The sequence below is a fragment of the Panthera tigris genome, chromosome X (assembly GCF_018350195.1).
Source record: "Panthera tigris isolate Pti1 chromosome X, P.tigris_Pti1_mat1.1, whole genome shotgun sequence".
Lineage (NCBI taxonomy): Eukaryota > Metazoa > Chordata > Mammalia > Carnivora > Felidae > Panthera > Panthera tigris.
In genome coordinates, this window is record NC_056677.1 from 42,789,097 (window position 1) to 43,077,454 (window position 288,358).

Here is a 288,358-nt window from a genome sequence, read left to right on the forward strand (position 1 = left end):
TCCCTTTCTCTCTGACCCTCCCCTGCTCACATTCTGTCTCTGTCTCTCTCTGAAAAGTAATTAAAACTTAAAAAAAATTTTTTTTTAAATATAAAATCACCAGAGTAACAAAAAGAAAAATTAAAGCCAGGTGAGTAATTGTAAATGGACACTATAATAGCCCATTATGGTGCTGGTCCCAGGTATCAGACACTAGTGGCTAGGGGCTTAGACCTGGTAATATCATGCCCATGCAGGAACTCACAACACAGCCTCAAGTCCACAAGAGGCAGAGAAGCTGTGACTGAAACCTCTGGATAAAGCCTCTAGTAGCTTCTCTGTTAAAACTGGTTTGGAAAGTGAGTAGTGAAAAGTCTTATGCTCTCTCTGGAGCTACCATAAGAAATGAACACCCCAGGCTTATGTTATATATGGAGGTGGGGTCAAAATTTACCCTCTTGTGTGCTATGGAAACCACATGCGGAAAAATTAAAGTGAAAATGGGAGCAGAACCATTCAAATCTCTAGAACCCCAGAGAGAGCAAATGTACATTTTTATAATCCAGGGCACATGGAACCTCACAGAAAAAGACAATATCTGCTGAATATGGGTTCAGAAACGAACAATAGAAATATACTTGCAGAAGAAATGATACACCATGAAGGAGAGTCACCAGGTGGCACAAGGAATAGAATTAGTATCCCCAAGAAACACTGATGAGAACTACTAGTCTTTTCTTGACAGTGAAATAAGGACATTTTCAGAAAAAACAAACCTAATAAAGTGTAGCAATAATAGACTGTCACTAGAATAACTATTGAAAGATATACTTCAGGAAGAAGGTAATTGAAATCAGGAAGAAGGGGTGAACAGGAGGCAAGGAAGAGTGGACAAAAACTGACAAATGTCGGGAAATCGAAGTAGGTGTTAAGTATATAAAACAATAACATGGAGGTATAAAAACAAGCTGGCACCAAACAATGGAGCACAAAAACATCTAAGACAGTGGGAGACTATTAATATTTAAAGCATTCTGAAGCTCTTGTGTTGTTTGGAAGAAGGGTAGGGATATTTGAACCTGAATTTGGACCTTGTTAAGTCAAGTATAAATGTTTAAACATTTAAGAATATGGGCTTCTAGTTTCTGGCAATGGCAGGCTTGGTTATTTGATTCAACTTCTCTATTGAAGTAATGAAGTATGCTGGATAAAATCCTTCAAAACCACTTTTTTTTTAAAAAATATTTACTTTTGAGAGAGAGAGTGCACGTGAGTTGGGAAAAGGGGCAGAGAGAGAGAGGGACAGAGAGAACCCCAAGCTCCACTAACAGCACAGAGCCTGACTCTTGGGGCTCGATCTCACCAACCCTGAGATCATGACCTGAGCTGAAATCAAGAGTCAGACGCTTAATTGACTGAGCCACCCAGGCGCCCTGTAAACTTTTTTAAATAATTTTTTTCAATGTTTATTTTCGAGAAAGAGAGAGAGAGAGAGAGAGAGAGAGAGAGTACATGTGTGCACACACAAGTAGGGGAGGGGCAGAGAGAGAGGGGACAAAGGATCTGAAGCAGGCTCTGGGCTGACAGCCCAGAGCTGGATGCGGGACTCGAACTCATGAACTGTGAGATCATGACCTCAGCCAAAGTCAGACGCATAACTGACTGAGCCACCCAGGTGCCCCTCAAAACCACTTTAAAAGGACTAAAGAGCCAAGAGGACAGAGGAAAATGTCCAGGCCAAATTTGGATGAAAGCTTGTAACCAGACAGGTAAGCAGAATATTGGTGCACCAAAGCAATTTGCTCTGAGCATATTTGCCTACATTGCCCACCTGAGCATTGATTCAATGGCCACATAGGGCTAGAGAGAGAGAAGTTAAGGCTTAGGGGCAGCCCAAGGTAGGAGTTTAATAAAAGAACCTCTCCACATTGAGCTGAGACCCCAATGGGCTACATCCACTGCATAAGGGCCAACCAGAATGAACATGCCTATTCCCAGCAATCCCAGAGATTGCAAACCCCTCCAGTAACCCTCTGTTTGTTCTCCATATTTAAGAGTCTCTTATGTTTTGTCCCCCTCCCTGTTTTTATATTAGTTTTGCTTCCCTTCCTTTGTGTTCATCTGTTCCAGGTCTTAAAGTCCTCATATGAGTGAAGTCATATGATATTTGTCTTTCTCTGACTAATTTTGCTTAGTGTAATACTTTCCTGTTCCATCCACGTAGCTGTAAATGACAAGATTTCATTCTTTTTGATTGCTGAGTAATATTCCATTGTATATATATATACCATATCTTCTTTATCCATTCATCCGTCAATAGACATTTGGACTCTTTCCATACTTTGGCTATTGTTGATAGTGCTGCTATAAACATTGGGGTGCATGTGTCCCTTTGAAACAGCACACCTGTATCCCTTGGATAAATGCCTAATAGTGCCATTGCTGGGTCTAGGGTAGTTCTATTTTTAGTTTTTTGAGGAACCTCCATACTGTTTTCCAAAGTGGCTGCACCAGCTTGCATTGCTACCAACAATGCAAAAGAGATCCTCTTTCTCCACATCCTCGCCAACATCTGTTGTTGCCTGAGTTAATGTTAGCCATTCTGACAGGTGTAAGATGGTATCTCATTGTGGTTTTGATTTGTATTTTCCTGATGATGAGTGATGTTGAGCATCTTTTCATGTGTCTGTTGGCCATCTGTATGTCTTCTTTGGAAAAAGGTTTATTCATGTCCTCTGCCCATTTTTAATTTTTAATTTATTTTTTATGTTTATTTTTTTAAAAAGATTCTCCAGTAATTTTATTTTGCAAACATTGTGTATTTTATGTTTTATTGGCTTACACTGTTTTAAGGAGAAAAGTGTATACAACTTTGAACACTGAACTACTTATCATTTTAATATGAATTCAGATATACTTTATGTTTATTTCTAGTTGACCTTCAAGTTGCAGCAGCTCATGAGTTTAGCATAAGTATTCTTTATTTTGTATTTTTTATTCTTTTATTTTTTAATTTTAATTTTATTTTTATTATTTTTAAAGATAATTTATTGTCAAGGTAGCTAACATACAGTGTATACAGTGTGCTCTTGGTTTCAGGGGTAGATTCCCGTGAAGTATAAGTATTCTTGCCATCCCATCCCACTTAGTCAAAGAGTTCAAGATACATATACAAAACACACATGTAAACAGACAAAAGCCTTTGCAAAGTAAACAAATCTTTTATAATGTAAATAACTGTTCCTTTTTGGAACTTTCTACATGCAGTTCATGTCTTTTCTGAAACTGAGGTAGTCACACTTATTAGACACAATCTTTATAAAGCAAAGTGTTTATCACTATGCAAACTCAAGTAATTCTTGAGAGCAACATCTTTTTTATTGATCTAAAAAGAATGGAGTGTGGAAGGCCAAAGAGGAAAAATCACTTCAAATGATCAAAACAGAAGAGGACTGAAAATAATATACCTAATCGTGTACGGAGTAAAATTTTAGGTATAGATTCTATTGAAAATATTGATATTCAAAGGAATAGCTTTGGACCCATTGCCAACACTTAGATTTTTTTCAGTTAATTAAAACCAAGCATGTTGTTTTTATTTAGGAAGATACATTAAGTCTTTTTTAAAAATATATATATATTTTTATTTTTGAGAGAGACAGAGAGTGTGAGCAGGGGAGGGGCAGAGAGAGAGAGAGAGGGAGACAGAGTATCCAATTGGCTGGGTCTCCACACTGACAGCAGTGAACCTGATGCAGGAATTGCAAGATCACTACCTGAGCCAAAGTCAGTCACTCAAAGGACTTAGCCACCCAGGTACCCCAGGAAGATACATTAAGTCTTTGAAGTAAGAATGAAAGGGTTGTACAATTTAATTTCTACATAAACGATTGTTTGAATATAGAAAGTATCAAATATAAACAGTAGTGTAGCAAGAAAATAAATTGGCAGAAATAATTACTCAGCCAGTAGCAATAATTAAGACCACCATTTGAAAGATCTTCTATATACAAAGAATGAAGGAATATTGTTATAAGATTTTACAGCACACAACTGAATTCAATCTTAATTCATTCCTATTATGCTTCTTTCTTCTTCAGTATTAGTGGACACCCACATTACCTCCTGTCAATACATTGTGTTTATTATGTGAACTATCACAGGCAGGTAATGTCTTAGAATGCAAACACCTACAATAAGCTGCTTTAGTGAGACCCAAATCTTCAATGTTTATTTCATTCACCACTTTGAGATTTTCCTTTTGTATTTTAAGATTAATCAAGCTGTCCTGTTGTTTTTCCTTCTGGAGAAATGGGCGAATTGCAAGGTAGCCAAGTAGTACAAGTATACCAAGGAAAGGCAATAACCAAAGCCATTCTGAAACTGGGAGCTGAGTGAACCCGGTAATGCTCTCGGGGACAGGGCCGCTCTAGATACACGGAGAGCTGCACCTTCCTGATGTGGGCCACACTCTCCAGTGCTATCCTTGCCAGCAGCGTCCACTCCTTCCAGAGGCGCCCCCCCCCCCCCCAGTTGAGTTGCTGCATCTGCTGCCCAAGAGCAGAAGTGGTGGGCGGGATGCATCGTAGCCTAGGTCCCACCACTGGGCAGGCCTCTGCCCATTTTTAAATCAGATTATATGTTTTTTTTTTAATGTTTATTTATTTTGAGAAAGAGAGAGAGGGCAGGAGGAGGGGCAGAGAGAGGAAGAGGAGAGAGACAATCTCAAGCAGGCTCCAAGCTTTCAGTGTGGAGCCCCACACGGGCCTTGATTCCACATATTGTGAGATCATGACCTGAGTTGAAATGAAGAGTCAGACACTTAACCAACTGAGCCACCCAGGCGCCCCAGATTATTTGTTTATTTTGGTGTTGAGTTGTATAAGTTCTTTATATATTTTAGGTATTAACCCCTTATCAGATCTATGATTTGCAAACATCTTTTCCCATTCAGTAGGTTGCTTCTATGTTTTGTTGATAGTTTCTTTATCTGTGCAGAAGCTTTTTACTATATGCATTGCAGCGCTATTTATAAGAGCCAAGATATGGAAGCAGTCCAAGACCATTGATAGATTAATGAAAAAAGAAGATGAGGTATATATGTATGTACATATATGATGGAATATTACACAGCCATAAAAAAGGATGAGGTCTTGCTATTTGCAACAACATGGATGGACCTAGAGGGTATTATGCCAAGTGAAGTAAGTCAGAGAAAGACAAATACCGTATGATTTCACTTATATGTGGAATCTAAAAAACACAACAAATGAATAAACAACAGAAGCAGACATATAAACCCAGAGAACTAACTGATGTTTGCCAGAGAGGAGTGTGGGGGATGGGCAAAAAGGGTGACAGGGAGAGGGACATACAGGCTTCCAGTTGTGGGATGAATAATTCATGGAATAAAAGGTACAGCATAGGGAATATAGTCAATGGTATTGTACACAGACACACATATATATTTCCTTCACCTAAGTATTAATACACTTTTTTTATAGCATAGTTAGAAATAATGACCACAGTCTATAAAACAAGTCTCAATAAATACCACAGCATTAGTTTCATTCAGACTACCTTCCCTGATTATGATTAAGTTCTAAATAAAAAACAATAACCACAAAAATGTTAAAAGAGGTTTTTTTTGGAATGTTTGAAAAACACTTTTATATAACTCATGGATTAAAGGTAAATCATAATGTGAATTAAAAAGTATTTAGAACTGAATGATCATATAGATATCAAAACTTGTGGGATATAGTTGAAGCAGAACTTAAAGGGAACCGTATAGCCTTGAAATCTTTTTATTAGAACAGAAGTCTAAAATGTAACAAATTTAAGCTTCTGATTCAAGAAGTTAGAAAAGTGGCAACAAATTAAACCTAATGAAAGCAAAAGAAAACACATAATCTAATAAGACCATGAAGTGATGAAATAGAAAACAAGGATGCAAAGGAGAAGATCAATAAAATCACAACTTTGTCCTTTGGAAAGAGAAACTTCTGGCAAGATTGAACAAGAAAACAAAAGAGAAGGCATAAGTGAATAATATTGAGAATGAATAGAGGGACAAAACTCCAGGCACTACAGAGATTTTTTAAAATTAAATTAAATTAAATTAAATTTAGGGGTGCCTGGGTAGCTCAGTCAGTTAAGAGTTGGACTCCTGATTTCGGATCAAGTCATGATCTCATGGTTCATGAGTTCAAGCCCATATCAGGCTCTGTGCTGACAGTTTGGGGTCTGCCTGGGATTCTCTCTCACCCTGTCTCTCTGCCCATCCCCTGCTCTCGCTCTCTCTCTCAAAGAAATAATAAACTAATAAAAAATTTAAAATTATATTTAATTTAATTTTTAAGTAGGCTTCACACCTAATGCACAGCCTAATGCAGGGCTTGAACTCACAAACTGTGAGCTCAAGACTTGGGCTGAGATCAAGAGTCAGACATTTAACTTACTGAACCATCCAAGAGCCCCCTGACAGAAATTTTTATTTTTATTTTATTTTATTATTTATTTTAAATGTTTTATTTTTGAGAGAGAGAGAGCAAGTGGGGGAGGTGCAGAGAGAAGGGGACAGAGGATCTGAAGCCAGCCCCATAGTGACAGCAGAGAGCCTGATGCAGAGCTTGAACTCACCAACCATGAGATCACAACCAAAGTCAAAGTCGGAGGCCCACCTGACCAAGTCACCCAGGCATTCCTATTTTGTTTTTAAAGTTTGTTTGTTAAGTTTATTTTTTTGAGAGGGAGAGCACGCATGCACGAGCAGGGGAGGGGCGGAGAGAGAGGGAGAGAGAGAGAATCCCAAGCAGGCTCTGCACTGTCGGTGCAGAGCCTGATGTGGCGCTCAAATTCACGAATGTGAGATCATGACCCAATCTGAAATTAAGAGTCAGACACCTAACTGAGCCACCCAGACAGCCCCAACAGAGATTTTTAAATAATTTTAAAATACTACAGATTTTTAAATAATTTTAAAATACTATAAACAACTTTCTACCAAATACATATAATATTATGGATGGGATGAACAATTTTCTAGAAAAACATAACTTTGCAAAACTTATTTAAGAAGAAATAGCCTAAAAATATATACACATTTTAAAAAATTGAATCAAAAAAGTTTTCTTTTTTTTTTTAAAGTGTATTTATTTTGAGAGAGAGAGAGAGAAAACAAGCAGGGGAGGGGCAGAGGGAGAAGGAGAGAGAGAATCCCAAGCAGGTTCCTGCACTGTCAGTGTAGAGCCTGATGTGGGGCTCGATTTCACGAACCCACGAGATCATGACCTGAGCAGAAATAAAGAGTTGGTCGCTTAACTGACTGAGCCACCCAGGCGCCCCTAAAAATAGTTTTCTAAGGTAAGATCTACCTACTTAGAAACCTACTTAATGCAAACTGTTTCAGGAAATGTAAAAAGAGGAAACACTCCCATATCATTGTATGCAATTGATATATAGTCTTTATGGAGAATAACCAATCTCACTTACAAACTTAGATACAAAAATCCTTAAAATGCTAGCAAACCAAAGTAGCAATGCATATGAAAAAGATATATCATGACCAAATTTAATTTTTCTCAAGAAAGCAAGTATGGCTTAATATTAGAAAATTGATTGAGACTTCTGGTCAAAGATGGAGGGTTGAATCTCACATTAGTTTTTCCTCCCTCCTGAGACATTACTAAATGGATAGCAAAGGGATTTTAGAAAGCAAAAAATCCACAAAGACAAGGAGAGAGTATGCAAGAGCAATAAAATTGGGGGACCTAGAAAGCTCAGTTTTCAACTCCAACATGTAAAAAATTTAGAAGTTATTGCTCCCATGCTTACAATAAGAATGCTGGGCAGACTGAAAATAGATGATTTTCTTAGACCCATTGGAGAACTGAAGTCACAGGGCAACCTGCCACCTTGAAATCTGGAGACACAGGCAGATACAAAGAAATTCGGTACCTGAGTTGTGCTTATCTGGAATGGAAGCCAGTATAAGCAATAGAGTTAAGACCACGTATTTTGTAATTACGGAGTAATTTGGACATATTGCTGGAAACTGTGGGCTGGTGCACACACACACACACACACACACACAGGGAACATATCATTATATCTCTATATATCTATCATTATGTCTATATATATAGAGAGAGATAGCCTGTTGACCCTGATTCTTTGAATAACCCTACTAATACAAAAACAGAAGAAATAGTTGAAGTTATTTGAAGCAGTAATGGCAAAAATGGTCCCAAGTTAATGACTGACACAAAACCACAAATCTGGAAAGCTCAGAGAACACCAAGGAAGATAAACACCAAACAAAACAAAATAAAACACAAAAAGCCCACACCTAACTTCAGAAAACTAAAGACAGAGAAAATCTTAAAGGAATACAGAGAAATCAGATAACTTAGTAGTCCCAAGAAAGCTGAATCCTAAAATGGTAGTGGACCAAGTAGAGAGGCAGTCCCATTTTACACAATGAGATTCTCAAAAACTTTTAGGAATTGATGGCATCAATAACTTCTGAAGGTAGGGGTGATGGTGAGACTAAAAATAGTAGGCTTGGTTAAAAAATTATTTAAGAAGCAGTTAGTGCACAAAGAAAAGCCGGGAAGCCAATGATTTCACTGGCAAATTCTACCAGATGTTCAAAAGAGAATTAGGAACAATCTTTTACAAGTCTCCCACAAAGTACAAGAGGACGGAACACTTCCCAGCTGATTATATGAAGCTTATATTACCTTCATACCAATGCCAGACAAAAACATTATAACAAAACTATAGACCAATATATTCTATGAAAATAGATGTGAAACTCCTCAACGAAATGCTAATAAACTGAGTACAGCAGCATATTAAAAGGATTATAAACCATGACAAAGTCGGATTCGTCCCATGGTGCAAGATTGAGTCAACGTATGAAAATCAAACAATGAAGGCACCTGGGTGGCTCAGTCGGTTAAGTGTCCAACTTTGGCACACGTCATGGTCTCAGAGTTTGTGAGTTCGAGCCCCGCATAGGGCTCTATGCTGACAGCTCAGAGCCTGGAGCCTGCCTCAGATCTGTGTCTCCCTCTCTCTCTGCCCCTTCCCCACTTGCTGTCTCTCCCTCTCAAAAAATGAATAAACATTAAAAATTGAAAAAAAAAATCAATGTAATACACCCTATTGATAGAATGAAGTGAAAAAACTCCATGATAATTTCAGCAGATTTGATAAAAAACAGACAATATCAAGAGTTGGCAAAGATATGGAGAAATTGGAATTCTTGAACATTGCTGGCTGGAATATAAAATGATGCAGCTGCTTTGGAAAACAGTTTGGCAGTTCCTCAAAAAGTTGAAGACAGAGTTATCATATGACCCAGCAATTCCACTCCTAGGAATATACCCAAGAAATATGAAAACATGCACACACAAAAACTCATATATATACGTTTATGGCAGAATTATTCATAATAGCCCAAATCCAGAAATAACCCAAATGACCCTAAACTGGTGAATGGAAAACAAAATCTGGCATATCTATACAATGGAATATTCAGCTACAAGAGGAATGAAGTATGTGCTACAACACATGTGCTACAACGTAGGTGAATCTTGAAAACATTACGAAGTGAAAGAAGCCAGACACAAAGTACCATGCATTGTATGATTCCATGTATAGGAGATGCTCATGATAGGCAAATCCATAGAGCCAGAAATTAGATTAGTGGTCACTTGGGGCTGAGGGGAAGGGGGAATGTCAGTGACTGCTAAGGGACAGGGTTTCCTTTTGGGTTGATAAAAATGTTCTGGAATTAGAAAATGGTGATTATTGCATAATCCTGTGAATATACTAAAATCCACCAAATTGTACACTTTAAAAGTGTGAGTTTTAGCTTCTGCACAGCAAAGGAAACAATCAACAAAACTAAAAGGCAACCAATGGAATGGGAAAAGATATTTGCAAATGACATATCGGACAAAGGGCTAGTATCCAAAATCTATAAAGAGCTCACCAAACTCCACACCCGAAAAACAAATAATCCAGTGAAGAAATGGGCAGAAAACATGAATAGACACTTCTCTAAAGAAGACATCCAGATGGCCAACAGGCACATGAAAAGATGCTCAACGTCGCTCCTCATCAGGGAAATACAAATCAAAACCACACTCAGATATCACCTCACACCAGTCAGAGTGGCCAAAATGAACAAATGAGGAGACTATAGATGCTGGAGAGGATGTGGAGAAACGGGAACCTTCTTGCACTGTTGGTGGGAATGCAAACTGGTGTAGCCACTCTGGAAAACAGTGTGGAGGTTCCTCAAAAAATTAAAAATAGATCTACCCTATGACCCAGCAGTAGTACTGCTAGGAATTTACCCAAGGGATACAGGAGTACTGATGCATAGGGGCACTTGTACCCCAATGTTTATAGCAACACTCTCAACAATAGTCAAGTTGTGGAAAGAGCCAAATTGTGGAAATGTCCATCAACTGATGAATGGATAAGGAAATTGTGGTTTATATACACAATGGAGTACTACATGGCAATGAGAAAGAATGAAATATTGCCCTTTGTAGCCATGTGGATAGAACTGGAGAGTGTGATGCTAAGTGAAATAAGCCATACAGAGAAAGACAGATACCATATGGTTTCACTCTTATGTGGATCCTGAGAAACTTAAGAGAAACCCATGGGGGAGGGGAAGGAAAAAAAAAAGAGGTTAGAGTGGGAGAGAGCCAAAGCATAGGAGACTGTTAAAAACTGAGAAGAAACTGAGGGTTGATGGGGGGTGGGAGGGAGGGGAAGGTAGGTGATGGGTATTGAAGAGGGCATCTTTTGGGATGAGCACTGGGTGTTGTATGGAAACCAATTTGACAATAAATTTCATATATTAAAAAATAAATAAAAGTGTGAGTTTTATAGTATGTGAATTTTATCTCAATTTAAAAATGTAGATTATAATAATAGAATCTTTCTCAAATTGTTGTTGTGAGGAGTCAAAGAGATGATGCATGCATATATAGTCTTTAGTACAATTCTTGACATTGTCATAAGTGCTCAATAAAGTGTTAGTTATTTCCAAAAAAAGAAGCAGAAGCAGTTAGACTCAGAACCTCCCTTGTCTCCCCATCTTCAGCCATACAACTTCCTCTCTCCCACCTCAGCAGAAGACTTGAAGATTTACTCTTTGGAAAGGATTGAAAAATGGTCTCTAAACGAGGAGTCAAAACAGAGTTGAGGGTGGGGCGGATATTCTGAAAGCAGAGGGTTAAGTGAAATTTGACAAAACAAATGACCCCCTTAATTGCAAGGGAAGCTGCAAAAATGCTGTGTGCCCACTTATATTTGGATGAACCAAACAGCCTCTGCCACAAGGTCAAAACTCACAAAGACCTCTCCTTGACTAAACTGTAGTCAGCCTTTTCTGAGACCTCTTTCTGACTAGGCCTCATCCTTGGGCCCTGTCTTTGGCCTGTCTAGTCCACTTTTAGAAAGAATCCCACTAAGTCAGTTCAGAGAGAATCCCTCACCCTGCATATCTGATCACTTTGGCTTACCTTCAGCAAGAATCCTGTTATGTCAGTTTAGCAAGAATCCCCCTATGCTTGGTCTCCTTTTAGTAATTTTCCATCTACTGTTCCCTCATTCTCTCCTTGCCTATAAGTCCCCCTTTTCCTTGCTGTATTCAGAGTTAGGCCCAATCTCTCTTCCATATTGCAGTATTCTTGACACTATCACAATAGCCCTGAATAGCCTTCATTACCATATAGCAAATGTCAGAATAATTTTGCTTTAACAATATCAAAACAAAATAACATGAGTTGAAAGTGGTTACTTCTGGGGAGTGGGAAGTGGGTGAAATCTAGAGAGGAATGTAATTTTTCATAAGAAGTCTTATAGACTTAATTAAATGCCTGTATAATTTTGATGAGACACAAAGATAAATTTAAAAATTATTTAAAAGAAGGGGCTCCTGGGTGGCTTAGTTGGTTAAGTGACCAACTCTTGGTTTCAGCTCAGGTCATGCATGATCTCATGGTTTTGTGAGTTTGAGCCCTGAGTTTGGGATTCCCTCTCTCTCTCCCTCTCTGCCCCTCCCACACTTGCACTGTTTCTGTCTGTCTCAAAATAAATAAACTTAAAGAATTATTTAAAAGAAATCTGTAACAATTCATCACGTTAACAAATGAAAGAAAAATAAATGAATAATTACATTAAAATATTTAATAAAATGATACCATGAATGATACCATTCATGGTTTTTTAAAAATTTCAAAGAGTAGAGGAATTTTCCTTAACCTGATAGAGTACCCAAAATTTACAGCAGAAATTGTACTTGGAAATAAAATGTCAATAGCATTTTCTTTAACGTCAGAAGTGAGAGTACGATGCTTTTATCACTCTATTTTATATTTACATTGCACTGGAGGGTTCTAACCAGTGTAATAAGACCAGGAGAAAAAGATGTAAGGGTTGGAAAAGAGGAAACAAAACTCTCATTATTTAAAGATTAACTAGATTAACCACTAGTCTTAGTGTTCCCCTAAAAGCAGACTCTACAGGATTTAAAAGCAGGTAGTGTATTTGAGAGCTAATCCAAAGAAGCACAAGTGAGGGAGTGAGGCTGTTATATAAGAATGAGAGAAAAGCCAGTGTAAGATGTATTAATGAGCTGGTTAACACTGTGCATATCTGGGGATCAGGTTCACCAGGACCCTCTGAGAAACCATGTGGCACATGTGTCAGACCATCCTGCTGAAGGACAGGGAGACTAGAGCATTTCTCTACTGTCTCCTCCTACTCATTGGTTCAATCTTAACACCCCCGCCTCCAGGGAGAAGTGTTATCCCCTCTACAACCTTTCCAGTGGTGCCTCCAAGATCTTGTATTGCTGGAAAAAGCTGCCAAGCAGAGACGCAGAGAGGCTCATACCCTTCAGGTGGGAAGCAGTCATCCTGACAAAAACTTTCTACCACAGTTGTAGATGAACTCAGAGATGGGCCAAGTGGTATGGGACAGGCATTAACATTACCCCATTCAAGAGAGTTTACACCAGACTATTAGAACTAATGAAAGAGAGTTCAACAGTGTGGCTGGAGATAAGATCAGTGTACAAAAATTAAGCATGCCTACATACCAACAACCTATTAGAAAATTTTTTTTTAATTTTCACAATAGCAACAAAATATATAAGGTTCCTAGGAATATCTAACCAAAGATGCAAAACGTATATGGAAGACGGTAATATTTTCACTGTAACACAAATTACCTAAAAAAATGGAGAAATAGAGCATGTTCATGGATTTTTAAAAAAATCTCACTAATGTAAAATTCAAAGCAAATTAATAAAAATTCCCAAAGGTTTTTTCATGTAACTAGAAAAACAAATTTTTGGATTTATATGGAAAAATAAAAAACCAAGGATAGCCAAAATAATTTTGAAGGAGAAGAAGGTATAGAACATAGACACAGATCAATGGAGCAGAATAAATAATCCAGAAAAAAAAATCCACATATATATGGAAACTTGGGTATTCAACAGGGGTAGCATTACAAATTAGTGGGTAAAGATAGATCATTTAATAAATCAGATGGGGCAATTGGCTACCTACATGGAAAATTTTAATTCAGCCAGTACTCAACGTCATAACACTCCAAAAGACTTTCAGATAAAGACCTATCTGTGAAAAACAGAACTTTAAAACTTTCAAAAGGAAATATAGGAGAATATTGTAACCTCAGGACCTCCTAAACAGAACATAACTAGCAAAAAACACAAAGAAAAATATTTTAGATATAACTTGAAGCCAACAAAATCTTATTTTATATATGAATTCTACATACATTTTCTCTATACATTTATATATAAATTCTATCAGTTCCTTGAAGAATAAAGTTTTATTATTGCAAGAGCAAATTCTGTTAATTTCATGTAAAGTGTGAATTTTATGTCAAAAACCAATTAAGAAATTTCAAATAGTTAAGTGGGACATAGGTTGGCCTTTAATGTCAATATTAAGAGAACATATTAGCTAGACAATTTTAGGAAAGGCATTATATGCTTTTTGAACAGATGTATATGTTATTTTACATAATAATCCAAGGTACAATAACAGATAATTGATTATATAATAATTTTATTATACAAAGATAAGAGGTGTTTACTTATAGAGCATTCATGTTAAACAAAATAATTTTAAGTTATATTTAATATTAAGTTGCCGAATTCCATTTAGACTATAAATCTTTTAAGAAAAAGCCTTGAGAATTCCTCATATCTTGTGAAGTTTCCATCTTTTTATGCCATAAAAGCAAAATGTTAAAATTTCATGTGATGGAAAAATTCCAAAATCTTGTACAACTTTCATGATAAATCTTTAGTTCAGACTTAATAAAGATTATAAAGAGTTCAAAGAAAGGGAAAAGGTTTAGAGAAAAATGAGAAACCCCTGCCCCAAATATCTCATTCTTTCATTGAACTCAATTGAAAGTGAGTAGGGGCTCCTGGGTGGCTCAGTCGGTTGAACATCCTGCTTCAGCTCGGGTCATGGTCTCGCCGTTTGTGAATTTGAGCTCTGTGTCGGGTTCTGTGCTGACAGCTCAGAGCCTGGAGCCTGCTTTGGATTCTGTGTCTCCCTCTCTCTCTCTGCCCCTCCCCTGCCCATAGTCTGTCTGTCTCTCTCTCAAAAATAAATAAACTTAAAATTTAAAAAAAGAAAGTATTTAGTACTGAACATATGCACTCTAGCGAGCATAGGAGTCCAGCTGCTGACGGTGCTGAGAAATTCATATTCTTGCATAATGTCAAATTGTTAAAGTCCCATAATAAAATTGATTGTAAAAATGCTTACTGATAAAATTTCAGAATTATTCTCGCATTCCAGGAGTCTATTCTATAATAATTATATTCAGCTTTGGCCTTGACTTTGACTGAATGTCATTCATATGTGCTCTGTGTACCACTATTGTCCAGAATATAAAAATCTCACTCCCTTTTAAAAAATGTTTATTGAGAGAGAGAGAGAGAGAATATGTGCTAGCAAGGATAGAAGCAGAGAGACAGAGAGAGAATCCCAAACAGGCTCCTCGTTGTCAGTGCAGAACCTGACTCAAGGCTCGAGCACACGAACCGGGATGACCTGAGCTGAAACCAAGAGTTGGTCGCTTAACTGACTGAGCCATCCAGGCACCCCTTAAAATCTCTTTTATAAAACAATAAGGATGCACAAGCCAATGGAAAAAATGAGCAACAGATGAATAGGTAATTTGCATAAGAGGAAACCCAGATGGATGATATTCAATTTTACTAGCAGTTAGGAAATGTACATTAAACAATATTGATTTACCATTCTCATACTCATCAGATCGGAAAATCTTAAAAGTCTGAAAATACCAACTTGGCGCTGGCAAGGATGTTAGAGTAACTAGGATTTTCATATACTGCTGGTTGTATATATTGGTACCACTTTACAGAACAGTTTGGAGGTTTTTTATTTTTTTCTCTCTCACAGGTTGTGAAAGGGATGTGGTACCATCCAGCTACTGCGCTTCTAGGCATAAACCCCAGAGAACTCTTGCACAGACAGTATTGCTTTTTACAGTAAAATTTCCACCAGTGAGGGAAGGGATGAACAAATGTTGATATGTTAACACAATGGAATGCTTTATAGAAATGAAAATCAATTAACTTGATCTATATGTACCACCTGTATAAGCCCTACAAACATAATATTGAGTAACAAAAAACAAGTTTGGAGGTGATACATGGAGTTTGATGTCATTTATGTAGATTTAATTTTTTAATGTTTATTTCTTTTTGAAAGAGAGAGACAGACAGACAGAGCGCAAGCAGGGGAGGGGCAGAGAGAGAGGGGGACAAGAATCTGAGGCAGGCTCCAGGCTGTCAGCACAGAGCCCGAAGCAGGGCTCGAATTCACGAACCGCGAGATCATGACCTGAACCAAAGTCGGGTGTTAAACTGACTGGGCCACCCAGGCACCCCTGTAGATTTTAAAAATATACCAAACAGTACAGTTTTTATAGACACATCCATATAGTAGAAGTATAGAAACATTAATAGGAAGAATACAAATTAATTTCAGAATAATTGTTACCTTGGGGGAGGGACAGAGGGGAAGGGATCTGAAAGGAGTACAGTACAGAGGGGACTTCATCTGTATCTGGAAATTTTATGTCTTTAAAAAAATTTTTTTGATGTTTATTTTTGAGAGACAGAGAGACAGAGTATGAGCTGGGGAGGGGCAGAGAGAGAGGGAGACACAGAATCTGAAGCAGGCTCCAGGCTCTGAGCTGTCATCACAGAGCCAGACATGGGGCTTGAACCCACGAACTGTGAGATCATGACCTGAACCAAAGTCGGACGCTCAACTGACTGAGCCACCCAGGTGCCCATGGCACATTTTATTTAAAAAAAATTTTTATGCAAACATGCCCCAAATAACAAAATTTAGGGTATATAGGTATTTGTTCTAGCATTCTGTGCACTTTCTATGTGTTTGAAATATTTAGTAATAAAAGCATGATTTATTGCTCTAATCCACCATAAGCAATGCCAAAAGACTGATAACAAACTGAAAAATAGTTACAACTCATATCACACCGGGTTTCTTTTTCTAAAATACAAAGAACTCCTACGAATCTATATGAAAAAGGCCACAATAAATATGTGGGCAAAGAATATTGACAGTTCACAGAGAGAAAAATTTGCTCTTACACATCAATGATTCTCAACCTCAATCATAATAACAGAAATGCAAATTAAGACTAAGTTGAAATGCCATATTATATATATCAGATTAACAAAGATGAAAATAAAAAAGTCTGCTAACTCACCAAATTGGTGAGGATGTGAAGAGACAAGACAGAGAGATGTTGGTAGCTATTAAACTGGTGCAGCTTCTGTGTACAGCAACTAGTCACTTCCATTTGTAGGAATTTATCCTACATATACGCTTGCACACATGCAAAATGATGTATAAAGTTATTTACTGAACCATTGGAGACAACCTAAATGTCTATCAACAGAGATCTGGTTAAATAATTTATGGCACCTCTATACAATAGTCTAAAATGCAGCTATTAAAAAACAAATAAACTCTTGATGTGTTCACGTGGAATAATTGGCAATACACAGTAAGTGAAAAAAAGCAAAGTACAGAATAATAAGCATGAAATGCCACCATCACATGTGAATGTATTATCTATCCCAGAGATATGGTTTCAATTATGTAAGCCATGTATGTTTACCTTGTATTAATCTCTGTCCACAAACACATGCGAAATAAATATAACCATATATATGTTTATAATATATGAAATTTATTGTCAAATTGGTTTCCATACAACACGCAGTGCTCATCCCAAAAGATGCCCTCTTCAATACACATCACCTACCCTCCCCTCCCTCCCACCCCCCATCAACCCTCAGTTTCTTCTCAGTTTTTAAGAGTCTCCTATGCTTTGGCTCTCTCCCACTCTAACCTCTTTTTTTTTCCTTCCCCTCCCCCATGGGTTTCTGTTAAGTTTCTCAGGATCCACATAAGAGTGAACACATATGGTATCTGTCTTTCTCTGTAGGGCTTATTTCACTTAGCATCACACTCTCCAGTTCCATCCATGTGGCTACAAAGGGCCATATTTCATTCTTTCTCATTGCCACGTAGTACTCCATTGTGTATATAAACCACAATTTCTTTATCCTTTCATCAGTTGATGGACATTTAGGCTCTTTCCACAATTTGGCTATTGTTGAGAGTGTTGCTATAAACATTGGGGTACAAGTGCCCCTATGCATCAGTACTCCTGTATCCCTTGGGTAAATTCCTAGCAGTGCTATTGCTGGGTCATAGGGTAGGTCTATTTTTAATTTTTTGAGGAACCTCCACACTGTTTTCCAGAGTGGCTACACCAGTTTGCATTCCCACCAACAGTGCAAGAGGGTTCCCGTTTCTCCACATCCTCTCCAGCATCTATAGTCTCCTCATTTGTTCATTTTGGCCACTCTGACTGGCGTGAGGTGATATCTGAGTGTGGTTTTGATTTGTATTTCCCTGATGAGGAGCGACGTTGAGCATCTTTTCATGTGCCTGTTGGCCATCTGGATGTCTTCTTTAGAGAAGTGTCTATTCATGTTTTCTGCCCATTTCTTCACTGGATTATTTGTTTTTCGGGTGTGGAGTTTGGTGAGCTCTTTATAGATTTTGGATACTAGCCCTTTGTCTGATATGTCATTTGCAAATATCTTTTCCCATTCCGTTGGAATATAACCATATTTTCAATAATTCAATCTAATTTGTGTCTCTGAGCCTTCATTTCACCAGTAATACTATTTCAGACCTATCCCCATCTACCACCGAAATCCAGATATTTTAGATAGTGCCAGGATATTGGAGATTGGCGGTTGGTCCTCAATCATCTGTCTACATAGTTTGCCACTAAGTAAATCTTGGGCCTCACAGTCCCATGAAGTCTGGTGGCTATCTGATGAATCTATGCCATGTTGGGAACATGTAATTTTCATAATGCTGCCTATGGCGCCATCTGTTGAGTTGTGCCACATAGCAATACAGAAAAATGTATGATCATGGCTGATTAGATAGATAAATAGATAGACGCATGGTACATAGATAACTCCTATGTGCCAGACACTGTAATGAATGCTGGGTATATAGCAGTGAACAAAACATGTGAAAATCCCTGATTTAAAGAGTCTATATTCTAGAGGAAAAGGAGAAGCCTAACTCTGTAGTAGTTTTATGAGGAGGCTGGAATGGAGGTTGAAGCCTATCTTGCCAGTGGAGTCCCAGACAGGATTTGGGGGTTGGTAGGAATGAGAAAGGAGATGGAAAATAGAGGAATGAATGATAGATCTTTGTACAGAACAGCTTAGTCTGTTGTCCTCCCCCACGCTACCACAAATACACATAAGCAACCAAGCAAAAACCTCTTTTATAAAGATGTTGTATCATAAAGGGCTTGAATCACATGAATCTGATGAATCAGTGGCAGGGGCAGGGAAGAGGTTGGGCGGGGGGGGAGAGCAATGGGAGCATTCCCTGGAGGGAGCAGTATTTTATCACTGATATTATTTAGAATTGCTCATACTTGGTGATAAAAAGCAGACTGACTTTTAGTTGATTATTATTATTTTATTTACTTCTTAATGTTTATTTATTTATTTTGAGAAACAGAGAGCGAGCAGGGGAAGGGCAGAGAGAGAGGGAGAAAGAAAATCCCAAGCAGGTTGTGCTCAGTGCAGAGTCTGACTTGGGGCTTGATCTCAACGAACTGTGAGATCATGACCTGAGCTGAAATCAAGAGTCAAGACGCTTAACCAACTGAGCCACCCAGGCACTCCTATTATTATTTTAAAATTATCTAAAGGTAATATACCCATTTAATGTCCTGCCACCTGGTGCGGAAAGCTATTCCCACCACGTTTGCCCTTGGTAAGGAATGACAAAGATAGAGGAGAGATGTTCTCCTAGAACAAATAAGCTGACATGATTTGAGATAGAGTATTTGATTCAATATACCTTTGTCAAGGATGTGGGCTGCTTTATAGTGTCTTCAACAGGTAGCCAGCCCATCAAAATATGAATGGTAATCAAAAAGGAACCAGTTTAAGACCTATGCGTAGAAACCAGCAGGGGAAATGAGGAAGAGAAAGGAACATAAGGAAAAGGCAAAAAACAAACAAACAAAACCCACAAACAAACAAAAAACAAAAAAAGGAAAAAGGCAAATGAAGAGCATACACAATTAGAAGGTTGACCAAGGAGGGGATCCTGGGTGGTTCAGTTGGTTGTGTCCAACTTTGGCTCAGGTCATGATATCACAGCTCGTTAGTTAGAGCTCCACGTCAGGCTCTGTACTGACAGCTCAGAGCCTGGAGCCTGCTTCAGATTCTGTGTCTCCCTCTCTTTCTGCCCCTCCCCTGCTCACTCTTTGTCTCTCAAAAAAATAAAAAAAAAACTTAAAGAAAAGAAAGAAGGTTGACCAAGGAAACACTGGAAGTATTACAGATATCATGATCGTGTATAGATATTATAAATATCATGATGGTATGTGGTTATTATAGGTATCACGACGGCTCTTTAAAAGGGAAGCAGAAATAAGGAAAAAACAGAGAGGGAGACAAACCATAAGACTTAAATACAAAGAACAAACGGAGGGTTGCTGGAGGGGCGTTGGATGGGGGGACCGGCTAAATGCGCGATGGGCATTAAGGAGGACACTTGCTGGGATGAGCACTAGGCGCTATATGTAAGTGATGAATCACTAAATTCTACTCCTGAAATCATTATTACACTATATGTTAACTAACTGGGATTTAAATTAAAAAAAATAACAAATTAAAAAAATAAAACAATAAAAAGAGCACAGTTAAGAAATAACAGAGTTCAAAGAAGATATGTAAGACAGTAGGAGATTAAGAAAACACGTTATACAGCTCAAAACAAAATAGAAAAGAAAAATAAATTACAAAGCCACATTAGAAGCAAGCAAGTAAGCAAACTCCACAACTGAAAATTTAGAAACATTGTGGAAAGGCTCAAGGAAATCACATGGAACAAAATAGAAAATATCAATAACATCATGATGATAGAACGTCTTCATTCAACTTCAGATACATAAGTGCTGGATAAATGGAAATAAAATGGATATACCCAAGTTTAGAATTAAGAAGCAGAAATCCCCAAGTACCAGAGACAAAAAGGGAAGGCAAAGTTAGATCAGTGACCCTGAGCTGAAGAGGAAAATTAGTTAAGAGGGTATCAGATTTTGGCATACACTAGCAGCAATAATGGAAGGGGGGTCTGGTGACCTCTGTGGATCTCCATGATCTTTTCCAGGGTCCACAAAGTCAAAACTATTTTCACAATAATATGGAGATTTTATTTGAACTGATCACTCTCTCTGTCAAGTAAAACTAGAGTTTTCCTGAAGCTACTTGACCTATGATATTATAACAGATTGAATGGAAATAGACTCCAGCTGTCTTCTATTAAGCCAGACTCTAAAGAGATTTGCAAAAATGTAAAACAATGAGATTATATGTTTTGCACATTTTGAAATATATGGTTACTTTTTATTATAAGTAGGTTATTTATGTAACATGTTTTCAGTATTGTTTTTAAATGAACTAACAAATTAATATTTTTTTAATCACTTTTAACTTCCATTATGGCAAAACTGATAGATATAACCCATATAAACTGATACTATTTGGATTTTTAATAATTTTTTTATTTTTATTTTAAAATTAACATATAGTAAATGTACTTTGTTGGCATACAGTTCGGTGAATTTTAACACTTGTGTAGGTTCATGTAAACATCACCACAACCAGAATAAAAAACAATTCTATTACTCAGAAAACTCCCTTGTGCTAAAAAAAGACTCTTTTTAAAAAGATTTTACTTTTACGTAATCTCTATACCCAATGTTGGGCTCAAACTTACATCCCTGAGATCAAGAGTTACATGCTCCATCGACTGGGCCAGCCAGGTTCCCCCAAAACAGACTCTTAACTATAGAGAACAAACTGATGGTTACCGGAGGGGTGGTGGGTGGGGGGATGGGTGAAATGTGAGATGCGGATTAAGGAGGGCACTTGTGATGATGAGTGATGTATGGAAGTGTTGAATCACTATACCTTACACCTGAAACTAATATAACAGTGTATGTTAAGTATACTGAAATTAAAAAACGAGTGATGTATGGAAGTGTTGAATCACTATACTGTACACCTGAAACTAATATAACACTGTATGTTAAGTATACTGAAATTAAAAAACCCTCCCGTGTGCTATCCCTTTGTAATACTCCCTGCCCCCAAATCTGAAGCCCTGATAACTACTGATCTATTCTCTGTCACTATTGTTACATCTTTTTGAGAATGGAACCATATAATATATAACCTCTGAGGCTTAATTCTTTCAGCACAATGCCTTTGAGATCCATTCAGGTTGAGATCCTTCAATAATAGTTCATTCTTTTTTATTGCCGAGTAGTACCAAAGTTTGTTTACCCATTCACCCGCTGAAGAACATTTGGGCTGTTTCCACCTTGGGGCTATTACAAATCAAGCTACTATGAACATTTGTGTACATGTTTCTTGTGAATATTTCACTAAGGTAAATATCCAGGAATGAGACTGTAGGATCATATGGTGAGTATATGTTTAACTTTATTTAAAAAAAAAACAAACCTTCAAACTGTTTTCCAAAGTGTCTAGAACATTTTGCAGTCTGAAAAACAATGTAAAAGAGCACCAGTTGCTCTACATTATTTGTTTAAAAGTTTATTTATTTATTTTGAGAGAGAGAGAGGAGAGTGTGCACAGAGTGGGAGAAGGGCAGAGATAGAATCCCAAGCAGGCCCCATGCTGTCAGTGCAGAGCCCACCAAAAGGGGCTCATGAACCGTGAGGTCACGACCTGAGCTAAAATGAAGAGTTGGACACTCAGCCACCTGAGCAGTTGGTTTTGCCCATACTTTTTATTTTAGCCATTCTAGTAAATATGTAGTTGTAGCTCATCATGGTTTTAATACATATTTTCCTAATGGCTAATGGTGTTGAACATCTTTTTATGTGCTTATTTTCATCCACATATCATCTTTGTTGGTGTAATCGTTTAAGTCTTTTGGCCATTTTTTAAAATGGAGTTTTAATTCTCTCACTGAGTTATCAGCATTCTTTATACATGCTGGATACAAGTCTTTTGTCAGATGTGAGAATTGCAAATATTTCTGCTCTGGAGCTCCTCTAGCCATTCTTTTAATAGTGTCTTTTACAGAACAAAACACTGATTTTGATGAGGTTCAACCTATCATCTTTTTTTTTCTTTTATGGGTCCCACTATAGTGTCATGTGAAAAAAGCTTTACCTAACCCCAGGTGCTGAAGCTATTTCTCCTACGCTTTCTGTTAGAAGTTTCATAGTTTTATGTTTGCATTTACATCTATTTATGATTTTTAGTTACTTTTTGTATAAAGTGTGAGGTTCAGGTTGAGGTCATTTTTTTAGTACATGGAAATCTAGTTTTTGCAATGTCCTTTGTTGAAAATCTATTCTTTCTCAGGGCACTTGTTGTGATGAGCAACCGGGTATTGTATGGAAGTGGTGAATCACTAAATTCTATACCTGAAAATAATATTACACTGTATGTTAACTGGAATTTAAAGAAAAACTTGGAAGGAATGAAAAGACTATCTTTTCTCATTCGACTTGCTTAACACCTTTGTCAACAATTGCTCTTATTGGTATGGTTCTATTTCTGGACTCTCTATTCTGCATTGATCTATGTGTGTGTCCGTACACCAATACCACACTGTCTTGATTTCTCTAACTTCATAGTAAGTCTTAAAATCAAGCAGTATGAGGGGTGTCTGGCTGACTCCGTTGGTGGAGCATGCAACTCTTGATCTCGGGGTCATGAGTTTGAGCCCCATGGTAGGTGTAGAGATTACTTAAAAAAATACTTTAAAAAATCAGCATGATTACCTTGAGTTTTTCTCTTTTCAAAATTGTTTTAGCTATCCCATTCCTTTGTCTTTTCTTATAACTGTTGGTATCAGCTTGTCAATATTAAAAAAAATATATATTGCTTGGAGTTTGATTGTGTTGTGTTGTGTTGCATTGAATGTATGAATTAATTTGGGGAAAACTGATATCTTTACTATGCTGAGACTTCCAGTCTGTGAACATATGTTCCTCCATTATTTAAGCCTTCACTGGTTTGTTCCACCAGCATTTTATAAACACTCTTGGTTTTAGACTTCCATGGGTCCATGCCAGGTTATACCAGAAGAAAGAAAGTGGTAAACTTACTCAAAATTTAGTGATACTACAAGATCTGGTCTTCTTCCCCAATACACTCTCTATTGTTTACTTTCTGAGTCCTAAAATAGCTGTTCCATACATTCTGTCCAAGTTTTACAGTTGTATTTGATGGGAGAGACAGTTTGGAGTTTGGAGTGCTTCTTACCAGAATGAAACCATAATTTTTAAGAGTATATGGGGTCCTGAGATGAAAGTTTGAGACCTGTGGCATTTTAGGGACTGGAATTTTAATATTTTCACAGAGATTGAAGATGAGGCCATGAAGCAGGAACTTATTTCCATCCATTAAGTCATGAGCCCCCTTTCACACAAAGGGAACTAGTAAAATTTCACCTACAGGACCAGAAATATGGCAAGGAAGCTCACCATTTGTTCAGGAAGATAGGTGGAAAATAGTCAACTCTAAAATAAAAGGCTATATAATGAACAACTTCGAAATCTTTAGAAAATAAAGATTTTTTAAAAAAGTGATTAATCCAAGGGAGGCAGGAATAGAGGGGGTGGGAAGAGGAAATATGGTTCAAAGAAAACACAGGGGCTTGTTTTTTTCTGATCATGATGAAGTAAAAGGGACAGGGTTTACCTTTTTGCCTTAAACAACTAAAAAGAATGGATAAACTATGTGAAACAATGGTTTTCGGACACTGGACACCAGGCAGCAAAGGACACTGGTCCTTGACAGAAAGGAAACAACCAAAGTGAACCCTATGATTACCTCAGCTTACTGCTTAGAGACTTTTCAGATCAGAGCACAGGCAGGGAGAATCTAAAGACAGTCTGGCAGTCTCTCTGAGTCAAGAACAGAGTTGAAAATTCAAGGAGCACAAGGCGATTAGATTCACAGCACAGAGTTGCATGTGTGTGTGTGTGTGTGTGTGTGAGAGAGAGAGAGAGAGAGAGAGAGAGAGAAGAAGAAGAAGAAGAAGAAGAAGAAGAAGAAGAAGGAGAAGGAGAAGAAGAAGAAGAAGAGAGGGGCGGGGGAGAGAGAGAGTGGGGGAGAGAGAGAGGGCCACAGGCTCAAGCTCTCTGGAAGTATGCAGAGGGTTCTCCTAGAGTCTCCAGATAGTACTGATCAGCACATGTATATGAGGAAACTACCCAAGGCCAGATAATGAATCACAAGAAATGAATATGGAGAACAAATGCTGGAGCTGAAACAGGGCTGGGAAGAGTTCATACCCCCAATATCTAGAGTGGAGAAATCTTGTAATACACAGGGCTTTGGGTAGAGTGCTGAGAAGAATAGTGCCTCGGTAGAGAACAATATTCACCATAAATTGCTGCTATGATCTATCGAGAGAAAATTAGAAATAAAATTTCCTGCCAATCCAGGAAATCCTCTCGTTGAATACAGAAAAGATAGAAAGCAGTTTTATTATTGAATATGCATTAAACCAGACTGTGATGCATTACAGACAATCTGCTAACGAGACTGCAAAGACAGAAATAAATCCCATTCTTATGGATGTAATTTATCCATTACATACATGTTCTTAAAGCACTGTTCTTGAAAGCACTGTTTGCTATACACTCTTTCATAGTTCATCCTAAGTTCACCTGGTAATTGGAATGGCCATCTGTGCTGGTTAATTGCCTTTATCCAAAGGGAAAACAAAACTTCTCATATCTCTACAACAAGCAGGTGGTTACAGCTTAGAGCAAGGTGCTTAGGCTAAAATCCCAGGATGATAGAGATATATAGGGGCACTATCCTCCTTGATGTTAACATTTCAAAGTGATGGCTCCCAGTCCCTTAACAAAAGCATTTTGGGTTACAAGGCTGGCAAGAGGCTTATTTAGTTCTCAAAAAGATTTATGTATATATCAGAGGGACAGAGGAAGGGTTCACAAATACTAGATTTCTTAGGAAATACTCTAAGAAAGAGGAGAGAGAAAAGTGCTCTTTCCTTTTTGGCAAGTTCTAAAGGGGAAGAGCAATTTTATTTTGATTGACCCTTCCAGATTTTACCTTACAAATGTTAGAAGCAAGCCTCAAAAGGATCAAACTTTTGCCAAGTAACTTAACTTCCTCCCCCAAAAAAGCTAAAAATTATGAAAAGAAATACAGAAAATTTAGTACCAAACAACATAAAACTCACAATTTTGGCACCCAATAAAAAGTTACCAGGTATAAAAAGAAGCAGGTATAAGAAGAAAAAGATAATCAATAGTAATAGACCCCAAAATGGCACAGATGATAAAGTTAGCGGAAAAAGCCATTAAAACAACTGTTAAAACATATTTTAGGGGCCTTTGGGGTGGCTCAGTCAGTTGAGCATTCCACTTCAGCTCAGGTCATGATCTCGCGGTTCATGAGTTCGAGCCCCACCTCAGGCCTGTGCTGACAACTTGGAGCCTGGAACCTGCTTTGGATTCTGTGTCTTCCTCTTTCTCTTCCCCTCCGCAGATCTCTCTCTCTCAAAAATAAATAAACATTGAAAAAAATAAAAATAATAAAAACATATTTCATATATTGAAAGCATATAGGAAAGCATGAATGCATTAAGGCGATAAACAGAAAATATAAATAAAAATCCACATGATTTTGTAGAGATGAAAATATATGTCTATAATATAAAATACATTGGATGAGATCAAGAGCAGATTAGATACTCCAATAGAAAAGATTATTGAACTTGAGTATACAGCAATAAATATGATTCAAACAGAAACACACAGAAGAAAAGTCTGAATGGGTCACCTGGCTGGCTGAGTTAGTAGAGCCTGCAACTCTTGATCTTGAGGTTGTGAGTTGAAGCCCCACGTTGGGTGTAGAGATTACTTAAAAAATAAAACTTTAAAATCTCACAGTTCACGAGTTCGAGCCCCAAGTCAGGCTCTGTGCTGACAGCTCAGAGCCTGAAGCCTGCTTCGGATTCTGTGTCTCCCTCTCTCTCTGCACCTCCCCCACTTGCTATCTGTGTCTCTCTCAAAAATAAATAAACATTAACAAAACAAAATAAAATCTTAAAAAAGAAGAAATGTCTGAGAATAAATGAACACAACATTAGTGAGCTGTGCGACAACTACAGGCAACCTAATACATGTATGATTCCCAGGAATGGAGAGACAGAAGGGCAAAGAAAAATTATTAGGAGAAATAATGGCTGAAATTACACCAAATATGATAAATCCATAAACTCACAAATCTAAGAAATAAGAAACTCCAGGTGCAAGAAACATAAAGAAAACTACATTAAGGCACACTAAAATCAAATTGCTCAAAAAAATTAGTGGTAAAGAAAAAAAGAATCCTAAAATGGACCAGAAAAAAGACATATTATACACAGAGGAACAAAAATAAAAATGATTCATATTTTTCAGCAGAAACCATGTAAGGCAGAAAATGGTGATGTAACATCTTTAAAGAACTGAAAGAAATTCTATTGTCACCCTAGAATTGTATGCCTACCCGGCAATAATATTTCAAAAAGAAGGAAAAATAAAGACCTGTGCAGACACACAGAAGCTGAAATAATTCATCACCAGCAGCAGCAGTACTACAAAAAATGCTAAAGGAAGTCTTTCAGGCAGAAAGACAATACCAGGTGGAAACTACGTGGGTAAATACAGTTTCTTTTCTTTATTTTTAAAATCTCTTGAATAGATGATTGCCAGCTTAAAGCAAAACAAAGAAGCAATGTATTATGGGGTTGATAACATAGGTAGAAACAAAACATATGAAAACAATGGCACAAAAGGCAAGGAGAAGGAACATGGAAGAATACTGCTGTAAGTTTCTTCTGCTACATGTGAACTGTTACAATTGATTGTGATTGGTGAAAGATCTATACTGTGTACATATACCATATAAATTAAAGATATATACTGTAAATCCTAAAACAATCACTAAAGTAATACAGCAGAAAGTTATTAAAAAGGAGATAACGTGTAATCCAAAAAAATACCCATTAATCCGAAAAGAAGACAATAAAAGAGAAAAATGGGAATAAAGAACAGATGAAATTAAGAGAAAATAAATAGCAAGATGGCAGATTTAAATGCAACCATATCAACAATCACATTAAAGTCCAGGCAGAGACTGTCAGATTGGATGAAAAGGCATGACCCAACTATATGCTACCTATAAGATATCCACTTTAAAATTTTTTAAAAATATTTATTTATTTTTGAGAGAGACAGAGCATAAGTGGGGGAGGGCAGAGATAGAGGAAGACACAGAATTGGAAGCAGGCTCCAAGCTCTGAGCTATCAGCACAGAGCTTGATGTGGGGCTCAAACTCATGGGCTGTGAGATCATGACCTGAGCCGAAGTTGGATGCCCAACTGACTGAGCCACCCAGGTGCCCCTAAGATATCCACTTAGATATAAAACCACAAATAGACTAAAAACAAAAGGATAGATATTCCATGTTTATCATAAGGAAGCTGGAGCGGCTATATTAACAAAGGACAAAATAGATTTCAGGGCAAAGAATATTACCAGAGATAGGTGCTGTTTCATAATAATAAAGTAGTCAATTCATCAGATAACTGAACTTTAAAATGCATGAAGTAAAAACTGACAGATCTTCAGGGAGAAATAGACAAATTCATAAGTATGACATTTTTAACACCCTCTTCTCAATAATCAATAGAATAAGTCGAAAATCAGTAAGGATACAGAACACTTAAACAAAACTATCAACTAATATGTCCTAATTCACATTTATAGAACACTTCCCCCATATCAACAGAATATGCATTATTTTCAAGGGTCACACAGAATATTTACCAAGACCCCAAATTTTGAGCCAGAAAACAAGTCTCAGTCCATTTAAATGGATTCAAGTAAGACAAAGTATGTTCTCTGGTCCCAAAAGAATTAAATTGCAAATCAACAACAAGAAACCTGTCTGGATAATCTCAAATTATTTGGAAAGTAACGCATTCATAAATAGAGAAGAGAAATCACAGGGGGTGCTAGAAAGTATTTTAAGCTTAATGAAAATGAAAATATGACGTATCAGATTAGGAGGGTGACAACTAGGGCAGCACTTTGCGGGGATCTTATAGCACTAAACACATTAGAAAAGAAGAAAGGTCTCAAATAAATAACCCAAGCTTCCATCTTAGGAAACTAGAAGAAGAGAAGCAAATCAAACACGCTAAACAGAATAATAGAAATAATAAATATTAGAGAAGAAATCACTTAATATAAAATAAAAAATTAGGAAAAATATCAGTGAAACCAAAAGCAGTCTTTTTAAAAAAATCAATATAATTAATAAGGTTCTATTCATACTGACTAGAAAAAAAGAGAAGATACAATTTACTGGTATCAGGAATGAAACAAGCAAACACTACAGATTCTAAACGTATTACAGGGATAATGAAGGAATATTATGAACAATTTAATGCCAATAAATCCAGCAACATAGATAAAATGGGAAAATAATATGAAAGATACAAACCACCAAAGTCCATGCTAGATGAAATAGATCATCAAAACTGACCCATAACTAATAAAGAAATTGAATTTTTGTTTACAAACTTCTCTACAAAGTAAACTCCTGGCACAGATGGCTTCAAGGATGAATTCTACCAAACATTTCTGGGAAAAATAATAAAAATTCTATATAAACTCTTCCAGAATATAGAAAAGGAATACTCTCTCTCTAATAGTATGTATGTGGCCAGCATTACTCTAATACCCAAACAAGACAAAACAAAAACAAAAGCTTTTGAAAACAGGCTACAGACCAATACCTCTTCTGAACATAGATGCAAAAATTTTTAGCAGAATTTTTGCCAATAATCAAATATATCAGGGGCGCCTGGGTGGTGCAGTCGGTTAAGCGTCCGACTTCAGCCAGGTCACGATCTCGCGGTCCGTGAGTTCGAGCCCCGCATCAGGCTCTGGGCTGATGGCTCGGAGCCTGGAGCCTGTTTCCGATTCTTTGTCTCCCTCTCTCTCTGCCCCTCCCCCGTTCATGCTCTGTCTCTCTCTGTCCCAAAAATAAATAAAAAACGTTGAAAAAAAAATAAAAAAAAATATATCATGAATAAGTCATTCATTTCAAGAATACAAGGAGAGTTTAATTTTTGAAAACCAACTGATGTAATTCACAATATTAAATGATGAAAAATAACAAACCATGTGATCACAGTAGATTCAGAAAAAAGTATTTTACTTTCTCTGTATGACTTACTTCACTAGCATAACACTCTCTAGATACCATATGTTTTCACTCCTATGTGGATCCTGGGAAAATTAACAGAAGACCATGGGGGAGGGGAAGGAAAAAAAAAAGGTTAGAGAGGAAGGGAGCCAAAACATAAGAGACTCTTAAAAACTGAGAACAAACTGAGGGTTGATGGGGGGTGGGTGAGGGGTATTGAGGAGGGCACCTGTTGGGATGAGCATTAGGTGTTGTATGGAAACCAATTTGACAATAAATTTCATATTAAAAAAATAAAAATAAAAATAAGAAAAAAGTATTTTACAAAATCCAACATCCCTTCCTGATAAAAAAAAGTCTCAGCAAATTAGGAAAAGAAGGGAACCTCCCCAATCTTTTAAGGAATGCCCACAAAAAACCTACATGTAACATCATACTTGTGATGAAAAACGTAATGCTTTGACCTGAAGATTGGGAAGAAGAGAAGAATATCTGCTCTCCACATATATTCATTATTCTATTGGGGGTCTTTGCTGATACAAGAAGAAACAAAGGGTATACAGAGTAGAAAGAAAGAGGCAAAACTCTCTTTTTATTCAGATGACATGATATAGTCTATGTAGAGAATGCAAAGGAATTCACAAAAGAGGCTATTAGGACTAATAAAGGAGTTTAGCTATGTTGCAGGCTACAAGATCAATATACAAAAATCACTTGCATTTCTAAATATTAGCTGTAATATCAATATCAATCAGGAACTAAATTTAAAAATATATACCATTAACTATGGCACAAAACACTTAGTGATACAAATCTAACAAAATATGTGCCAGTTCTGTGCATTGAAAATGGGAAAACATAAGTGACAGAAATTACAAAATACTTAAATAGAGAAGTATATTATGATTGTAGATATGAAGACTCAATATTGTTAGGATGTCAGTTGTCCCCAAATTGATCTAAATATTCAGTGTAATTTCAACCAAAATCCTACTGGAATTTTTTAGAAACTGAAAAGCTGATTCTAAACTTCACATTAATTCCCAGAACTCTGAATAGTCAAATATGTTTTTGGTTTTGTTTTGTTTTGTTTTTAGGGAAAATGCAATTGATAGATTGCAGGGTCAGATCCTGTCTTTATTTAAAATTTTATATTTTGTTCAATATGGATTTTTAGCATTAATTTTGATTTAAAAATACTGCATTAATCTATTATTTTATTACTGAGGTTTTGGTTCCTGATGAAATCTTTTTCCAGCTTTGAGATGTAATTGATATATAACATGGTGTACGTTTAAGGTGAACAATGTAATGACTTGATACACACAATTTTGGAAGAGGAGAATACAGTAGGAATAATTGCAACAACTGACTTCAGGACTTATTATAAAAGTACAGTAATCAAGACAGTGTGGTATTGGCATGAATATAGGTAAATAGATCAATGGAAAAGAACACAGAGTCCAAAACTAGGCCCACAGAAATGACTTTTGACAAAGATGGAAAGGCATTTCATTACAGAAAGGACAGCATTTTCAATCAATGGTGTTCAAATTGTTAGATTGCCACATGCAAAAAATAAACTTTGATGTGTGCCTCTTTCCATTTATAAAAATGAACTCAAAATCTCCAAATGGTCATAAACCTAAATGAAAAACCTAAAGCTTTAGCAAAACCTAAAAAAAAAAAAAAACCCCAGAAGTTATAAAACTTCAGGAAGAAAACATAGTAGAAAAAATATTTTTACCTTGAGTCAGGCACATATTTCTCATATATAACATTGAAAGTAAATTGGACTCCATTAAATTTAAAGCTGTGCTTAGATAAATGCTGTCAGGAAAATGGAAAGACAAACCTCAGACTGGAATAAAATATTTGCAAATCTATATTTAACAAAAGACTTGTATCTAAAATACATAACTTTCAAAAGCTGAATAGACCAGTAACCATTAAATAAGTCAAACTGGTAGTAAAAGAAAAAAAAAAAAAGAAACTCCTCTTACAGAAAGGCACCAGATCAAAATGACTTTACCATAGTTTTTTGGGGGGCGGGGTAGAGGGAGAGATTGAATCTTAAGCAGGCTCCATACCCAGCATGGAGCCCTATGCAGGGCTCAATCTCACAATCATGAGATAGTGACCTGAGCTGAAATCAAGAGTTGGGCACTTAACTGACTGAGCCACCCAGATGCCCCATAGTTTTGTTTTGTTTTTTTAAACTAACCTTCAAAATTATAACTTCAACTTTACTGGTGAATAAGAAAACCTAATCTATTAAAATTTTTTAAAATGTTTATTTATTTTTGAAAGATAGAGAGAGAGACAGAGCACGAGTGGGGGAAGGGCAGAGAGAGGGGGAGACACAGAAATCAAAGCAGGCTCCAGGCTCTGAGCTGTCAGCACAAGCCCAACACAGGGCTTGAACCCACATACCATGAGATCATGGCCTGAGCTGAAGTCTGGCACTCAACCAACTGAGCCACCCAGGTGCCCCAACCATTTTTTAGCCTAGAATAATCTTGAAGCACAAGCCTGAACAAGACAGTGCATAAAAGTTTTTTAATATATTTTTTGCATATATATATATGTATATATATACATATGTATGTGTATATATATATATACATATATGCAAGTAGGGTTTGTCCCATTATTTCAAAAGTAGCTTAATTGAAGAGTCTGTTACTGTAATTCACCACATTAACAGATAAAAAGGAGAAAAACCATGTGACCATCTTCATTGTAGAAAAAGCAAATGATAAAACTAAACACCCATTCATAGTTTAAAAACAACAAAATACAACAGATACAGAGGTGGACAAGGGTATCTACCCAAAACTTACATCAAACCTAGTGCCATTGTTATCCAACATTATACTGGAGGTTTTAACAAATGCACTGAAATAATAAAAAGAAAGAAAACAGAAAGAAAGATTGGAAAAGAAGATAAAAATATAATTCACATGATATGGCTGTCTATGTAAAAAATCTGAGATACTCTTGTATCTAGCAACCTTGTTGAATTCTTTTTTAAATTTTTTAAACATGTATTTATTTTTGAGAAACAGAGTGCAAGTGGGGGAGGGGCAGAGAGAGAGGGAGACACAGAATCCGAAGCAGGCTCCAGGCTCTGAGCTGTCAGCACAGAACCCGACTTGAGGCTCGAACTCACGAGATCATGACCTGAGCTGAAGTCGGACTGAGTCACCCAGGCACCCCAAGATAAGTGTGTTCTTAATAGGCTTCACCTATTTTATCCATTCCCCTCACCCACCTCCCCTCTGGCAACACCAGTTTGTTGTCTACAGTTAAGAGTCTGGTTGTTTTTTTTTTTTTTTTACTCTTTTTTTTCTTTGTTCATTTGTTTTGCTTCTTAACTTATACATATGAGTGAAATCGTATGGTATTTGTCTTTCCATAGAGCCTTTCTTGTAAGCCATGATAAGGGGTATAGATTTTCGTTTGAGTGAGATGGGGAAGCCATTTAAAGGGTTTTGAACACAGGAGGAGGATAATTTGGTTTGTGTTATAAAAGGATCATTTTGACTTCTGTGTTGTGAATAGAATATAAGGTGGCAAGGGTAGAATCAGGGAGACTAGTTAGGAGGATATTACAGTAATCTGAGTGGGAGATCATGGTGTTTAGGAATAGTGAGGTAGTGGTGGAGAAGGTGAGAAGTAGTACAATTCTTGGTATATTTTGGAAAGAAAGCCAAAAGGATTTGCTAGTAGATGGGATGTGGGGTGTGAGAAAAACACACATACCAAAGAGAATCAGGGATAGAATTAGGGTTAAGGTTATGGCCAAAGTATTTTTACTTGAGTAACTGGAAGGATAGTTTTCCATCAGCTGAGATGGGGCATGCTGGGGGTAGTACAACTTTTTTTTAAAGATTTTATTTATCTATTTTTAAAGTTTATTTATTTTTAAACAATGTTTCTTTTTTTAATATTTATTTATTTTTGAGAGAGAGAAAGAGCGCAAGCAGGGGATGGGCAGAGAGAGAGGGGGAGACACAGAATCTGAAACAGGCTCCAGGCTCTGACCTGTCAGCACAGAGCCCGATGCGGGGCTTGAACTCACCAATGGTGAGATCATGACCTGAGCCGAAGTCGGCTGCTTAATGGACTGAGCCACCCAGGCACCCTGGGGGTAAGAACAAATTTTTAAGAAAAAATCAGGGGCTGAGGGTTGAACGTACTAAGTTTGAAACATCTGTTAAACGTTTGAGTTCAGATGTCGAGAAGGCAGTTGGATTGTGATCTGGAATTTAGGTGAGACATGAGATTTAGAGTGATAAGTTTGGAAGTCATCAGCATATTGATGGTGAATAATGCCATGAGATTGGATGAACCCACCTGGGGAATGAACACAGACAGAATAGAGGAATAAGAGCCTTTGAGTAGTTAAGCACCACCTTAACCATTTTGTTCTAGCACAGTTAGGTTTGGGGATCTAAATGGTCATGGACTCTATATATTTTTTCCCCCTTCACCTTGGTATCTTCTACATTTATCAGTGTCAATGTGTTTCCCTATGGTTTCTGTTGGCAACACCACTGAGCCCCTTGTGTCTGCCATCCGTAGCTTCTCACAGCTGGGTCAGTTAATTTCCCTACCTGCAATCAGTCCAGTTCCAGCTCCTGAAATATTTTTTACTGGATGCATGAAGAGTTTCGGAAATATCAGGATCTTCCTCGGTGGGGCTTAGGATTGAGGTGCTTCCCTGTTGGTTAGGAATAAAATGTCCTTCTCTGGGACTCTGCATCTCCATGAGCAGGAGTGAAGGAGATCGCCTAAACACTCACCCATTTCTCCCTCTCAACACTCACAGACTTGCCACCACTAGGTGCCTCAATAGTACCAGAACCAAGCTCTTTATGCCCTTCAACTTTTTGTCAGTCATCACAAGAACCCTGGGACCCCTTGGTCACTACCTGCACATCTCATGTTATAATCCCATACAATTTTGTGTATTTACTTAACTTATCCCCACTTCTTAGCCCCATCCAGATCCTGAAATCCTCCTACTGTGCGCTCTAGAATCATAATCCTGGTTTGCCCAGGACAATTTCGGTTTGCGCATGTTGTGCCACTGTCCTTCCCAGTTTTAATATTTGTCATTCTCAAGTGTCCTGGATCAGATAGGAAATTATATAGTCACCTTATCTTGAACCCAAAATCTTAAAAAATTTTAACTTTATTTATTTGAGAGAGAGAGAGAGAGAGAGAGAGAGAGAGAGCAGGGGAAGAGAGAGAGAGAGGGAGAGAGAATCTCAAGCAGGCTCCGGGCTGTCAGTGCAGAGCCCAATGCAGGGCTGGAACTCATGAACTGTGAGATCATGACCTGAGCTGAAATCAAGAGTCTGACGCTTAACTGACCAAGTCACCCAGGTGCCCCTGAACTCAAAATCTTTAGCAAAGTTCCCTATATTCTTTCCCTGTTTGCTGAATGTTTCCCTCACCTTCTTGATCTGACTGAAATCTGGATCTACCCAAGGACTTTACAGCCCTCACCCGCAGCTTGAGGTCCCTCATGGCCACTTCAAAATCATTCTCCCTTTACTCTCATTAAAAATTCCCATCTATAGGAGCACCTGGGTGGCTTAGTTGGTTAAGCATCTCACTCTTGATTTCAGCTCAGGTCAAGATCTCACAGTTGTGAGATTGAGCCCTGAGCTGGGTGTGGACCCTGCTTGGGAATCTCTCTCTCCCCTCCCACCTCTCTCTGCACCCCTCCCACACTTGCACACATACTCTCTCTCTTTCAAAATAAAAAAAATTCCCATCTTTGAATTCTCTGTCACAGAATATATTATATATTATTTGATATATCTGTATTTTTGTATAGACATATAACTATATTTTTGTATCCTACCTATGGTAGATACCTATAGACCCTCAGGTTCCCCTCCAGTTTCTCAAAGATTTTAATTTCTGTCTCACTGTCACTCTCTCCAATTAATCCTGTCTTAATTCTTTGTGATTTCAATATCTCAATAGCTGATCCTTCCAACACCCTAGCCTCCAGTTTTTTGAAATCCTCTCTTCCAGTTTTGTCTTACACCTAATCATGGTCATTTGCCTCCATCATGTCATTACCAATAATTCCTACTCCTCTCCTGTATCCCCAGAGCTGAACATTGCTGGAGAAAAACACAAAATGACACTTTCACTTTAAATTGAAGACCACGAACCTGAAGTGGGCACTTAATGTTGCCAGGAAATCACATAATATTATCCTGGTCCATTTGCTCTCCCGGTTTCCTAGACAACTATTTCATATCTTCTCGTCTCCCTTCAAACCTCTACCACCTCCACACCCATCCTCGCTCTCAGCTCATGACCTTGCTTCTGATCTCACTGAAAAAACAGAGACAATTAGAAAACAAAGCCCACTACTCGTTGTGATGAACACTGGGTGTTATATGTAAGTGATGAATCACCAAATTCTACTCCTGAAACCAATTTTACCTTATATGTTAGCTAACTAGAATTTAAATAAATACTTGAAATTAAAACAAAAGAAAGAAAACAAAGCTCACAAATTTCAACCACTGCATCTACCCAGCTACCTAAATCTATGTGTATATCCTACCCTTCCTCCTGTGACTACGGATAAACTGTCCTGCTCCCAGCTCAGCCAACCCCTCCACCTTTTTGCTAGACCCCATCCTCTCTGGCAATTCTCTCCTCTGTTGCCCCCTTTTCTCCTCTACAGGTTCTTTCCCATCAGCTTCACCATGGTATTATTGCTCCCACTAAAAAACGTAAGGGGTGCCTGGGTGGTTCAGTGGTTAGTTAAGCATCTGACTCTTGATTTCAGTTCAGCTCATGATCTCACAGTTCGTGCGTTTGAGTCCCACATCAGGCTCTGTGCTGACAGTGTGGAGCCTGCTTGGGATTCCCTCCCTCCCCCTCTGACTCTCCCCCACCCTTCCTCTCAAAAAACAAATAAACATCTAAAAAAATTAAAACATCTTCTTTTGAGCCACTTTTACTTGCTTACAATCAACCCCATTTCTCTGTTCCTCTTTACTAGAATTGTCTATACTTGACGTCTACAATTCTTCTTTTCCAGTTCTTTTAAAACAGTTTTATTATTTTGAAATAATTACAGATTTACAGGAAGTTATAAAAATACTACAGAGAGGTCCTTTGTAAATGTTTATTTATTTTTGAGAGAGAAAGAGAGGGGTGGAGGGGCAGAGAGAGGGGGAGAGAGGATCTGAAGTGGGGTCTGTGCTAATACCAGTGAGCCAGATGTGGGGATTGAACTCACCAACCAAGAGATCATGACCTGAGGCAAAGTCCGATGCTCAGCCGAGTGAGCCGCCAGGCATCCCAAGAGGTCTTTTGTAAACTTCATCCAGATTCTCCCGAGTTATATCTTACAAACTATAGTATAATATATAATCCAGGAAACCGACATTGGGATAAAGTATGTGAATAATTCTATGTCATCTTATCACAAGTGTAGATTCGTGTATCCACCACTGCAATCAGGATACAGAACTGTTCCATCATCATGAAGATCTCTCTCCGGCTTCTCCTTTACAGTCACACCCATTCCCTTCTCTCCACCATCCCTAAGTCCTGGAAATCACTAATCTGTTCTCCATCTCTATATTAATTAAGTAAATAAATAAATAAATTAAGTAAACAGAATCCTATAAGACCCCTTGAGATTGCATTTTTATGCTCACCATAATGTCCTTGAGATCCATTTAAGTTATTACATGCATCAATCTTTTTTTCCTCCCCTCTTGTTTCCATGTGTGTTACATAAAAAGGAGGTGGGAGGTAGTGCACCAGGGCAGTGGTGACAGCATTCATAGGTGCTGGATTAAATGGGTGGTGCCGTTGTGGGTCTCCATCAGGTGGTCCAGGATTAAGTCGGGCTTGGTGCTGATCTTTCTGTCCAGCTTGCAGTGCTCCACAGGGGAGAAGTGAAGACTGAAGTTTGGGCGAGGTTAGTCTACACGGAGTTCTGTGGGACATCACAGTCCACATGCCACATCTGTCCAGCAAGGGGGTTTGGGCCAGCAGCACTGTGGCTTGCGCATTCTGCAGTATCAGGAGTCACCAGTAGGTCTTGTCCTGCATGGGCAGTGAGGGCCCAATGCTGCTTTCCAGTGTGATGAACCATGAGATGTGCTTCTCCCACACCACTGACTTTTTGCTGGGCCCCTCAGTGCCCACTCTCCCTCCCTGCAAAGATCCTCTAGAACATGTTCATGTGGGTGCCCACGTGGAATTCTGCCCAGCATGGCAGGCACATGCCCCTAAACTTCCTAAGCTCCCAACAGGTACATGTGGACCATGAAGTTACTGTTTCAAGCAGACACCTTGAAGCCCAGATGGGCTTTGTCCACCAGGAAGTCCACGCTGAACACCGCAAGGGGCTTGGGGTCCCAGGACTGGAGGTTCAGCATCTTGCTGTCTTCTTGGTAGCATAGCAAGGAGATGCTCTTCATGACAGCCTTGGCCTGGATGGAGTGCTTCATGCTGATCAGCTGGTGGATGTATAGCTAGTTTTCAATGAAGCCCAAGTCCCTCAGCTCACTGGCCTGCAAGCTCCATGGGAAGCTCTTCTGGCTGATGGCCATCAGGTGTCAGTTGATACAGAGTAATTACGGCCCCTTCTCTTACTTCTCGTACAGGACCTTGAACTTCTTCTAGGTCATATGGTATGTGTATATTTAGTTTATTAAGACACTGCTATTTTCCACAGTGGCTGGACCATTTTACATTCCAACAGAAATATATGAAACATTGTTTCTACATATCCTTGCCAGCATTTAGTATTTTCACTGTATTTTACTTAGTTTAGCAGTCCTAGTAGGTATGTAGAGATAGCTCATCATAGTCTTAATTTGCATTTCCCTAAAGGCTAGTACTATTGAGCATCTTTTTGTATGTTTGTATACCCTCGGTATATCCTCTTCAGTGAAATGCTTCTTGGTGTCTTTTGCTCATTTTCGAATTGGATTTTTTGTTTTCTTTTAATGTCCAACTTTGAGTGTTCTTTGTATATTCCATTCTTTTAGGCCTTGGAAAATGCTGTGCCACTTCCTTCTGGCCTCCATGGTTTCTGATGGGAAACAATGGCTTCATTCAAATAATTTTGTCTCCCTGAGTAAGGTGTCATTTATCACTTGATTCAAGATTTTTACTCTCTCTTCACTTTTGAAAAGTTTGATTACAGTGTGTCTTGGCATGGATTTATTTGGGTTTATTTCGTTTGTGGTTTGCTCAGCCATTGAGTCTGTAGGTTGATGTCTATTTATTTATTTGAGACAGAGATAAAGAGAGAGAGAGACAGAGAGAGACAGAGAGAGATTGAGAGAGAGCAGGGGAGAGGGGCAGAGGGAGAGAGAGAGAATCTTAAGTAGGCTCTTTGTTCAGCATGGAGCTCAATGCAGGGCTCAATCCCACAACCCTGGGATCATGACCTGAGTTGAAATCAAGAGTCAGATGTTCAACCGACTGAGTCACCTAGGCACCCCTGTAGGTTGATATCTTTTCCCAAATTTTGGAAATTTTTAGTTATTGTAGCTTTTGGTCCCCAAATTTCCATTTGGTTCTCCTTTATGTCATCTATTTCTTTGTTGAGACTTTATACTTTTTCATTTATTTCAAACCTGTTCTGAACTACTCTTTGAAGCATTTTTATGTTGAATGTTTAAAATCCTTGTAATGTCATTCCAACATCTGTGTTGGATAGGTCTTGGTGTCTGTTGAGTGATTTTTATTAGTAAGATTTTCCTGTTTCTTGTTATGAGAAGTGATTTTCATTTGTGACCTGGACATTTTAGATGTTATGTGATGAATCTTTGGATCTTATTTAAGTCTTTTGCTTAGCTGATCTTTTCTGATACCATGTGAAGAAGGGGGTGCCACATTGTTACTGCCAGTTGGAAGTGAAGACCATGTTTCCTACCTTGTTTTCCCTATGGTGCAGGAAAGGCACGTGCATACAATTGGGAAGAAGTGAAAATTCAAGTTCCACACTAGGCCTCCAATGACACCACTCAAGCACTGTGTCATTCCTCAGGCTCCAAGGTCCTTAGCTGGTTTTATTTCTCTTTTTCTTTCAAAATCTTAGATTTATTTTATATCTAATGTCCAGGATTTTTGCTTAGTGAGAGGAGTAGGGATAAGTGTGTTTGCTTCATCATATCAACTGGAAGTTCCTCCTTTTCCATTTTTCTCTTAAACCCATTTGTACCAAGCTTCCATCTTCCATGGCTCTACCAAAACTGGCCTTGTCAAGGTCACCAGCAATTTTAACATTGCCAAATCCAATGTTGTCCTCATTTTACTTGACCCATCAGTTACCTTCTTCGATCCTTCTTCTTAAAACTTTCTTCACTTGTTTCCAGGACACCATACCACTCTGGATTTTCTTCTATGATGTGGCTTCTCTTTCTTAGTTTTCTTTTCAGTTCTTTCTTGGCTTCCTGATTTTTTTCATGTAGCAGTACTCCAGGGTTCAGTCTTATCCTATTCTCTCCTATATCTCTGCTTTCTCTCTTGGTCATCTTACCTGATTTCATGGCTTTAAACGCCATCTACTGTCAGCCTTTAAATTTGTATCTTTGGTCCAAACCTCTGCCCTAAGCTACATAGTAGTATATCCAGCTGCCTATTTAATATTTCCACTTGGATATATAATATGTATTTCAAAATGTAAAATATAAAAAACTAAATTTCTGATTTCCACCCTCCCCAAACCAGCTTGTAGTTCATTATTCCCAATGGCTCAGGCCACAAACTTTGGGATCATTCTTGACTTCCCTCTTTCTCTAACACCTCACATCCAATCCATTACCAAATCCTGATGGTGCTACCTTGAAAATAAATGCACAATCTGACCAATTCTGATCATCCCCACTGCTATCACTTTGGTCCAAGCTACCATTATCTCTTGTCTGGATTGTTGAAAGAGCCTCCTAACTTGTGCTTCTCCCTCCCACATAACACAGTAACCAGAGCGATCTTTTTAAGAGAGCAGTCAATCAAATCACCCCTCTTCTGAAACCCTCCCATAATTCCCAAGCCATGGCTCAAGCAAGAGCAAAATCAAAGTCCTCATGCTAGCCTACATAATCTGGCCCACGGTGAGTTCTCTGACCTCATCACCAACTAGTGTCTCTCTTCCACCACACTAGCCTCCTCACTGTCCCCAGTCACATCAGGTATGCTCCCATCTAAGAGCCTCACACTTGCTTTCCCTCTGCCGGAAAAACTCCTTCTTTATGTTCCAGCATGAGCTATTCTCTCACTTACTTCAAGTTCTTCTCAAGTGTCACCTCTTCTCAAAATCTTCTCTGACAACTCTATTTTAAATTGTAACCCACCCTCCAGATCTCTGCATACCCTTTTGCAGATTCTTTTTTTAATGTTTATTTATTTATTTTGAGAGAGAGAGAGAGAGAAAGAGGGGGAAAGGTGGCGGGGGGAGAGAGAATCCCAAACAGGCTCTGCATTGTCAACACAGCCCGATGTAGGTCTCGATTCCACGACCATGGGATCATGACCTAAGCTGAAATCAAGAGTTGGACACTTAACCAACTGAGCCACCCAGGTGCCCTGAAGATTCTTTTTCACCTTACCTCCTACATATACCACATAGTATTCTTATTTATCTTGTTCACCATGTGTCTTCACCTCCTTCCAAAAAGTATAAGCTCACTGAGGGTATGGACTTTTGTTTTTCTGTTCAGTGCTGTACTTTCTGTACCTGGAACAGTATGGCACATGGTAAGTACTCAGTTTATAAACAAATGAATATATCACCGAACTTTGGCTGTAGCATCCCAGTTCTAATGGGTAATGGCCATTTCATGTTTTGCAGGCTTAGAGTCTTAAAGTTTTGTTTTAAATTTGAATTATTAGGGGCACTTGGGTGGCTCAGTCGGTTGAGCGTCCGACTTCAGCTCAGGTCATGATCTCATGGCTCGTGGGTTCGAGCCCTGCATCGGGTTCTGTGCTGACCGCTCAGAGCCTGGAGCCTGTTTCAGATTCTTCGTTTCCCTCTCTATCTGCCCCTCCCTTGCTTGTGCTGTCTCTCTCTGTCTGAAAAATAAACATTAAAAATAAATAAATTCAAATTATTAGTATTATTTGTTTTTACCTCCATTACATCTTAGAGTCAACTTATCTATTTTTGTAACTATTGTTAGATTCTGGAGGTTGCCAGGATAATGGACCAATAGTAACGAAAAATAGAATGTATTTTTGTCATATTTTTTTATTTTTATCTACATTAATAAATCACCATTCTGCATATTCTTTTTTAATGTTTATTTATTTTTAATGTTTATTTATTATTGAGAGAGAGAGAGCGAGCGCAAGTGGGGGAGGGGCATTGAGAGGGGGAGACAGAATCTGAAGCAGGCTTCAGGCTCTGAGCTGTCAGCACAGAGGCCGACATGGGGCTTGGACCCATGAATTGCAAGATCATGACCTGAACAGAAGTCAGACATTTAATCAACTGAGCCACCCAGGCATCCCAATGTTTATTTATTTTTTTGAGAGAGAGAGTGGGGGGGGGGCAGAGAGAGAGAGGGAGACAGAGGATCCCAAGCAGGTTCCGTGCTGATAACAGAGACCTTGACTCAGGATTTGAACTCACAACCATAGGATCAGGATCATAGCCGAAGTCAGACACTTAAACGACTGAGCCACCCAAGTCCCCCAATAAATCACCATTCTGCATATTCTAAAGTGAAGTAAGTCAGAGAAAGACAAATAGTACATAATTTCACTCATATGTGGAAGTTAAGAAACAAAACAAATGAGCAAAGCGAAGTAAAGAGACAAAGCAAAAACAGACTCTTAACTATAGAGAACAAACAGGTGGACAGGTGGTTGGGGGGGGGAGGGTCAGTGAAACAGGTGATGAGGATTAAGGAATGCACTTATCTTGATGAGCACTGAGTAATAGATGGAACTGTTGAATCACTATGTTGTACACTAAAAACTAATATAACACCGTATGTTAACTATACTGGAATTACATAAAAAATAAAATGGCCTACAAAAAAATATAAAAAATGAGATAATGAAGGGAACATACAGACAGGAAAAATAGAACATAGCTCAAGGTGAGGTTAACACAAAATACAATCTATAAAGTTCTGTTCACTTACTAGGGTGGGCCAAACATTTGGCTCCGGGCTATCTAGTAGCCAAGGCAAAAAGAGAAAGACAAAAACGGCACCATTCACACTGGTCCCATTCCTGAGAGCAATGTTGCCTAGTCCACCAGTAGATGGCGTACACTTCACGTGATTAGATTACAGAGCAAGCCCTTTAATAGGGGCCTTCTAAACTCAGCCTGATATAGATAACAACAACCATTCTTTCTGAATTACATGCCTGGCTATTTACATACACCATTTACTTCTTAGTGCGGTTTTGGGGAGAAGCTGTTATTATCCCCGCTTTAGAGATACGGAGACAGTCTCAGAAGTAAAATCTCTTGCTCAGGCCTGGATTCCAAACTAGCTCTTATTCCAGAGTCTCTCTGCTTTTTCTATCATGCCACCCTGTCAACCTGCTGTCATTTGAAGAGCCTAAGGCAGATTTTCTTTTTTCTAATGGGTGGAGCTCTTGGGAAACTGTCTTTGACTGGAGGGCTTTCTTGTTTTAATTTTTAAATATTTATTTTTGAGAGAGAGACAGAGTGCAAGTGGGGAAGGGACAGAGAGAGAGAGGGAGACACAGAATCCGAAGCAGACTCCAGGCTCTGAGCTCTCAGCGCAGAGCCCAACGTGGGGCTCGAACTCACGAACCGTGAGATCATGACCCGAGATGAAGTTGGACACTCAACCGAGTGAGCCACCTAGGCGCCCCTAGGCTCATTTGTAATTGCCCTGTGTATGGACAGCTAGGTATCAAAATTAACAAATGGCGTCTATGCCAATAATGGTAACTAACCTCATGACTGGAGAAACACTAATGAATATTACAGTGGGATACCATTGGTCAAGTATAAAAACATTGATAATACACTGTGTTGATAAAGCCAGGATGAGGGAGAGCCCTCTCATAAATTGCTGGTGGGAGTGTAACTAACCAATCGAGGGCAATTTTGCAATAACTATAAAAAGTACACATACATGAGACTTTCATACCAAGATTCCATTTCTAGGAATTTCTTCTCCAGTTATGTTTGCATAGGTATAAACTGTTGTGTGTACAAGGTTATTCACTGTAGCATTGTGTGTAATAACAAAAAATGAGAAATAACCAGATGTCCATCAATGGAGGACTGACCAAATAAATACTGGTACATCCATCCAATGAGAAAACTCTTTATGTACTTATATGTAAAAGTCTATGAAAAAGCAAGATGTGGGAGCTGTGTACTTTCTCAATTTTATGCCATGGAAGTGTTTTAACTATTCAATGACATATCTGAAAGGTAATGTAGAAAAACAATGTGGATAGCCTGTCAACAAACAGTTTTTAGATTGAAAAGCCAGTTAGTCAGCGTACTGCCTTAGTATCAGCTAAAGAAAGATCCCATTAGCCTGTGATCATATACTGGAAAGTCTATGATATGCAAAAACCCAGTTTTTACTGTTCTCTAATTGGTTCCAGCATAATTTTTCACAGATGGTTTCCCTGAGAAATTTTACTTTTACTTTTTAATTTTTTTTAATGTTTATTTTTGAGAGAGAGAGAGAGAGAGAGAGAGAGAGAGAGAGAGAGGCAGAGTGCAAACGGGGGAGGGGCAGATAGAGAGGGAGACACGGAATCCACATGGAATCTGTCAGCACAGAGCCCAAAGTGGGCCTCGAACCCGTTAGTCGTGAGATCATGACCTGATCTGAAGTCGGATGCTCAACCGACTGAGCCACCCAGGCGCCCCAAGAAATTTTACTTTTAGAAAATCACATGTCAAATTGCCCTCAATCGGAGAGAAGTCCAATTCTATGTAGATTAGAGATGCTAGTATTCTGAGGGGGGGGCAAATATGAAAGTTTGTTTCCTTTGAGGATTTGCAGGTCTCTAATCTGTAAATTCATCCAGTTCTGTGTAGCCCACTGTTCCGTGAGGGAGTTGGAGCACATGAAATAGTAGCAGTGATTTCTCAGAACCACTGTGATACCTGTTCACCCACTAGCATGAGAGCTCCCTGAGGGCATGGCCCGTGTCCCATATATCCTTTATATTCATCACAGCTGTGCTTTTCAAACCATTTGTGACAGGAAGGACCATTTTCCCCCAAATCCATCGTGTACTAACACTTTTATAAAATACAATACAAATGAATTACTAGAAAACTCAAATCAAAACAAACACAGACAAAATATAAGCTCAATGTTTTGATTATTATATCCAACAGACATAGAATTACTCTGTCAAATTGTTAAGGTTTTGAAACATTTACTCTCAATTTCTTGTCGTGAACCAGTAATAAACAGTTTGTGAACTGGCACTGAGCCATGGACCACACTTTTAAGTAGTATTGCCTTACAGCACTACCACGGCGCTCAGCTCATAGTAGGCATTCGATAAATGCCAGGTTCCATACATCATTCTTATGGTGTTTCCTATTTTGCAGAGTGTTTTCACATCCCTTTCCCCCTTCTATCCTCATACCACCTTCAGGATTCAGTGGAACAGATATTATCACTTCCATTTGGCAGAAGAGGAAGTTGAGGCATGCAGATTAAGTGATTTGCCTGGTGTGAAACAGCTTCTTAGTGTCAGAGCCCAAATTTGGTCTGTGACTCCTACCACATTTTGGGGCAACAGCACTAAGAAAGCCCTCTGGTCAGGGCCGGGGTGGCTCAGTCGGTTTAAGGCTCTGACTTGGGCTCGGGTCACGATCTCACGGTTTGTGGGTTTGGGCCCTGCGTCGGGTTCTGTGCTGACAGCTCGGAGCCTGGAGCCTGCTTCAGATTCTGTATCTCCCTCTCTCTCCGCCCCTCCCCTGCTCGCGCTCTGTCTCTCAAAAATGAATAAATGTTAAAAAAATTAAAAACAAAAACAAATGATCCTAGATCACTCTCTTTTCAGAGTTTCCTAACCTGTTTTGGTAGGGCCCCTAAATTAGAGAATTTTGTTCATTTCCTTTGATTCTGCCCCCATTTTTCTAGAATGATCCTACATATTTCTTGGGCACCCCAGATATTTTATTTTAAAACCAGTATCCCTATGGGCTAACACAGTGCCTGGCACAATAGGAAGGGTTCAAACAAAATGTGGAACAAATACATAAGAACAATACCATAATCATCCACTCGCTACTTCAAATGGCTATGTACTCATGTAATTATTTGTCTACATTTGCAATGACAATTTCAAAATTAAAGATAAAGCTGCTTTAGACATTCTAGGTGCCACAGTGAGCTATTGCTCTGGGGCCTTTGCTTTTGCGAAATTCACATTCAAGTGCTACCTTCTATTATATAGAGAAGTTTACAGTTTTATTCTTTTGTTATAGTTAACTTTTAAGAGCACATTGTGTTTACTCTTTGCTTTATAAGACCTGAAATGGCTTTTGATCAAAAGTCTGTTGACCGTTGTGGGAGGTAGGGTGGGAACATTTTTTTTCAATTTCTTCCACGCAAGGGGGGGGAAGCAGAGGACGTATTTATGTTGATTTATCTACACTCTTTTGGCCAGATTCGCTTGTGACCATGTACACACACTTGTAGGACGCCTGGCTAAGGATAAGGGTAAGAGAACACAGAGTTAACAGAATCTATAACTTTTTTTAAAAAAGGTGTTTAGCTATTTACTTTGAGAGTGGGGGGAAGAGGAGCAGAGAGAGAGGGATAGAGAGAATCCCAAGCAGGGCACTGGCAGTGCAGAGCCTGACGCAGGGCTTGATTGCACAACTGTGAAATCATGACCTGAGCCGAAATCAAGAGTCGGATGCTTAACTGACTGAGCCACCTAGGTGCCCCAGAATCTATAACTCTTGACTAAATTATTAACTTTGCTTCATGAGCACCACATTCTAACCACTTCACTCGGCAAGGTACTGTATAGGCATTTATTACTCACCATGTGAATAGCTCCTGCAAAACTCGGGGATCCAAAGGCTGAAAGAGAATTCATCATTATCATCATCAATAGTAATACTAGCTGACATTTACTGAGTGTTAATCTTCTCTATTTTGCATCTTTGAGTACATTTTACCTTATTATCCCATTTTACAAGTAAGAAACCCACAGCAGAGTGAAATTAGGTAATTTGAACGAGATGACACAGCTATTAAGTGTCTGAGTCTGGTTAGTTCTGAGCTCAGGAAGTCTGGGTCCAGGGCCCACTGCTATTACTATTTTGTTTTGCATTTCACAAAAGGTGAAATATTCTTTTTTTGAAATGTGCTCCTAAAGTCCCCAATGGGAGCCCTCCAACCTGTCCGCGGCCAGTGGCGACACCAAGTGGTAATATGCATGTACTGCAGCCTTCTCCAACTCCAACGTAATTATCACTCCTGCTCAAGCTCTCCCAAATAAATTTATGTTCTAAGGTAGCTTCATGACAAGTCTGCTTCCAACCAGATTGCTATCCCTCAACCTCTCTTTTTATGGTCTCAGAGGAAAATACATCTTTTCCAAGGTTAGCTTCTCTTTTTCATTTCATTTCTATATCCCATGTATTTTACTCCATTATCTATCTATCCCCTCCTTTTCTAGTCTCTTCAATTTCTGTTTCACCAGGGGCTCTTCCTGCTAAACCTGCAAATAAACTCTGGTTTCTTCTATCCTGCAATGACAAAAACAATAATGAACATTTCTCTGAATAATCACCCCATTACAATATTTTAATGTTTATTTATTTTTGAGGGAGAGCGAGAGTGCAAGTGGGAGCGGGGGAGGGGCAGAGAGAGAGGGAGACAGAATTCGAAGCAGGCTCCAGGCTCTGAGTTGTCAGCACAGAGCCCGATGTGGGGCTTGGACCCACAAACAGTGAGATCATGACCTGAGCCAAAGTCGGATGCTTAATGGACTGAGCCACCCAGGAACCCCACCCCAGGTTCACCCTTTTAAAGAGGAGTTCCAATAACGGGATTCCCTTGCTCAAAAACCTTAATACTTTTTCAATCACTTTCTGAATGAAGGACAAATCTCAGTATGACATTCAGGATCTTCTAAAATTCGGCGTGAATTTCTGGTTGTATCCCCCATACACTTCCCTACCGTAAGCTTCAATCACACAGGAGTACTCACACAAGTCCTCATAGGTGATTTCCTTTGCACAAGGTATTATTTCCACTTGGATTTACCTTTATCAGAGGAGTCCGCATAACTTTCCCTGGATTTTTTCTAGTTAACTTGTGGCTGTCTCCCACCCTCCCACCCATTACACTATGAGTGCCTGAAGGCAAGGAGGGACTAAATGTTACCAGATAAAGTAAAAATAAGCTTGGACTGAGAAAGCAAAAATCTGGCCATTCATCAGGCTGGAGTATCAGACACAGATAACGCCAGCTGCAAATATAACAGGGAACAGTATTTCTCTCAAAGACATGCTGCAGCTATAAAATGATAACAACTCCCTTTGAGTGACCACCACTTTTCTTTATTCCCTGAGAAACTTTGTTCTCTACAAACATAGACTATCAGAGACTTTGCTGCTTGAAATCATGCCAGTGAGAATAAAACATCCTGCATTTGTGTGGAGGACATAAGGTTCTTGGAAACAAAGAAGCAGCCTGGAATTCCTATCCAGGTGCAGAACTTCGGATAAGGGCTATCTGGACACGACATTCCACCATCTATTTTTTACTTTGGGTTCCCAAGGAAACCAGTGTCTGGGTTCATTTCACAGCCCAGACTCGATGTTATTGACCCTTCACACAGTGCTGCTTTGAGCTTACGGAAAACAGTCCTTCATTAAAATTTATTTAAACTCCACCCTTCCCTCAAATTCTGTAATGATTGTTTTTTTTTTGTTTTTTTGTTTTTTTTTTTTTTTTTGTTAGATGTCCCATGGTTTCTCTTGTGCATGGTCTTCTTCATTGCAATGGTCAAAAAGCCTGACTTTTAGATTGCCTGGATTGACTATATGGATTCTGGTCTCAGTTCTGCTGATAACTAATTAGGATCATCTTAAATAAGTCAATGCACTCCATTGGCCTATTTCCTCTTCTATAAAATGAGGGGCCGTTTCTTCCAATTCTACGGTAAGCACTTTGGCGTCAGGAAGTTCTATTTTGGACTCTCAGTTCTACCACTTACTAAAACCTATGATTTTTGCTTTTCCGAGCCTCTGTTTAGTAATTATTAAAATGGTGAGATAATACTGGGGCGCCTGGGCGGCTCAGTTGGTTAAGTGTGGGACTCTTGATTTAGGCTCAGTTCATGATGTCACAGTTTGATATCCAAAGCCTTGCGTTGGCCACAGGGAGCCTGCTTTGGATTCTCCCCCTCCCTCCTTCTCTCTCTCTCTCTCTGCCCCTACCCTGCTCACGCGCTCTCTTTCTCACAATAAATAAACTTTAAAAAATGGTGATAATGGGGAAAACTGCTATGTAGATTATCCAGTGCTGCAAAAGAAATAAACTTAAAAAAAATGGTGATCTTAGGGAAAACTGCCGTGCAGATTACCCAGTGCTGCAACGAGGCTCAAGTAGACTGTTATAAGCATCACTATATTTGATCACTATTCCTACTCCTGTTATGTGAGCTCAGAGAAGTTACCTAATCTGTCTGTGCGTCTGTTTTCTCATGAATTAAAGCGTAGAATGATAGTACGTACCCCAGTGCGATTACTGTGGGCACTAAATGAGATGAAAGTGAGTTAAGGGCTTAGCACAGTGCCTGGCACGTAATTAGAGGCTCAAAATATGTCAGCTAATGTAATTAGTATTAGATTACTACTAGCTATTCTGTCGGCCAGAAGCTCCGCATAAACAGTTTCATTCTAAGGACAAAACCCCAAAGAATCGTACTCCAGGTTATTAACAGTGAAGCATAATGGGAGCATTTCTTTTTCAAAAGCAATCGGCACGCCCAACACGGGGTTAGGGCCCGCCCAGTCCTCATTAAATATGGCAGCGAGCAGGGCCGACTTACTGCGGTTGCGCACGCAGAAACTCCTCCTACGTCGCTTTCTCCGCCCGGCCTCCTTCCCACCTCGCCTCACCCCCGCCCCGCCAGGGCCGAGGTGCCGGGAGAAGGCCGGGTAGGGCGCGCAAGCGCAGACTTTGGCTGTGTTTGGCCGATACTTGTGAGGCGCCTGTCACATGAGCCGCGCGCCCGCTCCGCTCCCCCTCCTCCCGTCTGGGCTGTGAATGAAGCTCTGCCGGCTACGTGGGGCGCTAGCTCGGCTTGGTGTACTGGACGCCAGAGCCGACTGAGCGCTCGGCCCGCCGGCGGCCGAGACGGGCTCCGCCGCCCCTGACCTCGGCGACAGGTAAAGACAGATGGGCTGTCGCTTCCCCAACAGGTCCATGGCGGGCCTCTGGCCCCCGGCCCACCCGCGGAGCACCCCCTGGGCGCAGCGACACAGGGGAAGCGCTCCCCCGATGGCTCGGTCCCCCGGAGAGGGGGGTTCCCCTTGCCCGGACGCCGCCGCCTGGCACTCGGAGGAGTTAGACCGGCTAGTTCCAGCCAGTGCAGGGCGGCATCTTCCCGGGAGCCCTGCCCTATTCTCTGAGCCAGGGTCCTTGTGCTGTCCCAGCGAAGTTTTCTCGCGGAGCGGCGCCAAGCCCGTCCCGCTTTTGAATGGGGGGGAGGTGGGGGGAGGCTGGCTGCAGGCGTCCCCTTTCCAGGACTGGGGCAGAGTGGTTTTGGCTGGTGAAGCTCTTTCGAGGCCCCGCTGTTCTTCCTCCCGCTCTGGACTCGCAGGTTGGTGTGGGTCTTAGCGAAGTGGACTGCAGACTCTCAGAAAAGTCGTTGTGGCAAGTTTTCCTTTTTCCCACTTAGCGCGGGTGGCTGGTTCTCTCCAGACATTCCAGGCTTGCGCTTGAGCGCCTTCACCCTGAAGGGGAAAGCTTTACCTTCACATTGATGCACGTTTACGTTTCTTAACATTTCAGAGCAAATCAGTTTCCTGGAGTGCTAAGCGAAATTGTTCGTGTGCCCGTGTGATAACGTCAGTGTAAGCTACCCCGAGTAAGTGAGGGAAATCCTGAAGTGTGGAGCATAAAAAGCCAGTAAGAATCTGCTTTACATAAACTTCATACATTTATTAGCAACTACCCGGGTTTGACTTCAGAGATGTTAAATTTCTCCTGGTCCCACGAGGCGCGGACCACTACTTAACGCGAAATAAGAGAGAGAGAGAGAGAGAGAGAGAGAAAGAAAGAAAGAAAGAAAGAAAGAAAGAAAGAAAGAAAGAAAGAAGAAAGAAAGAAAGAAAGAAAGAAAGAAAGAAAGAAAGAAAGAAAGAAAGAAAGAAAGAAAGAAAGAAAGAAAGAAAGAAAGAAAGAAAAAGAAAAGAGCAAACCAAAACAAACTGTCCGGGGTTCTAGACAAGTCATCAGAGCGCTTTTTCCTGGTGAATTCATCCTTGGACTTGGGACTTCCTAAGTTTTCTTGGACTTTCGCAAACCTTTGCTTATCCAAAGCATTGGTTCCCCCCCTCTATTGGTGCTGTTGGGGCTAGTGTCCACATTTACGCTCTTTTCCTTAAACAAAAGTCATCAAGGAAGACCCAAATGATGACTCTCAAGTTCGTATTAGTCTTCACGCATGCATTAGAGCTTTCATTTCGCAGGTGGAGGTGCTGCTTGTGTAAAAGCTATGGAAATAGCAACCTACTTTCATGTTGACCAAGTCAAAAACTTGAGGTCTTTTGCTTAGAAAAAGCTGATGACTTGGGTGCTAAATAAGGAAGACCAATTTATTAAGAACTGGTTTAAATGGGCAGCACAGCGTTTAATATATTAAGCCCCTTAATCAAACGAAGTAGTCAGACATTATGTTTTTGTCCCTCTGATTCCTAGCTCCTTTCATATCCTTGCAAATAGTATTGTCCTAAGACCGAATTTGACTTTTTAAGTTTAGGAATTAGCTGAATTAATTGGTAGTACTTAAATTAGTATTTTATTTTTATTTTTTTTCTTTTCTTCTTCTTACCCCTGATTATAAAAGCAATATGTGCTTCTTTTAGGACATTGGCAAAGTGTGGGGAAGTATAGTGAAGCAGAGAGAAAGAACCATGACCCAAAGGGCATTGCTCTTAACTTTTTATTATGCTTGCTTGCTTCTCCGTTCCTATACAGGATCTATTTTAAAACTTTAAATATTACAAAAGTTGTTCTCCTTTCTACTAAGTTTTAAATGGCAAGTTGGGTGCTGGGGCGGGTGGTAGGAGAGGGCAATAGATATTATGCTGTTCTTCATTCCCCAAACTGTGGAATGTGAATATAGGGAAGACATTTAATGGTTATCTCATCCAACCACGCATCCTTTGAGATTCTGAAACCCATTTACTGAAGATCCAGTGATTCACGCAGAGTTGGACAGCACTCAGTGGCAATAGTAACTGACTCTGGATCTTACCATTCTATCTTTCTAAAGCAGTACTTTGCTGGGAAAACCTCGGCACTACCCATGTCTGCATGTCTTTGAAGGAGAGGTTCAAAGAGGGACAGGAGGTAATTCTTAAAGATTTGAATTTTTTTTTCATTTAGATATTCATTTTGCTATTCACATTTTCAGGTTGAGGGCTTGAACTTCTTGCAGAAAACAAGGCCACACAGCGGCTGGTCTGTCTACATCCCATTCAAGCCTTCTTATAAAACTGGAGGGCTTTGGGAAACCAAGTGTGTGACCCCAGCGTGGGAGAAGAAAAGCTGAAGATGGCCATGTGGCAGGGTAAGAAATCAGAACTTATTTCTCTAACTGGTTTTTCCTCCATCCCAACCCAACCCCCCAAGCTGGTGGCAGGCAGCCAACCGGCCCTTTCTTTAACCCTTTGTCTCCACAAAGACAAAAGTATATTAATTTAAAAGAAGATCAGGTGAACATAAGGGAAGCAAAACAAAAATAATATAAAAACGGAGGAGCACAAAACAGAAGAGACTCATAAATATGGAGAACAAACTGAGGGTTGCTGGAGGGGTTGTGGGAGGGCGGATGGGCTAAATGGGTAAGGGGCATTAAGGAATGATCTCCTGAAATCACTGTTTCACTATATGCTAACTAATTTGGATGTAAACTTTAAAAAATAAAAAATAAAATTAAAAAGAAGTTGCTGCTACCTAGAAGTTTCACCTATTTTAAAGCAGGGGTGGAGAGGTAGGGGGACGGTGGTAGCAAGAAAATGTAATGCCAGAAGCCTTTTGAAAGAACTCCCTTCTTTCGAACATGTGCTTGTAGGGGTTATGTGTGAGGAAACAGGATTTTTTTTTCATATTTGTGTTTTTTATTTGTTTCTTGCAAATTCCTTATCATAAGGTTCTCAATGGTGGGGGAGACAGATGTCAGCACCTCCCTGGCTTCCTCTTCCCCGTAAAGACTTTAAAGCATATTTAATGTTATAGTGTTTATATTTGGTGATGGAAGGAAATGCCCGTTTTAATAGTATGAACTACCCAAGAGCAAAACTCAACGGTGGTGTCTTACCTGATGGATTTACATCTCTTGTGAACCTAGGAATTCCTACCACCTGCAAAGTTATTTTTTATTTTTGGTGGGGTTCAGGGTCGTGTCCTTGGGGGAGTATCAGAATTTCTGGGGCTGTGTGGGGATTTTTATGTTTTTCAAAAAGGAGTGTGGGTTTAAGAAATGATAGACAAACACTACCCAGACTGGTCTGTGACCCAGAAAAGGTTAAGAACCACTTGGAGTCGAATGCAAGAAGTTATATAGATATAGGTATTCATCAGGTAGGTTTGTTGGTTGCTAATGTATCTGTTAAAACTTTCTCCTGTTGGTTATGGCTTCAAATACGAAGGCACACAAATGCAACATGTATTTTTGATGTATGAGGATTGTTACTTTGAAGATGTTTGTTGAAATGGGAATTGGCTTGTATCACTCGCTTTGGACGTTTATCAGGAGCAGTTTGGAAATTCTTGTTTAAATCGCGAGGTATTCTTTCATTCAACAAACATAATACAGAGGTGAATAAGACACAGAGCCCTAGAGGGTTCCTTCTCTTATGGGAAAGGCAGACATATAGACAAATGATTGTGTTAGGTTAAATTAAGTGTTAGAATAGGGAGAGGTGCAAAATGTGATGGAAGCCCAGAGAAAGGCATGATGAATTCTGAGTTTTGAGCTGGTCTAAAAAAAAAATGAGTGGGAGTTTGCCAGATGGGCGAATGAGAGAATTGCATTCTGGGCAGACAGAGAAGCACTGTTTGGGAACTTCCAAGTTGCTCCGTTTGCCTCGTGTGAGATGTGTGGGCCACGACCTCGGATGAAGCTGGGAAGGTAGTTGGAGGCCAGATAATAAAGGACCTTGTATGTTCTAGGAAGGATTTTACACTTTATCCGGGAGACAAAGATTCTAAACAGGGAAGTAACATAATCAGATTTTGTTTCAGAAAAATTACTTTGGCCGCAGTGTTGAGGTGGAGTTGGAGCTGGAGAGAAAGAAAGCCAAGAGCTGGTTGGGAGCTGGTTGGGAGGTTTCTGGTAGAGCACTTGAGGGAAGGAGTTGGGAGTCTGAGCAGAAGCGGGGGCAGCAAGGATAGAGAGCACAGGGTGAATTCTACAAATGTTCTGTGACCAGATGTGGGGGGAACAGGGCCCGGGTTGACACCCAGTTTGGGTGCTTGCGGCGGGTGGTGCCAGTCCCCGAGATTGGGGACCTAGCCTCGGGAAGATGTGAGAAGAGCATATGGGGATGGATGGTGGGGAGTTAGTGTACTGACTTTGGTTTGGCTTCTTTTGCTTGAGACACCTATGGGCTGTTAGGTTCATGATTAAAAGGTGGTGCTGGAAGTTTGTGAAGGTGGGGATCTAAAGTTTTGTTCCTAATGATGCATAAAGAGCTTGTGTTTTTTCTCTTTAGTGGAAACACCATTAGTAGTTAATGATTTATTTATTTTCTAATAAAAACGTTCTAGTGAATACCAATTCTTAATAAAATGTCATAGTTTCTTCTTTTTTAAAGTTTATTTATTTTGAGAGAGAATGATAGAGTGAGAATGTGTGAGCCAGGAGGGGCAGAGAGAGAGGGAGAGAGAGAGCCCCAAGCAGGTTCTGTGCTCTCAGCAAATGGAGCTTGATGTAGGGCTCAATCACATGTACTGTGAGATCATAACTGGGACCAAATCAAGAGTCAGACACTTAACGGACTGAGCCACCTAGGTATCCCTGTCAAATATATTTTTTGCCCCTGTCGTATTTTCTTAATCATATATTTTGTTCTCTCAGGCCCTAAAATCGGATCTGCTTAAAATGACATTGGAGTAAAACCAAATTTTCTTAGCATTAGTGAATAGGGGAGTATTCCATATAAGTAATTGCAACTTATTTTTTTTTATGTGCAACATCTAAAGTGACAAGCAATAGTGACAATGATAGTTTGGCTGGCACTATGGTAGAATAGTTAAAAATACAGATTTGGGTTCAACTCTGATGGGTCCATCACTTGGTAGCTGTGAGACCTGGGGCAAGTCCCTTACCCTCTCTGTGTCTCAGTTTCCTCCTCTGTAAAATGAGGATAATAATAGAACTCACCTTAAAGGGTCATTTTGAAGATTAATATATACAAAGCACTTAGGACATAGTACGTGCCATGTAAATGTGTGCCTTTATTATTAGTAAGACATTTAGAATATTGCCCAGCATATAATACATGCTCATTAAAATTTATCAGTAGCTGCTGTTGTTACTACTGTTACTACTGCTACTACTTATACAACCACCATTATTGTTGTCACTATTACTTTGCTATATCCTGGGGTGACCCTGGGACCCTGTTCTGTTGAGGGAATTTCAGGTTGTCCTTGGAAGCCCTACCCTGTGGTAGTCTGTTTGAGTCTTTAGGTAGAGGCTTAGATCTGAAGAGATCCTTAGAAAACATCTAGCCCAACCCCTAGAAGTGAAGTGACATGCCCATGCTCAAACAGGTTGATGCTGGTGACAGGACTAAAACCCAGGTGTCCTGGTTCCCTATTCCAGTTTTTCCGTGGGCTCGGAGGAGGGAATGGGTGGGTCTATCCTCAGCTCAAGGAAGCTTGGAGTCAGTTTCTGGAGGTAGTTAAGGAACTCTAAGAGCTAGAAGAAGCCAATCCTCCTTAGTCTCTTGGGTCAGTGGTATCTAGTTCCTCCACAGAGAGTTTTATCAGAACTCCCATACCCCTCAAACATGGCCAACATTATTATTTTGACTTCATTTGATGAAGCCCTGTAACATATTTCCTGGCCGCTTTAAACATAGCCTCCTGGGCATAATTTAGTATTTTTGATAACTCAGGGTCATCATTAATACCATCAGATTTATTGATCTAATTGTCAAGAAGTTATTGACAAGAGAACTAGTCAGTTTGGGGTTAGATGAGGTTGGACACATATTGTCAGGTATTATTTATTCAATTATCATTAAAAATTTTTTAATGTTTATTTTTGAGCGAGAGAGAGAGCAAGTGAGCATGAGCAGGGGAGGAACAGAGAGAAAGGGAGACAGAACCCGAAGCAGGTTCCAGGCTCTGAGCTGTCAGCACAGAGCCCAATGTGGGGCTGGAACCCAAGAACCATAAGATTATGACCTGAGCCAAAGTCGGATGCTTAACTGACTGAGCCACCCAGGCGCTCCCCAATTATCATTTATTAGGTACCAGTTTTGCACCAGGCACAGTGTTGAGCCCTAGAGGTGCAATGGTTAGTAAAAATAGGTATGGTCTCTACTCTCATGGAGCTTGCCAACTAGGATAAAGGTAGCATTTCAAATTCATAAAATCATTTATTTAACAAATGTGCTGAAGTAATTTGGAAAAAAATGACACCAATATAAATTTAGAAGATTAAACTACTGTTTCTTAATAAAGGAGAGGGTGCATCAGAGTTGTCCAGGGTGCTTTAAAAACTATTCCTACTCAGGTCTCAGACTCCCCAAATTGGAATTCAGTCTTAGGACCTGCACATTAAAAAAAAACCCAAAAAACAAAAAAACAAAACTCTGTAAGCAGTTCTGATGTGTAATCCTTTTTGGATTACATGTACACTGCTACATTAAAGAATGAAAACTTTGAAAAAGAGAGATGATAGGAGAGTATATAGTGTTGGGGTAGGGAAGGTATTTGTATGCATAATATCAAAGGTAAAGTAATAAATAAAATATTAATATAATCAACTATATGCAAATTTAAAATCCTGCAAAACCCGTGAAGTTAATGACAAAACTGGAAGCAGTTGCAACAAGACTCATTATTCAGAGCAATAAGAAAAATACAAGTATCTGACTAGAAAAATGTGCCAAGGTTGGGAGTAGGAAAATACGTAAAAGAAGAAATCTAAATGGCCAATAAATGTGAAAAAATGTTCTATCTCAGTGGTAGTCAAAGAAAGGAGATTTAAGATGGCATACCATTTTCTCCAATATAATTTACAAAGATTAAAAAGGAATCACAGGGGCGCCTGGGTGGCTTAGTTGGTTAAGCCTCCAACTTCAGCTTAGGTCATGATCTCATGGTTCATGGGTTTGAGTCCCGCGTCAGGCTCTGTGCTGATAGCTGGAGCCTGGAGCCTGCTTCAGATTCTTTGTCTCCCTTTTCTGTCCCTCCCCTGCTCATGCTCTGTCTCTCTCTCTCTCAAAAATAAACATTAAAAGAAATATAAATAAATAAATAAATAAATAAATAAATAAATAAATAAAAGGAATGACAAAACTCAGTGTTGGTAAGGACATGAGGAAGCAGGCATTCTCTTGCACTTCTGGTGGGAATGTCCGTTTGGCATTATCAAAAGCTTTAAAAAACACGTTTACCTTTTGACCCAGCATTGTTTTTTTTGAATTTATCCCAAGGAAGTAATTAAGGACGTACACAAAAGTGTGTCAATAAGGGTATTCATGGCAGCATTTTCTATAGTGGGAAAAATTGGTAACACTTGCATTCTGATGTAGTAATACAGTGGAATAGTATATCACTCCTACAAATGATTATAAATGTATCATTCCTATAAATGTATAATCATTCCTAAAAATGATTAGTGCCGAGTTCTACATAGAAATAGGTTCAGGGGTGCCTGGGTGGCTCAGTTTGTTAAGCGTCTGACTTCAGCTCGGGTTATAATCTTGTAGTCTGTGAATTTGAAGCTCGCATCAGGCTCTGTGCTAACAGCTCAGAGCCTGGAGCCTGCTTCCGATTCTGTGTGTGTGTGTCTCTCTTTCTGCCCCTCCTGTGCTCACACTCTGTCTCTCAAAAATGTATAAATGTTAAAAAAAATAATAGGTTCATAATATGATGTTATATGAATGGTGGGCAGGGGGAATCATATCCCAGATTATCGGTAGTTAAAAGCCTGGGATCTGGGGATGAAAGGTACATTGTAGGGAATATAGTCAATGGTATCGTAATAGCATTGCATGGTGACAGATGGTAACTACACTTATGTTGAGCACAGCATAATGTATAGAATTGTGGAATCACTGTAATGTACACCTGAAACTAATGTAACATTTTGTGTCAGCTATACTCAAATAGGAAGAAAAGTCTGGGAGGGGCCCTTGGGTGGCTCATTTGGTTAAGTGTCCGACTTTTGGTTTCGGCTCAGGTCATGATCTCCTAACAGTTACAGTGGGAAGCCTGCTTAGGATTTCTCTCTTCCTCTCTCTCTGCCCCTCCCCTGCTTAAGCTCTGACTCTCTCAAAAAATAAAGAAACATAAAAAAGTTAAAAAAGAAAAGAAAAAAGTCTGGGCTCTGGGCTTAGGGTTAGATCGAAATCCTAGCCTTATCAGCTGGGTAATGTTGGGAAGTTATTACCTGAGTGTTCCTCAGCTTCCATGTTAGTAAGAGAGGGATAAAATAGCAACAAACCTAATAGTTCCCAACACCCAGTAGGGTCACCTGGGGATCTCTTAAACCCTCCCAAGGCCAGGCCTCACCCAGTCGATTAGAATCCTCAGTCCTTAGGGATTGGATGCAGCCCTCAGGGTTTTTGAAGCTCCCTGGGTGACTTCGGTGTGTAGACAAGTTTGGGAACCATTGAGCTAACATATAAGCTGGTTATAAATATGAGAAAATCACAGTGGCTGGCATGTGGTAAGTAGTCAATACGTGGTAACTATTATTAGTAACTGTTATTTTTTTTTACTTGTATCTTCCAATTTCTCTGTAAATAACATGGATTCCTCACTAATTTTTGAAAAGTGTAACTTCTGAAGGAAATATCCAATATATGTGCATAGCTTTTATATGCTATTGTGTTTATAATAGTGAAAAACTGAAGACACAGTTTCTATAGTAGGGGAATGTAAGTAAATTATGGAAGGTCCATATAGTAAAATATGGGGCCATTAAATATGAAGACCAATGCTGAGGAAAATCATTATGATACAGTGGGAGAGTATATGGGATGATGCCATTTCCATCTTTGTAATTTAAGTGTGCAATTCTTTGTGTCTCTGTGTTTACATGTTACATATATACCTGTGGATGTGATGATAAATATGGAATGGAAGGAAAGGAACCAAAGTTGTTTTTGAGAGAGAGAGAGAGAGAGAGAGAGAGAATATATGAATGGGGGAGGGGCAGAGAAAGAGGGAAACACAGAATCCGAAGCAGGCTCCAGGCTCCAGGTTTTGAGCTGTCAGCACAGAGCCTGACTTAGGGGTCAAACTCAGGAACCATGAGGTCATGACCTGAGTCAGACGCTTAACTGATTGAGCCACACAGGTGCCCCTGGAAAGGAACCAAAGTTGTTAAAGTGGCTATCTCCAGACAGTAGGATGCTTTTCTGTTTTTTCCCCTTTTCATTCTTTTATTTTCCAAATTTTATACGATGAATATGTATTACTTTTGTAATAAAAATGAGTTATTTGAAAATGAGATACACAATGATAGTGCCACCAACAAGGAGTGAATTGTGTGGGCTTCTGGACAACTGCTTCAGTCACTTTGTACCCCTTGCCCCTCCTCCACATTAAAAAAAAAAAAGAAACCAAGACCCCAAGGGTTTGGTCAGAGCAGTTTTTCTTTTCTCTTTCTTTCTTTCTTTCTTTCTTTCTTTCTTTCTTTCTTTTTTTTTTTTTTTTTTTGCTATTAATACTTCCTCAAGTCCTCTTGTAATTTTTGGCCATCTCTCCTATTGACTCCAGAAACTCTTTTGGGAGTGAGAGTGGGGACAGGCAGAGAGATTATGCAAAAATTGGGAAATTACACTTACTCTCATGTGGAGGTTACATAATGAGGTGAGGTGGCAAAAATGCCAGGATAAGCATGAAAATAAGACAGGAAAACTGTAATAAAACTTAGTTGCAACGAGAAACTCAGATTTAAAGGAAGTACATTTCAACCTTACAGATTTTTTTTTCTTAGCACATCACAGTGTATCTGTAAACACTCTGGTGATTTAGCTAACACATTGGGGCCAGGGGAGCATCACAAAACAGTTAGTGAGTTGGAGACAGAGTTTCGGTGTGAAATCTGGATAGCTGTGTGGCTTGATAGTTGGACCACCATCATCTAGGAAGAGCCATCTGCTCCTGCCTGTTGACCAAAACGTTAGTATCTGCACGGCTCTTAAACAAAAATCATGTTGTTAGAGCAGGAGTAAGGAAGCAGAGCACCCACCCTCCCCTTTTTTTTCTTTATCTGGCATAGTGTCTCAACTATGGTAGGTACAAGAAAATAATTCTTCATCTCTTTTCACTATTGCCTCTACAACTCCTCAGTGGGGCAGAAGAGGTGGGGATGAATAGGAGGTAAACAAACATGATCTTTGAGAAGATTTCTGTTTCTCTAAGAGCCAGCCATTCCTTCTCAAGCATACAGTTGTGGAAGGAGCATGGACCGTGGAATCTGATACACCTGAATCTGAACCTGGCCCTGCCAGGTGGTGGCCAAAGTACCTAAACTCTGAAAGCCTCAATTGTCTCATCAGGGGTCAAGTGCGGTCTCTGGAGACAGACTCCCTGGGTTTGTGTATTCGCTGTCACTGCTACCTGTAGGCAAGTTATTTTATATACTGTGCCTCACTCTCTTCATCGGCAAAATGGGTTAATAATAATTGTACCTACTCATGGGATTATTGGGAAGATGAAATGAGTTAATACATATATAGCCTTTGAACACTGCCTGGCACAGGTTAAGCACTCACAAATGTTGACCTTTGCTATTAAAATATGCAAAAGTATATGACAATACTTGCCTCACATGATTGTAGATGAGAATGAGAATCACCAAAATGTTCACCTGTTGTAGCTGTTCTGACTGTATTATAATCGCAGCAGAAAAAAAAATCGATATATTCTTAAAGGGATTTAAAAAAAGTTTTTTTTAAGTTTATTTATTTTGAGACAGAGACAGTGAGCAGGGGAATGGTAGAGAGAAGGAGAGAGAGAATCCCAAGCAGACTCTCCACTATCAGTACAGAGCCCGATGCAGGGCTCGAACTCACAAACCGTGAGATCATGACCTGAGCTGAAACCAACAGTCGGACGCTTAACTGACAGCGCTACTCAGGCACCCCTTAAAGGGATGTTTTTAAACAGGAAAGGATCTTTCAAGGTGATCCATTTCAAACATTTCATCTTACAAAGGAGGAAACTGAGGCCCAGGGAAACTGTGAGTATCACAGCTGTCATATGGTGCCTTGAGCCAGGACGATGCCCCAGGCTACTGATAATCAGTGCTGCCTAGTGTGCTCTCTCTGCCAGTCTGTCTGCCTCTTTAGCCCTACTGCAGTTATACTGCCTCCCCTAGGCTTGGCTGTTTTATAATTTTCTGCTAAACGTTAGTCTTTCCCTACTATGCATTATTGCTACTTTGAAAAGTTTAGGGTTTTTTTCCTCCCAAAGAATTGTTTTTTCACTGAGGCTTCCAAGGTGTTTTTTTTTTTTTCCTGTCACTCTGTTGGCATTTTTGAAATAAACTATAGGTTATGTTTTAACCAGAATTATGATTCAAAGCTTCCTGTTTCATGTAATGCTGTTCTGTGTGTGGCAGGATGGGAGGGGGGACTAGAAAGTTTCACTATGGGTGGCAGCAAATGCCAGATTCTTCTTATTTTTCCTACTTTCTGTTATAGACCTGTGGCCCAACCAGAGAAGCTGTTGAGGAGTTAATAGGATGAGGTAACTCCCTTAAGTAATGGCTTATTTTGATGCTTTTCAACCCGATACCATTCAGGCATTAGGTAGCATTTTCTTATATGTATTTAGGATTTCTGCCCTGACTACTTCCATGAAGAGCAACCCAGAAATTGCAACATAGAGCAGTTAGAAATAAATTCAGGAAAGGGACTATCTGGTGGAAATGAAGTAGGTATTACCAAGCATGTGAGATACTCAGGACACTGAATCTTTTTCTTTCCTTCTTCTGCACCTCCCTACAAAAAGATAAGCACACTAAATTCCATTATTATTATTATTATTATTATTATTGTTATTTGTTTTAGGTTTTTATTTTAATCCTAGTTAGTTAACATACAGTGTTATATTAGTTTTAGGTGTACAATATAGTGATTTGACAGTTCCATACATTAAATTACATTATTGACATCTTCTGGTCAAAAAAGGTGTTCAGATGTAGAGAGCTCTCCTGGCCCTGTGTGTGCTGAGTCTTCTGGTCCTCACACCACCCTCCACTGCCCTGGTCTGGCCTGCGGCCACCTACAGCTCAACACTGAATATTCTCAGGTTGAAGTCATGGTTTTTCCTATATAGCTTAAGAGTGGTAAGAAGCAGGTGGGCAGAGGAATCACTGCCATCCGAATTTTCAATTTTCTGCCAAGGCCTTCTTTTCCTTGGGTTCTGTACCCTGGTAATAAATAATAATAATAGAGCCTCATTCTCTCCATTGAATGACTGTGCACCATCCACCCAGATATCAAAGCCAAAAGTCTAAGATGCACTGCACAGCCCTTGCCCTTCTCTGCTTGCAGTCCCCTCCTGATGGCCTAGATCGTATTCCTAGCAAATGTCTACTTTCCGCCATCAGCTAAGGGTCCTCTATTCTCTGTAGTCTTTCCTGAAACCTTGCCCATCCTCTGGTAAAATTAGCCTTTCCCTTCTTTGCGTGTTTCCCCACTCTCTCGTATACGTCTTGAGGGCATTGGCTGTATTTGTTCAGTACGTTTGTTTTCATGTCTGCTGTGTGCCAGGCACTGCATTGGGTAGGTGCTGGGGTTAGAGCAGTGAACACAAAAGCCATGATTCTTGCCCTCCTAAGCCTTGCAGTCATGTGGGGAAGCTGGTATTCAAACATATGCACAAACATTTCAGTATGAAGTATTATGATATGAAGTAAAGTTCTAAAAAAAAGAATAAGTGAGACAATTTATTGGGAGAAGGGGTCTGGAATGAAGTGACAAGTTCAGTAGAGGCCAAAAGATGGATAGGAGCTATCTAGGTGAAGAGCTGGTGGAAGGGCATACCAGGCAGAGGAAATGAAGTGGAAATCCCTGAGGTGGCAAGAACCTGGATTCTTCCCCAGTGTGGTGGTCCATTGTGGCTGGACAATCGTGAATGAGATATACAGGGGATTGGGATGAACTGGAAGGGTGGGCAAGGCTCTGGTAACACAGGGTTTATAGGCCGTGTTACTCAGTATCCTAAGTGCAGTGTTAGGGCTTCAGGGATAGATTGCATGGGGCAGGGCAACAGTGAATGAGGGGAGGGCCTCATTCATCTTTGCATCCCAGCTACCTGACAGAGAGTACGCAGAACATACTACGTGCTCATGGAATCTTTGTTTAATGAGTAATAATTGCCTTGCCTTCCTACCAGGATTGTCATGAAGATTAAATGGGGTAAAATATGCTAAGGTGCTTTGCAACATACACAATGTTAAACAAGTGTTATTCTAGATGTGGTCCACTAGATTCTGTGCAGTGATGCTTGCAGATGTTCACTATCATTGGAAAAAACCTGATTCTCTGTTAAAGTAGCAAAATCTTTCAATCAGATCATCCCATACCATGAATATGCTGATATACTGAGGTGTACATATTCAAAGTGTGCCTGCATTGCCAGTGACTTTAATTATGGGTGAGTGAAAACCACCTTATGTGACACCATTATATGTTAGAGATAAATTACCAGGAGCAGTGTATGTTTCTCTTCTGTGCTAAAATTCACTCAGTAAATCTCCGAACCTAAGGAATGCATTATTTAGGAGCTGGATTAATTCTGTGGAATGGCACCCTCTGAATTTGCATTTGGACAAGGGCAAGGTTAATCACAGCAAGGTGAGGCTGCCACCAACTGTGACATTTGGCTTTCCAGAGTATGTTAAAATAAAAAATGTAACAAAATCATTAGGGCTTTGCTATTTTTGTGTTAAAATATCTAGTTCCTTATTTGAGCTACAGAAACTTCAGATGAGGTGATTGGTTTAAAAGCCCCCTTCTGACTTTGGCTCAGGTCATGATCTCATGGTTCATGGGTTTGAGCCCTGCGTCAGGCTCTGTGCTGACAGCTCAGAGCCTGGAGCTTGCTTCGGATTGTGTGTCTCCCTCTCTCTCTCTGCCCCTCCCCTGCTCATGCTCTGTCTCTCAAAAATAAATAAGCATTAAAAAAAATTTTTTTAAAGCCCCTTTCTGTGCAGAGTCAGAGGAAGTATTAGAGCCCACTTGGAGGGCAGTTTGGAAGTTCTTATGAAAATGTAAGATGTGTATACCTTTTGTCTCAGTGAATCTAGTCTAAGAAGGAAGTGCACAAAAGTCACTTTTTACGAGGATGTTAGTCATTTCATTGTTGCTCCATTTTCACTACTGACAGTCTTGACGTCCGTCATGAGAGGCTGGTTATATTAATAATGGTGTATGTATGCACCCAATGGAATGCTGTGCATTTTATGAAAAAGAATGAGGTAGATCTATAGATAATGATAGGGAGTGGTGTCCAAGATACATTTTAAATGGAAAAAAAAGGTACAGAATGGTATTGTATGATCCCATCCGTACAACTGAAAGAAGGGGGGAGGTAAAGGGTAGATGGATATGAGTTTGTATATACACATGCATAGACATTTTCTGGAATGATAGATGAGAAACAGCAGTTGTTACCTTAGAGTTTAGGGGTTGGCAGGGGTAGGGGTTTTCATTTTCACCCGATACCTTTCTATATTGCTTGACTTGTTTACAACAAGCTATAATGCCTTTAGGTAATAAAATTTGAATAAAACCTGTACCTCACTTGATTCTTTTCTTGATGCTATTCTAAGAAATAAAAGGTATAATAATGGCTGAGGTGAGAGGTCAGGTCTGAAGTATAGGAGGCAGAGTCTGGGAAAATCAAGGGCCTCTGAAAGCTTCCAGGGAATCATCATGGCCAGGGGGCTTAGGGGGGCTGTGGTTTTGTTAAAGCTTAATGCTAAGGGGTGCCTGGGTCACTCAGTAGGTTAAGCAACTGACTTCAGCTCAGGTCATGATCTTACAGTTCATGAGTTCGAGCCCCACATGGGCTTGGTGCTGTCAGCGCAGAGCCCGCATCAGATCCTCTGTTTCCCCTCTCTCTCTGCCCCTCCCCTGCTCGCTTGCTTGCCCTCTCAAAAATAAATAAACATTAAAAAAAAGCTTAATGCTAAGAAAGTAAGTGAGAAAATTAGGTGAAAAAACTCATGATTTTATTCATTTTTTTCCTTTGTTCTTTTTTTTGATGAAGCAATTTTAATTGTGTCATTAGTTTTGATATGTAGTAGGTATTTTAATACCTAAGTTGCAGAGTAATTGTATTCTAGGCCACAATTAAGCAGTTAAGTGTCTTCATGTCTGGATAAATAGTTGTTGTTCTTGTCCAACTTGTTTAAATATTGTATAAGGGAATGCTGGGCTACAGTTCCTTGAGCTTTTTGCTCAAGGTCCTGACAAGGAATACAGATATAGTCTTATGTTTGAAATGAAGAAGATATAGGTTGCCTTCCATTTACATAAGAAAGTCTTGATTAAACCCTCAAATGCTTTAAGCTCATTTTAGCTCACTCCCCCCACCAAAAAGACCACTTTTGCCTGTGATATGAGAAGTAAAAGGAATGTTCAAATGAATGTCCTCTGGATTTGCTATAGTGAAAAACTCTTTTACTCAGCTGTGTGTGTAGAGACCAGAGTCCCTAGCCTCTCAACTGGCCCTGGTTTGCTAATATTTGGAATTGTGGCCAGTGGATTAAGAAGCAAGGTAAGTTTTACTCTTGGATGTATAACTGTACACATACGATGTATAATTGGGCAGGTGGCAGAGACTGGAATGATGGGAACAACTGTGAGAAAGGAGAAAGGCTCAGTAATTTCAGGTTGTAGATTGGCGTAGAAAAAGGGACTCAAAGAGTTTAATTTTTGCGATATTTCCTGCTTGTGGAAACATAGAGCCCGAGGTGCTGCCTAGAGTGTGGTTTGAGGTTGAACCTGAACCTGGACCTGGAAGTTATGCTTAGAGAAGCAGACAGGAAGATTTGCTGATGATCAGAGAAGCTGTTAGAAATGGCCCTAGCTTGGAGTTGGCATAAATGAGGGAGGAACTGGGAGAAGAAACCAGATATTCTAGAAAGAGAAGACCCTGAGCCGAGAGTGGGCTGGACTTGGTATCTGCTGAAAGCCTGTGCTTGGCTGCCCTGTGTAGAAAGCAGAGGCTTAAATAAACAGTTGATGGGTGAGTGAAATGCAATTTGGTGGCCAAAATTCTGGATTATTTCTAAGTTTAAGTCATTTAGTATCTTATGTGTAGACGACACTATTAGGTGTCACATGTTCAACTAAGAGGAAAGAGAAGCAGACACTGTCTTCCCCACAGCTAATCTCTGAGGCAGTTAAAGCATGTGTACCAATTACCACGACCCAAGCTAGTGTTAGATATACATTATAAGAGAGGTTTAGAATACCACAGAAGTCAGACAAAGGTGAGGAGGGAGCATCTGAGGTAGACCGTGTAGTATGAGATATGTTCTTCTATAACTGTTGATGTTAGAGATATGATTTCAGGCAGCAAAGTATAAGGGGCATTTGAGGGAATGGGAAAAAAAGATCATGCCAGGCCTGTTATATGCATCATGTCATTAAATCCTTCTAACAACCCTTTATTGACTGAATTATTTATTGTCATAACTAGGGCACTTCTCAGAGTGAAGTCATATGCTAATCAGATGGGGTAGGCATAGACAGTGGCTGAACCAGATAGACCAGGACATATGAGGCAGTTGATATTATCCTCATTTAACAAATGAGAAAAAGGATGTTCCAAGTCACATAGGTAAGAAGTGATAGAGCCAGGACTTGAATCTAACTGTGGCCCCCAAACTAAGAGATTCGTACTTCTATGAGCATGGGGGCAGTTGAAGGGCTTGGAGCAGGGAATGCCATGGTTGGAACTATGTAAGACAGATGAGAGGGACATACTGGAGACTGGAAACCGGGAGGTTAGTTAGGACATTGCTGAAAGAGATGCAGGTAGAACTTCACGAGGGTCTGGATGTCAGATGTTGACCTTGGGGGTTTAAAGGAAGGGATAAATGGGAGATACACCACAAAGAAAGAAGTGACAAACCTTGACTACTGCTCTGCTTTGGAGGGAGAAGAGTAAAAGATGACTCAGGATTTTAAACTCTTTTAGTGAAAACATCATGTAGCCAAAAGCAGCCATCATAACCTAGAAAGGTTATGTGAGTTTTCATTAGCCTTCCAGACTTCAGAGAAAATCTGCTTTGGGGTGCCTGGGTGGCTCAGTTGGTTAAGCGTCTGACTTTGGTGCAGGTCATGATCTTACGGTTCGTGAGTTCAAGCCCTGGTCCAGCTCTGTGCTGACAGCTCAGAGGCTGGAGCCTGCTTTGGATTCTGTGTGTCTCTCTGTCTCTGCTCCTCCCCTGCTTGTGTGTGTGCTTTCTCTCTTTGTCAGACAAAATTAAAAAAAAGAAAACCTGTTTCTGAGTACAATTGACTTACTGACTTATAGTCATGAACAAATTATTTGATCTTTGTTTGCCCACATGTACTTATTTGTAAAATGTAATGTCATTTGTCACTAAAAAGCCTCCAAAATAGCAGAGCTGGAATTTTTTTTTTACCTCCACATTTTCGAAATTTCAACGCTTGTGCTCAGTAATGTGAAATTGAATCCCAGTGTTGAGTACACTCAGTTTTATATTATATTGGCAACACAATAATGATAATATTGGTAAATGATGTGTTGTCTTCTGCTTCTGTTAACACCTTTAATTGCCAGATGAATTCTAATGCCCACTCTATAACATCTTTTCTATAGTTGTCTTAAACTGCTTTTTAAATTATTATGATTTAACTTTTTAATGTTTATCTTAGCTCCCCAGACACCATAAAAAATACTCAAGGGACAGGAACATATACATCCCTCTGTTCTTCCTAATGCCTTGGAGGCATGCAGGAAATATTTATTAATTTGATTTGACCAGTTCATATGGCACAATAAGACCGTTTTACTTTTGTACATTATACTTTGTTCATATGGTCTCAAATAGCATTGGGTTTTTGGTAACTACATCTTACTATAAGCTCATAATGAGCCCAAAGCCTACTTCATTCTCCAAGTATGTGTGTGCATGCACGCACGCGCATGCGCTTGTGTGTGTCTGTCTGTCTGTCATCGTCTTCTCCTTCTTGTTAAAACTTTTCTGTCTTGGCTTTTACTCTTTTTGAACATTAACATAGTTAATTTATATTTCTTTTTCCTCTTGTTAGGTTTAGCATTATCATATTTACTTCATAAATATTTTGATCTAAGTAACAAAATATTGCTTGGTCTATTAGTTTTCTATTGCTGCATAATAAATGACCACAACTGTAGTGGCTGAAAACAATACTACCCACTTACTGTCTCACAGTTTCCATGGCTTATGAGTCTGTTGTGGCTTATCTGGATCCTTTGCTCAGTCTCTCAGGCTGCTGTCAAGATGTTGGCTGAGACCACAATCTCATCTGAGGCTTGCGTCTCTTTCCAAGTTTATGTAGCTCTTGGGCAGAATTTAGTTCTTTGTGGTTGGAGGTTTGGGGCCCTCAGCTCCTAGAGGCCACCTGCCACATGGTCCTCTTCAGAGGTACTTCACAGCAGCTTGCTTTCAGGCAAACAAGGGATAAAGTCTGTGTCATGCTAGCAAGAAGGAATCCCCTATACAGTAGTGCCCCCTTAACCGTGGTTTCAGTTTTCCCAGATCAACTTGGTTTGGAAGCAGATGCCTTCTTTCTGACATATTGTCAAAATTCATTCACATCACTTCATCTCCTCATGTAGGCATTTTATCATTTCCCATCATTACAAGAAGAAAAGGGTGAGTACAGTACAATATTTTGAGAGAGAGAGAGACCACATTCCCATAAATTTTATTGTATATTGTTTTAATTGTTGTCTTTTATTGTTGTTGTTGTTAATCTTTTGTGGTGCCTATTTATACATTAAACTTTATCATAGGTTTGTATGTGTAGGAAAAAACATAGTATATATAGGGTTTGGTGCTATCCACGATTTCAGGCATCCACTGGGGGTCTTGAAACATATCCCCCATAGATAAGGGAGAGGGAACTACTGTATGTATGTACACAGTATGTATGTACACACACACACACACACACACACACACACACACACACACCCTAATCATGGGAGTGACCTCTCATTACCTTAGCTGTATTCTGTTGGCTAGAAGCTAGTTACAGGTCCCTCCCACACTCAAGGCAAAGGGATTATATAAGGACATGAACACAAGGAGGTAGGCATTATTCAGGATTACCTATAGGTGTCTGGTACACTTGGCATAGAACTAAATGAGGCTAATTGAAGACTTAGCAGCTTACCATTCATTAATGGACACTTACCAGGTAAGGCTGTTCTAGCAGCTGTGACTCTACCTTTACTGTCATCCGACAAATGCTTTTTTTTCATCTTGCTTACAAAGATGTAATGAGAGATGATGTTTAATAATATGCCTAAAATCATCATGCGAGGCCTTTTACTGAGACAGAGAGCACTGGAGCAGGAGTAGAATTGTGGACAGGGGGATTTCAGCGTGGATGGCTATAGATATTCAAGTAGAGATTCATCTCCTGTGGGCCTGTGGCTTAGGAGAGGGTTTGGGCTTAAATAGAGATTTGGGAATCTTTCATGTATAGATGGTAAATGGAGCCTAGGGTATGTGTATAGTGTGAGAGGGGAAAGGTGCCAAGAGTGGAGTTCTGGCGAAATCCAGGTACTCTGAGTGACTCCCCTAACCTTGTTATCTAACAACCCAAATGGAAAAGGAAACACATTATCCAGCTTCAGAGGGAAAGTTGTATTATTTTTGTTTGCTTCTGTCTTCATTCTCCTCTCTTCCTGTCTATTCCAGGTACTCCTTATCCAATTACCCTCCTTTTCTTCTGGTATCTTTTCTTCCTTTCCACTGGATCCATTTGCTAGCCTGTCCATAAACATGTTGTGAACTTCTTTGCTGTGCCCTCTAGCTACCAATACCCATCTAGCTAGCCACTTAACCTTTCTGGACCTCAGTTCTCTCAAAGATTGAGGGACATAATGGAGGGAGAAGGTTATGATTTTTAAGTAGCCTCTTTCAGATCTGAATTCTGCACTGCCATGTTCTTGGTCTCCCCTTTTCCCTTTTTGGTTCTGCTGACAGTTGAGTTCCTTTTTGAAACTTCCCTCCCTTGGCCACAGAGTTGTTGTACTCTTCTAGTTCTCTTTCTGCCTGCCTCTCCTGCTACTTCTTTGCTTTTGCTTTCTTCTGCCTAATTACGTCCATATTTGGGAGTGTCAAGTTCTTCACCTTTTCTCTTTATACTCTCTCCCTCTGTGATTTCGTCTTCCCTCCTCACTTCAGCTTTTTTGGTTTTTAATTACAGAAGTAATACATGATCACATGTTTATCTTAAGAAGCTAAAATATAAATATCTTGAGTAAAAAGTGAAAGTGTCCCTTCAGCCTCCTCCTCAGAGGGAACCACCATTATCATGTTGGTGTCCTTTCTTCTAGGGGTTGAGTCCCAGACCCGTAGCTTGAGCTCTATAGTTTTTTCGTCTGTAGCTGCAATCAAGATACCCTTACTCAAATGCTTCACTCTCAGCACGTCAAATTAGTTAGCCGAATGACTTTGGGCATGTGGTTGATGTGATTCTTTCTGTGGTTGTTTCTATTCTGGGGTTCTTTGCGTGTCTAACACGTATTTCTTTTGTGTCCCTGTAGCATTAAAAAGTAGATATTCCCTATATGTTTGTATGATCCTGTTATTTTATGGCTGATAAGTTCTCAATTTGCTTATATGTACAGGCCCCAGAAAGTAGAACAACTCTGTCAAAACTTTAGATGAAAAGGTAGTTGAATGGGCATGAGGCCCAGTCATTGGGAACCAGATTGTGATCAGTAAATTAAAGCCAGGGTGCTACCGTTAAAGAAATAAATCATGGGCTCTAAAACTTAAATATCTTAGTCTAAAATAGTAGCTACCAGCATCACTATTTGTGTAGAAACATTATTTTGACTCTGAAAAAGGTATATGGATAACCTCTGTAGTGTAATAGGTCATTTTACAAAATTATTTTCCACTATATGTTCATTAAATGCAAATTAATGGGAAAGGTTATCCCTTTTGAGAATCCAGATTGCCAGTGGAAGTTGATTACTCCATATTGTATTAATGAAGCTGTGTCACAAATAATGATACACTGAAAATTGCAGGTCTCTGTATAATCTTAATTCCAGAGGAATTCAGGGTAGGCATGGTAGAGGATCCATGGTAGTGGTTCTCACCTGGGAGCAGTTTTGCTCCTCTGAGGACATTTGGCAATGTCTGGAGGCATTTATGGTTGTCACATAACCATATCTAACTTCTATCTGGTGGGTAGAAGTTAGGGAAGCTGCTGAATATCCTATAATGCTCAGGCCAGTCCCCCACAACAAAGAGTTACCTGACCCAAGATGGCAGCAGTGCTGAAATTGAGAAACCCTACTTCAGGGAATTTGGGGTTAGGGGGAGATCCATGGAGGTGGTCGTTGATGCCCCTTTGTGTTTATGCTGATGTCCTATAGTTCTTAACCTTGGAGGATATGACGTTTGTTTGGATTTCAGTGATAGCAACATCAATATCAGATAGATGAATGCTACTTACTTTTCTAGGTATTCTAATTATTTGGTTATTAATGGAAATTATCCCCAAACTTTGTCAATACTCTTTTTTTTTCAAGAGAAATTTCTCTTTAAGAGAGATAAACAAGAATGCTAAGATCTGATACAATTTTATCTTGAGATATTGCTCTGGTGTATTGCATTTTAACTCTTAGTCCTGAATATTGCAGGTGATCTTAAACTGAGATATAGTTCAGGAGTTTAAGTGGGTTGCCCAAGGCCGTGTACTGATTTAATCATAGAACCTGGTCTAGAAATCAGATAACTTAATTTCTAGGCCATTGTTCCTTCACTTCTGCCATTGCTTCTGTATTGCTGCTTCCCTGCTTTAAGTCTCCTGAAGAGCAGAATCAAGTATGTCAAAGATTGGATGGTCTTAGGTGCAGGCCATTTTGCAGATGTATACAAAAATATTCAACCTTACCAGTCATCTAAAACAACAACAGCAGCAACACAAAAATTACCCAAAATAATGCAAAGTGAAACTTTAAGGACCTATACTTTTTTACTTATCAGAGTGGATGCAGTATTACAGCAAATGGGGGACAGAGCTTAAAGGAAGTGGTAGGGTGAAAGGGTGCTAGTTTAACACAGCTGTATGGCATTTCTCTAAGCTACCATTTTGAAGAATGTTGCCTTTTGGGCTGGCTCCCAAACTGCATTTGGCTAGCACTTTGGAATTTTAAATGGGTAAAAAAAATATGATTTTCTGTTGCTCCCAGCTGTCCTGCATGGTTTAATAGACAACTGTTCGAAAGAGAATAGAGGCAGCATTGATTTGCTTTATGAACTTGGGATATATGCTTTCTTCTTCATGTGCTCAGTTACTTCATATAGTAAATTGAGGATGATAATGATGAAGGTAGTTAATATTTATTGAGCCCTTACAATTTGCCAGGTACTGTTCTGAAGCCCTTGTATGCATATTATATTATTAAAATTCAATACAGCTCTATAAGGTAAATGCTGTTATTCACATTTTTAAATGGAGGAAACTGAGGCAAGGAGACAATAAGTAACTAGCTTTTATAAGCTAATAAATAGTGCCTGGCATGAATTGAGATATGCTGTTAATGGAAAATACACACCAGATGTCAAAGAATTAATATGGTAAGAATATAAAGTATTTTAATAATTTTTAAAATATTGATTACATGTTGAAGTGGTAATATTTTGCATATATTGGGTTAAATGAAATTTACTATTCAAGTTCATTTCACCCTATTTCTTTTTACTTTTCTTAATGTGTCTTCCAGGGAATTTAAAGTTACATATGTGGCTAGAGGTTTTATATTTCTTTTAGATGACACTTATCTAGAGCGTTTTATCAAGCTAGCTCCTGCAGATGGGTGATCTCCATCCTATCATCATGTACATGAGGCTAAAAGCTGAGGAAGGCTTAAAAATGTTAAAGATATTAGGCTATAGTTTGCTGCTGTAGTCAGTAAGGCTTTAAGGTGGACATTAGGTCCATTCTCTAATACTTTCATTATTAAGGGATGGGGAGGGAGGATGCTTTTAAACTTATGTGAGTTCTAAAGTTTTAGTCTTGTACACATCTACTGAATAACTGTGTAAGATACTCGATAATGTGGCTCAGATAAAAAGCAGTGACTTGGACTTTGCCATCACGGAGCTTATAATCCAGTAAAAGTACATGTACACACACGACTCTACGTTAAATCAGATGTAATGAGTGGTAGAAACAAAGCGCTTAGAATCTTAAGTGAACAAGAGGTCATTTGCAGCTGTGGTGAGGAGGAGGGAAGGCTTGGGAAGGAGGTGACATTTGAGCTGGTTGGAGAAAGATGGATAGGATTTTAATAGAGGTCCCCTCTGTATTCAAAGGAACATGCAGAAAAATAGGTGACAGGTCATTGAGCTGGCATGGTTTCCTGCTTGCCAAAGGGAAGCTCTGTATGGTACAAGATGGAGAAAGGTCTGATACATTGAAATGAGGATTTTTAATGGCCCGTTTATGTTGTTATGTCTCATTCAGCAGACCCCTTTCTTGCATACACCTATGAGCTTCCAGTCGTGAAACAGACTACTTATCTAAGTCTTTTTGATTTCTGATCTCCTGGATCAGCTAGGCAGCAAGTGTTGCTTAAGCACATAGCTTGTGTCTATGAATATATTTTTAGGTATGTATGGATAGATAGGCAGGCAGAGAAGTTGTTTTTAAACTATGGTTACAGTGGGCCAACCTTGAAATTTAGACTTAACGTGAATTTATTCTTATAAGTTGTTGTCTAATGTCTCAAGCAAATAACGGTAGCATGGAGAGGAGTAAGTATAGGGGCAGGAAGAGGCCAGAAATGTTACCCTGACAGAAGATTCTCCACTTTGAAATGGAAGATGTGGAAAAAAATACCCTCCTCATTGTTCACCAATACGACTGTGTTCAATTCTGTCCTTTCCTTCCAGCTACCAATTGTTCATCAGGTTGTTTGGTTAGTTTTGTATGGAAGTCACTTGGCATTAAAAGACTTTGGAATATTACTTTTAAAATAAAATATAGCCGTAAGTATGGGGACTCTCTATACTTGCAGGGCCTTTGTCTTCTAGGTGGATTTTTGTTTGTTTTATGCTAATAGGGTTTTTCTCCATTAATGTAGAAGATGCTTCAGTGACTCCATCCTGCTTCGTGGAGAATATCATACAGTTCATTGACTTTTCCTTTCATAGAATCCTAAAATGTTAAAGCTACAAAGGGATACTTGTGTAGGACGTTAGTAACTAAGTCCCTAGAAATGATAATCCATCTCTTCTCTTTAAAAAAATTAGTATGTTCTTACTATAACCAGAAAGAAGTGGGGCCAGGGGAGGCCTGCATTTATATTCTTGTCTCTGGCTTTGCAAATGTCAGGAATGGACCTGTTTCTCACAGTAATATTTATTATTTTAATTACATTTAAATCTTGACTCAATCTGGCATTTCTTTGGGATGAGATATGAGGTCAAAAACTAACTTTTCCCCGCAAATGTCGCCCCTCTTGTTTTATAAATGGGGAAACTGAGCCTTCAGTTGCAATTTATCCAGAGTCACTGGGCTGGCTAGTGGCAGAGCTGTTCATGACTGACAGACTAGTGCTCATTCTTTTGAGGCAGGTGGATTTGGGCTTGACTTTGGGGTTTGGTACTAACTGGCCTTTCACACGGTATATGAAACAGGTCTCTGATAATTAGATAATTATCTAATTGTGCCCATGCATACTCACTGTTTCACCCAGCTGGCTGCATTTTCTTGATTCTGCCCCTGTGGTCAGTTCAGACTTCATCCTTCTACTGCCGGCTGGCTGCTGTCCATGTTTATAAAGCAGTCAAAACCCAATAGCCCTTCATTGGAACCTCTGCTCCTTAAACTCTAGCTAGAACTCAGTGGATGGGAGTGCAAATTATCTGTAGAAACCCAACAAAGCACTTTTACAAGACCAGTGCTCTAATCCCTGAACAATAGAGGCTTCTCTTCAGAGCACTTTTATTTTACGGAATTGGCGTGTTTGTTTTGAGACTTCTGACAAGCTGTTCAGACAGTTCCCCACCACCCCTCCCCACACCACCCACCCAACTCCCTTGAGGTGCCATAAGCATGGCCATTGGTAAAAGTCTGAGAAAATTTGGCTGCTTCCGAATACAGGCTGTTTATTGTGATGATCTCAGTTTATTTTCCTCTGTCTTAATTTCTCAGAAATTTATCTAGATTTGACTCAATATTTTATCTTCTGTCTGTAATTTTAACTATGTACCACATACTTCAAAGACAGTTCAAGTTAGCAACTATTAAACTGACTTTCAACATGTCAGGGTTCTTTCTTTTTTTAATCTTTAATGAAGGAAAACCCTACTCTATTTCCCCAGAGGTAGAAATATCAATTTATGTGTTTCGAGCAGAGAAAACTTGTTAATTAAAACTGTCACTTACAAAGTGTAGTGAGCTTTGTGATTTTAACGTATGTTGTGTCAGCTGATGGGGGCAGGGGTTGGAATAGGAAAAGTTCACAGATACTTTTGTGATTCAATTATGATGACACTAATCTTCTGTTGGATTTTCAAAGCGCAGATTCTGGTAAAGCCAAACCTGATCCAAATGTGTAGAGAATTGCACTGCTATCTGCGAGGTCTGTCTTAGTTCTTTGGGCATTAATGCTGTTGCTTTCACTCTCAAACAGCCTACTTTAGGACCTTTCAGCTAGTATTCTCTGTTGTTTGTTTGTTTGTTTGTTCATTCCACTTTGTCTTATTTGGTTTCAGTTTAGGGGCCAGGTAGACAGAACAGATGATATCTAGCTCATTTAGTACCTATTCACAATGCATTATGCTTTTTTCCCCCTTACTCATAAATCTAGGATAAAACTAAAATTGTAGAAATGTGAAAATACTCTACAAGAAAGCAAAAGAGAGAAAAGTTATAGTGGAATAACATAAAGAGCCATAACAAGATGGAAAAATATTATGTGTAAGAAAGGTTTTTGACAGCAGTGTCCCTTACCTTCCTAGTAAACTGTAGGTTTTTAAAAATGTTTCCTCTTGTTTTTCTTTTTGTTTTTGGGCTAGAGCCATACCACTTCCAGAAGGGCATCACTTTGTGTTTCCAGGCCAAACTAGCCCATCAGCCAAGATTCCTAGAATCCTATTATCTTACATTTGGTCTAGTCCAGGCTGTGACTCAGGCTAGCAGTCTGCTCACCCTGCTTTGGCCTTACCGGGTAATCATTCTAGTTAGTTCACAAGTAGTGGTTCCAGAGTGGGGATGCCTGAATTTGAATTCTAGCTCTGACACTTGACTAGCTGTGGTTATAGCCTTGGGCAGGTTATTTAACCCCTCTGTGCATTAGTGTTCTCATCTGCAAAATGGGGATAATGGTACACACATCACAGGATTGTTTTGAAGACTAAGTCAGATAATAAATGTGTAGTACTCATTATGTCTAGTAGCACATTCTTGTTGCTGTTACTATTATCGATATTCTACTGACACGAAGATTGGAATGTTTGAAAGTCCTTTATTTTGAGCCGAAATCTCTTTTCAATCTCTAACCATTGTGCTGCACAGAAAAAAATCGAACCCTTCCCTGAATTGCCAGCTTTCATTTATGCGGACAGGTAAGGAGATGAGTGTGAAAGCACACTGTAAATTGTGAAGTGCCATACTACCTACAGTGGAGCTTTTAGTACTATTCGATCATGTTCTACATTGTAATTATTATCTAACCTCTCCCTTCCACCTACCACATCTCATCTTTTTCAGATGTTCCTTCTAGTGTTCTAGTGTTCCTTCTAGTGTTCTTCATATAATAAGATTTCTAGATTATCATCTTAGTTGCCTTACTTGGGATAGCTTCTATTTATTCTTGTCTCCTTTAAATTTTTTAATGTTTATTTTTTCAGAGAGAGAGACAGAGTACAAGTGGTAGAGGGGCAGAGAGAGAGGGAGATACAGAATCCGAAGCAGGCTCCAGGCCCTGAGCTGTCAGCACAGAGCCTGACGCAGGGCTTGAACCCATGAACTGTGAGATCATGACCTCATGAAGTTGGACACTTAACTGACTGAGCCACCCAGGAGCCCCTATTCATGTCTCCTTTAAAATAAGGCCTCTAGTACTTGACTTGGTCCTAGATATGCAGTGAGAATAGTGCAGAACATAGTGATAACATATTTATCTCCTCCATCCCTTAAAAATCTATACTTTGTAAGGGTGCCTGGGTGGCTCATTCAGTTAAGTGTCTGACTTTTGATTTCTGCTCAGGTCATGATCTCACAATTTGTGAGATTGAGCCCAGCATTGGGGTCTGTGCTCTCATTGTGGAGCCTGCTTGGGATTCTCTCTCTCTGTCCCTCCCCTGCTCTCTCTCTGTCTCTCTCAAAATAAATAAATAAACATTTAAAAAAAATCTATACTTTGTTAATGAAATGGAATATTGTGTCAGTTTGAGGGAATATGATCATTCTTCTGGCTCGAGCCTTTTCAGATGAAGTCCCATTAAACCTGTCGAATATTTTATTTTATTTTTTAAACCTGTTGAATATTTTAAAAACATAATTCACATATTTTTTTTCATCAGATAATTTTTTCAGCCATCTCTGTGCCAGGTACTGTACTGTGTGCTGGGGAATGCAATGGTGGGTTCTACCTTTGTCTCTGTTATATTTCAGCTCCTAGTCTAGCCTGTTGATATCTTTGGACTTAAGCTCTATTTGAAAACAGATTAACTGTGTCTCTGTGTTTTCTGTCATTCATAAATTTGGTGAACATGCTTTATCTGTCTTCTGTAATGTGTTGGGTTAAAAATGGCATGTCCGTTGTACCAAGTACAGAGCCCTGAGGTAAGCAGCTAGATCTCCTTTTGTGAAGTTGGCATTGATCTGTTAGTGTCCTTTAAAATGTTTTTTTTTATTTTGAAATAATTATAGATTCAGAGGATGTTGCAAAGAAATGTATGGAGAAGTGCCTTGCACCCTTCCTTCAGCTTCTCCCAATGTTAACATGTTACACAAGTATAGTGCAACATCAAAACCAAGAAATTGACATTGGTACAATCCATAGAGCTTAATTGGGATTGTGTGTAAGTGTGTGTGTGCATGTATGTGTGTGTGTGTAGCTCTATGCAGTTTTATCACATACATGAATTTGTGTAACCACCACCATAACAAGATACTTAATTCTACCATCACTACAAGGCTCCCTTGTTCTATCCCTTTATAGCCACATCCCTTTTCCCCACCATGCCTACTCCCTGGCAACTGTTCTCCATCTCTATAATTATGTTATTTCACAAATGTCACATCCATGGAATCATGCAGTATATATCCTTTTGAGATGGGCTTTTGTCAGTGTAATTTTTTGAGGTTCATCCAAGTTTGTTCCTTTTTATTGCTGAGTAGCATTCTATTAGCATTCTTTCTGAGTAATGTTATTCAGTCAATCATAAATCAAACTACCTGTATAACAGTGCAGGACACATCTCACTGAGTTTCACATGCATGTATTCTATGGGGAGAAATGACTTCAGTGACTTACTGAAACTCAAAATACTTAGTTAGGGGCACTACCTCAATCTTCCAGTCTGGCTACCTGATCTTTGCTCATAACCATCAGTTTAATACTCCACCACAGACTGTGTTTTCCATCAAGATCAGCAGTCTTCGATTTCTGAGCTGTTTTAGAAATATCTGGCTTTAGTCTACGGCCATACCACCCTGAACGTGCCTGATCTCATCTGATCTTGGAAGCTAAGCAGGGTCCAGCCTGGTTAGTACTTGGATGGGAGAAATATATGACTTTAAAATTTAAATATCTGACTTTGGCCATTGTCAAACTACAGTCTTCCTTCAGTTTTGTAGTGGGCCAGGATTTTTCAGAGGTTACCGGCAATGGTTTCTCGATCAGGAATGTTGGTTATGTCAGTACCACGGGCCATCCTCGATATGGGCCCATGGACCCAAATTCATTTTCAGCTGTTTGCTGTTCTCCATATCTCAGCATCTGTTGGGCTATGGTGAACTATTATCCATGTTTGTGCTACCACCATTTCCAGTTTGAAAATTATTCTTATCATTTAAGATGGAATAGAAGTAGGAACCGAGTCATCTCACTGGTATTCTTCTGTGCTCACTTGCTGTCTCTGTCATCCATTCACCAAGATCTTCTACTTAGGGTCAATGATCTTACCTTGAAAAATCCAAGTTTGCTATAGCTACATTAGTTCCTATAGCCTGCCAGCCTATTTCCTGCATAGCTCCATTGTGTTCTTTAGTCGTTTCTCTTTTTTTTTCCCCTTTAAGATCATGGAGAATTGGTGATATTATGAAATCCCCCCCCCACCCGTGCCCCCACAAATCTTTTATTAAAATTTTTTTTGATGTTTTATTTATTTTTGAGAGAGAGACACACAGAGACACACAGAGAGACGGACAGAGCATGAGCGGGGGAGGGGCAGAGAGAGAGAGGGAGACACAGAATCCGAAGCAGGCTTCAGGCTCTGAGCTGTCAGCACAGAGCCTGATGTGGGGCTTAAACTCGTTTACCGTAAGATCCTGACCCGAGCTGAAGTTGGAAGCTTAACTGACTGAGCCACCCAGGCGCCCCACAAATCTTTTATTCTTAAACAGTAGCCCACTTAAGAGCCACTGTGGTCCCTTGTAGAAATTTTCACTCCCAGTATCTGGGGAGTATCTTTGTACCTATCATTTTTTTTTGTCCTTGGTCATTACTGCATGGTAATTAAGATGACATGGCCATATTTCCTAAAGTTTTTTTCACTTCTACTTTTACCAATCAGTTCTTTTTTTCTTGGTCAAACTTATACAGAGTTGTAGTTCCCCTTGCTGCTTCCTTGGTATCCTAAAGAGTGAAATGTCCCTTTATAAGTTCAGCACAGCCCTATCCCTTTCATAGGCACATTGTCTCTTGGCTGGCACTCCCTTCTAAAATCTCCTGCGTTCCCCAGAACTCCTGTTCTTTGGTCATTCTTTGGTCAAGAAATGTATCTTTATTCTCAACCATTTTTCTGGATCTCCTTGTCTTGATGGCACTATTTTCTTCACTGCCTTCCCTCTTAAACGGAAGCTACTCATTCTCTCATAATTTCTCAATCTCAAAGCTGGTTTCCAGTGCCAAGATGTTGTTCAACAACTTTCCTTTTTCCTTATTCTTTAATATGAGTGACATCAGGTATTAAATTGACTCTCCTCATTGGCATAGACCAATCTTTGGGTTACTTGCTCCCATTCTTAGATGCCTTTGGCACCTAGCTTAGGTGCCATAGTCTATGCTATGCAGACTCCTGGCGTCATCTTAGATCATGCCAGTGGCCACATGGATGCATTCTCAAATGCTCCAGCATAACACCTTGACCTCCAATAATATGACCTTCATTTTCGATCTGCTTCAGCAATTTCCTTATATGGCCACACTTTGGGCCTTGTCACCAATTGGAACTGTTCTACTTTTGATATTTCAAACTCTAAAATTTAGCTTTTCAACTAAAACCTCTAGCCCTCCACATTCCTATTCCCTTGCTCTCACAGAAATTCTTTGACTTCATTGACCCTTCTAGTCCCTTCTCTTTTCTTGCCTGATTTTCAGTCCTCTCTTGCCTCTAAGGTCTTCTCCACTCAATCAACCATTTCCCATCCACATTCAACTCTGTCAGCCATTTGATATTAATTTCCACTAGTATCCTCAATTCCCTTATGTCCCTCTTGTTTCCCTGCACCTGCCCTGCCAATCCCCAAAGCTAGATGGACTTTAGCATCTGTTTTCTTCTTCCCCGTTCCCAGGCTGCTGAACACTACTCAGGAAAATTGCCTCACCATGCTGATTATATCCATGACCAAACTGTGATTTCTGACCACAGCTGGATCCTCAACGGCTGCTTACTAATCCTTTTTTACACATTCCTTGTTGGTTCCTTTTCCAGTTTCCCACAGCATCTGTTCCATTTTCTTACTCTGTCCTTTTGGTGCCCCAGTTTAGCCCTCCCTATCCCCAACTCCCCTGAGCAGATAATCTAGTTACATACTTCCTTGAAAAGATAGAACCCATTGGTTACAAACTCTTTCCCTCGAGAAAATATTTATTTCCATGGCTACTTTTATCTTCATTCTTTTTGTATCGTCTTTTCCAAGGCTAACCTGTCTTTTTGCCTGTCTCCCTGTGCCCCCTTACAGGTATTCTTTTCCATTAATATCTCCTTTCCCTCTCTTTTATCTTTAGTATTTTTTCACAAAGAGCTCTTTTTCTTCTGTCTATAGACATCCAAGAATCCCCCTTCCACCTACTTCTCAAGCATCTTCTTTTAATTCTACCATCCCCATAGACTGATGGGATATCTTTTTCCTTCATTTTATCAGAAAATTTCTTGAAAGAGCCATCTATACTTCTTCATCTTTCTGTCTTCAACTCATAAAATCTGGCTTGTGCACCCTTCCCTCTACTAAAGACTGACCTTTCACAGGTCAGCAGTGACTTCAGAATTCAGATTGAGTGGATTAGATGTCAGAAGAAGGGTAAGGGACAGAGGAGGGAAGAGGTGTGTGTGCGTGTGTGTGTGTGTGTGTGTGTGTGTGTGTGTGTGTGTGTGTGTAAGTACATATACACTGATTTGCTCATGCCTGTTTAGAGGGGAAAGGAAGTATGAAGGGGAGGGGTAGAATTCAATACTGTACCTTTCTTCTGTTCCTGGGAAGTTCATAGCATGATGTAATAACATCCCTTCTTTCTTTATGCTTTTTTTCTCAACCAACTGCTATTTGCCATGTTTTATCCATCTAATTTGTTGAACTCCATAAGAAAGTACCATCATTTTATTGCAAGTAGTGATGATGATGGTGATGATGATGATGAATGATAGTGTCCACCTTTTGGGTGCTCACTGAGTACTGCACACTGTGATAGATATTTAAATGCATTGTAAGCTTTAATCTTCATAATACCTAGCGAATTACCTATTCTAATACCCATTTTATGGATGGGCCAGTGAAAGGTCAGAAAGAATAAGTATCTTAACCAAGATCACATGACAAGTAAGAGGCAGCACAGGCAGTTCAGCCCTGGTCAGCCTGGCTTCAAATTTCTCTTTTACTATACTCTACTGCCTTCTATGATCTAGTGCCAGATGCTGTCTCACTAGCTCTTGATTATGATAACTGTGAAGTCATATTTGCTTTCTGGTGTTTCAAATACCCAGTGACTATTACCACCAACTCAGTTAAATCTGTCTGTGGGCTTCTTCAACCCTAGGCACGATTTCTAGCTCTTTTGTCCAGTTATCTCCTGAAGAATAGTAGGTATTTCTTCCAGTGTGGTTTTTCTTTCTATGTCACATTTTTTGTTAGTATTTTTACCCTTCCCTTAGCATTTTACTTTGAGTCCATATTCATCATGTTAATGAATCTCTAGAAAAATCATTTCTTCCTGGTCTATGTGAAATTCCCTCTCTCCCTTGCCAGAAGTCCATCATTCTGAGATCCTAAGTAATTATCCGGAAAACCACATCCTATTCTTTGACATAATCTAAGTAGCAAGATACCCATTTCCCATATCTTCCCTTCTAGTCAAAAGTTATGGCCTTTAACAGGAGGAAGGGGTGAAAAGCTTCCACACACCCTTAAAGTGTTCAGTTTTCTACCCCAGCTTTCAAAGTCCATAGATACAGTCTAGGTTCTTCTTGCTTGTATAATTTGTTCCCAGATCTAAACATTTGAAGGACTAAAAGTAAACTGGAAGGTGGGTAGCATCCATGTCCATCTCATTGAAAGAGTCAAAAATGTCCAGGATGGGAGAATCAGCTGAGGTGGGGGGGAAGAAGCCCTGATGTCACTTGGGCTGAGGACATACACAGATAAAGACAACTGCAAACTTAACAGTAAACACTGTTTCTCCCAAAGTCATGCAACAGCTGTAAAAAGCTACAAAGACACTGTTTCACTGAATACTGTTTTCTTGATGATGCACCAGACATGCTGTGCTGTATCCCTCTGTTACTGGAGATTCCTAATTTCTGAGCTGCCTTTACCTCAGAACAGCACCTAGTCAATCCCTAGTTTATCCCAGCTTCTAATCTTGTCTCATAAATAATAACCAATCCAGAACTGACCCCCATTTTCCTTATGTATTCCTCAGAATCATTCAGTAGGAACCCAAAAGATGCTTCCTTCCTCCATATTGGTTCCCTCCTCTCGTGGTTCTTCTGGACTCCCCTCCCTTATGATGAGTAAATAAATGTGACTCTTTCAGACTATAGATTTGTCCTTGGTGGTCTCTGACATTAAGCTTTAAATGTCACTCTCACCTTGAGAGGGCTTCCCCAAAATGAAAATTTGGCCTACTTAAATTAAGTTCAAGCCTAGCCCACTTCCAGATTTCTTGCTTTGAGAATGAAGGCCCCCTTCCTGGCTCAGTCTAGGTAAGGTGCTGGTATCAGATTGATATGATGCCATAGCATGAGCTAAAAACCCAGTAATAGAACAATATTGGGGGCTTGACATGCCAAGGTCAGTACTAAACATGGTGGTAAAAAGGATTCAGACATAATGAGCAGCCAGACAGTGAATCCAGAAGGAGGTGAGCAGTGAAAGAAGTGAGGGACATTCATTGGTTTAAAAAATATTTTAAGCAAGTGTTTGAGTTGAAGGACAAGAGCAAGCTATTCTGGGTAGAGCAGACTGACTTGTGTAAAAGGGTGGAAGGCAGAATGAATGAGTCATGTTGGAACAATAGCCCTTCTCTTGAAACTGGAGAAGCAAGGAATGAGAAAGCTTGCATTTGTTGATCTTTCTTCTTGGTGAAGTATATGGTTTGAGGACTGGGGAAAGGCTGGTTAGGGTTTAAGAAGGTACAGCTGATGGCCATCATAGTAAGATAAATCTAGTCTAGAAAGGAGGAGGAATGGAAATGTCTAGCAGTACCCAGGACAGAGTGGTAACCACTTGGCTGCTTCTTTTGAAGGCACTTGTTACCTGTAGGGAAGGTGCTTTCAACTTCTTACCTGGACCACTCAGAGCAAGGAGCTATTACTTCCTGCTTGATTCTGGTCTTACATTAAGAAAAAGTGAAGACAGTGTCCCTCCTTAGAAGGGATCTCAGGACAAATATTGCAAATCAGGTCAGTACTGCCCTCAAAAGAGAGATGACAGGTGAGTTCTGTCCTAGTTACCCTGAAGACCTGTGCTGTTTCCCAGTGAGGCTATTTAGGAGAGAGTCCACATTCTTCCTGTTTGTGGACCATTAAATCTTGTCTTTTTTTCTGATTATCACCAACAAGTGCTAAGCAATGCCTGCATTGCGTCATCATTTTGGCTGAAACCAAAGCCTTAATTCTGATGCTTCTGTAGTAAACTACCACCTTTCTTATCTTGCGCAACTTCATTGAGGTTGGTTAACTGCTTAGGCGGTAACTCTTCCTCTTCTGAGTCTTTTTTTTTAAATGTTTATTTATTTTTGGGAGAGAGTGCAAATGGGAGAGGGGCAGAGAGAGGGACAGAAGATCTGAAGCGGGCTCTGTGCTGTCAGCAGTGAGCCTGATGCTGGGCCTGAACTCATGAGCTGTGAGATCATGACCTGAGCCAAAGTTGGATGCTCAACTGACTGAGCCACCCAGGCGCCCTCCTGAGTCTTTTATTCCCTATTTGGATGTGATGCATGTTGCATTTTTAACTCTGACTTTAAAAATAACGTTAAGTATGGCAAATTTGGTTTGGAAGAATATTTGTTCAGCAACCATTTGTTGAGCACAACTATGTGCCAGAAAATGTCAAATGATGTTTTGAATAATTGAGTCACTTTGTTCAAATCAAAATGGTGAACTACTTACCAGATATGTTCTTTAGAAAGAGCTGTCAAAGGAGTAGTTGAGAGATTACACCTTGAAAAGAAAAACCTCATTAATTCCATCCAATTGTTAAGTAAAATCAGTGTATTTTAGTGAAAGGTGTAGCTTGAGATAGACTTTCAAGTTATAGCTTTAATGAACAAGTAGCAACTTAGTACCAGGCTCTGTTCTAAGCACCTTACAAATATTAACTCATTAATCCTCATGATAGCCCTATGAGGTGGATACTGTTTTCACGCCCATAAAATAGATGAAGAAAGTGAGTCACATAGAGGTTGAGTACCTTGCCCAAAGTTAACAAGGCTATTAAGTCGTGATGTTGGGATTTGAATATGGGCAGTGTGTTTCCTTAGTTTGTGCTACCTGTACTGAGCGGCAGATTGGTTCTTTTTGAGGGATCTGTAAGGTCAATTTGCCCAAGTGGATATATATGTGTGTGTGTGTGTGTGTGTGTGTGTGTGTGTGTGTATGTATATATGTATGTATGTATATATATATATATATATATATATAATTTATTTATATATAAATATAATTTATTTTTTTTGTTTTTTTCTTTTTTTAAATTTTGCAATTGATGTTCTTATCAAACTCCTTTATCCCTGTATAAAGATTTATCTACCCAACTGTAATTCAGCTTATGACAAATTCTGAATTAATGGTATTTATTCTTTTAGTTTTGTTATTTTTTGCTAGGTTTTCCAGTACTCATTCTGTGCCAGACAGTTATCTCCAGGTCTCATCGTTTCAGTTTCATGAGCACACGTTTCCATTGCTCCCTCAACAGCAGATTCCTCCAGACCCCATGTGGGATGATTTTATCTTGCCTCAGTCTATTGGTGACCGAGTCTCCAAAGTTGAGGGAAAAACCTTTCTTGAAGTATATCACTCTGCACTTTGCACAGTGACCAAAAATTGTGTCACATACAATAAAATATATGTGCTCTCAGGGCACTGAGCAGAGGGATTGAAATAAATCAGTCAGCAGTCACATGTTCCTCCTTCCACTTGGAAGGTGAATGCTTGTAATCCTATGTCTCCTCAGTTTAAAACCAGGAGCACCAAAGTAATAAAGGGGCTGAAGGACCTGCTTGGTCTTGGTCTAATGATTTGTGGGATTGTTTGGCCTTGAGAACATGTGATTTTTATGTGTTTTTTTTTATCAGCTTTATTGAGACATGGTGACATAAAGTAACCTGCACATATTTAAAATGTACAATGTGATAAATTTTGTGATAAGTTCTGAAACATGCATACATCTGTGAAACCATCACCATAATCAAGATAATGAAGGTATCCATTACCTCCAGAAGTTTCTTCCCAGTCTTCATTCCTCCCTTCTGGCATTCTCAGCCAGCCCCCAAGCCAATCTGCTTTCTATCACGATGTGATAGAAATGGTAATTTGCATTTCTCAGAGTTTTATGTAAATGGAATCACACAGTATGCAGTCTCTATTGTTTGGCTCCTTTTATTCAGCATATTTAATTTTTTGAGATTCATCCATGTATGTATCAGTTCACTGGTTTTTATTGTTCTGTAGTGTGGACATTCCACAATTTGTTTATCTGTTCCCCTGTTGATGGACATTGGAGTTGTTTTTGGGTTTTAGCTACTGTGAATAATGCTACTGTGAACACTGGTGAGCAGATCTTTCTGTGGACATACACTTGTATTTCTCTTGGGTAAATAGCTAAGATTGGAATGACTACATCATACAATATGTGTATATTTAACGTTTTAAGAAACTGCCAACACATTACCCAAAGTGGTTGCTGATGGGAATGTAAAATGTAGAGTCAGTGAGTTTCAGTTGCTCCATATCCATGCCAATACTCAATGCAGCCAGTATATTTAATTTTAGCCATTCTAGTTATGTGTGTAGTGAGTGGTATCTCACTGTGGCTTTAGTTTGTTTTCTTACTTTTAACTTGTATCCTATCTTAAGTGTTGTTTTTTAATGGACAGCATACAGTTCTTGCTTTTTAAAACCAGTCTTTTTAAAACCATATTTCTGTCTTTATTTGGTTTGTTTAGACTATTTATGTTTTAAATAGAATTCTTTATGTAACTCACCTAGTTATACAATTTAATGGCTTTTATTATGTTCAGGGTTGTGCAGCTACCCCCATAATCTTATTTTCGAATGTTTTCATCACCCTGAAAGAAGCCCTGTATCCATTAGCAGTCAGTCTCACTCCACTTTCCTCCATGCCAGCCCTAAGCCAGCCCTAATCTACTTTCTGTCCCTGTATATTTGCCTATTCCAGGAATTTCCTTTAAGTAGATACCTATAATATGTGGTCTTTTGTGACTGGCTTCTTTCACTTAGCATAATGTTTTCAAGGTTCCTCCATGTTGTAGCATATAACAGTACTTCATTCATTTTTTGGCTGAGAAGTAATTCCATTGTGTAGATATGCCACATTTTGTCCATCAGTCGATGGGCTCTGGAGTGGTTTCTATGTTTTGGCTATCATGAATAATGCCATTATGAACATTCACATGTAAGTTTTTGGGTGGCTATGTGTTTTCATTTCTCTTGGTTATATACTTAGGAATGGAATTACTGGGTCATATGGTAACTCTCTGTTTACTATTTTGTGAAATTTCCAAAAAGTTTTTTTTTCCCCCTAAAGCAGCTGCATCGTTTTACATTTCCAGCAGCAATGCATGAGGGTTCCAATTTTAACACATCCTTGCCAGCACTTGTTAGTGTCTGTCATGGGATGTCCTTCTCATTTATTTACGTCTTGTTTAATTTCTTTTAAAAAGGTTTTGGAGTTTTCAGAGTACAGATTTTATACTTCTTTTATTAAATTTATTCCCAAGTATTTTATTATATTTTGAAGGTATTATAAATGTAATTTAGAAAATTTTTTATTAAAAAAATTTTAAATGTTTATTTCTGAGAGAGAGAGAGAGAGAGAGAGAGAGATAGATAGATGGCAGAGAGAGAGGGAGACACAGAATCTGAAGCAGGCTCCAGGCTCTGAGCTGTCAGCACAGAGCACGATGCGGGGCTCAAACCTATGGACCGTGAAATCATGACCTGTGCCAAAGTCAGATGCTTAACTGACTGAGCCACCCAGGCACCCCATAAATGTAATTTTTATCTTAATTTCACTTCAGATTATTCATTGCTAGTGTGTGAAAATGCTCTTGATTTTAGCATGTTGGCCTTGTATTCTGCAGCCTTGCTGAAGTCACTTATTCTAATAACGTTTTAGTGAATTCCTTAGGATTTTCTGTATACATGATCATGTCCCTTGTATTTACAGATAGTTTTACTTCTTATTTTTCAGTCTGGATACTGTTTATTTATTTTTCCAGCCTAATTGCCCTGGCTAGAACTTCTAGTAACAGTACTGAATAGAAGTAGTAAGACTGTATATCTTGCCTTTTTCCTGATTTTAGGGGAAGCATTCAGTCTTTCACCATTAATTATGATGTTAGCTCTGGTTTTTTTGTAGTTGGTCTTTAATCATGTTGAGGAAGTTCTCTTCCATCCTGAGTTTATTGATTGTTTTATCATAAAAGACCCTGAGTAGCAAAAGCAATCTTGAAAAACAAAAGTAAGGCTGGAGGCATCACAGTTCTGGACTTCAAGTTATATTACGAAGTTGTAATAATCAGAACAGTATGGTACTGGCACAAAAATAGACACAGAGATCAATAAGACAGAATAGAAATCCTGGAGTGAACCACAACTGTTTGATTAATTAATATTCAGCAAAGCAGGTTAAGCTCAGTCGGTTAAGAGTCCAGGTTTAGCTCAGGTCATGATCTCATGGTTTGTGAGTTTGAGCTCCGTGTCAGGCTCTGTGCTGTTGCTCAAAGCCTGGAGCCTGCTTCAGATTCTATGTCTCCCTCTCCTCTCTCTCTGCCCCTCCCCTGCGTGCTCTCTCTCTCTCTCATAAATAAACAAACATTAAAAAAATAACAAAAAAAAAGAATATCCAATGGAGAAAACACAGTCTTTTCAACAAATGGTGTTGGGAAAACTGACAACAACATGCAAAAGAACGAAACTGGACTACTTTATTACACCATACATAAAAACAAATTCAAAATAGATTAAAGACCTAAATGTGAGACCTGAAACCATAAAAATCCTAGAAAACAGCACAGGCAGTAAACTCTTTGACATCTGCTGTAGCAACTTCTTTCTAGATATGTCTCACAAGGCAAGGGAAACAAAAGCAAAAATAAACTATTGCAATTACATCAAAACAAAGATCTTTTGCACAGCCAAGGAAATAATCAACACACCTAAAAGGCAACCTACTGAGTGCGAAAAGATATTTTTAAATGAAATATCTGATAAAGGGTTAGCATCCAAAATATATAAAGAACTTATAAAACTCAAAACCCAAATAACAAATAACCTGATTAAAAAATGGGCAGAAGACATGAATAGACATTTCTCCAGAGAAGACATCCAGATCGTCAGCAGACACAGTGAAAAGATGCTCATCATCACTGATTATCAGGAAAATACAAATTAAAGCTATAATGTGAGGTCACCCACACCTCTCAGAATGGCTAAAATAAACACAAGAAGTGATAGGTGTTGGCAAGGATGTGGAGGAAAACGGACCCACACTGTTGGTGGGAATGAAATCTGAAGCAGCCACTGTGGAAAACAGTTGAAGATTCCTCAAAAAACTAAAAAAAGAAATACCATATGATCTAGTAATTCCAGTACTGGGTGTTTACCCAAAGAAAATGAAAATATTAATTAAAAAAGGTATGTGCACTCCTATGTTTATAGCAGCATTATTTACAATGGCCAAAATTTGGAAGCAACCCAACTATCCATCAATAGATGAATGGATAAAGAAAATGTGGCGTATATATACAAGGGAATATTACTCAGCCATAAAAAAGAATGAAACCTTGCCATTTTCAATGACATAGATGGACCTGGAGAGTGTTAAGTGGATTAGTCAGAGAAACACAAATACCATATGATTTCACTCATATGGAATTTAAGAAACAAAACAAATGAGCAAAGTGTGGAAGGGAGAGAGAGAGGCAAACCAAGAAACAAACTCTTAGCCATAGAGAACAAAGTGCTGGTTACCAGAGGGGAGGTGGAGGGGGGTGGTGGGTGATATAAGTGATGGGGATTAAGGAGTGCACTTGTTGTGATGGGCACTGGGTGTTGTATGGAAATGTTGAACCACTGTATTGTACACCTGAAACTAATATAACACTATTTTTTAACTGGAATTAAAATAAAAGCTTTAAAAAAAGAGAAAATCGTGTGTCAGCCTCTGCCCTAGGAATGAGCTGGGGTGAGGGTGATCCAGGCCTAGTGTTCTTGGCGTGCTGCACCTGGAGTAGAGTTTCTGCCGTACAAGTGGGAGGTGGGTAAGGGAAGGGAGATTTGGTCTTTTTGGCTGCGCCTGATTGGAATAAAACTTCTTCAGTGCCAGTGGGGGTGATGAGAAACAGCAGTTATCTGCTGCTCCTGGGGTGAAACGGTAGCCCCAGACTGGGAGTGGTGAGGGGAAGGAGCCCCCCACCCCCCCATCTTCTTGGCTACCCAGGGTAGAGCCTCTATAACACAGAGCTTGGGGAAGGGTGGTAAGGAAGCAAGTACTAGCTCAAATGCATCTACTCTCACTGTTCTTGCTGAGATTTAATACATTTTCTTCAATGTACGCTTCTCCATTTGCTGCATGCTCTTAGGACAATTCCGGAGACTTTAAATGATTGCTTTTAAAAATAATTTTTACCAGTTAAGTTGTTGCTTTGCTGGGGAGAAAGCTCCTTACTCTGACATTCTGTAGGTCTCAATGATTACAACTTCTAGTTAAAAAGTTATATGGAAATAATTTCAAAGTTACAAAAAATTTGCAAAAAAAAAAAATAGTACAAAGGACACCCTTATACCCTTTACCCAGATTCACTTATCGTTAACATTTTACTCCATTTGCATATTATTCCATTTGCATGCTCTTGTGTGCATATGCATATGTGTGCATATTTTCTGAGCCACTTGAGGGTAAAACACATACATCATGGCCATTTACCCTAACTGAGTGTGCATGTTTTAGGAATAAGATACTCTTACATAATCCTAGGATAGTTACCAATTTCACTAAACTTAATATTGATTCTTTAACCTACCATAGGAATTCTAATCTTCTATTTTTATCTCATGCTTTCTGCCTCTGGTTTTGTATGTGTTTTATATTGTAGATAATATTAATACAGCAGCACATACATGGGAGTCCATACTTGAATGTTTTCCTACTGCTAGGCCTGTACAATAAAAGGATTTGTGGAGCAACTAATCCAGAGTTTGACAAAGTGCTTTTATCATATTTGTTGGCTCAGCTGATTCTACTACCACGTGTGACATAAGCAAGATATATTTCCCTACCCATATCAAACATGAAGAAACACTGAGGAATTCACTAAAGATCTAAAGCTTTGCAAGTGTTAGACCTGGGCCTCAACATCAAGATTTCTGACCCCAGAGTCCATACTCTTTCCACACCAAATGACATTGCTGAATAAACTCTTAGCATCTACATGTGACTTTTCTGCTTAAGAATTCTAAAGCAATTTAAGGTCATATGACTCTAAAACCTGTGCCAGATGCTTCCAGCATATAAAGACATTGTGGCTTAGTGAGGTTAAGTGACTGTCATTCCCTACTCACCTCCCACCCTAAGCAAAGTAGGGAAAAGGAAATCTTACTGCCGTATCCCTTCCTCCTCTCAAAATGACCCCCAGATAGCCTCAGAAATGTTTGACTTGATTGCATAGCAACAACGTTTATATGGCACTTTACTGACTAGAAAGCATTTTAATACATTCTTTCATTTTAGGGCCAGGATAACCCTGTGAAAGCAGAACCCCAGGGTGATGTGTGTGTACCTTCAAGTCTGAGCAGTGCTTCCTCTGGGGCACTGGCCCTTTGCCTCTACTCAACCCTGGCTCTCATTGTCCCCTCACCAAATTATCTGGCCACGCCCATGAATTCTTGTCACAGCCAGTGCCAGAGAGTCCTTTGAAGCCAGACAATTTCTCTTTAGTCGAAGGTGGCAGTCTTTAGAGTGGGATATAGGAGATAATCTACTAGGATGTGGGAAGGAAATAATTAGAATCTTTTTTTTTTTTTGCCATTTCCTCTAGCTGTTCTTTCATTCTCTGTATCTTCTTTCTTTTTCTTTTTTCTTTCTTTCTCTTTCTTTCCTTTTTTAAAAATTTTTAATGTTTATTTATTGTTGAGAGAGAGAGCACGAGCAGGGTAGGGGCAGAGAGAGAGAGGGAGACACAGAATCTGAAGCAGGCTCCAGGCTCTGAGCTGTCAGCATAGAGCCTGATGTGGGGTTTGAACTCAGTCAGATCATGACCTGAGCCAAAGTCGGACGCCTAACTGACTGAGCCACCCATGCGCCCCTCTTCTTTATTTATTTAAAGTTTATTTGCTTATTCTGAGACAGAGAGAGTGCACAGGAGGGGCAGAGAGAGGGGGAGAGAGAGAGAATCCCAAGCAGGCTGTGGGGCTCGAACCCACAAATGGTGAAATCATGACCTGAGCCAAAACCAAGAGTCGGATGCTTAACTGACTGAGCCACCCAGGTGCCCCTCTCTGTATCTTCTTTTTTAACAGCTTTATTAAAATATAAATCACATTCTGTCAACCCCCCTATTTAAAGTATATGATTCAGTGGTTTTAAGTATATCCACACTGATTGCAAAACATTTGTGTCCTATCAAAAAGAAACCCCATGCTCTTTAGCTGTCACTCACTGCTCATTCTCCCCAGCCCCCCTAGCCCCAGGCAACCCCTAATGTGCTTTCCATCTCTATAGATTTGCCCAGTCTAGACCTCTTTTATAGATGGAACCACACAATATGTGATCTTTCGTATCTCGTTTCTTTTGTTCAGCATACTATTTTCAAGGTTCATCCATGTCATAGTATATAACAGAACCTCACTCATTTCTGTTGCCCAACAATATTCCATTGTGTGACCATACCACGTTTCATTTACCCAGTCACCAGTTGATGGACATTAGGGTTGTTTCTACTCTTTTTGCTATTATGAATAATGGTGCTATGAACACTTGTGCACAAGTGTTTTGGTGGACATATGTTTTCATTTCTCTTGGAGATTACTGTGTTCCTTGGTTAGCATAAATGTTGTTTTCAACTCTGAGAGAAAAAAAGGGAAAAGAGAATGTGGCTCTTGGCAGGTTGGCAGGGAATAAAAGTTTTATGTGTTTTTTTGGCTTTCCATGTTATCCTTCTCACTCAGCCCTATTGTGTTGACCTTGCTGTTTAGCTCTTTACCCGTCTTCCTGCCTACATCTTACTCCTGTCAAGGATGCTGGGAGGTGAAAGGAAACATTTATGTAGTAATGTTGAAGTACCAAGTACTTCACATTTAACTTTATAACAACCCCTTATGAGGTCATTGCTGTTGAACCCATTTAAAGATGAGGAAACTAAGGCTCTGAGACTGTGTGATGTGTTCAAAATCACCCAACAGTTAAGAGGCAGAAGTGAAATGTGCTCACCTCTACTTGATTCTGAAGCCCTTGCTCTTCCCATATACTCTGTCCCAGATGAGGTATTTATTGAGGTTCAGAGGACAGTGCCTGTCACTGGAAACACCAAGGTGGATGTAGGGAGTGAGAAAAAAAAGGGAAGAGGATGCCAAGATTTTGATGAGACTACATAAGTGGGGTATGTGAGAGGTGGAGGGGATGGTAGGTAGATAAAAAGTACAAGCCGCGGGGAGGGGGGCACCTGGGTGGCTCAGTCAGTTGAGCGTCTGACAGCGCAGAGCCTTCTTTGGATTCCCTCTCTCTCTGCCCCTCCCTCGCTTGTGTGTGTCTTCTCTCTCTCTCTCTCTCTCTCTCTCTCTCTCTCTCTCTCTCAGAAATGAACATTAAAAAACCCCCACAAAATTAGAAGCTGGTTTGGGGAAGGAAGATGTTGGTGAGTGCTCAGTTTGAGACGTGTGGAATTTGAGAGCATCATTCATTCAGCAGATGCTTCAGTGGCTTGTCTGTGCCAGGTGCGTTGCAGGACACTGGAGAGACACTGAAGAGTCACACAGCCATGGTTCCTGCCGTAATGGAGCTTGTGGGCCTAGTAGGGCAGACAGACAAAAACCATAATAATCAAGTGTAATGGGTATCGCCATAGAAGAGAGGAGAAGGATTTAATTGAGGCCTCTGCAGAAAGTGATTCTATAAGGCTCTGAGATGAGAAGAATTTCAAAATGGCTATAGCCTAAGACATAAATTGGGGAACGACATGGAATTACCGGAGATTCACAGGAGATAAAAAGTTTTAGTCGACATTCATAGGAAAGTTGAGAGTTGATAATGTCGTTTCCCTCCACTTTCCTCCTTCCTACCTGGTGAGTTCTCTTTTGCTATCCCTTTGTCTAGGCAGCTCCTGCCCATCTTTATCATCATCTTTCAGAAAAGCCGTGATCCCCTGTTCCATGTCACCACAGTTTCCTGGGCCTACTTATCAATCACACTGTCTCTTCTATTAATTGCAAACACCCTAAGAGGATGTGTTCATTAGCCTGAGTAGCCCCTCAGTGCCTGACACATAGTAGGATGTATGTGTGGATGGATTAAACAGAAAGGACCACATCTTGAGAAAGATCTGTATCTTGTACAAATAGGAGGAGGCTTTATCACATCACAGAAAAGGAGCTTGGTTGCCAGTGTTTCGGTTGTGACAATTGGCTGCGGGTGGTGTGGTTACAGGCATGTGGTAGGGGCCAAGGGTGCTGCTAAACATCCGACGGTACACAAGACAGCCCCCAACAACAAAGAGTCAGTAGTGTGGAGGTTGAGAAACCCTGGTCTAATCTAAATCTAGTTTTGTACTGTTTTACCTAGAAAAGTGATCTCAAAGTGTGGACTCCAGGTAGTTGTGGCATCACCTGGGAACTCTTAGAAAGGCAAATTCTAGGGTCCCACCCCAAAGCCACTGAAGGAGAAACTCTGGGGTTGAGACCCAGCTCTGTTTGAATAAGCCCTCCAGGGGATTCTGATGCAGGCTGAAATTGGAGAAGCACTCCTAAAGTCCAAAACCTGGTTGGTAACAGAGCCAGCATCAGAACCTCCAGAGAAGCCAGAGTAGGAGTGGCCAAGGAGTAATGTTAGAACAGTCCCCAGGAAGTGAAGATTTCCAGAGTGAAGTGGTCACTGCTATTAAATATCCCTGAAGAGTTGATAAATATGAGAACTGGCAAAGGGAGGCAAGGCTGCTGCTCAGAGTTAAGACTCCTGAAATGGAGGGAGGTGAGGATAATGTCGTTAAGTGGTAGCCTGGAGTTGGAGGGGTGGGGACCTGAAAGCTTTTAGTTTGCAGTCATCTTTGCAAAATGACAGCTTTTTGAAATTTATATTTCAGGTTAGGCTTGTGGGAATAACTTGGCAGGTACTCTCATCCCTCTTAACACAGCGGCTCTTATTCTTTGTGTGATTTCTTTCAGGCTTTGTCTATGTATGTAACTATTTTTACAGTGGAGCATTCTGCTCTCACAATAAATAAAAAGGCGTTTTCAAAGGTTATGCCAGAGCAATAGGCAGTGTTTTGCTATGGCAGCAAAGGTAAACTTGATCTCATTGTCAGTTTGTTCGGCTTGGGGGCAGGGTGGTTTGGCAGAATTTGATGTTCTAGGAAAAGCCAGCCTGGTGCACTGAGGCTAATTTTGGTGATCTGGGAAGAAAACAACAGAAAACCCAATTTCACGACAGAAATTTTTCTTAAGCCTCATTAAGGAAGCTGAGAATATAGATAGGTAACTGGGAGAAAGGTCTCCCTTAGGACACTAGCTCACATGATAAATAGCAGGTACACAGAGTGCTATTTCAGAGCCATCCTGTGGATTTTCTACATTTTATTTGGATTGATAGTTGGATTGACTAGTTTTTTCAAGAAGCTTTTTCTTGAGTGGAGGTAGAGGAGAAAAGGATTTTACATCCTTATCTATTTTGGGGGAAGGAGAGTTAGAACAGGTGCTGGGGTTAGAGATTTGTTTCCCTAACAAATTGAGTACCTTAGGGAAATCCTCCCTAACGTTGGATATAATTTTTGTTTTAAAAAGCAGTTATTTTGCCTAGAGGATTTTCCCCCTTCGTTTAAAAAAAAAAGACTTAATGATTATATGTGTGTCAGGCACAGGGCAATGAATCTTTGAGTACACTTTACAAGTCAGATAAATTAATGGAGGTATCCTTAGTTTATAGATGAGGAAACTGAAGTTCAAAGAAGTGAAATGAGTGGTCAGAGTCAGACAACAAATAAGTGTCAGAGTTAGAATTCTAAATCCTAGTATGTTTTTCTCCAAGTGTACTGTAATTTCCACAGTAATAGTTGCCCTAGCGATCAGTTTCTTAGAGGTACCTGAGATGCTTTCATAGCTCTCCTTTATTAGACTAAAATCAGTACCCAAGGTTGTATATCAGGACCATGGGGAAGGGGGAGACTTTTTAAAAATATGTGTCTAGACTGGCCCCAGAGAGGATCTACTGAAGGGAGACTAAAAAAAAAAAAAAAAAAAAAAAAAAAAAAAAAAAAAAAAAAGAGAGAGAGAGAGAGAGAAAGAAAGAAAGAAAGAGAGAGAGAGAGAAAGAGAAAGAGAAACCAGAAGAAGAACCACCTCCCCCAAATTTCCTCCTAGTGCCTTTTCTTTTCCAGAAGGCAGGCCGTACAAAGGCTGATTTTAGAGTGTGGAGCAGGTGGTGGGCAGGGCTGGGCCAGCCAGCAGCAAGCCGATTCAGCTGTAATGGTGACAGCTGCTCCTCTCCAGTTGCCCATAACTAGCTGATCTCAATCACCTGGAAGAGGGACAGGGCGCTGTGGCCATGGGAAACTGGTGTCAAGCTTCTGGGGCTCATATTTTATCTCTGTTGTAGACCAATGGTGAGAACTTGGGTAAGCTGATCCCTTAAATTCCCCAGGAGACACAGTAAAGTAGTGGTTAAGTGTAGAAACTTTGAGATCTGAGGAAGTGGGTTTAAGTTCCAGCTCCGCTACTTGTACTAACTGTACACCCAGGCTTAACTTCATGGGCATGTATGTGACCTGTGCAGTCCTTCAGAGCCAGGCAGTTGAAAGGGCCTTGCACTTGGTTTAATTCTCTGTTGCTGTGTTGAAATTCTTAATTTTTGGACAAGGGACCCTACATTTGCATTTTGCACTGGGCCCCGCAAATTGTGCAGCTTGCCCCATGTTACTTTTGGGAAATTACTGAACTGTTCTGAGTTAGTTTCCCCAACTGTTAAATGGAGATTGTACTGAGGTTTATGCAGAAGACACATGTGAAGCATTTACTTGTAGGTGTAGAGTATGTGACTGGTTGATGTTAGCCATCCTTAATGAGGCAATGGGCCTCAGTTTCTTCATCTGTAAAATGAAAGTGCCAGATTAGAGTACGTCTTCAATTTCCTTTACAATATATAGTATACCTATAACATTCCCAGTAAGAAAGCACTTCGAAAAACATAGTGGCTGCTATTTAAATGTAAGGGTTCTTTTCCTTTCTTTATGGTCCAGATTAAAAAAAAAAAAAGCACATTCACATTCATTTTCTCTGCTTATAGCCTCTACCTGCCAGTCTTGAAATCTCCTTTGAAAATTCTTACATAATGACTTTAACTCCTATTTAATATATTTTAAATCTGCCTTGTCAGTGATAAGATGAATATGGTCTGAAGATCTAATGTATAACATGGTGACTGTAGTTTATAACACCATATTATATAATTGAAATTTGGTGAGAGTGTAGAACCTAAATATTCTCACTAAAAAAGAAAGATAAATATGTGAGATGATGGATGTATTAATGAACTACATGGGCAGAATCCTTTCACGATGTATTCTTAAATCACCACAATGTACACCTTAAAGATCTTGCAACATGGGGTACCTGGGTGGCTCAGTTGGTTAAGCATCCGAATCTTGGTTTTGGCTCAGGTCATGATCTCACAGTTCGTGCGTTTGAGCCCCGAGTCGGGCTCTGTGCTGACACTGTGGAGCCTGGTTGGGATTTTCTCTCTCTCCTTCTCTCTCTGCCCTCCCTTGCTTGTTCTCTCTCTCTCTCTCTCTCTCTCTCTCTCTCTCTCAAAATAAACTTAAAACATTTTAAAGATCTTACAACCATTATTTGTCAGTTATACCTCAATAAAACTGAAAAAAATAAAGAATGTGTCCTTTATTTAGTGAGTAAAATATGTGAAGTAGGGAGGTTTGAACTGTAGACTCCCAAAAAGGTAGACATTTTTTTCAACAAATGTGTGAGATAAAGGTAGGAGCAAGGTGTCTGTGGAAACATGGTGGGTGGGGATGAGGAGGAGGTCCTGGAGGGTACAGCAAGATTAAAGGAGTGTTTGTGGTTCTGTTTTAAATGGGAGAGTTGGACCACATGCATCACTGGACATAAAGGGTGTCCCATGGAGACATTTGAAGCACAGGCCCCACAAAGGCAAGGAAGATCATTGCTGAAATGCAAGTTAAAGGGCCAATTTTGGAGAAGATGGGGGGTACTTCATTCTCTGAAATGAGCAAAAATAGGTTGAAGATAGTATGAATTTTTTCTCCTTATATACTGAAATACCTTAAAAGAAAAGAGGGCTTTATCTTTCCCACAGAGTACCAACTATTTATACAACCGTGTCATCTTTTTGTGTCCTTGTCATTTTTACCAAAAGACACATTTGTGTTCTATCTTTTTTTTATTCAAGTATTTGTCTCTTCTAACACTCCCCCACCATGGGCCAAACACTTTTGGTGACTAGATTTTAGTCCTTCACTAATGTACCAGAGTTTATTTAGCCATTGACCAATTTTTCAAACATTTGGGAAGCAGATGGTTTATTTGAGAGAATGAACTTAAACACGATTTTCACACATTGCTTATTTCTGTGTGCCACAGGGTAGTTCTGAAGCTTTTTTACCTGCCTTGAGTTATTTCTGTTCATTCTTCAGAATCAACAAAATATAATTCACTTTTAGCTTATCTACTTGCTTGGCGGTATCTTCATACACTTAAAAAATTCTCTCTATTATTAGGCAAACCTTTAGGTGATTTTAAAATTTTAGCCTCTCTACTTGCTTTACCTCTTCAGCTGTGCTTTTCCTACCTTTTTTTGGTCCTATAATTCTTATTCTTTTATATCGAAACAATGCTTTTATAAATACTAATTAGTCACCTTAAAGGTTTAGTACTGCCTTAATGTATGTGGGATTAAAGATATAAACATTCTTGTGATCACTGGGATACTGAATTAATTATATGCCTGTATGTGTCTCTCTTAGTTTTATATTACAGAATTAAAATAACATTTTTATTGCTATAATTCATATATAGCATTGTGTAAGTTTAAGGTGTACAACTTGTTGCTTTGATAATTTATTATATATTGCAATATGATTACCATCTTAGTGTTAGCCAGCACTTCTATCATAAAATAACATTTAAAATCTAATGCCACCTTTAGAATAACCAACAATAAATTCAGCCCATCCTTCAACTCTGTTAAAAGCTTTGTTTTAATATGATCTAGGATTTAGTGAAAAAAAAAAATAAAGTCCAAAATGCTTTTTTAAAGTACATTTTAAATGGTATAAAATCACCAGAAAGTGTCCAAAAATTATTTATCAATATATAAGCTTGTGATTGGAATTATTTATCACCAAATTTCTAAAAGCATTTTCACTTAATGGCAGAGAGATATAATGGAGAACAATTTAGGAAAGGTTGCCAAACAAATAAAGGACAAAAAATAAACCTGAAATTAAAAAAATATGAAAGAAACTGAAATGCTCTAAACATGCGCTAAAAGTCACAGAACTGTAGTGGTACACGGAAATGGCCAGTATATAAAATGCCAATGACTGAAAATGTGGATTTTTCTCTTATTTGTTGCTTTGACTTGATCACCTGGAGCCGACAGAGTACTGTATCCTTAAAGACTGGTATCGTTTGCTAGGAGAATAAACTGTGAATGTAGTATTGAGTTTTATTATGAAGTTAATTGGTAGGCAGTGCTTTAATTGCTGATGAAGCTGAACATTTTTCAGTGTTCCTTTCTTGTTGGCATAAGATTTTTATACCTTTTGACCACTTACCTGGAGGAAAGTAGTATTAACTATCAGGTTATATCAGATTTTAATGATTCTCTGTCTTCTTTTTCCACCAGAATTGTATCTGCTTTTAAATCTACATTGTTTTCCTTTTGAACTTTGTAATTTTTAATGTACAAAAAGCTATGTTTTTATTTAGTGATATTTATCACCCATGGGTGATCATTTTTTTTGCTTTGGTAGTAATAAAATTCTCTCACACATTGAATGTAAAAGTATAAATGTACCATTCCATTTTCTTATAGTTTTTCATAATTAAAAAAGAAGCTTGAATCTTTGACTCATCTGGAATGAACTTTAATCATTTCCACAAAAGCATCTATTAAAAGTTCCTTTTCCAAATGATCCATCATTTCTCACACTATAATCCAAAGACACCGTGTGAATTCTTTTCTGCTATCCATTTGCTCACATGGTTGAAGTTGCTTGAATCCTATTCTAATTTCTGATTTCAAAGCTAACTCATGTCTCTGTGAGCCTTATACACGTTTCTCTACTTTTTAATCTGGAGATTCAAACTTTATACTACACCCTAACCAGAAAAGAATGATAAACCAAAAACTACATCTTGAAATTGGATTGAAGGCCACCATGAGCATTTTATTTTGTTTTTCCATGCCTCAGCCACAGGGTCTCAGTCTTGGAAGGTTTTTATTTTATTTATTTATTTGTTTTTTAAATGAAGTTTTCAAGTGCACACAAAAGTCAAGTCTTTCAAGATTCGGGGTTTATCTTTTTTTTAATATTTATTTTTGAGAGAGAGAGAGAGAGCAAGCAGGGGAGGGCAGAGAGAGGGGGAGACAGAATCTGAAGTAGGATCCAGGCTCTGAGCTGTCAGCACAGAGCCTAACATAGGACTCGAAATCATGGATTGTGAAATCATGACCTGAGCCAAAGTCAGATGCTCAACTGACAGAGCTACCCAGGCACCCACCCCACTTTTTTTTCAGAGTTTAAATCTAAATATTACTAAATTAATTCCTTTCTATTACTAGCAGCCAGAGAGAAGTAGCTGTTGAACTTTTGAGAGACTAGCAAAAGCACAGAGAGAAGAATGTATTTGGACTACAGTTAATTGTGTTAAAGCTAAATGTGAAGCTGAAACGAACATCATAAACCCTCTCAAGATTAAATTCACCAAACTCTCTGTGGTGTCATTAAGGAAATTAGCTGAAGTCCTTGGGTCCAATGCTCTTCGCCTCTCAGTCTGAAGGCTTTGTGATGCTCCTATTCTAACTGGAGCTGGTGGGCCAAGCATGTGAGGGATTCGGGGAGAATTATCCTGACTGTAGTGGCAGTTCCTCTTCCCTTTGACTGCCATTGTCACCCATGCTCATTTCTTTCTCTCTTTTGGTTCTCCTGATTTTGAGCTGTTTTTCTTTCAGAGTGGCAACAGAGACAAAACATTGTTTTTAAGGCAGGCAACATTTAGGAACAAAGTAAGTTGGAAGTTTAAAGAATAAACGTAAAAATCCCTTTAAATGTTTTCAAGGGCCACAGATAGCCTAAATGTATAGGCTATCTGCCCCTGTTTGGAAACTTTTAATGTCTACTTACAAGATTTCTTTTTATATTCTAACAAATAGCATCGTATTAAACAGGATGGTGGGGCTTTTTTTCCTACCAGGGGCCACTGACCCACTGAAAGAATTCAATTAAGGCTCATAAGTTAAAAAAAAAAAGAAAGCAACTTTTGTTTTTCTTTTATTTTTTTATAATTTTAATGTTGATTTCATTTTATTTTTTTTAATATATGAAATTTATTGTCAAATTGGTTTCCATACAACACCCAGTGCTCATCCCAAAAGATGCCTTCTTCAATGCCCATCACCTACCCTACACTCCCTCCCACCCCCCATCAACCCTCAGTTTGTTCTCAGTTTTTAAGAGTCTCCTATGCTTTGGCTCTCTCCCACTCTAACCTCTTTTTTTTTTTTTTTCCTTCCACTCCCCCATGGGTTTCTGTTACGTTTCTCAGGATCCACATAAGAGTGAAACCATATGGTATCTGTCTTTCTCTGTATGGCTTATTTCACTTAGCATCACACTCTCCAGTTCCATCCACGTGGCTACAAAGGGCCATATTTCATTCTTTCTCATTGCCACGTAGTACTCCATTGTGTATATAAACCACAATTTCTTTATCCATTCATCAGTTGATGGACATTTAGGCTTTTTCCACAATTTGGCTATTGTTGAGAGTGCTGCTATAAATATTGGGGTACAAGTGCCCCTATGCATGAGTACTCCTGCATCCATTGGGTAAATTCCTAGCAGTGCTACTGCTGGGTCATAGAGTAGGTCTATTTTTAATATTTTGAGGAACCTCCACACTGTTTTCCAGAGCAACTTTTAAAAAGTAATGTAACATGTTCCATTCATCTGGTTTTAAAATGAGGAAAAGAAGCATAAATTCCCCTACTTAGTAAGTACAGCAAGTAATTTACAAGAAGTAATTGCTTTTTATGTTATGGGCAGTTAAAAGAGAAACAGAGGAGAGGGAAAATAGTGTACGCTGAGTTACCTATACATAAAGCCTGGTCCCCTCTAAAAAATACAGGATGCAGATAGATAATGGCAAACTTCACTACTGAAAGTGTTGTGGAAGTTTCACTGCAAGTTTGTGTGCATACGTGGAAAACAATTATACAGATTTAAAACACCCAACTGTTTATATTACACTTTGTTTCTTTATTTTTGAGTTTGTTTATTTTTGAGAGAGACAGCACAAGTGGTCAGTGGGGGGAGGGGGCAGAGAGAGGGAGACACAGAATCTGAGGCAGGCTCTAGGCTCTGAGCTCTGAGCTCTGAGCTGTCAGTACAGAGCCCAACATGGGGCTTGAACCCACGGACTGCGAGATCATGACCTGAGCTGAAGTCAGACGCTTAACCGACTGAGCCACACAGGCACCCCTTATTTATTTACTTTTTTTACAAATTTTTCTCTCTCTCCTTTGTTTCTGTTTGCATATTAGAAAATCCTTTCACATTGCTTTTATCATTGGTTCTGCAGTTGTCAAGTTTTCATGTTGAGATTCGTTTTCAGCTGACATTTTTTTATATTCATTTTCATGTTTCAGGTAGCATGATACAAACACTTATTTTAATGGCTCTGTTTTTAATTTATTTTTATTTACTTATTTTCAAGTGGGTTTCATGCCCAATGCAGAGCCCAGTGCAGGGCTTGAACTCATGGCCCTGAGATCAATACCTGAGCTGAGATCAAGACTTGGATGCTTAACTGAACCACCCAGGTGCCTTTTATTTTATTTTTTTATTTATTTATTTTTTGAAAGTCTGGATCTTTTTTTTTTTTTTCAATATATGAAGTTTATTGTCAAATTGGTTTCCATACAACACCCAGTGCTCATCCCAAAAGGTGCCCTCCTCAATACCCATCAGCCACCCTCCCCTCCCTCCCACCCCCCATCAACCCTCAGTTTGTTCTCAGTTTTTAAGAGTCTCTTATGCTTTGGCTCTCTCCCACTCTAACCTCTTTTTTTTTTTTTCTTCCCCTCCCCCACAGGTTTCTGTTAAGTTTCTCAGGATCCACATAAGAGTGAAACCATATAGTATCTGTCTTTCTCTGTATGGCTTATTTCACTTAGCATCACACTCTCCAGTTCCATCCACGTTGCTACAAAATTCCAGATTTCATTCTTTCTCATTGCCACATAGTATTCCATTGTGTATATAAACCACAATTTCTTTATCCATTCATCAGTTGATGGACATTTAGGCTCTTTCCATAATTTGGCTATTGTTGAGAGTGCTGCTATAAATATTGGGGTACAAGTGCCGCTATGCATCAGTACTCCTGTATCCCTTGGGTAAATTCCTAGCAGTGCTACTGCTGGGTCATAGGGTAGGTCTATTTTTAATTTTTTGAGGAACCTCCACACTGTTTTCCAGAGTGGCTGCACCAATTTGCATTCCCACCAACAGTGGAAGAGGGTTCCCGTTCCTCCACATCCTCTCCAGCATCTATAGTCTCCTGATTTGTTCATTTTGGCCACTCTGACTGGCGTGAGGTGATATCTGAGTGTGGTTTTCATTTGTATTTCCCTGACGGGAGCAATGTTGAGCTTCTTTTCATGTGCCTGTTGGCCATCTGGATGTCTTCTTTAGAGAAGTGTCTATTCATGGTTTCTGCCCATTTCTTCACTGGGTTATTTGTTTTTTGGGTGTGGAGTTTGGTGAGTTCTTTATAGATTTTGGATACTAGCCCTTTGTCCGATATGTCATTTGCAAATATCTTTTCCCATTCCGTTGGTTGCCTTTTAGTTTTGTTGGTTATTTCCTTTGCTGTGCAGAAGCTTTTTATCTTCATAAGGTCCCAGTAATTCATTTTTGCTTTTAATTCCCTTGCCTTTGGGAATGTGTCAAGTAAGAGATTGCTATGGCTGAGGTCAGAGAGGTCTTTTCCTGCTTTCTCCTCTAGGGTTTTGATGGTTTCCTGTCTCACATTCAGGTCCTTTATCCATTTTGAGTTTATTTTTGTGAATGGTGTGAGAAAGTGGTCTAGTTTCAACCTTCTGCATGTTGCTGTCCAGTTCTCCCAGCACCATTTGTTAAAGAGACTGTCTTTTTTCCATTGGATGTTCTTTCCTGCTTTGTCAAAGATTAGTTGGCCATACGTTTGTGGGTCTAGTTCTGGGGTTTCTATTCTATTCCATTGGTCTATGTGTCTGTTTTTATGCCAATACCATGCTGTCTTGATGATGACAGCTTTGTAGTAGAGGCTAAAGTCTGGGATTCTGATGCCTCCTGCTTTGGTCTTCTTCTTCAAAATTACTTTGGCTATTCGGGGCCTTTTGTGGTTACATATGAATTTTAGGATTGCTTGTTCTAGTTTCGAGAAGAATGCTGGTGCAATTTTGATTGGGATTGCATTGAATATGTAGATAGCTTTGGGTAGTATTGACATTTTGACAATATTTATTCTTCCAATCCATGAGCAGGGAATGTCTTTCCATTTCTTTAAATCTTCTTCAATTACCTTCATAAGCTTTCTATAGTTTTCAGCATACAGATCTTTTACATCTTTGGTTAGATTTGTTCCTAGGTATTTTATGCTTCTTGGTGCAATTGTGAATGGGATCAGTTTCTTTATTTGTCTTTCTGTTGCTTCATTGTTAGTGTATAAAAATGCAACTGATCTCTGTACATTGATTTTGTATCCTGCAACTTTGCTGAATTCATGTATCAGTTCTAGCAGACTTTTGGTGGAGTCTATCGGATTTTCCATGTATAATATCATGTCATCTGCAAAAAGCGAAAGCTTGACTTCATCTTTGCCAATTTTGATGCCTTTGATTTCCTTTTGTTGTCTGATTGCTGAAGCTAGAACTTCCAGCACTATGTTAAACAACAGCGGTGAGAGTGGGCATCCCTGTCGTGTTCCTGATCTCAGGGAAAAAGCTCTCAGTTTTTCCCCGTTGAGGATGATGTTAGCTGTGGGCTTTTCATAAATGGCTTTTATGATCTTTAAGTATGGTCCTTCTATCCCAACTTTCTCAAGGGTTTTTATTAAGAAAGGGTGCTGGATTTTGTCAAAGGCCTTTTCTGCATCGATTGACAGGATCATATGGTTCTTCTCTTTTTTTTTGTTAATGTGATGTATCACGTTGATTGATTTGCGAATGTTGAACCAGCCCTGCATCCCAGGAATGAATCCCACTTGATCATGGTGAATAATTCTTTTTATATGCTGTTGAATTCGATTTGCTAGTATCTTATTGAGAATTTTTGCATCCATATTCATCAGGGATATTGGCCTGTAGTTCTCTTTTTTTACTGGGTCTCTGTCTGGTTTAGGAATCAAAGTAATACTGGCTTCCTAGAATGAGTCTGGAAGTTTTCCTTCCCTTTCTATTTCTTGGAATAGCTTGAGAAGGATAGGTATTATCTCTGCTTTAAACGTCTGGTAGAACTCCCCTGGGAAGCCATCTGGTCCTGGACTCTTATTTGTTGGGAGATTTTTGATAACTGATTCAGTTTCTTCACTGGTTGTGGGTCTGTTCAAGCTTTCTATTTCCTCTTGATTGAGTTTTGGAAGCGTGTGGGTGTTTAGGAATTTGTCCATTTCTTCCAGGTTGTCCAGTCTGTTGGCATATAATTTTTCATAGTATTCCCTGATAATTATTTGTATCTCTGAGGGATTGGTTGTAATAATTCCATTTTCATTCATGATTTTATCTATTTGGGTCATCTCCCTTTTCTTTTTGAGAAGCCTGGCTAGAGGTTTGTCAATTTTGTTCATTTTTTCAAAAAACCAACTCTTGGTTTCGTTGATCTGCTCTACAGTTTTTTTAGATTCTATATTGTTTATTTCTGCTCTGATCTTTATTATTTCTCTTCTTCTGCTGGATTTAGGCTGTCTTTGCTGTTCTGCTTCTGTTTCCTTTAGGTGTGCTGTTAGATTTTGTATTTGGGATTGTTCTTGTTTCTTGAGATAGGCCTGGATTGCGATGTATTTTCCTCTCAGGACTGCCTTCGCTGCATCTCAAAGCGTTTGGATTGTTGTATTTTCATTTTAGTTTGTTTCCATATATTTTTTAATTTCTTCTCTAATTGCCTGGTTGACCCATTCATTCTTTAGTAGGGTGGTCTTTAACCTCCATGCTTTTGGAGGTTTTCCAGACTTTTTCCTGTGGTTGGTTTCAAGCTTCATAGCCTTGTGGTCTGAAAGTATGCATGGTACAATTTCAATTATTGTATACTTATGAAGGGCTGTTTTGTGACCCAGTATGTGATCTATCTTGGAGAATGTTCCAATGGCACTCGAGAAGAAAGTATATTCTGTTTCTTTGGGATGCAGAGTTCTAAATATATCTGTCAAGTCCATCTGATCCAATGTATCATTCAGGGCCCTTGTTTCTTTATTGACCTTGTGTCTACATGATCTATCCATTTCTCTAAGTGGAGTGTTAAAGTCCCCTGCAATGACCACATTCTTATCAATAAGGTTGCTTATGTTTGTGAGTAATTGTTTTATATATTTGGGGGCTCTCGTATTCAGCGCATAGACATTTATAATTGTTAGCTCTTCCTGATGGAGAGACCCTGTGATTATTATATAATGCCCTTCTTCATCTCTTGTTACAGCCTTTAATTGAAAGTCTAGTTTGTCTGATAGAAGTATGGCTACTCCAGCTTTCTTTTGACTTCCAGTGGCGTGATAAATAGTTCTCCATCCCTTCACTCTCAATCTGAAGGTGTCCTCGGGTCTAAAATGAGTCTCTTGTAGACAGCAAATAGATGGGTCTTGTTTTTTTTTTTTATCCATTCTGATATCCTATGTCTTTTGCTTGGCACATTTAGTCCATTTACATTCAGTGTTCTTATAGAAAGATACGGGTTTAGAGTCATTGTGATGTCTGTATGTTTTATGCTTGTAGCGATGTCTCTGGTACTTTGTCTCACAGGATCCCCCTTAGGATCTCTTGTAGGGCTGGTTTAGTGGTGCCAAATTCCTTCAGTTTTTGTTTGTTTGGGAAGACCTTTATCTCTCCTTCTATTCTAAATGACAGATTTGCTGGATAAAGGATTCTTGGCTGCATATTTTTTCTGTTCATCACATTGAAGATCTCCTGTCATTCCCTTCTGGCCTGCCAAGTTTTAGTAGAGAGATTGGTCATGAGTCTTATAGGTCTCCCTTTATATGTTAGAGCACGTTTATCCCTAGCTTCTTTCAGAATTTTCTCTTTATCCTTGTATTTTGCCAGTTTCACTATGCTATGTCATGCAGAAGATCGATTCAAGTTACGTCTGGAGGGAGTTCTCTGTGCCTCTTGGATTTCAATGCCTTTTTCCTTCCCCAGATCTGGGAAGTTCTCAGCTATTATTTCTTCAAGTACACCTTCAGCACCTTTCCCTCTCTCTTCCTCCTCTGGAATACCAATTATGCGTAGATTATTTCTCTTTAGTGCATCACTTAGTTCTCTAATTTTCTCCTCATACTCCTGGATTTTTTTATCTCTCTTTTTCTCAGCTTCTTCTTTTTCCATAATTTTATCTTCTAGTTCACCTATTCTCTCCTCTGCCTCTTCAATCCTAGCTGTCTAGCATCTCCATTTTATTTTGCAGCTCAATAGCATTTTTCAGCTCCTCCTGGCTGTTCCTTAGTCCCTTGATCTCTGTAGCAAGAGATTCTCTGCTCTCCTTTATACTGTTTTCAAGCCCAGCGTTTAATTTTATGACTATTATTCTAAATTCACTTTCTGTTATGTTGTTTAAATCGTTTTTTATCAGTTTGTTAGCTGTTGTTATTTCCTGGACGTTTGTTTGAGGGGAATTCTTCCGTTTGGTCATTTGGGATAGTCCCTGGAGTGGTGTGGAACTGCAGGGCACTTCCCCTGTGCTGTCTTGAGTAACGTTCGTTGGTGGGTGGGGCTGCAGTCAGACCTGATGTCTGCCCCCAGCCCACTGTTGGGGCCACAGTCAGACTGGTTTGTGCCTTCTCTTCCCCTCTCCTAGGGGCAGGATTCACTCTGGGGTGTCATGGCCCGTTTGGGCTACTTGCACGCTGCCAGGCTTGTGGTGCTGGGGATCTGGTGTATTAGCTGGTGTGGATTGGCAAGGTGCGGGGGGGGGGGGTAGTGGGGTGCAGGCTCAGCTCACTTTTCCTTCAGAGATCCACTTCGGGAGGGGCCCTGCGGCACCAGGAGGGAGTCAGACCCGTCAGAGGGATGGATCTGCAGAAGCACAGTTGGGTGTTTGTGCGGTGCAAGCAAGTTCCCTGGCAGGAACTGGTTCCCTTTGGGATTTTGGCTGGGGCATGGGCGAGGGAGATGGCGCTGGCGAGCGCCTTTGTTCCCCGCCAAGCTGAGCTCTGTCCTCCGCGGCTCAACAACTCTCCCTCCCATTGTCCTCCAACCTTCCCGTTCTCTGAGCAGAGCTGTTAGCTTATAACCTTCCAGATGTTAAGTCCTGCTTGCTGTCAGAATACACTCCGTCCGGCCCCTCTGCTTTTGGGAGCCAGACTCGGGGGCTCTGCTTGGCCGGCGGGCCGCCCCTCCACCCCGGCTCCCTCCCGCCAGTCCGTGTAGTGCGCAGCGCCTCACCGCCCTTCCTACCCTTTTTCATGGGCCTCTCATCTGCGCTTGGCTCCGGAGACTCAGTTCTGCTAGTCTTCTGGCGGTTTTCTGGGTTAGTTAGGCAGGTGTAGGTGGAATCTAAGCGATCAGCAGGATGTGGTGAGCCCAGCGTCCTCCTATGCCACCATCTTCCCCAGGTCTCCCTACCTACTTTTAAAGACAGAAATAAGTCTTGAATTTTCAGATTTTTTAAAACCATTATTTATCTACTTTATTTTTATTACTTCTTTCATGAATCATTGGTCTTGTTGAAAATCAGCCTTTAGGGGCACCTGGGTGGCTCATTTGGTTGAGCATTGGACTCTGGATTTTAGCTCTGGTCATGATCTCGCGGTTTGTGGGTTCAAGCCCCACATCTAGCTCTGCACTGTCAGTGCAGAGCCTGCTTGGGATTCTCTTTCTCCCCCTATCTCTGCCCCTCCCCTTCTCTCTCTCTCTCTCTCTCTCTCTCTCTCTTTCTGTCAAAATGCATAAATAAACTTTATTTTATTTTATTATTTTCAATATAATTTATTGTCAAATTGGTTTCCATACAATACCCAGTGCTCATCCTGACAAGTGCCCTCCTCAATGCCCATCACCCACTTTCAGGAGTGCTGATGCACAGGGGCACATGTACTCCAATGTTTATAGCAGCACTTTCAACAATAGCCAAATTATGGAAAGAGCCTAAATGTCTATCAATTGATGAATGGATAAAGAAGATGTGGTTTATATATACATTGGAATACTGCTTGGCAATGAGAAAGAATGAAATCTGGCCATTTGTAGCAATGTGGATGGAATCGGAGCAATATTATGCTAAGTGAATAAATAAACTTTAAAATCAGCCTTTACACCAAGCTCCCTAGACAGTGCCATATTATTTAAAAAAATAATAAAAATTAGCCTTGCAGCCTCAGGCTAAAACCTGACAGAACATGAAGAACAATTCTTTTAAAGTGGTTTGTTAAAATTTTATTTCAAATTTTGCATCTAAGTTCACAAATAAGACCTATCTGTAATTTTCCTTTTGAGATTTTAGCCTTAAGTCTGGTGTAATAACCAAGCTGACATTCACCTCATGAAAATGAATTTGATAGAACACTTTTAGGGACCATTTCTGTGATAGGATTATCATTCATTTAGTATTTATTTCTTTAGTTTTTTTTATTTTATGAAAAAAATTTAATGTTTATATGTAAGAGAGAGAAAGAAAGAGTACGAGAAGGGGAGGAGCAGAGAGAGAGGGAGACACAGAATCTGAAGCAGGCTCCAGACTCTGAGCTGTCAGCACAGAGCCTGATGCGGGGCTCGAACTCACGAGCTTTGAGATCATGACCTGAGGTGAAGTCAGACACTTAACCGATTGAGCCACTCAGCACCCCTTCCTTTAATATTTAAACATAAGTGAGATTTTTGTTTCTGTTGAAGTTTGTTGATAATATTGTTTATTTCTTTTTTAAAGTTTATTGAGAGAGAGAAAGTGTTCTCACATGCGCACGTGCAGGGCTGGGGGTGGGGGGAGGGGGGGAGGAGAGAATCCCAAGCAGGCTCCGTGCTGTCAGTGCAGAGCCTGACATGGGTCTTGATATCACAGACTGAGATTATAACCCAAGCGGAAATCAAGAGTTGAACACTTAACCATCTGAGCCACCCAGGTGCCCCAATATTGCTTATTTCTTTGGTCTGTTTAGATTCTCTAATTCAATTTACGTATGTAAGCTTTTTTTCCCCAAGAGGTTATTCCTTTCATTCTTTAAAAAGCATATTTGCATGTGGAACTCCCTAACAATTTAAGTAGTTTTGCATTAACTATATATCTTTAAAGTTAATAATTTGTGTGCTTTTCTCTTTTTGTTTAATTGTACTAGTAGTTCATTAGTTTTTTTAAAACTGCTCTTAAGAGAGGCATATAGAATTATGAATATATCTTGATTCACTGTTTATATTTTAAATAGTCCCTATTTTGATTCCGTTGTCATTTAAAAAAGATATATTTTTACAGTTTCCATGTGGCTTGGGTATGTTCTTGTATTCCATTTCTTATCTTGCTGTCTTGTGCTGTGTAAAAGTCCTATAGTATTATACTTACTGAGAATGTAGTGAGTATATGATAAATTATTGTGAAAAAATGTTTTCCCAAAATTCTTCACTAGAATATTATGATTAACCTGGTGATTATATCATAGTGTGGTTGTTTTATTTAGATATACTGAATTCTTTCATTGTTGTTTTGTTGGTAATTTGATTCTTTACATTCAAATGATAGAATATTCTTCAGGTAGGATTGTGTTTGTCGTATTAAATTTATCAGTTTTTTGTTTTGTAAAAAATCATTAGATTTTTCTTTTATTGAGTAAATATTTAAGAAATCATTATCCGGTGCTTTTGTTTATTATTTTATAATTCTGTGGGGGGATTTAAAATTTGCTTTTTTTCAGATTCTGTGACTAATGTCTTGACTCTTTAAAAAATATTTTTTTTAGATTTATTTATTTTTGATAGAGACAGAGCACAAGTGGGGGAGGGGCAGAGAGAGAAGGAGACACAGAATCCCAAGCAGGTTCCAGGTTCCCAGCTGTCAGCACAGAGCCTGACGCGGGGCTCGAACTCACAAACTGCGAGATCATGACCTGAACTGAAGTAGGACGCTTAATAACTGAGCCACCCAGCACCCCATGTCTTGCCTCTTAATTTGTATTAGCAAATATGAAAAGAGTAGCCATTTTTAACATATATTTTTATCACCAATTAGGGTCAGATTTTGTTTAATTCAATCTATAATTATTTGTATTATATTTATTACATAAAATTTAGCATTATAAATATCCAATTTCACTTAACAGTGGACTGTTTTTTCGTTTTAAATTCATACTCTTGTAGATTTGAGAGATGGTTCAAAATGATGTGAAAGGATGGCCTTAATTCCTTAACTTACGTTATTTTCTTATTGCTATGTCCGGTAATTGTTTTATTTCTAATAATCTAATGGTTATTTGCCATAGAACTGTTGTCTTATGTACTTGTTAGAACATCCATCTTATTCTGCTTTTCTTATGCCATCTTAATTGCTGCTATTTTCATTTTGTCATTGTGACTTTGCTTATTTACTTTTAGTATTGCAAACGTTTTAATTGAACCTGGTTTGCTTTTTTTTTAAATCTTTTTTAAAAGTTTATTTATTTATTCTGAGAGAGAGAGAGAGAGAGAGAGAGAGAGAAAGAGAGAGAGAGGGGCAGAGAGGTAGAGAGGTAGAGAGGCAGAGAAGCAGAGTGGCAGAGAAAGAATCCCAAGCAGGCTCTGCACTGCCAGTGCAGAGCCTGGCGCAGGGCTCGAACTCGTGAACCATTAAGATCATGACCTGAGCCAAAATCAAGAGACAGATACTTAACTGACTAAGCCACGCAGGCACCCTGGGCCTGGTTTGCTTTTTAAAAAGTCATAATAAGTGAGTCCTAACTTGATTATTTTTTAAATTACTAATACTTGTTATTCTTTGAGATTAAAAAAAGTTGATGTGTTTAATTTTTTTTTGTATTTTATTTTTATTATTTATTTATTTATTTATTTTAATATATGAAATTCATTGTCAAATTGGTTTCCATACAACACCAGTGCTCATCCCAAAAGGTGCCCTCCTCAATACCCATCACCCACCCTCCCCTCCCTCCCACCCCCCATCAACCCTCAGTTTGTTCTCAGTTTTTAAGAGTCTCTTATGCTTTGGCTCTCTCCCACTCTAACCTCTTTTTTTTTTTTTTTCCTTCCACTCCCCCATGGGTTTCTGTTACGTTTCTCAGGATCCACATAAGAGTGAAACCATATGGTATCTGTCTTTCTCTGTATGGCTTATTTCACTTAGCATCACACTCTCCAGTTCCATCCACGTGGCTACAAAGGGCCATATTTCATTCTTTCTCATTGCCACGTAGTACTCCATTGTGTATATAAACCACAATTTCTTTATCCATTCATCAGTTGATGGACATTTAGGCTTTTTCCACAATTTGGCTATTGTTGAGAGTGCTGCTATAAACATTGGGGTACAAGTGCCCCTATGCATGAATACTCCTGTATCCGTTGGGTAAATTCCTAGCATTGCTACTGCTGGGTCATAGGGTAGGTCTATTTTTAATATTTTGAGGAACCTCCACACTGTTTTCCAGAGTGGCTGTTGATGTGTTTAATTTCAAAGAAGCTGTTGTGTTGTGATATGTCTGGCCAGCTTCACCAAGTCATTTTTTTCTTTTATTGACAATTAACATTATGTTTTAAAAACACCTACATGGATGGGGCGCCTGGGTGGCTCAGTCAGTTAAGTGTCTGACTTCGGCTGGGGTCATGATCTCGCGGTTCGTAGGTTTGAGCCCCACATCAGGCTCTGTGCTGACAGCATGGAACCTGGAGCCTGGAGCTTGCTTGTGATTCTGTGTCTCGCTCTCTCTCTGCCCTTACCCCACTCATGGTCTGTCTGTCTGTCTCTCTTAAAAATAAATAAACGTTAAAAAAATTTAAAAACAGCTACATGGAATTTCTTTTCTAGGATATGAAAATAAATTGCTTTTCCCTTAGTCAAACGTATATAAGGATTTGTTTGTTCAAAAAATCCGTTCGGTGTTTTAATCTTTATGTTTGAAGATATTTAGCTCATTCTTATGTGGTAAAACTTTAGGGATGATTAAGAGTTTCCCTTTGCATATGTAGTGTCATTTTTCATCCTTTCTTATTCTTAATTTAGAAAAGAGCAGTCAGTTATTGAAGAAAACACAGTGTTTAGAAATTGACTTTTGTGCCTCCACTAGGAGATCTAATAAACTGTGCAAACATTTAGCAAAATACAAAAGTTTTTTCCTAAAAGCAAAGTGACTGTATGGTCTTCCAGCTTGATTTTTCCATAACCTAACATTTAAAAAATAAAATCATATCAAATTATCTATATCTATATATTTATAAGCCTTAAAAATATATCCTCAGTTAAGTCTATATATGAATGGACGGTTTGTGGCTAACTTTATATCCCACCTACTTTTCTTCTGCCACCAAGTCTAATGTTTTGGAAAATGCTGTCCCCCACAGTCAGGAATAGAAACAAAAAATATGGAGAGTACAGCTGGGAAAGTAAATATACTTTAAAAGTGTGAAATTAATTCTAATGTTTAATATAAATAACTTTATAAATATCACCTTTTATTTTTTAAAAGCCTTTTATCATTATTATTATTTTTTAACGTTTATATATTTTGAAGGAGAGAGAGCATGTGCGTGGTGGGGGGCAGAGAGAGAGGGAGAGAGAATCCCAAGTAGGCTCCACGCTGTCAGTGCAGAGCCCAGTGTGGGGCTTGATCCCAGGAACTGAGAGATCTGACCTGAGCTGAAATCAGGGGTCATACACTTAACTGACTGAGCTACCGAGGCACCCCAGTATCTGCTCTTTTAAAATAAAATGATCTCTGCTATTCTTTCCACCTCATTCAAATGCATCTGAAACATTTCATTTTTGGTTAGCATAATAGAAACTTAAGAAAGATACAGTAATAGTAACATTATATATTTTCTCCAAAAAATTTACATGAATACTTTTTTTTCCTTTTAATGACCTACTTCCTTTAGTTTTTATTTTAAATACTGTGCATAGGCAAAGCAGTACTTCCTATGTAAAACATAGTGTTTGCTGTGAGGTTCATAAACATTCTCAGAGAGGCAAAAAGGTTTTCTGTGCATTTCCAAAATTATAAGGTAAGTAAAAAGTTTAGTGAATTTGTTTACTGCAGGACTTCTCAGAGTTTTTAATATGTTTGTATGTTTCCCAGACTTTTTGTTGACCATAGGACAATCATACTTTTTTTTTCTTTTGAGGAATACAGTAACATCTCCTAGAACCAAGTGGTCCATAATTCACAGTTTACAAAATGACAGTCTAGGGAGTATACACTTACATTCATTCAGAAGAGGCTGTTGTACATGATAATTTTCAGAAATGGAAGGTTATATAATAAGGAAAAATGCAAGGCACATTCAGGAACAGTTAATTCAGGCATAGTATAGGCCAGAAGCTTTAGTGGTGACAAGAGAATCAGCTTATATTGCCAACACATTTTTTTTTGAAATGACATAGTCTCACCCCACCCTAGGTCCACCATTTATTGGAGTTTCTTGAAGTGTGACCTCTTAAGACACTGTAGCCCCATAGCCCTTCCTTAGCTTCTTAATCTGTTCTAGGTTGTTGGTTGTCTGCTGTACCCTTAGGTGCTTTCTTATTTTCCATAGTCCCTGGGGTAAACAATGCATTTCTTATACAAGATAGATGGTGTCTTATCTGGTAAAGCTTTTTCCCCAGCCAGATTCTGGGAGCAATTTGTCTGTATATCCTTTTGGAAAATTACTAACAGTAATACACTTAGATAAAAGCAGTCTACTAAATACTGCTTATTAAATCATAAGAATCAACCCCTTACAGGTACAAGTTTGGCAAGGGGGAAAAATCACTACTTTTCATATAAGATGCCCTTGGAAGTACTTATGTACCATAAACCAAATGTTAACAGACTTGTGATGTTTAAAAAAAATATTTTTAAATGTTTTATTTATTTTTGAGAAGCGGGGCAGGGGGGGGGGCTAGAGAATTCCAAGCAGGCTCCGTGCTGACAGGAAGGAGCCCAATATGGGGCTCGAACTCAGGAACTGTGAGATCATGACCTGAGCTGAAGTCGGGTGCGTAACTGACTGAGCCACCCAGGCACTCCCAGACTAGTGTGTTTTAATTGTAAACTTTATATGTGGGTATTTTCAAGGCACAATAAAACATTCTTCCTGAAAGTTCTCAAGCAGAGGTCATCTTAATTAGATTCTGTTAAATCTCAGGTACCATTCTGTTGCCTATGCCTGTAAGAAGGAGTCCCAGGGAAGCATTGCTATTTAAACCTTTACAGAAAGGCTCCTCCCCTACAGTGTCCTCTACAGATAGCCATTAAAAAAAATTTTTAAGCTATTTTAGTTTTTGAGAGACAGAGACAGAGAGTGAGCATGAGAGGGGCAGAGAGAGAGGAAGACACAGAATCCAAAGCAGGCTCCAGACTCTGAGCTGTCAGCACAGAGCCCAATGCAGGGCTCAAACCCATGAACGTGAGATCATGACCTGAGCTGAAGTTGGACGCTGAACAGACTGAGCCACCCAGGTGCCCCTACAGGTGGCCATTTTAACATATATGAATTCCAGTGCAGTGGAATCTCAGGGTGGAAACCATGTGGGTTAGTTTATAGATGATACAGATTTGATGAGGTACAGATCTGTAGTCTCAGTTTTTGAAGTGCTACTTTTCTAGCCCTTTCTTGTGTCCCATGATTATACCCCTTGCCCCACCCAGCCTCCCCAGAAAAACCTCTCCATCCTCCAAGTAATTCCGTGTTTTGAGGTTCCCCACATTCCTTACTAGCCTGTGTTTACTTGTCATCCTTGGTCGAGGCTTAGCTTTTCCACTTAGAAAAGTGAGGTCTCTCTGTGTTCAGCTTACAGCTAGAAACTTTGGAGACATGTTTCTCCTTTCTTACCCCCAGATGGCCAATGTCTCTAAATTTTGCCTCTTGTGGCACCTGGGTGGCTCAGTCGGTTAGGCGTCCGACTTCGGCTCACGTCATGACCTAACAGTTTGTGGGTTCAAGCCCCACGTTGGGCTCTGCTGACAGCTCAGAGCCTGGAGCCTGCTTCCGATTCTGTGTCTCCCTCTCTCTCTGCCCCTCCCCTGCTCACGCTCTGTCTCTCTCTCTCTCAAAAATAAGCATTAAATAAATAAATAAATAGATAAATAGATAAATAAATAAATAAAATTTGCCTCTTGTTCTACAGCGCTACTATCCATCCCTCTGGGCTAGGGGCAGGGAGTCAAAGTCAGCATCCTCACCAGATTACTGCATTAAGTCTAATCCCTGGGTTTCTCCAAGAGATTGATCTCAAACCCAGCCAACTGCTGCCAGACCCTGCCTCACAAAATAACTTCTTTTTTCATGTCACTTCCTTATTTGTGAACCTATGAAGACTTTCTAATGCTTAATGTCTCCAGTAGAAATTCCTCCAGGCCCTTGGTATCATATCATGCCTCCTCCAGCTTTCCTCCCCACCCCAGCCATGTGAGTCAGATATATCTTCACTCTTCTCCATCAGTGCTTCTCAAAGGATCTGTGCTGAGAGACCCGCTCTCTGTTATTTTTATAACTTCTCACCCATCAATTCAACGGATTGATACTATAATACAATAAAAATCATTAGTAGAATGAAATTATAAAGACATCTAAAATGTAAGCTTCATGTTTATTATTAGATTCACAAAACATAATTACTATGTCAAATTGCAATAAAAGTCTCTAGATACTTATTAATTTCTGGCCTGGTCTTGGTGAACACTGGTAATAAAAAGTTGGGGGCTGGCACTAGGCCAGGAATTACACTTTGAGTAGCACTGTACCTGCCCCAGCTTGCAATACCCTTTGCTACCCTATCTCTTTGATCAGTCTTACCTGCCCTTGCTAGAAGGCCCAGACTGTGTGCCCCTTCCCACTCCCATCCCTGCAGCTGTACTAAATCTATACTGAATATACCCCTTCCTTCAATCACCTACAGTTAATACTGCACTGCTTAGCACCTGATAGCACATCACATTTTATTTTTCTGTAATTGTTGCATCTCTGTTAGTACCTTCCACCTCCTGCGTTCCCGAGTAACTCGAGGTCCCAAAGACATAAAGTGTGTCTTCCAAAAAAAATGTTGGATCCTGGCACCTAGCCATGTAAGTCTCTTGATACATATTCGTTACATGAATAAATGAATCTTCTTCTATCCAAATAAAAGTAACATTTTTCTCCTCCCCAAATGGATTTTCCATAATACGTAGCAGGCACTTAATTATATATTTAAAAAGTATGTTAAATTGACCATAGTTTGGGCACATACAGAGTACTCACTTTCCTTTTCCCTGTTGTGTAATCTTTTAGCTACTGTATAGGGTTATACCTGTGGCAACAGGTTTTGGTTGGGTGTCCTGTTTCTCATAGGTATTTTCTGCTGATTCAGATTGGTTATTCTTGGCCCAGATTTTATGATCCCGTGGCATGTCACACGTTAGGAATGTTTTGAAACTTCAAAAATGGATTCCTGTTGACCCAATTTCTTTCTTTCTTTCTTTCTTTCTTTCTTTCTTTCTTTCTTTCTTTCTTTCTTTCTTTCTTTCTTTCTTTCTTTTCCTTCCTTCCTTCCTTCCTTCCTTTTTTATTTATTTTTTTCAATATATGAAGTTTATTGTCAAATTGGTTTCCATACAACACCCAGTGCTCATCCCAAAAGGTGCCCTCCTCAGTACCCATCACCCACCCTCCCCTCCCTCCCACCCCTCATCAACCCTCAGTTCTCAGTTTTTTTTTTTTAACTTTTTTTTAACGTTTATTTATTTTTGAGACAGGGAAAGACAGAGCATGAACGGGGAGGGGCAGAGAGAGAGGGAGACACAGAATCTGAAACAGGCTCCAGGCTCTGAGTTGTCAGCACAGAGCCTGACGCGGGGCTCGAACTCACAGACTGCGAGATCATGACCTGAGCCGAAGTCGGCCGCTTAACCGACTGAGCCACCCAGGCGCCCCAGTTCTCAGCTTTTAAGAGTCTCTTATGCTTTGGCTCTCTTCCACTCTAACCTCTTTTTTTTTCCTTCCCCTCCCCCATGGGTTTCTGTTAAGTTTCTCAGGATCCACATAAGAGTGAACACATATGGTATCTGTCTTTCTCTGTATGGCTTATTTCACTTAGCATCACACTCTCAGTTCCATTCACGTGGCTACAAAGGGCCATATTTCATTCTTTCTCATTGCCACGTAGTACTCCATTGTGTATATAAACCACAATTTCTTTATCCATTCATCAGTTGATGGACATTTAGGCTCTTTCCATAATTTGGCTATTGTTGAGAGTGCTGCTATAAACATTGGGGTACAAGTGCCCCTATGCACTTGCTCCTGTATCCCTTGGGTAAATTCCTAGCAGTGCTATTGCTGTTGTTGACCCAATTTCTATTAATTTCTGTTATGCATACATACACCATGCAATGCTTTTTCTCTTTAGGGGTTAGAGTAAACTCTGAACTGGGAGAGTATTACAGTTGTCCCAAATTTGGAAATGGCTGAATCAGCATGTCAGGTTAAGCAGCCCAGTCTGCATACCCCTTAATCAATGGATAATTTCTCCCCTAGGCATTTAGGTGCAATGTGGGTTCTTATTGCCCATGCGCCAGTAGTCCTCAAGTAGTCAGTTTATTCCAAAAGCCAGAATGCTATATGCTGTTCAAGCATTTCTGCAGCAGTGTGTAATGATGCCACTAGTTTAGCCAAAGGGTGCCGGGAAGTTGTTAAACGTTTCTATTAAGATATAACCCATGGACAAAATAGCGTGCAAATCCAAAGTTACAGCTCAGTGGTTTATCACCAGGTGAACACACTCATGTAACAGAGTGTGTTGAGGATTTGACTGGGAACTGTCTTTCTTTCACAGACCCGGTGATGGTTTCTTGAATGTACGGCATTAGCAGAGTATATGTTATGAAGCATAAACTGTAAATCCTGTGCAAAGGTACAGCTCAGTTGAGTGAATTAAGCCTTTGACTGTGTCTCATTGTCCTGAGAGCATTGATGCCATCTGTCTGGCAGCACAAATTCTGACAACTGCTCCACTCTATAAGGTCTTTCAGTTCATTTTAGTCAAAAAGCATTCCAGGTGTTTCAAATTATATTTAGTTGTGGTTAGTGGCAAATTTAGGAGCTGGCTGGCTACATCTTCTTGACTTGTGCCATAGAATCTGCAAAAGGGTCTTGGGGTTGGTGTCTTCCACCTCTATTTCTCTTCCTCCTCCTCCTTTTTCTTTTTCTTTTTCTTTTTCTTTTTCTTTTCTCTTTTTTTTTTTTTTTTTTTTTTGCCTTCGGATTTCAGCTTGGAAAAATTACCAGAAAGGTTTCCATATCCCCATTTTTCCACTATTACTACTTTCTTTGGGCTTTCAGAGTTTGAAAATTCTGACATACTATTTTATGCATCTTACCGTAGGATTAGACACAAACCTCATAAAGTACCTGTGCTCAAAAACCTGCCTGTTTTCTTCCTTAACATCCTCTGTGGTTTGTAGGGTAGGCCTTTTAATCAGTACCCATATTAAAATACCCAGTGACTATCCAGGCACATCACTGGAGGAATCTCGAAGTCCTCTCTTTAGGAATAAAAAAGGAACAAAGAGAAGAAATACTGTGGTTTGTGTCAAGGAGAAAAATGGCCACACTGCTAAAAAAGTCTTTTGCAACAGAACTAGCACTTTGCTAGGACAATATGCTGAGTGTTCTGTACGTTGTTTTCTTCATTTTTTTTCCTAGCAATAATTTCTTAACTCAATGATATATTAGCCTTGTGGCAAGCTAGCAACTTTTTAAGATTGTTTTTAATGCAAGTCATTTGCTTTCCCTTATGATGAATTCAGGGATGTATTAAAATTATAAAGGTTTGCGTGTATGTGGAGCTATAATTTTTCCTTGGTTTATAATGTAGTTAATTAAGTTCTGCTGGCCCATAAAAACCTAGCTGTTACAGTTACTCTTAGGCAGAGCACAATAGGGTACGTGACTTGGTGTGCTGTTGTTTCCTTGAACTAACTGGGAAGGCCTTGTTACTTGGTGGCTGGTGGGCAATGGGAGAATCAGGACAATAGCTTAAACAGACTTAAGAGTGCAGCAAGACAAGCTAAGAAGTGTGAACCTCCCTTCAACTTCTGGCATCAGAGAAAGATATGCTGGGCCTCTGTGGATTTCGGTCTCATTCTTCCCTGGCTTGAGCCCGAGATTCTAGGCAGTTAAGATTTCCTCCCCACACCCACCTTCTCCACCACCCAGGTCAGCCCCAGAGCAGCATTTCCCCAGAGACCCAAAGAGGAAGGATTTCCGGTTATCCTTACTTTTTAATTTAAGGGCTTTGTTTAACCTGAATGCTATGGGGGGAGGGGGCAGTTTTTCAGTTTAAGGGAAGTATCTAGCTGGATTTTGTGGTCCTATGTTCCTAAAGTTCTCAAATTGCAGAGCTTTTAGTATCATATACTGTGTGTTTTTCATGTGTTAAATTACAAAAGGGGAGAGAAGAGTAGGGAGGGGAACCAGAGTGTCCTCTTATGTGCTCTTCTAAATTCAATATGCGATCACTGAGAAGAGAAATAAGGGCAGAGGTTTTCAAATTAAATAACTAGTTTGAACCCTAATCATTGTATAATCAAAAATCATTTCTTGAACACCTGTTATGCATCTAGCACCATGGATGAGGATACCAGAGAAAAATGTCCAAAACCCATCTATTCTCATGCTTATTACTCAAGAAACAACAAGGGGTGTGGAGAATGAGAATATACTCAAGAAGCGAGGAGCATTGCCCAATGGGAGTTTAGGAAAGCAGAGTATCATGAAAGAAGTGAAATACGAGCTGGGCCTTTAAAGACAGTCAACATTTGGGGTGCCCTGCTGGCTCATTCGGTAGACCATTACAACATTTGATCTCCGGGTTGTGAGTTCAAGCCCCACTTAGGGTGTAGAGATTACTTTTAACAAATCTTAAAGACAGTCAACATTTGGTCAACATTTGGCCATGTGGAAAGGGAGGGTGACAATCCAGTCTGGCCCAGGAACACAAGTCTGATTGGGGGCAGTGGGGGGCTGACCAGAGGGAAATTGGCTTGACTGGGCAAGAGGACTATAGAGAGTCTGGGAAGCAGGGTGGAGGAGTGTGAGATTGAGTGTAGCCAATAGGAGGGACCAGTCTTGGGGAGGAATAACAGATAACAAAAGGTGTAAAACCATCTGGACCAGACTCCAAAGGGAAAGGGGGGGGGATAGAAAGTAAGGGAAAAAATATGATATGTTGCAAACCAGAAAGTTTGGACTTGGTAACAAATCAAATGCAGGGATTACAGTAGGAGGGAGCAAAAGGTAATTAACATTTTAAACTCAAAATAGCAATAGTGATTGCAAGCAGTTTGGGGAGAAGAAAATCTGCTATGCAGAAAGGTAATGGGGTGAAGATGTATCTTCTACTCCATATATCTTGTCTCTTGGACCTAAATTCAGATCAAGCTTATTGATAAGCTTACAATGTAGAATTAGAGTGAGATGTAGGTGGTATTTGTCTTGCTAGCAGTCACCACACCTTGGGTGGGTGGTTAGGCAGAACAGTGACTGAAGGATGGAGTGTGTGCCCTAAAACGCGACACACCCTGAAATCTCCTTGAATTAGTAAATCGTTTTATCCATATCTTCTTGCACAATAACGGCGTAGGGGAAGTGATTTGAATAGCTGCTGATAACACAGTTTTGGGCCCTGGAAATGGCAATACTTCAAACAGAATGGGAGCAGCTGTACTTAGCCTAGAAGCAAACAGATTTATTTCACAGATAGTTATGGAGCGGCTACCCTGTATCTGAGGCCTCCAAATGATGTCAAAGCCCGTCTCTTCCCTTTGGGAGAGATAAGACACAATGCAAATAACTTGAATGCAGGGCAGGATGTGTGTGTTAAGTGCTATGTGAGCCACTCAGAGAGACATTCTTAGAGGGGGTCCTTGGAGGAAATGTAGAGTGCAAAGGCTTGACAGCTCTTAAGAAAAGCGTAAATAAAGAGATAATGAATCTATTCATTCTGCCAGTTCTCCAAGTTGTAAGACGTAATAAGTTTATGTACCAGATGAATGGTGTGACTGTGTCTATTTTTAGAGGGGACTTGAGTTCATGAGTAAAGTCCTTCCAAGTTGTCGTTTTTTGTTTAAATTTTACTTGAGCAATGAAATAAAATCCACTCAACTGCCAGCTTTATCATATGCTGTATCTTGGCTTTTGAGCTACAGGGGTTGGGAAATGAAGGAAAAATGGGTGTTTCACATTGGGAACACCAGCACAGAATAGGTAGATTGCTCAGAATTAAGAGTAACAAAAGTATATTCAATGCGTTGTTATCTGTGCAGTGAAACAGCATTCCATTTCCATTTCAGTGAAGGATACTAAGACCCAAAATACCTAACTCTTAGCCCAAAGGCATTATTGTCTGGGCGTTAATGCTGGAATCCTTGGCATTCTGATGTAATCATGCCCCTGCTTAATCAGCCAAGTTATGTAGGTTGTTTAAAGTGTCCTTCATGCTCCTCTCCTTTCTGTTGGCTCAGCCAGCACCCTCATTCAAGCCTTGCTCCGAACACTGTCACAAGATTCATCTTCATAAAACACCTCATAGCATGAGTTACCAATTCCTGCTCTTGAAATCCACCAAATCCCTCTTTACCACCCCATCACTTCCTTTCTACTCTCCCATCTACTCAGCCTTGTCCTGGCCCTCCTGAACTATCTCTCATGTATCAGCTGCGAGGATTGAGCTTTAGATTGATCTCATGGCAATCCAGATTTCCATTTGCTGCTAGACTAAACTTCCCGAAGAAGCGTTTTGTTCTCCAACTTCACCAACTTTGGTAACTGCCCATTGCCTGGAGCTGTGTTTTGTGGGCAGGCCAGTCATTTGTCCTCATGACCTTCATGTCCATGTGGACCTGCTCTCTTCTTTTAAATAGGCTAATGTAAACAATTAAATATCTATTTTCATCTTATCCCAAGCAATAAACTCCATACCAAAGTGAATTGGGGGTTAGTTTTAGTTTAGTCCTCTTCACACTCAAGTAGACACATTGGGGGAGATGTCAGTGAGCCACCTAAACATTCCCTCTCCGGAGTGGTTGCTCACCACATGGAAGTCCAACTCATTGCTATTCTTGCACCATTTTAAGGACCACAGGATGGCATTGACCTTATTCACCCTCATCTTTCTGGCAGAACTCTCCATTCCAGCCATACTGGTTTATTAGTGACTTCTTAGGTAGCACCTTTAGGTCTTCTCCTCCCCTGTCTTCTGGAATACCCTCCTCCACCACCTCTTCTCTTGACCTGTTGACCTCTTTCCCATCCTCTTTGTTCATTCTCTGCTGTAACCTGTTTGGGTCTGCAGCAGTGTCTCTCCTTTCTAAGTTCCTGCATTTTCATCTATTGCCCTGTGTCACTGATTCAGCTTTTCATTTTATCTGGCTTAAATCCATCTGCATGGCATCCCCAGTCTCAGAGTGAGATGGACCTCAGAGAATGTTGCATGGGACTCTTACTTGGTGCAGACACTTCAGGCTCCCTGAGAACAGCAGTCACATTATCCATATTAAGCCCCAAATATATGTCTCCTTTTTAGAGTTTCTTCATTCCGGGTGCCATTAAAGTTACCATTATCTTGTGATTTTTCAGGAGCTCATTATCTAGCTTATCCTGCTTATCACCAGCGTTTCCACCAGAAGTATCAAAGCCACAAGTTTATTATCTCACCTCCCATGTGTTGTGTCCCTGTTGTACAGTCTGTATCTTCACACCTTACCTCAGTACCTCCTCACTCACCTCCTCAATACATACGTACAGATGTCTTGGGCTTCAGTCCATTTTGCCACCTTCTCCTTTACTTCAGAATTGTAATAATGAACATTTTTATGGGAGATTCCACCTCTGTGCCTGTCTCCTTAGTTCTTATTCTCTCTCTCTCTCTCTCCCTCTCATCCCCTCTCTTCACCCCTACCCTGTCTCCCTTACCCCCAGGTTGCTGAGCACAGAGTAAAGTCTGGGACTAAGTACCCTTTAGTAGCTCCTTCCTGGCCCTGACAGGGAGAAAGTGAGCAGTTGGGGTCACCCTTCTTACTCTCTTACCACCCTCTCTGTTCCTGCCAGCGTGTGGGTGCCTACCTATACCTGCGTAGAGCAGATTGCCATGTGAACCTTCTCACAAGCAGCTGCGTGAAAAAGGTGCAGATAAACAAGCCTTCTCTCCTTAGACCTACAAGCACACCCACTTCCTGACCTGCTTGCCACTTCACAGGCCTCATATGTGTCAGAGTGTGAATTTTCTCAGCTTCCCCTCCCACATTGAAGGTTTGCAGGTAAATGAGCCTTTCTGTGACTTCTCTCTCTCTCTCTCTCTCTCTCTCTCTCTCTCTCTCTCTCTCTCTCTTTCATGAACAGAGTGCCAGAGAGAAGAACCTTCTCACCCCATCACCCTTTCATATGGAGGCGAGTTCCAAATCCTGTTCCCACTTGTAGAGTTTGCAGGAGAGTGAGCCTGCCCCCAGCAGGCAGGATGGAGATTTCTTAATGCCTTTCTTGTAGGCATGATGAATAGAAATGAGCTTTATTACAGTGACACCCACCCCACCCCAATATACACACATAGGTGATGCATGCAGGAGTGTAAGAGAAGGCGCCTTCTTATTACCCTTGGCATTCTCATACCTGTGTCTGCACGTTCTCTGTGAAGAGCAGAAGACTCTTGACCTGTTTGGTCTCACAAGGCTCACATATTGGGGTGTGAGCTGTCTCAGGTTCCCTCCCCCACACAAGCTTTACCTGCGTGCAGTCTTTCTGAGCTGTGCCCTGTCCCTTAAACCTAGCATGCCTTCTCAGTTCCCTTCCTACAAGCATGCTTTGTAGGACAGCAGGCTTTCAAAAAGTTGGCTCTGACTCACAGGTACATGATTGAAAAATTTTTTTAATGTTTATTGATTTTTGAGAGAGAGATAGAGTGTTAGCAGGGGAGGGGCAGAGGGAGAGGGAGACACAGAATCTGAAGCAGGTTCCAGGCTCTGAGCTGTCATCACAGAGCCCAATGTGGGGCTTGAACCCACAAACTGTGAGATCATGACCTGAGTCGAAGTCAGGCATTCAACTGACTGAGCCACACAGGCACCGCTCACAGGTACATATTTATTCAGATTTGTACACAAACGTGTACACACATACAGTGAGGGAGAAGAACCCTTCTGAATGTTAGTGTTTGCCTTGTATGGTGGGGTGTGTGGAGGAATAAAAAACATCTGTTTCTCTTAACTTAGGGCAAAAAAATAGGATCAGAAACTGGAGTTTATCCTTCAAGGCTGGCAGGCAACTTCTAAGCTATAATTTGTTGGCCAAACAAGATCGAAGTCTAAAGAAAAAGTGTCAGGTGAATACACATTTGGCTCTTTGTGGTATAATTAGTGTTGTCAAGCCAACTGACATCTAAGGAAAAGAATACGAGAATTATCCTACGGTTAATAAGTTTGCTTGCTTAGTCTGTACATTAAAAGCCCTTTGTCTTTTAGTTTCAAAAGCTTTGGAACATTGTTCAAATGATGATTATTTACGTCCTAAAAATAGTTGAATATTTATGATGTTTTAACATTGTTATAGGATTCATCAGTAAGCATTCCTAGACCTGCCCCATTTCTGCCTCTGTTTCTTACTTCCCCCCAAAAGCCCCCCACTGTCTATGCAAGAGTGTAAGCCTCTTAAACTGTCCCATCTTTTCCACCTTGAGCATGCAGGATTATGAGCTTGTTTTCTTTTAACAGGTTTCCCCAAACACACACACTCACTGGAGAGTGAGCCTGCTGATGGGTTCTCTCTCTTATGCGTCCTGTCTTTTGGAGTGTGTGTTCTCCCATGCTCCCTCCCACTTGCCTCTCTTACCTTACACACCTCTTTCACATGCACACACATGTGGTATGCTTGTAAGAGAGACACCTGAGTTCTCCCATTTCATCTGACATTGCATGACTATGACCTTCTAGTGCTGCCTTCCTCCCACGCCCATGCATGGCTTAAACTGAAGTAAAATTAACCTTGTTATTACGACCTCCCAGAGCACATACACTGATTGTGTCAGTCTGGTCTTTACTCCTTTCTTTATGTACATCCATATATACATTTATGTCAGGAGCTTGAGCCTTCTTATGATAGATTCTTGATCTTTCTCTCTGTCATCTTCCCTCTCCCGTACATGTACCCAGGATATGCCAGAGAATGAGTTCTTCTCACCTTTGGTTCTCATACACGCATGGGTATGCACTGCTTGGTGTTTGGTGCCTGGGTCTGCTGTCTCAGCAGGCAGATTGCCTGTGGTAGAATCCTGGTGTGATCCCTTACCAGCTCTGTGATCCTAGCAAGCGACTTTTCCTCTTTGTGTCTCAGTTTCCCCAATGTATATAATTTAAAAATTAAATTAAAAAATTAAAAAGCACTGCCTCCTTCTTTGGCCCAAAAAGTTCCTCCAGATTCTGCCCATTTCTCTGTTCTGCTTTACAGTTTATGCTTCTTCCATTCTCTCTTGAACACCCTCCAGTTAAGGCTTTAATCTTCACCACACCACTAAAATTGCCCTTGTCAAGATCCCCGATGCTCTTCACATGACCCAGTTCATTGGGCAATTTCATCATCTTACTTGATAGATTCACACACAGTTGCTCTTTCCCTGTGCCTTGAGACTCTTCATGGTTTCCAGGACTCCACACTCTTGGTTGTCCTCTTACCTCACCAGCCTCTCTCTCTCAGCCTCTTTTGATGGCTTCTCCTCTTCCTGAATTCTAAACAGAGAGATTTAGGGCTTAGTCTGTGGACGACTTCTTTCTACTTCTCACTTGTCCTTAGCAGTCCTCATTTTGTCCTATGGCTCTAAACACCATCCTATGTGGATGACCTTCAAATTTACATTTCCAGATTGGACCTCTCTCCAGAATTCCAGATGCATGCATCCAAGTGCATTCTCGACATCTGCCGTTGGATTGTCTACTAAGCACCTCAAACTTTAACACAAACAAAACTGAAGTCCTGATCTTCCTGTCCCCTCCCTCCAAAAGGCTTCCTCCTCCCTCAGTGTTTTCTCAGTAAATGACCCCCCCCCTCCAAAAAAAAATTGCTTAGGGCAAAGATGCATAGGATTTTAATACACTGGTCTTTGGATTCATCCTTGACACTTACTTTTTTTTTCCTCCACATTCCAAATCTACCCATTGTCAAATCTTGTTGGCTCTCCTTTCAAAATATATACCTCATCTGACTGCATTTCATACAGCCTCTTGTCACCTCCTCCATTACTTCCACCCTAATCCAAGTCTTCTCTGTGCTGACAGGTGAGTGAGTCTTCCACTCCCACTTCTCTCTCTCTCTCTCTCTCTCTCTGACTCTCTTTCCTCTTGCTGTTCCCCTTTCCTACACTCTGCTTTCCTTTAAGTCCTCCCCCATATGCAGCTTGAGCAAAACTCCTCCCCCACATGCAGCTTGAGGCTTATTGCAGTCCCTCCCCTACCTCCCAGCCACTATTTCACATATGTATAGGGACGCATGTGTTCCGGACAGTGAGCCACCATACTGCCCCAGGCCCTGGCCTTGCTTGTCCACCTGCCCACCTGTGGCTTACTCCACATTCTTTCTGCATCTTGCTTGGGGCCTGTGTGTGTGTGCACATGTGCGTGCACACACACGGAGACAGGAGAGTGAATACCTGCTACTGTTCTCCCATCTTTTGCCAGGCAGAAGGTGTGCTTTCTGACATCACTGCCAATGTGCAGGAGAGGGAGCCTCGGCTCATCTAGCTCTCATGCCCTTTCTCACACACAGGTGAAGAAGGTTTTTCTTCTGTTCTCTTTTTTATATCCTTCGCTTGCAGAAAGCTACACTTTTTGAATCTCCTTCCTATGATTGGGCATGAAAGTGAACCTTCCTAGCAAGTATATCACCTTGTTTCTCCCTCTGACACTCGGAATGGGGCCCTCTCACATGCTTGCATGGTGTACACTCGTGTGCTCATACTCTCTCTCCCTCTTGTATGCATATGATGGTCAGGAGATTGAGCCTTCCTTGTTGTATCTTCTTTCTAGAAACACTAGTACATAAGATTCTGAGCTTTCTTACCATGTGTTTCTATGCATAGTCCAGTGTGGTGTCATCTGTCAAATAGGGATAGTGATGATTGTCTTGTAGATATATTACGGGGATTTAATGAGTTAGCACATGAAAAGCACTTAGGACAGGGCCTTGTAAATAATAAACACCTTAATGGTGTTTGGAATAAAAACAAAAAAGAAAGAAGGAAAATGGGAAAAAATAGGTAGTAGTGAACATTCTTGAAGGTACATCTGTGAATGTATACACAGACATACCTTCTCATTATAGCACATCTGGGGCACAGTCCCATACTACCTGTCCAAGTGGGACACATGCACCCACTCGCATGTACACTGTACAGGAGAGTGGATCTCCTGACTTGCTTTCTCTCTTACATGCCTTGAGTGTAGGACCGTTGACATCTTAATTACCCTCCCACACCCAAGGCTTGCAGGAGGGCAAGCCACCTCCTTCCTGTCCAGTGCACAGGCATGAGCATGAACACATACACACAGAAGGCAATTGAGGTCTCGATGGAGCCCCTCCCTCGTAAGCCCCGTATATGGGATATATACCATTGCCACCAAATCCCCCTCTAGATGACTGTCGCACTCCATGTGTGCCCCTCCTGCCTTACCCACCAGTGCTCTGCCCTTGGCTTCCTTACCGCCCCTAGGCAGCCCTCAGGCTGATGCACCTTGGTTTCTAGAGCATACCCACACATTGTGCCAAGAGAGTGAGCCTTTCCTTGCTCCCTCTCTCACATCCCTTGCATGGTGGAGGGTGAGCTTTCTGAAAACCCCTCCCACATGCAGGGTTTGCAGGATGGTGAGCCTCCACTTTCCTTGCTCTCTTGTGCCTGTGTGCATACACATACACACACCTTCACAAAAAAGTAGATACACATAGATGATGGGAAGGAACACAGGCCTCTGCCTTGTGTTCTTTCTCCCATCTCAGTCATGGATAGATTTTCAGGAGGTCTATGAGCATCTACTATGTGATGGGCACTCTCCTGTGCACCAGGGGTACATCAGTGATCAAAAGACAAGAATCCTTGCCCCAGTTAGGGGATACAGGTAGTGAATACAGGGAGTAAATAAAATACCATAGTATGTCAATTGGTGATCAGTACTCTGGAGAATCATAAAGCAGGAAAGGAGATAAGGAATGGGTAGGGGCAGTGGCAGTGGAGACCATGGTAAAGAAGTTTCAGGATCAAGGAACACAACAAAGAGGCCATTGTGGCAGGAGCCAAGAGTTGTGAAGTAGTAAATGATTGAAGAGACAGAAAGCTGATGATTAGTATGTATTCCCCAAAGTTGAGAACTTTCATTAAAAAAATCATAACCATAATACCATTATCACACTTAATAATTAACAGTAATGAATATAATCAAATATCCATTGTTCAAATTTCTAATTGTCTCAAAGTATCATAAATTAGGATCCAAATCAGGTCCATACATTGCATTTAGTTGATAGGTATCTGAGTCTTTTAATTATAACTTCCCTCCTTATCTGTATTTTTTTTCCTGCTTGTAATTTATTTGGTGGAAGAAAGTAGGCCATCTGTCTTGCAGTTTTCCCACAGGCTGGATTGTTCTGATTGCATCCCTGTGGTGTAGTTTACATGTTCCTTTTCCTTGTTTGTATTTCCTGTAAGCTGATAGTCGTATCTAGAAGCCTGATTGGATTTAGGCTTAATTTTGAGGATGGGGTCAGAAGTACTTCCATCATGAGGCACATAATGACTTGTTGTCTCTCTTTCTGGGATGTTAGTTCCTAGAGCCATTATTTTATTAGGTTTGCCAAATGATGATATTCTAATTCCATTATTCTCCATTTATTAGCTAGGATGCTTCTATAAAGAAAAACTTCCCCTCGCCTACTGTTTGATTACCCAATGGTACAGGTCTTTTTTAAGGAAGGGCAAGATCAATGCTTGGTTCTTTCTGTCAGCACTCAAAATAATGAGTTGGCTTGCTAGTGTGCTCCAAAGAGGATTTAAAAAAACATTATTGTGATAAGTTCATGGATTTAAATACATTTGATCTTTTAACCTGTTGCACTTCTTATCCTCAGTGAAGCTCAAATGTCCCATCTTTAGCCAGGGGTAGCATCTTCAAATTGGCTCCTGAGTTCCTTGACATGGCCCCAGTAGCTGTTTAATAGCTTCTCTGTCTTCTGGGTTGAAAAAAATGTTCCAGGCTCATCTCAAACATCTCTTTCCCCAGACTTGGAATCTGCCGTGTCTTCAATAAGCTTTGGTTCCTTTCATTGGATGTGGTATTTAGAGACTACATTCTGGGCACTAAGTGTGCTCATTGCCTTTGGATTGGTCATTGTTTTCAGGCTTTTTCAACGATCATAAAATAAAATAGTTTTATGTTTGGTGCTTTATCTTGTGTCCAGATAGAATATATGAATTCATTCTTTTAAAAAAAATTTTTTTAATGTTTATTTATTTTTGAGACAGAGAGAGACAGAGCATGAGGGGAGTGGGGGTCAGAGAGAGGGAGACACAGAATCCGAAGCAGGCCCCAGGCTCTGAGCTGTCAACAGAGAGTCCGACGCGGGACCCGAACTCACTGACTGTGAGATCATGACCTGAGCCGAAATGGGACGCCCAACCGACTGAGCCACCCAGGCGCCCCTATATGAATTCATTCTTACACTTCCAATTAAAAATCAATATTCCAGGGGTTGTACTTGCTTCCTTTCAAAAGTATTACTCTAACTGTTGTGTTGCAAATAGACTATAAGAGAGAGCAAGTGAAGAAACATGGAGACCAGTTAGGAGGCCACTGAAATAATTCAGGTGAAAAATTGATGGAGACATGGTGGTTGTGTGGAAGTATGAGGGTGATTAAAACTGGTTAGATATGGATATATTTTTAACTGTTTATTTATTTTGAGAGAGAGAGTGTGTGCAAAAGTGGGGAAAGGGCAGAAGGAGAGAGGGAGACACAGAATCTAAAGCAGACTCCAGGCTCTGAGCTGTCAGCACATAGCCCAACGCCAGGGCTCAAACCCAGGAACCTTGAGATCATAACCTGAGCTGAAGTCAGATGCTGAACTGACTGAGCCACCCAGGCGTCCCAGATATAGATATATTTTAAAGTTAGAGCCAATGGAATTTACTGATATATTGGATGTGAGATAAGAGAGAAAGAAGAGTCAAAGATTGAACCTTCTCCTTCCTCTTTTTCATGTATGAGTTGGGCACTTGAACTGACACTGGGTGTGTGGGTGCCTGAGCCTTCTACCCTATTCCCTCTTTCTAATGTTAGTACTCAGATGCAGGTGCTGTCCCAGTGCAGTGCACTTGGCAAGGATTCCCAGAGGGTGAGAAGTTCAGATTTTTCAGAGATCTTCTTGAATGTCTCTTGGATTTGGGAATTCAGTAGTGGGCAAAACATTAGGGGCCCTGGACTTACTGCCTCATGAGCTTGTGCCTGAGAATAAAATTCCTCACTACCATTAAGCCTGCCTTCCTGTGTTTAAGGGGCTAGGAAAAGTGAGCTTTTTCTGTTGTTCCTACCACGCCACCCCTGAGAGCCCCCTCATTTGCTCCTTGTCTCTAATCCTTCATGCCTATACCTGGTTATTAGTGCTCTTTACGTGCAATTCACCTGGGCAAGGTTTCAGAGCAGGCTGAGCCTTATCTGCTGATGTACCTATACATGACCTCCTGCTGTTATTTATTTACTTATGATTTTGTGACAGTCTGCTGTTTGTAGGGATCCAGCAGTAAACAGGACAGTCATAGTCCCCTGGGTACACTGGCTAGTGGGCACATATAGGAAGATGCACCACATTTGTACCCACTGTGCAAGTGTGCACATGTGCCGAGGATGGTGGCGAATGAGTTTACACTTTAGTCCCCACTTGCTGAGCACCGTGTCCCCATCCCCAGGACAGATAGGGATATCTCGGGGTGTGGAACTGTCTGCATAGAGTCCCAGAGGTGAGCAAGGATACAGCCTTTCTGCCCTGACCCTGCACTGTTGAGCTGTCTCAGTTTTCTTCCCTGAATGGGGAAGTTGCTGAATGATGGTGCACTTGCTTATTAGTGCTTTTTCATGCATTCACAGATACAGATACCTGGATGTACATATATGCACAAGCCAGCTAGCCAAGAGGATGAGCAGGCATCAGAGGCCCACACTTAGCTAAGTGCACAACATACATAGGCAGTTGAGTGTTCAGAGATGGGAGACCCCAGAGCTTTTTGATTTCATACTCACAGGGGCAAATACCCTCATTTTCACTCATTCATTTGTAATTTCTTCTCTATTTCTCTCTTTTTCATACACACACACTCACTCACTCACTCACTCAAGGAATTCACTTTCTGGGGGGGTCCCTGGCTGACTCATTTGGTAGAGCACATAACTCTGAATCTCAGGATCGTGAGTTCAAGCCCCACATTGGGCATGGAGCCTACATTAAAAAAAAAAAAAAAAAAAAGAGGGTCACCTGGGTGGCTCAGTCTGTTAAGCACCCAACTTTGTCTCAGGTCATGATCTCTCACTTTGTGAGCTCAAGCCCCACGTGGGGCTTGCTGCTGACAGTGTAGAGCCTCCTTGGCATTCTCTCTCTCCCTCTTTCTCTCTGCCCTTACCCCCGCTTGTGCACATGCACATGCGTGCTTGCTTGCTCTTTCTCTCTCCCCAAAATTAAAAAAAAAAAAAGAACAAAACAAAACAGAAAAAAAAGAATTCACTTTCTGAGTCATTCTCCTCTCTCTGAGTACTTTCTAATACATGCATGCATGTGAAACATTCAGGAGAGTGATCCATCTTACATATTTCTTCCCTGGGGGAGAGTGGGGTTTCTCAAACTCCCTCCATCATGTGGGGTTTGCAGGAGGGCAAGCCTCAGCTTACCTCACTCTCTTGAATGGGCTGCATGTGCTCACTTCCCCCACCCACACAGAACTATATATACACAAATGCATGCCCAGTGTGAAGGCACAGCCCTCTGACTCTCTTGCAGTTGAGATTGTTCTTGCAGTTAAACTCTTACCTGTTGAACAATGAGCTCTCCAGATGCCATTCTCATGGTGGATTTGCAGGAACGTCCACCTTGTTGCAGTGGTTTCTCCCTGCTCTAGCGTTCTCTCTCTCTCTCTCTCTCTCTCTCTCTCTCTCTCTCTCACACACACACACACACACACACACACACACTGTAGAGGAGAGGGAAACTTCTAATGTTTTCTTTCATATTGTTTATATGTGAAGGAGTGTAACCTTTTTGATAAGCAAGATTGAAAGATAGACTCATCAATTCATGCACACACAAGGAGTTCAAGAGAATGAATCTATTCATTCTCCCCATGCAGGTGCTTGGTCTGATACACATTCAGACCTCTTTCCTCTCACATGTCCCTTGCATACAGGAGTGTGACCACTGTCCTTAAAATGCACCCTCATTCAAATCCATACACCCCTCTAAATGGAGGGTAAGAAGTATAAACAATAATAGCTGTGTGCCATCAGTTGTGCTCCACTTCACCTTGATTTGTCATCTTGTTTCATTTTCCTGTCACTATGAAGAGGTAACTTATATATTACCAAACTCTCTGTGTGGTTCTTTTTTTAAATGTTGTTTATTTTTGAGAAAGAGAATAAGAAAGAGAGAGCGGGAGAGGGACAGGGGGGACGGGACAGAGAATCCTAAGCAGGCTTTGTGCTGTCAGCAGCGAGCCCCACGCGGGGCTTGAGCTCACAAACTGTGAGATCATGACCAGAGCCAAATTTGGATGCTTAACTGACTGAGCCACCCAGGTGCTTCTCTCCATGTGATTTTGATGGAGGTTGAAGTTTAAGAACAACAGCACTTAACTGTGAAGGATATGAGGGATCATGAGCTTGGTGGTGGCTCATAGTCATTCTCTTTTTCCTCTTGCTCACATTCCCCTCTCCTTTGTCTCTTTGTCCATGTGAGTTTATACCTTTTTGTCATTGTTTTTGTTGTTATGTGAGGGAACCAACAAAAACAAAATGAATGGGTGTTCAACCAGACACCTTTAACGTGAAGTTCAGGAACCTTCTCTGTACTTCTGCATCATCACAAGTAAGTATCTTCTGTGAAGAAGAGTGAGGTCTCTTGTTAAACCCCTGTAGGGCCTTCTGGTCTGGCCCCCCCTCTCTAATCCTTGCTACCTGGGTGAGAGTGCTTTCTGGATGCAATGCACCTGGGCAAGGATTCTGAGAGGGAGAGCTTCATCTTCATTTCAGACAGAGTATTTTTCTAGCCTCCTTCCATTCCACAGGTGTTTATGATCACCTCTTCTAAACATGATGGCAAGTCAGGCAGCAAGCACGCATGAGCACACAAGGTACATCTGGTTCCTGTCCCTGTATTGCTTACTGTCAAGGGAGAAGAATAGAATTCCTTATCAGTCATTACACCTACTTGCCCTGAGAGTGGGAGGGCCACTGAGTAGACTTCTCATTGGCATTGTCACCCACCAATACACACACACACACACACACACACACACACACACACACATGCAAAAGCCTGAGTCTTCTCTGATCTCACACAGAACAATTCAGGAGAGAATAGTCCTTTTACATGAGATTAAGACTCTCCCATCATAGGTTCACATACACGCGCTTGCACGCGTGCACACACACACACACACACACACACACACACACACATGCAAAGGGCAGGTGCCTGAGCCTTCTTATCTGCTCCCCCTCTCAAATCCTTGGAACCTAGGTGTGAGTGCTGTTTCCATGCAACACACCTATTCAAGGATTCAAAGAGGCTGAGCCTTGTCTGCATGTAGAAGGACCGAACACCTGTATATCACCTCTTCCACTTTCTTTCAAATATTTGAGTTTGCTTTGAGGTGCGGACCCTGCACTGGGTGTTAGAGATACAATGGTGAATAAGATAGATGAGGTCCCTGGCCTGGAGCCCTCATTCCTGGGCTCTCCAGAGGACACCCGTGGGAGAATGGGCATCATTCCCTGTGGACAGACTTACGCTTATGTTAGGGCATGAACTTTCTTTTTATTTTGGCTTACTGTGTATCAGATACTGTAATGGGGAAACATACATTGGGTGATAAGACTCACACAACCAGGTGTTGCCCTCAATGAGCTTATAGTTTACTAGAGGAATGGAAGGGAAGAAATATCCCCTTACTATACCATCCTCCAATGTGTTCATGCACATGAGTGCCCATATACACAGGTTGTCCCAGTCTTGTTAAACCCCAACCAGACAGCCAACACATGCAGACTCTCACGTGTGATCTGAAAAATGTGCTGCTCACAGTGCATGTTCAGAGGCTCAGAGAGAATGGCTGTGTGACTTTGTGCATGGGGATGAATACATACGCACACCCTGGAGGTGCATCAGTCTTATTAAATGCACATAGTGATGCTTTGTGGGAATGGGACCCTGAGAGTTAAGTATGTACATATGCACACACATAAGGTGCAGGTGCCCAAGCTCTTTGCTCCGTCTTTGTCATCATTTGTCCCTGGGTGAGAGTGCTTTCTAAATGCAATGCACCAGGGTAGGGGTTCTGGAGGGCAAGTGTCCTCTGCATGGAGAAGGACAGAGGATCTGTACATTACCTCTCAGCTGCTTGCTGCATGTCAACCTGCCATCTATCCCTCATTCATTCTTTCCTTACACGAATAATATTTATTAGGCACTGTGCTGGGCATTGGACATGGAAGAGTGGACAAGACAGACTTGGCCCCTGCCCTCCTGGATATCATAGTCCAGGGAGGAGAATGGACTTTGTCATTATCCACAACCCCTGCATGTGCTGGGAGTAAGTGTGTCACATAGGGGACTTCTTATCTGCCACCCCCCCCCCACAACTTATAAACACATGTGACTGATATATGTAGGAGAAGCTCTTTACTTTAGTTCAATCCTACATCAATGCACTGGGCAAGAACGGTAAGCCTTCTCATTAAACACACACATACAAGGCATGCAGGTGCTGGAATCTTCTGGTCTGGCTCTCCCTCTCTAATCCTTGCTACCTGGGTGAGAGTGCTTTCTGAATGCAGTGCACCTGGGCAAGGATTCCGAGAGGGAGAGCTTCATCTTCGCATAGGACAGAGCACCTCTGCATCCTCCCTCCTCTCCTTTCTGCAACTACCTATTGAGTACCTCCTCTATTTCACGTGTTGTGCTGAGAACACAAGATAATGAGCCATGGCTGGTCTCTCCCTGCAAGTTGGAGAATGGACTCATTCTCATTTGTTATGCCTGCATTTCCTGGAGGTGGGTGGGCTGCATGCTGGGACTTGAAATGCCCTGCTCTGGTCTCACAGATGTGTGTGTAGGAGAACCTTCTAAATCTCAGTACAATCCCACATAAATGCACAGTGTTCAGGGGAAGGGCCTGACTGAGTACACACACACACATACACACACATGTATCACCAGTGGGCCCTGACCAGGTGCTTCACTCTCCTTCAGTTGGTCTAGCTGCCAGTGCTATCTTGGATCACTGTCCTTGTTCGAGGACTCCAGGGGAATGAGCCTTGTCTACATTTAGAAGGACACAGCTCTTGTGCAGCAACTGTCTCTTCTCCTTTCCCTTCCTTCCACAGATAGCTGAGTGTCTCCTAGATGTCAGGTACATATGTCAGTCACAGAGGATGAAGCTGGGATCAAAACGGACAAGGCTGCCTACGCTGACATTCTGGTAGGGGACTGATAAACCCACTATGACTCATAGATGCTATGGACTAATAGGCCACTGTTCAGAAGAATGAAGTAGGTCTACGTGTTGCTTGCTATCCAATGTGCAAACATGAGCATGTACAGGTTATGCCAGAGTGAGATTTCTCACCACCCCACTTCCCAGACACACTCAGTGATGTGGACCTGCCTGCAGACTCCCACTTGCAGAGAGGGCAGGAGAGCGAGCATGCTGTACTGCCCCACTCCCATGTCAGCATGCAGACCAGTGTGCTTTCCTAACCCTCCCTTCCCTAAGGACTCAATGAGGGAGTCCTTTACTGCTGTTCTCTTCATGCTGCCGTGCACAGAGATCTTTTCTTTACCTTTCTGTATACTCCCATGTGAACACACTATATGCAGAAAAGAGAGCCTTCCCCATAAACACACACACACACACACACACACACACACACACACACACACACTCAGGTATAGAAACATAGAGGGTGTGTCCCCTGCCCACAGAACTGCACCCACAAGACACTGAGCATCATTAGCAGCAGCCTCTCACCTGTGTCCCATGTGCAGGGCAGTGAGCTTTCTACATGCTCCTTCAACAGCCAGAGCTTGAATGAAAGTAGCCCTTAATGCTTACCTCACATGTGCACGTATGGGAAAAGCATGCCCCTTTGTACAGTCATAGGCAGTCACCCGTGAGCACAAGAGTGATGTTTCTTGCACACACATACACGGTCCAAAGATGCCTGAGCCTTCCATTCAGGTTCCCCTCTCTCATTCTTGGTGCTTGGGTACAAATGGAGTCCCAGTCCATTGCCCTTGTACAAAAATCCAGAAGGGATCTCATCCACATTTAAAAGTAGAGAGTTTTACATCACCCCTCTCATTCTTCAATTTCTTTAATATCTATTTAGAATAGTGGTTCTCAAAGTGTGCCCACTGGGCCAGCAGCATCAAGTATCACCTTGGAACCTGTGGGAAGTGCAAATTCTCAGACCCCACTCCTGACCTAGTAAAATTTTGAACCACAGAAGTCTGTATTCTAACAAGCCTTCCCACTGATTCTGATGTTTCCTCAAGTTTGAGAATCACTGGTTTAGTGTAAGTGCCGGGGACACAGTGATAGGCAAGTCAGGTGAGAGCTCAGCCTGCAAAGGACTTAGCCAGTAGTGGGTGGGAGGGAACGAGCTTCCCCATTTTTCATGCACATTCTCAGGGCTGTGTCCCTGCAAGCTGTGGCAGGGAGTACATCTGCTCATGACTATCCCTACCTCCTCCAAAACCACACACTTGGCCAGCATAGCAAGCTAAGTGAACTTACAGCCAAGATTGTATTAGGGGAGAGCTTTATCATTACTTTTCAGGGCATGAACTTAACACCATAGGTACACACAGACACACATGTGCGCTCATGGGGTGCAGAAGAAGGTACTGCTCCTTCTCCTATACCCATTGCATATCGGAGTTGTTAATTCTCAAAGCACCTCCTGTGTGCATGGATTACAGGAGGATGTGCCGTGTCATCATGAACCTTCTGCCAAGCAATTCAGTCAACACATATCTACTGATCACATTTTATGTGCCATGCATTATGCTGGAAGTGTCCTGCTGAATACAAGACAACTTCTCTCTTTATAGAACTTCCTGTCTAGTGGACGTGTGTAGCAAATGAACTTCCCCAGGCCTAGAAAGCAGGAATGCAGGGTGTGCCAGGAATAGAGCCTTTTCATTCTGCATGTATCCATGTTCATCCTGTGCACATGTGCAGATATGTACATATATAGAGACACATTTCTGCCCCAAATCAAAAGGCAAGAGATAGACTTCATTTTTCATTATGTTTGAAGAAGTGATAACTTCCTTATTACATACACACTTGAATGCATCTATGTTGTGCAGGTGTCTGGACTGTGGCTTTTGGCTGCCCCCCTTCCCCTGTCTTTGCGACCTAGGCACGAGTGCTGGCTTATCAGTGCAGGGGAATTGTGCAAGGATAATAGATTGTGAGCTTGGTCTATGTGTAGGACAGAGCCTGTACAACACTTCCTTTCCTGTGCTTGTTCATTCAGTTATTTGTACGTGCATTTCTTTGCCCATCATTTCACAAGGGTACTGAGTTCCTGCTGTTTGGGGGATGTCATGGTAAACTAACTGGTCAGGGACACCAGCCTTACAGTCTGGCAGGTTCGTGGAGAGTCAACTTCCTCCTAAAAGTGCCTGTGGATACTTGGGCTCAGGGTGCAGGAATCGGGCTTCTCCTTATTCTCTCACAGAGATGTGCACTTGGTATGCACATCCTGAGCCTTCTTCTCAGTCCCCCCTTTCATATCCTTGTGAACTAGATGTGAGGACTATCCTGGTGCAGTACACCTACTCCAGGACTCTGAGAGGAGCCTTTTTCTGCACATAGGATGACAAAGCACCTGTGAATCACCCCTCTCTCCTTCCTTTCTTCTTCTCCCTTCCACAAGTATTTATTGAGCAAATGTGCTAAATTGTGCTGGGCAATGGTAGTACACAGGATGGTCTTGGCCCTTGTCTCAAAGAATACGTGTGGACTTCCATGTCACTGAATATCCCTGCCTGTGCTGAGTTTGGGTGGGCCACAGAAGGGAGCCTCTTCTTAATGCCCCCTCCAAGTGTACACAAACCTTGAGACTTCTTCCTGCTCTCATGTGGACCTATGTAACAGAAAATCTTCTCCACCTTGAGCACTGCAGGTGCTTCAGCCTTCTGCCCTGCCCCCCCTCTCTAATCCTTGCTATCTGGGTGCTAGTGCTATCTCAATGCAATGCACCTAGGCAAGGATTCAGAGAGGGTGGGCTCAACTGCACCAAGAAGGACAGACTATACATCTTCCTCCCTCTCCTCCCCTCCCCTTCCATTCCCTCTTCTTCCCTCCCTCCTTTTCTTCTTCTTCTTTCCTTCCTCCCCTACTTTCCTCCTCTCCTCCCTCCTTCTTTCTCTCTCCCCTCCCTTTCTTCCCTCTCCTGTCCTTCCTTCCTTCCTTCCTTCCTTCCTTCCTTCCTTCCTTCCTTCCTTCCTTCCTTCCCTCCTTCCCAGTGAGTTTTTCAGTAACTGGTGGGTGTTGGGGAAGCACAGAAAAACAGAATAGTTAGGGATTTGGGGCTCTCTGTCTGGTGGGCTTGTCTGTGTTCTAAAAGAAATGTCTTTATCAAATAATGTCAGTGTGCTCAGGTGCCCAGAGTACTGGATAGTGAGCTTTCTCTTTTTTCCTCTGCTATCCTCCACATGTAGGGTGCTGGGCTGGGACCAGAGCTTTCCCATCTGCTCCTTCCCTCACTTCCTTTCAACCTGGATGTGAGTGCTATCTCAAGTATGGCCTCTAGTCAGGGCTTCAAATAGAGGGAGCCTTGCCTACATATGGCAGGACTGAGTGCTAGTATGTCCCCCTACTTGCCTTCCTGAAAATGTATGGAGTTTCTGGAGTGTGTCAGGCACTGTATTGAGTGTTAAGAATACAATAATGAGCAAGACAGGCATAATCAGTGGCTGTGCCCTCTGGTGACACCTTTAGGAGATGAAACTTCATCCAGATCCATGGTGCAGATGGGCACAAATGTTGGGGATACTAAAGAGTAAGTCTTGCCATCCCCTCCCAACTACTGAGGGTACCCTCACGCCATACCCTCTGAGGATAGGGAGATGTGCCCATTGGTGGAGAAGCATCACACCTACATGATGTGTAGGAGTCTGAGCTCATAAACTGTCCCTTAGCTCCCAGGAACTGCAAGAAGAATTGTGAGCTTCCTTAAGATGCCCACCATAGACTCTTCTTGAATTGGAGAGGGGGTGAAGAGCAGGGGGCCCTTCTTATTGCTGATCTTGTATGCACATCATGCTTTATGGAAATGATAATAGCCTATATCTTTATATTACCTTACTATCTGCCTATTTCCACCCCCTCTTTCTCCCTCCCTCCCTCCCTGTCTGTCTCTCCTGTCCTTAGTACCTTGTCGTAAGTGCTTGCTGTACAGTGCTCTGGTACAAGGACTCTAAGAAGGTGAGATTCATCTGGTATGGACAGGTGCACAGTGCCCTTAGATTGCTCTTCTCTCCCATTCATTCATTTACTTCTTTGATAAATATTTATTGAGTGATCTCTGGGTGTTGGGGATTTAGTGGCCTGGATGTGCTTATTACCTGTTATGCACACCTATGGTGTGTCAGGTTGGGCCTTGTCATTGTAGACAGACATACGTATGCATACACACACATCCAGTACTGGAGCATTCTGGTTGCATGCGTGCTCTCTGTCTTTCACATTCATTGCACATAGGTGCCATGCTTTCTAAATCCATCACCTATATGCCTGTATCTTAAAAAAAACATGCATCATGATCATATAGGAGGACTGTTGACCTTTACATCACTTCCCTCAGATTTGGTTATTCTCTCAGCACTTATTTAGGGAGCATTTACCACATGCCAGCCACTATGCTGCTTGCTAGAGATACTGCAGTGAACACCCAATAAACAGCATTGGGTGTTTGGCCTTGTGGGCACGTATAGGGGTTTCTTAGAAACTCTTAATATGTTTTCTGTTCACTTTTAAACTTCATTTTTGTGTGTAAAAAGAGAGGTAGAAGGAAGCAGAAGGGTATTGTCCCAGAGTTCAAAGTTGTGTATCAGCAGCACATTTTGTCTCCTGGAAATGAGGGGACAATCCAGTGAGTTAAGAGATCTAGGATAAATCTCTAAGAGAAAAGGTGGGGAGGGGTGGCAGAGTTTGGATTTAGCCTAGCATTTTTAGCCTGTCCCTACTGTGGCTTTAGCATTATTCTCCAGTACTTACTCTTTCCTTCAGCTAGGCTGATCTGTTTATTCCTACCTTTCTCAATGCCTTTGCCCATTGCCCATTACAGATATATGATTTTCAGGTCAGCATAGCAATACAGAATTACAAAAGGTGAAAGAGAGAGACAGACACTACATTTCAGTCTTCTTTCTCAACTTCCTAAATAGGTGGGACTTAAAAATTCTGACTCTTGAGGGGCTCCTGGGTGGCTCAGTTGGTTAAGCATCCAACTTTGGCTCAGGTCGTGATCTCGTGGTTCATGGGTTTGGGCCCCACGTCGGGCTCTGTGTTGACAGCTAGCTCAGAGCCTGGAGCCTGTCTTTAGATTCTGCGTCTCCCTCTCTCTGTCTGTCCCACCCGTGCTTGCTCTCTCTCTTTCTCTCTCTCTCTCTCTCTCTCTCTCTCACATGCGCGCGCTCTCTCGCTCTTTCACTCTCTAGCTCTCTCAAAAATAAATAAAAAACATAAAAAAAATTTAAAAAATTCTGACTCTTGGTTCTTCTCTTCCAACTTCTCCCAATATATTCTGCAGAAAAGACTCAGACTATGTAGTATGTACCCCTTAACTTCTCTATACCCTAAAATCCCTTTATGTTTACTGCTCAGCTTTGCTCTTATTTTCCTTAGACTTTATCTCTCTCTTTAAAACTTAAAAAAATCGAGTATAATTAACATGGTGTTATGTTAGTTTCAAGTGCACAATATAATGATTCAACAATTCTATACATTTGTATTTCTCTTGATGTACAGGGCCAGCAGAATCAGCATTCCCTGGCACCTGGTTAGAAATGCAAATTGTGAGCCCCACCTCAGACCTAGGAAATCAGAAAGTTGGAGAGTAGGCAGAGGTCTGAGTTTTAACAAGCCCTGGTGCAGGGGTTCTGATGCATGTTGAACATTGAGAACCACTGGTTTGAATAATGAGATTTCTGCATTCCACAGGATGATTTTTAGAGTCAGAATTTCCTATGTGTAAATTTCCCTTTTACTTTCCTTTGATTTTTTTTAACTTAAAAGACCTTTTTTTAATGTTTTTAAAGTTTATTTATTTTGAGAGAGAGAGAGAGCATGAGCAGGGGAGGGGCAGAGAAAGAGACAGAGAGAGAAAGAGAATCCTAAGTAGGCTTGGCACTGACAGTGTGGGGCTCGAACTCACAAACTGCAAGATCATGACCTGAGCCAAAAACAAGAGTTGGACACCCAACTGACTAAGTCACCCAGGTGCCCCAAGATATTCAACACTTTATGAGATAGGCTTTGTGTTAGATGATTTTGCCCAAGTGTAGACTAATGTAAGTGTTCTGAGCACATTTAAAGTGGGCTTAGGCTAAGCTGTGATGGTGGGTAGTTTAGGTGTATTAAATGCATTTTCAACTTAGGATATTTTCAACTTATGATGGGTTTATGTGACAAAACCTTATCATAAGTCAAGGAAGATCTGTTTTTCAATAAATCTGACTGTGCTGGTCCTTATTATTTATTCTTCTTTTATTCTAGTGTTTTTATTTTTTATTTATTTATTTTTTATTTTTTTTCAATATATGAAATTTATTGTCAAATTGGTTTCCATACAACACCCAGTGTTCATCCCAAAAGGTGCCCTCCTCAATACCCATCACCCACCCTCCCCTCCCTCCCACCCCCCATCAACCCTCAGTTTGTTCTCAGTTTTTAACAGTCTCTTATGCTTTGGCTCTCTCCCACTCTAACCTCTTTTTTTTTCCTTCCCCTCCCCCATGGGTTTCTGTTAAGTTTCTCAGGATCCACATAAGAGTGAACACATATAGTATCTGTCTTTCTCTGTATGGCTTATTTCACTTAGCATCACACTCTCCAGTTCCATCCACGTTGCTACGAAAGGCCATATTTCATTCTTTCTCATTGCCACATAGTATTCCATTGTGTATATAAACCACAATTTGTTTATCCATTCATCAGTTGATGGACATTTAGGCTCTTTCCATAATTTGGCTATTGTTGAGAGTGCTGCTATAAACATTGGGGTACAAGTGCCCCTATGCATGAGTACTCCTGTATCCGTTGGGTAAATTCCTAGCAGTGCTACTGCTGTGTCATAGGGTAGGTCTATTTTTAATTTTCTGAGGAACCTACACACTGTTTTCCAGAGTGGCTGCACCAATTTGCATTCCCACCAACAGTGCAAGAGGGTTCCCGTTTCTCCACATCCCCTCCAGCATCTATAGTCTCCTCATTTGTTCATTTTGGCCACTCTGACTGGCATGAGGTGATATCTGAGTGTGGTTTTGATTTGTATTTCCCTGATAAGGAGCGACGTTGAACATCTTTTCATGTGCCTGTTGGCCATCCAGATGTCTTCTTTAGAGAAGTGTCTATTCATGTTTTCTGCCCATTTCTTCACTGGGTTCTTTGTTTTTCGGGTGTGGAGTTTGGTGAGCTCTTTATAGATTTTGGATACTAGCCCTTTGTCCGATATGTCATTTGCAAATATCTTTTCCCATTCCGTTGGTTGCCTTTTAGTTTTGTTGGTTGTTTCCTTTGCTGTGCAGAAGCTTTTTATCTTCATAAGGTCCCAGTAATTCATTTTTGCTTTTAATTCCCTTGCCTTTGGGGATGTGTCGAGTAAGAGATTGCTACGGCTGAGGTCAGAGAGGTCTTTTCCTGCTTTCTCCTCTAGGGTTTTGATGGTTTCCTGTCTCACATTCAGGTCCTTTATCCATTTTGAGATTATTTTTGTGAATGGTGTGAGAAAGTGGTCTAGTTTCAACCTTCTGCATGTTGCTGTCCAGTTCTCCCAGCACCATTTGTTAAAGGGACTGTCTTTTTTCCATTGGATATTTTTTCCTGCTTTGTCACAGATTAGTTGGCCATACGTTTGTGGGTCCAGTTCTGGGGTTTCTATTCTATTCCATTGGTCTATGTGTCTGTTTTTGTGCCAATACCATGCTGTCTTGAGGATTCCAGCTTTGTAGTAGAGGCTAAAGTCTGGGATTGTGATGCCTCCTGCTTTGGTCTTCTTCTTCAAAATCACTTTGGCTATTCGGGGCCTTTTGTGGTTCCATATGAATTTTAGGATTGCTTGTTCTAGTTTCGAGAAGAATGCTGGTGCAATTTTGATTGGGATTGCATTGAATGTGTAGATAGCTTTGGGCAGTATTGACATTTTGACAATATTTATTCTTCCAATCCATGAGCAGGGAATAAAGACCTTTTTTTTAAAGCAGTTTTAGGTTTACAGAAAAATTGAGCAGAAAGCACAGAGAGTTATCATATATTTTCCCACCTCAGTTTCCGCTATTAACATCTTGCAGTTAGTGGAATGCACTTTTACATTTAGACCAATATTGATACTTTATTATTAACTAAAGTCCATAGTTTATATTAGGGTTTCCTATTTGTGTTTCACATTCTATGGGTTTGGACAAATATATACTAATGTATATCTACCATTATAGTATCATACAGAGTAGTTTCACCATCCTAAAATTCTCTGTGCTCTGCCTATGCAGCCCTCCCTCCCATAACCCCTGGTAACCACTGATCTTTTTACTATCTCCATAGTTTTGCCTTTTCCAGAATTTCATATAGTTGGAATTATGCAGTATGTAGCCTTTTTAGAATGACTTCTTTTAGTTCAGTTCAGACTCTTCCATATCTTTTCGGGCTTGATAGCTCATTTATTTTTATCATTGAGTAACATCCCATTTCTGGATGTACTGCAGTTTGTCTATCCACTCACCTACTGAAGGGCATCTTGGTTTCTTCTAACTTTTGGCAATTATGATAAAAATGCTATAAGCATCTGTGTGCAGGCTTTTTTGTGGACGTAAATTTTTAAGTCATTTAGGTAAATACCAAGGAGCACAACTGCTGGATTGTATTATATGAGTATGTTTAGTTTTGTAAGAAGCTGCCAAACTGTCTTCCAAAGTGGCTGTACCATTTTGCATTCCTACCAGCAATGAATGAGAGTTCCTGTGGCTTCGTAACCTCATCAGCATCTGGTGTCAGTGTTTTGGATTTTGGCCATTCTGACAGGTGTGTAGTGGTGTCTCATTATTGTTTTAACTTGCAATTATCTGATCTCACATGATGTTGAACACCTTTTCTTATGCTTATTTGCAACCTACATATCTTATTTGGTTAGGTTCAGATCTTCTGCCCATTTTTTATTTGGGTTGTTCCTGGTTGAATTTTAAGAATTCTTTTATATATTTTTTTAGTGTTTATTTATTTTTGAGAGAGAGAAAGACAGTGCAAGAAGGGGAGGGGCAGAGAGAGAGGGAGACACAGAATCCGAAGCAGGCTCCAGGCTCTGAGCTGTCAGCACAGAGCCCGATGTGGGGCTTGAACCCATGAACTGTGAGATCATGACCTGAGCTGAAGTCGGACGCTTAAGTGACTGAGCCACCAAGGCGTTCCAAGAATTCTTGTGTATTTTGGATATTAGTCCCTTATCAGGTATGCCTTTTGCAAATATTTTCTCCCAGTATGTTACTTTTTCCCCCCATTAATAGGGCTTTTGCAGAGCAGAAGGTCTAATTTTATTGAAGTCTAATTTATCAGTACTTTTTTTCATAGCTCATACTTTAGGTGTTGTTGTAACTAAAAAGTCTTTGCCAAACCCAAGATCACCTAGGTTTTCTCCTATATTATCTTCTAAGAGTCTTATAGTTTTGCATTTTACATTAAGGTCTATCTATGATCCATTTCGAGATAATATTTGTGAAATTTGAAGAACTGTGTCTACATTCTCTTTTTGGCATGTAGATGTCCAGTTGTTCCACAAATCATTTGTTGAAAAGAGCATCCTTTCTCCATTTAATTGCCTTTACTCCTTTGTCAAAGATCTGTTTTTGTTGGGTTGATTCCTGAGCTCTCTATTCTGTTTCATTGATCAATTCATCTATTTTTTTCACCAATACTACACTGTCTTAACTACTATAGCTTTATAGTAATAAGTTAAAGTCATGTAATATCAGTATTCCAACTTTGTTCTTCAGTATTGTGTTGGCTGTTCCAGGTCTTTTGCCTATCAATATACACTTTGGAATCAGTTTGTTGATATCCATAGAATAACTTGGGATTGCATTGACTCTATAGATAAAGTTGGGAAGAACTGACATTTTGACAGTATTTAGTCTTCCTATCCAGGTGCATATAATATGTCTCCATTTGTTTAGGTCTTTGATTTCTTTCAGCAGAGTTTTAGAGTATTCCTCAAATAGATCTTTTACATATTTTTTTAGATTTATACCTAATTATTTCATTTTGGTGCTAATGTAAATGGCATTGTTCTTTAAATTTCAAATTGTAGTTGTTCATTGCTGATATGTAAGAAAGTAGTTGACTTTTGTATATTAACCTTGTATCCTGCAACCTTATTATACTTATTACTTCCGGTTTTTTTTTTGTTGTTGTTGATTTTTTGGGATTTTTTACAGACAGTTATGTCATCTGTATCCTTCTCAATTTGTGTACTCCCCCCCCCCTTTTATTGTCTTTTGCATTAGTTAGAACTTGTAGTAATATGCTGAATGGGAGTGGTGAGTGTGGACATCCTTGTCTTGTTCCTGATCTTAGCATAAGACATCTAGGTTCCCACCATTAAGTATGGTGGTTGCCAAAAGAGAGGTGGGGGGAAGGAGCAAAATAGATGAAAGGGACAAAGAGTACACTTAAATTGGGGCACCTGAGTAGCTCAGTCAGTTAAGTATCTTGATTTCAGCCCAGGTCGGGATCACACAATTCATGAGATTGAGCCCCGAGTTGGGCTCTGTGCTGACAGCATGGCTTCTGCTTGGGATTCTCTCTCTCCCTCTCTCTCTGCCCCTCCCCCACTCATGCTCGCTCCAGTGCTCTCTCTCTTAAATAAACTTAAGGAAATAAGAGTACACTTATCTTAATAAGCACTGAGTAATGTATAGAATTGTTGAATCATTATATTGCACACCTGAAACTAATTTAACACTCTGACAAAAAAAAGTATGATATTAACTCCAGGGTTTTTGCAGATGTTCCCTATCAAGTTGAAGAAGATCCCCTTCATTCCCAGTTTGCTGAGAGATTTTCGTCATGAATGGATGATGGATTTTTGTCAAATGCGCTTTTTTCTGGCATCAGTTTATGTTCTCATAAGGTTTTTCTTCTTTAGCCTGTTGATGTGGTGCATTACATTAATTGATTTTTTAAATGTCGGACATGCCTTTCATGCCTAAAATAAACGAACTTGGTCATGTTATATAATTCTTTTTATACATTGTTGATTTCAGTTTGCTAATATTTTGTTGAGGATTTTTGCAACTGTGTTCATGAGACTTACTGGTCTCTAGTTTTCCTTGCTTATAATGTCTTTGTCTTGTTTTGGTATTAAGATAATTCTAGCCTCATCCAATGAGTAAAGAAGTATTCTCTCTGTTTCTGTTTTTTGAAAGGGACTGCAGAGATTGTACTTTCTGTTTTGGAGGGTTGTTAACTAGTGATTCAATTTCTTTAATAGATATAGGCATATTCACTAATCTACTTCTCTTTGTGTTGTGTCTTTCAAGGAATTGGTCCATTTCATCTAGGTTATCAAATTTGTGGGCATAGAATTGTTAATATTTATTATATTTGTTATGTTCATGGGATGAATAGTGATGGTCTCTGTTTCAGTTTTGATATTAGTAATGAGTATCTTTTTTTTCTTTTTGTTTTTTGTTTTTTGTTTTTTTTTTTCAATATATGAAATTTATTGTCAAATTGGTTTCCATACAACACCCAGTGCTCATCCCAAAAGGTGCCCTCCTCAATACCCATCACCCAACCTCCCCTCCCTCCCACCCCCCATCAACCCTCAGTTTGTTCTCAGTTTTTAAGAGTCTCTTATGCTTTGACTCTCTCCCACTCTAACTTCTTTTTTTTTTCCATCCCCTCCCCCATGGGTTTCTGTTAAGTTTCTCAGGATCCACATAAGAGTGAACACATATGGTATCTGTCTTTCTCTGTATGGCTTATTTCACTTAGCATCACACTCTCCAGTTCCATCCACGTTGTTACAAAGGGCCATGTTTCGTTCTTTCTCATTGCCATGTAGTACTCCATTGTGTATATAAACCACAATTTCTTTATCCATTCATCAGTTGATGGACATTTAGGCTCTTTCCATAATTTGGCTATTGTTGAGAGTGCTGCTATAACCATTGGGGTACAAGTGCCCCTATGAATCAGTACTCCTGTATCCCTTGGGTAAATTCCTAGCAATGCTATTGCTGGGTCATAGGGTAGGTCTATTTTTAATTTTCTGAGGAACCTACACACTGTTTTCCAGAGCGACTGCACCAGTTTGCATTCCCAACAGTGCAAGAGGGTTCCCGTTTCTCCACATCCCCTCCAGCATCTATAGTCTCCTCATTTGTTCATTTTGGCCACTCTGAAAGGCGTGAGGTGATATCTGAGTGTGGTTTTGATTTGTATTTCCCTGATGAGGAGCAACGTTGAGCATCTTTTCATGTGCCTGTTGGCCATCCGGATGTCTTCTTTGGAGAAGTGTCTATTCATGTTTTCTGCCCATTTCTTCACTGGGTTCTTTGTTTTTCGGGTGTGGAGTTTGGTGAGCTCTTTATAGATTTTGGGTACTAGCCCTTTGTCCGATATGTCATTTGCAAATATCTTTTCCCATTCCGTTGGTTGCCTTTTAGTTTTGTTGGTTGTTTCCTTTGCTGTGCAGAAGCTTTTTATCTTCATAAGGTCCCAGTAATTCATTTTTGCTTTTAATTCCCTTGCCTTTGGGAATGTGTCAAGTAAGAGATTGCTACGGCTGAGGTCAGAGAGGTCTTTTCCTGCTTTCTCCTCTAGGGTTTTGATGGTTTCCTGTCTCACATTCAGGTCCTTTATCCATTTTGAGTTTATTTTTGTGAATGGTGTGAGAAAGTGGTCTAGTTTCAACCTTCTGCATGTTGCTGTCCAGTTCTCCCAGCACCATTTGTTAAAGAGACTGTCTTTTTTCCATTGGATATTCTTTCCTGCTTTGTCAAAGATAGTTGGCCATACGTTTGTGGGTCCAGTTCTGGGGTCTATTCTATTCCATTGGTCTATGTGTCTGTTTTTGTGCCAATACCATGCTGTCTTGAGGGTTACAGCTTTGTAGTAGAGGCTAAAGTCTGGGATTGTGATGCCTCCTGCTTTGGTCTTCTTCTTCAAAATCACTTTGGCTATTCGGGGCCTTTTGTGGTTCCATATGAATTTTAGGATTGCTTGTTCTAGTTTCGAGAAGACTGCTGGTGCAATTTTGATTGGGATTGCATTGAATGTGTAGATAGCTTTGGGCAGTATTGACATTTTGACAATATTTATTCTTCCAATCCATGAGCAGGGAATGTCTTTCCATTTCTTTATATCTTCTTCAAGTACCTTCATAAGCTTTCTATAGTTTTCAGCATACAGATCTTTTACATCTTTGGTTAGATATATTCCTAGGTATTTTATGCTTCTTGGTGCAATTGTGAATGGGATCAGTTTATTTGTCTTTCTGTTGCTTCATTGTTAGTGTATGTGAATGCAACTGATTTCTGTACATTGATTTTGTATCCTGCAACTTTGCTGAATTCATGTATCAGTTCTAGCAGACTTTTGGTGGAGTCTATCGGATTTTCCATGTATAGTATCATGTCATCTGCAAAAAGTGGAAGCTTGACTTCATCTTTGCCAATTTTGATGCCTTTGATTTCCTTTTGTTGTCTGATTGCTGATGCTAGAACTTCCAGCACTATATTGAACAACAGCGGTGACAGTGGGCATCCCTGTCGTGTTCCTGATCTCAGGGAAAAAGCTCTCAGTTTTTCCCCGTTGAGGATGATGTTAGCTGTGGGCTTTTCATAAATGGCTTTGATGATCTTTAAGTATGTTCCTTCTATCCCGACTTTCTCAAGCGTTTTTATTAAGAAAGGGTGGTGAATTTTGTCAAAGGCCTTTTCTGCATCGATTGACAGGATCATATGGTTCTTCTCTTTTCTTTTATTAATGTGATGTATCACGTTGATTGATTTGCGAATGTTGAACCAGCCCTGCATCCCAGGAATGAATCCCACTTGATCATGGTGAATAATTCTTTTTATATGCTGTTGAATTTGATTTGCTAGTATCTTATTGAGAATTTTTGCATCCATATTCATCAGGGATATTGGCCTGTAGTTCTCTTTTTTTACTGGGTCTCTGTCTGGTTTAGGAATCAAAGTAATACTGGCTTCCTAGAATGAGTCTGGAAGTTTTCCTTCCCTTTCTATTTCTTGGAATAGCTTGAGAAGGAAAGGTATTATCTCTGCTTTAAACGTCTGGTAGAACTCCCCTGGGAAGCCATCTGGTCCTGGACTCTTATTTGTTGGGAGATTTTTGATAACCGATTCAATTTCTTCACTGGTTATGGGTCTGTTCAGGCTTTCTATTTCCTCCTGATTGAGTTTTGGAAGCGTGTGGGTGTTTAGGAATTTGTCCATTTCTTCCAGGTTGTCCAGTCTGTTGGCATATAATTTTTCATAGTATTCCCTGATAATTGCTTGTATCTCTGAGGGGTTGGTTGTAATAATTCCATTTTCATTCATGATTTTATCTGTTTGGGTCATCTCCGTTTTCTTTTTGAGAAGCCTGGCTAGAGGTTTATCAATTTTGTTTATTTTTTCAAAAAACCAACTCTTGGTTTCGTTGATCTGCTCTACAGTTTTTTTAGATTCTATATTCTATAGATTTTGCTCTGATCTTTATTATTTCTCTTCTTCTGCTGGGTTTGGGCTGTCTTTGCTGTTCTGCTTCTATTTCCTTTAGGTGTGCTGTTAGATTTTGTATTTGGGATTGTTCTTGTTTCTTGAGATAGGCCTGGATTGCAATGTATTTTCCTCTCAGGACTGCCTTCGCTGCATCTCAAAGCGTTTGGATTGTTGTATTTTCATTTTCATTTGTTTCCATATATTTTTTAATTTCTTCTCTAATTGCCTGGTTGACCCGTTCATTCTTTAGTAGGGTGGTCTTTAACCTCCGTGCTTTTGGAGGTTTTCCAGACTTTTTCCTGTGGTTGATTTCAAGCTTCATAGCGTTGTGGTCTGAAAGTATGCATGGTATGATTTCAATTCTTGTATACTTATGAAGGGCTGTTTTGTGACCCAGTATGCGATACATCTTGGAGAATGTTCCATGTGCACTCGAGAAGAAAGTATATTCTGTTGCTTTGGGATACAGAGTTCTAAATACATCTGTCAAGTCCATCTGATCCAATGTATCATTCAGGGCCCTTGTTTCTTTATTGACCGTGTGTCTAGATGATCTATCCATTTCTGTAAGTGGAGTGTTAAAGTCCCCTGCAATGACCACATTCTTATCAATAAGGTTGCTTATGTTTGTGATTAATTGTTTAATACATTTGGGGGCTCCTGTATTTGGCGCATAGACATTTATAATTGTTAGCTCTTCCTGATGGAGAGACCCTGTGATTATTATATAATGCCCTTCTTCATCTCTTGTTACAGCCTTTAATTTGAAGTCTAGTTTGTCTGATATAAGTATGGCTACTCCAGCTTTCTTTTGGCTTCCAGTGGCATGATAAATAGTTCTCCATCCCCTCACTCTCAATCTGAAGGTGTCCTCAGGTCTAAAATGAGTCTCTTGTAGACAGCAAACAGATGGGTCTTGTTTTTTTATCCATTCTGATACCCTATGTCTTTTGGTTGGCGCATTTAATCCATTTACATTCAGTGTTATTATAGAAAGATGCAGGTTTGGAGTCATTGTGATGTCTGTATGTTTTATGCTTGTAGCCGTGTCTCTGGTACTTTGTCTCACAGGATCCCCCTTAGGATCTCTTGTAGGGCTGGTTTAGTGGTGACGAATTCCTTCAGTTTTTGTTTGTTTGGGAAGACCTTTATCTCTCCTTCTATTCTAAATGACAGACTTGCTGGATAAAGGATTCTCGGCTGCATATTTTTCTGTTCAACACATTGAAGATCTCCTGCCAATCCTTTCTGGCCTGCCAAGTTTCAAAAGAGAGATCGGTCACAAGTCTTATAGGTCTCCCTTTATATGTTAGGGCACGTTTATCCCTTGCTGCTTTCAGAATTTTCTCTTTATCCTTGTATTTTGCCAGTTTCACTATGCTGTGTCGTGCAGAAGATCGATTCAAGTTACGTCTGAAGGGTGTTCGCTGTGCCTCTTGGATTTCAATGCCTTTTTCTTCCCCAGATCAGGGAAGTTCTCAGCTATCATTTCTTCAAGTACACCTTCAGCACCTTTCCCTCTCTCTTCCTCCTCTGGGATACCAATTATGCGTATATTACTTCTTTTTAGTGAATCACTTAGTTCTCTAATTTTCCCCTCATACTCCTGTATTTTTTTATCTCTCTTTCTCTCAGCTTCCTCTTTTTCCATAATTTTATCTTCTAGTTCACCTATTCTCTCCTCTGCCTCTTCAATCCGAGCCATAGTTGTCTCCATTTTATTTTGCAGCTCAATGATAGCCTTTTTTTAGCTCCTCCTTAGTCCCTTGATCTCTGTAGCAAGAGATTCTCTGTTGTCCTCTATACTGTTTTCAAGCCCAGCGATTAATTTTATGACTATTATTCTAAATTCACTTTCTGTTATATTATTTAAGTCCTTTTTAATCAGTTCATTAGCTGTTGTTATTTCCTGGAGATTCTTTTGAGGGGAATTCTTCTGTTTGGTCATTTTGGATAGTCCCTGGAGTGGTGCAGACCTGCAGGGCACTTCCCCTGTGCTGTGGTGTATAACTGGAGTTGGTGGGCGGGGCCGCAGTCAGACCTGATGTCTGCTCCCAGCCCACCGCTGGGGCCACAGTCAGACTGGTGTGTGCCTTCTCTTCCCCTCTCCTAGAGGCGGGATTCACTGTGGGGTGATGTGGCCCATCTGGGCTACTTGCACACTGCCAGGCTTGTGGTGCTGGGGATGTGGTGTATTAGCTGGGGTGGATCGGCAAGTTGCACAGGGGTGGGAGGGGCAGGCTCAGCTAGCTTTTCCTTCAGAGATCCACTTCGAGAGGGGCCCTGTGGCACCGGGAGGGAGTCAGACCCACGGGAGGGGTGGATCAGCAAAAGGACAGTGTTGGGTGTTTGCCTGGTGCCAGCAAGTTCCCTGGCAGGAACTGGTTCCCTTTGGGATTTTGGCTGGGGGATGGGCGAGGGAGATGGCGCTGGCGAGCGCCTTTGTTCCCCGCCAAACTGAGCTCCGTCGTCCGTGGGCTCAGCAGTTCTCCCTCCCGTTGTCCTCCAGCCTTCCCGCTTTCCGAGCAGAGCTGGTAACTTATGACCTCCCAGATGCTACGGTAGGCTTGCTGTCGGAACACACTCTGTCCGGCCCCTCCTCTTTTGCAAGCCAGACTGGGGGCTCTGCTTGGCCGGCAGGCCGCCCCTCCACCCTGGCTCCCTCCCGCCAGTCCATGAAGTGCGCACCGCCTCTCCGCCCTTCCTACCCTCTTCCGTGGGCCTCTTGTCTACGCTTGGCTCTGGAGACTCCATTCTGCTAGTCTTCTGGTGGTTTTCTGGGTTATAGGTGTAGGTGTAGGTGGAATCTAAGTGATCAGTAGGACGCGCAGTGAGTCCAGTGTCCTCCTACACCGCCATCTTCTCTTTTCAGGTGTAGGTGGAATCTAAGTGATCAGTAGGACGCGCGGTGAGTCCAGTGTCCTCCTACACCGCCATCTTCTCTTTTCCTCTCAGTAATGAGTATCTTTTATGTTTTTTCTTAGTTAACCTGGCTAGAGCTTTTGTTGATTTTTCTCTATTGCTTTCCTGTTAATTTTATTTCTGCTATAATTTTTATTATTTGTTTTCTTCTGCTTAACTTGGGTTTAGTTTCTTCTTTTTTTTCTAGTTTTGTAAGGTAGAAGCATAGGTGAATGATTTTCGAGCTTTTCTTCTTTTCTGATATATTCATTTGATGCTATAAATTTTCCTTCTAAATGCTGGTTTGCTGCATCCATAAATTTTGATAAGTTATTTTTTCATCTTCATGTAGTTGAAAATGTTTTTAAAATTGCTCGTGCAACTTCTTTGACCCATGTGTTATTTAGAAGTGTGTTGTTTAATCTATAAGTATTTTTACTTTTTTCCAGGTATCTTTCTGATATGGATGTCTAGTTTAATTCCATTGTGATCTGAGAACAGACTTTGTATGATTTCCATTTTTTAAAATTGGTAAGCTGTATTTCATGGCCCAGAGTGTCATCTGTCATGGTGAATGTTCCATGTGAGCTTGAAAAGAATGTTATTATATGAAGCATTCTACTGATGTAAGATCCATTTGATTGATGATGCTGTTTAGTTCAACTATGACTTTACCTATTTTCTGCTGTTGGGGACTGTCCATTTTCAGTACAGGGGTATTGAAGATTATCATTATAATATGGGTTCATCTATTTCTCCTTGCCATTCTATAAGTTTTGTCTCATGTATTTTTTTATGCTCTGTTGTTAGGCATGTATATATTAAGGATTGTTATAGTTTTTTAAGAGAATTGGCACTTTATCGTTATGTAGTGCCTCTTTTTATTCCTGATAATTTTTCTTCCTCTGAAGTCTGCTTTGTCTGAAATTAATATAGCTACTCTAGCTTCCTTTCTCCATATCCTTGCTTTTAATCTATTTGTGTCTTTATATTTAAAGTAAGTTTCAGGTCACCTGGGTGGCTTAGTTCAACATCCAACTGTTGACTTTGGCTCAGGTCATGATCTCACGGTTGTGAGATCGAGTCCTGTGTCAGGCTCCACACTGAGCATGGAGTCTGCTTAAGATTTTCTCTCCCTCTGCCTCTTCCCTGCTGCCATGTCCTCTCTCTAAAAAAAAAAGTTTCTTGTAGAAAACATAGTTGGATATTGTATTTTTATCTACTCTGATGGTCTCTGTCATTTAATGCATGTATTTAGATCACTCACATTTAAAGTGATTATTGATATGGCTGAACCTCTATATCATCTGCCATATCGGTTGTTTTTTCCTATTTGTTGTCCTTGTTTTCTTATTGTCTTCCATTCCTTTTGCCTTCTCTGGTTTTAATTGCACATTTGGTGTGATTGTATTTTTTCCCTCTGTTTAGCATAGTAGTTATACTTCTTTTTTTAATGTTTATTTATTTATTTTGAGAGAGAGAGAGAGAGAGAGAGAGAGAGCAAGCAGGGGAGGGGAAGAGAGAGAGAATCCCAAGCAGGCTCCATGCTGCCAGCGCAGAGCCCGATGCAGGGCTCGAACTCCCCAAAGGTGAGATCATGACCTGAGCTGAAATCAAACATTGGACACTTAACCAACCATAATTATGCTTCTTTTTAAAAAACTTTTCTTAGTCGTTGCCCTTGTGTTTTCAATATACATTTATGTCTAATCCAAGTCTTCTTTCAAATAACATAACACTACTAAATGGGTAATGCAAGTGCCATATAATAGAGTATTCCCACTTGCTCCCTTCTGTCCACTATAATATTGCTGCCTTTCATTTCACTTATCTATACCTGAAACTAACATGTTGTATGTCAGTTATACCACAAAGCAAAAAAGGCAGATAGAAAAAAAAAAAGAATGAGGAAATATTTTATTCTACTTTCATTTATTCCTTCTAGCATTCTTTATTTCTTTATGTGGATCCAGGTTTCAAACCTCTATAATTTTTCTTCTTTCTGAAGAATTTCTTTTAGCACTTCCTGCAAGACAGGTCTTTCAACAAATTCCCTCAATTTTTTTTCCTGAAAAAAAAAACCTATTTCTTATTCAATTTTGAAGTATAATTTCTCTAGATTCAGAATCTTGATTCATGGTTCTTTTTAACATTTCATGCATTTCACTCTTCTTCCTTGATTGCATGGATTCTGAAGAGAAGTCTGATTTAATTCTTATTCTTACTCCTCTATAGGTAAGGAATTTTTTTTCCCTGGTTATTTTTAAGAATTTTTCTTTGTCTTTGATTTTTCACATTTCAAATATGTATGCATGGTTGTAGATTTTTAAAAATATTTTCCCTCCTTGGTGTACTCTGAACTTTCTGGATCTGTGATTTGGTGTCTTTCAGTAATTTTAGGACATTCCCATTTATTTCTGCTTCAGATATTTCTGTTGTTCCTTTCATCTCCTGGTATTCTCATTATGAATATGTTACATCTTTTGTCATTATCCTGCAGGTTGATACTCTATTCATTTTTAATTCTTTTTTCTCTTTGCATTTTAGTTATGGAAGTTTCCACTGACATTTCTTCAAGCCTGCTGATTCTTTTCTTCTGTTTTCTTTTCTTCTGTTTTATCCAATCTATTGATGAACCATCGAAGACATTCTTCATTTCTTTTAGAGACCTTTCACGTTTCATTTGATTTTTTTCAGTTTCCATCTCTCTACTTACATTATCCTTCTGTTCTTGCATGTTGTCCACCTTTTCCATTAGGGCTCTTAGCATATTAATCATAGTTATTTTAAGTTGTTGGTGGGATAATTCTAACATTCCTTCCATATCTGACTCTGGTTCTGATGCTTGCTCTGTCTCTTCATGCTTTTTTTGTTTTGGTGTTTCAGTATGTCTTATGATATTTTTGCTGAAAACTGGACATTACATATTGATAAAAGTAACTGATTAGGTATATAGGCCTTTAGTGTGAGGTTTTATGTTTATCTGGATAGGGGTTGGTATGTGTTTACTGTTTGCTGTAGCTGTGTGTCAGAGACTAAAATTTTCTCCAGTGTCTTTGTTTTTGTCTCCTGTGCACTTAGTTTCTCTAGAGGTGACTCCTTAAATAAGGTTTAAAACATATAGTTTTGGCAGTTATATTCCCCTGTTGTTAATCAGGAGCTCTGTTGATGTGGTAGTAAGGTGGGGGGGAGCATTATTTGATAGTCTTATGATTAGTTTTCAGTCTTTTAGTGAGTCTTTACCCTTTAGTTGTGAATTTCCTAAGTGTTTCTCAGTTTTATTTCATTTTGTCACCTCCTATACTTAAGTGAGACAGGAAGACTAGAGAGAACTAGAATTGAGGTTTTTTTTTTTCCCTCAAAGTTGATTAGGCTCTGGTAAAATAGTGTCTCATGAGAGCCAGCCTTGATAAACAACACAGAGTGCTCTGGTTCATTTCTATGCCCTCAATTGAGAAGCACAGGGGAGTGTTCTCTGGTCCTCACTGTGAGAACTAATAAGGTTCCTAGGGGTATAATTTATAGAAGTTTTGGGTTTCCCTAAGACTGGGCCCCCTTAAGTTCTTAACTCTCAAACTTGTGTACCCTGAGCTTCTGCTAATCTTCAGTTATATCTTATGTTCTACTCCAGTACCGGTTCTCATGGAGGTTTCTGCTTGTGTAAGGTGTGATTCTTTGTATCCACGTCTGTCTCCCCAGTTTAGGGAGCAACAGTTTTCCTTGTGATCTCAGTTCTCTGATGGGTCTAGGAAGAATTGTTGGTTTTCACTTTCTTCAATTTTTTTTTTTTTTTGTCATTGTGAGGATGAGAGTGATGACTTCCAAGCTCTTTACCTGCTTGACCAGAAACCAAATCCTCCTTTGATTCTTATTACTTGGATAACGTATCCACCTTTTCTATTACCTTTGTCAGTGATGACACAGATATATTCTATTTCTGTTCCTTTTACTTCATTTTATTGCATACATTCCCTGATGGAAAAAGTTGCTTATTTTAATACATATAAATCCATTTTATATCTTTACATAGAAATAATTTTGTGTATTCTCTATATCTGGAATAAATATACTGTTTTGTGTTCTTTAAAAATCAACTGAGGGGCGCCTGGGTGGCTTGGTCGGTTAAGCGTCTGACTTCAGCTCAGGTCACAATCTCGCGGTCTGTGAGTTCGAGCCCTGCGTCGGGCTCTGGGCTGATGGCTCGGAGCCTGGAGCCTGCTTCTGATTCTGTGTCCCTCTCTCTCTGCCCTTCCCCCATTCATGCTCTGTCTCTCTCTGTCTCAAAAATAAATAAACATTAAAAAAAATTAAAAAAAAATCAACTGAAAACCCACCCCCCTGCATAAATACAGGGCTATCAGTGGGAGATAGGGCTGCATAGACACTTGTTGCCTAACCTGCTAGCAGTATGCCATGCCCACCAGTTCTCCTGAGGACTTGCCCCCTCCAAGTCTGCTACCATTGGCCCTGCACTCAGGGCAAATTTTGTTAAAGCTTTGAATGTGCCTCGCCCACCCGCAGGGTGCACACACAGTCTGCTGCTGCGCAACACCCAGTCACCATGCTGCCTCCAGCCACCTTTGCATTCTGAGCCTAGCTGTGCCCAGCCATTGCTGTGCACGTGTCTAGTCTTCTGCCCCTGGCTGCCTGACGGAACAGCCCCCAGATGCTACAGTGATTCAGGGGATCTAGATTATGACTAGTGGCTCAGCACGAATTTTGGTAACACCGCCATCCCACTCCCAAGTTCCCTAGTGAGCATGCCTCATCAGAGCTGTCCTGCCTGGGTCCCCCGTAACACCACAGAGAGCAAGCACAGCCCACAACAGGCAGTGAGTCAGTTAAGACAACTGCACTGAAAGGAAAAGTGACTCAGACAAAACAGCAGGGCATAAGCAACACACATGGGATACTCTCCTAAAGTACAGGTTCTGGTAAACAAGGGACACTGCACTGCAGGGGACTCCAGGGCCTCTTTTTCATAAAGTCACTACTTTCAAGAGCAGAAGACATGCTGACTTTCTTCATACACATACACAGATACAGAGAGGCAGACACAATGAGTAGACAGAGAAATTTATGCCAAATGAAAGAACAGGGCAAGGCCACGGGCAGAGATCTAAGCAAAACCGACATAAGTAACATGCCTGATAGAGAATTTAAAGCAATGATCATAAGGATACTCACTGGACTTGGGAAAAGAGTGGAAGACATGAGTGAGACCCTTAACACAGAGATAAGGAATAACATAGCAGACATAAAGGGCTCAATAAATGAAATGAAAAACAGGCTTAATGGAATAAAGAGCTGGACAGAAGAAGCAGAGGAATGAATTAGTGACCTAGAAGACAGAATAATGGAAAATAAGATGAACAAAATAGAGGATTATGCAAAACAAGAATAGACTTAGGGAACTCAGTGACTCCATCAAATGTAATAACATTCATATTATAGGAGTTCCATAAGAAGAAGAGAGAAAGAGGGAGGGCAGAAAATTTATTGGAGAAATAATAGCTGAAAATGTCACTAATATGGGGAAGGAAACAGATATCCAGATCCAGGAGGCACAGAGAACTCCCATCAAAATCAACAAAAGCAGACCCACACTGAGGTATATTGTAGTTATAGAGGACTCTTTGAGTGACACCAAAAGTGACAGTATGAAAGTATGAAACATAAAAGCACTAAAAGTGAATATTTCTATAAAAAATAGTCAAGGAACTAAAAAATAAAAGGGTGTAAAATATAAAAACATACCTAATATGTAGGGAGAAGAGGAGAAAAGAATGGGCTTAAGCTTAAACAACCATCAACTTAATATAGACTGCTATGTGCAGAAGAGGTTATATACAAGCTTAGTGGTAACCATATATCAAAAACCACTAATAAATATGCAAAGAATGAAGAGAAAGATATCCAAATATATCACTAAGGAAAATCATCAAACCGTGAAAGAAAGACAAGGATCAGAGAAAATCTTCAGAAACAACCACAGAACAAGTAATAAAATGGCAATAAATACATATGTATCAGTAATTACTTTGAAAGTAAATGGATTAAACACTCCGGTCAAAAGGCATAGGGTGACAAAATTGATAAAAAACCAAAACCTACCTATATGTTGCCTACAAGACATATTTTAGACCTAAAGACACCTGCAGATTGAAAGTGGGAGATGGATAAATATCTGTCATGCTAGTGGGTGTCCAAAGAAAGCTGGAGTAGCCATACTTATATCAGACAAAATAGACTTTAACACAAAGTCTGTAAATAGAGACAAAGGACACTATATGATAAAGGGGACAATCCACCAAGAAGATATAACAATTGTAAATATTTATGTACCCAATATGGGAACACCCAAATACAGAAAACAGCTAATAAGAAACATAAAAGAACTAATTGATAGTAATACAATAATGGGTAGAGGACTTTAACAGCCACACTTACATCAGTGGATAGATCATGTAAACAGAAAAGCAACAAGGAAACAATGGCTTTGAATGACACACTGGACCAGCTGGACTTAACAGATATATTCAGAACATTTTACACTAAAACAGCAGAATACACATTCTTTTCAAGTGCATACAGGATATTCTCCAGAATAGATCACATATTAGCCCACAAAACCAGCCTCAACAAATTCAAGAAGATCGAAGTTATACAATGCATCTTTTCTGATCACAAAGCTATGAAACTAGGAGTCAACCACAAGAAAAAATTTGGAAAGACCACAAATACATCAAGGTTAAATAACATGCTAACAAACAATGAATGAGTCAACCAGGTGATAAAAAGAAATAAAAAAGTACATGGAAACAAATGAAAATGAAAACACAATGATCCAAAAAAAGTGATACAACACTTTTGAGATTCAACAAAAGTGGTTCTATGAGGAAAGTGTATAGCAAGACAGGCCTATGTCAAGAAGCAAGAAAAATCTCAAATGAACAACCTAACCTGACACCTAAAGGAACTAGAAAAAGAACAACAAACAAAACCTAAAACCAGCAGAAGGAAATGATAAAGATTAGAGAAGAAATAAGTAATATAGAAACTAAAACAGATCAATGAAACCAAGAGCTGGTTATTTGAAAAAATCAATAACATTGATAAACCTCTAGCCCAAAAAAAGAGAAAGGACTCAAATAAGCAAAATCACAAATGAGAGAGGAGAAATAACAACCAACACCAGAGAAATACAAATGATCATAAGAGACTATTTTGAAAAAACTATATGCCAAAAAATTGGATGACCTAGAAGACGTATTATAAACAAATTAAGAAAAGTTGCAGGATACAAAATCAATGTACCAAATCTGTTGCTGTTCTGTACACCAGTAATGAAGCAGCAGAAAGAGAAATTAAGAAAATAATCCCAGTTACAATTGCACCCAAATTAATAAGATACTTAGGAATAAACCCAAACAAAGAGGTGAAAGACCTGTATTGTGAAAACTGTATATAGCTAATGAATGAAATTGAAGCTGAAACAAAGAAATGGAAAGATATTTCATGGTCATGAATTGGAAGAAGAAATACTGTTAAAATATCTACACATTTAACAATCCCTATCAAAATACTAACAGCATTTTTCACAGAACTAGAATAAACATTCCTACAATTTGTATGGAACCACAAAAGACTCTGAATACTGAAAGCAATCTTGAGAAAGAAAAGCAAAGCTGGAGGCATCACAATTCCAGACTTTAAGCTGTATTACAAAGCTATAGTAACAGGATGGTACTGGCACAAAAATAGACACAGAGATCAATGGAACAAAATAGAAAACCCAGAAATGAACCCAAAACTATATGGTCAATTAATCTTCAACAAAGCAGGGAAGAATATCCAATGGGAAAAAGTCTTCTCAATGAATGGTGTTGGGAAAGTTGGATAGAAACATGGACAAGAAAGAAACTGGACAATACACAAAAATAAATTCAAAACAGATTAAAGACATAAATGTGACCTGAAAGCATAAAAATCCTAGAAGAGAGTACAAGCAGTAAGTTCTTTGACATTGGCCATAGCAACTTTTTTTCTAGATATATTTCTCTGAAGCAAGGGAAATAAAAGCAAAAATAAAATATTGGGACTATATCAAAATAATATTGCTTCTGCAGAGCAAAGGAAACAATCAACAAAACCAAAAGGCAGCTTAGAGAATGGGAGAAGATATTTGCAAATGATATATCTGATAAATGGTTTATATTCAAAATGTATAAAGAACTGACACAACCCAACACCCCAAAAATAATCCAATTAAAAAATGGGCAAAAGTCCTGAATAGGCATTTCTCCAACAAAGACATCCAGATGGCCAACACACCGGAAAAGATGTTCAACATCACTTATCAACAGGGAAATGCAAATCAAAACTACAATATGATATCATCTCACACCCATAAAAATGGCTAAAATCAACAACAAAAGAAACAACAGGTGTTGGCAAGAATGTGGAAGAAAAGGAATTCATTCCTACTTTAGTAGGAATGGAAGCTGGTGCAGCCACTGTGAAAAACAGTATGGAGGTTCCTCAAAAAGTTAAAAACAGAACTACCCTACTATCTAGCAATTGCACTACTGGGTACTTACTCAAAGAATACAAAAAACACTAAATCAAAGGATACATGCACCCCTATGTTTATAGCAGCATTATTTACAATAGTCAAGATATGGAAGCATCCCAAATGCCCATTCATTGATGATTGGATGAAGACTAAGTGATATATATATATATATATATGAAGAATAAGTGGCTTATATATATATATAAGTGGCTATATATATATATATATATATGAAGAATAAGTGGCTTATATATATATATAAGTGGCTATATATATATATACATATATATATATACATATATATGTATATATATATAATGGAATATTATACATCCATAAAAAGAATGAAATCATACCATTTGCAACAACAAGGATGGAGATAGAGATTTTCATACTAAGAGAAATAAGTCAGAGAAAGACAAGTACTGTATGATTTTACTTATTAGTGGAATTTAAAAAAAAATAAGCAAAGAGGAGAGGGAGAGAGAGAGAGGGAGGGAGAGAAAGAGAGAAGGCAGGCAAACCAAGCAGCAGACTCAACTATAGAGAACAAACTGATGGTTACCAGAGGGGAGGATGGTGGAGGCATGGGTGAAATAGGTTGTGGGGATTAAGGAGTGTACTTGTTATGATGAGCATCGAGTGATGTATGGAATTGTTGAATCACTGTATTGTACATATGAATATATTATAACACTGTAGGTTACCTGGAATTAAAATTAAAAAAGAAAAAAAAATCAACTTAAAACCCATCTGGAGTTTATTACAGTGTTGTATATACTGTAGTTCTATATTATTTTCCATTTTGATATCCAGCAATCGCTCAATTGTTTACCAAAAAGCAATTCTTATGTTTGTGTTGATTCTGGCTTATTAGCACCTACGTTCTTCTAATAATTTGTATCCATTGCTGGAATCTCTATTGTTATTATTCCAGTGTCACAAGTTTTTAATGATTGTTTCTCTGTAGAAGGTTAAAATCTGACAGGATGTTTGCCATATTTACATTTAAGAAAATGGAAAATTCATAAATATGTGGAGTTTAAATTACATGCTACTGACCAATCAATGGATCAGTGAAGAAGTTGAAAGAGAATTTTAAAACTACCTTGAAACAAATGAAAATAGAAATGTAACACACCATAATTTATGAGATGCAGCAAAGGCATTTTTTAAAATAATTTTATTTTATTATTTTATTTTTATTTTAGAGAGTGTGCAAGCAGGGGAGAGGGGTGGGGGGGGGGAGAGAAACACACAGACAAAGCTGAAAGTTATTAGGAGGAAGGAAATAACAGAGCAGTACAGAAGAGATCAATGAAAGTATGATTTGATTCTTTGAAAAGATAAAACTGACAAACATTTCGCTAGACTCACCAGGAAAAAAAAAGAGAAAGGACTCAAATAAAATCCAAAATTAAAGGGGAGATGTTACAGGTGATACCACAGAAATATAAAGATCATAAGAGACTACTATAAAAAAACACACGTTAACAAATTGGACAACCTAAAAGAAATGGATTAACTCCTATAAACATACAATGTACCAAGACTGAATCAAGATGAAATAGAAAATCTGAACAGACTAATTACTAGTAAGGAAATTGAATCTGTAATCAAAAACTTCCCAACAAACAAAAGTCTTGGACCAGATGGTTTCACTGGTGAATTCTAGCAAACATTCGAAGAAGAATTCATTGTAATCCTTCTGAAATTCTTCCATAAAAATAGAAGAGAAAGGAACTTTTACAAATGTATTTTATGAAGACAGCATTACCCTGCTACCACAAGATGAGAAAATTATACAAGAAAAGAAGATTACAGGCCCATATATCTGATGAACATAGATGTAAAAATTCTCAACTAAATATTAGTAAACCAAATTCAGCAATACATTGAAAGGTTCATATACCATGATCAAGTGGGACTTATTCCAGGGATACAAGGATGTTCAACATCTGCAAATAAGTCAATGTGATACACCTCATTAACAAAATGAAGGATAAAAATCATGTGATCATCTCAGCGGATGCAGAAAAAGCATCTGACAAAATTCAACATTCATTTATGACTAATACTCTCAACAAAGTGAGTATAGAGGAAATATATCTAAACATAATGAGATCCATATATGAGAAGCCCACAGATAACATCATACTCAATGTTGAAAAGGTGAAAGCTTTTCATCTAAGATCAGGAACAAGACAAAGATGCCCACTCTCACCACTTTTGTTTTATTAAGATTTTATTTTTAAGTAATCTCTACACCCAATGTGGGGCTCAAATGTAGAACTCTGAGATCAAAAGTCACATGCCAGCCAGGTGCCCTAGCCACTTTCACCACTTTTATTTAGCATAGTATTGGAAGTCCTAGTCAGAACAATTAGTCAAAAAAAGAAATAAAACGTATCTAAAGTGAAAAGGAAGGACTAAAACTATGCAAAGCAATCTACAGTTTCAGTGCAATTCCTGTCAAAATTCCAATGGCATTTTCATAGAAATAGAACAAATAATACTAAAATTTGTATGGAACCATAAAAGACCCCAAATAGCTAAAGCAATCTTGAGAAAGAAGAGCAAAGCTGGAGGTATCATGCTCCATGATTTATTTTATTTTTTACATGAAACTTAATGTCAAATTGGTTTCCATACAACACCCAGTGCTCATCCCAACAGGTGTCCTCAATGCCCACCAACCACTTTCCCTCCCTCCCACCCCCCATCAACCATTAGTTTATTCTCAGTTTTTAAGAGTCTCTTATGGTTTGCCTCCATCCCTCTCTTTTTTTTTTTCTCTTCCCCTGCGCCATGGTCTTCTGTTAAATTTCTCAGGATCCACAAAGAGTGAAAACATATGGTATCTGTCTTTCTCTGTATGACTTATTTCACTTAGCAGAACACTCTCCAGTTCCATCCACATTGCTACAAAAGACCATATTTCATTCTTTCTCATTGCCAAGTAGTATTCCATTGTGTATATAAACCATATTGTGTATATAAAGCATAATTTCTTTATCCATTCAACAGTTGATGGACATTTAGGCTCTTTCCATAATTTCGCTATTGTTGAAAGTGCCGCTATAACCATTGGGGTACAAGTGCCTCTATGCATCAGCACTCCTGTATCCCTTGGATAAATTCCTAGCAGTGCTATTGCTAGGTCATAGGGTAGATCTATTTTTAATTTTTTGAGGAACCTCCACACTGTTTTCCAGAGTGGCTGCACCGGTTTGCATTCCCACCAGCAGTGCAAGAGAGTTCCCATGTCTCCACATCTATAGTCTCCTGATTTGTTCATTTTAGCCACTCTGACTGGTGTGACGTGATATATCAGTATGGTTTTGATTTGTATTTCCCTGATGAGGAGTGACATTGAGCATCTTTTCATGTGCCTGTTGGCCATCTGGATGTCTTCTTTAGAGAAGTGTCTATTCATGTCTTCTGCCTATTTCTTCACTGGATTATTTGTTTTTCAAGCGTGGAGTTTGGTGAGTTCTTTATAGATTTTGGACACTATCCCTTTGTCCGATATGTCATTTGCAAATATCTTTTCCCATTCCGTCGATGTCAATACTACCCAAAGCAATCTACACATTCAATGCCATCCCAATCAAAATTGCACAGCATTCTTCTTGAAGGTAGAACAAGCAATCCTCAAATTTTTATGGAACCACAAAAGACCACAAATAGCCAAAGTAATATTGAAGAAGAAGACCAAAGCAGAAGGCATCACAATCCCCAGGCTTTAGCCTCTACTACAAAGTTGGAATCATCAAGACAGCATGGTATTGGCACAAAAACAGACACATAGACCAATGGAATAGAATAGAGACTCCAGAATTGGACCCACAAAAATATGGCCAATGAATCTTTGACAAAGCAGGAAAGAATATCCAATGGAAAAAAGACAGTCTCTTTAACAAATGGTGCTGGGAGAACTGGACAGCAACATGCAGAAGATTGAAACTAGACCACTTTCTCACACCATTCACAAAAACAAACTCAAAATGGATAAAGGACCTGAGTGTGAGATAGGAAGCCATCAAAACCCCCTGACCTCAGTCGCAGCAATTTGTTACTTGACACATTTCCAAAGGCAAGGGAATTAAAAACAAAAATGAACTCTTGGGACCTCATGAAGATAAATACCTTCTACACTGCAAAGGAAACAATAACAAAACTAAAAGGCAACCCTGATTTAGAACTATATTACAGGGGTGCCTTGGTGGCTCAGTTGGATAAGTGTCTGACTGTGGCTTGGGTCATGATCTCGTAGTTCACAAGTTGGAGCCCCGCATCAGGTTCTGTGCAAACAGCTCAGAGCCTAGAGCCTGCTTCAGATTCTGTGTCTCCCTCTGTCTCTCTGCCCCTCCCCCGATCATGCTTTGTCTCTCTCTCTCTCCCAAAAATAAATAAATGCTGGAGAAAGGGAAGATGGCAGTGTAGGAGGACGCTGGGCTCACCGCGCGTCCTGCTGATCACTTAGATTACACCTACACCTGCCTAAATAACCCAGAAAACCTCCAGAAGACTAGCAAAACAGAGTCTCCGGAGCCAAGCGCAGATGAGAGGCCCACAGAAGAGGGTAGGAAGGGTGGAGAGGCGGTGCACGCTCCACGGACTGGCGGGAGGGAGCCAGGGCGGAGGGGCGGCCCGCTGGCCAAGCAGAGCCCCCGAGTCAGGCTTGCAAAAGCGGAGGGGCCAGACGGAGTGTGTTCCAACAGCAAGCGGGACTTGACATCTGGAAGGTTATAGGCTAACAGCTCTGCTCGGAGAACGGGTGAGCTGGAGGACAACGGGAGGGAGAGTTGTTGAGCCCCAGAGGACAGAGCTCAGATTGGCGGGGAACAAAGGCGCTCACCAGCGCCATCTCCCTCGCCCATCCCCCAGCCAAAATCCCAAAGGGAACCAGTTCCTGCCAGAGAACTTGCTGGCACCATGCAAACACCCAACGCTGTGCTTCTGCAGATCCATCCCTCCGACGGGTCTGACTCCCTCCCGGTGCTGCAGGGCCCCTACTGAAGCGGATCTCTGAAGGAAAAGCTAGCGGAGCCTGCCCCTCCCACCCCTGTGCACCTTGCCGATCCACCCCAGCTAATACGCCACATCCCCAGCACCACAAGCCTGGCAGTGTGCAAGTAGCCCAGACGGGCCACGCCACCCCACAGTGAATCCCGCCTCTAGGAGAGGGGAAGAGAAGGCACACACCAGTCTGACTGTGGCCCCAGCGGTGGGCTGGGAGCAGACATCAGGTCTGACTGCGGCCCCACCCACCAACGCAAGTTATTCAAGACAGCACAGGAGAAGTGCCCCATAGTCCCGCACCACTCCAGGGACTATCCAAAATGACGAAACGGAAGAATTCCCCCTCAGAAAAACGTCCAGGAAATAACAACAGCTAAAGAACTGATCAAAAATGATTTAAACAATATAACAGAGAGTGAATTTAGAATAATAGTCATAAAATTACTCGCTGGGCTTGAAAAGAGTATAGAGGACAGCAGAGAATCTCTTGCTACAGACATCAAGGGACTAAGGAGGAGCTAAAAAAAAGGCTATCAATGAGCTGCAAAATAAAATGGAGACAACTATGGCTCGGATTGAAGAGGCAGAGGAGAGAATAGGTGAACTAGAAGATAAAATTATGGAAAAAGAAGAAGCTGAGAAAAAGATAAAAAAATCCAGGAGTATGAGGGGAAAATGAGAGAACTGAGTGATACACTAAAGAGAAATAATCTACGCATAATTGGTATTCCAGAGGAGGAAGAGAGAGGGAAAGGTGCTGAAGGTGTACTTGAAGAAATGATAGCTGAGAACTTCCCTGATCTGGGGAGGAAAAAGGCATTGAAATCCAAGAGGCACAGAGAACTCCCTTCAGACGTCACTTGAATCGATCTTCTGCACGACATAGCATAGTGAAACTGGCAAAATACAAGGATAAAGAGAAAATTCTGAAAGCAGCTAGAGATAAACATGCCCTAACATATAAAGGGAGACCTATAAGATTCGTGACAGATCTCTCTACTGAAACTTGGCAGGCCAGAAAGGAATGGCAGGAGATCTTCAATGTGAAGAACAGAAAAAATACGCAGCCGAGAATCCTTCATCCAGCAAGTCTGTCACTTAGAATAGAAGGAGAGATAAAGGTCTTCCCAAACAAACAAAAACTGAAGGAATTCGTCACCACTTAACAAGCCCTACAAGAGATCCTAAGGGGGATCCTGTGAGACAAAGTACCAGAGACATCGCTACAAGCATGAAACCTATGGACATCACAATGACTCTAAACCCATATGTTTCTATAATAACACTGAATGTAAATGGACTAAATGTGCCAACCAAAAGACATAGGGTATCAGAATGGATAAAAAAACAAGACACGTCTACTTGGTGTCTACAAGAGACTCATTTAAAAAAATTTTTTTTAACATTTATTTATCTTTGAGACAGAGAGAGACAGAGCATGAACAGGGGAGGGGTAGAGAGAGAGGGAAACACAGAATCTGAAACAGGCTCCACGCTCTGAGCTGTCAGCACAGAGCCCGACGCGGGGCTCGATCTCACGGACTGTGAGATCATGACCTGAGCCGAAGTCTGACGCTTAACCGACCAAGCCACCCAAGCGCCCCAAGAGACTCATTTTAGACCTGAGGACACCTTCAGATTGAGAGTGAGGGGATGGAGAACTATTTATCATGCCACTGGAAGCCAAAAGAAAGCTGGAGTAGCCATACTTATATCAGACAAACTAGACTTCAAATTAAAGGCTGTAACAAGAGATGAAGAAGGGCATTATATAATAATCACAGGGTCTCTCCATCAGGAAGAGCTAACAATTATAAATGTCTATGCGCCAAATACAGGAGCCCCCAAATGTATTAAACAATTAATCACAAACATAAGCAACCTTATTGATAAGAATGTGGTCATTGCAGGGGACTTTAACACTCCACTTACAGAAATGGATAGATCATCTAGACACACGGTCAATAAAGAAACAAGGGCCCTGAATGATACATTGGATCAGATGGACTTGACAGATGTATTTAGAACTCTGTATCCCAAAGCAACAGAATATACTTTCTTCTCGAGTGCACATGGAACATTCTCCAAGATGTATCGCATACTGGGTCACAAAACAGCCCTTCATAAGTATACAAGAATTGAAATCATACCATGCATACTTTCAGACCACAACGCTATGAAGCTTGAAATCAACCACAGGAAAAAGTCTGGAAAACCTCCAAAAGCACGGAGGTTAAAGACCACCCTACTAAAGAATGAACGGGTCAACCAGGCAATTAGAGAAGAAATTAAAAAATATATGGAAACAAATGAAAATGAAAATACAACAATCCAAACGCTTTGAGATGCAGCGAAGGCAGTCCTGAGAGGAAAATACATTGCAATCCAGGCCTATCTCAAGAAACAAGAACAATCCCAAATACAAAATCTAACAGCACACCTAAAGGAAATAGAAGCAGAACAGCAAAGACAGCCCAAACCCAGCAGAAGAAGAGAAATAATAAAGATCAGAGCAAAATCTATAGAATATAGAATCTAAAAAAACTGTAGAGCAGATCAACGAAACCAAGAGTTGGTTTTTTGAAAAAATAAACAAAATTGATAAACCTCTAGCCAGGCTTCTCAAAAAGAAAACGGAGATGACCCAAACAGATAAAATCATGAATGAAAATGGAATTATTACAACCAACCCCTCAGAGATACAAGCAATTATCAGGGAATACTATGAAAAATTATATGCCAACAGACTGGACAACCTGGAAGAAATGGACAAATTCCTAAACACCCACACGCTTCCAAAACTCAATCAGGAGGAAATAGAAAGCCTGAACAGACCCATAACCAGTGAAGAAATTGAATCGGTTATCAAAAATCTCCCAACAAATAAGAGTCCAGGACCAGATGGCTTCCCAGGGGAGTTCTACCAGACGTTTAAAGCAGAGATAATACCTTTCCTTCTCAAGCTATTCCAAGAAATAGAAAGGGAAGGAAAACTTCCAGACTCATTCTATGAAGCCAGTATTACTTTGATTCCTAAACCAGACAGAGACCCAGTAAAAAAAGAGAACTACAGGCCAATATCCCTGATGAATATGGATGCAAAAATTCTCAATAAGATACTAGCAAATCAAATTCAACAGCATATAAAAAGAATTACTCACCATGATCAAGTGGGATTCATTCCTGAACTGTAGGGCTGGCTCAATAGTTGCAAATCAATCAACGTGATACATCACATTAATAAAAGAAAAGAGAAGAACCATATGATCCTGTCAATCGATGCAGAAAAGGCCTTTGACAAAATTCACCACCCTTTCTTAATAAAAACGCTTGAGAAAGTCGGGATAGAAGGAACATACTTAAACATCATAAAAGCCATTTATGAAAAGCCCAAAGCTAACATCATCCTCAATGGGGAAAAACTGAGAGCTTTTCCCCTGAGATCAGGAACACGACAGGGATGCCCACTCTCACCGCTGTTGTTTAACATAGTGTTGGAAGTGCTAGCATCAGCAATCAGACAACAAAAGGAAATCAAAGGCATCAAAATTGGCAAAGATGACGTTAAGCTTTCCCTTTTTGCAGATGACATGATATTATACATGGAAAATCCGATAGACTCCACCAGAAGTCTGCTAGAACTGATACATGAATTCAGCAAAGTTGCAGGATACAAAATCAATGTACAGAAATCAGTTGCATTCACATACACTAACAATGAAGCAACAGAAAGACAAATAAAGAAACTGATCCCATTCACAATTGCACCAAGAAGCAAAAAATACCTAGGAAAAAATCTAACCAAAGATGTAGAAGATCTGTATGCTGAAAACTATAGAAAGCTTATGAAGGAAATTGAAGAAGATATAAAGTAATGGAAAAACATTCCGAGCTCATGGATTGGAAGAATAAATATTGTTAAAATGCCAATACTACCCAAAGCTATCTACACATTGAATGCAATCCCAATCAAAATTGCACCAGCATTCTTCTCAAGACTAGAACAAGCAATCCTAAAATTCATATGGAACCACAAAAGGCCCCGAATAGCCAAAGTAATTTTGAAGAAGAAGTCCAAAGCAGGACGCATCACAATCCCAGACTTTAGCCTCTACTACAAAGCTGTAACCCTCAAGACAGCATGGTATTGGCACAAAAAACAGACACATAGACCAATGGAATAGAATAGACCCCAGAACTGGACCCACAAACGTATGGCCAACTATCTTTGACAAAGCAGGAAAGAATATCCAATGGAAAAAAGACAGTCTCTTTAACAAATGGTGCTGGGAGAACTGGACAGCAACATGCAGAAGATTGAAACTAGACCACTTTCTCACACCATTCACAAAAATAAACTCAAAATGGATAAAGGACCTGAATGTGAGACAGGAAACCATCAAAACCCTAGAGGAGAAAGCAGGAAAAGACCTCTCTGACCTCAGCCGTAGCAATCTCTTACTCGACACATCCCCAAAGGCAAGGGAATTAAAAGCAAAAATGAACTATTGGGACCTTATGAAGATAAAAAGCTTCTGCTCAGCAAAGGAAACAGCCAACAAAACTAAAAGGCAACCAACGGAATGGGAAAAGATATTTGCAAATGACATATCGGACAAAGGGCTAGTATCCAAAATCTATAAAGAGCTCACCAAACTCCACACCCGAAAAACAAAGAACCCAGTGAAGAAATGGGCAGAAAACATGAATAGACACTTCTCCAAAGAAGACATCCGGATGGCCAACAAGCACATGAAAAGATGCTCAACGTCGCTCCTCATCAGGGAAATACAAATGAAAACCACACTCAGATATCACCTCATGCCAGTCAGAGTGGCCAAAATGAACAAATGAGGAGACTATAGATGCTGGAGAGGATGTGGAGAAACGGGAACCCTCTTGCACTGTTGGTGGGAATGCAAACTGGTGCAGTCGCTCTGGAAAACAGTGTGTAGGTTCCTCAGAAAATTAAAAATAGACCTACCCTATGACCCAGCAATAACATTGCTAGGAATTTACCCAAGGGATACAGGAGTACTGGTGCATAGGGGCACTTGTACCCCGATGTTTATAGCAGCACTCTCAACAATAGCCAAATTATGGAAAGAGTCTAAATGTCCATCAACTGATGAGTGGATAAAAAAGTTGTGGTTTATATACACAATGGAGTACTACGTGGCAATGAGAAAGACTGAAATATGGCCCTTTGTAGCAACATGGATGGAACTGGAGAGTGTGATGCTAAGTGAAATAAGCCATACAGAGAAAGACAGATACCATATGTGTTCACTCTTATGTGGATCCTGAGAAACTTAACAGAAACCCATGGGGGAGGGGTAGGAAAGAAAAAAAAGAGGTTAGAGTGGGAGAGAGCCAAATCATAAGAGACTCTTAAAAACTGAGAAGAAACAGAGTTGATGGGGGGTGGGGAGGAGGGGAGGGTGGGTGATGGGTATTGAGGAGGGCACCTTTTGGGATGAGCACTGGGTGTTGTATGGAAACCAATTTGACAAGAAACTTCATATACTGAAAAAAATAAAGTTAGGGTTATACAAAAATAAATGGTAAAAAAAATTTTAAAAACTGTATTACCAAGCAATATTAATTAAAACAGTATGATATTGGCATAAAAACAGATATATATATATATATATATATATATATATATATATATATATATATATATATATATATATATATATATAAAATCAGTGGAATAGAAGAGAAAACCCAGAGTTAAGCCTACACATATATTGTCAATTAATTTATACCAAAGGAGTCAAGAATATGTGGTGGGTGAAGGACAGTGTCTTTAATAAATGGTGTTGGGAAAATTGGATAGCTACACACATAAAGAATGAAACTGAGCTACTGTCTTATACCAGAAACAGAAATTAACTCAAAATGTTTAAAGATTTGAATATAAGACCTGAAGCCATAATCATAGAAGAAAACAAAGACAGTAAGCTCCTTCACATAGGTGTTGGTGATGTTTGGTTAAACTGACACCCAAAGCAGGGGCAACAGAAGCAAGAATAAACAAGTGGTCTACATCAAAGTAAAAAGCTTCTGCACAGCAAAGGAAACCATCAACAAGATGGAAAAGCAACTTACTGAATGGGGGAAAATATTTGCAAATCATATATGTTAATGGACTAATACCCAATGTATATATAAAGAACTTATAAAAGTCAATAATAAAAAATCCAATTAAAAAATAGGCAGAAGATCTGAACAGAAATTTTTCTAAAGAAGACATACAGATGGTCAACAGGTGCATGAAAAGATGCTCAGCATCATTAATCATTAGGGAATGCAAATCAAAATCACAATCAGATATGACTTCACACCTGTCAGAAGGTTTATTATCAAAAAGACTAAAAATAAGTGTTGGTGAGGATGTGGAGAAAAGGGAACCCATGTGCATTTGTTGGTGGGAATGTATATTGGGGCCATCAGTATGGAAAACAGTATGGATGTTCCTCAAAAAATTAAAAGTAGAGCTACCATATGATCCAGTAGTTCCACTACTGGGTATTTACCCAAAGAAAACAAACACATTGGTTTCAAAAGATATATGTGTCCCTCATGTTTATTACAGCATTATTTAGCTAAGATGTGGAAACAATCCAAGTGTTCATAAATGGATGGATTGACAAAGAATGAAACACACACACATGCACACGCACACACATATGATGGACTATTACTCAACCAACAAAAAGAATGATATCTTGCTATTTGCAATAATATGGATGGACCTTGATGGCATTATGCTAAGTAAAATAAGTCAGAAAAAGATAAATGCCATATGATCTCTCTTATATGTGCAATCCAAAAAGTATAAAAACCCTGAGCTTCTAGATACATGTGGTTTATAGATTGGTCGTTTCCAGAAATGAGGGGGTGGGAGTGGCAGACATGGGTAAAATGTTTGTGTTTTTGTTTTTAGTTTAAATAAATTGAATTTTAAAAAGGATAATGCACACACTAGTATCCTTGCCTACTTATTCTTTTAGATGAATTTCACTATCAATCTTTTAAGTTGTATGAAAGATGCCATGGGGACTTTAGATTAATATATAGATGTAGTACAATTCAAATTAGTATCTGTTTCATTTTTACTATATTTAGACTTCCCATCCAAGAGCATGGTAAATCTTTTGATTTATATCTTTTTTTTTCCTACTATTTGACTTTTTAAATTTTTTAAATGTTTATTTTTGGGATAGAGAGAGAGAGAGAGCAGGGGAGGGTCAGAGAGAGAGGGAGACAGGATTTGGAGTGGGCTCTGCACTAACAGCAGGACCCTGATGTGGGGCTTGAACTCAGGAACCATGAGATCATGATCTGAACCAAAGTTCAACATTTAAATGACTGAGCCACCCAGGTGCCCTTATAAATTTTGAAGTAATATTTTATTTTGAGTTCATGTCTCTATCATAAATAATTGTATTTTCTACTTCTATAGTAGTACCTAGCAAAGTAGTTGTTTCTTGTGTATTGACCTTATGATTTCTGAATTCATGCATTATCTTTAGTTATTTTAATTAATATTCTTAGTGTTGTATAGCTATTTTATGCAGTCCAAACATCAGAATTTTGTCTTTCTTCCTTGTCTGTATATATTCTTCACTTTTTTTCATCTTAAAGTATTTCTTGTACTGTATTAAATATAATTGGCAGCAGGAGGCATCGTTGCTTTCCTGTATTAAAGAGAATGCTATTTTGCAGCTTGGTTTTAATTTAGATATTCTATATCATGTCAAGAAAGAAATCCTCTACTTGGAATGTTAAAAAATTTTTAATCCAGAATAATTGTCAATTTAAGAAATCCATTCTTGACATCTGTTAAAATAATTATGGCTTTTAAAGTTTTATCTGTTGATTTGATAAAGTATTTTCATAGTTTCCCTCATGATACCAGTCTTGCAGTCTCAGAAAAAAACTCATTTATAGCAGACAGGTCTTTCAATGTGATGCTATATTCAGTTGGTTAACGTTTATTTAGGAATTTTACTCGTTTATTCCAAAGTGAAAGTGATCTATGAATTTTGAGCATTGTCTTTGTCAGGTGTGACAGATCCTTGTCCTTGAACTGCATGGCACTTCTCTAAGCATCTCATTAATTTCTCTCTTGAAATCTTTTTTATAACAAAATGTTCTCACATTTGAAGAATCTCTGAGATAAAACCAAAGAAAAGCTGATCTACTAAAAGAAGATACCACATTATTTTAATTTTAGTTTCTCTGAATTTTTAAAGCCCCCTTGTTTCTTTTCTTTAATTATCTACTAATGTCTTTTTTCTTTTCATCTGTTTGGATCCAGTTTTAATGGTTTGAAATATCTCTTTATCAAGGCTATTACTCCTTTGGGAAAAAACATATAGAAAATATTGGTTTGTCACTTGCTTTACTGTCACAGCAGCCCACATGGTCTCTTCTGACTGGCTTGTCCTTTTCCTCTGTCTGACCAGTCTCACCCAAATATGGTTTCTCCATTCTGTGTTCTTTCTCTGGTTCAACAGTTCTCAAAGAGTGGCCTGGGGGCTCCTGAGACTTTTGAGGGGTCTGAAAGGTCAAAAATTATTTTCGTATGAAGATATGTTTTGTCTTTTTCACTTTCATTTATTCATGAATAAACAGTGGAGTTTTTTAGAGGCTGTGTGACAGGTGATGTCATCGCTCCTGTTGCTAATGGAAGATGTGAACCAGGATCCAGCTGTCTTCCATTAAGACAGACATTAAAAGATTTTCAAAATGTCTCTCATTAATTTTATTTTGGAAAATGTACAAGTTATTCTTTCCAAAAAATTTTAATATATAATGATTTTAGGATTGTATTTAAATGCATTAAAAAGTATTTATTTTTTTTAACATTCCTGGGTTTTAATTTTTAATACAGGCAATACCTATGGATAGAACCCATATAAATAAAAGCTCTTTAAGCTCCTCAATAATTCTGAGGACTAAAGGGATCCTGAGACCAAAATGTCTGAGAACTGGTGCTGTGGTACTGCCTGCTTTGTATCCTGTCTTTTCTCATAACCCGTACTTATCTGCGAGGAGGACTCCCAGATGAAGACTATGTTGTGAGACGCAGCACTATTATTTCCTCCTGGGATTTTTTTTTTCCCCACAATTTTGACAGACAAGGTGCCTTGGCTTAAGGATTGGCCCAATCCTCTGAAATGCACCTGCTAGCATCTTCGAGGTTTGCAAATCACTTCTGCTTCTTAAAATAAAGTAACTAAAACTGGAATTGGACTATAAACTAGATTATTTACTGAGTTCTCTCTTTGTGTCAGGCACTTGGGAGCAAAGATTTAAGTTACCCTGTCCTCAGGTAGCTCAAAGTATAATGGGTAGCCAAAAGCTGATTTTATATGTGTGCCAGTTCTTATCATCTTTAGTGTTATACTTAGGATTGTCTTAATATTTTTTAAAAATTTTTAACATTTATTTCTGAGATAGAGAGAGAAAGAGAGAGACAGAGACAGAAACAGAGACAGAGAGACAGAATCTGAAGCAGGCTCCAGGCTCTGAGCTGTCAGCACAGAGCCCAATGCGAGGCTCCAACTCAAGAACCGTGACATCATGACCTGAGCCGAAGTCAGATGCTTAACTGACTGAGCCACCCAGGTGCCCCTAGGATTGTGTTAATGTTTTATTTTTAATAACATGATAATACTTGTAGCTTGGTAGATTCTATAATGCCTCTCTTAAGTTTTTCTTCCTCTTGCATTTTTTCTTTTCCACTTTGGCAGCATCTGGCATATATTACACAACATGCCATGTGCAGGTCAACAGATATTTTTGTGGAGTAAAAATAAGAAATAAGAAAGTTTATTGCTTCTTTGTGCTTGTTAGCTTTGGAATGTGTGATATACTTTTATATATTCATTGAAGGGCCATATGTATCAGCCCACCCATTGGTTTACACATTTGTTTTTTCCAAGTGGGCTAGTTGAGATGGAAATATTAATTTATATAAACCAACATATGTCACTGTCACTAGTAAAACAAGATGTCAGTATGGTATACCGTAAACTAGTACCATCCCCTGCCACACACACCTGGCTCTTTCAGTACAGCCTTCAGAAATATGTACCCCTCCTCCTTCCCAAATCACCTACATTTAAACAGGAAGTAGCGAACTACCTTCCTAGCCCTTTACCCCTCTGTCTTCCAGCCCACTGCTGCTGTATGTACCTCTTAAAATCATGTTTTTATCATGTTGCTCCTCAAAAACGATAGTGACCCCATTGACTTACCAGGTCCTTCATGATGTATCTCCATCCATTTGCTCACAAACAGCTACCCTGTCTTCTAGGCAAGCACAAATGCCAGCCTCATTCTCATCTCAGGCCTTTGATCATTTTTTTTTTTCCTGGGCCTGGAATACCCTCTCTCCTCCATGAAGCCTTCTCTGGCTTACAGTCTCCTCTCCCTTTTCTGAATGCCAATTGTACTTTCATTCTAGCAGTTTAGCACTTAGCTATGGTGCAAATTGCATTATGTGAAAGTTTTCTCCCCAGCTATATCATAAATTCCTTGAGAGTATTGAAAAGGTAACTAATGTTTTTTTTTGTATCCCCAGTTCCCTACCATCACAGTGCAAGGCATAGATTTATTGAGGGCCAGCCATATAAATATGTTGGTTGGCCATTAACTCTTCCTCCCTAACTGGAATCCTCCTTAGTAAGGATTTATTGAACACCTACTCTGGAACAACACTAGAGTTGCTGGGACAACAGAAATGAGAAGGGCTTGGTGTAGTCACAAGACTTAAGTGGTAGAGATTATGTAATTAACATAGATACCTCAACAAAGGAGGTGTTGAGGGAAAAGCCTATTTGAGCTGGTCCTAGATGGATTGAATGGGATTTAATCAGGCTGAAAAGACATGCGGGACTGGATGGGATTCCAGATAGAGTACCTGGCTTAAGCAAAGGCATGGGGGTGTAAAAGTACATGGCTTATATGGAGTATAATAAATTTGTGGCAGAGGATACATCTATCTGGGTAGATGGGATCTAAATTTGATAGGGCTCAGAATGCCTTGCAGAGAAATTTAAACTTGACCCTATAGGCACATGTACCCCAATGTTTATAGCAGCGCTTTCAACAATAGCCAAATTATGGAAAGAGCCTAAATGCCCATCAACTGATGAATGGATAAACACAATGGACGTGTTTATATACACAATGGAATACCACTTGGCAATGAGAAAGAATGAAATCCTGCTATTTGCAGCAACGTGGATGGAACTAGAAGGTATTATGCTGAGTGAAATAAGTCAGTCAGAGAAGGGCAGATACCATATGTTTTCACTCATGTGGATCTTGAGAAACTTAACCAAAGACCATGGGGAAAGGGAAGGGGAAAAAATAGTTACAAACAGAGAGGGAGGGAGGCAAACCACAAGACTCTTAAATACAGATAACAAACTGAGGGTGGGTGGGGGGTGGGGGAGAGGGAAAATGGGTAATGGGCATTGAGGAGGGCACTTGTTGGGATGAGCACTGGGTGTTGTATGGAAACCAATTTTTTTTTTATATTTAGTCATACCTAGTTAGGTATATATATTTTTTTCAATATATGAGATTTATTGTCAAATTGGTTTCCATACAACACCCAGTGCTCATCCCAAAAGGTGCCCTCCTCAATACCCATCAGCCACCCTCCCCTCCTTCCCACCCCCCATCAACCCTCAGTTTGTTCTCAGTTTTTAAGAGTCTCTTATGCCTTGGCAACTTAACAGAAACCCATGGGGGAGGGGAAGGAAAAAAAAAAGGAAAAAAAGAAAAAGAAAAGGGGGTTAGAGTGGGAGAGAGCCAAAGCATAAGAGACTCTTATGTAAACCAATTTGACAATAAATTATATTAAAAAATAAACTTGACTCTATAGGCATTGGGGAACCAGCTTTATGATTTTAAGCAAGAAAGTGGCAGAAGGCACTAAAAGTGCCTTTAAGCTGAAAGTGTGAAGCTGTTTAACACAAATATCAACCAAACATTTCTCCTTAATTGCCCTCCTCCCCAACCCTCCATTATATGACAAGCCCTATATGCAATCTACTAGTTGGGATAATATATAAAATCCCCTTACTTTGTTCCTGCCCTACCCTAAATTCTGGCTGATCTCAGGTTTGTGGCCATCTGGAGGTTTGATTTATTCCAGACGTGCCATTTTCTGGACTGACATGTCATAGTGAAGTCACAAACTTGTGGAAAGACCACTGGGCTTGGAGTTTAACTGCATGTGGGTTTGAATCTCAACTGTAAGGAATTTATTTCCTCATTATTCTGCTGCTTTAACTTTTTTTCTCTTGAACTTTTTTTAAAGTCTATTTTATTTGAGAGAGGGAGAGAGGAAGGGAGAGAGAGCGAGAGAGAGAGAGCAAGAGAGAATCCCAAGCAGGCTCCACACTGTCAGCCCAGAGCCCAACAGGGGGCTTGAACCCACAAACCATGAGATCATGACCTGAGCTGAAATCAAGAGTTGGATGCTTAAACAAGTGAGCCACCTAGGCGCCCCTCTCTTGAAGTTTTTTTTTTTTTTTTTAATGCTTACTCATTTTTTGAGATAGAGAGAGTGTGAGTGGGGGAGAGGCAGAGAGAAAGGGAGAGACACAGAATTGGAAGCAGGCTCCAGGCTCTGAACTGTCAGCACAGAGCCAGACGCGGGGTTGGAACCCACGAACTGTGAGATCATGACCTGAGCTGAAGTTGGACACTTGACCAAATGAGCCACCCAGGCGCCCCTTGAAGTTTTTTATATCTGCAAAATTAAACCAATGGCTCTACCAGAATGGATTATCCATAGGCAAGTATAACTTTTGAGTTTTAGTAACTGTGCTTATTTCCTTTGTTGAACTCCTATTTTTAGCATCTGTTTTGCTTGACTTACTTGCTACTTCTAATTTTCTTTTGTTGACCCTTTATTCCTATGTACTTATTAAGGAAGCACTTTATAACCCAAACAGTGAAGCAGATAGCTGCTCCAGGAAATGTTTAGAATGAGGCAGCTCAATTTAGCTGGATTCTTCTGTGTCAGTGGGTTACAGGAAGGAGTTTGTAAGGTCCCTATGGGGAAACTGAAAAGTTTTCCAGCTTCTCCTTTGTGAGTCTTCATCCTGTAGTGTCATCATTTTGTTTTAATGAATTCCCAGAACAATAGGTACACCCATCTGAAAATATGACTACAGGACATATTCCAAATCCAGACATAAATTATTTTTGGACTCCCTATACTTTTTCTTCCTATGATTTTTGTGGCTAATGTAGAGTTGCTGGCACTATGTATTTTACCTCATTTCCTGAATGAAACATGTAAGCAGTGGAGAGAGAGGGAAAGGATTCTGCATCATTTTGTAACTTTTTTTGATTTTTTTCAGTGCTAGTCACTGTACGGACTTCATGGGAATTTAATAAATTTAAACAGAAAGAAAACCTCTTGAGTTGTGTTACCATATTGGCTTGAGTTCTTCTCATAAGCTAAAATGATGCTTGTTTTTAGCTAAGATTTCTAGAAATTGGAATACCTACTCTTGAGATAAAGTGCTTTTGGTGGGTTTGTTGAATGTAGTAAATCCAGAGCTAGACAAATATTAACTACAAATATGGACTCTGATGCCAACCTGCATTTAAGAAGGAAAGTTGAGGTGAAGGGTGAGGGCAGGGAACATGTCTTGTGTGGATTTTGTGATTTGCATTTAAGTTGATGTTGTTTCGGCTGTATTTTTAATTTTCATCCTGTTGAGTTTGAAGTAGCAACAGAAGTGTCAGGGTAGAGTTCTTGGGAATTCAGGACCAGAGCTTGAGGTAGAGATAAGAGCTAGAGATAGTAGGCTTTTTTAAAGAATCAAATAAAATAAATCAGATTAAGGTGGAGAAGGATCTGTGATCTCAGCCAGATACAGAGAAAAGTAGAAGGGCTCTTTTTCTTCTTAAATAAAAAGTAAAACACTTATTCCTGGATGACACGAGGGAAGACTGAAGTTCAGGATTTCCTCTGTGTTGTCAGTAGTAGGAAAAAAACTGGGAAGACCGAAGTTCAGGATTTCCTCTGTGTTGTCAGTAGTAGGAAAAAAACTGCTAAGGATCCTGTGGTGGGTTAGTTTCCCTAGAAGCAGAAACTGAGGCAAGGCATTCTGTGTAAGCATGTTGTGGGAATGCTCAAAGAAGGGGAATGAAGGAAACAGGTAGAGCGGGGGAAGGGGAAAGAGTCCAGTGAGGATGAAGGATTGGCGAGCAGCAGTGAAGGAGCTCAGCTAAGGCCATAGAACATGGATTCTTAGTACCCTAGTACCTATTTGATCCACATAACAAAGTTAGAATTTGTGTAGCTAAGGAAATGGTTTCATGATCAGTCATTTTGTACATTATTAGTACCTTTGCATAAATGACCCTACCTTCTCTACTTGACCATTTGTCACCACACAAGCATGGTAATGTTTCTGGGGAACTTACTGTTCCTGTATGTACAGACTTCAAGCTGTTTGTGCATATTAAGGGAGGAGACTGGGAATGCATTTGTTTTCTTTATATTTGTCCTTATCCATAAATGGTGGAAAGTTTCCCTTGGGATATCTGTTCTCTTGGTTTCAACCAACACCTTGATGTTGATAACTCTCAAATCTTTGTCTCTCAATCTTCATCTCATCTGACCCATCTTGCATCATATTTGTGTCTGTCCCATGATGATTTGTACACAATAGGTGGTTCATAAATGTCACTCACACTTCAGTCAAGCTGGTCTCTATTACACATGAGGTATTAGGAAGTTGAACACATGATTTAGAGCTTAACTTTTTAAAAAATATTAACTGGGAAAATAGCCTCTCTGAGTTTGTTTCCTCGGGTGCACTAGGAGTGATAATGCCACAGCATAGGAACATTGGAAAAGTTAAGTGAAAGAATTCAGTTTAAGCACATGGCCCAGTGCCTAAAAATTGATAAGTACCTGGTAAATGTTGGTTCTTTATCCTTTTCGCTCAATGTTTAAAATATTTAATTTATCTGTTCCAATTTTCCAGCCCTATTGCTTAATTTATCCCATCTGATTTTAACACATTCATTACACATAATTCAGATAACCTAAAGTAAGAAGTTTCTTAAGAGAATTGGAATACCTCAAAAGGAATATTGTTTGCCAAATCCAAAAGAACTATGCTGACTATGATTTTGGATCAAGATCTCATCAAAAAAATGGGAGGAGGGGGCAGGGCTAGGTGAAGTAAAGTTGACTCTAATGTTTTTTAAAATCAACATACTAAAATTTTTTGAGTAAAATTTATAATCTGAAGATTCACATTTGGGGTGTAGGAAATGTTTAATCTTTAATATTAAATTCTTCAGCAGAGAACAACATTAAATGGCATAACATGCCTCTTCATTTCTGAGCATCTGCATTGTGTTATGAGCTCTGGGAGAATCTGAGCCATAAGATAATGTTTCTCTACTAAATGGACAGAACATTTCTCAGTAGTGATGTCTAGTTTTTATTTCCATTGATTACTTGTGAACTCCCATGAGTTTTGTACACCTATCCTCATTTGGTTTGCTCTTTTGCATGGTTCTCAAAAAACTGCTATCAACTACATGGTAAGGGTAGAGGAACATTACATCTGAAGGGTAATTGAATACACTAAGTGGTTTGCATGTCTATATTGCCCAAGTAAGAACATGAAAGAAAACATAAGAATAAGTGGTAACCCTGATTAGACATTTTTCCAAAGACCTACAGATGGCCAACAGACATATGAAAAGATGCCCAACATCACTGGTCATCAGGGAAATGCAAATCAAAACCACAATGAGATATTACATCACATCACTCAGAATGTCTAGTATCAAAAAGACAAGAAATAATAAGTGTGGAGAGGATGTGGAGAAAAGGGAACTCTAGTGCACTGTTGGTGGGAATGTAAATTGGTGCAGTCACTGTGGAAAACGGTATGGGGGTTCCTTAATTAAAAATAGGAATAACATATAATCCAGTAATTCCACTATTGGGTATTTACTTAAGGAAAATGAAAACACTAATTTGAAAAAGATATATGTACCCCTATGTTTATTGCAGTATTTTTTACAATAGCTAAGATATGGAAGCAACCCAAGTGTCCACTGACAGATGAATGGATAAAGAAGATGTATATATACATAATGGAATATTATTCAGCTATAACAAATAATGAGCTCTTGCCATTTCAACAACATGGATGGACCTAGAGGATATTCTGCTAAGTGAAATAAGACAGAGAAAGACAAATACCATATTATTTGTCTTATGTGTGGAATCTAAAAAACAAAAACAGACTCAAATCCAAAAAACAGATGGTTACCAGAGGGGACAAGGGTTGGGCAAGATAGGTGAAGGGGACTAGGAGGTACAAACTTCCAGTTATACAGTAAATAAGTCACAGAGATAGAAAGTACGGCATAGGTAATAGCGTCAATAATATTGTAATAATGTTGTATGGTGATAGTGACTACACTCATTTGGTGAGCACTGAGTGATGTATAGAATTGTTGAATCACTGTGTTGTACACCTGAAACTAATATAACATTGTATGTCAACTATATTCAACAATAAAAAAAATAGAATAAGAAATAACTCAATGGGAATGCAAGCTGGTGCAGCCACTCTGGAAAACAGTATGGAGGCTCCTCAAAAAACTAAAAATAGAACTACCCTAGACCCAGCAATTTCACTACTAGGCAATTATCCATGGGATACAGGGGTGCTGTTTCGAAGGGACACATGCTCCCCCATGTTAATAGCAGCACTATCAACAATAGCCAAAGTATGGAAAGAGCCCAAATGTCCATTGATGGATGAACGGATAAAGAAGATGTGGTATATATATACAATGGAGTATTACTTGGCAATCAAAAAGAATGAAATCTTGCCATTTGCAATTACTTGGATGGAACTGGAGGGTATTACGCTAAGCGAAATTAGTCCATCAGAGAAAGACAAATATAAGACTTCACTCATATGAGGACTTTAAGAGACAAAACAGATGAACGTAAGGGAACGGAAACAATATAAAAACAGGGAGGGGGACAAAACATAAGATACTCGTAAATATGGAGAACAAACAGGGTTACTGGAGGGGTTGAGGGATGGGCTAAATGGGTAAGGGGCACTAAGGAATCTACTCCTGAAATCATTGTTGCACTATATGCTAACTAATTTGGATATAAATTTTTTTAAAAAAATTAAAAGAAATAAAAAGAAGTAACACAAAAGGTGGAAACTAACTAAATGTCCATCAACTGAATAATGGATAAACAAAAATGGTGTATCCATACGATGGTATTATTCAGTCTGAAAATGAAGTAAAGTACTGATACATGCCAGAACATGGATGAGCCTTCAAAACATTATAAGTGAAAGAAGCCAGACACAAAAAGCCACAATTTATATATGATTATATGAAATACCTGGAATTGGCAGATCATTGAGACAGAAAGAGGCAATTGTAAGGGGTTGGGGGTTAGGAGGGAGTTATGTTTACTGGGTACAGAGTTTCTGTTTGTGATGATGAAAAATTTCTGGAAATAGAGTGATAATTGCAAAACATTGTAAATGAACTTAATGCTACTGAATTGTCTAGTTTCGAATGGTTGAAATGATAAATTTTATGTGTAGTTGCCACAATGAAAAAAAAAGATAAGCGGTAAGGGGCTTGAAGGTCATTGTAATGAGCCTCTTGTTTTTCTTTCTGCACAGGGGCCATGGATAACAGAGGCTTTCAGCAGGGGAGTTTCAACAGCTTCCGGAGCAGCTCCAGTGATGAAGACTTGATGGACATACCAGGGACAGCTATGGATTTTTCCATGAGAGATGATGTTCCTCCCTTAGATGGGGAAATAGAAGGTATCATTACTGTTGATGACAGTTTTTCTTTTTAAAAATTATTTTTAATGTACATACAGTAAAATTTATTTTCTGGTACAATCTTAAGAGTTTTCAGGATCCACATAAGAGTGAAAACATATGGTATCTGTCTTTCTCTGTATGGCTTATTTCACTTAGCATCACACTCTCCTGTTCCATCCATGTTGCTACAAAGGGCCATATTTCGTTCTTTCTCATTGCCATGAGAAACTTAACAGAAACCCATGGAGGAGGGGAAGAAAAAAAAAAAAAAGAGGTTAGAGTGGGAGAGAGCCAAAGCATAAGAGACTCTTAAAAACTGAGAACAAACTGAGGGTTGATGGGGGGGTGGGAGGGAGGGGAGGGTGGGTGATGAGTATTGAGGAGGGCACCTTTTGGGATGAGCACTGGGTGTTGTATGGAAACCAATTTGACAATAAATTTCATATATTGAAAAAATAAATAAAAACTTCAGAAAATAAAAAAAATAAATGAATGAGAGAAAGAAAATAATAAAAGTGATTCTAGAAAATATCATTGATAATATTCTTTAAGAATGAAGCAAATAAATACAATTTCAGATAAAAAAAAGTTTTAACACATGCATAGATTTTTGTAACCACTACCACTGACAGGATACAGAACAGTTCAGCACCCTCAAAGAATTCCCTCCTGCCCCTTTGCAGCCAGATTTCTTCTACCCCCAACCCCTGGTAACCACTGATCTTTCTCTGTGCCTGTATTTTTTTTTTCTTTTCTAGAATGTCATGCATGGAGTCACATAGTATGTCACCTTTGAGACTGACTTCGCTACTCAGCTTAAGGCCTTGGAGATTAATTCAAGTTGTTCATTCCTTTTTTTCTTGCTCAGTAGTGTAGCCTGAAGTGGGATCACTGGGTTGTGTGGTAAATGTATGTTGAACTTTATAAGAAACTGCCAAACCATTTTCCAGAGTAGCTGTAACCATTTTATATCTGAACTAGCTATGTAATGAGAGTTCCACTTGTTCCCCATCTTCAACAGCTCTTGGTATTTCCAGTAATTTTTATTTTAGCCATTCTAATAGGTGTTATCCCATCATGGTTTTAATTTCCCTAATGACTTCTGATATGGAACATCCGTTCATGCGCTTATTTGCTAACCTCATATCCTGTTTGATGAAGTGTCTGTTCAAATCTGTTCCCTCTTTGGGACACCTGGGTGGCTCAGTTGGATGACCCACCGACTTCAGCTCAGGTCATGATCTCACAGTTCATACGTTCGAGCCCCACGTTGGGTTCTGTGCTGGCAGCTCAGAGCCTGGAGCGTGCTTCCGATCTTGTGTCTTCCTCTCTCTCTGCCCCTCCCCCTGCTTGCAGTCTGCTCTCTCTTTGTCCCAAAAATAAATAAACATTAAAAAATTTTTTTTAAAAATCTGTTCTCTCTTTCATAATTGGGTTTTTATTATCAGGCATGCATTCATATAATAATAATTCCCTTCATCTGTTATTTGGGTAGCCAGTACCATCATTCTTTTTGATAACTGCATATAATTTCATGATATAGCTGCCAGAGTTTACTTAACCAAGTTTCTATTGATGCACATTTCAGTTGTTTTCAATCTTTTGCTATTACAAACAATACTGCAGTGTGTGTGTGTTTATTCTTTAAGTATATTAGAGCATTTCTGTAGCATGAGTGTGTGAGTGCTATTTGACCACAGCCTTGCTGGTGCTGAATAGTCAAATTCTTTTTTCACCTTTACAATAGGATAGGCAAAATAAATAAAGAAAGAAATATTCATTATTGTTTTAATTTTTACTTTTTTAAATTAGTGAAGTTGAACATATTTTCATATGTTTACTAACCCCTTAAATTTCTTTTTCTGGAAGTTTCCTGTTTATATGATGTTCCTATTTTTCTGATAGGCTGATTATCTTTTCTTAAGTTTTTCTAGGAGCCCTTCATATATTATTATTATGTTTCATCTAATGTAGGTTGAGTGTATCTTTTTTCATTTCTGGTTTTGTTTAAATTTTTTTTTAAATCTACAAATATTAAAATTTTTACATAGCCAGATATATCACCCTTTTCTTTTGTGACTTCTGAGTTTCTTGTTGTATTTAGAAAGGACTTTAATTAATAAATATAATATAATAAATCTATATAATTCCTTAAAACTACTGTCTTATTCTTTAACTGATTGGGATTGCCATTCTCAGCGTAAAGTCAGAGGACAAGAAACTACTGTCAGAATTTATTATTTAGCAAATTTGTATAAGAGGCATATGACATTACAGAAACTTTGCTAGGTTCTGGGAATTAGCAAAGATTTAAGGCACCATCCCTGCCTTCATAAAGTTGATTCTAGCTGACTAAGCAAACATTAAGTACTTATGATAATACCTACCTCTTAGAGTTCTTTTCAGGATTAAATGAAATAGTAACATAAAGTGCTTATAATAGTACCTGGCATGGAGCTAATGCTCAATAAAATGTTAGCTGTCATTATTATTATTGTTATTTTATTTCTGTTATAAGCCTATATTGTAAGTGTTATAACTCTTATAAGAACTTAGCAGAAGCATCCTGTATGTTTGTGTGTGTCTAGGATTGGAAAAGTTTTCACAGAAAAGGTGTGTTTGAGAAGGGCCTTGAAATATAAGTTATTTGGTAGGAAGAAGAGCATTCCAGACAGGAAGCAAGCTTTTATAGAGATATCAGCAGGCACATGATATAGAGGTATAAATAAGCAAAATATAAGCCCAAATAAATAAAGTGGGGCCTTGAATGTCATGCTAGGAAGTTTGAATTAACCTTATTGTCACTGTGAGGACAAACTCCTCCACCCATTCATTCAACAAATACTTTTTGAATACCTGCTATGAAGCAGGCACTTTTATAGGCAGTGGAGATACAGTGGTGGGATTAACATAGATAAGATCCACATTGATCTGAAATTTAGACCTAGTCAGGTAAATGAGTAAGGGAATAGACTACTTAGTTAAGTATCCATTATAATTAGTATGAGGATGGAAAGAAAGTGAAGGACAATAGATGGTAACTGAGGAATACTACTTTAGAAAGGTTAAGAAGTTAGAAAGGTCAGGGAAGGCCTTTCCAAGGAGGTGACCAATTTGGTAAGAACATACCAGTAAGAAATTGTCTAGTAAAGGTGCCTCAAGACAGTAACAGTAGAAGAGAGCCCCTGAATTTATTTTATTTTATTAAAAAAATTTTTTTAACATTTATTTTTTGAGAGACAGAGTGTGAGCGAGGGAGAGCTAGAGAGAGAGGAAGTCACAGATTCCGAAACAGGCTCCAGGCACTAAGTCCCATGTGGGGCTTGAACTCACAAACCATGAGATCATGACCTGAACCGAAGTCTGTCACTCAACCGACTGAGCGACCCAGGCGCCCCATAGACAGCCCTGAATTTAAATTTCATAAAAGAAAGGTACTCATGGTTTGATATTTTATGGTTTTTCATATTTGCCTACTTCTGTGAAAGGGACTTGTATTTGTATATCACTTCCACTTATGTGTAGTTAAAACCCTTGTGAGTCAGTTATGACAACTACTAGCCCAAGTGAAGTGGTCAGTCCATAAACTGAAGCTGGCCACCTCTTTTTGGGGGGGAGTGGGGGAAGATAAGTATTTTTCTCAATTCTCATTTTTTTATTATTATTTTTTAATATAATTTATTGTCAAATTGGAAGCTAGCCACTTCTAATAAGCCTTCTGGCTAATCCAGATTATTTCTTCTGATTGAAAATAATACCATATAGCATCCATATCACCAAAGTGCTTTTTGTGTTCACATTGCTCTCAATAAATGATGGAGGCAAGTGAGTGTCTATTATTCCTATTTAATAGACATGAAAGCTGAGGCAGGCAAGATTTTGACATTGATTGTGACTATAGAATGTGTTTTCACCACTTTTCATTTGCCTGTACAGGAGAATTACTTCTTGTGATTTACAAGGTCTGACCATAAAGCGACAAAGGTGTTTTCTATGAGCCACACACAAAAATCAGTCCATTTACTGTCCTCTGTAGTGATATAATTTTCTTGCTTAGCTTTTTAATTGTTCTTATTTTATTTAATGTTTTCACATGGGGTTTCCTAACATACACAACAACAACAACAGAAAAAGAGGTCATAAAGTCCTTGATGTCAGTGGTGAGATTGTGCATAAAATACTAACATTTTGTACCAGGCACAATAGCACGTACTAAAAAGATTAGTTAAAAGGAGCTTGAAAGGCAGTAGAAGTGGTTCTTGTTTTCCAGATGGCTAGAGGGATTGATTTATGAGGAATGAGTAAATAAATTATGCATGACGTGGTTAAATGCATCTGAGGTAGTGTTATAGCAGTCTGTAAATGAGAAGAAACATAAACATGGAGGTCTCAAAGAAGGGGAGAGGGAGGAAAAGAGGAAAAGGGTTTAAGTAATAAGAAAAACTCCAGAGCTGTTCTCATAATCCATCTGTTCTCACTTGCCTGCCTCTGCAGCCTGGACGTTATGGTCAGCAATTCATTCATTCAGCCATTCAGTTATTTAGTATTTATGGCACACCCAGATAGGAATGCAGCACTGTGCAGTTTTAGTAAAGCTTATCAGTTCCCTTGTTTCCCTCACCCCCTTGTCTTTCTACCTCACATGCCTGGCTACTCCTCTCTGACTGAGTGAGGACACAGGTAAAGGCACAGACGCATGAGAGAGCCTTTTCTAATCATGAAACAGAGTCTGTGCATCTGAGTTCTGAGGCTCCCAGGACAGAATTACTGACAGTTGGAGCAGGAGGGAGGATAGCAGGGGATAGGGCAGGAGATCTAGTTAGAAATCTGGGTGAGATCTAGACTGTCTGTGCTTCTGGACCTTTTCTTGTAACCAAGGAGTCATCAAATAATTTAAAAGCAGAGGAATGATATGATCAGAGTGGTGCTTTAGGGAATTTATGGCTGTGTGGAGGATGGATTCAGGGGAGGGTGGGTTGGAGACTGGAAGACCAGTTACACTGTTATTTAAAAAAAAAAAATCTATGTAAGAGATCAAAAGGCCTGTATTAAGACAACAGGAATGGGAGGGACAGCGTAATATGGTGGCGTAGGAGGACGCTGGGCTCACCGCGCGTCCTGCCGATCACTTAGATTCCAACTACACCTGCCTAAATAACCCAGAAAACCACCAGAAGACTAGCAGAATGGATTCTCCGGAGCCAAGCGAAGACGAGAGGCCCACGGAAGAGGGTAGGAAGGGCGGCGAGGCGGTGCGTGCTCCACGGACTGGCGGGAGGGAGACGGGGCGGAGGGGCGGCCCGCCGGCCAAGCAGAGCCCCCGAGTCTGGCTTACAAAAGCGGAGGGGCCGGACAGAGTGTGTTCCGACAGCAAGCAGGACTTGACACCTGGGAGGTCATAAGTTACCAGCTCTGCTCGGAAAGCGGGAAGGCTGGAGGACAACGGGAAGGAGAGCTGCTGAGCCCCCGGACGACAGAGCTCAGTTTGGCGGGGAACAAAGGTGCTCGCCAGCGCCATCTCCCCCGCCCATCCCCCAGCCAAAATCCCAAAGGGAACCAGTTCCTGCCAGGGAACTTGCTTGCTCTGTGCAAACACCCAATGCTGTGCTTCTGCGGAGCCACCCCTCTGGCAGCGGTCTGACTCCCTCCCACTGCCACAGGGCGCCTCCTGAAGTGGATCACCTAAGGAGAAGTGAGCTAAGCCTGCCCCTCCTGCTCCCATGCACCTTGCTTACCCACCCCAGCTAATACGCCAGATCCCCAGAACCACAAGCCTGGCAGTGTGCAAGTAGCCCAGATGGGCCACACCACCCCACAGTGAATCCCGCCCCTAGGAGAGGGGAAGAGAAGGCACACACCAGTCTGACTGTGGCCCCAGTGGTGGGCTGGGGGCAGACATCGGGTCGGACTGCGGCCCCGTCCACCAACTCCAGTTATACACCACAGCACAGGGGAAGTGCCCTGCAGGTCCTCACCACTCCAGGGACTATCCAAAATGACCAAACGGAAGAATTCCCCTCAGAAGAATCTCCAGGAAATAACAACAGCTAATGAACTGATCAAAAAGGATTTAAATAATATAACAGAAAGTGAATTTAGAATAATAGTCATAAAATTAATCGCTGGGCTTGAAAACAATATAGAGGACAGCAGAGAATCTCTTGCTACAGTGATCAAGGGACTAAGGAACAGTCACGAGGAGCTGAAAAATGCTTTAAACGAGATGCAAAATAAAATGGAAACGACCACGGCTCAGATTGAAGAGGCAGAGGAGAGAATAGGTGAACTAGAAGATAAAATTATGGAAAAAGAGGAGCTGAGAAAAAGAGAGATAAAAAAATCCAGGAGTATGAGGGGAAAATTAGAGAACTAAGTGATACACTAAAAAGAAATAATCTACGCATAATTGGTATCCCAGAGGAGGAAGAGAGAGGAAAAGGTGCTGAAGGGGTACTTGAAGAAATAATAGCTGAGACCTTCCCTGATCTGGGGAAGGAAAAAGGCATTGAAATCCAAGAGGCACAGAGAACTCCTTTCAAACATCACTTGAATCGATCTTCTGCATGACATAGCATAGTGAAACTGGCAAAATACAAGGATGAAGAGAAAATTCTGAAAGCAGCAAGAGGTAAACGTGCCCTAACATATAAAGGAAGACCTATAAGACTTGTGACCGATCTCTCTTTTGAAACTTGGCAGGCCAGAAAGGATTGGCAGGAGATCTTCAATGTGATGAACAGAAAAAATATGCAGCCGAGAATCTTTTATCCAGCAAGTCTGTCATTTAGAATAGAAGGAGAGATAAAGGTCTTCCCAAACAAACAAAAATTTGTCACCACTAAACCAGCCCTACAAGAGATCCTAAGGGGGATCCTGTGAGACAAAGTACCAGAGACATCGCTACAAGCATAAAACATACAGACATCACAATGACTCTAAACCCGTATCTTTCTATAATAACACTGAATGTAAATGGATTAAATGCGCCAACCAAAAGACATAGGGTATCAGAATGGATAAAAAAACAAGACCCATCTATTTGCTGTCTACAAGAGACTCATTTTAGATCTGAGGACACCTTTAGATTGAGAGTCAGGGGATGGAGAACTATTTATCATGCTACTGGAAGCCAAAAGAAAGCTGGAGTAGCCATACTTATATCAGACAAACTAGACTTCAAATTAAAGGCTGTAACAAGAGATGAAGAAGGGCATTATATAATAATTACAGGGTCTCTCCATCAGGAAGAGCTAACAATTATAAATGTCTATGTGCCGAATACTGGAGCCCCCAAATATATAAAACAATTACTCATAAACATAAGCAACCTTATTGATAAGAATGTGGTCATTGCAGGGGACTTTAACACTCCACTTACAGAAATGGATAGATCATCTAGACACACGGTCAATAAAGAAACAAGGGCCCTGAATGATACATTGGATCAGATGGACTTGACAGATCTATTTAGAACTCTGCATCCCAAAGCAACAGAATATACTTTCTTCTCGAGTGCACATGGAACATTCTCCAAGATACATCATATACTGGGTCACAAAACAGCCCTTCATAAATATACAAGAATTGAAATTATACCATGCATACTTTCAGACCACAATGCTATGAAGCTTGAAATCAACCACAGGAAAAAGTCTGGAAAACCTCCAAAAGCATGGAGGTTAAAGAACACCCTACTAAAGAATGAGTGGGTCAACCAGGCAATTAGAGAAGAAATTAAAAAATATATGGAAACAAACAAAAATGAAAATACAGCAATCCAAACGCTTTGGGATGCAGCGAAGGCAGTCCTGAGAGGAAAGACAACAGGAATGGAGAGGAAGGAATAACTTTTGGAGGAATTTCAAAAGGGGGCTTGGTAGGACCAATTAGATATGGGGAATAACCTAGAAGAGTCACAGATGACTTCAAAGCCCAGTGGAGTATGAGGGCAGGCTGAGTCCCCCTCGTGTGGGAGAACATGCCCACACCACCCCTGCAAGCCTCAGCGTAACCTCCCAACGTCCCAGGGAAGGAAAAATGTCATTTACCTTTTTTAAAAAAAATTTAATGTTTATTTTTAGAGAGAGAGAGTGCATGCGAGCGAACGTGAGCGGGCGAAGGGCAGAGAGAGAGGGACACACGGAACCCAAAGCAGGATCCAAGCTATCAGCACAGAGCACGACACGGGGCTTGAACCCACGCACGAACTGCAAGATCACAACCTGAGCTGTAGTCGGACATGTAACCAACTGAGTCACCCAGGCACCCTAGAAAAGTGTCTTTTAAAATGAAACAAATGGCAGTGTGTGAAATCCATCAAGTAAGCTGTGAAACAGTTGCATTTGTTCTGCCCTGCTGCAAGGAAAGATCATAATATTCCTCCAGAAAGAAATGGAAAACATCTTGGGCTCTGGCTCATGGGCAAACCTGTCAGCACTTCAGTTGACTCGAGCAATTGTGTGGATGGCACAGGGAGAATAAGTAAAGGGAATTTGGGATCTATCACCCTCATAATGCTATAACTTGCCTAAACACTTAGCCTGGGAGAATAGCAATTGTCACTGCTGCTTTTTGAGCTGGAAAAAAAAAAGTGGCCTGTATCCAAAGCTCCATGGGGTGCATAAACCACACCAGTTTTATATGCTGAAGCCTCCAAATGAGGCTTATTATGATGTCCACAGGCTTTACAGGCTTCCTTTAGGGTACTCGATAGGAAAATACCTAGTCAGATTTTAGAATCTGTGTCGCTTTATCTCTCCCCATTTATTTACTAGTATTTGTGTCTTATCTAAAATACATGCTTTATGCAGATACACAGTTTTTACCTAATGTCCCATCCAGGATACCACATTGCATTTAGTCTTTATGTGTCTTTGGTCTCCTCTTGGCTGTGATGGCTTCTTAGACTTCCTTTGTTTTTGATGACCCTGACAGCTGTTTTTTCAGTAGCCTTTAAATTTCATTGCATACCTGTGTCCTTTTTTCTCCAGTTTCAGTGAGAGATAATTGGTAGACATCACTATGCAAGTTTAAGGCTTACAGCATCATGGTTTGATTTATGTATACTGTGAAATGATTACCACAGTAGGTTTAGTTAAAATCCATCATCTCATATAGATACAATCAAAAGAAAATGACATCTCCTTGGGATGAGAACTCTTAGGATTTACTCTTAACAACTGTCCTATGTATCATACAGCAATGTTAACTGTTAGCGGTAGTCCATCATGTTGTACATTACATCTTATTTATCTTATAACTGGAAGTTTATACCTTTGTGACCACCTTTCTCCTGCTCTCCATCCTCCTACCCACTGCCTCTGGTAATCACACCTCTGATCTCTTTTTCTATGAGTTCTTTCTTTCTTTCTTTCTTTTTTTTTTTTTTTTTTTTTTTACATTCCACATGTAAGTGAGATCACAGAGTATTTGTCTTTCTCTGTCTGACTTATTTCACTTAGCATAATGCCCCCAGTGTCCATCCATGCTGTCACAAATGGCAACATTTCCTCATTTTTAATGGCTAAATAATACTCTATTGTGTATGTATATACCACAATTTCTTTATTCATTCATCATCGATGGGCACTTAGGCTGCTTCTATGTCTTGACTATTAGAAACAATGCTGCAGTGAACATGAGAGTGCAGATATCTTTTTGAGTTAGCCATTTTGTATTCCCATCAGGAACGAATGAAGAGTTCCTGTTCCTCCAGATCATTGTGAATGATTGTATTGTCAGCGTTTTAGATTTTAGCCATTCTAATAGGTGTGTAGTGGTATCTCATTGAATTTGCACTTCCCTGATGACATAGGATGTTAAGCATTTTTACATTTACTCTTTGCCGTCTGTGTATCTTTGGTGAGGCCTAGATGTTTCTATTTAGACCCTTCTTTTCTAATATAGGTGCTTAATGCTGTGAATTTCTCTCTCAGCACTATTTTGGCTGCATCCTACAGATTTTGATATCTTATATTTTCATTTTCATTTACTTCAAAATAGTTTTTAATTTGTCTTGAGACTTCTTTGGCCCATGGGTTACTTAGAAGGGCGTTGTTTAATTTCCAGGTATTTGGGCAGTTTCCAGCTATTGCTCTGATTGGTTTCTAGTTTAATTCCATTGTGGATTTATGGAAAATGGCTAGGAGTTGGGCTGTTTAATTTGGGGCTGTTTAAAGTGTAACTGTTTGTGTCAGAGAGTTAAAATTTTGTAGTGTCCTTGTTTTGGTTTCACCTCCTGGTTCTGAGTTTTCTGTAAGTGCAGCTTGTCGAGAGAGATTCTGTGGCGTGTAGTTCTCTCAGCTGCCATCTATTGCCATTATACTGGAGCCACTGGTGTGGTGGTAAGGTATGGGAGCAGGTCATTTTATAATTTTCTGTGAAATCTCGGTGTCTGCTGGGCCTGTATCTTGTGGCTGTGCCTTCACAAGGTTTAGTCCAGTGGTATAGTTTTTGTTTTCCCTGCCCCATACTTCTGTTCAGACCACAGCATTCACCATCCATTTCCTGGAAACCCAGGCCCCTGTTGACTGTTCTTTTTTGTTTCCTTTGGGTGAGATGAGAAGGCTGGTCTGGTGGTGTCTGCTGGAGTGAAAGGAATGCCCTTCCCCCAGCAGGGATGAGGCTCAGGCAAAGTATTTCCCCCTGGAGCATAGGCCTTTGGTGTAGAGAAAGCTCTGAGGTATTTCACAATGATTACTCTTCCCCTCCCCTTGTCAGAGCCAGGAAGGAATATTTCTCTTATTTTCCCTGTGAGAACTTGGTTGGGTTCCCGGAGGTAGAGCCCACAGAAGGATAAGCCTCAGAGGTTTCTCATGCTCACGCAAGTCTACACACTCAGCATTTCAGCCGTTCCTCAAAGTTGCCATTCAAGTGTCCCTGCCAGTTTATGTTCCCATTGGTTTCTACTTCAGGTAAGCAGATCTCTTTGTGTCTTTTTTGGAGAAACCTGTCTCTTCAGACTTGGGTGTTTTGGTGGCAGTTTCCCCTACAACCTTAGTTCTCAGAAGGGGCCATGACTTTGCAGTTTGTCCATTTTTTTCTTGTTTTAAGGATGGGAGTGACAGATCCTAAGCTTTTTACTTGTCAGAGCTGAATCTGGAAGCTCCCCCCCTCTTTTTCTCAATTAGTGAAACCACTTTGGTCCCCTCTTGAAGGGAAAAAAAATTCAGAGACCCTTTGGCAGTACTATAATCCAGAGTGGATTATTTTTAACCTTACTTTGTTCTGATTTATAGCATGGGGTAAAGGGTTGCTGTAACGTCTTAGGAGTGTTTTGGGGGTCTGTGGCTAGCAGATACTCCACAAATACTGTGGCCACGTTGGTAAAGCTATAGTTAGCCATATGCCAGAAGTGATGGGTCCCAGGTTGTAGTATACTTCACAGGTGAGCTGACTCTTTCTTTTCTAGGGATTGTAGTGCCATTTTATGATCCTGCCAGAAGAATGAAATCAAAATACCATTTGGAATTCCTCAAAACTTAAGAAGTGTTCTCAAAAGTCATTCAGTACAATGTATGAGTGACAAAAAAAAATCATTGCTAAAATGATAGAGTATCAGAGTTGGAAGGGACCTTAAAAATCATACTTGCTAATCTTCCCTCATTTTACAGAGAACCTGAAACCTGAAACCCACAGAGATTAAGGCAATTGCCCAAGGTGATACAACTAGTGATTTGTGGAGTAGGGTTAGAATCTGTACCTTCTCACTGCTGGACAACAGGGCTGATGGCAAAGACTTTCTTTGCATTGTCTTTCATTTAACAACTTTGTAAGCCATCTTCCTCGCGGTGTTTTCCTCCTGGTGTTCTCCAGAAACTGTCACCTGCTTTGTTTCTAAATACTCCAGTGATCTGCCTCTCAGAATGAAAGTTTACCCTTTGCAATGTCCGGTCTCTACTCTTCTGGCTGTGTTCTCATTCTTTTTCTTTTTAGCCATCACTATGTAACACAGAGATACGCCTCACTATTGAAGATTCCAACAACACACGTGTATATAAAATGTGAAAGGCTCCCCTATACTAAGCATTCCAGAGATAACCCCTCAAACTAATTCAATGTGACCCTGTCAATGCTTTTTCTATCCAGTTAACACATAGGCACACAATTTAAAAAAAATCTACTTAATGATTCTGTGACTTTTTTCACATAATGTGTTTGAGAGACTTTGCTATTTCAGTACACATCAGTTTACTCCTTCCCATGAGCTATTCCCCCATTACCAGACTCCTTCACTGTTGCCAGGTTTTCACTACTACTAACAGTGCTGCAGTGAATAACACACATACATTAGTGTGTACAGGTACCAGTGTTTCTTTGAGAGCAGTTCCTAGATTTTATATATCTAACTCATTATTTCTGTCCATGACATCACATTATTTCCATGAGTCCAAGACAAATCTCCTAATTGGTATTTCTTCTTGAAGCTTTTGACCCTGTCAAAGAATAATTGCTAATCTCTTGTCCCCAACTTCCTTTTGGAGATTAATAGGTAGAAACCAATGCAGACTCAGTAGAGAACTGGAGAACTGCTGCTTATGGAACAATAATTACAAGTTATTACACAGGATTGTGCCACCCAGCAGGTTATGCATTTTAGGGCAGTGTCTCCCTACCCATTACATTCCCCAGTCCTTTTGTCAATCCCATAAATGTGTAAATTTGAGAAGGAAGGAGTGAAGAGTGTGTAATGGAGCTGAGGGATGTTTTCTTTATATAGACAACCCCCTCAGCAACTTTGTCAAATCCAGCCCCTCTATTTCCAGTTCTACATTGATTTTAGTGGCATTCTAGTCCAGCGAGAGTCTGTAGATACCAAGCCATAATCCACATGCTATTTTTCCTAACTTTTGTTATGTCTGGTAGTTAGCACCCTGGTTCCAGTGGTAAAGAAGGTGGGTTGCGTTCAGAACTCCCAGATTAGAGCAGATGCTGGGAGTAGGAGGCATAAAAGGGACACCCCAAAGCAAATGTCTACAACCCAGTGGGGATAGAGCTGTATCCATTGGGAAACGAGTCCAAAGGTGATCTTAGAATCTAGATTCATGCTTGGCTCTTAAGTCTTTTTCCCTATCCCTTGCTGCCATGCCCCATCTTCCTGTATACTTCTCAGAATCCTCAAACTTAGTTTTGTAGATTTGCAGTTTTTGCAGTCCTATTACCTGCATCTCTCACCACACCTCATACTGTCTAGCTTTCAGCAGAGTTGAGATAGAGAGGTTCCTCTTAGTTGTCCTTCCTACTTCTTAGACAACTTTAAGTTGTCTTTCTTTCTGCAAACAGAAACCAAAGCAGTCAGTCCTTAAATGAAATGTGTGCAAAACAACACAGGCACTGACAATTGATATTGGATGTGTGATGCAGTGCTTGGCAGTATCCTGCAGCATCCTGATGTTTCAGCTGCTGGATCAGGGGAACATTCAGGAGCTTCTAGGGGATGGTTGGCAGGGAGAAGAGGCCTCAGGAAAAAGGAGTTATTTATCTATAGCTCTGGAAGCATTTCAGTATTTAACAACCAATATGGCTGTACAGATGTGTACCAATGGATAGTTTCCTTGAACATGTGTCCCAGAGACCAAGCTAAGACAGTATTTTAAAGCATAGCATGGTCCTGCGGTACTTCCCAGGGCTTAGATGGGAGAGCTGCCCCACCAACATTTGCTTTTCAGCCACTGGGTTTGAGTAAGTTTGAAAGCAAAATAGAAGCAAAATGGAGGCACAAGTTCATAGAAAGGTCCTAAAAATGTTGACTAATTATTGGGGTTTCAGCTGTAATGTCGTCTCAAACATAGAGATGAATGTAATGTGTAAGTGTTCATAACTCTCTGGGAGATCTAGAATGGATGAACCAATACAAGAAAGGGTAGAGGGTGCAGGTATGGAAGTAAGAAAAGGCATACATTAGGCTCTTAGTACTTGCTGTTGAATGAAGGTAAAATTTAAAAAAACCGCAGGATGAATATCTGCTGATGTATGCTAGGTAGAGTGTTGAAGTTCTTGTAGATGTCCTTTCAGCCTTGCAAACATACAACTTCTCCCTGTAAAAACTGAAATACATTTTTTAACAAATTGGACTATTTTCGGGTCCTGTGATACGTACCAACAGCCTTGCCTCATTTCTTTGAGTGTTTCTTTCTTTAGGCCACTTTCTTTAGGCACAATAAGTGTGCCCTCCTGCAGCTGCGCTACTACGAAAGCAGTATTTCAGGGTCTGTGCACGAGGTTTCTATCCTCTTTCCCCTTGTATTTTTGTTAGTGTTTAACTCATTCACTTAATCGGTTACTGTTAAGCCCCCCAGGTAAATTTCTAATGGCATATTGGTTAGGGGTTGAAACAAACATTATTCTCAAATTGGAATTTCTTTTCTTGTTTTTTAAGGGGTTGCCTAGTTTTAAGCGTCATGTGAGTTTTAGAAAAAAAAAACAACAACTGTACAGTAGTTTCCATAAAGGGAAATGAGCTAAATGCATTCATTTATTATGCCTCCTCATCCAAGCAGTGTGCTTCTAAAGACCCATTGTTAAGTTTTTAGACCTAAGTGTAACCTATGGGGAAAGGTGTTTAAACATTGACTTTTTTCTGACTGGTTTTCTGGGTATTTTCCCCAGACTCAAGCAGTGCAAATTACCCTTTGGGGGCTTTTAAAAAATTATTCAAATTGAGATCTAATTGTACTTTAACTTGAATCATTTTCCTATCAGAGTATTAAATTGTTTTATATTTAACTTAGAGCACATGATGCCTTCAAAACTTACTCAAGTTAAGTTTTATCTTTATCTTTTTTTTTTTTTTTTTTGGTATGGAGGCAAAACTCTAGACTTACTTAAGTACCTCAATATGACATGTTGCATCCTTGTTCAATTTCACTCTTCCTTCCTTGGCAGAGAATTTACACACCAGAAGCTTAACTCTTAATACACTGGTTTTGAAAAGCCTTTTTGCATCTTGTTGCTGTCTTTGTACCTCACTAGTTGGTCCTGAATGGGATAATCTCTGCTGCCATTCTTGACAATGAAGTTTTATGAATTTACTATTTCTTTCTAGTAAGTTAAAAAAAAATGCCATGAAAAGAAACCAACTGGATGTGGCATATGACCCACAATTTAAGCTGTTTGTCATCCAGTCAGATATGGATACCTCCATGAAAGAGTGCAAACAGGGGCGCCTGGGTGGCTCAGTCGGTTAGGCGGCCGACTTCGGCTTGGGTCATGATCTCGTGGTCCGTGAGTTCGAGCCCCGCGTCGGGCTCTGTGCTGACAGCTCAGAACCTGGAGCCTGTTTCAGATTCTGTGTCTCCCTCTCTCTGACCCTCCCCTGTTCATGCTCTGTCTCTCCCTGTCTCAAAAATAAATAAATGTTAAAAAATAAATAAAAATTAAAGAGTGCAAACAATTTAATCCCTCTCATTGATGAAACCTAAAATAGCTTTAATATCATTGTTATTATTATATGCTAAAATATTTTATTTTTCCTATTATAAAAATTATGATGGATATTTAAAAAATCCTGGCCTATGTTTGTGCCAAATGCCCATTAAGTGGTCTTTCTATACTGAAAGTTTTAAAAACCAACGAATAGAACACTGTATGTTAACTACACTGTAATTAAAATAAAAAAAAAAAAAACAACAGGGGCACCTGGGTGGCTCAGTTGGTTGAGCATCCGACTTCAGCTCAGGTCATGATCTCACACTTGTGGGTTCGAGCCCCATGTCATCCTCTGTGCTGACAGCTCAGGGCCTGGAGCCTGCTTCAGATTCGGTGTCTCCCTCCCTTTCTGCCCCTCTGTGGCTCGTGCTCCATCTCTCTCTCTCTCTTTCATAAATAAACATTAAAAAATATTTTTTTAATAAATTAAAAAAAAAACATTGTTGCAGGAGCCACTGATACTTTTGAAATCAGAAGATGATCTGATCAGCTCTGTGTCCCAGAAAGATAACTCTGTTGTCACCAAATGTTAACCCTATTATTGTGTTTTTACCATAGGCTGCATTAAAAACTGGTCAGCATTTCTTTACCTTATTTTCACAGTAATATTAATTGAACCTACACCTGGCAGTCTGTATAACAAACATATGCTAGAAATTACAAATTTGGCAGAAAAGGGAATTGTAATTAAATATCATTTTAGTACAAGGACTGCACCATAGCTACCAAACCTAGTTTTCAAGGGAAATAAATTTACATGGAATAATAAAGTCGCTCCCCTAGAAGCTGTGATGTAACATTTGAAAAATACATGAACTTACATCAGTTATTAGCATGATACCAGTTCTACCATCCAGTCATTGTACATTGAGGAACTATACATTTTTTAAATACCAAAACATATAGTATCTTGAAGTGTAAAATAATCTAGTAAGATAATGTAAATCTTATCAGATAATGTAAGTGAATTCTGCAGGTGCCTTCAGAAACTATATGTAGGATTCTATTTAATAAAGAATGACTTTGAGGGTCGCCTAGATGGCTTGGTTATGCGTCTGACTCGATTTCAGCTCAGGTCTCTATCTCAGAGTCTTGAGTTCAAGCCCTGCATTGGGCTCTATGCTGGACATGAAGCCTACTTAAACAAACAAACAAACAAACAAACAAACAAATAAATAAATAAAATAAAGGATGACTTTGAAGGAGGCTTATGAGTTTGGGCATACAATTCTCTTTGAGTAAGATATACACACATGTCTAAAAGTACAGCTCTATAACATAATTACACTTGGGCCACAAATAGCTTTTGATTTTTAAGCTTTGTAGTTCATTGCCACAACACCATCAGTTGCCACTTCATTTTAATTCTTCTCATTAATGCTAGTTTAGTTCATCAAGGGACTGAGATGTCATGATGACAGACCAGACTGAAAGCATACAGGTTTCATGAAGTTCCTCACATTTTGTAAGGTTTTGTTGTAATAACATTTCAGGATGCTTTGGGCCCTAAGAATTGATGACAGTGATCACAGCATTTGAAAGCCCTCCATTTCGGTCTGATTATTGGAGCACACTGACTGGATTAATGTTTAACAGCGGCTGTCCTGCAGATTCACTAAGGAAGTTGAGAGATGGTGATTTCATTCTTCTTTACTCGACCAGCCTTGTTGCACAGTTAATTAAGGACTGCTGAAGAATAGCCTTAGGAATAGGGCCTGGGAAGGGAAAGCCTTTTAAATAATGCAAATAGAAGAGTGAGTTTATTTTCACAGCTGAAATAGCTGGTTTTCCCCAGTTTGGATTAGTGAGATCAGATTTGATGTTGCTGGCTGGGTAGAGAACTAATATAACGAAACAACTCCTTTTCTGGACCGTAATCTGAGTTTTACATTACTACGTGCTATTAAAGAGCTGAGCTTGTAGAGTACATTCACATGCAGTTCCATATTTCATAATTTTCTGTAATTATCATATATACATAGACATATAACACATGTGTACAGTTTAAAGAATGATTATAATATGAACACTCAGTTAACCACCGCTCAGATAAAGAAAAATTACCAGCATTCCAGGAGCCCCACCTTCACCATGTGCTCTATCCAGATGGTGACCTCTTCTCTCCTCTGGGTAGCTACTGTATTTACTTTTGTCATTTTCTTGCTTCTCTTTGTAATGTAGCAACTTATATTTGTATCATAACACGCTATAGTTTAGGTTTGCCTGGTTTTGAACTTATATGAATAGAATTATGTTATGTGCTCTCGTGTCTGGCATCTTTCAGTGTTACACGTCTGAGATTTTCTCTGTGTTTTTGCCATCCAGTGCAATTTCTTTAAAAAGCCTTTTCTATATTTGATCCTCTCCCTTTTTTACTTAGGATCCCTCTAAATGCTTTCAGTTATTCCTCCTTTGCCTTCTTGGATTTTCTGCTAAATAAGGTCTAAAGACTCAAAGTTGTCTGGACCCCAGTTTTGTGAACATATCCGACTGCCCCAGTTTGATGGCATTCGTTTAGATGAGACTACATCTTTAAGGCTTCTGTGCTCGGTTAAAAATCTTCCTTTCTCCAAGCTGGTCCAAGGGTCTGGTCACGTGATGCCACCAGTGACATCACATTCTGACCGCGGGGAACACTGGTGGTTCTTTAGGTGGCGTTTGTTCCTGTGAAAGGCAGAGAACGCAGCAAGTGCCCTTCTAAAGCAGTTCATACCGGAGCTCCTTCTGTAAAAGCTCCTCAACCTAAATGACCAAATGCTGGCTGCCAAAGTTATTTCTTCCTTGAGGCAGAAAAAAAGAAAGCTGTGATTGAAGGTAAGCAGACTTGAGCCCAGCCAAGGACTGAAGTGTGACCCCAGGGAGAAGGGGATCTGGAGAATCACAAGCAGTCTGTTGTTGGCTTCTAATCACTGCCTGCTGTTTCAGAGCTGCCTGACAATTTGCGTTTCTAACAGGAGACTACAAAGGAGGATGATGCAGTGCTCATGTTACCTAGTGATGTAATAGGATTCTTTCTTTCCTGTTAGGAAGCTGTTGCAGATCTTCATTTTGTCTTAATATCCTTAGAGCTGGGGGCCTCATTTGCTATACAGTGTAACATTATATAGCTATTGGATGCTTTTAAAAATCAGTTTCACAAAATCCTTTTTAAATTTCTCCTGAAAGGAGAGCCCTTAAACCAGAGCAAATTCATTTGGAGCATTAACCTGCTTTAAAAAGTAAATTTCTGGTTGTTCGGTGTCCTGTGTTCATGTCAGCATTTGTCTGGAGAATCGAAACAGCTTGGTGGGTTTTTTTTCCTTTTTTTTTTTTTTTTTTGCCCCTCTCACCATACTTTATTTCCTTTCTGCCCTCATTTCCTAGCTGGCTGTTTCCGTCTAAGCTCTCAAACACACAGCATTAATCTTTATCAGTATGCCACTGTCATGATAGGAAATGCTGGGCTGGTGATTCAGCAGCCAACCATTTTACAGCCAGGTAGGCTTGAAGATATGGAAAGGACTTTGGTTAGGGGTTTTAAGATTAACTTGTTAACCTCCTCCACTCCAGCCCCACCCCCACCCTCAATATGATTTAGATTCTGCAGAGCTTTTCCTTTTAAATGTGTGTGTTGCCGATAAAAGGTGCACTGAATTAGGTATTCGGAAGACTTAACAATTTGTAAATCAGGTACAGCTTGGGAGTTAATTCCCACTCACCCTATGAGAGTGCTAAAGTTGTCTGTAGGAGTTTAGAGTGAAGATGGGAATGCAGATGTGGGGAAATAGGTGGCAGCTTGGACCTACTTTGGCCTTCTCTGCAGAGGGATCCATCACCAAACAGTCTGGGTAAAGCTTTGTCCCTGCCAAGGTTGATGCTGCAAATGTGAGCTTTGGCTGGTTGCATTAAATGATAGAATTACTCTGCATTTTTCCTCATGTGCATTTGCATAAATTCCTGAATACTGTTCTACTTTTTGGGTTTAATAGTGAAATACTGTTTCACCAGAGGATGGTGGAAATATTTTGAACAAGTTTGTCAAGCAGTACTGAGTAACCTTGTGTGTGTACAACTTCTGAGTTTTAATACTTCTTGCTCATCCCCACTGTTCAGCGAATAAACCTTGATTCCGCTGATATTTATTGAATCTCAGATATGTGTTAGACATGAGAAGGCAATAATGACTTGGATATGGGGCTGCCCTCAAAGAACTTCCAGTCTAGAAAGGAAGACAAAACATTTGCATAAGTAATTATAACAGAAGCACTAACAGCAAAGCAGATAAAGGACTGTGGTTGGGCAAGTGGATATGTTTCTTCCATTGAAAGATCAGGGATAGACATTTCATCACCAAGCCATGCAATGGTCTTTAAATCTCTACTTGTAAGTCTTAGACTGTTCTGACATACTCAGTAAAAGTTTCTGTAAGCCCATTACATTAGGGATCAAAGTCTACCTGTTGAAGGGAAATATGTACATTCTAGCCAGCTTAACTCTTGAAGAGGCTGGCATGCTTTCTTTGGAACTCCCACTCAGGCAAAAGCTACCTCTTAGAATTGAACTACTGCCTTATAAATGTAAAATGGTTTCTGATGTGCTGTCTACAAAGATCTTTGACCCTTTTGTCTCCCTTCCGAAACAGAAACTGAAATACCTAAGGGGCTCCAAGCTCCTGCATTTTGTTTCATAAATCCTTTCCCACTAAGCTTCAACTCCTGTCACTTCTCCCTTTGTGCTGTCATGCTCATCTGTCCCTTTCCATTCATACTGCCTTAAGACACTCATCATTTTGTGCCTAGATCACAGAAACTTTCGAATGTGGTGGATGTTCCCACCAGGTGATTATATTGCTTTATCAGCACAACTTAACTATAATCATCTGATAGTTTAAGGACTCACCTTTTGGTACTCAAAAAGGAGGTATTAAAATGTTTAGTGTCCAGGGGCACCTGGGTGGCTCAGTAGATTACGTGTCTGACTTGATTTCAGCTCAGGTCTTGATCTCATGCTTCGTGAGATCGAGCCCTGTGTGGCAGGGGTTGGGGGTGCTGTCAGTGCAGAGCCTGCTTGGGATTCTCTCTCTCTCTCTCTCTCTCTCTCTCTCTCTCTCTGCCCCTCTCCTGCTCGCTTGCTCTCTCTTTCTCTCTCGAAATAAATAAACTTTCAAAAAATGTTTAGTGTCTGAGGTACTAATGTCTATTTCCTGTTCAATACAGAGGAAAAATCATACAATGGTGGAGGAATAGGTTCTTCAAATAGGATGATGGACTTCTTGGAGGAGCCAATCCCTGGTGTGGGGACCTATGATGATTTCAATACAATTGACTGGGTGAGGGAGAAGTCTCGAGACCGGGATAGGCACCGAGAGGTAAGACGAAAGATGGTCCATGTGTAAGTGTTAGAAAACAGCAGGGGAGGGGCGCCTGGGTGGCTCAGGCCGTTAAGCGTCCGACTTCGGCTCAGGTCACGATCTCGCGGTATGTGAGTTCGAGCCCCGCGTGGGGCTCTGTGCTGACCGCTCAGAGCCTGGAGCCTGTTTCAGATTCTGTGTCTCCCTCTCTCTCTGACCCTCCCCCATTCATGCTCTGTCTCTCTCTGTCTCAAAAATAAATAAATGTTAAAAAAAATTAAAAAAAAAAAAGAAAACAGCAGGGGAAAAAGTTGAAGATCTGTAATTCTTTATATGTATGCTCTCCTTCAGCCCTGGATGTGGCTGAATCTCAGGTTTCCATTGGCAATGTAGGGTTTTATTTTCTAATTTATTTTTATTTTTAGGGTATCTTGTATATGATTTCAAGAAGAATTTATAATTAATGGTGATTTATCTTCCTATAGCAAGTAGTTGAACAGGATCCTTGCAGCCCTGAAATGGGTATAAGTGCCTATGTAAAGAGGTGAAGACAAACTTGGTGGAGGGGACCAAAATAAGTTTCAAAGATCTTCTTCCTCTGCCTCATTTCCCTTTTATGGTTTTCCTTTGAAACAGGGTTTTTAGAACTAAGAAAAGAAAGGGGGCTTCTTTTAAAGGAATAAAAGAAAAAAAAATTCAGAGCCTTGGTGTTTACTGAAACATATGGGATAAAGTCCTTGCGATTATGGCTCTCAGACAGCCATAAAAGAAAATGTGTGCATTCAACTCAAACCCCCAAGACCAATCAGATCCAATTTAAGGATATTAATTTAATATGATAGGTAATAGGTGGCATTTATGGCTAAGGCCCAGATTCTTTAGAATTTGGTGAAGTTCCCCACCTTTCTTTTTTCAGAGTACCACTAAAACTTCTTAAAGCAGTCTGCCAGGGTCATTTGCCTTTAACTTGTTGCTATGTATCATTTAAATCAGGGAATCAAAATTTCTAGCTCATGTCAGGGCCACATGGAGAGCTAATGAAAAAGGTAGGGCCCAGCCCCAGTGATCCTGATTCAGTGGGTGATCTCCTGGTGAGACATTTCTTGAACCTTAGGTGCTGTTATTTTTCCTTTTGTATTATTTCTGTTTTGAGTCCAAATTTAAAATTTGATTTTTAGCTTGTCCCTTTCTCTCCTGAGTTCATGATTCCCTTCTCTCAGAGCCAGGCAAGTCTCCTGACCAGTCAGGTCCAGATTGCTTTTTATTCTTAAGCCATTACCAGCTCCTGAGTGATCTTCTCATGACCACTTGAACCCAGGGGTCAGGTTGTCCCAGGTACAGGTTTTGAAAAATTCCTCTGTAATCTTTGGACTTGTGATAATCTTACGGAGTTTTCTATCCTAACTAAAGAAGGGGATCTCTACGAAACACTCTTATGTTTTTCACAAGGTTTCTGATATTTGGGAACACACACATACCTGTCCATCATATCTATTCATCACTCGGGCTTTAGAATTTTTGCTGTCTGTAATTCAGAGTTCAGTTTGTCATCAGTTGCATATTCAACATGTTATTTACATTGTGAAAGTCACCCATGATATGACAAGGGCATATTTTCCCACTATATGAAAATGGCTGCATCTGAGACACATTATGCCAACTAATGACAATTCAAAATCAATTAGAATATGTTTATTAAGTGTTCAAAAGGGACTGTTTTCTTTGCATTAACTGCTCATCATCATAATGGAAACACTGTCACCGAAAAATGTTACCTCATCTACTTTGAGCACTAAAACTGGAAACTTAAAGTCTCAGGTCAAAATGAATTTTGAAACTGCTTTTAAAAGTTTTATAATAATTTGTGATTGTGATGTCACTATAGATGAAGATGGGGCAGCTAAGTCACAGTTTCAAAGATAAGAAATAGAGGTTCAGAGAAGGGGGAAGCCCAATGACAAAGCTGTCAGAATACTTGGTTTTGAAATAAATGTGGGCACTGAAGGGCTAAATTGACAAGGCTAGGGCCTAAAAGGCAAAACTTTCTGCACCTCTTGATAGTCTCAGCTATTCCCAGCAGGTTTTTGAAAATAAAGCGAAGCATCCCTGTTACCATTTAATATCTGTGATCAGTGAGGGGAGCAAGTCCTGGAACTTGCCAGCCCTGAAGCACTGCCCTAGGTAGCAAGCCTCACGTTGTCCTTTCACCACTCAAATAAGTCTGTGTTTGTTGATTCTTTGCAAAACAATCCAGAAACCATCCCTAGAATATCTGATGTCTATGGCAGAAAGAGACCACTGCAATGAGCAAAACAGATTGACGGGATACAAAATTAGCAGCTGAATGGGGGAATCCCTGACTAAGGTACTTGGAGCCATTGCTCCCGTACTGTCCATGAAGGTGGTGGGGTTCAGTAAGACAAGGCTCACTAAGCCTCCCAAGTTCTTGGTGATGTTTGTTCAGCCCGGGATTATTTGAGCAGTAACTCCAAATTTGTCTCTGTTCCTGATGAATAGATTTGTCTTTGTACCTCTTTATTGTGTGTTTTAAGGTGAAAAAGTAAGGGTGTGTGTAGAGCCTACCAATTTTTTCTCATTTCTCCCTAGATTACCAATAAAAGCAAAGAGTCAACATGGGCCTTAATTCACAGTGTGAGTGATGCTTTTTCTGGCTGGTTGTTGATGCTACTCATTGGGCTCTTATCAGGTATGGTAAACTGTGTTTGTTTCCTAAACAAATCTCTTAAAATCATGGTGTGCCCCTCCCCCAAGCCATGAATGAAGTTGACTGCTGTGCTTTACTGTTTTCCTACATGAAATAAATTGCTGTAGACCTTTAGGAAGCTTGATGTACCCATATGTAAAGGGATACTAATACCTGTATCTCTTTCCTTTAAATGAGGTTAAACAAGGAAATGTATTTAAATGCATTTATATGCTATAAAATATTGTATCCGTTTTAAGGTGCTGTTAGCATGCCTTTCAGTGATTGTCTTGAGGAAGAGCCCTTCTGTTAGAGACAGTCATTTTTTTTATTAAAAAAAATTTTAATGTTTATTTTTGAGACAGAGCTTGAGCAGGGGAGGGGCAGAGAGAGGGAGACACAGATCTGAAGCAGGGTCCAGGCTCTGAGCTGTCACCACAGAACCTGACGCAGGGCTCGAACCCACGAACTGTGAGATCATGACCTGAGCCAAAGTTGGATGATTAACCAACTGAGCCACCCAGGTGCCCCGACAATCATTAAAAAACAAAAAAACAAAAAACCACATACTACATGAGGTTTATAAGAGAAGATACAGAAGAGAACTTCCTGAGAGACCTTTGTAGCTCTTCCTTAAACATCTCTCTCATTTGGTGGTGAAGAGCAGTATGAAAGATGTGGCTCATACCCTCAGGAAGTTTACAATCTCAGTCTTTCATGCTGGCTAAGGAGTGGAATGGTCCTACCCTTTCCTGTCATCTCCGGCGACTTCCCAAGCCACTCTAAACAATATATGATCTAACTAGGAATGGTACACTTGCTATGCTCGTACAGCTTGAAAACAGGTCCCAAGCAGGCTTCCCTTCCCACGGGAGAAGCAGAAAGCCAAGAACACGTGACAGAGATTCTGAGTTGTATCCTTGTGGCATTAAAAGGTGGGCCTAGGAAGACCTGGAATATTGAGCTGAAAGGGACGTTAAGTGGGAAACTTGGAGGTAGAGGGCATGAAATAGCCATTAGCACAGGCTCTACTTTGCAGCTACCTGAGTTTGGACCAACCCCATGGCTTGCTAGTTTTGTGACTTTTGGCAAGTTTCCTAACCCCTGGAAGCTCTAGAGGCTAATAAGAGTTCCTATAGTACATGTTTGTTCTGAGGACAGAATAGTAGATAAATGAGATCTAGCACAGGTAGCTCTCAGCACAGTGCCCACAATTGCTTTTTTTTTTTTTTTTTGCCCACAGTTTTTAACAGTGCCACTGCTGCTATTACCTAGAAAAAATTTATGAGCCATGGAGTATAAATAAATAAATGTTATATACATATATATAGATAATACATACATATACATATATACATATATGTGTATATATATATCATATGATTGCTGCAATGAAGGATGGCTCGTCCATAGCCGGGTTTTCAAAGATTATCTAGGGAAGGGGTCAGCAATGTCTTTTTGTAAAGGGCAAGATGGTAAATATTTTAGGATTTGTGTGCCACATGGTCTCTGTAGCACGAAAGCAGCCACAGACAATAGGTAAGTGAGCACGGCTGAGACCAGACAAAACTTTATTTACAAGCATAGAGGCAGATTTGACCCTTGGGCCATAATTTGCCAACCTGTGGTCTAGGGTGTTAAAGCTACTCCTTCTGGCTTGCACAGGAGAGAGAGAATGGTCTGGCCAGTTTTTAAATAATTTTTAATGTTTATTTTTGAGGGAGAGAGAGAGACAGAGTGTGAGCAGGGGAGGGACAGAGAGAGAGGGAAACATAGAATCTGAAGCAGGCTCCAGGGTCTGAGCTGTCAGCAGAGAGCCTGATGCGGGGCTTGAACCCACGAACCGTAGATCATGACCTGAGCCAAAGTTGGACACTCAACCACCTGAGACACCCAGGAGCCCCTGGTCTGGCCAGTTTAGAGTTGGATAATAATAGACCAAGTGGTCTATAATGCTAAGTACTGCAGAGAGGCTGCAGAGAAGGAAGAGGGCTGAGAAAAGGTTATATAATTTAGCAATTGGTAGGATACCAATGATCTTGGAAAGCTATCTCATAAATACTACGAGTCAGATTTCAAGGGGAAGCAACCAGTGTAGAAATTTTGGAGATATTTGGGGGTCATTAGAAGGAGAGAAGGAACAGAAGCTTGAAATGGTAACAAGGACAAAGGAAGGCATTTTATTCTGTAGGGTAGGGGAAACATATTAGGAAAAGGAGGAGAAATAGCAATAGAAGGGAAGATAGGATTGAGGGTACCGCATTAGGTAGAATAAGACATGCACACGTGAGACAACATGGGGAACAAGCCTAACTCTGTAACACATGTTAATTTTTGAATCTGGGCAGTAAGTGCAGTAAGAATTAGAAGAAGGAGAAGGTAGGCATGGCCAAGAGGAGGTATCAAACAGCGTGTTAGATTTGATTAGGTTATTCAAGTATGTAAATAACCTGTGTTAACACTTTTAGCACCTACCCAAACATACATATGACATGGCTTCCAGCCTGTTGGAATGTAGGTATAATATCCTCAACTTTTTAATGTATTTCTTATCACTAGGTGGCCAGTGAATATTTTTCTTTCCCTTGTACACACAGGGCATTTTGTTTTTAAGTATTGCAGAGCAACAATAGAAGCAGTGTGCCTGAATACAGAAACAGTCTGGGAATTCAGAGGCTGTGAAATTTATGATGTCTTTGCTATTTCCCTAAAGCATGATTCTAGACCATTTAATTTCTTTATGCCAGAGTTTCTTCATCTGGACAACAGAAATGAGAAAGCCAGAAATTTCTATAACTATCTTAACCCTACCAGTCTATTAACCATAGCACATAAATCCCCATTCACTATTCATCTTCTCATAATTTTCTTTGATGGATGCATAATAAGTTTTCACTACGGAAACTCCAGGATGTTCACATCCTAGGTTCAGAAGGCTTCAACGTGTCTATAGCTTCATCTAATTTTCCACGTGCATTGCAGTCTACGCTTTTACCGATTCAGTTCCCTTAGCCTAGAATGCCTTCCTGCCACTGCTCAGATTCCCTCATCCATGGAGCAAAATTGCTAACAAGGCTGAGCTCTTCTCCCCATAGTCTTCAACAGCTCCCTTCCTTCCCCCAGCCATGTCAAATAAATATAATATTCTTCAATGCAGGCAATCCACATTTTCTCAGTCTTATATAATAGTGAGAATAAAATGATCTTTAATAAACTCGACTGTATTCATGGATCGGTATCCATCAACTGTAAGTCAAAGCAGAGTCTTTGCCATGTAAATCAACTAAAAGGCAAATATTCAGGCTCCTTGCTCCCACCTCACCACTTTGCCTCTCCTCAAGTTCCCCGTGTATAGAAATTCTACTGACATGGTGTTTAATGCAGACAATGTTTTGTATTTTGTACACTCTTGAACAGGCATATGTAATGACAGGTGAAATCTATTAGAGGTGATAGGTGGAAATCAAATAGACCATCAGAAAGAGGTTGCAAATGGAACAGAAAAGTTTATGATTATCCATTAGTTTGATGCCCTTTTCCTCGTTTTCTCTGACAACTTTGGCCTTCCCTTCCCTCCCCTCAAATCAGGCTCCTTAGCTGGCTTGATAGACATTTCTGCTCATTGGATGACAGACTTAAAAGAAGGCATATGCACAGAGGGATTCTGGTTTAACCATGAACACTGTTGCTGGAACTCTGAGCACGTCACCTTCGAAGACAGAGACAAATGCCCTGAGTGGAATAGCTGGTCCCAGCTTCTCATCAGCACAGATGAGGTAACATGTTGTGAAGATCACAGAACCACTGACTTTTATTCTTTTTTCTTAAAATTTATTTATTTTGAAAGAGGGAGAATTCAAGTGTGAGTGGGGGACAGCAAGAGAGAGAGGGAAAGAGAACCCCAAGCAGGCTCTGCACTGTTATTGCAGAGCCTGACACAGAGCTCGATCCCCCAAACCGTGAGATGATGATCTGAGATAAAAGAGTTGGACACTCAACCGACTGAGCCACCCAGGCATCCCCCACTGACTTTTATTCTTACATTTGCTTCATTTCTTTTGTTTAAATTTATTAAACAATTTTTTTAATGTTTATTTATTTTTGAGAGAGAGAGACAGAGACAGAGAGAGTGTGAGCAGGGGAGGGGCAGAGAGAGAGGGAGACAGAATCTGAAGCAGGCTCCAGGCTCTGAGCTGTCAGCACATAGCCCAATGTGGGGCTTGAACTCAAAGACTGTGAGATTGGGGTGCCTGGGTGGCTCAGTCGGTTAAGCATCCGACTTCGGCTCAGGTCATGATATCACAGTCTGTGAGTTCAAGCCCCGTGTTGGGCTCTGTGCTGACAGCTCAGAGCCTGGAGCCTGCTTTGGATTCTGTGTCTCCCTCTCTCTCTGCCCCTCCCCTGCTCATGCTCTGTCTCTCTCTGTCTCAAAAATAAAATAAAAACATTAAAAAAAAAAAAAGACCATGAGATCATGACCTGAGCCAAAGTCGGACGCTTAACCGACTGAGCCACCCAGGTGCCCCACATTTGCTTCATTTCTTATACTGTACTCATGACAATTGTGGAATGTGCCCCCATTTTCCTTTTCATGAAAAGGAGAACCAGTGCCAGCTGCCTTTCTCTGTGGTTTAAGCGCAGCCCTATTTCCATCCATCTCTTCTGCCATGTGGAATCATTTGATGCTTACATAGTGGCTTAAAAGTTTTGCTTTTTTTTTTTAAAACAGTCCTGGTGTTTCTTCTCAGTTGTTAGTACACAGTGTGACTGAATCTGTCTTTCTCTAATAATTCCAGTAAAAATGTCAGAGCCAGCCAACAGGCACGCTATAATTTCTGACTAAGATGGAGTGGGTTAAAAATGTATCCATTGTATAGACTCCAAAAGTAATTTTCCCCTGAGAATTGCATTAGAACATTTTTTAAAAAAGGAATACATTCCATATCAAAATAACAGAAATGCAGGAATAAAATTGCCCATAGCCTGCTTTGGAGATTAAATCAATATTTCATTTGTCCTTGTCTCCTAGCATACATTTTTCAATATAAAAGTGACTTTGTTTTTCAGTTCCTTCCCTTTCTATTATTACCATGTGGGTTGTTTGTTGGATCTCCCCTACTAAAAACAAAAACCCACAAAACAGAACAAAGCAACTCTTAATTCCCATTTCTTCCACCAACTAAGACAGGTACCATCTCAGCTTACTACTCATTTACTCTGTTGGCGAAGTGACTGAGACAAGACTAGGATATTTATTTATACATTTATTTTTTTTAATTTGTTTAATGTTTTTATTTATTTTTGAGGCAGAGACAGAGCATGAGCAGGGGAGGGGCAGAGAGAGAGGGAGACACAGAATCTGAAGCAGGCTCCAGGCTCTGAGCTGTCAGCACAGAGCCCGATGCGAGGCTCGAACTCACAGACTGTGAGATCATGACCTGAGCTGAAGTCGGACGCCCAACCAACTGAGCCACCCAGGCACCCCTATTTATATATTTAGAATGCATTTTTTTTAACGTTTTATTTATTTTTGAGACAGAGAGAGACAGAGCATGAATGGGGGAGGCTCAGAGAGAGAGGGAGACACAGAATCAGAAACAGGCTCCAGGCTCTGAGCAGTCAGCACAGAGCCCGACGCGGGGCTCGAACCCACAAGCTGTGAGATCATGACCTGAGCCGAAGTCGGACGCTCAACCGACTGAGCCACCCAGGTGCCCTTAGAATGCATTTTTATTCCTACTTTGGTCCATAGACGATTTGAAATGGTGTGTGTGTGTGTTTGTGTGCACGCATACATACACACAGTCAAGGGAAAAGAAGGATAGGAAAATAATAAAATCAGAAATCAGAGTGTTTATGTACCTATATGACTGTACACATTGGCTTAGGGAAAGAGCTCAATAAAAGGGTTAGACACATACCATATGTGTGAGAGGGTTTAGATCTATCCTTCTCAAACTAGAGTAAGGTCTGTGTGCCAGCCGGTGGGTGAAACCACAAAATAAATGCTGTGTGCCTTCTCAGAATATCAGGGTTTTTTTCCTGAATATTTTTTTTTTGAAATTACATTTAATTACAAAGGAATGCAGAAGTCCCATGTTCATTAATATTAAACAATCTATGTTTCAGCTCTGCTCCTGAGTGTCCTACCCCCAACCCTCTCTCCTAGATTAGGAATACTTGGGTAGAAAAGTTTGAGAAGCCCTGGAATTCAGGGTGAGTGTGTGTGTGTGTGTGTGTGTGTGTGTGTGTGTGTGTGATCGATCCCCTTGCGTTTTTTTGATCAGTGGTGAAATAAGAATATGATCCATAGACTTTATTTCACCAGTTTTACACACATAGATGTGTGTGTGTGTGTGTGTGTGTGTGTGTGTGTGTGTGTGTGTGTAGTTCTCTGCAGTGTTACCACGTGTAGGTTTGTGTTATCACCACCACAATCAAGACATAGAACTATTGTTCCATTACCACAAGGCTCCCCTGTGCTACCCTGTTATAGCCTTGCACATGTGTTTAAGTATTCCAACTGTAGCATTCAAACTGGAACTTGAGATTTGCTCAAATGACAGATTTCTCTGGCTGGTTGTTTCTGTTTTTGTTTTTGTTTTTGTTTTTTAATGAATGAAATCCTTGCCTGGAGAGAGTCTTCTAGATTCTGAGTTCTCCTGCCAAGAACTTGGCCTCCAGGTCTCTGCCTCTAGTCAGTTTTAGCTACTTGCCTTTCCATTCCCTCTCTCTCTCTGTTTCCCCCCTCTGGAGCCTTCTTCCTCCCTAGCTTCATTTGAAAGGCCAAGAGAGAGCAATTATCTATTCCTCTGAGGGACTAAACTAATGGAAAAGTTGTGTCAAAGCTATAACTCAGAAAAAAAAAATCTGAGCAGTTTGGCTCTCCTTCTCTAGGTCAGTGAATTATTTTAATTACGTTTTATGTTTAAATCAGAAGTCCAGTGAGTTGTGTTTCATATACTTTGAGCGAGTTTCAACTTCTAATATTTTTATCAGTAAGCATTCTCTCCTAATGTTCAAAATAGCTTTCTTTGTAAGATGTAACTGTTTGTAAGCCCTTTATGTTGGTGACTCCTTATTCGTGGTCAAAATTAGATTTATTTTCTGGCCATCTTCATTATCATAGGAGGATAGTCTCAAAAGTGTATTCTCTCCATTTTAGAAATAGCTGTTGCTGTTTTATTCTTTGGGACAGCTGGTGTCTCACTGGTTTCGTTTTATGGTCAGAGCCTGAAACTTTCCACTTGCATATTCTTGTTGCTGAGTCTGTGATAGCAAAACTCTTGCAAAGATGTGGTGATTCTCTATAGAACTGAACTGTGTATTTAAAGAAAAAACACTCAGGAATTTTCAACACTCTAACCTCCTATGAGAATTTGACACCAATGTAGGTAGCCAGCTGGTCTTCACCTCAAATGTGTAGCCAAAGTTCAGCCATTCCAGTAAAAGAGCTTTCAAGACTCTTAATAAAATTGGCATAAAATAATATATATTTGACTACAAAACCTATCAAAGTGTTCATAAGGAACAGGAGTTTGCTTCAGGTTTTTGTTCGTTCTTCATTTTTGTCCATCCTTAGAAGCTGGTGTTGGTTTCCTTTGGGTGTAGCAAATCCTCTCTTTTTCAGTACCAAGTGGGCTGACACTATTTCAGTATTGCCTTTCTGACAATGCTGGAAGGAACATCTTGAGCTATTTAATACTGGTCTTTTTCTTTCTGATCTCCTTTCCCGAAAACCGATTACTCAGAAGGGCGGCGTGCCTCACTAAAACAAGCTTCTTTCTTTTCCCTTGTTCCAGGGAGCCTTTGCCTACATAGTCAATTATTTCATGTACGTCCTCTGGGCTCTCCTATTTGCCTTCCTTGCCGTGTCTCTTGTCAAGGTATTTGCGCCTTATGCCTGTGGCTCCGGAATTCCTGAGGTAAGTCTCTCAAGTGGTTTATAAATGGTGACAATAATGATTCCTTCCTGGTTAAAAGCCTTTAGTATGTATTCCAGCATATACCACAATTTGAATATAAAACAGGATCAGACTCTGAGGAAATCTAGAGTCTCTCTAGGTCTTTCCACAAGTCTTCTCTCAGTCTGGGCCACCTGGAAACTAAAGGGAGTTGATTCCTAGCCCCCCTGGGGGTTCCTGGTGAATTAGGCCCCTTGAAGACCAACCCCCACTCCCTACCCAAGAAGCTCCCAGGGTCCCAAGATCCTGGCCTGAAAAAGTAGTGGTATTGTCAACTTTGTTAGAGTTGAAGAAACAAAGCTATTTTGCTACATTTCCTACAATATGATTCAGGCTAGGAAGGTAGTTGAAATCCTGTTTCTAACTACTTTGGGTTTAGATTGCTTGACAGTGACTGAAACCACTGAGATTTGAGGTTGCCCAGATGACCTTACCCCTCTCTGTTTCCTGACCAAGTCATAGTTATAAATTTCTTTGGCAGAGAATCAAGGCTATACTTGCCTATAAGGATATAAGTAAGGAAAACACCCCCCTCCCTGCCCCTCTTCTCCATATACACAGACTCCCATGCTTGTACTCCCTTGCCCAGCTAACACATGGCCCCCCAAAATATAAGGAACATGAAATCTTAAAGAACAGTTCTTGCTTTCCTGGGCTCCCAGGCTTCCTCCCAAATTAGGGTCACTGTAGGTCAAACATTTATAGGTCATTTGTTCAAAAGGTGCAGTTTCTATAATGAGGTCCGGATTATTGCTTCCCAGCCTTGCTTACTTGCTTAGCCTATATTCAGTCTCTCTGTTTTTGGCCCGCAGATAAAAACTATCTTGAGTGGTTTTATTATTAGGGGCTATTTGGGTAAGTGGACCCTGATTATCAAAACCATCACGTTGGTGCTGGCCGTGTCATCAGGCTTGAGCTTGGGCAAAGAGGGCCCCCTAGTGCACGTGGCTTGCTGCTGTGGGAACATCCTGTGCCACTGCTTCAACAAATACAGGAAGAATGAGGCCAAGCGCAGAGAGGTAAGAACAGGTGGCCCAAGTAGTTTCTTTGTTGGTGAGAGCATAAATGGAACAGTCTTAGGGATGAGAATTTGGGGATTCTCCCAATGTCAACACAGACACCCTTTGACCCAGCAGCTCTACCTCTAGGAATTTAACCTACAGACATCCTAGCGTGTGTGTATGTGCACAAAGGTATGCATTTGGGAATAGTTCATGTGCAGCATTTGTCAATATCATGAGAAAATGAAACCATCGCAATGTCCATCAATGGGACTGATTTGAATAAACAGTATTCTGTCCATGCTGTAGCATATTGTGCAGTCGTTAAAAAAAGAGAGCCTTATGTACATTGACATGGAATTATGGCTATAAAATATCATTCATTTTCAAAAGCCAGTTTTGGAACAATGCATACAAATAATAATTCAATTAATGTTTTTTTTTTTAATTATGTAAATGTGCACCTAGAAAGAAAATGTCTGGAAAGTGGTTTTACTACAAACTATTAAAAATGTCTACCTGCAGTGAGTGGGGAAGTGAGGTGGTAGTGAAGGACTTTATAATAACTTTTACTATATATAACTATACAAGTATGTGTTGTTTCTATTACAAAATAAGTTACAAAAATAATAGTAGATTTTTAGAAGCAGTCGTTTATTCCTGTGAACGAATATGAACTCAGCCTGTTTCAGATGCCAGCTTTTTCATCTTTTATTTCTACCTACTGCCACACTGAATGAGTTTCTCTATGTATTGGATCTCTCTCTGCCTTCTGCCTCAATCCCACCAGAGTAGTCCTGCCACAACATCTCTGTAGTGGTTCTCATGTTTATGTAGTTGCTAACGTATATCATTTTGAAGAGGAAGAGCAGTTTTTAAAAATGTTCCAAGTCATTGGTTACTTTTATCCTGATATAATGAAGGATTTAAGAAAATAATGGTTCTTGCTCTATTTTCCTTGAATTACAAAGAAATCACATATGAAATGGGTCATGGCCAAGGTCATCTCATTAGAAAGGATTTTTCACAAAATGGGAACCTAGTGATTTATTCTGAAAACCAAACAAAACAAAATAAACCATAAGGCCCAGAAGGAAGCTCAAAGATGTTGAAACTTCAAATATGGAATACATTTTGATAGTTCAAGGGGGAATGTTTCTGGCAGGAGAAGAAGGTGAGCAGGAGAGAGAGAGGGAGAGGGAGATCTGAGTAACTTGTTTAGCTACCTGTCAAATGGTAGAAGGGCATAAAGGCAGTATTCAATTGCTGAGGTTGTTGGATGGTAATAATGCATGACAGAAGCTAAAGAGATGGAAAAAAAACATTTTAACTGTCAAGAGTAAAGTGTTGATTGCTGCTGGTTTTGCCTGGGCAGGGGTGACTTTGAAACTACAGATTGCCAGTTACTTTCATTCCATAAAATTGGCATTTCTGTTCAAGTAGTTCCTTATAGAAGGGGAGTAGTTCCTTATGAGAGGGAGTTTGGGCTATTTCTCTGTACAGATGTCATTTATTCCTTTAACTAGACCCAGGAATATTTCCATCTTGAGCTCACTTCCTATTGTTTATTTTAGACTTTCCAGTTATTTCTTCCTGTTGTTCTCACCATCGGCAGCCACCCTTTTGTGTCCTGGGGCCTTGTCAAAGTGGGCAGATGCTTGAAGGTAGAATAGGGATTTGAGAAGGAAGGGCATGGACAGACTCCACTCGGTCAACAAAAAAAAATTGAAGCAAACTAGCCACCACGATTCTTTCTTTTTTCTCATAATTCATCCCAAACAGTCACTGAAATGCTTTCAATGAAAGCCAATATATAGCTGTGGATTTTGAAGTCCTCCCAAGTTAGCCCTGGACGTCTCACTCCTTCCTCCCCTTCATTTTCCTGCCCTGCACCATCCTGCCCAGAGAAACCTGCCTATTTATTTTGCCAAGAACCATTTTATTCTTCAAAAACTCTTAATTTTTAATCATCTTTATTTTTTAATGTTTATTTATTTTGAGAGAGAGCATGCATGCATGAGTGGGGGAGGGGCAGAGAGAGGGAGGGAGAGAGAGGATCCCAAGCAGGCCCCACACAGTCAGCACACAGAGCCTGATGTGGGGCTCGATCTCAAGATCTGTGAAATCATGACCTGAGCCAAAATCAAGAGTCACATGCTTAACTGATGGAGCCACCCAAGCGCCCCTAAACTTTCTTTTAAAAATTTTCCTTATGAGTACAAATCACTTCTCACTCCACAGCAACCAGAATCTAATGAAAGGACCTTTTCTTCCCATTAATTCGGTGTGTTTTTCATGCATATTTTACATGCACATGCATATGCCTGCCTACAAAGGTAGGGCTAAGTATATTACTTGCTCTCTTTCTCTGTCTCCTTGTCCCTTTTTATTTCCCCCTGATAGCTTCTTCCCCTTCCTCTTCCTCTTCCACCTAGCCCTTTTCATTGCCACATTGAAACACCCTTAGATCTTCTCTTCCCTTCAAAATCTATCTCCTTGCTTCTAGTTGCTTCTAGTTGCCTCCCTATTTCTTTTTCCACAGGTCACTATGTATGGAGTAGGGCACATAGTACAGGAAACCCCAACTACCCATTGTATGAATATTTGCATCTCCTGAATAGATGTGAGCCAATTGTTATTTCAGTTTTGTATCATCACAGCCTTCTCTAAACTCTCGTTTAAAAGGCATTCCTTAACAGAGAGTGCTGTGTAAATACATCACTGAAAATTCTTCATTTAGGTGGTTCCTAGGTCTACAAACTCAATTTCATTAGTGAATGGAGAGTATTGGGGCTGGGGGGCATGATGTGGAATAAAGTACATGCCTGAATTAATTACAGAGGAAAGACCCTTTGCCTGTTCAAGCATTTGAACTGTGTTCAAAATTTAGCATGCAGTGTTTGCTCTCAAATAAATATAAATTGAATTTTGTCTTTGATAAACTGGTTACAGAGCATGTAAAGTTTTAAAAGAAATGTCAACCACTAACGTTCCTTTTAAACATGCGATTGACAGAAGAAAGGTGGCATTATTTCTGTCACTAATTTTGAGTTTTGGATTGTAGGTCTTGTCGGCTGCAGCAGCAGCTGGTGTATCCGTAGCCTTTGGGGCACCGATCGGTGGAGTGTTATTCAGCCTAGAAGAGGTAACTACTTTTAACTGTCTGTAGGACATGCATGTTGCTTTTGGATCAGGAATTCTGGCCAGTGTGTATGTATGGTGCAGTCCCAAAGCTCTCTGATCAACTCTGTGTTTTACCACGTGACCAGAGATCTCTGGGCAGTTTTTTTGTCCTGAGCTCTCATTCCTGCAGCACCAGCTTTTCACCTGGAACTGTGTCTGCATACTGCTCTAAGTTTGCTTTCCCACCTTCTTTCTTACAGGTCAGCTACTATTTCCCCCTCAAAACGTTGTGGCGTTCATTCTTTGCTGCCTTGGTGGCAGCATTTACTCTACGTTCCATCAATCCATTTGGAAACAGTCGACTGGTTCTGTTTTATGTGGAGTTTCACACCCCATGGCATCTCTTTGAGCTTGTGCCGTTCATTCTGCTGGGTATATTTGGTGGTCTGTGGGGTGCTTTGTTTATCCGCACCAACATCGCCTGGTGTCAGAAGCGTAAGACCACTCAGTTGGGCAAGTATCCTGTCATAGAGGTACTTGTTGTGACAGCCATCACTGCTATCCTGGCTTTCCCCAATGAATACACCCGCATGAGCACAAGTGAGCTCATTTCTGAGCTGTTTAATGACTGTGGCCTTCTGGATTCCTCCAAGCTTTGTGACTATGAGAACCGTTTCAACACAAGCAAGGGGGGTGAACTGCCTGACAGACCGGCTGGTGTGGGAGTCTACAGTGCCATGTGGCAGCTGGCCTTGACACTCATACTGAAAATTGTCATCACTATATTCACCTTTGGCATGAAGGTGAGGAGATTCTTTTGATGTTCAGTGGATATATGTGTGGCTATGGGTTTGAGGGGTAAAGACAAGATATAAAATCTTCAAAGCTCCTGTGGCACTTCCAACCCCACACAACATTTATCATCCACCCTCAAAAGCCCTTTTTGCCCCCACATGTCCTCCTAACTTCCTAGAGAATTGAACTTCTATCGAAAATTATCTAAGCCTAGTTTTAGGCCAAATGCACACCTCAATGATGAGATGTAAGTAGAAATGTTTTCTCCTTTTCCGTGGAGCACATATTTTGCCCTCAGAAAGGATGGTGAGGTATTTATTCACGTGCATTTTGTATTAAAACAATATCTGCCCAACATGTTTTTGGTCCTTATAGGGTGGCTTTAGAGTTTGCCAATAAAGCAAAATATTAAGTTGAACCAAATGAAGTAGCCAGTACTCAACCGTTTTGACCACTAAAAGAGCAATCTCATCAAGTTCAACCTGATGTATACCTAAATGTATTCTTTACAGTCATTATCAGTGCCTGTGTATTGAGAACTTCACAGGTGATCCCAAGTTAATATTGAAACTCTCAACAGCAGACATCAGGCCAGCATCTTTTATTTTCAGTACCTGTTATCATTTCTGTATTTCAGAAGAAACCAGAAAGGAACATTTGTTAAGGTATTTTCCTCCTCCTTCCTAGATTATTTGTCTTTCCTTTAGCACCCAACTACTGAGTTATTCCCCTCTATTCAAACCAGACAATGAGAGACAAGCGCTCAGTTTAGGCAGTGCTAGAAACCTCTGAATTGTCATGCATCTTCCTAACACCCTGGAAAGTCTTGCTGCGCTTCTTGAGTTGTTTGTTTGTTTATTGTTTGTTTGTTTTTTCCTCACGGCTTCCTTCTTTTAAAGTGAACAGTCAGACCATCAAACCCACCCAGATTCAAATGCATTCCAAAATTGAACACAAGTTATTTAAAAATAATCTGCTGTTTCAATGATTTTGCCCTTGTCATAACTTCCTTCCCCTAACACAGTAAATTGAGAAGAGTCAAGAAATTGAGTCAAGAAATAGAGCAGGAGACAGATGAGAGGGTTTTTTTGTCATTGTTGGTTTTGTTTTGTTTTGTTTTGTTTTGTTTTTTGGATAGTCATGCAATCCATAGTTACTACCTCATTTTTAAAATGTAATCATTTCGTCTTTATACTGTTACCAAGTAAAATGAAACCTCATGTACCATCCTTTTCATGTGAGCAATGGGTTAAGATTCAATATATGAGAGTGGTTTTAAGCATTGCATTTAAACCCCAGCACCAGTATTTACTGTATCTTGAGCTTGGGTGAGTTACTTAACCTCTCTGAATCTTAAGTTCTGTGCGATTTGGGAATAATAATGCCTATTCCTGGGGTGGTTATAAAGAACTGAGGAAATCTTGTTAGTGGAGTATCCAGCATAGAGCATGGAAGATAGTCAATAGAGGGTAATTGTTGTTGATAAGAATTCAGCATTGGGGGAAAATGTCTGCATATATGAGAAACTCCATCTATTTTCCTTTTTCTTTGGGAAAGGCTTAATTTCTGCCTCCAGTTCTGTGTTGGTCTGGAGAGTTCAGGCTCTTGCCTGATGGACCCCGAATCAGGGTAAGCTTCTTTGCAGTCGTACTTGCCTGCGCGTCCCAGAGAACCTCTAGCCCCTGTAGCATTACACAAATATTTATGGCCACTTGCTAGCATAGTGCATAGTTAAATTGTCATTGGCCTGTTTGCTTCGCAGAGGGTCAGTCCTCTAGCCCTTACCACATGCCAGGCAAGCACATCATTTCTCACTAACCATCTGTTGCTTTCTCTTTGCAGATCCCATCTGGCCTGTTTATCCCCAGCATGGCTGTTGGTGCTATAGCAGGCCGACTTTTAGGAGTAGGAATGGAGCAGCTGGCTTATTACCACCATGACTGGGCCATCTTTAATAGCTGGTGTAGTCAAGGAGCAGATTGTATCACCCCTGGACTTTATGCGATGGTTGGGGCTGCAGCCTGCTTAGGTGGGTAGTGTTTGCATTGATTTCAAAGAAGTTGCCACACAGGTGACAGAATAAAGACGTGTGATATTAAACACAGTCGACTGCAGAGTTTGAGAGCACAAGCAAGCACACATGAGCAGAGGAGGGGCAGAAGGAGAGAGAGAGAGAGAGAGAGAGAGAGAGAGAGAGAGAGTCAGTCTTAAGCAGGCTCCATGCTCAGCACAGAACCTGACGCAGGGCTCCAGAGGTCATGAGATCATGACCTGAGAAATCAAAAGCAGATGTTCAACCTACTGAGCCACCCAGGTGCCCCTGAAGGTTTTTTTTTTTTTTTTTTATTAAGCATCCATTTCCTGTTGGGTTTGCCATTTTTCAAGTGCTTTAAGAAAGCATTCTTTATCCTATAGCTATATTCCTCCCTTTTGAGAGTAATTTTACTCTCAAATTTCATCCTACTAAGGAAATTATCAGAAACTCGGATAAGGATATCTGCCCAAGAATGTTCATCACAGTATTATTTATGATAGCAAGAAATTGGAATCAACTTAAATATGTACAGTAAGGGACTGGTTAAATAAATTATGGTGAACCCATATAATGTTATACTATATAGCCATTGAATGTGATGCTAATATTTAACATCTTTAAATCCAATGTTAAATGAATTTGTAATAATATATGAAATGTTCCTGACATAAAGTGGGGGGAGGGGAGCATGGTGGGGAATTAAACATATAATATGAGCTCACCTACCTACAAATACATATTTTTGCATAGCGAAAAACTTGAAAAAGTCATTCCAAATTTTCACTCTGCTTATTTCTAGGCAGTGAGCTTATGGATAATGACTTTCTTTTATATACTTAAAAACAATGTTTGAATTTCCTACAATGGCCTGTACATTCCAGAGAACCTATAGTCCTAGCAGTGTTATACCAATTGTGGATATCTTTTGCAATTACTTTTCTAATTAGGGGGGAGAAAGCAGCACACAAAAAAAAACAAAAGAAGAAAAATCCAGATGGCATCTGGTGCTTTTATAGATATTATTTTGAGAAATCTGACTCACATCCATTATAAACTTACTTTAACCCAGCCGCTGTGCAGTTATAGGTGAGACCTCCTTTTAGCAATGCTTCTGGTACATGGGCTTTGCCTGGATGGGCTCCTGTCACAGGCCCTTAATTGTAATGAATCTGGACTTCTGTTTTTAGTAGCTTGTATCTGTTTCCTTGTAGGTGGGGTGACTCGGATGACTGTTTCTCTCGTTGTCATAATGTTTGAACTAACTGGTGGCTTGGAGTACATTGTGCCTCTGATGGCTGCAGCCATGACAAGCAAGTGGGTGGCAGATGCTCTGGGGCGGGAGGGCATCTATGATGCCCACATTCGTCTCAATGGTTACCCCTTTCTTGAAGCCAAAGAAGAGTTTGCTCATAAGACCCTGGCAATGGATGTGATGAAACCCCGTAGAAATGATCCTTTATTGACTGTCCTTACTCAGGACAGCATGACCGTGGAAGATGTAGAGACTATCATCAGTGAAACCACTTATAGTGGCTTCCCAGTGGTGGTGTCCCGGGAATCCCAAAGACTTGTGGGTTTTGTTCTCCGAAGAGATCTCATCATTTCAATCGGTAAGGATTTCAGAAAGGGGATAATGGAATCCACTATGGAAATAAAATAAATATGTGCAAAATGGGGGACGACACAGGGAGGACAGGACCAATGAGGGGCCAGAAGGATTGAACTGGCACTTCTATTTTCAACTTTTTTTTTCTACTTCTCAAATAGAAAATGCTCGCAAAAAACAGGATGGAGTTGTGAGCACTTCCATCATTTATTTCACTGAGCATTCTCCTCCAATGCCACCATACACACCACCCACCCTAAAGCTTCGGAACATCCTGGATCTCAGCCCCTTCACTGTGACTGACCTTACACCCATGGAGATTGTAGTGGATATCTTCCGCAAGCTGGGACTGCGGCAGTGCCTGGTTACGCACAATGGGTGAGAGCTCTTTGGTGAAGGCAAATTGGATCATGGGAGGAAAGAGTGTAGAGAGAGAAAGAAGAACCCAATTCATCTGAACATTAGTAGCATGTATAGGGCCTTTTGAAGCTCCGAGATGAAGACAGATGTGTTTCTTTTATCATCATGATTAATGGAAAAGGAGTTTGGGGAAGAAAGTGTGATTGGGAAATGTGAACTGCTGGCGGCACATTATAAATAACACGGCCCCTCCCCCACAAAGGAAATGGCTGTGTTCTTGTGAAGAGACAGCACCAAAATTATAATGATATTAGGTATTATTCGTATAGTATTTGGTCCTTATGATACCTGTGCTGTTATCATTGGAGGATGATAAAGCCAAGTTTCAGTGAGGTTTAAAGATTTACACAAGAGCCCACAATCAATATATAGTAGGGAGAGGCTTTAAACACAAGTCTTCTGACTCCCAAGGCCAAGGCTCTTTCTTTCAGGGATATTTCTTATGCAGTAAAGGAAGCCCTGCTATTTTTATTGGAAAAGAAGGGAAGTTGAGGAGAAGGGTGGATTTTTTTCTAAACATGGTATGCCAATCCAGCAATTATATGAGAATTTCACTCTCTAAAATTTCTAAATGTTGTAACAGATGTCTTGCAGGATTGAAATCAGCAAGGGGACTTTCCCTAACTGATTCATTCAACATTTACTGAATCCCCTACTTCATGCAAGAAGGTATTCCACTAGACTCCATAGAGACACAAAAGTGAATAAGGCCCTTCTCTGCCCTCAAGGAGTGCACAGTGTCACAGGGAACCTAAGAACACAGGAGCATGCATTCCACAACAGCAAACAAGACAAGTGTGTAGATCATGCCGTTGCTGCAAGGGGGTCACGGTCATTGCTGGCCTGTAGGATCAGAGAGGGTGTTCTGGAAGAGCAGCATTTGAACTGAGTGGCAGGAGATAAGGTTCAGATACGTAGGGAATATTTAAAGCAGAGGAAATAGCAAGATGTGAGATGTGAAGCAGAAATGTCTGCAGCCTGTTTAGGGACCCATGTGCTGTCCCATTTGCTGGGCACACATAACACTGTAAGTTGCAGTTAGTGTTTGAAGACAAAGTTGAAAAGGCCTGAGGAGGAAAAGCATCACCATTGAGAATGTTAACTACCGATTTGTTTTTGTTTTGTTGCCTTGTTTTCTTTTAGGCGATTGCTTGGAATCATTACCAAAAAGGATGTGCTAAAGCATATAGCACAGATGGCGAACCAAGATCCTGACTCCATTCTCTTCAACTAGATTCACAGGGTTGTGCTGGATATAAAACAGGAAGGACATTGCAGACCATGGATGTATTTTATTTACTGGGTACCCAAAACACATTTCCCATATTTGGATGGTGAAGTTATATTAGTGTGTTGTCTCTTTCCTATAAGTTAACCAGTTGCACTACATAATCTCTGGAATTTAATCTTCTCTTTAGGAGAAAATACAGTTAGGCTTCTGTGATATCGCATTAGGAAGATTTCATGAGAGAATAAACAAGATTGCTAGGGTTTAATTCTTTAACATTTTTTTTAATTTAAAACATAATTGTTAGCCAATATGCAATCACTGAAAACTATGCAAGAAAAATTCCAACCGTCCTGACCTATAGCCTGCAGAAAGCTCATGACCAAGTCACTTTTTTGGACTCTGTCATTGGTGGAAGATGAAGTGTAAACTAAGGGGCTTTGCTTTTCCGAACACAGAAAGGAAAGCCAGAAGGAAAATAGTAATGCTGTTTTTCAGACTGTGAAAATTCAGTTCAAATGTTTTCTTGTTCCTGTTACAATATTTAGCATTATTAGTTTGTGTGTGTGTATGTGTATGTTAATATCTGATTATAAGACAATGCTGCTTTGGTTAACCTCCTCTAAACAAATTTAGAGAGGTTGACTTTTATAGCTTGCTTGTTCCTGGTACTCTTTTGAAGTGCACAAAGATAAGTTATGGAACTTTCTCCTTGTCTGCCAAAAGGGTGATTTTCCAGATGGCATTTGTTAGTCCAGTAGACAAGGACTTTGCCATGAATTCGTTAGTAACAAGGAATGATTTCTCCAGCTTCCTTGAAATGAATGATTAGTAAAGTTCTAAGCCGAGTCAATGACTAGGAATTTCACGTTTTTTTGTGAGGTCCCAACTAATTCTCTTACCCAGATGCCACCTCCATGAGTGATGGTGCTTTAGGCTTCTGGAATATGTAAGAATAGTAAAGGGAACCAAATCTGGACTGCATACTGATAAACCAGGGAAGATCCTGAGCTGTATCTGCATTCTCATGCATTCCTTCGTAAAGACCACCAGTACTAAAATAACTGGGCACTCATGCCTCCTTCCAGTGTTAAGTACATATAACAGGCCAGTTGTTGTCCCTGTGAACATGAATTTAGGCTTGGGGTACTTTCAAATCCATTCGAGGCATTGGAATAGGATAGGCAGCTGTGACTCCCTTGGGGTTCCTTAGAATTCTAAATAAAATACAGAACCATCCTAAGACCCAGGGGTGTGGACAAGGCCTGGTGACACCAAAGGTGCTTGTATCCAATTGAAAAGGTGCCTGTCTCAATTTTCTACCACCTTTACTGCAGTAGAAAAACATCACACTGTAGGGACACCCGGTGGAATCACAGAGCTACCACCATCATTCCGATACCGGTTTCATTTTCTCTTGTTGTCCCCATGTGCAGCTGGTACCCCTTGTTTTCCTCCATTCTTTTCCCCTCCCTCTCCTCAGTCCTGAGTCCTGTCTTTGGGATTGAGCGCCATTCCTGGTTAATCATTCCGATTTCAAAAAATAACTTCCAGGGCTAGTTAAATTGTAAACCAGGGCTCAGCAATCTTAGGGCACATGGACCAGAGGGAACACACAGCCATTGGCTTTGCTCTGTAGCCCAGTTGCTGCCACTGTGCCTCCCTCCCTTCCTGTGCCCATGCCCACAGCAGCAAGACTTAACTGCCAGGGCTGCAAGTTCAGCCTTTCCTGTTTGACAAGTCTGTTACCCCCCACCCCCACCCCTTGCACCACCATTCCAGCCTAGAACCATCAGTCACTAGGGATATCCTCCCCCCGTCCCCTACCCCTTCCCCCAACACCTCAGGGTTCCTCATTTTAAAAGTTGCTGAGCCCTGAATCTAGAATTTCTTTTTCTTTCTTTCTTTCTTTCTTTCTTTCTTTCTTTCTTTCTTTCTTTCTTTCTTTCTTTCTCTTTCTTTCTTTCTTTCTTTCTTTCTTTCTTTCTTTCTTTCTCTTTCTTTCTTTCTTTCTTTCTTTCTTTCTTTCTTTCTTTCTTTCTTTCTTTCTCTTTTTTCTTTCCTTCTTTTCTTTTCTTTTCTTTCTTCCCCTAGTTCTTATCTTTCCAACATCTGAAATTCTTTTATTGCCCAGAACTGGACAGCCAAGGCTTTTATTGATTTTTATCTTTCAAATATCAAGGCAGTCACCAGAGTTTCTTTTTTAAAGTATATCACTCTAACATTTTAATGAAAGAGAAAAAACTCCTTAGGTTATATTCTATCATAGTCATGACTCAGTCACTTTACATCTTTTGTCCCTTCCATGCCACTGATTTCCTTGAATGAGATGAGGCTATGTGCCAGACCACCCCTGTGTATTGCATAGAAGTCATTCTTATCTGTGTATTTCTGGTTCACTGCCTATCTTTTCTTATTAGCCGTCCAGCTAAAGTTTGCAAAACAGGAAGTGTTAGTATTTCTGGTATTTGATGACAATGAAAAGTTTGGTCTCATTTCATAGGGCAGCAGTGATATGGAGGGTGCCTAAGTTTGCCTTTGTGTTTCTTCTAGGCTCTGTTTTTGGTTTTAGACAGATGAGCCAGTGTTAAGGTGCTACTTCAGAGAATTATTTCGAGAAATCAGATAACACTGTGCCAAGGTATACTTTCTAGATGCTAAGCACCGATTGGCCCTCCAGAGAATAATAGCCTTTTGATACCTCACTCCTGATAAATCTCATCCATTAACCTCAGCTTCTCAGGAATCCTTGTAACACATATACTAGAAGTAGCTATAGTGTATGGTATTCATTATATGTCCAATCCTATGGTTTGGCTCAAAGGTTGGCTAATTGTGGCTACAGCTCTCCGCTAGACTGCTAGCTCAGCACCTTAACACTCAAGAGTTTCTTGTCTTAAGGCAAAGGAAAATGTTCTTTCTGCTATTGCCAATTCAGCAGTTGGACATACTTAACCAACAAACAAAGCTGATACAGGGAGGTCTGTCAGTCGCCTCAAATGGCCACATACCTCAATGGCAAAAGGCTAGATAATCTGTGATTGGCAAATTAATTTGAGTTGAAACTAGTCTGTTTTGGCATTAAGAAAAGAAAATTGCCCAACACAAGGGAAGGAGCTATAAAAGAATGCCAATAAGTGCTTCAAGAGAGTTAGGATTTTCCGAGGGAAAATATACCGTAGACATCCAGCCATTAAAAGAGTGGGAGTCTACAGGTTCATTAAAAGTCTAACTGGTATATTTTGTATAGTCAGGTCTTCAATGTAAATAATTAAAGAAGCCAAAACAGGTAATGCATGGTTATACCATTGGAGGGAAAGAAGCAAGGGACTGAAAATGCAAACTAATGGCCACTTTCAAGGTCGTTTCTATTTGGATGTTTGTTCAGACACTCTCCTCTTTTCTGGCCCCAGCTTCCTTCTGGTTCAGGCCAACTGTCGAGTGGAGGTGGTATAGTCCAAAGAACTGATAGCCTCTGGTGGATAATCTGACACTGATGACACTTTGGATTTTGCCAGTAGGCAGAACAAACGATCAATTCGCTGAATGAACAGCAAAGCAGTTCAGTTGTTTTGGCACCAGAGGCTGAAACTGAACCCCTTTTCAGGAAAAGCCAAGCATAGTGTAAATTTCTCTAGCAAGTCTCCAATTTCATTTGAACATGAGAAAGAGAAAGGAATGGGGATTTAGTGTGGTCTAAGGCTGTGAAGTAACTCTGAACCATGATGTTATGAACTCATTCAGGTGTGGGGGGAGCAAATCTATTTTTAAAAACTCATCATGCAGTAGAGTATGTCATGCACAGAAATCATGGCATATTATACTATAGGTTTTAAGTATTTGAATCACCTGTCTCCATTGGGTCTCAATCTTGGTTTGTGTTGTGATGTGATGAACAGGAAGGTGAACTTGCTACCCCATGGTATCTTTGTTTTTGTTTTTTTAATCACAAGGGGTGCAGCTTTTGAAGTTGAGTTTTTAATGAAGATAGCGAAGACAATATTGAGAATTTGAAATGGCCAGTGTGTTTTACATTGCCAAAGTACTTACTGATGACTGGCCATGTTGCCACCCATCAGTTCAGAGAAAGCAGGAGAACATTTTTCAGGGTGGTACACAGAATTTTGAGCTTGAGAAAACCCTGAGAAAAATTAGAAATTTAGAAAGTAGATGGGAAGTAGGATATTTAGTCCTGAAAAAAATTGATGTCTAAATATGTGGTCTGAACTTAAGTGTCCTAAAACCTTGATTTTTTTTTAAACCACCTCTGGGTTTGCCTGAATTCCCTTTGGGGAGAGAATTGAAGGATGTGGCAGTGGAAAAGCCCCAGTAAGAAAATATATGAGTTCTTACAAGATGGTTGGAGGAAGGCCATCCTGTGCCCCAAGCCATACATCCTAGCATTTATAAACTGCTCGATCATGTGCCTCAGGTAGAGAAAAAGTCGAGTGGTCTTTCAAAGACTGTGTTTTCCATGTCAGGGACAGGCTCAAAGCAACATTTAGCTGGAGGCAGTCGGCTTTTATGGAGAAGGCTGACCCATGACATCTGCTCACAAAGGAGGGCAACATCTACTGCCATTGCCTAAATGATAAGCTTTAGGTAGATTGTCTTGAATTTTGATAGCAAAATATTTTTTTAAATCTCTATTTTAGCCTCCCTAGAACGTACTTATTGAAATGTATGTATGAAAAAGAAAAACGTGAGGGTTTCTCAGATCAGAGCTCAGGGAGTTGTGTCAATTTGCAGTGAAATTAATGTAATGGACCTGTGGCGACCATTCAGTTTTGCTCTGCCTCAATTTCAGTTGTGTGCTCCACGGAGAGAAGTTCTTGGAACAGCAAGTGTTTAGCAACTTCACGTTACTCCACAAATGTTTGCTGGCTGCAGTCTCACTTCTAAACATCTGGATCTGGGCAAAGTTTTAAAGTGATGTAAGAAACAAAATTGTTTTTTCCACTATGCAGTCCGATTTTGCCAAATTGCCCAGGAAAGAAAGTATACGATGTACAGAGTTCACATTTCTTGGATGGGACCTATCAAGTCACCCTGCCTAATCCCACAGTCATAAATTCCTACCTCTCAGTTCCAGCCAAAGGGTCTTCAGCCTTTGAGTGCACTCACTGCATGCCCAAAGTTTGGCCTTTTAAAAGGAGAAACAGCATATGATGGTTTTTAAAAAATGATCTTTGCCTCTCCTTCTCTCTCTTCTCCCCCCCACCCACCTTTTTTTCCTGTCATCCACAAATTCACATTTTTCTCAGTTTGCAAGTGTGCTGTTTTGAATGTGAACCTTGGGGAAAGGACAGCATCTCTCTGAGAATAGAGAATGGAAGATGCTTCTGAGTTGGTGGGCCAAACAGGGCTTTGTGCCACTGTAGAGGCCAAAGCAGTAGTATTTGTTGAGAGTGTTGAGGGCTTTAGCATCTCAAGGCAGACATATGAAGTAGTCAGAGCTAAACATTATCATCTACTCATCCAAACGTATTGAAAGTCAGCAGCAGCCTAGGATTTAGTGAGTGAAATGCCATCTGGCAAAATGGGGATGAGGGAGTGGCCTGAGATGGTTTTATCAGGGTGGGAATGTTCAGTCTCATTATCATATTGAGTGTACCTCAAAATACATGGTCCTTCAAGAGTGCTCATTTTCCATTCTCCATTTCACTTCATCCTTTTTCCTCCCTCCTTTCTCTCCCATTGCCCTGCCTTTTAAGTACTCAGCTTTTCAATAAGTATTTACATTTTTATTATATATTTGGTCCTTTAGGACTATGTAATGATTAAGAATTAATTGCATTCTAGATTTAAAACAATGATGTTTAATATTTTGTTCTTTTAAGCTGTCTTTTGAAGCTATGCTGCTAACCAGGTACAGGCCAGAAAGGAGTTGGACCTGACCGACAGCACCCTGGTCATGTCACCTAAGGGTGATGTTGATGTCATGATGGTGACTCTTCTCTATTTGACCAAGGCCAGCCTCCTGCTCTTACCCCTGTTCATTCATTCCTGGCTCTGGGAAAAATATTACCCATTGTGTGAGCTGATGAGGCCAGGAAGGTAAGAAAAGCTGGGTTCCTGCCCATGGGCCACATATGAATTCTCTGTAATACGCTCATTTGTAGGGCCGGCTCCAACTGCAGTAGCCAAAGAAAACCTGTCTGACTGAACATTTTAGTTCCTAAGTGTTGGTAAAAGTTCAACTGAAGCTAATGTGTAGATATCAGCAGTAGCTAGGCAAATACAGAAACTAGCATCAACCAAAGCTAATATAGCCCAAGTTTCCCTAGGAAGCTTGGTGCTTAGCTGTTCAGAGCAATTATTTATTGGAGTGTTGCCAACCCTTAAGTCATGCTTTCTTAGCTTTATTCTAGCTTATGGAGATGTTGGTCCCCGTTCATAGGCACAGCCGGTACCAAAGCTATAGCTTACTGCTCACTTCATTTTGCTCCCTAGTCATGCATAGCAACATAGTCTAAAAAGGAAGACATAGGCTGGGGAGTTAGGAGACCTGGTTTCTATTCCTTATGCTTCTACTAACTAGCCTCGAGATCTTAACCGCTCTGTGCCTCAGTGTTCCCATCTGCAAAATGGGGATAGTGTTAATTGCCCTACCTACCTCACAGGGTTGTTGTGAGGATAAACTGAGACAATGAATGGAAAGTACTTTGACAAGTAAGTGCTATGCAAATCATAAGAAATGGAAACAATCATGTTAAAGGCAATGTAATGGACATTGGCAGAAGGGTTAATGGGATTGTCCAGCCCTTTCTCTGTGTGGTATAAACCCGGGTCGCCATTGCTTTATACATTTTCACTTAGCACAGATTTGTAATTATGCATGTAATAAAGCACAGCCTTATCCAATCTGGTGTCTGGTGTGTTTTTGAAGATTCCAAGTTTTATAGCTATTGATTTCTGATCACAGAAGCAGGGAGCAGGGTGGAGGGAATCGGGGAAGTATAGTATAAAAGGTACCTGCAAACTCCTATGAGCATGCTCACTTCTTAAAATGATTCATAAGGAGCGCCTGGGTGGCTCAGTTGGTTAAGCGTCCGACTTCGACTCAGGTTGTAATCTCATGTCCTATGAATTCAAGCCCCGCATCCGGCTCTGTGCTAACAGCTCAGAGCCTGGAGCCTGCTTCGGATTCTGTGTCTCCTTCTCTCTCTCTGCCCCTCCCCCACTCACGCTCTCTCTCATTCAAAAATAAATAAAAATTTTAAAGACTTTTTGAGTGATTCGTTAGATACTTAATTGTTTTTACATGTATAGATTTAGTAGGACTTTTTACCATAAGGAGACAAATGAGGGGCAGCTTGGCATTTTCTGAGAGATCCCAGATACCTCATTTGTTATGGCTACTTAAATGTTCCTGTCTCATATGTTGGTGATACTTTCCTGATGACATGAGAATTAACAGGGAGCTGTATTATTTTTCTGTCTTTTTGAGCTTTTAGTGATGTAAGATGCTGGGCTTTTACAGGCCTCTTGCCTACAGTCACTTCTTAGAAGGAGTAGGATGGGTGATTGGAATGTTCCTCCAATGAAAAGTAGGGTTGGCAGTACCCTCTTTATGGTATATGGAAATTAAATTGTTTTCTGTGGGAAACCCTCTGAGGTGACCAAGGAGGAAGGCTTTGTGGGGAGGTGGTTGAATACGCAAACATTTCCTTTTCACATTTTTGTGGAACACAGAAAACAAAGGAAAGCTATACTTTGAAGTATGGCTTTCCTACTTTCTCTCTTTTCCTGCATCTGATTGCGCCCCCATCCCCTGCCTGTTTCTGTTAGCCAGATCGCTAATAAGGCAGTTTACCACATGTCCCAGTTTTTAAGGTTTGTCGCGTTGATATTCAGTCACACCTGCACTGGTGTTGACTTGTTGCTACTAAGAACTTTAATGCCTTTGGCCTACTTGGTATCATTTCAGGAAGGATACCTCTATATAAATATAACTCCCTCGTAAGCCTGAAATTCCACAAAGAAATTTGAGTTTCTGATGTTATTTATCATTTTCCTAGACCCCTTCCACACTATCACTATTCTTGCCTCTAATCTCAATACCTTGGGTAAAAAAACCAAAACAAAACCAAAAAACAATACATCTAGATATTCCCAGCAATCAACAACTTACTGTGAATTAGAGTGTCATGTCTGGTCACTGGAGGGCTCAGATAAAAGTGGCTCTGGTGGAGTTTGAGGTACAGATCAATCCATCATCTGGTACAGGAGCTGTGCAGAGAAACACCTGGAAATGACCACCAGATGTCAGTGCAATCATTAAAATACCAATGTAGCTATAGTTTGGTCAAAAGAGAACTGTGTCTGAGGGTAGGTGAGGCAAGAAGCATTAATTCATACCTACAGTTAGATGGTGGGAATACAAAATTCAATCATAAGGTATTTATCAGACATTCTCTCTTTATTGTGTGTAATAAACCTTATGCTTTTCTCATTATTAAATCAATCATGGCATTCCTTACTTTTAAGGAGCTTATCTGAATGCTGTCATTTCTTTTTCAGAGCAGTGTCCTGAAAAAAATGAGAAAAGAAGGACTCCGGTCCTTCCCTCATTAGGATGGCTAGATGGTGTATGATTAGGATACTTTTGACATGGTGGTGTTAATAGTTACCTAGGGAAACAGGTGTAAATTGGAGCTATTGTACATATCTTAGTTTGGGCTGCTATGACAAATTATCATAGAGTGGGTGGCTTACAAACAACAGGAATTTATTTCCCATTGTTCTGGAGGCTAGAAGTCCAAGACCAGGATGACACCATGGTCGGTCTTGGTGAGACCCCTCTCCTGGGTCAGACACTAGTAACAGCTCATTATATCCTCACATGGCAGAAAGAGCTAGAGAAGTCTCTGGAGTCCCTTTTATAAGGGCACTAATCCCATCCATGAGGGCTTCACCCTCCTGACCTCATCACCTCCCCATGTCCAAATACCATCACAGTGGGAATTAGGTTTTTAATATATGAATTTTGGAGGGACACAAATATTCAGTTCATAACACCATGCAAAGGAAGAAGTGTGGTAGAAGTAGGTAACTATTATTCTCTTCCTCAGGGATCTCCAGCTCTTGGCCTTTGGACTCTAGTTCCAGAACTCCCAAGCTCCTTCTCTAGGATCTCAGGCCCTGCCCTTCCCTTGAGCTCCCAAGGCCCATCTCCTAGCCTCTCTTCCCTCCTTCGTAATAAGCAATCTCAACTGCTACTGGGATGTGAGGTAAGAGAGGTGTTCGAACAACCACAGGTGATAAAGTCTTGTTCTCAAAAAAGAATAGCAGGTCTCTGGGCAGAGAGCAACATTCAGGGTGGCAGAAGATATTTTTGGCTTTCAACTCCCCTTAGGCCTCCTTCAGCCTAAGAAAAAGTTCCCTGTCTATACATTACCCACTGCGAGTGTCTTGATTCAGGAGGCTGAAGATAAAATGGAAGATGGTAGATAGAAAGAAAGAAAGAAAGAAAGAAAGAAAGAAAGAAAGAAAGAAAGAAAGAAAGAAAGAAAGAAAGAAAGAAAGAAAGAAAAAAGAAAGAAAGGGAAAAGTGTAGGATTTGGAACCAGAGGACCTAGACTCAAGGCTTACTGTAAGGGAACTGCTGCCTCCCTCAATCAAACAAAACTCAGGATCTCTAAGATTGACTCTGAAGGAAGAATATCCTCTTGAAAATGGACTTCTGGGGGCACCTGGGTGGTGCAGTAAGTTGAGTGTCTGACTTTAGCTCAGGTCATGATCTCTCGATTCGTGCATTCAATCCCCACGTTGAGACTTGTGCTGACAGCTCAGAGCCTGGAGCCTGCTTCAGATTCTGTGTCTCCCTCTCTCTCTGCCCCTCCCCTGCTAATTCTCTCTCTCTCTGTCTCAAAAATAAATAAACATTTTAAATGAAAAAAAAAAAAAAAAGAAAATGGGCTTCTGGATCTCACAATATGGCTGTGAGCTCCATAAGATTCTCCTTACCGTTTAGGCAATTTTTCTGGTTATTTCACTGGCCTAGGGGTGCATGGGAGATCACTTCTCTTTAAATATCCTGGCCTAAGTGTGCCTCTATAGTACAGCTGAGATGGAGGTAGAATTTTTAATCTAAAAGCTCAGGGAAAATAAAATGTGATGTGCAACAAGCTCATTGGGCATATCCTGACTATGCATCAGAATGATCTGAAATAGGTATTAAAATACAGATTCCCAGAGGTTTGGTGCTAAATCTTGGACTTGTACTTGGAAAACCATACAGGAATATTACAGGCTTCACTTCCCAACCCTGAGCCTTATCAGCGTCCTACATGGTGGGAGCCATCTTAGCACCACCTGGGAGAACTCATTATCCTACCTGTGAACTCTTTTGTCCCAAGTACTAGATACAGGGCCCAGCCCAGAGCAGGACCTCCAACAATACAGCACTAATGGGATGGCTGTTTGTGTAAAGCTTGCCTTCTTTAGTTCCTGTTTCTTGCTTGAAGATGTGTCTCTTTCCAAAATTACACCACCTTCCAGGGTCACCACATTTACCTACCCACAGCAGTTATTTTAGAAGTTACTACCTAATGATCACCATCTCATACAACCCTTTGCAAGTGATGGAGGGCATGTTTATTTCAGGCTCTGCTACTCATTTGGCTCATGGTTTGACCTCTCTTAACCTCAGGAATCACATCTGAAAAGTAGGAATGGCGATAAAAACTGCCTTATTGGATTGTTGAGATGAATTGAAACTGGGAATGAAAACTGAGCTTTATAGGGTGCCTGGGTGGCTTAGTCGGTTAAGCCTCCAACTTCGGCTCAGGTCATGATCTCAAAGTTTGCAAGTTCAAGCTCTGCGTCAGGCTCTGTGCTGACAGCTTGGAGCCTGGAGCCTGCTTCGGATCCTCTGTCTCCCTCTCTTTCTGTCCCTCCCTCCTCCCCCAACCCTCTCTCTCAAAAATAAACATTAAAAAAAATCTCTAAAAAAAAGAAAACTGGGCTTTACAAGTTGGCTATACAAACATCGTCACTATTCACTTGCTCATGAGGGCTAAAGGATAATGTATGAGAATAGTCAATTTATCTATGGCTATACCACCCTGAACACACCCCATCCCATCTGATCTTGGAAGCTAAGCAGGGTTGGGCCTGGTTAGTACATTGATGAGAGAATAGTCAATTCATAACCAATGTTTATTGGGCACCACGAGGTATTAAGGATTCAATGAAAGGAAAACACAGGCCTATTCCCTAGATGACAATCTAAATCACAATTTAGAATGGCAGAAACCAGTAGTCTATTCCAGTGACAGAATATTTTTTTCCAAGTCCAGTATTTATGGGCTTGGCAGCCTCTCCTGAATATTAGCAGAATTTTGGCACCTCCTCTCCCACCAAAATATTTCCTGATCATTTCTGCCTCTGAGGCTGGAATATAACACCAAATCAGGACATCCCAGGTACACTCAAACCAATCTGTCAGCTATGGTTCTCAAGAAGGATGCACCCACTTCATTCTTTCTGGCTCTAATGCCCAGTTGGCCACATCCGAAGCTGGCAAAGCTACCTGGAGAACTATTCCTCACCCTAGGTACCACCCAGCCTGACAAAGCCAATTTTACCTCTTTCCTCTTTGCCTGTCCTCCAGCATAACTCCTGTTTCTAGTTCCAGTCACAAAACAAAAACTCCATTGTATGTGGATAAATACCAACAGCATGGCTGTTTGTATGTGGAGAGTGGAGAGGAAGGTTGTCTACACTAACAGCCATATGCTAGAAATGATTTATTACACAAATACCCTTGAACTTCACAACAACCCCATGAGACAGGCAAAATATGAGGAAACTAAGACCAAGACTTGGTTGTGATTTGTTCAGTATCTCAGAGGCAGGAAATGCCATAACAGAAACTGTCTCTCATTGCTTTTGATCTCAAGTCCAATGAGCTTTCTACGACTAATCTTGTGGCTTAGTGCTGTTTATCCTGACCATTTCCAGATCAGTTTATGGGAAGGAGGTAATAGGAGCCCATCTGGTTGGGCAGTTGGCCTAGTGTTAAAAATTTACTGTGGTAAGAATCTGTGTAGAAACTGTGTAGAGATCATCAGAGACAATTCTAGGAAGGGGATCTCCAAAGGTTTCTTTTAAAATGTGGATGTGTAGGGGTGCCTGGGTGGCTCAGTTGGTTGAGCGTCCAACTTCGGCCTAGGTCATGGTCTTGCAGTTCCCGAGTTCGAGCCCTATGTTGGGCTCTGTGCTGACACCTCAGAGCCTGGAACCTGTTTCAGATTCTGTGTCTCCCTCCCTCCCTCCCTCCCTCTCTCTCTCTCTCTCTCTCTCTCTCTGCCCCTCCCCCGCTCATACTCTGTCTCTCTCTCAAAAATAAACATTAAAAAATAAAATGTGGATGTGTAGAAGAGTGAGGCACGGGAATGGATAGGGCTGGAGGAACAGTGTTTCAGAGCCTGTATTTGCTAATTTACCTCTGTTGGTATTATTTGAGGTTTTTACCAGGCTTTTATAATTTTTTTAAATGTACACATCCAGGAAAAGAACACAATATTTTTATTTGTAGTTATACAAATGTGTTCATCTCCTCAATTGGAAGCTAAATTTGTTTTTCCTGTGAACTAATGATAGATAATGAAAACTAAAGCCTCAAGTCCAGTAAGTGGTTGTTATGAGAATTCCCATCCCTAGCAGGAAGGCCATATGACTCATGGAGGCACAGGAGGCTGTATTCTCTCATAATCTAACATAGGAGCAAGAACGATCCTTTTAAAACATAAATTTTATCATGCCACTTGCCTGGTTTGAAAGCCTTTGGTGACTTCCCATTACATCAAGGACAAATCCAACCCCCTTACCCTGGCCTCTCAGGCCTTCTGTACTCTTCATCTGGCCTGCCTCTTTAACCTCATGTTATGCATTGAATTGTTTCTACCTAAAATTTATATGTTGAAGTCCTAACCCCAGAACCTCAGAATGTAATCTGATTTGGGAATAGGGTTGTTGCAGATGTAATTAGTTAAATTACTATGAAGTCATATTGGAGTAGGGTGGGCCCTACTCCAATATGACCAGTGTCCTTATACAAAGGAAAACTTTGGGGGCACCTGGGTGGCTTAGGTAGTTAAGCATCTGACTTCACCTCAGGTCATGATCTCGTGGTTTGTGGGTTCGAACCCTGCATCAGGCCCTGTGCTGACAGCTCAGAGCCTGCTTGGGATGCTCTTTCTCCCTCTTTCTCTGCCCCTGTCCTGCTCTCTCTTTCTCAAAATAAATAAATAAACTTAAAAAAATCCTTTAAGTAAAAAAAAAAAAATAAGAAAAAAAATCGGAAACAAGCACACATACAGGGAGAATACCATGTGAAGGTGAAAGCAGAGGTCAGGATGATGCTTCTTGAAGGCATGTCATAGATTGCCAGAAAAGCACCAGTAGCTAGGAGGGAGACATGAACAGATTCTCCCTCGTAGCCTGAGAAGGAGCCAGCCCTGCTGACACCTTGATCTCGACACCTTGATTTTGAACTTCTGGCCTCCAGAACTGAGACAGTGCACTCCTGTTGTTTATGCCCCCTGGTTTGTGGTACCACTTTGCTATGGCAATGCTACGAAACTAATACACCTCATTTCTCAGCACTTACCCCTTCTGTTACTTGCTCTTAGCACACTATCTTCTTTTTCTGATTCGCCACATGGTTTATTCCTGCCTCAGGATCTTGGCACTAGCTCTTTCATCTCTCTCAGATGTGTGTCCCTCAGACTTTTACGTAACTTGCTCTTTCTCGTTATTCAGTTTAAATGTCTGTTATAGAGGCCTTCTTTGACCTTCCAGTCATTCTTAATTGCTTCATGCTCTTTTTTTCCCTCTTGTGTACTCATCATCATCTGATGTTTTCTTATTTGTTTATAGTCCCCCAGTTAGAATGTAAGTGCCATAGGGAGTTTGTTCACCACTGTATCCCCAGCTTCTACCCAGACACACCTGGTACACTATAGGAACTCAATAAATATTTGTTGAATGAATGAATGAGGGAATGAGTGGGAAACATTCGATAAATTCTTTTTATTTTTTTATTTTTAAAAATTTACATCCAAAATTAGCATATAGTGCAACAATAATTTCAGGAGTAGATTCATTAATTCCCATTACCCATTTAGCCCATCCCCCCTCCCACAACCTCTCCAGTAACCCTCTGTTTGTTCTCCATATTTATGAGTCTCTTATGTTTTGTCCCCCTCCCTGTTTTTATATTATTTTTGTTTCCCTTCCCTTATGTTCATCTGTTTTGTCTCTTAAAGTCCTCATATGAGTGAAGTCATATGATTTTTGTCTTTCTCTGACTGACTAATTTCACGTAGCATAATACCCTCCAGTTCCATCCATGTAGTTGCAAATGGCAAGTTTTCATTCTTTTTGATTGCCGAGTAATACTCCATTGTGTATGTATGTATGTATGTATGTATATACACATTTTCTTTATCCATTGATCCATCGATGGACATTTGGGCTCTTTACATACTTTGGCTATTGTTGATAGTGCTGCTATTAACATGGGGGTGCATGTGTCCCTTCAAAACAGCACACCTGTATCCCATGGATAAATGCCTAGTAGTGCCACTGCTGGGTCGTAGGGTAGTTCTATTTTTAGTTTTTTGAGGAAGCTCCATACTGTTTTCCAGAGTGGCTGCACCAGCTTGCATTGCCACAAACAATGCAAAAGAGATCCTCTTTCTCTGCATCCTCACCAACATCTGTTATTGCCTGGATTATTAATGTTAGCCATTCTGACAGGTGTAAGGTGGTATCTCATTGTGGTTTTGATTTGTATTTCCCTGATGATGAGTGATGTTGAGCATTTTTTCATGTGTCAGTTGGCCATCTGGATGTCTTCTTTGGAGAAGTGTCTATTCATGTCTTTTGCCCATTTCTTCACTGGATTCTTTGTTTTTTGGGTGTTGAGTTTGATAAGTTCTCTATAGATTTTGGATACTAACCCTTTATCTGATATGTCATTTGCAAATATCTTCTCCTATTCTGTCGGTTGCCTTTTAGTTTTGCTGATTGTTTCCTTCGCTGTGCAGAAGGTTTTCCTTTTGATGAGGTCCCAGTAGTCCATTTTTGCTTTTGTTTCCCTTGCCTCCGGAGATGTGTTGAGTAAGAAGTTGCTGAGGCCAAGATCAAAGAGGTTTTTGCCTGCTTTCTCCTTGAGGATTTTGATGGCTTCCTGTCTTACATTTAGGTCTTTCATCCATTTTGAGTTTATTTTTGTGTATGGTGTAAGAAAGTGGTCCAGGTTCATTCTTCTGCATGTCGCTGTCCAGTTTTCCCAGCACCACTTGCTGAAGAGACTGTCTTTATTCCATTGGATATTCTTTCCTGCTTTGTCAAAGATTAGTTGGCCATACATTTGTGGGTCCATTTCTTGGTTCTCTATTCTGTTCCATTGATCTGAGTGTTCCTGTGCCAGATAAATTCTTTTTTTTTTTTTTTTAGATTTGTGCTGTTTTTTTTTTGAAATTTTTAAAATGTTTATTCATTTTTTGAGAGACAGACAGAGAGAGAGAATGAGTAGAGGAGGGGAAGATTGAGAGGGAGACACAGAATCCGAAGCAGGTTCCAGGCTCTGAGCTATCAGCACAGAGCCTGATGCAGGGCTCGAACCCACGAACTATGAGATCATGACCTGAACCAAAGTTGGACACCCAACCGACTGAGCCACCCAGGTGCCCCATAAATTTTTTTTTTAAGTTTGTTTATTTTCAGAGAAAGACAGCATGAATGAGGGAGTGGCAGAGAGTGAGGGAGAGAGAGAAAATCCCAAGCAGGCTCCGCACTGCCAGTGCAGACCCCGATGCAGGGCTTGAACTCATGAAACCGTGAGATCATCACCTGAGGTGAAACCAAGAGTGGGGCACTTAAACTGAATGAGCTACCCAGGCACCCCTTGATAAATTCTTAACGAATGATAGATTCATTCATTCATTAAGAATTTATCAAACCTAGGGGCGCCTGGGTAGCTCAGTCAGTTAAGCGTCTGACTTCGGCTCAGATCATGATCTCATGGTTTGTGAGTTGGAGCCCCGCATAGGGCTCTGTGCTGACAGCTCAGAGCCTGGAGTCTGCTTCAGATTCTGTAACTCCCTCTCTCTGCCCCTCCCCTGCTCATGCTCTGTCTCTCTCTGCCTCTCAAAAATAAATAAACGGTAAAAAAAAAAGAAAGAATGTATCGAATCTAATGATATTCATTCATTCATTAAGAATTTGTCGGGGCGCCTGGGTGGCTCAGTCAGTTAAGCGTCTGACTTCAGTTCAGGTCATGATCTCGTGGTTCGTGAGTTCAAGCCCCGTGTCAGGCTCTGTGCTGACAGCTCAGAGCCTGGAGCCTGTTTCCGATTCTGTGTCTCCCTCTCTCTCTCTGACCCTCCCCCGTTCATGCTCTGTCTCTCTCTGTCTCAAAAATGAATAAACGGTAAAAAAAAAGAATTTGTCGAATGTCTACTACTTGATAGCCACTGTGATACAACTCAAGGCACAAAGGCAAATAAGATAGGGTCTCTGCCCCTTAGACTTTCTAAAAGTCTGTGGCTACTGCCAGGTGCCAGTACTGGTGTAGGAGAAAGAGCATGGGCTTTGGAGTCTGATAGGTCTAAGTTCATATCCTAGGTCTGTCACTTACTAGCTGTGTGATCCCAGGGAAGGCACCTAACCTCTCTGTACATGAGTAATCTCTTTTGCCAAATGCAGATAATATTAATACCTGACCCAAGAAGTTGTAGTAAGGCTTTAAATGACATAATGTGTATAAAAAGCTTAGAATCTGGAACCCAGTAGATGCTTTAAAAATGGCATTCCACTTTTATTTTAATTAAATAACCAGAGTCCATCTGCTTACAGGTATTTGCTTCCTTTTGGGGGGAAATTAGCAGTTCCCTAGGACAGTAGTAGAAATAATTCAGCCTAAAGGGAGCCCCTGAGTGGCCCCAGTGCTTTTATCAGGGATCTCTGAGGAGCCATTCAGGTGGAGGAGCCCCATATTGGAAATAAACACCTGACCTATTTCCCTTCATATCCCATATATGAAGTAGTCATTCAATCATTTGTTTGTTCATTCATTCATTTATTTAGTAATCACATATTGAACATGTATTCTGTGTCAGGCACTGTGCTCAGCGCTGGGGATAGAGTAGCAAACAACACAGATATGGTCTTTATCTTCACAGGGCTTAGAGTCTAGTAGAGGTATTTTTGTTTTGTTTTTTAGGTACCCTTTCATCAAATATTCATTGGTCCTGACAGTTTTTCTCTATCTAGGGGGAATGGTGACCATGGTCACCAGTTGTCATGCCATCACCAGTGGTTACCCAGATGAACAAGTGGTCCTGGATCTGGGGCAGGTATAGGCAGTGGTGTTTATCCTTGGGATTTTTTGGGCTTGGGAACCCTCTGAAAATTATCTTAAAAAAAAAGTTCCACATATTGAGTGCTTGGTCTGTTTCATGCACTAGACCCCTTACTTCACACCTATTATTTCATTCAATCCCCATGACAACCTTGAGAAACAGACACTTTTATTAAAATACTTTATGTCGGGGGGCACCTGCATGGCTCAGTGGATTAAACATCCAACTTCGGCTCAGGTCATGATCTCATGGTTCATAAGTTTGAGACCCATGTTGGGCTCTGTGGGTCCTGGAGCCTAGGGTGAACTAGGGTCCTGGAGCCTTCTCTGGATTCTGTCTCCCTCTCACTCTGGCCCTCCCCCACTTGTGCTCTGTCTCTTTCTCTCAAAAAAATGAATAAACATTTAAAAAATTAATTAAAAAAAACTTTATGTTGGGGCACATGGGTGGCTCAATCAGATAAGTGTCCAACTCTTGATTTTGGCTCAGGTCATGATCTCACAGTTAGTGAGTTCGAGCCCTATATCAGGCTCTGCACTGACAGCACAGAGCCTGCTTGGGATTCTCCCTCTCTGCCTCTCTCTCTGCCTCTCCCCTGCTCATGTTCTCTGTCTCTCAAAATAAATAAAAATAAACCAAAAAAATAAAATATTTTATGTCAGGTGAGGAAAGGGAAGCTCATGCTGGTGAGAAAGTGAAAGTGAAGTGACTTGCCCTAGGTTACATCAATAAATCCAAGTCCAGATCTGTATGATTTCTGAGCCTCTTTCTATACCACAATCCTTCAATCTTTCCATAGGATATTTCTGCTAAGAAAGCATTGCACAGGGTTGACTTCTGGAAGCTAGGAGATCCCTTGAAAGAAAAAGTAAAGGTCCACTATATAGACAAAATTCCCTAAGTTTCCATACCTTCTTGTATTAATTATCTATTCCTGTGTAACACCAGTGCCATAAACCTAGCAGCTTAAAATAACACACATTTATTATATCACAGTTTCTGTAGGTCAGGAGTCTCGACACAGATTATCTGGGTTCTATGTAAAGGCTGTGATAAAGATGTTGGCCACATCTGGGATCTCATCTGAGACCCGACTGGGGAAGAATCCATATCAAAGCTCACATGATTGTTGGTAGAATTCAATTCCTTGTGGGCTGCTGGACTGAAGGCCTTAGTTCCTAGCTTGCCAACAGCTGGAGGGCACTCTTGTTTCCTCACTGTGTTAGGGTTCTTCAGAGACACAGAACAGAGAGAGAGAGAGACAGAGAGAGAGAGACAGAGAGAGAGAGGGAGAGAAGGAGGGAGGGAGAGATAGAGGAAAGAGAGAGAGAGGGACATATTTTAAGGAATTGGCTCATGAAATTATGGAGGTGGCCAGTTCAAAATCTGCAGGGTGGGCCAGCAGCCTGCACACTCATGTAAGAGCCAATGTTGCAGTTTAAGTCTAGGGCTATCTGCTGGCAGGATTCTCTCTTGCTTGGGGGAAGTCAGTCTTTTATTTTATTTGGGCCTTCAACTGATTGGGTGAGTCTTCAGTGGATTTAACTGGGGTTGAGTCCATTAGAAAAAAAGACATACCCACAGATCTGTTCAAGATAAGCCCTTCTCTATCTTGGACTCCTGAGATGGCCAGGTACACAGCTCGTAAACTTTCTAAAGGAAAGACCCTATTGTTCAAGACGTTCCATGAGGCACACCCTTAAATCTCTTGAAAGGGCCTTTTGTGTGACTGAACACCACTCTGATCCTTTGATCTTTCTGAAGACTAACAAAAGTTTGTACAGTCACTCTCTCAGCTTTTTCTCTGTGTCATCCTTTCCTAAATGGTTCTGAAGCCATTTCTTTCTTTCTTTCTTTCTTTCTTTCTTTCTTTCTTTCTTTCTTTCTTCTTTCTTCTTTCCTTCTTTCTTTCTTTCTCTTTCTTTCTTTCTTTTCTTTCTTTCTTTCTTTCTTTCTTTCTTTCTTTCTTTCTTTCTTTCTTTCTTGTAGAGCAGATATCTAAGAATTTATTGATCCAGAATAACTAAAACTTTTATCCATTGAGTAACAACTCCCCATTTCCCATACTCCCTCACTTATGAAAACCACTATTGTATTCTCTGCTTCTGAGAATTTGGTTATTTTTAGATGCCCCATATAAGTGGAAACACCACAAGTGCCAACTGACAGATGAACAGATAAAGAAAATATGGTACAGACACAAAATGGAACATTATTTGGGTGTCAAAAAGAAGGAAATCCTGCCATTTGTGAAGCCATTTCTTAATTTTAGCATCTTCTGCCATCTGGAGAGACTGAGAATCATCAAGTCCTGGTTCCTTTTTGGTTTAACAGTTCTCCCTCAATTTATTTCTCTCATTTCACATCTTACTATGAACAGCAAGAAGAAACCAGGCCACACCTTCAACACTTTGCTTGGAAGTCTTGTTAAGCAAATAAGCAAGTTCATTACCTAACGTGTTCTACTTTCCATATAACTTCAGGCAACAATTTCAATAAGCTTTTTTCCACTACTTAAAAGGGATTCCCCAACAGCCCTGTGCCTGCCACATGGTAAGTGCTTAATAAATTTTACTATTGCTATTACTCTGTATACAGTAGCAAAAATAACACCTATCTTCCAACGTTATTCTGAGAATTCCATGAGATCATACATGAAACTTCTTGGTATATAGTAGGTATGTAGATCCCTTCCCTTTACTTCTGCTAGAGACTGAATGTTTGTGTCCTCCTAAAATTCATGATGTTGAAGCTCTAACCTTTAGTGTAGCTGAAATTGGTGTAAGGAAGTAACTAAGGTTGAATGATGTTATAAGGGCGGGGCTCTGGCCCAGCAAGATTAGTGTCCCTTTAAGAAGAGACACCAGTTGCCTATAAGAGATATGGAGAGAAGACTGTCATGTGAAGACAGAAGCAGATACTGGAATCATACCTTCACAAGCCAAAGAATGCCTGGGGCCCCTGGAAGGTAAAGAAAGCAAGGAAAGATTCTCTCCAGAGGTTTTGGAGGGAGCTTTCTTGGTGTACTTCTAGCCTCCAGAATTGTGAAAAAATGAATTTCTGTTGTTCTAAGCTAAAAGAAAAAAAAACTGAAGGAGAAGAGACACCAGAACATACTCTTTCTCTCTCTCTCTCTCTCTCTCTCTCTCTCTCTCTCTCTCCTTTGTCTTCCTTTGTGTGCATTCACTGAGGAAGGGCTATCCATGTGAGGACACAATGATAAGGCAACTGTCTCCGAGCCAGAAAGGGAGCTCTCATCAAAAATTGAGCATGTTGGAGGGTGCCTCAGTCTGTTAAACGTCCAACTTTGGCTCAGGTCATGATCTCGCAGCTCGTGAGTTCAAGTCCCGTGTAGGGCTCTGTGCTGACAGCTCAGAGCCTGGAGCCTGCTTCAGATTCTGTGTCTCCCACTTTCTCTGCCCCTCCCCTGCTTGAGCTCTGTCTTTCTCTCTCTCCAAAAAATAAAAAGCATTAAAAAATAAAGAATGCAAATACTAAAAATAAAAAATAAAAAATAAAATAAATTGAGCATGTTGGGGGCAGCTGGGTGGCTCAGTTGGTTAATTGTCCATCTCTTGATTTGGGCTCAGGTCATGAACTCACAGTTTATGAGTTAGACAGAGCCCTGTGTCGGGCTCTGTGCTGACAATTTTGAGCCTGCTTGGATTCCCTCTCTCTCCCTCTCTCTCTGCCTCTCTGCTACTCACTATCTTTCTCTCAAAATAAATAAAAATAAACTTTAAAAAACTGAGCATGCTGGCACCCTGATCTCATACTTACAACTTCAAGAACTGTGAGAAAATAAATTTCTGTTTTTTAATCCACCCATCATATGGTATTTTGCAATGGCAGCCCAAGCAGAGTGACACACTTTCCTTGGGTGAAGCCATTAGAATTCAGAGATCAGAACTCACCTCCCTCAGCTCCGACTGTTCAACAGATGACATTTGGACATGTGAAAAGCAACAATCTGCTTTTTAAATTATGGTGTTTCATTTTCTATGATTAGAAAATATAGGATCATTGTAGATAAAAAATAGGAAAATGCAGAAAGTCATAGTGGAGAAAGTAAAATTCTGTACAATTCCTTTACTCACAGATACCACTGTTAAGGCTTTGGTGAACATATTTTTTAAAATTTTTTCTCAGTCTTTATTTTTGAGAGGGAGGAGGGGCAGAGAGAGATGGAGACACAGAATCTGAAGCAGAATCTGAGCCGTCAGCAGAGTCTGACACAGGGCTCGAACCCACGAACCGTGAGATCATGACCTGAGCCAAAGTCGGAAGCTTAACTGACTGAGCCACCCAGGTGCCCTGGTGAACATATTTTTATTATTTTTCTATATATGCCAGTTTTCACACACACACATGCACATACAATTGGAGTGATGCTAATCCATGGTGCTTTATATTCTTTTTCTCCCACTTAATATCTATTGGAACAGATTGCTTTCCACAGATGTCTTTTCTTCCAGAATGATTTCTCTCCTGGGCTTTTGACTTCCTGTTCTCCAGTCTATTCTGAGCCAGCTTCAGTCTGTTTCAGGCCCTGGCTCCAAGCCCAAAGGAGCTGTGCCCCTGTGGATTTGCCTCAGGACATGTGACTGCTCAGTGACTATGTTTTCACCTGCAACCTGGCTGGGGAAGATGACAGGAAATGACAGCTCTGGGGAACAGGTAAAAGGAGCAAACCAGACTCACAGATTCCAGTCTTCATTTACTAAAGCACAGCAATTAGAACCAAAGCCATAGGCTAACATAGAGTGAGGGAATGCAAATAGACACTGGGATGACTGAGAAAAACCCAAGGTTAAAAATGATCCTGTGATAAATGTCAAAAATTACACCCCAGCTGGGATTTCAACTTTGGCAAAATACACATGGGTTAGAGACTGTAGTTCTCCGTACTTCAAGAGTGGTTTCATTAGCATTCCACCGTATTTTCCATTTCATTCAATATTCTTTGAAAGAATGGCTTTTAAAAAGAGTGGCTGTTAAAGAACACATGGGTAGCTTAGTTGGTTAAGTGTCCAACTCTTGATTTTGGCTCAGGTCATGATCTCATGGTTCGGTTGGGTTCGTGAGATGGAACCCCACCTTGAGTACTGTGATCACAGTGCGGAGCCTGCTTGGAATTCTCTCTCTCCCTCTCTCTCTCTGCCCCTCCCCAGCTCTCTCTCTCTCTCTCTCTCTTTCTCTCAAAGAGAAATAAACTTTATTTAAAAAATGGCTTTTTAAAAACAGCTTGCTTTTGGGTACCTGGGTGGGTCAGTCCATTAAGTGTCCAACTTTGGTTCAGGTCATGATCTCATGGTTCATGAGTTCAAGCCCCGTGTTGGGCTCTGTGCTGACAGTTTGGAGCCTGGAGCCTGCTTCAGATTATGTATCTCCCTCTCTCTCTGGCCCTCCCCCAGTTGCGTTCTCTGTCTCTCTCAAAATAAATAAACTTAAAAACAGCTTGCTTTTCATATTAAGAATGAATATGAAAATATATTAATAAATATATTAATAAAATAGAATATTTTACACAAATAATGAGATTAAAGCCTCCAGTGTTGGAGGTATATTTTGAGCCTGGTTTTGAGCCTGATATACCTAGAAGGAATTGAGGCTGGGAGTAGTTCAAAACACGAACGGCAGGGGAGTGATGCATAGGCAAAAAGTATAAAGAACTGGGGCGCCTGGGTGGCGCAGTCGGTTAAGTGTCCGACTTCAGCCAGGTCACGATCTCGCGGTCCGTGAGTTCGAGCCCCGCCTCAGGCTCTGGGCTGATGGCTCAGAGCCTGGAGCCTGTTTCCGATTCTGTGTCTCCCTCTCTCTCTGCCCCTCCCCCGTTCATGCTCTGTCTCTCTCTGTCCCAAAAATAAATAAAAAACGTTGAAAAAAAAATTTAAAAAAAATAAAAAATAAAAAAAAAAAGTATAAAGAAGGAATTCATAGAAACAGCACACATGGCTCATAAGTACATTAAAAAGCCACTCAACCTCACTCATAGTTAAGGAAATAAAAATTAAGATTGAAAAAAGTTTGATGTTTAGGTTGGAAAGAGAACAAGGAAAAGGACATCCCCAGACAAACTGTGGTGGAATATAGATTGATGCAACCTTTATAGAGGCCTGTTGGGCATGATCTCTTCAAGTTGTAAGTGCACTTACCCTTTGTCCCCAGTATTCCTCTTCTGGGAACTATTGCTACAGAAATAAACAATTGTGCAAAGCTTTATGTAAAAGTGTATTTATCTCAGCATTGTCTGTATTATGGAAAGGTAGATATAGCCTAGATATATATATCAATATAGGTGTGATTAATTAATTATGGTACAGCCCTATTGTATTGTAAAATACCCTATGGTATTTTAATAGATGGCACTAGAATTCTCTTAGGGAGGGGAACACAATTTTTAAGGAAACTTGCTTGATAAACCTCCTGTAATGTGGAAATTGAGGTCCTGAGGAGTTGGGCAAGATGGTAAGAAGACAGTGAAAATTTTCTCTTAGGGAGATGGACAAAGGATTTTAAGGACAAGCATATCAAGTTGTTGTTTTTTGTATTTCTATAAGTATCAATTCCCCTTCATTGCTTCAAACTTTCAGTAAAGTCTGCTACACACACAAATATGTTTTGGGATTAATTTTGGTGGAAATTAAAGAGACTGATCACATGTAGTGGTTGCTTCAGATAAAGGAGAAAAGATCAGCCACAAGAGGTAAAATGTAATTAGGACACAGAGTAACTCAGCAACAGCAGATTCTTCAAACCAAAAGTGACCAGGTGACATTGAGAATATAGACATCTTGGAGAGAACATTGAACGTCTCAGGTCTGGATAGGTCTAGGATTAAACACCTTGTGTCTCAGCTTTCTTATCTGCTAAATGAGGATGGTAACAGTACCGTCTCATAGGTTTGTTTTGAGCGACTACAAATTATTTGAAGGTTAAATGAGATTTTATCTGGAAAGCACTTAGAATAGTGCCTGAAACAAAGTAAGTGCTCAGTGAAAGTTAATCATCATCATCATCTACTTGGGTTATAAAAGTAATAGATGTATTTATTGAATATATAACTACCATGTTTCCTCAATCCTATGATTTGCTATTCTTTCAAATTTCTGAAATTGGGACTCATCATATAATTATTTTACATTTACATTTAAAATCATTTTTCTCCCCTTTTGAATAACCCAAAAACTAACTGCCTCCCCAAACCATGCTGAAATCTAGTGCTTCTCAGGCTTTAACATAGGGGCCTTGCTAAAATGCAGATTCTGATTCAGTAGGTCTGGGGTGGAGCTTGAGATTCTGTAGTTCTAATGAGCTCCCAGGTAATAACAGGGCTGCTGGTCCTTAGACCATGCTCTAAGTCACAAGGGTCTACATCTCTGAACTCTAACCTGTCAGAGGCCAAAGATGTCACTGGTTGGAATGGGAGCCATATTGGAGTCAGGCCTGTTGAGGGAGCCTTCTTGATGCAGCAAATTCCTGGTCCTTCAGTCATGGGACTGAGGTTTTGGAACAGTGTGGATATCTCTAGGTGAAAACAAAATCTGAGGAGGATAGTGAGCATCTTTGGTAACATGGAATTTTTATGTCAGCCATTCTGAATCCAAACTGCTTAGATGTCAGAAATTCTGGAAAAGAGACCCAAAGACCTTGGCCTTGTTGGGTTTCCCTCTAGTCAAAGCTTACTAATGAGTCTTCTGCAGTCACCTCACACAAACTCAATATGTATTATCTCAGCCTCAGGTCTCCACCTAGAGTAAAATCAGCCCCTCCAATTAGGCATCAAGGCCTGGGGATTCTTTAAAAACTTTTTAAAATTCTTTTAATTTATTGTGGTAAGATCACTTAACGTATCTACTCTCTTAAGACATTTTTAAGTGTACAATACAGTATTGTTAACTATAGGTACAATGTTGTACAGCAGATCTCTAGAGCATATTCATCTTAAGTGAAATTTTATGTCCGTTGATTAGGAACTCCCCATTTCCTCCCTCCCCCCAACCCTTACACAACACTATTTCCTCCTTTATGAATTTGACTATTTTAGATACCTCATTTAAGTGGAATCGTGCATTAGCCTTTTTGCGACTGGCTTCTTAGCATAATGTCCTCAAGGTTCATCCATGTTGTTGCATATGTTAGAGTTTTATTCTTTTTTAAGGCTGAAGAATATTCTGTTGTGTGCACAGACCACATTTTCTTTGTCAATTCCTATTAATTCACAACATTTTTGCCCTCTGGTTCCTACTGCGCTGGTATGTCCTTTACCTCTCTCTTGTGCTGTCACAGCCTCCTACTGCTGCACCAGGTTCCTGGTTTCCCCATCCCAAACTGGTCTGCCCACTCTTCACAATGATTTTTTTCTAAAATATTTCCATTTTCCCCACTGCTTCAATACTTTCCTCAGCCACTCCTTTCCCATCTACTGCACAAATCTTCAACTTCTACTCAGGTCTCATCATTGTCCTTCTGAGTACATCATCCCCATTCCAGAATCCAAGCTTTGATTCATTCTGTACTTCCCACTCACAGTACCTTCCCTCTTCCAGGAAATGTTTTAGGAATACCTAAGAGTAACTACCATTTATTGACCACTTACTTGATGCCTAACTCTGTGCTAAGCACTTTACATAGATTATTATTTATTACAATAGCTCTATGAGATACATATTTTACAATTATTCCCATTTGATGTGAGGAAACTAATTTATCCCAGACTATCTCTAGACATGTATACTCTGCCTTTGTCTTTTCTTGCTGATTCCCAACCCCCCTCCATTTCTATTTAAATACCATACCACTACTTTCAAAGAATATAGGAGATAAATTAGGCTTTGAAGTACTTCTGCATTCTGATTTAATAAACTCATTATTTATAGCTTGCATTTTTGTTGTAAAGAAATGATGCTTCTAAAGATTTTGAAGGACTTTTAAGCCATTTTGTTCAAATAGACTGCTTAGACATTTTCTCTTTAGTCGTTTTTATTCTTGAGGTACTCAGCAAACCCCTTCTTCCTGGATACAGTAAAGCTGAACTTCAGCTATGCCCCTGTCACAAACATAGTAGTCCCAAACAAGAGACATCAGAATGAGTGCCTGATGCACTTGCAAATAACAGAATGAAACTCATGGGCACACAGTAATGTCTCTGCAGCTCTGAGGAAGAAAGTGGACTGATGGTATTGGGGTTGGGGAGTGGCAAACTGGGACTGATGGGGTTTCCTTTTTTACTCTTTATACTTCTATATTGTTTGATTCTTCTTTTTACAATGAATGTTATTTGTTACTTGTGTAAGAAAAAGCGATGCATTTACTTATTCAAAAATAAATGACAATAGGCAAAAAGGAAAGATTAGAGAGAGACTGCAAAAGACTCATAATCATCCAAAGCTAGTTCTCTCCAGCAATAAACAGGTGATGTCTTTTGTTACCTATTAGAATGGTAAAAAGATTTTAAAGTTTGATAATGCTCATGGCTGGAAAGCATAAAGAGAAATAGATGCTATTCTCTACTGTTGGTGGGAGGTTGGTACAGGGTCTTTGGAGGAAATCTTGCAGTGTGCATCAACATTTACGTACATGTATCTTTGGCCCAACAATACTACTGCTAGGAATTTGCCACATGCATATATACTCAAAAGCGTGTCAAGATGTAAATATATAAGGACGTTTACTGCAGAGTTTGTTCATATTGGCAAAAACTAAATGTCTATCATTCAAGTTTGGTTAAATATACTGTGGTTCATCTATTCATATTAAGAACAGTAAGCAGAGAGAGAGAGGAAGATGGCGGCCGAGTAGGAGGATCCTAGGTTTGTCTTGTCCCATGAACACAACTAGATAACTATCAAACTGAAATACCCCAGAAAGAGACCTAAAACTGACAGAACAAACCCCACAACTAAAGAGAGAAAAGAGGCCCCATTGAAGAAGGTAGGAAGTGCAGAGACATGGTTAAGGGGAGAAATGTATTGCAGGTGCTGTAGGGGAAGGATCTGTGGTCACAGAGAAGGGTAATAGAGGAGCACACAGGGGAAGACACAAGGAGAACATTTTCCCAAAGCCATTGGCTTGGAAAATGAGAGGGGCTGAATTTCATGAGTTCTTACATACAACCGGGGGCTTAAAGTCTGGAGCTTTAAAGGTCATCAGGATTCACTGAAATAGAGCCTAGGGGGCACTGCAATGGTCCAGGAGAGAAGGCAGCAAACATCCTGGGAGCAGTTTGGGAACAGTGATCTGAAGAACCCCTGAGGCACCCAGTAAGGGATTTTCACTCTTCTCAGAGTCCCTGAGAGGCAACTTTCACACAGAAGCTTCTCTGGGAAAAAGGAGCTGGCTGATGCCATTTCCACCTCCCACCCCTCAGCATAATAAATACAGAGCCACCTTCAGGAAGCAGCACAGCACACACACTGGCTACCTAACTTGCTTACACCAAGCCCCACCACCCTGTACTCTGGCAGGACTGCCCTTCTCAGTCAAGCTTGCAATTTCAGTGCAGTGGGCCCCTCTTCTAGGAGACCAGCAGAAATCCCTTCCCACACTATGTCTTCCAACCCATGAGTGCTGCAAAGCCTCAGTTCTGGTAGAAGTGGTGTCAGGTCTCATTTCACAAGCAGACCAGAGCACACCTAGTTAAAACTCACCACTTTCAGGCTAGGGACCAAACACTGCCCACAGCAGGCAAGGAGTGCCTCTGCAGATAACTTGCCTGAAAGATAGACAAGTCAGAAAACAATAGCAGATTGCATGAAGCACACACCAGAGACACTCCCTGAAGTGCCATGCCCTGGGCACTTTATGAACTCATAAAGGCATTACTTTCAGGAGCAAAAGACACAACTGGCTTTTATAACACAGAGAAGAAGACAGAAACTTATACAAAATGTAAAGATAGAGGTATTTATCCCAAAAGAAAGAATAATATAAAGCCAAAGCCAGAGGTCTAAGCAAAACAGATATAAGTAACATGCCTTGTGGATAATTTAAAGCAGCAATCATCAGGATACTCACTGGGCTTGAGAAAAGAATAGAAGACACCAGTGAGACTCTTATCACAGAGATTAAAAAGTTAAAAAAGAGGAGCACTTGGGTGGCTCAGTTAAACATCTGAGTCTTGATTTCAGCTCAGGTCAAAAAATAGAAAAATAAAGGCAAACTTCCAAATTTATTCTATGAGGCCAGCATTAACCCGATACCAAAACCAGAAAAAGACAACACTAAAAAAGAGAACTATAGGCTCCTGATGAACATGGATGCAAAAATTCTCAATAAAATACTAGCAAACTGAATCCAACAATACATTAAAAAATTATTCACCACTGTGGGGAATAAGCTTAGGAATTCCCTGAGCCTGCACTGATGGGTTAACAAGGCATAAAGAATTAGAAAGCCATAGGATGAACACACCCAAGTTTGGGTAAACAAGGTTAGGTAAATAAGATTAGGTAAAGGCCAAGGCCTCCAGTATGGGAAAAACGTATAGGACAACATCAGAAAGCTGCTTTCACAGGAAAGAAGGACCAAATTATGTAAACAGGTAAATAGGGCTATAAGACCACAGCAGTGAAGTTGCCCAGAGCGGAGCTAATTAGCAAAAGAAAGATGCCTTGTTGACCCTGAGGTAGCATGCTCTTTCTTGTCCCCAGGCCAGTTTAGGTAAACCAGAGGTGGGGCCTCAAGTTTGCTGTAAATAATCTTCCAGCACCAGAATCTTGTTTTGTATTGACCCAAACCCCTAACACTGTGTACCTCCAAAACCCCTTTTCCCCACGCCCATGACTTAATGGTCATGGTTTCATTGTGCACATCCATCACACTTGTAAGCCTTCTGATCCTAATAAAAATGGAGCAAGGACCCTTAGGGCTTTTGTCTCCTCCAAGACAGCCTCTCTCGCATTTTTAAAAAATTTGTATTTATTTTGAGAAAAAGAGTCAGAGTGTGAACAGAGAGAGAGGGAGACACAGAATCTGAAGCAGGCTCCAGGTTCTGAGCTGTCAACACAGAGCCTGACGTGGGGCTTGAACCCACGAGCCATGAGATCATGACTGGAGCCTAAGTCGGGCACTCAACTGAGCTACCCAGGTGCCCCAAGCCTCTCTTTCATTTTTAATCCTTCATCCCTCTCTTGCTGGACAAGAGAGATCTCCAGACACAGAGTCCATAACACTTCACAATCAAGTGAGATTTATTCCTGGGTTGCAAGTTCAATATTCACAAATTAATCAACATGATACACCACATTAATAAAATAAAGTTAAGAACCATATCCTTTAAATTCATGCAGAAAAAGCATTTGACAAAGCACAACATAAATTCATGATAAAAATCCCTCAACAAAGTGGGTTTAGAGGGAACATACTTCAACATAATAAAGGCCATATATGAAAAACCCACAGCTAACATCATCCTAAATGGGGAAAAACTGAGAGCTTTTCCTCTATGGTCAGTAACAAGACAGGGATGTCCACTCTCATCACTTTTATTCAACATAGTACTGGAAGTCCTAGCCACAGCAGACAAGAGAAAGAAACAAAAGGCATCCAAATAGGCAAGGAAGAAGTAAAACTTTCACTATTTGCAGATGACATGATACTATAAATAGAAAACCCTAAAGAGGCCACCAAAAAAACTGGTAGAACTGGTAAATGAATTCAGTTAAGTCCCAGGATACAAGATCAATGTACAGAAATCTGTTGCATTTCTATACACCAATAATGAAGCAGCAGAAAGAGAAATTAAGGAATCAATACCATTTACAATTACACCAAAATAATAAGATACTTAGGAATAAACCCAACCAAAGAAGTGAAGAAATGTACTCTAAAAACCATCAAACACTGATTGAAGAAATTGAAGATGACACAATGAAATGGAAAGATATTCCATGTTCATGGATAGGAAGAACAAATGCTGTTGAAATGTCTATGCTACACAAAGCAATCTATACAATGCAATCTGTATCAAAATGCCAGCAGCACTTTTCAGAGCTTAAACAAAGAATCCTAAAATTTGTGTGGAACCACAAAAAGATCCTGAATAGTCAAAGCAACCTTGAAAAAGAAAAGCAAAGCTAGAGGCATCACAATACCATTCTTCAAGTTATATTACAAAGCTGTAGTGATCAAAACAGTATGGTACTGGAATGAAAATAGACACAGAGATCAATAGAACAGAATAGAAAGCCCAGAAATGAACCCACAATCATATGGCCAATGAATCTTTGACAAAGCAGGAAAGAATATCCGAAGGGAAAAAGACAGTCTTTTCAACAAATGGTATTGGAAAAACTGAACAGTCACTTTCAAAAGAATGAAACTGGACCACTTTCTTACTCAAAAAACAAAAGTAAATTTAAAATGGATTAATGACCTAAATGTGAGATAGGAAACCATAAAAATCCTAGAGGATAACACAGGTAATAACTTCTTTGACATTGGCCATAGAAACTTTTTTCTAGATATGTCTTTTGAGGCAAGGGAAACAAAAGCAAAAGTAAACTATTGGAACTACATCAAAATAAAAAGTTTCTGAGGAGCAAAAGAAATAATCCACAAAACTAAAAGGCAACCTATGGAATGGGAGAAGATATTTGCAAATTAAATATCTGATAAAGGGTTAGTATCCAAAATATATAAAGGACTGATAAAACTCAACACATGAAAAAAGAAAGAATACAATTAAAAATGGGCAGAGGACATGAATAGACATTTCTCCAAAGAAGACATCCAGATGACCAACAGATATGTGAAAAGACGCTCATCATTGCTTATCATCTGGGAAATACAAATAAAAACTGCAATGAGATTTCACTTCATACCTGTCAGAATGACTAAAATCAACAACACAGGAAACAACAGGTGTTTGTGAGGATATTGAGAAAGGGGAACCCTCTTGCACAGGTGGTGAGAATGCAAACTGGTGCAGCTGCTCTGGAAAACAGTATGGAGGTTTCTCAACAATTGTGCTACAGTATTTACCCAAAGAATACAAAAACACTAATTCAAAGGAATATATAAACCCTAGTGTTTACGGTAGTGTTATGAACAACAGAAAAATTATGGAAACAGCCCAAGTGTCCATTGATGAACACTGATGAACATAGATGAATGGATAAAGAAGTGGCATGCATGTATGTGTAAATATATATATATATATGAATATATATATGAATATATATATATATATATGAATATATATATATTCATATATATATATATATATAACTCGGCCATAAAAAAGAATGAAATCTCACCATTTGCAATGACATGGATAGAGCTAGAGAGTATTATCCTAAGTGAAATAAGTCAGTCAGAGAAAGACAAATACCATATGATCTCACTTATATGTGGAACCTAAGAAACAACTGAGAAAAAAAAAAAAAAATATATATATATAGAGAGAGAGAAACCAGGAAATAGACTCTTAACTATAGAGAACTGTTGGTTACCAGAGGGAGGTGGGTGGAGGAATGGGTGAAATAGGTGATGGGGATTAAGGAATTCACTGGTTGTGATGAGCAATGGGTAAGGTATGGAATTGTTGAATCATTATATTAAACACCTGAAACTAATATAACACTTATTATATATTAACTATATTATTATATAACACTTGTTATAAAATAATAATATATATAACACATAACACTTATAGTATGGTAACCACACTGGAATTAAAAAAAAATTTTTTTAAGAAGTAGGTTAAAAATATATGTCTAGAAAATGATACACTGATCAAAAAAATATGTCATGATTATACTAATATCAGATAATGTAGACTTCAGAATGGGCCAGCTCCTGGAAAAAATATACACTATCAAAACTCACCCAAGGTGAAATAGATAATCTTAAAAGTCCTACGGTGATTAAAGGAATTTTATCAGTAATTTTTAAAGCTTTGGAAAAAGATATCTTAAAGCCCAGATGACTTCGCTAAAGAATGCAACCAAACACTTATGGGGGAATTAACATTAATTTTATGAAACATTTTCCAGAAAATAGAAAAGGAGGGAATGCTTCCCAATTCGTTTTGTGAGACCAGCATCACCCTGATGTCAAAATCTAAGATGATGGTTTTTTTTTTTTAAAAGAAAGCAACCAAAGACCAGGATCTCTCAGAACATAAACATAAGACCCCTTAACAAAATATTAGCAAACAGAATTCATTAATATATGAAAATAATTATATAGTACAATCCAGTATAATTTATATCAGAAATGCAAGGCTCATTCAATTTTTAAGAACCCATCAAGGTAATCCATGATACTTACAGGCTAAAGAAAAAAAAATCCCATAATTATACCAGTTGATGTGGAGAAAGCATTTGATGAAATGTAACATTCATTCCTGAGGAAAACTCTCAACAAATTCAGAATAAAAACAGAATTTCCTAAACTTGATAAAGAGCACCTATAAGAAAACCTACAGCTAATGTCATACCTAATAGTGAAAGACTTAATGCTTTTCACCTAAGATCATGAACAAGTCAAGGAGGTCAGTTTTCATCACTCTTACTTATCATAGTACTAGAAGTCTTAACCAGTAATACAGGTAAGAAAAGGAAATATAAGGCATACAGATAGGAAAAGAAGAAATAAAACTGCACTTATTTGTAGATGATATGATTTGTTACATGAATAAACACAAGTAATCTATAAGAACTCCAAGAACTAATGAGTGAATTTAACATCACAGGAAACAAGGTCAACAAACAAAAATAATCTACCTCTTTATACTATCAATAAACTATTGGTAACCAAAATTAAAAACACAGTGCACTTACAAACATTTCACCAAAAAAAAAAAAAAAAAAACAGAAAAAAAACAGAAAAAAAACCCCAGACATACTTAAATATAAATGTAAGAAAACATGGACAGAATCTTTATTTTGAAAACTATAAAACCTTGATGAAAGAAGTCAAAGAAGGAAGATGGCGGTGTAGGAGGACACTGGGCTCACCGCATCCTGAGAATCACTTATTATTATTATCACTTATTATTATTGCCATTTATTATGCATCCACTTATTGAAATGGTACTGCAGTGGCTGCTGAATGGGGCTATGCCACCTTCTCTAAGAAACCTTCCCCAACACCCTCCCTCTACCCACCCCTCCCCCTAGTTAGTTCTTTTCTCTATGCGCCCTCAGCACTGTATGCATGCTTTTACCTCTATTATAGTTTGTTTAATGAATGAGTGATGAAAGAAAGACAGAAAGACAAAAAGAAGCTTATCTCAGGTTCCAGAATATGCAGACATCACCCTGCCACTAATGACTAATGGAATTGATGATCAAGCCACACTACCTTGCCTAATTTCATCCATAAACATGATTCATGTCTGTTTCTGTTTGATTTTCAAGGTGAAATTGTGGATTAAGTTGGAAGCTGATTCTTATTAAATAGATATTTATGATACCTATTCCTTGCCAAGCACTATGCTACTAGGCACACTGGAACTATAAAGATAAATAAGACATGGAGATCCTGGAAAGATGGCGGCCTAGGAGGATGCTGGGCTGCTGATCACTTAGATTCCACCTACACCTGCCTAACTAACCCAGAAAACCGCCAGAGGATTAGCAGAACAGAGTCTCTGGAGCCAAGCACAGATGAGAGGCCCACGGAAGAGGGTAGGAAGGGCGGAGAGGCAGTGCGTGCTCCACGGACTGGCGGGAGGGAGCCGGGGCAGAGGGGCAGCCCGCCGGCCAAGCAGAGCCCCCAAGTCTGGCTGGCAAAGGCAGAGGGGCCGGACAGAGTGTGTTCCAACAGCAAGAAGGACTTGACATCTGGAAGGTTATAAGCTAACAGCTCTGCTCGGAGAACTGGAGGGCTGGAGGACAACAGGAGGGAGAGTTGTTGAACCTCAGACAACAGAGCTCAGCTTGGTGGGGAACAAAGGCGCTCACCAGCGCCATCTCCCTCGCCCATCCCCCAGCCAAAAATCCCAAAGGGAACCAGTTCCTGCCAGGGAACTTGCTTGCACCACCCAAACACCCAAGGCTGTGCTTCTGCGGATCCATCCCTGCGGGGGTTCTGACTTCCTCTTCGTGCTGCAGGGCCCCTCCCAAAGCGGATCACCAAAGGAAAAGCGAGCTGAGCCTGCCCCTCCCGCCCCTGTGCAACTTGCTGATCCACCCCAGCTAATATGACACATCCCCAGCACCACAAGCCTGGCAGTGTGCAAGTAGCCCAGACGGGCCATGCCACCCCACAGTGAATCCCACCCCTAGGAGAGGGGAAGAGAAGGCACACACCAGTCTGACTGTGGCCCCAGTGGTGGGCTGGGAGCAGACATCAGGGCTGACTGCGGCCCCGCTCACCAACGCAAGTTATTCAAGACAGCACAGGAGAAGTGCCCCACAGTCCCGCACCACTCCAGGGACTATCCAAAATGATGAAATGGAAGAATTCCCCTCAAAAGAATCTCCAGGAAATAGCAACAGCTAACGAACTGATCAAAAACGATTTAAACAATATAACAGAAAGTGAATTTAGAATAATAGTCATAAAATTAATCACTGGACTTGAAAACAGTATAGAGGAGAGCAGAGAATCTATTGCTACAGAGATCAAGGGACTAAGGAACAGCCAGGGGGAGCTAAAAAATGCTACTAATGAACTGCAAAATAAAATGGAGATGACCACAGCTTGGATTGAAGAGGCAGAGGAGAGAATAGGTGAACTAGAAGATAAAATTATGGAAAAAGAAGAAGCTGAGAAAAAGATAAAAAAATCCAGGAGTATGAGGGGAAAATGAGAGAACTGAGTGATACACTAAAGAGAAATAATCTACGCATAATTGGTATTCCAGAGGAGGAAGAGAGAGGGAAAGGTGCTGAAGGTGTACTTGAAGAAATAATAGCTGAGACCTTCCCTGATCTGGGGAAGGAAAAAGGCATTGAAATCCAAGAGGCACAGCGAACTCCCTTCAGACATAACTTGAAATGATCTTCTGCACAACATATCATAGTGAAACTGGCAAAATACAAGGATAAAAAGAAAATTCTGAAAGCAGCTAGGGATAAACGTGCTCTAACATATAAAGGGAGACCTATAAGACTAGTGACCGATCTCTCTACTGAAACTTGGCAGGCCAGAAAGGAATGGCAGGATCTTCAATGTGTTGAACAGAAAAAATATGCAGCCGAGAATCCTTTATCCAGCAAGTCTGTCATTTAGAATAGAAGGAGAGATAAAGGTCTTCCCAAACAAACAAAAACTGAAGGAATTCGTCACCACTAAACCAGCCCTAAAGAGATCCTAAGGGGGAACCTGTGAGACAAAGTACCAGAGACATCGCTACAAGCATGAAACCTACGGACATCACAATGACTCTAAACCCATATCTTTCTATAATAACACTGAATGTAAATGGACTAAATGTGCCAACCAAAAGACATAGGGTATCAGAATGGATAAAAAGACAAGACCCATCTACTTGCTGTCTACAAGAGACTCATTTTAGACCTGAGGACACTTTCAGATTGAGAGTGAGGGGATGGAGAACTATTTATCCTGCTACTGGAAGTCAAAAGAAAGCTGGAGTAGCCATACTTATGTCAGACAAACTAGACTTTAAATTAAAGGCTGTAACAAGGGATGAAGAAGGGCATTATATAATAATCACAGGGTCTCTCCATCAGGAAGAGCTAACAATTATAAATGTCTATGCGCCGAATACTGGAGCCCCCAAATATATAAAACAATTACTCATAAACATAAGCAAACTTATTGATAAGAATGTGGCAATTGCAGGGGACTTTAACACCCCACTTACAGAAATGGATAGATCATCTAGACACACGGTCAATAAAGAAACAAGGGCCCTGAATGATACATTGGATCAGATGGACTTGACAGATAGACTTAGAACTCTACACCCCAAGCAACAGAATATACTTTCTTCTCGAGTGCACATGGAACATTCTCCAAGATGTATCACATACTGGGTCACAAAACAGCCCTTCATAAGTATACAAGAATTGAAATCATACCATGCACACTTTCAGACCACAATGCTATGAAGCCTGAAATCAACCACAGGAAAAAGTCTGGAAAACCTCCAAAAGCATGGAGGTTAAAGAACACCCTACTAAAGAATGAATGGGTCAACCAGGCAATTAGAGAAGAAATTAAAAAATATATGGAAACAAATGAAAATGAAAATACAACAATCCAAACGCTTTGGGATGCAGTGAAGGCAGTCCTGAGAGGCAAATACATCACAATCCAGGCCTATCTCAAGAAACAAGAAAAATCCCAAATACAAAATCTAACAGCACACCTAAAGGAAATAGAAGCAGAGCAGCAAAGACACCCTAAAGCCAGCAGAAGAAGAGATATAATAAAGATCAGAGCAGAAATAAACAATATAGAATCCAAGAAAACTGTAGAGCAGATCAATGAAACCAAGAGTTGGTTTTTTGAAAAAATAGACAAAAGTGATAAACCTCTAGCCAGGCTTCTCAAAAAGAAAAGGGAGATGACCCAAACAGATAAAATCATGAATGAAAATGGAATTATTACAACCAATCCCTCAGAAATACAAGCAATTATCAGGGAATACTATGAAAAATTATATGCCAACCGACTGGACAACCTGGAAGAAATGGACAAATTCCTAAACACCCACACACTTCCAAAACTCAATCAGGAGGAAATAGAAAGCCTGAACAGACCCATAACCAGCAAAGAAATTGAATCAGTCATGAAAAATCTCCCAACAAATAAGAGTCCAAGACCAGATGGCTTCCCAGGGGAGTTCTACCAGGCGTTTAAAGCAGAGATAATACCTATCCTTCTCAAGCTGTTCCAAAAAATAGAAAGGGAAGGAAAACTTCCAGACTCATTCTAGGAAGCCAGCATTACTTTGATTCCTAAACCAGACAGAGACCCAGTAAAAAAAGAGAACTACAGGCCAATATCCCTGATGAATATGGATGCAAAAATTCTCAATAAGATACTAGCAAATCAAATTCAACAGCATATAAAAAGAATTATTCACCATGATCAAGTGGGATTCATTCCTGGGATGCAGGGCTGGTTCAACATTCGCAAATCAATCAACGTGATACATCACATCAATAAAAGAAAAGAGAAGAACCATATGATCCTGTCAATCGATGCAGAAAAAGCATTTGACAAAATTCAGCATCCTTTCTTAATAAAAACCCTCGAGAAAGTTGTGATAGAAGGAACATACTTAAACATCATAAAAGCCATTTATGAAAAGCCCAAAGCTAACATCACCCTCAATGGAGAAAAACTGAGAGCTTTCTCCCTGAGATCAGGAACACGACAGGGATGCCCACTCTCACCACTGTTGTTTCACATAGTGCTGGAAGTGCTAGCATCAGCAATCAGACAACAAAAGGAAATCAAAGGCATCAAAATTGGCAAAGATGAAGTTAAGCTTTCGCTTTTTGCAGATGACATGATATTATACATGGAAAACCCGATAGACTCCACCAGAAGTCTGCTGGAACTGATACATGAATTTAGCAAAGTCGCAGGATACAAAATCAATGTACAGAAATCAGTTGCATTCTTACACACTAATAATGAAGCAACAGAAAGACAAATAAAGAAACTGATCCCATTCACAATTGTACCAAGAAGCATAAAATACCTAGGAAAAAATCTAACCAAAGATGTAAAAGATCTGTATGCTGAAAACTATAGAAAGCTTATGAAGGAAATTGAAGAAGATATAAAGAAATGGAAAAACATTCTGTGCTCATGGGTTGGAAGAATAAATATTGTTAAAATGTCAATACTACCCAAAACTATCTACACATTCACTGAAATCCCAATCAAAATTGCACCAGCATTCTTCTCGAAACTAGAACAAGTAATCCTAAAATTCATATGGAACCACAAAAGGCCCCGAATAGCCAAAGTAATTTTGAAGAAGAAGACCAAAGCAGGAGGCATCACAATCCCAGACTTTAGCCTATACTACAAAGCTGTCATCATCAAGACAGCATGGTATTGGCACAAAAACAGACACATAGACCAATGGAATAGAATAGAAACCCCAGAACTAGACCCACAAACGTATGGCCAACTAATCTTTGACAAAGCAGGAAAGAACATCCAATGGAAAAAAGACAGTCTCTTTAACAAATGGTGCTGGGAGAACTGGACAGCAACATGCAGAAGGTTGAAACTAGACCACTTTCTCACACCATTCACAAAAATAAACTCAAAATGGATAAAGGACCTGAATGTGAGACAGGGAACCATCAAAACTGTAGAGGAGAAAAGTAGGAGAAAACCTATCTGACCTCAGGTGCAGCAATCTATTACTTGACACATCCCCAAAGGCAAGGGAATTAAAAGCAGAAATGAACAATTGGGACCTCATGAAGATGAAAGTCTTATGCACTGCAAAGGAAACAACCAACAAAACTAAAAGGCAACCAATGGAATGGGAAAAGATATTTGCAAATGACATATCGGACAAAGGGCTAGTATCCAAAATCTATAAAGAGCTCACCAAACTCCACACCCGAAAAACAAAGAACCCAGTGAAGAAATGAGCAGAAAACATGAATAGACACTTCTCTAAAGAAGACATCCGGATGGCCAACAGGCATATGAAAAGATGCTCAATGTCGCTCCTCATCAGGGAAATACAAATCAAAACCACACTCAGATATCACCTCACACCAGTCAGAGTGGCCAAAATGAACAAATCAGGAGACTCTAGATGCTGGAGAGGATGTGGAGAAACGGGAACCCTCTTGCACTGTTGGTGGGAATGCAAATTGGTGCCGCCACTCTGGAAAACAGTGTGTAGGTTCCTCAAAAAATTAAAAATAGACCTACCCTATGACCCAGCAGTAGCAATGCTAGGAATTTACCCAACGGATACAGGAGTACTCATGCATAGGGGCACTTGTACCCCAATGTTTATAGCAGCACTCTCAACAATAGCCAAATTGTGGAAAAAGCCTAAATGTCCATCAACTGATGAATGGATAAAGAAATTGTGGTTTATATACACAATGGAGTACTACGTGGCAATGAGAAAGAATGAAATATGGCCCTTTGTAGCCACGCGGATGGAACTGAAGCGTGTGATGCTAAGTGAAATAAGCCATACAGAGAAAGACAGATACCATATGTTTTCACTCTTATGTGGATCCTGAGAAACTTAACAGAAACCCATGGTGGAGGGGAAGGAAAAAAAAAGAGGTTAGAGTGGGAGAGAGCCAAAGCATAAGAGACTCTTAAAAACTGAGAACAAACTGAGGGTTGGTGGGGGGTGGGAGGGTGGTGTGGGTGAGTGATGGGTATTGAAGAGGGCATCTTTTGGGATAAGCACTGGGTGTTGTATGGAAACCAATTTGACAATAAATTTCATATATTGAAAAAAAAAGAAGTCAAAGAAGATTTAAATATGCCATGTATAGATTGGAAGGCTCTACATCATAAAGATATTAAATCTCCCGAAACTGATTTATACATTCATCGGATTTTTTTTGTTGATAAAGACAAGCTTAACTTATTTTTTTAGAGAGAGAGAGAGGGGGGGTGCAAGTGAGCTAGGGGAGAGAAAGAAAGAGAGAGAGAATCCCACGAGGGGCAGAGAGAGGGAGAGAGAGAGCAGGGCTCAGCCAAAGTGGGGCTCGAGCTCAGGAGCCATGAGATTATGACTTAAGCCGAAGTCAGATGCTTAACTGACTGAGCCACCCAGGTACCCAAAGACAAGCTTATCTTAAAACTTATCTGGAATGGCAAAGATGTTAAAATAGTTAAACAGTATTGAAATGGAGAGAGAAAGTGGAAGGAATCACACTGCCAAGTTTTAAGACTTATTATGTACCTACAATAATCAAGTGTCTGTGGTATTGGGGGATGCACAGACCCACAGAACAATGGAACAAAATATAGAATCCAGAAATAGACACACACCAATCTGCTCAGCTAATTTTTTACAAAGAAGCAAATACAATCTAATGGAGAAAGGATAGTCTTTTCAACAAATGGTGCTATAATAACTGGACATCAAAACCTCACAAAATATAAGCCTCTACCTAACTCTCATACCTTAAACAAAGATGAACTCAAATGAGTCATAGATTTAAATGTAAAATGGAAAAATATAAAACTTTTTTTGCAGAGAACATAGGAAGAAATCTTTGTGACCTTGGGTTAGAGGAAGAGTTCTTAAATATGACACCAAAAGCACAATCCATTAAAAACATAAATTGAACTTTTTTGGGGGCACCTGAGTGGCTCAGTCTGACTTTGGCTCAGGTCATGATCTCACGGTTCATGAGTTCAGGCCCTGCTTCAGGCTCTGCTGACAGCTGAGAGCCTGGAGCCTGCTTTGGATTCTGTCTCTCCCTCTCTCTCTGCCCCTCCCCAACTTTCACTCTATCTCTCTCTTTCAAAAATGAATAAAGAAATAACAAGACAAGGTGTAAACTGGGAAAAAATATTTGCAAACCTCAGATCCAACAAAGGACTTATGTACAGAATACAAATAATGCTCTAAATTCAACAGAAGGCAAACAATCTGGTTCAAAAATTGGCAAAAACTTGAACAGACACTTTACGAAAGAAGATGATTGGATCTAAAAACTCATTAAGAGATTTTCAACATCACTTGTTATTAGTAAAATGCAAATTAAAATCATAATGAGATATCATTATACACCTATTAGAATGGCTACCATGAAAAATACTGACAATACCAAGTGCTGACAAGGAAATGTAGCCATTGGAACTTTTATACATTTCTGGTGGGAATGAAAAATGGTAGAACTACTCTGGAAAGCAGTCTGGCAACTTTTTAGCATATAACCCAGCGGTTGCACTCCTGGGTATTTATCCTAGAGAAATGTAAATGTATGTTCACACAAAAAACCTGGGGTGCCTGGGTTGAGCATCTGACTCTTGATTTCAGCTGAGGTCATGATCTTACGGTTTGTGGGATCGAGTCCTGCATCTGGCTCTTTGCTGTGCCTACTTGGGATTCTCTCTCTCTCTCTCTCTCTCTCTCTCTCTCTCTTTCTGCCCCTCACATGCTTGCTGCTCTCTCTCTCTCTCTCAAAATAAATAAATAAACTTAAAAAAACCACCTGTACATGAATATTCATAGCAGCTTTATGTATAATAGCCCCAAACTGGAAATAACCTCCTTCAATGGCTGAATGATTAAACAAATTATTATACATCCATACAATGAATTACTACTTAGATGTTGGGAGAAATAACTACTGATGCAGGCAACAACAGGGATGGATCTCTAGGGATTCATGCTGAGTAAAAGAAAGCTAATCCCAAAAGATTACATACTTTGTGATTCCATTTCTATAACATTCTGAAAATGACAGAATTATAGATGGAGAGCAGCTAAGAAAAGATAGGGAAGGAGAGGGAGTGTGTAATTATAAAGCGGCAGCATGGGGAGTTCCTTTATTGTGACAGAACCCTTCTGTCTCTTGATTGTGGTGAGGATTATATCCATCTGCACATGTGATAAAATGTAATAGAATTAGACACAAACACACACTAAAAATGAGCCTGTGCAAAAACTGCTAAAATCTGAATAAAAGCTATAGTCTAGATAATTGTATTGAGCCAATTACTTTCCTGGTTTTGATATGCACTTTAATTATATAAGATTCCACTGTTAAGGGAAACTGGGAAAGGGGACACAGGACCTCTCTGTGCTAATTTTGCTACTTCTTGTGAGGCCATAATAATTAAGAAATAAAAAGTTAAAAAGAGAAAAAAACCTAGAGTTGGCTAGTTAAAGCTATCCTCTAATGTTGCCGCACTCATATAGCCTTTGTTTTCTAAAGATTATTTGCCCAAGGGTGACTTTTCAGAATGTAAATCTTGTTGCCACTGAATATCTCTTGATTTTTAGGAGCTACCAGACTGAAAAAATGCAAAATCGAATACTTGGGCAAATTATTAGCCCTAAAATAAAGGTTCTTAACCTGGAGTCCATGGACCAGGTTTTTCAAGTCTGATAATGACCTCTTTGATATTTTAGAATGGTGTTATGGGGTTTATTTAGAAGCTATATGCACACATGAGAAAATATTTGTCAAGTACTGATAATTAAAATTTAAAATGAAAGTCTCCCAGTCCCAGAACTCTAGTCTTTCTATCCAAATGTAATTTCACATTTGACACTCTTTGTGTAGTGTCCCAGGGAGAAAAAAAAAACCCACAAATTGTAGCATACTATATCCACAGTCCCTTGCTGTGGGTTAAAAATACATCATTAAGATCATTCCATATCAGCACAGCTCTACCTCTTGCTTTTAAATAGCATACTGTTCTTTTTTTAAGTTTTTATTTAAATTCCAATTAGTTAACATATAGTGTAATATAAGTTTTAGGTGTACATTATAGTAATTCAACACTTCCCTACAACACTCTGTGCTCCTCACAAGTACACTCCTTAATCCTCATCACCTATTTAACCCATGACCCACCCACCTCCCCTCTAGTAACCATCAGTTCATCTTCTATAGTTCAGAGTCTGTTTCTTGGTTTGCCTCTCTCTTTTTTCCCATTTGCTCATTTGTTTTGTTTCTTAAATTCCACATATGTGTAAGATCATATGGTATTTGTCTTTCTCTGACTTCTTTTGCTTAGCATAATACTCTCTAGCTCCATCCATGTCATTGCAAATGGCAAGATTTCATCCTTTCTTATGGCTGAGTAATATTCATATATATATATATATATATATATATATATATATATATATAGTTTGTTTTGTTTTGTTTTGTTTTCTTGGTTGACCCACTCATTGTTTATTAGCATGTGAAAGGGCGGGCCTACGCCGGCCGACTCCATCTTGTTCTGTGTTCTCCACCTTGAGTGACTATGTCCCCGACATGACCCCTTTTCCGGGAAAATCGCAGAAACCTCAGACTGCGCCTCCTCCCCTTGAGTAACCTCCCCCTCACCCGTTCAAACTTCCTGATCAAAACACGCCCAGCGACCTGCGTGACAGGACTCCGACCCTTCCCCAGCCAATCGGCCGAGGCCACGACCCTTCCCCAGCCAATCGGTTGAGGCCACAGCCATTACCTCACCAACTGCCCCTAGACCCCTATAAAACCTTTGTGCTTTTGAAACTCGCTCTCTCTCCCTGGTATCTCACTGCTGCATCGGTGCAGGTAGGGGATTGAGCTCGAGCTAGCTCGAATAAAGGCTCTTTGCTTTTGCATCGGACTCGGCTCCCTAGTGGTCTTTGGGGATCACGAATTCTGGGCATAACACATGTAGTTATTTAACCTGCATGTGTTTGTGTGCTTTCCAGGGTTTTTTTTCTTGTTGATTTCCTAGTGTTGTTGTCAGAAAAGATTCATGGTATAACCTCAGTCTTTTTGAATTTGTTGAGGCTTGTTTTGTGGCCTAATATGTGATCTAATCTGGAGAATGTTCCATGTATACTTGAAAAGAATGTATATTCTGCTGTTTTAGGATGGAATGTTCTGACCAGTTCATCTGGTCCAATGTGTCGTTCAAATCCATTATGTCCTTGTTGATTTTCTGTTTGGATGATTTATTGAGGTAAGTGGAGTGTTAAAGGCCCTTACTATTATTGTATTAGTATCGATTATTTCCTTTATATTTGCTATTAACTGCCTTATGTTTTTGGTGTTCTCATGTTGGGTGCATAACTATTTACAATTATTATATCTTCTTGTTGGATTGTACCATTGTTGCATCCACACGACTCCTGAAACAGAATGCTACGGGCACCAGTGACAGTCACAACAAAATTTATTGCAATGAGAGGCAAGGCCAACCAATTGGGACTGACACTCTTGACCAGAGTGCAGTCTCGAACAGCTGGGGTACAGAGTTTTTATAGCCGACCACATTGTCTTATCATCACCTGGGGACAGAACAAAGAAATAGTTCCCAAATGGGGGTGGAAACAGTTCAGACATGCCCTTGCCCCAATCCAATCAAACACTAAACCAGTTGATTTTCCTTAAACTTTTGTTCCTTTGATTGATAAGACAAGGCTGTTATCTCTTAATCTACAGTGTTAAAACAAAGCTGTTATTTCTTAAGGCTACAAGTTAGCCCTACACTACAATTTAACCCTTACATTATGAGTGCTTTATCTCTGATATGTTCTTTTTTTATCTCTTTGTCAAGAGTCTCACTGATGTCCTCCACCCTTCTCTGGAGAACTTTTATGATCATTACTTTAAATTCTCTGTCAGACATATTACTTATTTCTGTTTTGCTTAGATCTTCTGTTGTAATTTTGTCCTGTTTCATTCGGAACATATTCCTCTGTCTCCTTATTTTGTCTACCTTTCTGTGTCTGTTTCCATGTGTTAGGAAGGTCAGCTACATTTTCCACCCTTGAAAGTAGTGGACTTATGAAGGAGAGGTCCTGTAGTGCCCTGCAGTGCAGTGTTCCCCATTCCCCAGGACCTGGTGCTTCAAGTGTGTCTCCCATGTGTGTTGCTTTCATCTTGATGTTGTTGTGTGAGTTGCTTTTTCTTTCAGTCCAGCCGTCTGCACTGACTCTGTTGTGGGCTATTCTTGCTCTCTGTGGTGTTAGGGAGACCCAGGCAGTCTGGCTCTGATGGGGTATGACTACAGGAGGGCTCAGGGGCAGGGTGGCAGTGTTAGCAATATTTCTGCTGAACCACTCATCCTAGGCAAGATTTCCTGAAACAGGGTGGCCAGAGGTGCAGCATATGTGCATGAGGTGGCTGGGTAGGGGACGTGCACAGTGTTACCAAAATTTGGGCTGGTCCCAGGGACAAGGCCATCATGCTTAGAGTGGGCGAGTCCTCAGGAAAATGCATGGACAGGGTACACTGCTAGCAGGTTAGGTAGCAAGTGTCTGTGTAGCACTGCCTCCTGCGGGTGGCTCTGTTTTTATGCTGAGATGCAGGGGAGGAAAATGGCACCTGCAAGCTCCACTGTTCCTGGAGAAGTTCCCCAACATGCTCCAAAATCATTATAAACAGATCTTCTTCCTTCTAGTCCCATTGTTATGCAAAGTGTTGCTTCTGTGTTGCCTCAGGCTGCTGTCTCTTTCAGGGAGGGGTACCAGCTATCACTTGCTATCCAGGCTTGGGCAGTGCTGAGTCAGCTGACTTTTAAAGCTCTAGGCTCCAAGTTCTGCTAAGTTATACAAACTCACAGATTTAGCCCCTCTGGTTTTCAAAGACAGATATTATTAAGACTTGTCTTCCCCTTGTGGGCTCCCTGGTGGGAGGGCCTGTTTCTCTTACTCTCTGTGCCTAAAGCTCTCTCCCTCCTGAGGGCTGCTCCTGACCATACTTCTGTCCTTTCTAAGCTCTCAGATATGGCTTATTCTCTTCACTTAGTTGTGGAGATTGTTCTGCCAGTCTTCAGCTCACTCTCTGGTTTGTTTAGACAGATGTGAGTGATATCTAGTTGTAAACATGGGACAGGGTGAGCTTAGGGTCTTCCTACTCTACCATTCTTCCAAGCTCCTCCCTTATTTTTAGTTTACTTCTATTGTTATATTTGAAATGAATTTCTTGTAAACATCAAATAGTCTTAAATGACAAAAGAGAAAGTCTCAAACAAAGAGATCAAAATATAAAGAAAAGCCAAATGGAAATTTTAGGACTGAAAAATATAATAACCAAAAAATTTTAAGCACACCATAATGACAGAATGGGGACAATAAAGGGAAGAATCAGTGACTAGACCAATAGAAATCATCCAGTAAAACCAACAGAAATCAGACATATTTTTTAAAACATGAACAGGGCCTAGAAACATGTGGAACAATAATAGAATATACAACATTCATATCACCAGAGTCCCAGAAGGAGAAGCTAAAGATGAAGCTGAAAATATTAGAAGAAATAATGGCTGAGTTTTTTTTCCAATTTAGTCAAAAGACATAGCATACAGGGGCACCTGGGTGACTCAGTGGATTAAGCGTCTGACTTGGGCTAAGGTTGTGATCTCATGGTTTCTGAGTTCAAGCCCCTCATTGGGCTCTGTGCTGACAGCTCAGAACCTGGAGCCTGCTTTGGATTCTGTGTCTCCCTCTCTCTGCCCCTCCCCCCTCTCAAAAATAAATAAATATTTTTTTTAAAAAGACATAGCATACGGATTCAAGAAACTGAGAGAAAACCAAACAGGATAAACCCAAAGAAATTCATGCCCAGACACTTCATAATAAAACTTCTGAAAACTAAGACCAAAAAAAATCTTAAAAAACAATTTTATACAAAATCATAGATCCAAATGATAGTGGAATTCTCAAGCCATGGAGGCCAAAAGAAAGTGGCACATTTTTTAAGTGTTGGGAAAAAAAAGGCTGGGTCAATACAGAATTCATGATCTATCAAAAATATCTTTCAGGAAGGCACTTGTAGTGATGAGCACTGGGTATTGTATGTAAGTGATGGATCATGAAATTTAACACCTGAAACTAATGTTACACAATATGTTAACTAACTGGAATCTAAATAAAAACTTGAAAACAAAATCCTTCAGGAATGAAGAGAAAATAAAGACATTTTCAAATAAGGAAAATTAACAAAATTTGTCACTAGTGGTACTGTTTTAAAAGAATGACCAAAGGAATTTTTCATACAGAAAGGAAACGGCAATGAAAGGAAAACTTGGGACATCAAGAATGAAGAAAGACCAACTGAACAGGTAAATATAATAGATTACGTATCTCCTTCTAAGTCTTAAAAATTGTTTAGAAATGTTTTTATGTTTTAAAAAATTGTTATATTATTGAAAACAAAACTACATTGTCTGATGTGGTTCACAATGTATGTAAAGGAAGTATTTAGGATAAGTTAATTATAATGTGAGAACATAGGGACACCTGGGTGTCTCAGTCGGTTAAGCGTCCAAATTCGGCTCAGGTCATGATCTCCCTGCTCATGAGTTTGAGCCCCACGTGGGGCTCTGTGCTGACAGCTTAGAGCCTGGAGCCTACTTTGGATTCTGTGTGTGTCTCTCTCTCTGTCCCTCCCCTGCTCTCTCTCTCTCTCTCTTTCCCTCAAAAAGAAATAAACATTAAAACAATTTTAAAAATGTGGGAGCATAATAGGACCAAAATGGACCTATATTTCACATGAAGTAGTAAAATGTCAATACGAGGAAGATGTGATAAATTACATGTATATACTACGATTCCTAGAACAAGTAAAAGCAAACAAAAAACAAAACAAAAAACCTGTACAAAGATGCCATTTACATCTGGCATTACAATTTTCCCTCCAATTTCAGATAACCTTCCTTTGACCATTTCACAATAACTCACAAACTGCAATATTTCAACACTTGCTTCACACTTTTTTGCCTTTCCTAGATTGTCAATCTTTCCTGAATAGAATGTAAGCTCTAGAGGGCATAAAACTTGTCTGTTTTGCCTATTACTGTGTCTCCAGAATGTAGAACAACGGCCTGGCACATAGTAGCTGCCTTGCCACATAGCAGCTGACAAATATTAATTGAATGAAGAATGAATGAATGAACTTTGGCAAAAAAGATAAATACTAAAAAGGGAAATCTAAGACTAACATTATTTGTAAACAATATGATTGTTTACATAAAAATCCAAAACAATCAACTGAGAAGCCATTAGAGCCAATAAAAATAATTAAGCAAAGTGAAAAAATACAAGAGCAACATACACAAAGCAATAATGTTTTTATATACCAGCAATAATTTACTAGAAAATGTAATAAAGAAAAGATCCCAGGCACAATAACTCCCAGAACTATCAATTGCCTAGGGGAAAAAAACTAACAATATGTGTACAAAATCTAGATAAAGAAAAATATAAAACTTTACTGATGGGCATAAAAGAATATATGAATGAGGTGAGAGAAATATTATCTTTCAGTATGGTAAAATCAACATTGTAAAGATGTCAGCTACTTTAAAAAGTTTATAAATTTAATCCCAATCAAAATCCTAATGATATTTTTTGCAGAATTCAATAAATTGATTCTAAAAAATTTCTTGGGATGAATATTTATTTGGAGAAAAAAATAATTAAAAATCCCTTGGAAGAGAAAATGTAGGAGAATAGCTGAGACAATTTTTTTGTGCAAATACACAGCCTTACAGACCACCAGGAATCTGTGAAAGCCTACTATGCCTGTCTCGTTCCTCAGATACCCCTGTTACATTTCCGGTTGTTCTGCCAATCTGTTGCTTTCTCTAGCCTGTCCAGAGACCTCAGATTACTTGAGATATTTGCCGAATTCCCTTAGCTTTACCCAAGACTCCACATTTCTTCTTAAATGCTTCACAATTTGTTGTATGCTTTTGGTCACCTTTCTAGCTCCCTAAGGGAACTGGCAGGAGATTTGCCCTACCAGGTAATCAAAATGTACCACAGAGGTGTAGTAATTAAAATGATGTGATAACGAAACAAAAATTGACAAGTAGATCAATAGATCAGAATAGGGAGTCCAAAATAGATACAAAGATATATGGGAATTCAGCTTTTTACAGGGGAGAAGGGATGAAGTACTCAATAAATGGTATTAGGAAAACTGGTTATCCATGTAGGTCAAATAAAATTATAACTTTACATCACAACTTTTAGAAATGTAAACTTCAGATAGATTAATGGCCTGAACATAAAATATAAAATTATAAAAGGAAATATAGGAGAGTGTTTTAAACCTTAGGGTAGGGTAGGCATAAAACGGAAAGATACAGGTAAATAAATTTGACTGCATTGAAAGCATAAAACATCTCTAAGACAAAAACATGAAAACAAAAGTACTTCATAATGGCTAAGGACTATCAGATTACCTAATGTTTGTCATTTTGTGAATTGAATATTAAAATGATTTCGACAAATTTTGTTTTGTTGTGTGCTTTTGGGCAATGAAGAAACAATCTTTGCCTTATGTTTTAAGACAGCAATTCCTCTTTATTTTGGGTCTATTTGAAAATTACACTATTTTTATGGATAAAGAATTTTGCACAACAATTAATAAACAATTGTAGAGACTTTCAGAATAGCTGGGCAAAGAGCTTGGAAAATACTCTCCCTACAAAAAACAATGATAAAACTTAGATTATCAAAAACAACCCCTTAGGGACTCTAGAAAGGTGACCAAAGGCATACAACAAATTGTGAAGCATTTATTTAAGAAAAAATGTGGAGTCTTGGGTAAAGCTAAGGGAATTCGGCAAATATCTCAAGTAATCTGAGGTCTCTGTACAGGTTGGAGAAAGCAACAGATTGGCAGAACAACTGGAAATGTAACAGGGGTATCTGAGGAACGAGACAGGCATAGTAGGCTTTCACAGATTCCTGGTGGTCTGTAAGGCTGTGTATTTGCACGAAGCTGCATACGTGCTCTGAAGAGACTAGACAGGGCCCTATCTATTTATGCCAGGATGAATAAAAAGTCTTGCATACAAAGAAAATAAAAGCTTGGACAGACTAGTAAACTGCCCAAACATCGAATGTGTTCCTCAAACCACACCAGATTGATTGACAAAGGGTGGCAGTCTTAGTGGCTAAAAGTGTTTAAGCACAATTTCTGATCAATTATATATAGGCTGACCATGAAGCTATGCTCACTCAGTGGCAGCCTCTATGAAGTCAGGCTTAAAAATAAAAATGAGAATTAAAACAAACAAAAAAAACCTCAACAGGCATCAGCAGCTACACACTGCAGGAGAGACAGACTGTACAAAATGAATCCAAGCAAGTCACTAAATAAATGAACAAACAGCAATGACAGCAGCTGCGGGGGTGGGAATCAGAATTCAGATGTAATACAACATATTATCTAAAATATCCAGTTTTCAGGGCACCTGGGTGGCTCAGTCGGTTGAGCATCTGACTTCGGCTCAGGTCATGATCTCACAGTTTGTGGGTTGGAGCCCTGTGTTGGGCTCTGTGTGGATAGCACAGGGCCGGAACCTGCTTCGGATTCTCTCTCTCTCTCTCTCTCTCTCTCTCTCTCTCTCTCTGTTCCTTCCCCACTTACATTCTGTCTCTGTCTCTCTCAAAAATAAACATTAAAAAAATTAAAAATAAAATAAAATATCCAGTTTTCAAGGCTCCTAGGTGGCTCAGTCAGTTGAGAGTCTGACTCTTGATTTTGGCTCAGGTCATGATCCCAGGTTTGTAGGGTCGAGCCCTGCATTGGGCTCCATGCTTAGCATGGAGCCTGCTTAAAATTCTCTCTCTCTCTCTAAAATAAAAAATAAATACAAAAAGTAAAATAGAATATCCAGTTTTCAACAAAACTTATGAGACTTGCAAAGAAATGGGAAAGTGTTAACCACACAGGGTAAAAAGCAAGCAATAGAAATTGCTTTGAGGGAGCCCAGATGTTGACTTAGCAGACCAAAACTTCAAAACAACTATTCTGTCTATCTGTCTATCTATCTAGTATTTTAATTCCAGCATAGATAACAGAGTGGTATATTAGTTGCAGGTGTACAATATAGTGATGCAGCAATTCCATATATTACTCAGTGTTCATCAAAATAAGTACTCCTAATCCTCTTCCTTATTTCACCCATCACTCCACCTACCCCACCTGCTCTGGTAGCCATCTGTTCATTCTCTGTAGTTAAAGGTCTGGTTTTGGGTGTCTGATTTATTTTCCTTTGTTCATTTGTTTTGTTTCCTAAATTCCACATATGAGTGAAATCATATGGCATTTGTCTACCTCTGACTGGTTTATTTTGCTTAGCATTATAATCTCTAGCTCCATCCATGTTGTTGCAAATGGCAAGATTTCATTCTTTTTTATGGTTGAATTATATATATATATATATATACATATACATATATATGTGTATATATATATATATAATTCAACCATAAAAAAGAATATATGTGTATATATATATGTAAAAGAATAACCATATATAAAATATAAAAGAATATATGTATATGTATATGTATATGTATACATATACATATATTCTTTTATATTTTATATATTCATATATATGTATATATATTTTATATATATATTTTATATATTCATATATATGTATATGTATGTATATATATACATATATATGTATATATATACATACATATACATATATATATGTGTATATATATATATATATGTATATATATATAAAATCACATCTTCTTTATCCATTCATCTATCAATGGACACTTGGGCCACTTCCATAAATTGGCTATTGTAAATAATGCTGCTATAAACATAGGGGTGCATGTATCCCTTTCAATTAGTGTTCTTGTGTTCTTGTATTCTTTGGGTAAATACTCAGTAGTGCAATTGCTGGATAGTAGGGTAGTTTTATTTTTAACTTTTTGAGGAACCTCCATATTGTTTTCTACAGTGGCCACACCAGTTTGCATTCCCACCAACAGTGCATGAGAGTTCTTTCCCTCCACATCCTCACCAACACTTGTTCTTTCTTGAGTTTTTATTTTAGCCATTTTGACAGGTGTGAGGTGACATCTCATTGTAGTTTTGATTTGCATTTTCCTGATGATGAGTCATGTTGAGCACCTTTACATGTGTCTGTTGGCCATCTGGATGTCTTCTTTGGGGGAAATTTCTGTTTATGTCCTCATCCCACTTTTAATCAGATTCTTTCTTTTGATGTGTGTTGGGTTTTATCAGTCCTTTATATATTTTGGATAATAGCCCTTTATCAGACATATCATTTGAAAATATCTTCTCTCATTCAGTAGGTTGTCTTTTAGTTTTGTTAGTTGTTTTCTTTGCTATGCAGAAGCTTTTTATTTTGATGTAGTCCCAATAGTTTATTCTAGCTTTTGTTTCCCTTGCCTCAGGAAACCTATTTAGAAAGATATTGTTATGACTGATGTCATAGAAATTAATGCCTATGCTCCCTTCTAGTATTTTTATGGCTTCACTTCTTACATTTAGGTTTTTAATCCATTTTGAGTTTATTTCTGTGTATGGAGAAAAGAAATGGTCCACTTTCATTGTTTTCCATGTAGCTGTATAGTTTTCCCAACACCTTTGGAAGAAGAGACTGTCTTTTTCCCATTGGATATTCTTTCCTGCTTTGTCAAAGATTTATTGACCACATAATTGTGGACTCATTTCTGGGTTTTCTATTTTGTTCAGTTGATCTCTGTGTCTTTTTTTTTTTATGCCAATACCATACGGTTTTGATTACTATAGCTTTGTAATATAAATTGAAGTCCAGAATTGTGATACCTCCAGGTTTTCTTTCTTTAGTTTATTATTTTTAAAAGTTTTTTAATGTATTTATTTGTTTTTTTTAATTAAGTTTTTATTTAAATTCCAGATAGTTAACATAGAGTGTAATAATAGCATCAGGTGTAGAATGTGTGATTCTAAACTTACATACAATACCTGGTGCTCATCACAATAAATGCCCTCCTTTATACCCAACAACTATTTAACCCATCTCCCCCACTTCCCCTCTGGTAACCATCAGTTTGTTCTCTATACTTAAGAGTCTGTTCCTTGGTTTGCCTCTCTTTTTCACCCACTATGTTCATTTGTTTTGTTTCTTAAATTCCACATATGAGTAAAACCATATGGTATTTTTCTTTCTCTGTCTGACCTATTTCACTTAGCATAATATCTTCTTAGCTCCATCCATGTCACTGCAAATGGCAATATTTCATTCTTTTTATGGCTGAGTAATATTCCATTGTGTATATATATATATATATATATATATATACCACTACTTCTTTATCCATACATCATTTGATGGACATTTGTAGTCTTTCCATAATTTGGGTATTGTTGATAATGCTGCTGTAAACATCGGGGCGCATGCATCCATTTGAATTTGTATTTTTGCATCTTTCAGGTAAATGCCTAGTAGGCAATTGCTGGATCATAGTGTAGGTTTAGTTTTAACTTTGTGAGGAACCTCCATAGTGTTTTCCAGAGTGGCTGCACTAGTTTGCATTGCTACTAACAATGTAAGAGTGTTTCCCTTTCTTTGCATCCTTGCTGACACCTGTTATTTTCTGTGTTGTTAATTTTAGACATTCTGATTGGTGTGAGGTGGTAAATCATTGTAGTTTTGATTTGTATTTCTCTGATTCTCAGTGATGTTGAGCATCTTTTCATGTGTCTATTGGCCATCTGTATGTCTTCTTTGGAAAAATGTCTATTATGTCTTTTGCCCATTTTTTTTAGCTGTATTAATTGTTTTTCAGGTGTTGAGGATTATTTGGTTTTTGGGTGTTGAGTTCTTTATATATTTTGTACACTAACCCTTTATCAGATATGTCATTTGGAAATTTATCTTCTCCCATTCCATAGGTTGCCTTTCAGTTTTGTTGATTGTTTCTTTCAGTGTGCGGAAGCTTATTATTTTGATGTATTTCCAATAGTTTACTTTTGCTTTTGTTTCCCTTGCCTCAGGAGACATATATAGTAAGAAGTTGCTATCCCTGATGTCAAAGAGGTAGGATGTTAGCTTCGGATTTTTCATATAAGACCTTTATTATGTTAAGGCACGTTCCCTGTAAACCTGCTTTATTGAGTGTTTTTATCATGAATGGATGTTGTACTTTGTCACATGCTTTTTCTGCATATTTAAATGATCATATGGTTTTTATACTTTTTTATTGATGTGATGTATCACTTTGATTGATTTGCAAATATTGAACTACCCTTGCATCCCAAGAATAAATCCCACTTGATCATGGTGAATGATTTTTTTAAATGAGTTGTTGGATTCTGTTTACTAACATTTTGTTGGGAATTTTTACATCTATGTTTCAGAGATTATTACCTGTAGTCCTCTTTTTTTGCAGTGTGTTTATCTGGTTTTGGTATTAGTATGATGCTGGCTTCATAGAATGAGTTAGGAAGTTTTCCATCCTCTTCTATTTTTGGGGAAATGTTGACAAGAATAGGTATTATATCTTCTTTTAATGCTTGGTAGAATACACTTGTGAAGACTTTTGGTCCTGGACTTTTGTTTCTTGGGTGTTTTTTGATTGCTGATTCAATATCATTGGTGCTAATCTGTTCAAATATTCTATTTCTTCCTGCTTCAGTTTTGGTAGGTTCCATGTTTCTAGGAATGTACCCATTTCTTCTAGGTTGTCCAATTTGTTGGCATATAATTTTCACTAATATTCTCTTACAATCATTTGTATTTCTGTGTTGTCAGTGGTTATTTCTCCTCTTTAATTTCTGATTTTGTTTATTTGAGTCCTCTCTCTTTTTTATAAGTCTGGCTAGAGATTTATCAATTTTGTTGATCTTTTCAAAGAACCAGCTCCTGGTTTCATTGATCTGTTATATTGTTTTTATAGTTTCTATACCTTTTATTTCTGCTCTAATATTTAGTATTTTCTTTCTTCTGCTGGTTTGGGGTTTTATTGGTTCTTCTTCAAAGCAGCTATTTTAAAGATGTTCAAGGAGCTAGTAGAAACCATATTTAAAGAATTACAGAAAAGTATGATGACAATGTATCATCAAATAAAGAATATCAATGAACAGGTAGAAATTATATACATATATGTGTATGAACCAATGGAAATTCTGGAGTTGAAAAGTATAAAATTTGAAATGGAAGGTTCACTAGAGGGCCTCAAGGGTAGATGTGAGCTAGCAGAAAAAAGCATCAATGAATTTGAAGATAGACTGATAGAGATTATGCAATCTGAAGAACAAAGAAGATAACCCCCCAATATTCCCACTTCTGATGCAAACCTCTTTTATAGTCCTCTTTCCTTGAATACAAGCAGAACATGTGAACATGATAGGATATTACTCATATAATTAGGTTAGTTTATATGGCAAAGAATGAGAATTTTGCCACTGTAATTAAGGTCCCTATTAAGTTGACATTGGATTAATAAAAATGGAGTTTGTCTTGGGTTGGCCTGGTCTGATTAGATGAGTTATAAAAAAGATAATCCACTGTTGGCCTTGAAGAAGTAACCTGCTATTTTTGTGAGAGGGCCTGTGGAGGGGGCCACATGGCAAGAGAGCCTATTAAAGACGGCTCCTAAGAACTGAGAATAGTCCTTGGCAGACAGCTAGCAAGAAAACAGGAACATCAGCCCTACAATGGTGAGGAAGTATATTCTGCCAACAACCAGTGTCCTTGGAAGAAGATCCTGAACCTTAGATGAGATCATAGCTCCAACCCATGCATTGATTTCAGCTTGGTGGGACCCTGAGCAGAGACCCAGTTAACCTGTACTCAGAATCTTGACCCACAGAAATCATGACACAATATATAGGTGTTGTTTTGACCTGCTAAGTTTGTGGAAATTTGTTATAAAGGAATAGAAAATATAGCCTTGAACTTAGTTCTTTCTTATACTTGGTCCACACACTTGACCACTGCACTATACAGCAAAGTTCAGAACTAGCTATTCATGTGCCATGAAGGCCTATAGACATGCTTTTTGTTTGGCTCAGAAAGTATTTTAAAATATTTTCTAAAATTAGTTGCCAATGTTTAAGAATCAGAAGATTTCACATATAAGTTCACATTTCTGCCTTCCCTTGAAACGTTGGAAGACATGACATTATTGGGCCCATATTGCCACTTAGCAAGAAGTAGTTTGGAGGTGAAGAGCTCTTGCCTCGTTAAGTAAGGCAGGGCCTGAACCCGGAAGCTCAGCACAGGAGAGCTCTACCTAATTGGCATCATTCATTTAGGTAACCCACGTGGCCCCAAGTAGGTATTTGAGTATGTTAAGTCCTGATATACTACTTGAGAGTTGATAACTGTCTCAGTTTTGTTTCTAGTGTAGTCACTTTTTCCATTTGCTCTCTATCTGAAACAGCACTACAAGAGTTTGGATTATGAATTCTTTAGGAATGAATGCCCAGATCAATACTATGTACATTTTATGGATTAAATTAAGTTTGGTAGAGACTGGGAAACTCATCTTTTCATCAAACTTATTAGTGTAAGATTTCAATTAAAAAAATACATTCTTTTGGCCTTTTGGGGAATATAGTGTAAAATGAAGCAGTATATTTTGTTTTGTTTTTCTTGTCTACTGTGGGGCATGGGAGGGAAAAAAGTTCAGGGCCAGTAGGTAGAAAGGAAAGCTCCATTGAGATAGTGACATACAGGGAATAAATGTTTTAAGTTTTTGAGATTGTTGTAAATTAACACAAAATATAAAGCATATTTTGGATGATGGCATAAATCATGCCAATTGTGGCAACTCGTGATTTTATTTTTGCTTTATTTAGATTTCTATTAAAAATTTTTTTCTGGATTCTTTTTTTAAAATTTAATTTTTAATTTTTTTTTAAATTTACATCCAAATTAGTTAGCATATAGTGAAACAATGATTTCAGGAGTAGATTCCTTAATGGCCCTTACCCATTTAGCCCATCCTTCCTCCCACAACTTCTCCAGCAACCCTCAGTTTGTTCTCCATATTTATGAGTCTCTTCTGTTTTGTCCCCCACCCCGTTTTTATATTATTGTTGTTTCCCTTCCCTTATGTTCATCTGTTTTAACACAGGGGTGCTTGGGTGGCTCAGTTGGTTAAGTGTCTGACTTTGGCTCAGGTCTTGATCTCACAGTTCATGGGTTTGAGCCCCACGTTGGGCTCTGTGCTGTCAGTGCAGAGCCTGCTTCAGATCCTCTATCTCTCTCTCTGCCCCTCCCCTGCTCACATGCTGTCTTTCTCAAAAATAAATAAACATTAAAAAATTAATACAAATGTCTTGCATTAAGTTTAACACATGATCTCTGGACCTAGTTGTAAGTAAGTTTTCCAGGAAAAAAAACATGTAAGTGATACAAAATATTTGTATGTGTATATAAAAACCATAGTTAAATTAGAATGGAATTCTATATATGTATTCTAAAACAAGTTTTAGAACTTTTTTTGAGTTTTAGAATTTATAAAATGTTGAAAATATTTTACTGCTTATATTAAATGTTTTACTGTGCTAGAAGTGATTCCTATAAATCAATAATAAAATACCAATATTCTAATGAAAAAAATGAACAGAAAATATGAATAAGAAATTCATGAAGTAGGAAATAAAAAATAACCAAAGGGGATATGAAAACATGTTCAGTTTTAATAGTGATTAGCAAAGTCAAAATAAAAACAATGATATTCCCCATTATATTTTCAATAAGACTGCTAATATCAAGTACTGCTGCTAAAGAGAAGTGGATATTATACATCGCTGGTGGATATGTAAATTGGAGCCACCCTGAAGTGCAACTTGGCAGAAACTACTAAATTTTATGAGAATGTATTTATGCATTACTTGTAGAAATAAGAACTTTTAAAATAAAGAACTGATTCTTCTCTGTTTCTTCAAACATTCCCTCTGGCCATACTGGTAGGCTCAGAAATATGATCTTAGCCCTGGTCTAAGTTAATTAACACCACACACTTGGCCAAAGTGATTGATTCAGGAATGGGGGTAGGACATGAACTGGTCCAAAATAGAACTTCTGCTAGGGATCCTGGGTGGGGCACAAACTCTCTCTTCTAGCCATGAAGAAGAAAACACAGATTTGGGAGCTGCGAACAGCTATCTTAGGACTATTAAGGAACAGCCTGCTTGAGAATGGGGCCAACGTTAAGGAAGAACTGACTTACCTAAGCTTATCTGAAACCAGCTCTATGCCTATTACCATGAGCCATAGTTTCCTATTTTGTTTAAGCCAGTTTGAGTTTTGCTGTTACTTGCAATTGGAAGTATCTTGACTGATACAATAATCATTGACCAATTTCAGTTATGAGGGTCTGTGACAGACCCTGTGGATTGATTCACTCAACATCCATTTCAACCCCCTCATCATGTACTTTCCTGTATTTCAGAGGCTTGGAAGCTCAAACCTTTATTTCTCACACTTCCTAGCAGCTGGGGTTCTGGATATGACTTCTATTGTGGATCTGCTAATCAGAGCTAGCTCAAGACTTGAATTTGGATGTGAGTTAAGTGGGGAGATAGGCAGGACTCCAGGTCAAACATTTACTGGCGCAGATAATAGCAGAGATGGTGCAATCTGGGAACAAGCTGCTATGGTGGTGGCTCCCCAGTTTGACAGGCAGCTTCCTGATCATAGCAGGAGTAATGGCCACATAGATGACCCAGTTCTGTGGTGTGCATTTGTGAGCATTCCTGGAAGCTCTACCTAGATTCTTTTTCTTCACCCCACCAATGATTCTATAAGCCATCACTTATAAAAAAATCTTTTTCTGTTGAAATTAGCTAGAAGGGATTCTGTTCTTTGAAAACAAAGTCTAATCATATAGGACCCAGGGTTGTGAGAGTTGGCCTATGTAGCAGAAATAAACCAAAAAGCTAAAAAAAAAAAAAAAAGTGTGCGTATTTCTAGATATTTGGTGTTATCTCTACTCAGCACTTTTTTTTTTTTTTTTTTTTTTTTTACTCAGGACTTTTTATATCCTGTCTGAGGAAGTCCTAACTGGTCTGGCATCTTAGGAATAACCTCTGTATAGCTCCAATATCCCCCTCCCTTTGCTTGTACTTTTCTTTCAACCTCCACCCTCAATGGTATAACAGGCTCCTTGGTTGAGGAACATCCATCATAGTTATCAGCAAAGAGAATTATAGAGGAAGAGGGACCCAGGAGGATGCCTCTGGAATCTGAATCTTCTCAAACATTGATCAGACTCAACAAATGTCAGCTCTGCTTGGCTAGAAAAGATGATGCTAAACAGTTATTTACAGGAAGCATCAGTGTAGAAGATTTAGTAAATGACTCACACAGACCAATTTTCCCTGCCAGAAACTCAGCATTTGATTATGCTTTCAATTTAGATTTTGTTTCTTTGTACTCCAGGTCAGACAACGCAGTGGGCAGTCAATACAACATATCTTAGATAAATGAATTTTATACCAGCTCTACATTCTAGGTTGGTGGGGCTGCTCAAAACATATGATTTCAGTCGGACAGAGCCAGCCCATGGATTTAGCCAATATAGTTAGTCTTATAAGGCAGTTGCAAGAACAAGGACATGAAGGAGGGATGACTTTGATAGCCCCAATAAAAGCCCATCATTCATTCAACAAATGTTTACCAAATGTCAACCACAAAGTACTGATGATGCAGAAACGCACAAGGCACTATTCTTTTCACAAGGAGTTCAATCCAATGTTGGGAGACACACAGTGAACACATAATTCCAATTCATTGTGATAAGCACTGAGACTCACAAAGTGCAGTGGAAAAGAACCATTAACTCTACCTGAAGGAGGGATAAAAGCCAAAAGACATGGGTTTGAGCCAGAAGGCCTGCCAATCTAGTAATGTGATGTCATTCACCTAGGGCAATA

General features: G+C 39.8%; 1 protein-coding gene and 1 pseudogene across 4 annotated transcripts; one reads left to right on the top strand and one right to left on the bottom strand.

Annotated features, from left to right (window-relative positions):
- Positions 1–4,058: 4,058 nt before the first annotated feature.
- Positions 4,059–4,526, bottom strand: LOC102971138 (annotated as a pseudogene).
- A 45,634-nt stretch (positions 4,527–50,160) lies between these two features.
- Positions 50,161–230,545, top strand: CLCN5 (chloride voltage-gated channel 5). Of its 4 annotated transcripts, XM_042974411.1 has the most exons (15): positions 50,161–50,355; positions 50,981–51,097; positions 52,608–52,763; positions 186,937–187,083; positions 207,708–207,859; positions 210,449–210,548; positions 214,134–214,321; positions 218,348–218,470; positions 219,322–219,528; positions 222,575–222,655; positions 222,894–223,436; positions 225,271–225,457; positions 226,675–227,073; positions 227,231–227,447; positions 228,633–230,545. In XM_042974411.1, the coding sequence occupies exons 3-15, from the start codon at positions 52,748–52,750 to the stop codon at positions 228,721–228,723; spliced, it is 2,451 nt and encodes an 816-aa protein (XP_042830345.1). In that variant the 5' UTR covers positions 50,161–50,355; positions 50,981–51,097; positions 52,608–52,747; the 3' UTR covers positions 228,724–230,545. The 4 variants fall into 4 exon arrangements, with proteins under 4 accessions (XP_042830345.1, XP_042830346.1, XP_015396534.1 ...); XM_042974412.1 differs by lacking the exon at positions 50,981–51,097; XM_015541048.2 differs by lacking the exon at positions 50,161–50,355 and having other exon boundaries at positions 50,726–51,097.
- The last annotated feature ends 57,813 nt before the right edge of the window (positions 230,546–288,358 follow it).

Coding starts and splice junctions, on each gene's coding strand:
- CLCN5 (XM_042974411.1), top strand. Junction 218,471..219,321: donor GTGGCTCCGGAATTCCTGAG/GTAAGTCTCTCA, acceptor TTTGGCCCGCAG/ATAAAAACTATCTTGAGTGG. Junction 219,529..222,574: donor ATGAGGCCAAGCGCAGAGAG/GTAAGAACAGGT, acceptor TTTGGATTGTAG/GTCTTGTCGGCTGCAGCAGC.